Source organism: Rhododendron vialii, chromosome 2a (assembly GCF_030253575.1).
Source record: "Rhododendron vialii isolate Sample 1 chromosome 2a, ASM3025357v1".
NCBI classification, from domain to species: domain Eukaryota; kingdom Viridiplantae; phylum Streptophyta; class Magnoliopsida; order Ericales; family Ericaceae; genus Rhododendron; species Rhododendron vialii.
This window is the reverse complement of record NC_080558.1, coordinates 11,501,975-11,772,500: the sequence shown is the minus strand read 5'-3', so window position 1 is coordinate 11,772,500 and position 270,526 is coordinate 11,501,975. Positions and strand designations below refer to the sequence as shown.

Sequence of the window (270,526 nt, the reverse complement as noted above, 5' to 3'; positions counted from 1 at the left end):
AACAACAGCAACCCATATATTGAGAACCAAAACAACAGTAGTTGCTGGATTAATCGAACTACAGCAGCAGAAATACAGCTCACTCTAAACACTGCTGGACTACCATAGAAACACCAGAACAATGCAGCCATAAAACATAACTCAATTCAATCCACTAACAGAACAGACTTAGATCATAGTGCTACTACAAATGTTGAAGACACCATTACATTACATTAACCAAGCCCAATTGTAATACAAAAAAAATCACAAGTCCAGTTAACTACAGACTTTCATCTCCATATCCGCAAACCCATGTAGTTCCTAAAACACAAATAAAATTAGCAGTGGTTTGGCAACATTCATAGTGGCACCAAAGCTTAACAAAACAAATGGCCCCATCAAGACTCTTATTTTTCAACAATCAACATAATATCAGCCAAACATTTTGATTTTGTTTCTAAATTAACATCCATAAACTTGCATAACAACATAACAATATTCGCAAATGATTTCATAAGGAAATACATAGGCCCACGGTCGAATTAGGGTTACCCAGCAAAACCAGTTTTGTGCTCAAACCAAAACACCCACGGACAGGGAACCAGAAAGGGAAATCAGGGAAAAAAAAAAAACCAATTTTTTACTTGGATCCCAAAATTAGGGCTTTGAAATCATACAATTTGGGCTCAAACATAGAACACACACATACAGAGAGAGAGAGAGAGAGAGAGAGAGAGAGACCCTGTTGTTCGTTTCGTTCTTCGTCAATCTAGTACAAAATAAGGAAAAAAACCCCCGATCCGAACCCCTAATTTACAGTCCGGTTGAGAGAGATACGAGCCAGAGATACGAGAGAGAGATATACCTAGTGTGGGTTTGCTTCGATCTTCTTCTCCAGATCGATCTTCTTCTTCGCTTGGTAATCGTCGTTCTTCTTCTGGTTCGTCGTCTTCTTCTTCTTCTTCTTCTCTCTCTCTCTCTCTCTCTCTCTCTCTCTCTCTTCGTGGTCTGTTTTGAACGAGGAAAAATGTGAGCAAACCGGGTGGAAAGGATTTTATTATAACCCGTGAAAGGGGATCCGAGAACTAAATTACCTGACCCAACCTCCCCAGGATCCGCGTGTTCCCCTTTTAAATCCGTGGCCGTTGGATTTAAATCCAATGCTTGGGAACCAAGTCCCGCACCACAGCCTCTATCTGGGATCCCTCAGGGGATCCGGAGTGTGTGTGTGTATATATATATATATACAGTCCGGATCTCTTAAGGGATCCCGCACGGCCTTACCGTGCGGGACTCCCCTTTTCCGATCGAATTACGACGATCTGAGCCGCTCAAAGTGATCAGAACGTGATTTTAAAAGTACTTGCTAGAAATCAGCAAAAAAAATGATCGGGAAGGGCTTGATCTGAACAGTTTTTTATTGAACAGTTCAGTAAAAAGCTGCTCGGATCAAGCCCTTCCCGATCAATTTTTTTGCTGATTTCTCGCGGGTACCCTTAAAATCACGTCTTGAACACATTGATGCTTTGTTTGGATTGGAATTTGAAAAAAAAATTGAAAAATAGTAGGGGTAATAAGGGTCGTTTTTCTTTTGTGGATTGAACTAGCTATGTTTGTCGAAGGATCTTGAGTCATACCGTCATTTGGTTGAATATTATGCGTTTTTGCTGTACGGCCTTTCTTATTCATTTGGCTATTTACTCGTGAATTTTGAGATAAGATATTGTCACTCGTAAAGTTGTTCGGCTCAATATTTATCAGATGTAGTCAAGGGCCCAAGCTACAGTAACGCACTACAAAGTGGAATTAACATTTCTTCAGAAATAGGTTGGTTAACTACTGATAGACTATTGGTGGTTGTATTTTAATTACATAGCTCCATTGCTTAGAGGTTAGGATGGAGGTAGGAACAGTCATTTAGTTAAAAAATGGTATGATTCAACCTGCTATATCCTGATTTTTCGAAGAATGGAGGTAGGAGCAGTCATTTAGTTTTAAGAGGTTATGATGGGGGTAGGAGCAGTCAATGAGCTCTGTATTTGCTTAAAGAATAGAAGGGCAAAATAAACTCTTTTGAAGCTACATGAAAATTCCTAGGACTACTTGAGAAGCGACTTAGTATTTAGCATAAAGGATTGGGAGCCCATTGTCAAGTACTTCATTGATTTTCCATTGGTATTAGGTGACAAGAAGTGTTGATAATGCGCATGGTCAAGTCAGTCCGCAGGAAGAGAATATCGATGCTTTGATAAAAGCAAGGTCAACCTTTTCATAACTCGAGACTTGGGTTGACCTTTCTCTTTTTGTCTTTTTTGTTTTGGAACACGTACTTATATGCTGCTTCATCGTAGTACCCCTTGTTGTTTTCTTAGTAGGCGTAGGAGGTGGCCCTTGGGACACGATGAGGGAGTTGATGATAACATCCCCGATCAAGCCTCTGTCAATTTTAAGGTTCCCACTAGTTTGTCCATTTGAATATTGACAATACAGCAAGTGTCCATGTCTGCATTTTGCTGAAATTCAGTAGTTTAGGTAAAAAATTAACTCTTATACCACAAGTATTTTGGACCAAGACTTTAACCTCCAGTTACTAAAACCAATATGTTTTTTTTTTGTTTCTTTAACAGTTGATGGATGGGGAATGCTTGAATAAGGGTCCCTCTTCCCCCACCTCGTTACAGTGCAGCTTCTATCGGCAATAGCTCAAAACTATACAACTTAAGCACTTTTCAGCAAAGTACCCCTCCCTACCCTGGATACAGCAATTAAGACTGCTCCATCTTCAAGTTTTGATCAGGTTAGTATCTCAATCAATATTCTTGCTACATCTATTCCTACTACATCCTATATTGTAATATAGTAGAGGACCGACTGCATCTGATTTTGGTAGTGCACAAGATCATATTGCATAATAGATGGTGGTTTGTTTGTTTTTTTTACAAATTGTCATTTTAGTGGAGTATCCCACGGTTCTGCTTTGGGTTACGGACTATGAAGATCAACGTTAGATTTTGGTTGTGGATTCTACGTGCAGCGAGTTGAACTTTTTGTTTGGATACATTTTGTTTAATATTACATCGTTAGTATACTGTTGCTTCGAATTTTGGTTTTTTCCTTTGTTGTCGTTCAACGTGTCATTATTTTGCGCTCTAGGGATTTGGGTATAATTTGTTTACTAAATAATTGGTGGACAATTCTATTTATTGGAATTTTTTGTTTCCTATTAATTACAGCACGTTGGCAAATGTGGATGTAATGATTGTTGGCTTCAATTTACAAGGAATGAAAATGGGAAAAGGATTGTAGCAGTTTTTGGGATTTCAGCTTTTAGAATTGGTTACCAAGGTGTATTATTTTTCGGTTTTTTTAAAAAAAAAATAGCTTTTATTGCCGACTAAAAAATTAGTCACTAATTGTTATTTCCCATTTTTTTAAATTTTTTTTTATTATTGCCGACTAAAACAATTAGTCGTTGATTGCTATTTTTCAATTTTTAAAAAAAAAAAATCTGTTATTGCCGACTAAACAATTAGTCGCTGATGAGTTTTAACATTCCCCCGACTAAAGTTTAGTCGGTGATGGTCTGAACAATTTTTTAAAAAAAAATTTATTATTGCCGACTAAAAAAATTAGTCGTTGATTGTTATTTTTCAGTTTTTTTAAAAAAAAAAATATCTTATTGCCGACTAAACAATTAGTCGCTGATGAGTTTTAACATTCCCTGACTAAAGTTTAGTCGGTGATAGTCTGAACATTTACCGACTAAATTTTAATTTCCGACTAAACATGATGGTCGATAAAAAAGAAAGCTTCAGCCGACTAAATATTTTTTAGTCGGCAAACTCTTCCGTCGACCAAACTGCCGACTAAATTATTTAGTCGGGAAATCCTTTCGCCGACTAAAAATCTCACATTTGCCGACTAAATTGTTAGTCGGGCATGGTGAATTTTCTTGTAATGGTGAATGCATTTCTACTGATGTTAGGTACTTTCAAAAAAGAAGGTATTTCTATTTGGTCGACTAACTGTTTACTAATAATAGACTCAAAATGTTAGGTTGTATGCTTCTTATCGTGATGCCCTTGTGTTATGTGTCCTTTTAATCTTCGTATTTATTTTCAAATCGATCCTTTTTTATTGTTTAAAGAAAAAACAAATGAGCTCCCATACAGTCACAAAGCAAGAAGGAGCAGCATGATTTAATAGAGTAAGAGGGTTGTCAATGTGATTTCAGTAGAATAAAGGGGGTATCCGTGAAATTTACCCACCAATCGGTGTGGCGGCATTCGGACTTTTGATCCGGGGCGGTTCCAGAGACCCTTAAAAAAACCTCTAAAAAAATCCCCCCAAGTTCCCGATTGATTTTTGATGATCTGAGCAGATCAAAGACGTGGTATTCGAGGCAGAGAATATCATAGAACGGTTTGTAGTTCAAGCTTTAAAGGCAAATCAAAATTGGAATCATCTTTCCCTTGACCTTGAAAGTGTCAAAAAGAAGATCAAGACTCTTATGGCTAAGGTAAAGCAGATTTATGACGAGAATATGTATGACATTAATGGAGTAGCAGTCGAAGAACTTGAGCACTCTTTTTCCAAAATTGAAGGTATTGGTACATTTTTTTCAGTATTTTAATCTTCAGAAACCACCCAGTGTTCTATGTTTTCAGTTTCAGCTATGTTGGTCGGGCTCTTATGGGGATAATATCATGTCAAAAATATGATATAAGCAAAGCAAATTTCTTTAGTGACAAGCTCTGAAAAATGGGATATGAGAAATTGTTCTATTCCAAAACACATATTTAAATTTTTACTAACCTTACTATGGCCCTATTGGAGAACATGTATGTGATTGGAATTTATGCTAAAATCGTATATAATTCTAAGTAATATTCATTACTGTGGCTTAGGAAGGATAACACCCCCTTCTGCATGGGGTAGATGTTCTTTCACCAAGATGTATACGACCTTCAAGTTCTCTTATGTGCATCGAATTAAAATCACAATTTAACCGTGTAGCTTTCTGACACTCTAAACTGTACGAAATCCAGCAGCAAATATGATCTATATACGGAAAATATAATAGAATCTGAGCCATACATAAACCAGTGATGAAGAGGATATAATAATAGAGCAAAGGAGACGTCGTGTTTGAAGGAAGAATAAGAGGAGTAAATACTGTGATAACGAAGTCAGTGAATTGGAATTAATGCGCCTTTTGAGAAAAACTAGCTTATTCAATAACGTTCTAAGAAAAAGGTTGTTATGTGTTACAAACCAATCCTATTATTTTGCAACTGTTATAGGAGTGTACTTGGTTTGATATATGTTGGAGTAAAAATAGGAGACTAAGTAAACTAGGTTTTCAACTAGAGTCCCGCGTCAAGTTAAGTGATTAAATCACATAAAATATATGTGTAAAATGCTTGATCAAAACAATAGGCTCCTCACATGACTTTTGGTTCCGTCCTTGATGATAACCGTTCTTTTTATTTCCCAACAGGAGGTTCAAGCTCATCAAGAGGGAGAAACACATCCCAAGGGAGATACACATCCAAAGTGGCTGAAGAGAAGGTGGTGGTTGGTTTCAAGGAGGAGGTGATGACATTAATGGGAAAGCTTCTCGACAGTGGAGAGGGTGGACGGCTGGAGATAATATCAATCGTCGGTGCAGCTGGAGGTGGGAAAACCACTTTGGCCAAAGAAGTGTATGATCATCGTTTGACATCACATAGCTTTGAAATTCGTGCATGGGTCGATGTTTCTCAAGATTATGATAAGACTATGAAGGGGAATTTGTTGATTCGTATTTTGGAATTAGTTTCCCCAAGCAAAATTGGAGATTACGAGAAGAGTAGTGAGGATAAATTGGGAGAAGTCATGCACAAATGCTTGAAGGGTAAGAAATATCTCATTGTCCTGGATGACATATGGGGCATTGAAGCCTGGAATGATATCCAAAGATCACTCCCTAAGGAATGCAATGGCAGTAAAGTGTTGTTCACTAGTCGAGAACTTTTTAAACCTCATAGCATCCACTACGTCCCTCATTATTTGGCTCCCTTACCAGAAAGTCGCAGTTGGGAGTTGTTAGAAAAGAAGGTAATTGCTTCAAAAAGAAAAAGAAAAGAAAATTAGTATACGTAGTATACCTAAACATACTGATTTGAACATATGCTTCCTTGTACTTTTGTCATATGTTTCCTATTTCTAATTTATTTTTTAAGAATTTCTATTTTAAAATATTATTCTTTCTTGTCACATCATTTCCCTATTACTTGGATCAAGTTTTATGTAATTACAATTATAGACATCTAATATTGCACATATTTATTGAACAGGTATTCGGGAAGAAATCTTGCCCACCGGAGCTGGTTGGCATTGGTGAGCAGATAGCAAAAAAATGTGGAGGACTACCACTCATGATTGTCGTAATAGCTGGCATTCTGAAAGTTAGAGACAAGACACTCAACATGTGGGAGGAAGTTTCCAAACATTTAAGTTCGATCATTGCCAAAAACCAGGACGACTACATGGAGATACTAGAACTTAGTTACAATTACCTGCCTCTTCATTTGAAAGCATGTTTTCTTTATGTTGGAGGATTCCCCGAAGATTCTGAAATCCTCGTACGCGAGTTGATATGGTTATGGATCGCAGAGGGATTTATTCAGCCCATTGAAGGGGATAAACGCTTGGAGGACATAGCAAAAGATTACTTAAATAGTCTTATAGATAGAAGTCTCGTAATGGTAGCTAGGAAAAGGTCCGTTGGAGGAATTAAAGCATGCCGTATGCATGATCTTTTGCGTGAATTATGCTTGAAAAAAGCCGAGGAGGATACTTTCCTTTTGCAAATTTACAAGGATGCTTTTTTACGTCATGATGCAACTTACCATCGTCGCCTCTTCATTGGCAGCCAGTTCTTTCGTAAGTACTTTTCCTTCATGCCTCATACTCAAAACCTTCGTTCTCTTCTGTGCCTCGTCTCGCGAAACTCCACTTTTAAATGCCCTGAAACAAATTTGGCATTCTTTGTTGAAAACTTTGAACTTCTCAGGGTGTTGTGTTTTATCTCCGATGAATGTGAAGGAGATATAGCACATCTAGTTCATTTGAGATACTTGGCACTTAATTTACCAGTTCACACATCGAACTTTGCATCTCCATTTTCCAACCTCTTCAACCTAGAAACCCTTTACCTCCGAGCTCGGTCAAGTGGCTTGAATTTGAAAACCATTCTATTGCCTCGCGATACATTTAAGATGGTTAAGTTGAGGCATCTATATGCCAAAGGAGGGGTATTCAAATATCATCTTAGCAGAGGCCGTTATCCTGACGTAGCAGCTGGAATCGATTTTGACCCTTCATTCAACTTGGATAGCTTACAGACTTTGCATCCAATATGTCCTTGTGAGAAGTGCCGTAATTTCTTGGTAAGGACTCCCAATCTTAGGAAGCTCGGATTTCATGGAGAACTAATATGCAATGATTTTGTTTTGATGCTCCCCGACCTAGAGTTCTTGAATTGCCTCGAGACACTCAGTTTTAACCAATGCCGCATTCCGATTGAGGCAACTACCCTTCCGGCAGAGCTGAAGTTTCCTCCGACTGTTACACGACTAACTTTGGGGAATACGTGCTTAAAGTGGGAGGAGCTATCAATCCTCCAAACCTTGCCGAGCCTTGAGGTTCTCAAATTATTAGAGCGGGCCTGTCAGGGACCAATTTGGATCACAAGTGAAGTTGAGGAGGGGTTCTCTCAACTCAAGTACTTGAGGTTGCAGGAACTGGACATCAAAGAATGGAATGCTTCTGAAGATCAATTTCCGAGACTTGAGGTCTTAGTGGTTAATCATTGCACACATCTGAAGCAGATTCCGATTGAGTTTGCTAATCTAAACGAACTTTGCGAAATTGAGGTAATTAGGTGCAGTCGCTCTGCGGAGAAATCGGCCAAGGAGATTCTGGAAGTGCAAAGAAATGCAAGAGGAGATGATGATTGCATAAATCTCTTGGCCAAATATAATTATTATTAGTTGGAACCACGACAGAAGTGACTGTCCATGCATTTCTCATAAACCTCGGTTTTAATTTCTACTGTCTATGCTATTGGATAATGGTAAGCTAAATTTTGTGGGCCTGGTGTGTGTGCAAGGTGACAGGCAGAGAGTGAGGTGAGAGAGTAATGAGAGTGCCAAATGTGTGAAGTGGGGGGTTTGTATAATAGAGAGCTTTGTGTGGCTGTGTGTCATTCACGTCTGTGTCATCAAAATTTAGTCATTTGGATTACAGCAAATTTTTAATTATTGGCAATTGTCCCTATTGTCCCCATTGTCGATCTCTTCTTTATCTCCCCTACGATCTTCACTTGGAAGTTGGTTAATTTATTTGATAAACCACCATTAGCCTATGCTCTATGAGTCTATGACTATTCTCATCGCTGTCAATGGTGAGTGCTTGTTTCTAGTGGTCGATGAGATACATAGGAAATTCTTTCATGAAATTTGTTGTTTTTCAAAAAAAAAATCTTTCGTGCCCCAATGTGTTGTTTTTACATTTATAGAATACAAACTGTTATTGGAAGCATCGTTTCTAGATCTCAGTTATATGAACTTCGATTTTTTTTTTGGGATTTGGTTATGTGGTAGAAGAACCTGATTTCACTACTAAATTTAGATAAAGCTCATATTTTCTGGCTAATTAGTACAGGCGTGACCTCTATAAGTACTCCATTGATAGCCTTTTTTTATGATGATTAATATTTCTATAGTTTCTGAGAATGGCATTTCTGTTTATTGTTGTAGTGCTATATAATACCGATCCCTCAAATGGATTCAAATTCTTTTCCAAGCTAGATGGGTTATGCTATCTCAACCACATAGAAACCAATTGTTATAAACCATACGAGAAGAGAAATGGCAACCATAGCTGCAAAGCTTTCTGCAATAAACATTAATTTGTACCTTAATCTGTGCTGAGGAAATAAAGTTGCCTCTCAGACCCTCCCTCTAACAGCTTAAGCTTTTAGATGAGTTGGTGGTTAATAATCTAATATGGTATCAGAGCTAAGGTTTCGGGGAATTTGTTCCCCTTTATTTGTTGTGATCCAAGACTTATGGATCGTTTGTTTACCACTTCACGTGCAAGTCGGGGGTCTAGAGTGTTGGAGTTTGTCCCATATTGGTTAATTATCTTCTCCCAAACTAGGCGGACATATTGATTCCATGTGAATATGTTAATAATATGATAGGTCAAATTAATACATGTTCTCTGTATCGAATCGAATACATATGTCATGACCCAAATCCATAGATTAAGATCCGTGACCGGCCAGTAAGTTCTAATTAACCCACTAAAGGCCTACTTAACTTTGAATCTTGGCCGGAGATTGTCAGATATTATAACTTAATATTGATCCCATACAAACCATATCTTGGAGATATCCTTGCTTAAGTTCGTCGATCAGTGCTATCTTCAAGCCGGTGATGCCTCCCTGTTGTAATTACAATATTATGTGGTCGGTCAAAATCATTTACAAAGCCCGCATGCTTACCCCCATGTTTTTGTTCCGTGAGATGCATGTCCATACACACAAGCATTGGGATTTATGTGGTTTGTTAAACCATTGCAAATCTTGTTTTTTTTTTTTGTTTCACTCATTTGGGCTCTGCTCCTTGAGTATCCTGCTACGTACGTCGAGGTTCATATTTTCTGGTAACTTTGGTAAACTCATACCCAATTCTGGAGCTTGTTAGTTGTTTCTTGTTTTTTTCATTTCATTAGTCGTCCGTGCATTAGAGTGGCGCACAATATCGCCAAATTCGCCCTATTTCCCAATCCTGTTATTTTGCAACTGTTATGGGGAGTACTAGTAGGATAGTGGTTTGATTTGTTTGAGTAAAAAAAGCTAGTCCCATGGCAAGTTAAGTGTTAAAATTTATCAGACAAATCAAATAAAATATAGGGTGGCGATAATACCACGACATCATTTGTTTGTGCCACGAAACTATACACTGTTCTAACACTTTTGCCCTCCGTCTCTTCATCTGACTGGAATCTTTGCTCTTTTAACTTTTTCTCTCACTAAAACTCGCAGTGACTCTTTGCTCCTTTAACTTTTTCTCTCACTAAAACTCGCAGCAAATGGGTTGAATTGAATCTCACCCTTTCTCTGTCTTGCACTATAATCACAGCAAACCTCATCGGCTTATCCTTATATGCGACAATGCTACTTCATTCAACAATGAATTGGATTGTAGATTCATAATTCATTGAACTTGGGGTTCTATACATACATGAAACACAAGTTTATACATATGTGTTTGGAATCAATTCAATAAACAATGAATAATCCGCCTCTCTGATCATCCCCATGAGCCAACACTGCCGCCTTGAAATATCCGTTCCCATCCACGCAAGCGACACGAATTCGGAGAACTCCACGAGGTCGCTGCTGTTGTCCCACTTTCTGTATTAGGGTTTCGAGTTGTTCTGAACTTTGTTTCAGACCCATCGATCTGAATAGAGATCCGAGTTCGAGCTGGGTTGGGCTTCCGTCGTCGTTTCCGTCAAACGATCGGAAAATTTCTTGCAACTCTAATGTACGTGCTCTGGTACTACATGGATCGAAACGATAAAGGAGATAGAGGGTTATACTTCTGCTACCTTGGTTTGTACAGGTTGCCAAGAGAGATGAAAACGGGAAAAAAGGACAAAAGTGTCAGAAGAGTGTATAATTTCGTGGCACTAACAAATGATGTCGTGGCAGTATCGCCACCCAAAATATATATGCAAATACTAAGTCAAAACAACAAGGCCCTCATGTAATTTTTGGCTTTGTCATTCATCATAACCCTTCTTCTTTTTTCCCGACAGGAGGTTCAAGTTTTCAGGAGGGAGCAACACATCCAAAGTGGCAGAAGAGAAGGTGGTGGTTGGTTTCAAAGAGGAGGTAGAGACATTAATGGGAAAGCTTCACGACTCGACAGTGGAAAGGGTGGACGGCTGGAGATAATATCAATTGTTAGTGCAGTTGGAGGCGGCAAAACCACTTTAGCTATAGAAGTGTACAATCATCCTTTGATGTCACATACATTTGAAATTCGTGCATGGGTCAATGTTTCTCAAGATTATGATAAGACTATGAAAAGAAATTTGTTGATTCGTATTTTGGAATAAGCTCCCCCAAAAAACCATGGAGATTATGAGAAGAGTAGTGAGGATATATTGGGAGAAGACACGCACAAATGCTTAAAGGGTAAGAAATATCTCATTGTCATGGATGACATATGGGGCACTCAAGCCTGGAATGATATCCAAAGATCACTCCCTAAGGAATGCAATTGCAGTAAAGTATTGTTCACTAATCGACAACTTGTTGAACCTTATACCTTCCATTGCATCCCTCATTATTTCGCTCCCTTACCACTTACTAGATAGTTGTAGTTGGGAGTTGTTACAGAAGAAGGTATTTGTTTCAAAAAAAGAAAAGAAAAGAAAATTGGTATACATACTATAACTAAACAGAGTGATTTGAACATATGCTTCCTTCTACTTTTGTCATATGTTTCCTATTTCGAATTTCTTTTTAAGGATTTCTAATTTAAATGTTTCTTATTTTTGTCATATATATGAATTGTTAAACTCCGATTACTTGGTTCAAGTTTTATGTAATTACATTTATAGACATCTAATACTACACATATATATTGAACAGGTATTCGGGAAGAAATGTTCCCCACCGGAGTTGGTTGGCATCGGTAAGCATATAGCAGAAAAATGTGAGGGACTACTGATAAGCACCCGATAAAGCATTGAAGGGGGCGCTAGTTGTCTAGTCTTAGTTATTTTTATTGTTAATTTAGTTATTGTTAATTATGTTTGCACGTAAAGTATTCTAGTTCTGTTTCGTGGAAAAGTCGTGCGATGCAGGAGTTTTAAAGCCAAAGTTTGTCAAGACATCCAAGGTTTAAAGATGATCAAGAACTGAGTCACCAAAATCCAAGAACAAACATTCAAAGACCCGACGGCTCACCAAGGCAAGGCAATGGCCAAGGCAGAGAGCAAAACCAAGTGCTAGCCACAAGGGCCTCGGCATCGATGGAAGGAAAACTCTTCCATCAATAGCGAGCTCCTTCGACAGCACCTAACTGCATCGGCATCGATGGGAAGAAACGTGCTCAATCGATACCGAATCAGCTAGCAGCAGCCTCAGCAGCCTTGAAGCCACTTCGGCATCGATGGGAAGTCTCAACCTCAATCGATGCCGAGGCCTTTAGCACAGCAGCATTAAGTCATTCTCCATTGATGTTGAGGGTTTTAGCCCGGCATTTTTGGGAGCATTTTGAGCATATTCCGTGCGCAAACCTTGGAGATATAAATAGGAGTGATGTTACTTGTACAAACAACTTAATTTTGATTGCATAATTTTAGATCTAGCCTAGATTTTGAATTACTTTTTAAATGTTTTTAGTGTTCTTCATTTTCAGCTTTTGAATATTTAATTTTGGGAAAAAAACTGAAATGGTTCATGTAGTTAAGTGTTTGTGTCAACTTGGTCCCTGTAGTTGTAATTGGCTCGATTTACACTCTGTACTTTCCATTTTGTTCTAACTTGGTCCAATTACTAACCGTCGTTAGTCCTTTTAACAGCAAAATCAAATGGCCCACTTTTTTGAGGTTAAAACAGTAATTCTCTCATTCCCCTATTGTCCTAATATTAGGGGTGTGCACGGGTTGGGCGGGTCAAGTTTGACCCTCGAACCTGACCCGACATGTCGGGTAACAAATGTTTTAGGCCCACAAACCATACCAAAAAGGAGTAAGAACCGTCCGCGAGCTCGATTCTTTACGTTGGGTTGGGTCGGGTTCGACCAAAAATTGAATTAAGCCTTATAAATTGGTCAGGTCGGGTAAGAAACACACCAATCCGGACCCCAAATCGAAATCTGATTTTTAACAGAAAATGAACTTGTGCCCATCTGAACCACATGTCCGACCCCGCCTGAGACCCTTCGGGTCGGGTCGGGTCCGCGGGTGGATGGATTTTTTGCACAGGCCTACCTAATATTCCTCTGAACCAAAACATAGCTCATTCTTCCATTCTCCATTGATAAGGAGGCACCTGAGAAGAAATTTGGTTATAGTTTTCTACAAGAAGTTGCCCTCCAATTCAACATTTTCATGATCAGCCATGAGACAACATAACCACTGGTATTGTCTACTTATTCAACTTGTGGACAAGTACTGAAATGCCATATTTTTTTGCATAGTACTGAAAATGCATATAGAACCATGTCCAAAAGTCACAACATGATATAGATCCAAAAATCACAACATGATAAAGAACCATCTCCAAAAGTCAAAATATTACATAAACTCAGGGGTTGTTCGGCTAAATAAGCCAAATGGCTTTTTTTTTGTCCTTATTCAATTTTTTTTTTTGTATTTGTTAGTTTTTTGTCAATCTTTTGGAGATTATTGCTTCATCATGACAAGAGGAATCTAAAAAGTAAAAAAATACCATCGAAATTCAATTTTTTTTGAATAAAGACGAAAAAATTGGTTTATTTTTGTCTTTATTTAAAAATACTAACGGCGGACTAACGGCAGTTAGCAATTGGACCAAATTGGAACAAAATGGAAAGTACAAAGTGTAAATCGAGTCAATTACAACTACAGGGACCAAGTTGACACAAATACTTAACTCATTGACCATTTCAGTTTTATGCTACTTTAGCCTTCATTAAAGTTGTAGACAATCATCCGATTTGTCGTTTAATCTAATTTTCTTCAAGTGTTGTTATTTCAAATATGTTAGCTAGATTTTTGCTTGCTCTTATCTTCATAGATATGTGTGAGTAGTTTTCCAAGGTTAGGTCATAGGGTGATTTGTAAAGACCCGTAAATTTATAAAATCTATTGAAATGTTTTATAAGAAATAAAACATTGCAAATTGATTTGAGTTATCGAGAATTGGAGCTAATGTGATAAAATGTTGCATTTGAGGGGTGAGTGTGTGATATGTGCTTAGTGTATATATATAGTATATGTATGTGTGTAGGGAATAAAAATTCCCCAATACTTCTCTCTCTCACTCCCCCGTTCCCTCCTCCTTCTCTCGGCTCCCTCACCCTCTCTCTTGCTCTCACCTAAAATCACCCTAGAGCCTTCACAAAACAACCTTCAATCCTTCATTACATTGCGTAGTAGAGCTCGTTTATCGTTGGTTTGAGCTCGGTGGAGGCATATTCCGTTCGGTTTCAAGATTTGGGGCCAGGGCTTGGAAATTCTTTGAATTCGTTCTTCGATCTTTGAGGTAGGGAGTTCTAACTTTCAATATATGTTTATGACTTATTTCTTGTAGCTTGATTGGTGTCTTTGATCGTTGTTGTTGTTGTTGTTGTTGTTGAAGTTGTTGTCAAGAAACCCATGAAAATCTGCAGAAATTCTGCTCGAACAGCCTTTATTATCGATACTTTTGTGTTCAAAAACCCAGAAAATCACTTGTTATCGATACCATTTGCCATTGTTATCGATACCCTTGCATCTGGAACCGTTTTTGACCAAATTGTATCGATACCTTTGTGTTAGGTATCGATACCTGTTACTTATCTCCAGCTTTCACTGTCTTGCTTCATTTTTCACCATTTTGGATCCCAATCAATTCCAACCTACTCTAATACTTCCCGAAAGATCTTTTACATGATTACTCGCACCTAATGACTTCGTTGAATGTATCCAAGACCCTAATACTCATTTGATCGTGATTTACGAAAATCGCTTTATAAACCAAAGTTGGATTTGAACGGTACGGACTAGTTCGAAAAAGGATTTCGAAACTTTACGGACACGACGAGAACATTTTAGGACTCATCGATGGGTGAGTGCCTGGCAGAGGACTTCGGAGTTCTTTAACAAGCCTGGCAAGAGCTATATGCTCATGTTTTATACTTCAGGACCTCCCATTGGGTAAGGTGCCTGGCAGAGGACTTCGGGGTTCTTTAACAAGCCCGGCAGGAGCTTCGGCTCAAGACACTTGTACAAAACACACTTGGACACATGGTGCTTGAAAGGTTACTCATTGAGTCATGTGGTTAGTACTGAACTGAAAGATTGGATTTTGAATTGCCGTTGTTACCTATTCATCAAGACTTGTTGCCTTGTTCATCATGTGATCACTCCTACGTTTCATTTGCATACATTGTTAGATTAGAGCTTTCTACTGAGCTAGTGTAGCTCATACCTTACATTATCTTTCAAGTACTAACCCAGGGCAGTAGCATCATGATTGGAGTGCATGGAAGTGAATATTCTTTTGAAAGCTAACATTGAAGGGTTATTTAGCCATCTTTGTAAATCTATTTTTGGAAGATGTCTTTGTAACACTATTTGTAAATCTTTTGACTAAGGAATATTGTAAGTTCTTAACTCTCTTTTGACATTCAGAAATTATGACGATTTGGGCCTCGAAGCCAAGGATGTAACCTCATGGAAACGTTAACCTATTTTGGGGTATCGTACGGATAATTGTGAGATTTTATTTATGGAAATTCATTTATTATTATGTTTAAAATCAAGGGTGTGACATGATTAGCACCTCATGGCTCGAGTAAAATTGCATTTTTCACCATAAAGTTTGAATCTTTGGTTCGAAAATCGATGTGAAGTTCGGGTTTGTTTGTCAAATCGCACGAGGTGTTAACCTCCTTGATCATGTGTTGGTAAGAGCATCGCCTACTTACCACACATGATGCTTGGAGCTCTGTCGCACGAGGCATTTGCTAAATAAATTCTAGAGCTTGCTTGGTAGACGAACCATTTTATCTTTCGGGTTGAGTTTTTCAAACCGCATAATTGGGTGAGAAATATAATTGGACTTGAGTCGTGGGTGTTAGGATCTCCTAGACCTAGTCTGCCTTTTATTAGTTCATTCGCTTTTAATCTAGCCTTTTTATTTCCACCGCTTAAAGTAAAACAAAGTTGGTTGTCTAAAAGCCAAAAACCTTGCTTACATCTACAAATCCATCCAAGCCATAATAAATTTTCCCTTGGGTACGATACCAATCTTCCGGATTATTATGCTTCAACTGGACGTATTTACCCTACGCTTGGGGTGATCGTTTGATATATATCGACGAACGAAGCAACTACCACTCGCGGTTCTCACAATAGCTGGCATTCTGGTAGATGAAGACAAGACCCTCAAAGTGTGGGGAAAAGTTTCCAAACGTTTACGTCCTATCGTTGCCAAAAAATAGGACGGCTGCAGGGAGATACAAGAACTTAGTTACAATCACCTTCCTCTTCATTTGAAAGCGCATTTTGTTTATATTGGAGGGTTCCCTAAAGATTTTGAAATCCTCGTAAGCTAGTTGATATGGTTATGGATCGCAGAGGGTTTTATTCAGCAAAGTGAAGGGGATAAAAGGTTGGAGGACATACCAAAGGATTACTTAAGCAGTCTTATTGGGAGAAATCTCGTAATGGTAGCTAGGAAAAGGTCCTTTGGAGGAATTAAAGCATGTTGTATCCATGATCTTCTGCGTGAATTATGTTTGAAAAAAGCCATAACTTCCTTGTGCAAATTTACAGGGATGATACTTTTCCTACTGCAACTAAGCATCGTCACCTCTTCATTTTAAGTGTGTTCCTTCACGAGGCTTCCTTAAAGTCTTGTACACGAAACGTTCATTCGTTTCTGCCCCTCGGCATGCCAAACTCCACTCATTTATCGTGTGGATCAAATCTGTCATCCTTTGAACAAAACCTTAAACATCTCAAGATGTTTTTTTGTATCTCCTCTGAATGCTAAGGAGAAATATTAACAAGTAATCTATTTCATTTGAGATTCTTGTCAATTCAGTTACCAAATGACCCATCGATGTTTGAGCAATTTTTCGACTCCTTCAACCTAGAAACCCTTTACCTTCAAGTATGAATAACCTTAATTGAGAAACCATTCTATTACCAAGCGATATATTTAAGAGGGTAAAGTTGAGGCATCTATATGCTAAATGAGGGGTATTCAAATATCATCTTAGCTGCTTTTATCCTGAAGTAGCAGCTGGAATTGGTTTAGACCGTTTGTCCTTGATTTCTTTAAGTAGTGCATCTGCAGAAAAGAAGTGTTTATTGGCTTTTTTGCCTATTGCTTAACTGGAAGTTCTGCATTTGTCATGTAGTATTGAAAATAATAATGCAAGATTGACCGACTTGTAGTTAATGAAAATCCTTGAAGCCAATGAAACATGCAAGAGAAACAAAAAGCCAAAATTTTGCTAATCGGCTTGTGTCTTCGTACGTCGCCATCAATTCCTGTTTGAATTCTGTTCATGACCATTAATTTCCTTGTTGCAGTTTGCTCATGAGATCGAGTTTGGTTCTCTCATTGTTCACCGCTTGTTACTAAATACAGGGATAAGGTCGTTGATTTCCATTGGAACTCGTGTGACGTCGTACCGATGGACTTCTAGCGTGTCTGATAATGGTGAAAGTACTGGTGGTTGTGGTATGCTACAGGTCCCTTTTAATTTGGACCTAAATTATGAATGGCTTTAAACGTCATTTTTAATGGCAATTTGAAGGTGGCTTTTTCACTGATATTTTATCTTATCTACTTTTTTGGGGTGGAGATTAGAATAGCAATTGGCGGATTATGGAATAGATCTACATTCATGACTTTTTATAAAGATGATTCAATACTGTCGTTTTGTTGGACTGAGTAGTGAGTGTATTTGTGCAGATATGGAGAGGGTGAACATCTAGAGATAATATCAATCATCAGTGTAGCTGGAGGTGGAGGTGGCAAAACTACTTTGGCAAGAGAAGTGTATGATCATCCTAGAATGTTACAAACCTTTGATATTCGTGCGTGGGTCAATGTTTCTCAAGAATATGATAAGACTATGAAGAGAGATTAGTTGATTCGTATTTTGGAATCAGCTTCCCCAAAAAAACATGGAGATTACGAGAAGATTACTAAGGATAAATTGGAGAAGACACGCATAAATGCTTGATGGGTAAGAAATATCTCATTGTCATGGATGACATATGGGGCATTGAAGCCTAGAATGATATCGAAATTAAGATCACTCCCTAAGGAATGCAATGGCAGTAAAGTGATGTTCACTAGTCGACTACTTGTTGAACCTGATAGCATCCACTGCGTCTGGCATTGTTTGGCTCTCTTACCAAAAAGTTACAGTTGGGAGTTGTTACAAAAGAAGGTATCTGTTTCAAAAAAGAAAAAGAAAAGATAATTAGTATATGTAGTATGACTAAACATAGTGATTTGAACATATGCTTCCTTGTACTTTTGTCATATGTTTCCTATTTCTAATTTCTGTTTAAGAATTTCTATTTCAAATATTTCTGATTCTTGTCATATGAACTGTTAAACTCCTATTACTTGATTCATGTTTTATATAATTACAATTATAGACATCTAACATTAAACAGGTATTCGGGAATAAATGTTGCCCACTGGAGTTGGTTGGCATTGGTAAGCATATAGCAGAAAAATGTGAAGGACTACCACTCGCGATTGTCGCAATAGCTGGCATTCTGGCAGTGAAAGACAAGACACTCTACGTGTTACTATCTTCCGCAGAAAAGATAGTTTGAAGTTACTGTCGTTTCTAGGATCTGTTTTCAGGTAATTTCGTGAAAAATCTTGGTGTTACCTTACCCGTTTATTGACTATATGAAATTAAGTTCTTGCAATTTGTCTTGTCAAATAAAATGAACCGAGGAAAAGTAATTTGCCTAATTCACTTGCTCACTGATCACTTGATTAATCACTTGCCTTTTAAGAAAGAAACGCAAACAGGTGTAAGGCAAAAGACGTCGTTTCAGCGGGGTAAGCAGGCTTAGATTTGGATCCTTATCCTTCGGGTGCTCAACTGGCCATGGAATGGTCCTAGCCGAGGTGGGGGTAGTTGTATTTAATTTTTTGCGATGGATTTTGTTCCGGAATTTGGTTTCTTTGTCGCTCTCGGTCCTTGGAAGAAATTGTGGTAACAATCTTTGAGAGGGTGAGATTCCAACGCCATTTCACATCCAATGAAATCTTGAATTACATCCAGAAACCATACGTCCGCCTATTTACACAAGTCACATTCCGGCCCTCTCGTTTAGTTGTGTGAAGGAGTCCAATGTAGCAGATCAGAGCTCCACTACTGCCACGTCACCAGTTCATTAGTTAGCCATTAGTTAGTTGAGTATGGTTTAGTGGAGAGTAAGATGGTTTGTTATTGGTTGGTTAGATAGTGGTTGAAAGCTGGACTTATATGTACTGGATTCCATTGTATTTCACGATTAGAGCATCCCCAAAGGGGATGTATTTTGGAACCGGATGGATAGTTATTTTAGATGAAAAAAGTGGTTAAAAGTTAGTTGGATGTAAAATAGAACTCACCCCTCTCCAATGGTGAGATGTAAAAAAAAGATGGATAATTAACTAAATTTTCCTCGTCCTTAATTTTCTCCAACTTTTTTAACCCTAATTTAAATATTGTTGAAAAATAATTTTGTATCTGATAATTGAGGACTTAAAAAAAAAAATTAATTCCGCAAAAAAAAAAAAAAAATACTTCCGTTCCAATTTTTTTTACTTCTCATCCACTTCAATTAAGATTTAAAAAAATAAAAAAAAACTCCAACCGGCAGCCCGGCCCAACCCCAATGCCTTTTCATCCCTATTCTCTCTCTCTCTCTCTCTCTCTCTCTCTCTCTCTCTCTATCATCCATCCCTTGCCGATCCAAACCCTCATCCAAACCCTTGCATCCCGATCGGAAATCACCTCCAGATTCGACCCCAACTCCCACCGGCATCATCCACCTCACGGACCCCCTCATCTCCTGCTTCCTCACCTCCAGATTCAAGATTTGCGGATTCCGGCAAAGTTCAAGTTTTTCCGGTCATTTTCCGGCGACTCAGGTATACTCCGGTCGTCCATTGTTCTGGTAAATTAGTTGATTTGCTGACCTGGAGGGGATGGAAAGATGCATCTAGGGATGGATATATCCATCCCCACATAACTCAAAGCTATTTTCCATCCCCGGATCCATCCCCATTGGAAAGCTGATTTTTGATTTAGGGCTGGATAATAACTATGACAACTCCTTTTCCATCCCCATTGGGGTTGCTCTAAGGGGAATATACAGAGTTTCTTTCTCTCTCTCTACATCTCGGGATTCTCTCTCTCTCTTGTTCTTGATTCTATTTTACTATTCTTGATCAATTCCATTCAAAAGGGCAAATTCTTCATGGTATCAAAGCTACCACGACGTGAGTCCAATTCAACGATCCAAGATCTACATCTTCTTCTTCGTTAATTTTTTGACCTAGACAAAGTTCTTCACAGAAATGTCTTCGACTACAACATCAAGCGAAAATGGAGTTACAATGCCCGCAGCCCTGGCTTTTCTGGTATCTAACTTTCACTCTCTGGTTACAATCAAACTGAGTTCTGATAATTACCTTTTGTGGAAAACTCAAGTCTTGAATGCTCTTAGGGCTAATGGTTTCTTTGAGTACGTGAAAGGTACAATTCCTTCACCGCCTTTGCAAATCAGAGACGCAAGTAACAATTTAGTGACTAATCCTGCATTTCTTTCTTGGACGCTCATTGATAATCAGTTACTTTCTTGCTTGGCTGCAACTTTATCATCGTCTACTTTACCACTAGTTCTAGGGCTAGAACATGCCTCTGATGTTTGGAATAGTCTGGAAAATAGGTTTAATTCTCTGTCTCGATCAAATCTCCATGAACTTAAGAGGACTTTGTATAGTTTTTCAAAGACTGGTACTATGGAAAAGTACATCGATGACATCAAGATCTGTGGACAGAAATTAACTGCAGTCGGTTATGTTGTAGATGATGATGATATGGTATTTCATGCTATCAATGGTTTACCATAGGAGGAATTTGGTTCTTTAAAACAGACTTTGAGAACACATCGAGATTTGAAGTTTCATGAACTAGAGTCAATCTTGAAAGCTGAGGAACAGCAAGCTCATAAGTCTAAGGGAGATAATGGAACTAGTAGTGTGTTTGTGGCTACACAAAAATTGCAGGAACTTAGTGTCTCTGGTGCTAGTTCTTCTTCTCAAGGCACTCTATCTCAGCATGGAAATAGTGTTTCAACTTCTAATGCTTCCATGATTCCTTCTACATCTGTGGTTCAGCCATCGTTTGCACAGGGTTCTCAGACTTTTCAGCCTCAGAATATTCAGGCATCACAGAATTTTCAGCCTTTTTACAACCAAGCTCCATTTTCTCCATTACAAAACTTTCAGTCACCACAAGCTCAAATGTTTCAACCAATGTTTCCTCAGGCACCATTCTTTCCACAACCTAGTAACAGTGTAACATCCGTTGATTTTAGTATTTATAAACCTTTTTGCCGTTTGGAACAAAATGGAAAAAAAAGAAAAGAGATGGTCCCACATTACCAAGTCTTGGACGTGTGGCTGGAGAAGAGGTGACTAAGTAATTGTGTCACGCCCTCGATTTTCAACATAATAAAGTAATACATTTCAATAAAAGAGAAACCTCGCATATCATATACGTTACCCAAATGAGTTTCCCACCTGTTTAATTTACAAACAAGTCCTTAAGTTTAGATAATTACAACTTTAGTCAAAAGAAAATTCAGTAATAATTAGTTACAAAACCACCTTTAACAAAATGAGATCTTCACAAAGATGACGAAATAACCAGTGAAGTCAGCTTCCAAAAGTCTTTTACTGTCAAGCACACAATGCATGCAATAATTTGCCCGGCATCAGAACCTGAAAAGAAAGATTTGGTTGAGCTACACTAGCCCAGTAGAAAATTCTAAACTCAAGCTATATGTAATTTGAATGAACCATGCACCGAGAATGGATGAGTACTGACAGATACGCCTATACCACAAATGACTACCAACAAGCTGCGAATTATCGCCTAAGAGTCCTAGACTTCAGATCAATGTCACTATCCGTTTACTTCTTTAACTAGTTACGTTATTAAACTCACGTCATCCCACATTTGTCTATAATCAAATCAAAATATCTTATTATTCTTCGTATGGTAGTACAATCTTTCTCGTGTCCACATTGATCTTCATTAAATCCCTTAATTGCAACACCTTTCTTTTCCTTTAATCCGGTATTTCCCATCAAATAATCACTAGGGTCACCTCGGGTCTAGTTCCCTCGAGCGCAGGGTCACCCCGAGTCTTTTCCCTCAATAACAATAATCAGGTGGGGTCACCTTGGGTCTAGTTCCCTCGAGCGCAGGGTCACCCCAAGTCTTTTCCTCCAATAATATGAATCAGTTGGGTCACCTCGGGTCTAGTTCCCTCGAGCGCAGGGTCACCCCGAGTCTTTTCCCTCAATAACGACCACTTGGGTCACCTTTCACACTTTTCACAATCGACATCATTTCATAATCAATTTCATCATCCCTTTAACGGTTATACCACTGAATTTTAATTAGTCATTATGTGACTCCACAAATATACATGTTCATGCCTCCTCTTTTGTTTACATACCCGCATCTTACATGACGTACTAAGCCCATACATAAATTCCTACAATACTCTGTCCATTAGTTATTCACTTTCATTCCGCTTCCCATTTCACAAACATCCATTCATTCAATTAAATCCAAAGACCATTTAATCAATCGCATGGTATTATAAGACCAACAATCTACCATATCGCATATACTCAAATACACACGTCCTCACCGTACCCCTAAGTACACCCCCGTACCTTCGCATACCACATATCAACCCACGACTAGACTCTACGATGCCCGATTATCTAGTTTCTATACTCGGAGTCTGTAAAAGCATGCACTGTGGGAATCTAAGAATCTTACGAGTTAAGAGAGAAAACGGATTGCAAAACTACTCATCAAATCCCTAGACATGTTCACTCTAGTCCATTGAATGCCACTCTAAGTGAGGAACGAGTAATACTCACCAAAACACTTGGAATGATGCGTAAACAAACTCATAAGAGTCAAAGAAAAGCTTCGACATACGAGTTGAAGGATATAGGGAAGCAGCTGAAAGATACTGCAGCAGCTCAAATAAGCAGGTGAAAGCAGGTGAAACTTCTAGTCTCCTACCGGTAGGCAAGCAAGTCCTACCGGTAGAACTTGAAAACAGAAAGGCTAACATTCCGGTAAAACCTAGACCTACCGGTAGGTGAACAAGTCCTACCGGTAGAAACTCCAATTCACGTAACCTACCGGTAGGCAAGCAAGTCCTACCGGTAGAACTTGGGAACAGAAAGGCCAACGTTCAAATTTGTGCTTGACCTACCGGTAGGTAAGGAATCCCTACCGGTAGAAGTTCGATACGTTGAGCAGCTTTTGAGCTGCTGCTGTACGTTTGAGCTGGTTACGAAGGAATTTCTCAATCGTTCTACCGGTAGGTGAAGAGTTCCTACCGGTAGGGAATCGATTTTCTGGTAAAGTAACAACGTTCTACCGGTAGAAGGGACGGGCCTACCGGTAGGAAACCAGGAAAAACAGACAATTCTGACAGCAACTACGAATTTTCAATCCAAACTCAAACACAACATTACAAGCACGATTTATGCACTAAATCACTCATAAAACATATAAAGAGAGGTAGAATTCCCTACCTCAAGTGATTCGATCGAAACCCAAGCGATTGATCAAGCCCTAGACTCCGAAAACTTCAAAATCAACCGAATCTCCTCCTCCGAGCGAAACCCACGAAATTTCAAGCTCAACAACGTGAATGGATGAAGGTTTGGAGGTTATTTACCATGGGTTTTGAGTCCGGGTTGGAGAGGGAAAAAGAGAGTGTGTGTGTCGAGAGAGAGGGAGAGCCGAGAGAGAGACAGCCGAGAGAAAGAAGAAGAAAAAAAAAAAAATGAAAAGGGGAAAGATGTTCCCTGGGAATAATAGAGGTGAGGGAAATAATCCCATGCCCTCACACCACACACTCACACATGCAACTCTCATCTATTTACCTTTATATCCTTCCACAAATACGCCATTCCATATATCCACACCGTTTATCTCGACAAGCCGTACAATTATATAAAAAAAAAAAATATAGGCCTAAAATACGGGTCTTTACAAATTGCCTTGGCCTTCATTTTGACACCTAATACCCACTATTGACACATCATGCTTTAGGAAGCCAATATAACCCAAGAGGCAAGAGTCTTCTTGTTCTATTTTGCTGTGTTGTTCCGAGAAAATCGAGAGAGTTGTTAGTAAATATATTCATCTAATGGGTGTGAGAGGTGGAAGAAAATAGTGGACTCTTAGAGTTGGAAATTAAAAAGTTCAGATCGTTTGGGCTCCATAAGGATCTGATGGTAAGATGGACTATGGTGACAATGGAATTTCAGTATATAGTTCGCAATCCCAAGATTGTGTATTCAACAGCCACGATCGTAATTTGAGGTACCGGGTAGTGTGCAATACATTCCTAGCTAAATCTCTTTGCAAAGAGTGTTCTTTGATTCTCTCATATTTGTACTCATTTGATGTCTCAGCTTATTGACTCGATTATTGTTACTTCTTGAATCGTGACACAGAAAGTATTTGGCTGAAAGCCATGGAACAGATTGGTACATGTTTAAGCCCATCGGGTCACAGAGTTATGAAAGATGTACGATGGACTGCCCCACGGGGAGTCCAGAATGTTTATGGGGCCCATGTGCCCAATACAGAATTTGACCTGGGTGGTGCTTGGCATGTTATCGAGATGAGCCGGGTATGAGGCTACAAATGAAAAGCGTTCCGAATGATCCTACTTGATTTGTTATCCTCATTTATTTAGCATATTCTTATTGCTAGCCATGTTATTGTCCTCGTATTGCATATACTACCCGGTCTTTTTATATTTTTCAGGTGCAGAGCAAATTAGTGAGGACCCGAGTTGGAGTATTTGAAAGATTTAGCTTTGGAAATCTGTAACGTTTTGGAGGTCTTTAGGCCCACCATGTAATTTATCTCGAGGACTTGTAATTATTGGAGATGTATTAATTTTGAGGTAATGTAAAAATTCGGGTCGTCACAGTTAGTATCAGAGCTTAGGGAATAGGTCTTATATGGGACTTGGTGGGCATGTGACTTTTGAGGTTATAGAAAAAGATTATATCAGAGTTCGCAGCGGAAGCGTAGTCATGATTTTTTTAAGGTTGATAGGACACTGAATATTTTGAGGTTATTAGGATGTCTAAATTTTTGAGGTTATGCGGACGTTAAATTTCGAGGACGAAATTTCTTAAAGTGGGAAGATTGTAACATCCGTTGATTTTAGTATTTATAGCCCTTTTTGCCGTTTGGAACAAAATGGAAAAAAAAGAAAAGAGGTGGTCGCACATTACCAAGTCTTGGACGTGTGGCTGGAGAGGAGGTGACCAAGTAATTGCCTTGGCCTTCATTTTGACACCTAATACCCACTATTGACACATCATGCTTTAGGAAGCCAATATAACCCAAGAGGCAAGAGTCTTCTTGTTCTATTTTGCTGCGTTGTTCCGAGAAAATTGAGAGAGTTGTTAGTAAATATATTCATCTAATGGGTGTGAGAGGTGGAAGAAAATAGTGGACTCTTAAGAGTTGGAAATTAAAAAGTTCAGATCGTTTGGGCTCCATAAGGATCTGATGGTAAGATGGACTATGGTGACAATGGAATTTCAGTATATAGTTCGCAATCCCAAGATTGTGTATTCAACAGCCACGATCGTAATTTGAGGTACCGGGTAGTGTGCAATACATTCCTAGCTAAATCTCTTTGCAAAGAGTGTTCTTTGATTCTCTCATATTTGTACTCATTTGATGTCTCAGCTTATTGACTCGATTATTGTTACTTCTTGAATCGTGACACAGAAAGTATTTGGCTGAAAGCCATGGAACAGATTGGTACATGTTTAAGCCCATCGGGTCACAGAGTTATGAAAGATGTACGATGGACTACCCCACGGGGAGTCCAGAATGTTTATGGGGCCCATGTGCCCAATACAGAATTTGACCTGGGTGGTGCTTGGCATGTTATCGATATGAGCCGGGTATGAGGCTACAAATGAAAAGCATTCCGAATGATCCTACTTGATTTGTTATCCTCATTTATTTAGCATATTCTTATTGCTAGCCATGTTATTGTCCTCGTATTGCATATACTACCCGGTCTTTTTATATTTTTCAGGTGCAGAGCAAATTAGTGAGGACCCAAGTTGGAGTATTTGAAAGATTTAGCTTTGGAAATCTGTAACGTTTTGGAGGTCTTTAGGCCCACCATGTAATTTATCTCGAGAACTTGTAATTATTGGAGATGTATTAATTTTGAGGTAATGTAAAAATTCGGGTCGTCACAAACAGATTCAATAATAGTAATCGAAATAGATCAAGGGGACAAGGATTTGTTTCATTTCAAAGGACAGCTTGTCAAATTTGTGGCAAGGATAATCATTCAGCTCGTACTTGTCATTATAGAAACACACTTACAACACAAGTCTCTGGTTTTACAGCACCAGGCATGATGTTTTCACCCTCAGAATGCTATTCTCCTGCTGTTTTTCAGTCTTCAAACATGTGGAGACCTGAGGTATCTTCTGTAGTAGGATTGCAATCTCCTAATGTGTGGAGATCTGATGGTTCTTTTCCAATTTCAGTACCAATTCCTTTGTATCAAAGGCCCACACAGTCTCAATTGGTGCAATTTGATCATGGGAACACAGTTGGTTATGGTGGTGGCTATCATGGGCAATTTTCTCCTTCTGTAGATCCTAATTCTGGACAGTCTCAGTTTGTTCCTAGCAGTGGAAGACCTTTTGTATCTGCATTCACAGCTTATACTCCTAGAACAGGGAATGTAGCACATGACCACAATATATCCACTTCACCAAATTGGTATCTGGACAGTGGAGCAACAAATCATGTTACTTCTGATTTGGGTAATATAACTCATCCTCAGCCTTACACAGCAGGGGGAGGAGTCATGGTTGGCAATGGTAAGTCTCTATCTGTTTCGTGTTCTGGCAATGGTATTCTACCAACACCTAAGGCCAAGTTTAACCTTACAAATGTTCTTCATACTCCTGTCCTTACACATAATCTTCTCTCTGTTTTTCAATTTGCTAAAGACAATAATTGTTCTCTAACCTTCAATTCTTCTGGTTATGTCATTCAGGACAACCAAACACACCAAGTTCTATTCCAGGGGCCATGTCAGCAGGGCCTCTATCCTATCCAAAGCTGCTCTAAGTCTGACTCTACTCAGGTTCCACTTGTTTTTCATACCAATAAAACTGTGTCTACTCCTGTGTCTGTTTCTTCTGCCACTTTGTGGCATCAAAAGCTTGGTCATCCAAGTTTACCTCTTTTTCAGTCTCTAATAAAGCAATTTGCTTTGCCTGTGTCTAAGCCATTTGATGTTCACTGTTATAGTTGTAGCAAAGTCAAAAGTCACAAGTTGCCTTTTCCTTTATTTGCTTCTAAGTCTGCTAAGCCTTTTGGTTTGTTGCATATGGATGTGTGGGGTCCTGCACCTATTCCTTCTATAAAAGGGTTTAGGTACTATCTTTTAATCATAGATGATTGTACCAGATATTGTTGGTTATTTCCTTTATTCTATAAGTTTGATGTTAAGACCACTCTTGATCATTTCAAGGCTTATGTTCACACACATTTTCAAGTTTCTGTCAAAACAGTGAGGTCTGATAATGGAAAAGAGTTTGTGAACAAGTATCTGACTCATTTGTTTCTCATTAGTGGTATTCTACATCAGACATCTTGTCCACACACTCCTGAGCAAAATGGTGTTGTGGAAAGAAAACATAGACATTTAATGGACACAACTCTCACCTTACTTGATCAAGCAGGAATGTCTACTCAATTCTGGCTAGAAGCATTAGTTACAACTGTTTTCTTAGCCAATAGACTTCCTCATTCTTCTTTGCACTTTCAAGTTCCATATGTTCTCTTGTTTCATATTAAACCAGACTATCTTGCTCTCAAGCCTTTTGGTTGAGCATGTTTTCCTTGGCTTAAACCTTATCACTCTTACAAATTGATTCCTCAGTCTACTACTTGTGTTTTTCTAGGCTATTGTCCCTCATCTAAAGGGTATAGGTGTTTTGACCCTATTTCTAATAAGGTCTACATCTCTAGGCATGTCAAATTTCTTGATCATCATTTTCCTTATTTGTCTCTTGTTTCTCAATCTTCTTTTTCTTCAAATACTGAGTGTTCTCTTACTACATTTTCCGTTCCTCTTACTATTTTTTTAGATATTATAGTGTCTATTCCTCCTACTCAATCCTCTCTACCAGTTACATCAATTTCTACCCCAATTCCTGTTTTTGATTCTGTTCCTTTCACTATTCCTATTAATCGTATCATACCAACTCCTTCTTTTAATTCTGCTTCTGTTTCTCCTTCTTCTGATCCTTTGTCTGCATCTTCTTCTTTTGTTCCTGTTACTACACCAGGACCTTCTCATTCTATGAGAACAAGGTCTCAAAATGGAATTTTCAAACCTAGATAACCTCTTTCTTTAGTTGTTTCTACCTCTTCTTCCCTTCCTATTTCTGAACCTACTCATTTTTTTGAGGCCATTCCTCATTTTGTTTGGCAAAAGGCTATGGCAGAAGAGTATGAAGCACTTGTTAAACAAGGGACTTGGGTTCTTGTTCCTCCACCCTCTCATGGGCATGTCATCGGCTGTCAATGGATTTTTAAAATTAAGAAACACTCTGATGGCACTGTAGCAAGGTACAAAGCTCAGCTTGTAGCTAATGGTAATCAACAGGCAGCGGGTCTGGACTTCTTTGATACATTCAGTCCTGTTATTAAACAACCAACACTAAGAGTCATTCTCAGTCTTGCAGTACATCACAAGTGGCCACTTAGACAGTTGGATGTGTCCAATGCTTTCTTGCATGGTGTGATTTCTGAGGATGTTTACATGAAACAACCATTGGGATATAAAGATCCAATTCATCCCGACTATGTGTGTAAATTGTCCAAAGCTCTTTATGGACTTCGACAAGCTCCACGAGCTTGGTACTCTATGTTTTCTAACTATCTTCTTCAACTTGGTTTTCAATCCAGTAAAGCAGATACGTCTCTATTTCTTTTGCCTAAAGGGAATCATCTTACTTTGGTTTTGATTTATGTAGATGACATTGTCATCACAGGAAGTGATTATTCCTATATTACTTCTCTCATCAAAAGCTTAGTCAAAGGTTTGTTATGAAGGACTTGGGCACTCTCAATTATTTTCTGGGGATTGAGATTACATCTTCTTCTTCTGGTATTTTTCTGTCTTAAGCAAAGTATGCTTCAGAACTTCTTGCTAGAGCTGGTATGATAAACTGTAAAGGACTGAATCTCCTGCGTCAGTCAAGCCTGGAATACCAGATTATGATTCACCCTTAGAAGATGTGTCTTTATACAGAACTTTGGTGGGTTCTTTACAATATTTGACTTTGACACGACCTTAAATTTCTTTTTCTGTCAATGTGGCTTGTCAACATATGCATGCACCCAAGCTCAGTCACTTTATTGCTCTCAAATGCATCCTTAGATACATCAAAGGTTCAATCCATCAAGGTCTTCATTTTGTTCAAGGGCCTCTTACTCTCAGAGCCTTTGCAGATGCTGACTGGGCAGGGGATCCAGTTGATAGAAGGTCTACGACGGGTTATGGTGTGTTCATGGGTCATAACTTGGTCTCATGGTGTGCTAAGAAACAACACACAGTGGCTAGATCTTCCGCAGAGGCTGAGTATAGAGCCATGGCTCAAACAGCTAGTGAATTGGTTTGGTTGCAACAATTGTTTTCTGAATTGCTTATTCCTTCTTCTACACCTCATGTTTTATGGTGTGATAACAAGTCTGCAATTGCTTTGACGTGTAATCCTGTATATCATGCAAGGACTAAGCACATTGAGCTCGACTATCATTTCATACGAGAACAAGTGCTGAATAATCAGGTTGTGTTGTATCACATTAATTCTGAGGCTCAACTAGCCGATATTTTCACAAAGCCACTATCTGTGTCTAGGTTTCAGCTCCTCAAGTCCAAACTCATGGTAGCCTATCCTCCCATGTGTTTGCAGGGGAGTGTGAAGGAGTCCAATGTAGCAGATCAGAGCTCCACTACTGCCACGTCACCAGTTGATTAGTTAGCCATTAGTTAGTTGAGTATGGTTTAGAGGAGAGTAAGATGGTTTGTTATTGGTTGGTTAGATAATGGTTGAAAGCTGGACTTATATGTACTGGATTCCATTGTATTTCACGATTGAGGGGAAATAAAATGAATAGGGAATATACAAAGTTTCTTTCTCTCTCTCTACATCTCGGGATTCTTTCTCTCTTGTTCTTGATTCTATTTTACTGTTCTTGATCAATTCCATTCAAAAGGGCAAATTCTTCAAGTTGTTTCCATAAACTATATTCTCTGTCAATCCAGGCCGGGAAAGGAACAGGTGGTACACGTAGAGACAGATTGCTTGGAGTTGAAAATTACAGTTTCGGTGCCGCTACCCCTTTGCCTCCAACACCACTGCTCCTCCGCTGAGGTGCATGGACTATTGATGGAGTGTTTCAACACCGCTGTGGTGAAACTGTGTTGATGCATTGCTGCAATTTGGGTGCACTCTTCCTTCTTCACTCATGTTTTTCTCCCTCCATACTGCTCTGAGAGTCCGAAGAAAGTAATCCCAGATATCATTGCAAGTTTAGAGACTAAGTTAAGACCCTGCCCTGAGTATTTGAAGTAAGTTTAGACCCTGTTCTGAGTGTCTGAAAAATTGTTGCTTTTACGCAAATATTTTTAAAAATATCAAAGAAAAAGTTCAACAATTCACTTTTTGAGCTATTTTTTGAATATTTTCCAAAATATTAGTGTAAAAGTCATAATTTTTTACTTTTTCGATTTCTCTTATCGAAACAAATCAATATCTCATAAAATTTGGCACAAAGCTAACAAATGCGAAAAGAATTAGAATAAAGATAAAACCACTGTTGACTGGTTCAGAACTTATCAATCAGTGGAAACATAGCCTATAAGTCCCTGATTAGTACGTAGGAGCAAATCCCTGTGAATTCTGATATGATTAAACAAGTATAGGGCCTAGGGGACAGGTGGAAGCCTCTTGAGGCATATGAAGGAATATTCCTTATTCTTATGATAGACTCTAGTGAAACCATATTTACAGCGATGTGGTTCGTGATTGGAAGGGAAGTTCCCGAAACAGTTCCCATCAACAAAATGGGCCCGGAAAATGATGTCTGGGGCAAACCTGGGGGCAGCCATGTTAGAATTGAACAGAGCTGAAGAAGCTCCCTTTCGTGGAGAGCTCTCCTCAGGTATCATTTGCATGCAGGAAGGAAAATTAAAACAAGGAAGCAACTAGACTGAAAATATATACTAATAGGGGCTTAATTCCAATCTACAAGACATACATCAGTCAATTTCTTAGGAAGATGGATATCCTGCCAAAAGTTCGCAAAGAGTGTAGAAACTAGTATTGGGGTCTTATTGTATTTACTGTATTCCTTATTGTATTTACTGTATTCCTGTAGTCTTATTGTATTTATTGTATTCTTGTAGGGTCTTTATGTTATTGTACAAATCGTTAACCCTAATATAAATACCGTAGCTTTACTGGGTGGCTGTATTCGATACACCCATTACGTTTCTTTCACAGCTTTTTCTCATCCTACGTCATGTCTTCTATTGTGCTGTGAACGACTTTACATGGTATCAAAGCCAGCGCAAATGTATCAGTTCGTTTGAAGGGTTTGTTCTTAATTGAGTTTTGATCTCAAGTAAGGCTCGTGTTCTATTCGCTTTTATCCTTAATTTGTTTCAGAACTTTTGCGTTCTGATTTTGGTTGCTTCCGTATCGATATCTTCTCCTTTACATAATCTGAGATTTTGAATGGCATCTGATAAAGGAGAAATCCTGGCAGTAAAGTTAGATGGGAAGAACTATTCTGTTTGGCGATTCCACTTTCAGTTCTTTGTTGAAGGGAAAGGTTTATGGGGTTTCGTTGATGGATCAGAAATCCCACCTGATGCATCTAAAGCTAAAGATGAGGCAGCTAAAGCAGTGGCGATACAGGCGGCGGCTCAGTGGGCTATGTGAATACCAATATTGGGATTCCAATGCGAGGACTTCGAACAGCGAAAGAGATGTGGGATTATCTAGAGAAAGTCTACCAACAATCAAACCTCGCACGTAAGTTTCAGATCGAGTATGATATGTTTAGCTATGAACAAGGTGAGAAAACTATACAGGAATTTTATGCTGGTTTCATGGACTTGTGGTCTGAATATGAGTTTGTCAACATGGGCAATATGACCACAGCTTGTTGTATTCAAAATCTGAAGACCATTTATGATGAAAGGAAAGTGATGCAATTCTTGATGAAATTGCGGTCAGATTATGAAAATATCCGGGGTAATATTTTAAACCGTGGTACACTACCAACCATGGATATGGTTTTAGGGGAACTTCTTCGAGAGGAGACAAGAATAGCAACACAAGCCATTCTAAAAGGGAAAAGGACTGTTGAGTCAGTTTTTGTTGCAAAACAAGGCTTCGGAAAACCGTTTCAAAGGGATTTGTCCAAAACTCAGTGTTTTGAATGCAAGGAGTTTGGCCATGTGGTATCGCACTGTAAAAAGAAGAATGTATGTGTTTATTGTAAACAGCCTGGGCATATTATAACTGAGTGTGTTGAAGTTCAACAGAAAGGGGGCAAATATTTCAACCGAAAGAAATCTAATCACCAAGCTTATCATGTTGCTGGTGTTACATCTGATGGGTGCAATACTGATGTGAAACTGGGCATGGCTTTTCCCACAGGCTTGCAGAATGGGGCACCGATTAATGATGACATTCGAAATTTGGTACAAAGCTCTGTTTCTTCCTCTATTTCCTCTGCTTTCTCAGCCATTGGCTTGTCTGGTAAGAACTCTCACCTCTCTCCCATAATAAATCCTCTTTGGATAATTGACTCGGGTGCATCCAACCATATGACTGGCATACACACAAGTCCATCTTCCACCAAACCTTATACTGGAAACACACATATCCTTGCAGCAAATGGCGAAAAGTTGGACATTATTGGGACTAATAATCTCTCCATGTCTGTTACTCCTAATTCTTCCCTTCGTTTACCAAATGTTTTCCTAGTTCCTAAGCTCACTTCTAATCTCATTTCTGTGGGTCAACTTGTTGATGATGATAACATCGTTTCTTTTTCTCGTGATGGATGTCTTATACAGGACCGTCGCACTGGGATGGTGAAGGGGAAGGGTCGTAGAATTGGTCGACTATTTGCTCTGGAGTTTGAGAGGCCGAATTGTGATACTTGCCTATTTACTCATTCAGATTCAGATTTTTCTATTTCAAATAAACTTTGGCATATGTGGCACCGTAGACTTGGGCATCCAAATGCCAAAAAGCTAGATACTTTATTTTGTTCGGGTTCTTTGAAAGACAAAATTTCTTCCTTGAGTAGTATTAATAAATCTTGCATTAGTTGCTGTTTGAGTAAAAGCGTACATTTGCCTTTTCCAGTTCATAGTAATGTTAAAACTTCGCCGTTCGACTTGATTCATAGTGATGTTTGGAGTCCTTCTCCGGTTCTATCTAGATTGGGGTACAGATACTTTGTTTTGTTCATTGATGATTGTACTCGGTATACTTGGATTTACTTTATGCGTCATAAGTCTGAAGTATTCTCCCATTTCAAAACATTCTTATCCATGTGCCGGACTCAATTTGATACGACGGTGAAATATTATCATCCGACCAATCGGAAGATAAAAATTCTGCGTTCGAATTCAGGGGGAGAATACATGTTAACGGCGTTTCAAAATTTTTTGAAAACTGAGGGGATACAATCACAGCGAACTTGCCCCGATACCCCTAAACAAAATGGTGTTTCAGAAAGGAAAAACCGTCATATTTTAGATGTTGCGAGGACCCTGATCTCTGATTCCAACATACCTTCTACGTTTTGGGTCGAGGCTGTGTCAACAGCTGTATATCTAATCAATCGTCTTCCATCCTCGGTTTTGAAGGATATAACTCCCTATTCCTCTTTGTTTCGTAGTGTTCCTGACTATTCGCGATTACATGTATTTGGTTGTGTGTGTTTTGTTCATCTTCCAGCTCATGAAAGAACGAAAATATCTAAACAAGCTGCCATGTGTGTTTTTGTCGGATATAGTCCTGACCAAAAGGGTTTCCAATGTTATGATCCTCAACTTCGTCGCATCCGTGTCTCTCGTCATGTCATTTTTTTAGAAAGCATTTCATACTATGTTTCTATTGCTCGATCCTCTGAATCGTCTCTCCCTATACTACCCTATTTTTCAGATCCTTGTGAGGATCCCATTTCAAGTTCTACTGCTGCCACAAAGCAGTTGGTTTACCAACGTCAGAGCAAACAAGGTCAGCCTACCGCAACTTCCCTTCACCAACCGGAGCAAGGTCAGTCTTCTCCTTCCGAACCTGTAAGCTCTCCTCTCCATTCCTCTACTTTGGTTGAGCCCATTCCTTCTGAACCAGTTGTCTCTTTGCGACGGTCGACTCGTTCCACTCGTCCCCCGGACCGCCTCACTCTCCTTGCACATCACTCATTGTTTACTTCTTTGGATTCTATTGATATTCCTTCTTCTTACCAGCACGCAGTTAACGAACCTTGTTGGAAAGAAGCGATGGATGCAGAGCTAAGTGCTTTACTTGAGAATGACACATGGGATATGGTCCCTTCCCCTCCTAACACTTCTATTATTGGCAGTAAGTGGGTTTTTTCTGTTAAGCTAAATTCTGATGGTAGCATTGAAAGATACAAGGCTAGACTTGTTGCACAGGGTTATAAACAGGAGTATGGTATCGATACACCCATTACGTTTCTTTCACAGCTTTTTCTCATCCTACGTCATGTCTTCTATTGTGCTGTGAACGACTTTACAAAGAGTACCACAAAGGGAGCTTCTTCATGTTAAGTTTCCAGAAAAAAGGGCAGAGGCAACACACTGCATGCCTTGTGACTTCTCATGTTAAGTTTCCAAAAAACAGGCAAGAGGCATTTCCTTCACGCTCTACCCTGCTCCGGCTTCGTGCATTTTATCCAAATTTGCTAATCTCAAGAAATAAAATAATGTTAAGAACTTGTAGTCTACATTGTAGATGGATCTAAGACAACAGAATAAGAATTATCTAAAATCTTGCAGACATTTACCTTAACTTGTCCGTGAGCCTCGATTTCTCATCCTTCGGCCTCTCACACACCCTCCTTTCTTAGCCAAAAGAATATAATTTAACTCTAAAAGAGTTTATTTTACTATTATCATTGAGCTAACATTGAACTGGACATTTCAACAATATGAGAAGGTCCCAACTATACAATCCACAAACAACATAATAAGCCCCAACATTCATTAATACAACTCTAAATAAAGGGAGAAAATTGAAATTTGTTGCCAGGTCTTTTCCATCTAAATATTGTTGTTTCACTCAAATATTCGTTGCTAATGCATTAATGCCTCTCATTATTATCTGGCACCAATTATATTTTGGTCAATAAGGCGTTTACAGCACAGAGAGTTTATAAATAAACAGCAAAATTTCTTAAAAATTCGAAGCTCAGCTCCCTAGTCCCATCTCATTTTTCCAAATCAATTAACCAGACGAAATCAGATATCATAACTACAAATATTTCTGTATTATTATAATTCTTTTTTGGAGGAAAATACAAGAGAAAACCTAGAGATGCAAATTGCCCAGTTGATGAAGATTTAAGAGGCGGCTAATTCCCTTCGCTTCCCGTGTGTTTCCTCCTTCCTCAAAATCAATCATGCAGGTGTGTGTTGTGTATGTGCTCATTAGTCAGATGCTCTTGACCATGAACAATGGCGGATCCACACTAGGACCGCCGTGGGCACAGGTCCACACTGTTTTTCTTTTTTTTTAAGTTTTAGTTTTAGTTCTTTCTCTCTTTTTGTTTTTCTGAAAATTGTAGTTTTAGTTTTATCAGAATCAAACAGTTATCAAGTCATTCCCCGCTTTCTATATAGTTCATCAACCAATTAGTTCGCACATAATGAAGATATCTTGCTCAATAGCTGAAAATTGGTAGTTTTCGTCTCATTACGTTCTTGTAATGATGCAAAAACATGGCCCACATAATGAATGTTTCTAATTATTAAAGTAGAAATCCGGTATGAGCTCTTGACCCAGTATGTGCAATGAAAATTGTTCACCATTGTTTAGGTGGGTAAACAAAATAGTACTCCAAAACCTAAGAGCTTATTCATTTCTCATGATGTAACAATTAACACGCGCACAAGCCACCGTTGATCGCCAACAACCATCAAGTTGTAGGACAGTGGGATGTTGGAGGTTGGAGGTCCTCAGAGTTTTTGTTTTTATAGTGCCCCCAATGATGCCTAATCCTGGCTGCGCCACTGACCATGAATGAAGGAAGCGTGGTAATTAGCACAAAAATTGATTTGGATCTCTAGGCCTGCCCTCTCTGATGCCTTCCGGCTTTGATTTAGGGGCATGATTCTGCAACAAAACGTCCTTGCAACTCCTCGGTTCTTGAAGGTTTAGGGGAATCACTGTTTCAAAGAGTCACTTTGTACATATATTAAAAAAAGTTAGGTCGGTCTTCAATCATCCCCGCCCATACCCCTAATGATTGGGAACTAAATGGATTATGTTATTGTTCTTGTTGAGGTGTGTGTTGTTTGTGGGGTTAGGGTTTTCAAGGCCTTTACTTAATATGATTATGAAAAAGAACCCAATAACCGATAAAACTCCGAAATTACAGATCAAGCCAAAAATTGTCAATAGAACAACCTAACTAATCCAGTCAAAGATTTAATTCACAAACGAAAATACTGAATATCGTTGCTAGAAATTTTCCTTCTAAGTTCAAACTATTGTTGTTTCCCTTAAAAATTCGTTGCTAATGTTTTAAAGCTTCATTATCTTCTGGCATTAATTCTATTTTGGTATTTACCGTGTAAGCGTGCGTACCAAACTGCTTTTGAGTAAAATTACCCTTTTTTAATGGGTTGTGTGACGGTGTCTGGGATATGGTGTACACGTTCTACGAAACAGAGTATTGCCCAAGTTTATTTCCCCTAAATACCATTTGAAGTTTTCATAAGCGAAGCCGGTTTACTGAAATTTTCTTTGATAACGTCTGTGACCAGTTTCCTTAGTTACATAATACATGAAAAACAGTAGTAATAAACGAAGAGTTGAATTTTGCTGTCAATTTCTTTGATACGTGTGCCCCGACGCTATACTACGAAGAGAAACGCACATGAGCTTCAAAGGAAAAAGAAAAAGAAGGTACAAGAAAGGAACAAATGAATCTTACCAACGCTGCACCATGTGCCCGGAGCATAGTTTTAAATCGCGGTATCGGTCGCGGTATATCGGTATCGGGACATATCGGTGATACGTCGCGGGAATCGGGTGTCGCGGTCGTGAATTTTTAAAAATCATCAGCAACATGTATAAAACTTGAAAAATATACTTTTGCCCCAAACATTGGCTTAAATTATCACATTTTAATTAATTTAAGACATGTAATAGCCCATTCTCTTTATGTGAAATATCCGATAATTTATCAAAACTCGCAAGTCAATAAGATTTTACAAATATGAGAAAAATGCAACATTATAAGTTTCGATATAATTGACATAAATAGCAAAAATAAGATGAAGACATTAAAATAAACACACCATAGAGGTTTTACATTACATAATCGCTAGGCACAACTAGTTTCAAGCTCATAGCTTTTAAGTCAAACATAATTTTGCTAATACAACTTCAATGTCAGAATGAATGACGTGGGGGTACCAATACGTACATGAATGACGTGGAAGCAAATATATACATATGTGTGGAAGGAGCTCTGTTTTTTGATTTTTTCTGTTTTTTTTTTTTAGCTCTGTTTTTTGGTTTTTTCTGTTTTTTTTTTTTTTTTTCCAGAACCAATACGTACCGGTCCAAAAATCGGTTACAGACCGATACGTATCGGGAACCGGCCGATACGCCTGTGAATTTCAATCTCACCGATATATCGGCCTATATCCGAACCGGGAGTCGAAAATTCCGGTACGAACCGGCCGATACGTACCGTATCGGCCGATATTTAAAACTATGCCCGGAGCTTATCCGTTTCTTTTCTTTTCCGTAACATCTCTATCTTTTTCTTGTCACGCTTTTTTTCTAACCTCGCAGTGTCATTCGTGAGTATCAAAAGCGCTTGTTCGAGATCTGCAACAATTTTGTTGTCCTTCTGGACTCTTTTTTTATAAAATGCCTTCAATTCGTCCTGATAGAAAGACAACAAACAGCACAAAAAGAAGTTTTTTTAAAAGCACACAAAAAAAAAAAAAACAATTTGTTTACATTTGGAGCTCAGCTCCCTAGTCTCGTCTCATTTTGGCAAATTTTAATTTAACCAAATGAAATGGATATCATAACTACGCATATTTCTGAATTATTATAATTCTTTTTTGGAGGAAAATACAAGAGAGCCTGAGAGATGCGAATTGTCAAATTGATGAAAGGCTTGAGCTTGAGATATGCGAATTATCATGCAAGTGTGTGTTGTGTGTGGTTAGGGTTAGGGTTTTCAATGCCTTTTCATATAATGAATAGAACCTAACAACCTATCCAACCCCGACGATACAGATCTAGCAAAAAAAATTCAATAGAACCACCTAACTGATCATCAGGGTATCAAAGATTAATTTGACAAACGCAAAAACGAGCGAACAGTGATGGCTTCCTATGGAGGAGAGAAGAGAGAGAGAGAGGAGTACCAGATTCATGGCGTCCAATTCTTCGTCGCTACAGTCCAAGTCCGAGTCGTCGCCAAAGTCCGAACAAACAATTTCGTTTGCTGCCTCTCTCTCTCTCTCTCTCTCTCTCTCTCCGTTCTGCTGTCTCCCGCCGCTCTAGGATTTCAATATAGGAGTATTTATTAAAGGACTTTATTTATCGGACACCCACCGAACTACAAGTTTGTTATGACCATAAACCCCAGAAAAGAACTTAATCTCTCGGACACCCCCAAACTATAAGTTTGTATGATGACTGTATGGTCCAGACTCCAAATGCATCACTTTAGGAATTGCCATGAGGCGGGGCAGTTTTGGCATACCCAACCCCAAAATTTATTATCAACAGGCCTTACAGAAAGATTCAGATAATTCACTTAAGTGATCAATGTATGCTTAATTATAACTTAATTGCAAGTAAAAAAACCATTTGTAAGCGCTATGAAATTACGTAAACCTTGTTGCCTAGTGAATAGAGGGGCTTGAGGAATCCACTGAGCCACTGTTGGAATATTAGCATTTACTGATACATTTGGATAGGCATTTGCAGCGTACTTTTTGTTTTTTGCCTTACTTTGTACCTAGGCTTGTGCATTTGCTCTTATCATAGCTCTGGTAAAACCTATTTCAATTTTTTCCATTTTGTCTCTATTTATTTAATTTCTAAATTTTCAAATTCTTGAGCAATACTTAACAGAAGTATGGATAGTTCATGTAGGTCTAATTGTACTGTGCCGAGCCCATTGTGCGAGCACAATCGGCCCTTTTAAAGAGAAAACAAAACAATCTCTACAGAGTATAGATGAGGTTATAGGTGCAGAGCAATGAAAGAAGAATTCCCTTATAAAAACGTGAGAAACTATAAATCTTCACTCCTCGAGCAATATTATTGCATAAAGCTTTAATCCCCTCTATGTCGTCTCCATGCAAACCTTTGGTAACTCCAACAGGAGCTTCCACGTACATGATAGCTTATTAGCTTCCCGAACTGAGCTATGATCAAGCCCAAGGAGGTGCCCAATCTCATGCAAAGACACAGTCTCGTAATCGATGGCGTTCGGTTCTGCACCCACGGACCACGACTCGTCCGTGTCATAGTGAAACGTCCCATCAGTTGGGGGGAAGGTATGAGCGATGGTTCCCCAGGGGCCGTCAAACGCATTCTGGATCCCGTCCCAATGGTCAAGGCAGCTGAATCCGATTTTTGAGATTCGCACTTCCCAAGTCTTGGCTTAGAGAAGGTGAAATGGGTTTGGGCGGCCCATTTTTCAAATGCTCTGGCCACGACGGATTGGGCATCTGAGTTGGTACCAAGTAGAAAGGCGTAAGTGAGCTGATTGGAGAGCCACTTTGGGCTACCAGGTAAGAAAGCGTAATGAGAGACTATGTGGAACGTGTTATGGGCTTGATTAGGCCTCTTTTTCCCTCCTCGCATCTAATTGGTGCCATTGAGGATATCAGCATTTCCACACTGAGGCTTCAACATGTTGGAGGCCGTCTTGGCGTGTAACGAGCCGGTGGCCTTCAGATGGTAATTGAGTTGGTACGTTTTGACGGCAGCCTCCAATAAGTCGTCAAAATCATCATCGTTGGCATGGATTTGATTTTTGGAGTGATTGTAGTTAAGATAACCGAATTTCTCAAGATATGCCTTGAGCTGTTGGAGGCCTTCTACTTTTTCACCCTTGTGGCACCCTTCCAAATGCTTGATAAATTCGAAGGGTGTTGGCTTTTCAGCCTTGGGTTTTGATGGATTTGCATGAGAATGAACAGGAAGGGCTACCAAGAAGGGGAAAATGCAAAAGCAGAGGTGAAAAGCCTCAGTTGCCATGATTGATTAATTAGTGGGAATTGCTAGTATTTGTGGGATATGATGCATTTGCTTCTCATGTCTGAGGCTTATTTATAGAGTTGCTTGGAAAAAACCTAATGCAATTTTGTAAAGTAATACCCACAGAAATTAGAATTGGTAATCAGATTGTTCTTCTATGAGAGCAATAGGAAGATGGGGAACTTCTGTGGAAGAAACTTTTGAAGACCTGTTTTTTTCTCTCTTGTTTTTAACTTCGACAAGTACCTCTAGAAGATTTATGAAGAAACAAAGAAAGCGTAATGTTATTATGATCCGATCACTAGTTTAAGAGTGGATTTTTTTTTGCTTGTAACTCAGTACCTGGTCCAATATGTAGCAGGCCGAATCAGCTGGGCTCATTTGGGCCCGACGGACCATCAGCCTTAATATGATAGGGCTTGGGCCTAAGTGTGTATGTCGATCCGAATTACGGTTTATGGATCCGCCCGTATTTCGGATAGGCCACTTGGTCACGTTAGCATAACTGTCTTGGTTCGGTACGTCACACTATGCGGTTATGGCACGTGATTTGTTTTGTTACGGCCTAGTTTTATTTATTTATTTATTTATTTGACAAATTATATTGCTTTATTAATTGGGTGTTATGATTGGCCCAACTAATTATTTTGTGTGCGCTATGGGTATTATTGACATAATTGTAATTTTTGGACTATGAGATTGATTTTGGGTAAAATAGTGGTACTTGATGGTAATTTTATAAATTTGTGATACATTTTAGTTAAGTTTTGGTAAACTAATTAGCTATAGTTTTTGGATACAACGATAGTAGTTGGTAGTTTTACAAACGTACTTTTAGGAGATATTTACGCCGAATAGGGTTGTATTTGGAGAGAACTTTGGGACGAGAAGTTTGACAGAACTGTTGTGAGAAAAGAGAAACCGCTGTCAACTAAATCGGGTTATTGATCAATCGAGTGGTTTGCCCTATTCATTCTTGTTCCTATTTTTTCTTCTTTTCTTCTTCCTCGTTACAATAGTTGAGTTAAACCTAGAAAGCAAAACTCTGGTTTTTGGTGGCGTATCAGTGGGGTCGATGGGGGACAAATATGGATTTTGCTTTTAGTTTTGCTCAAGTTCCGCGAGTTGAGTTTTGTTCACCTTCCACTTAAGAGAGTAAACATTACCCTTCATCGCTATTGGTTGAAATGATGTGGATCCACCATAAATTGATGTCATACTTATCAAAAAGTGTATTGCATTTATAGTAAGCATGACATCACTTTGTGGTGGAATTCACATCATTTTAACCAATAGGAAAGAAGGTAACATTCATCCTCTTTCAAAGAGGGTGATTAAAAGTGCACGTTCCACTGAAAATATTGGCGGTAGAGATCAGTGTGCTGTGGTGTTTTGTGGGTGCACGTGGTGTGTGCGCGCTAGTGGTGAATGGTGTTTATGGTTTTGAATGGGCTGGGAGAGGACAACTGGAATGCAGAGAGAACAAATTAATCACTTGATTTGGGTGTACATGGTTGAAAAAAAGGTTATAGCAATGGGAATGGAAATTGGATAATGGTTTTGGTAGGATTAGTATTAAATCATTCTTAGGCTCAGATTAGTATAGTTTCAAGTATCCTTAACCGTAGGTAATATTATACTTGATACAGTTGGTGATAATATTGCTATATGATGTCTTGTTCAGGTTCGGCACGTTTTGCGTGATTCGAGTTGCATTCTTTTTTTGGCCTAGGTGAGTGGTTAAGCATGTTATGTACTTGCAAATTTTCCTGAATCAATCCCTTAAATTATTATTTTAGAAAATTAATGATTGAAATTGAAAACATGCATTTGTTTTATTTGGTTCTTGAAATTGGCAAGAGTGTGAATCATGTGCAAAATGGGTTGTGAATTGTGCACAATAGGAGTTTAATGGGTGTTAATCATCTGTTATAGGAGGTGCGAATGGTGTAGAACAAGAGTATAAGGTGGTGTGAATTGCTTAGATGTTTCAACAAGACCCATTGCATTTACGATATCTTGTGACTCCTTTTATAATGCTATTGACAACTCATTTGTGATTCCTATGACATTTTTTACCAAGTGTAGCAAAAGGCAAATTCGAAAGATAGCATTGACTTCCTAATAGAACGAGCTTGAGCTTTATGATCTGTTTGATGGGTCATCCCCTACAATCATACCAAGTACTTCAATCTTGGGACTTCTTTTGTAATGCTATTGACGACTCATTTTTTGCTGAAATTTGGCTTAGTGATCTAAAAATTGGGCTTTCAATTTCAAAGTGCATTAATTTGTGGGTTGTTTTCGGATGGCTGTTCATTTATTTATGAATTGGGTGTTCATTGACATTTAGGTTTGTGTTCATTGACATTTGGTTGGGTGTTCGAAGTAAAGCTAGCCCAACACTTATACATGTATTTTAAGCAAAAAGTATTTTTTTGGGTGTTCAATTGACCATTGAAGGCTCCAAGTAGAGCCGCTTCTCGGTGTTGATGTCGGATAAACTTGTTCTATTGGATGAGCAATTCAGTTACAGTGAGCGATTTGAATCATGAATAAATGATGGATACTAGATAGCATGCATGGCTCCTAGTTTCTTGACTATTACCATAAAAATAAGTAGATTGACAATTTCAACAAACAATCACAATCGATTGACTCCAAGTCATAATCCCAAAGGGTCGGATCCGTCAGATCAAGTGAGCATGAAAAATTAAATGTGTGTTTATTCTTTTTGAGGTCCCATGTTCGGATTCAATAGAGTCAAAACATTTCAAATCTTAGAGTCACTAGAGAGTTTGTCCGATCATTAACTTCAAGATTATAAAATTAGTCGAGGTACTTGTAAACTGACCCGAACATCCCACTTAAAAAAAATGATCACCAAGTTTCTCGAGGCCGGGGACTCTAATGGCTGTTTATGGGTTGTGAGCTTCGACTAGTCTTTGGTGATTAATTAGTCACTGCATGCCTTGGGCGACGGGCCGGGCAATAATATAGAGCAAAGACTCAAAGACCTAAACAATAATTCCCACTAGAAATTAATGTTGTGTTTGAATGAATTGTTGAAAAAAATTTGAAAATTTGTGTAGGGTTATGAGTGGAAAGAAATGAGAGTAATGATTGAAAATAAGGGTAATGATTAGAGAGATAAAGAGAGAAATGAAAATAATGATTGAAGATTGGAATGAGTAATGATTAGAATTAAGTATGAGTAATGAGTAATTTTTGAGTAGAGAATTTTTTTTTAAAATGCTATCCAAAGCTGCCTGAGAAGTACTTGCTTTCAACGGTCGTCTTCTAATTCTTTCGGTCATGATTCCCCACATAGACCTCCACAACAACGGGAAGAAGAAATTAAAGCAGACAGCCAAAACGCCTAGTTCTGGAGGAAAAAGGGTCTGGACTTTTTTCACGTAAACGGTGGACCAGATAGTCAAGTCACCGCGTGTGGAGTCTACCCTGGTCATACTTAGACGATCTAAATCGTTCACCGTGTAGGTTTAATTGCGATGACACATCGTGTACCAGTATTCATCAATTAAATAAATAAGATTCAGTCGTAAATTAAAAAGTAGCCCTGTCATTTTGATCACATTTATCATTAGCAAATTCAATGGGGCCGGAGTACATATGATTTGGAAAAAGATCGTCTGTGTTTTCAAAGAATAGTGGTCGAAGAAATAGTGGTAGAGCGCACCCTTAATAATTGCGTCGAAAAGTATGATTGAATTACTAGTATTCAAATATTATTACGCCGGATTATTGCTCAAGAATGATGTATAAATTGGGAAAATATTTATTTACGGAGGTTCCGTAAATAAAGTTTACAGAGGCTAATCTCGGCCATCCAAAAGTATTTTAGACAATTCAAATTGAAGACAAACTATTAACGAGAGGAAAAATTTGTTATCAGGAATCAAAATCTCTCTCTAAAAAATTTAATCCAAAAAATCAAAATCCCTCCAATTTTAACTTAAAAAATTATGGGTCACTAAAAAATTAATTATTCAACTATCTCAAGACAAGGATTTGGGTTCGACCTTTCAAGTGAAATGGGTTGATTATGACCATCAAAAGTATGACCAATTTTATCTTAAGTTTTATTTTTTATTTTTTTGTTAGGATGATCGATCTAAACCGTTAGGTTATCAAGTCTTACGATATTCAACATTGCTACTAAAATCAAAGATTATCAAATATTGACAAGTACGTAATCAGAAGACATTAAAATTAAATAATGTCATGTTGATCAAATTGGACTAAAAAACTGATCATATCGAACAGTCTAACTTTATTGGTTCATTAAATTAGTTTTAAATTATTTTATTATTTTCATAATTTTAAATTTAATAGTTTAGAAAGTAAAAAAAAAATATTCCTAAAAACTCCAATTTCTAGTCAACCCAAATTGATATTGAACCGCATTTGAAAGCCCATTAAAGATAGAAGAGAGTGAAACTCAACAATAGAGTAAGTAATGACCAGTTAAACAAGTTGTCCTTTTTTTAATTAAAAAATTGAACGGTTAAAATTAGATTATCTCAAATCCAAAGGAATACATAGAGGGTACATACGGTAGAGACTTACTAAGGGGTGTGTATCATAGGTCTGCCCCTACTCAAAAACATAAAGCAACACTAGTAGCAAAGGGTTATTCTTAACAGCCCGGGATTGATTTCAATAAACTTTTGCGCCAGTTGAAGAATGGAGACAATACAGACGGTTCTCGTATTAGCAGCTCAATTGGAACAAGAACAAAAGAAACCTACGAGAATTCATTGGTGATAACATGTCCACAATAGCAATGACCAAGACTCCAGTCTTTCATGCTTGATCAAAACATATTGAGCTCCGTCATCATTTTATAAGAGACTTAGAGTGCATTCCAGAATGCAAAAAAAAAAAAATTCTTATTTTTTAAGAAAGCAATTTCAAACTCAAAAATTATACTCCCTCCGTCCTTTTTTAAGTGTCCTGCTTCGTAATTCCAACTTATTAAAAAGACATCATCATTATACCTTTCACATCAACTTTTTCCTCCACTTTCCCTACTTACCCATCATCATTACACTTTTACTCATTTACTTTTTAAAATGGAATCTACTTTTAGGGACAAAATAGATAATTTACCAACTTTTACCCACTAACTTTATAAAATTGACACTTATTAAGGGACAGCCCAAAAATGGAATACCGGACAATAAATAAGGGATGGAGGGAGTAGATTTATTAAAATCTAAAAATATGCAATATAGATTTTGTTTGAAAGATCTCACCGAGATCTCTTATCCGATGCAAAAAAATTAAAAAATTATTTTTCATTTACATTATTTTTTAGTTTAAAAATATGAAATAAACTACTTATTTTTTAAGAAAGGTTTGTAGAACGAGGTCTTAGTAATAAAGCAAGAGATTCAGGTGGCCGGAGTTTGTAAACACTGAAGAACAACTTGCAGTCATCATGATAAAAGCTGTCGGAGCAGAAAAAATTTCACAATTTCTGAAAAGCATGCATTTTACAAATGAAGGAGGAGTGTTAAAAAAGTAATTTGTAATTTGAGAAATAGTAGAAGGTTTCTTGATTCTACAAGAAGAACCAAGAAGCTGTAAGAAGCAGCTACCATGTGTTAATTAAACATGTGGCAACCATTGTTGACCTGATCAGGAAACTTCCAGGAGCTCCAACCAATCAAATTACTTAGTGATTAAGGCTTTGAATTGTAGTCTATAAATATATAGGTTATGTAACAAGATCAGAGACGTTTAGAAGCAAATACAAGAGCAGCAGCTTTGTATAATCCATAGATCATTGTAAACACTTTGTGTTAGTAAAATTCTCTCATATTCTCTGCAAAAATCATTCAATTATATTTATAGTTTGTTGGGAAAATTCATTCATACTCCCGGTGTCCCCAACATTTGTTTGGTTTTGCCCCTAGCTTTTGGTAGGTTTTTTTTTTGCTTCGATCTTTTGTTTTTCCAGGAGGTGGCATGAGTTGCAAACTTTTATGTATGGTGGTTTTCGCATAAAATGAGTTATTTACCACACACACATAAAAAAAAGACAATGCACACGTCCCATTGTTAAAAATGTCCAATTTCTTTCTAGTACATATTCAATCATCCAATAGTAACACAAGGCGTTGTCTACTTAGTGCTCCCACACACTGATGGAACAAGCAAATATTTTTACAATGTTAACCGCTTTTGTTAGGTAGTTGGGATATGGTATGACCCACATATTGTGTTATGCGGTTCACTCTCCGTTGAATAGGAGATACCGTCCATGAAAGCACAGGTTGAGCAGTTGGAGGGAGCCATCATGTTGGGAGTAGAAAGATGTAAAAAAAACAGAAAGAAGTCCTCCACAAACTGACAGAGGGGAGGGATATGTTCATTAAGGTAACCTCTCTGTCCCTATTTGTTTGTTTGCTTGTTTACTTTAGGGGTTTCTGTTTTGGTGGTAGGAAAATGACAAGTCGCTCGAAAGATTATTTCAAGGTCCAAAAACAGAGCCTCACATATTGTGTTATGTGTACTTTGAACAGCAGCGATAGTCCATGGAAGCACGGGCTGAGCAGTTGGAGGAAGGGATCAAGTTGGAAGGAGAACAACATGGAAAAATGACAGAAGAACTCATCGAAATGACAAAGGAGGGTATCATGTTCACTATGGTAATCTCTCCATCCCGATTTGTTTGTCTACTTGTTTACTTTATTATAAAAAAGTGATGAGGTATCTTTTTTGGTCGTAGAAATGCAAGCCGCTCAAAAAAATTTATGACGGTCCAATAACATGCCCTCGTTCATTTCCCTGATACTTCTATTTCCAAGACCTCCTCTTTTGCTATTGAGTGATTTTTGACTAGCTAATCATATTGATTTTCCTTTTGGAGCTCAGTACTACCCCAAAGAAACCTTGCTTGTATTGATTCAATGGTTTTAGCAACCTCTTCTGGCATTTGAAGAGAGACGTATAGAACATATGTAGGTTGTTTAGAGCAAACTTGATTTTTTTTTTTTTTTGTGGAACTGCTTCCGTGCAAACTTGATTAGTGTGATTCTTCAACCAGTTGATATGTGTCATATTTTCCATGAAGTTGATCTCAACCTGATTTTGTCAATGACTGGTTTCCATGCTGATTTAAGTCTTGGGCTCACACTAGCCAAACATGATTTCTGTTAGGTCATTGGGGTTTCAATCAATTGGTAGCTTTCCTTCCTCTCTAGTCTCTTGTAATTGGGTTATGAGATTTACCTCCTTTAAAATGGAGGGCCATGAAGTTTAAAAACATGAAAATGTGACTAAAAGGCTGCATTTAATTGGACAGTGGTTCTCTGATTTTCTCTGATCGATCTTGCGACTCCTTTGGAGCATTTTTTTTGTTGGTATGGGTGTTGATAATTATTACTACTAGTTTGAAAATACTTCAAATCATTTCTTCTGAAAAAGGGACTCATTTTGGTCATTAACCACTATTGTCTTGTGCATCAGTAAAATAAAATATATATTTTGTTATGTTATTGATGATACTTAGTTTCTTTTTCAAGCAAAATAAAGTATAGATTTTATATTTTGTAAAATGTTGAAACAATAAATAAAAATATGAGAAAATTTCATGTAAGAGAGAGAGTAAAGGAGAGAAGTTTCTTCCCGTGTTAAAAAAGAAAAAAAGAGAGGAGAGAGCTTTTTTTAATTTTAGGTAACTACATTTTTTTTAGTATATAGTATAGATATGCATGCAAACTAACTTCCAATCTTCTTTTTTGAAGAAAAAAAAATTTCAGTTAGGCAATAACAGAAGTGTAAGGCAAGGAATTACACTTGACATCATATTCTATTAGACAACACTGTGTTTGGTTTGCAATTTTGAGATTTATTTTTTAGATAAAAAAGTTTTATAGATTTGTATTTTTCCATCTTTAGTAAAAAAAATTAGCATTTTGACAAACTCTTTTACTTTTTAAATAGAGGTACGCTATGTACATCCAAAAAGTAAAAGATAAGTTAAAAAATTGACAAAAAATCACTAAAGACGAAAAAACACGGATGACGAAACAAGAAAGATTATTTCTGAGAGGAGAACCAAACAGAGTGTATGAGTCTCATTCGGATCCAAACTAAAAGGAAAAATGACGGCTCAGGATGTATTTTAATAATTAATACCCGCCTAAAACGGTAAAACCTATCGAAGTTTCATGAACCTCGCAAGGAGAAGCCCATACGCACACTGGCCCTGTTTTTTGGAAAGAAACCAAAGAATTCTACTCTCAGGCATTTCTTTCTATTTCCTAATAATCACAACTTCCTATAATTTTAGGTTATCTGTTCAATGGCCAAACACAATTTTAAGGATCAATAAAATTTAGGTATTATAAAACGTGGTTAGTAGTGCAAAGATTATAGACAACTTTGATAGCGTGAGGACAAGATAGTAGGAATGATTCTTTTTTATCCTCAAATGGATCATCTTTATCGGCAACGATACCATCAAATGGATCTTATGGCCTTATCCCATGGTTTCGGACGGAGAATATTGTGCACAATTGAGAAGATATATAAGCAACAAATCTTATTAGAGTCCTGATGGGGAAGAGATATATGAATTTTAAGAACTAAGCATTTTTTTTTTTTTGGTCAATATAACTTTATTATAGTAATCTACACACAGGTGTTCCAAAAATAAGGTCAAGGTAAAGGATTATGAGTCAAAGACAAAAACAAAAAGAAGGAAAAAGAACCTTTCAAAGTACTATCTTTAATTAGTTTTGCTTTTGTAATCGATGTTTACGCTCTCCTTTTTTATATCAAACACTTCCTCTTTTGCTTTCTTGTAACGTGAATTTACAAAATTAACATTTTATTTATACTAATATTCTTTCATATATACTTGGTTTGTTAGATGGATAACAATGTAAATTTGCATCACAACAAAAAGATAAGAGAGAGAGTGTGATTATAATAGAAAGGGACCCTTGCTTTTTTAGTTTTCATCTTTTTATTAGAAGTATACTTAATTAGTTTTGCTTGGATCATCACCGCAAGTCCTAGATTAATGACGTAATATAGCACAATTCTCAGGATTTCTGAAGAAACCGTTGGACAGGTGATTCTGCTCGAGTTTTCCAAAGGACCAATCAAATGATTTCTCGCTCTCTCTCCCTCTCCCTCCCCAAGTTTATCTGTAAATCTCTCTCAGTTAAGTGTGTGCACAAGTGAGATATTCCTCTCTCTCTCTCTCTCTCTCTCTCTCTCTCCTGCCTGCTTGAAACAAATAAAGTCCGCCCACCAAATGGGACCGCCATGAACAACTGGGCTGAAACTGCCAGTCTTTAAAATAAAGGACGCGTTGACCATGAATTTCCCCTCAACCCCCACGACCATCAGTTTTGCGGTTTATTTTTTTGCTGGTCAATCACGTGAGGTTTTAAGGAATAAAAAGATTATTCTTAATTGATCTAACAGACGAAAATATTTCGGAGACATGAAGGCACACAAATCTGTTGGGAAGTAAGAATAAAAGAGGTGACCAGTAAAATATATAGGTTACAATTAATCATCAATTTGTTGCGAGTACCAAGTGGATAATGCTGCATGATACTATCGGAATACCTAATAGTGTTTGTCCATCACCACCGTTACTTTGGTGCGATACTCCCAACCATTGGTCCATTACTTCCATTAGGTGTGAGAGAGAGAGGGAGAGTGCATGTTACCAAACAGAAAGTGAGAGACCGCATGGCCCCCCCTCTCTCTCTCTGCATGGCCTTCTCTCTAACCTCCCCCCTCTCCCTCCTCATCTCACTCCTGTAAGTGCATGATTCACATGTGGAATGTTTCGTTCAGAATTCAAGATTCTAAACTCTGAAACAAAACGTAAATATTGGATCAAACACTTATTATTATCCGATTGGTCTGAAATCTTACAGGGTTATTCGAAGAAATATTTAAAAAATAATCAATGGTTTGGATCATTTGCGTGGGCCCCACAATTTGTCCGTCGGATTACTCCCCGTCGGTCCCCGTAGTGTTTTCGTTCTTAAATCAATGTTTGTTGACTTTGGACGTAAGTGGCAGATGATCATTCACTGCGTTGTCCATTTCCTAGCTATACCACCACCTCAAAACTGTTAGGTAAATCCAACATTCAACGAGCAGAGACATTTAGATAGGAAAGTCATTCCTTTACTTTTAGCCTCTCATGTATCACAAGCTACAAAAAGGGGAAACCTCATTTCTCGACCTTTTCTGTAATTTTGCTCGTCCTCTATCTGATCTCTGACTCCCCTTTACCTGATCAGTCTCTTGTTGGAGAGAGAGAGAGAGAGATGGGTGACATTGCTGTTGATGTTTTTCTGGAGACCTTGAACCAGCTTATAATGAGCTCCAAGGTCGAATCAATCCAAAAAGAAAAACATCAGCTCGAATCTCTTGAGGAGGAGATAAAGAATATGAGAGGATTCCTCAAGTTTACGGAGATGAAACGTAACGAGCATTCAGAAGTGATGAATTTGGTGAGGCACATCAGATACGTGGTATCCAAGGCAGAGGATATTGTAGAACTGTTTGTAGTTGAAGCTATCAAGGCTAATGATGCCGGTGAATCCCAAGATAATTTTACTGCCCTTCTACCTAATTTTGGAACTCCCAACTAAGTCATGGAATTATTCTCATAACCAACTTTGACCAAATAAGTGCTGATATTCAAGTGACTTTTGGTATCTTCTACTTGAGAGTTGAAAGGTCCTCTTGGAATTTGTCGTTTTCTTTTATGTTTCAGGAATTTTCTAGTCCTTTTTTTTGTGTTTAAAGGCCAGTTATGTACTGATATGAATTAGCTTGATAATGGAAGTGAAATTTCAGCCTTTGGCTAGTTCCTATTACGACTCTTATCCCGTGGGTGAATTCCATAGGGTGGCGAGTGTGATACTTCTAAGTTCTCACTTGTATTACCTTCTCAAATCCATATTTCCGACATCAGTTTTGGTATCAGAGCTTTGGTTTCAATGGCGGGTCGTCGTCGCAAACAAAATGTCGATGAACCTCAAGCTCGTGAGAGAGACCTTCGTGATGTCGAGGTGGATGACTTGAGGAGACAAGTGCAGCAACTCCAGTTGCGTTTACAACGCTATGAGACTCTGGAACGTGTTGATTCGCACCACGGTTCAGAGGATGAAGCTTCAGATGAGGAGGAGGTTAACCCTTTTCACCGTGCTTCTAGCCACACATCGAGTGGGGGGGCTCCTCGTTATCAACTTCGACGAAACCGTCATTTCCAGCAAGAATACGGAGTGAAAGTTGAAATACCAGAGTTTGAAGGAAGAATGCATCCTGATGAATTCTTGGATTGGCTCAACACTGTTGAAAGAATTTTTGAATACAAAGATATTCCGGAAGACCGAAAGGTTAAATTGGTTGCCATCAAGCTGAAGAAACATGCCTCGCTTTGGTGGGAACATCTTAAGAAGCAACGAGATCGAGACGGGAAGAGAAGGATCGAGACATGGGAGAAAATGAAGAAAGAGTTACGGAGGAAATTCCTACCTGATAATTACCGTCAAGACGCTTTCTTGGAATTTCACAATTTTGAGCAAAAGGAGTTGACTGTTGAAGAGTATACAGCAGAATTTGATCAATTACAAATGCGTTGTGATATTTTGGAGCCAGAAGAGCAAACCATCGCCCGATATCTTCGAGGACTTCGGTCAGAAATTCGCCATGTGGTTCAATTGCAGCCCTATTGGACCTACAATGATGTCGTCAAGCTGTCATTCAAAGTGGTAAAGCAATTAAAGGAGTCCCGTGGATCAACTTCGCGTACTTGGAACAAGGAAAGCAACTCTAATCGAGCAAATGCACCCTCAACCAACAAGGAGGCTGTTTTCAAACCAAATCCAAAAAAAGAAAATGCAGCTGGAAGTTCTAACCCAAGAAGTTCTAATCCTACTTCCCGTCGCTGTTTCAAGTGTCAAGGATTTGGACACATCGCTGCTGATTGTCCTAATCGCAAGGTGGTGTCTCTTGTTGAAGAAGAGATGGAAGAGGAAAAAGAAACAACTGTATTCAGCGAGCCCGAGGATGATGATGAAATCACCTATGCAGATCAAGGAGAAAGCTTAGTCATTCAAAGGAGTTTAAATGCAGTGCTTGTGGAGGAAGACAGTTGGCTCCGCAATAACATATTTCATACCAAGTGTACCTCTCATGGCAAGGTTTGCAATGTAATTATTGACGGAGGAAGTTGTGAAAACGTAGTAGCTACTAAAATGGTGCAAAAACTGAAGCTCAAGACGGTGGCGCACCCACAACCTTACAAACTCTCATGGCTTTGCAAGGGGAATGAGGTACGAGTTAATAAAAGATGCTTGGTTCATTTTTCTATTGGCAAAAATTACAAAGATGAAGTTTGGTGTGACGTCGTTCCAATGGATGCTTGCCACCTACTTCTCGGCCGCCCTTGGCAATATGATAGAAAGGTGATTCATGATGGCTTTAAAAATACTTATTTTTTTGAAATTATTAGAGAGTGTGTTGAATTAAAATAGCCTTTGGCTTGTGAGAAGATAATTCTTCTTGTTCTCGGTTTCTGTATCTCTTAGGTGGATTCCTTAGAGTGGTGAGCGGTCCCCAGCCCTGTATCCCTCGTTAAACCCTCGGGTGGTGTCAATCTGTATCCCGTTGGTTCCCTAACTTGGGTGGTGAGCTTTATCCTTTTTTTCCTTTTATCCTCTTTTTACTTTTCTTCCGTCCCGTCTGAAAAATCCGCCGTCAAATTGGTATCAGAGCAGTCCTAAGTCAAGAAGGTAAACCCATTGCTTTCTTTAGCGAGAAATTAAACAACAGTCGCAGAAAATACTCTACTTACGACAAAGAGTTTTATGCCATAATTAGAGCATTGGATCATTGGAGCCATTATCTCTTATCCAAAGAGTTTATACTCTTCTCGGATCATGAAGCTTTGAAATATATAAATGGCCAGCATAAACTCAGTAGCAGACATGCTTCTTGGGTTGAGTTTCTGCAAGCTTACACTTTTCATATCAAACATAAGGCGGGCAAGCAAAATCAAGTAGCAGATGCTTTAAGCCGAAGGCATTCCTTGCTTTCCACAATGCAAGTGAAGGTCTTAGGCTTTGAAGTTCTCAAGGAGCAATACAAAGATGATAAGTATTTCACTAAACTATGGGAAGAGTGCTCTAAGGGACCATTCAATCGGTTTTTGTTGCAAGATGGCTTTCTTTTTAGGGACAACCAGCTATGCATTCCAGAATGTTCGCTAAGAGAAGCTATTATCAAGGAAGCTCATGATGGTGGACTCGCTGGACACTTTGGTAGGGATAAAACTCTTTCTCTTGTTGCGGAAACCTTCTATTGGCCGAAAATGTTGAAGGATGTTGCACGATATGTGGAGCGATGCCAAATCTGTCACCGTGCCAAAACTCATGCTCAAAATACTGGGTTATACACGCCATTACCAGTCCCTATAGCTCCTTGGGAAGATGTGAGTCTAGACTTTGTTCTTGGGCTGCCAAGAACCCAAAGAAAGAAAGACTCAATTATGGTTGTCGTTGACAGATTCTCAAAAATGGCACACTTTGTTCCATGTAACAAGACCTTGGATGCATCTCATGTGGCTGATCTTTACTTCCGGGAGATTGTAAAGCTTCATGGAATTCCTAAAACCATGACTTCAGATAGAGATTCTAAGTTCATGAGTCACTTTTGGCGTACACTTTGGAGAAAGCTTGGAACTACCTTACAGTTTAGTTCTTCTCATCACCCGCAGACGGATGGACAAACTGAAGTTGTTAACAGGAGCTTGGGAAATCTGTTAAGAAGTTTAATTGGCAACAACATTCGTCAATGGGATCTTATTCTAGCTCAAGCTGAATTTGCCTACAACCGATCCACAAGCAAATCAACGGGTACTAGTCCTTTTGAAGTTGTTTACGGAAGGAATCCTATCAGTCCACTGGACCTAGTTCCACTTCCTGTAACTCATCATTTCAGTGGAGATGCTGAAGAGCAAGTCAAGTATATCAAGAAGTTACATGAGCAGGTGCGAGACCGTATCATAAAGCAAAATGAAAAGTATCGGAAAAGTGCTAATAAGCATAGGAAGGCTGCTGCTTTCAAAGAAGGAGACTTGGTTTGGGTTCATCTTCGCAAGGAACGCTTTCCGCCAGGGCGTTATGGCAAGCTCAAGCCTCGAGCTGATGGTCCTTTCAAAGTTCTCAAAAGAATTGGAGAAAATGCTTACCAAATTGAACTTCCAGAAGAGTACGGTGTTTCAAAAACCTTCAATGTATCAGATCTTTCTCCCTTTTATGAGGACGGAATGGCAGAAGAACTCGAGGGCGAGTTGCACGCAGTGGAAGCGAATGATGCCGGTGAATCCCAAGATAATTTTACTGCCCTTCTACCTAATTTTGGAACTCCCAACTAAGTCATGGAATTATTCTCATAACCAACTTTGACCAAATAAGTGCTGATATTCAAGTGACTTTTGGTATCTTCTACTTGAGAGTTGAAAGGTCCTCTTGGAATTTGTCGTTTTCTTTTATGTTTCAGGAATTTTCTAGTCCTTTTTTTTGTGTTTAAAGGCCAGTTATGTACTGATATGAATTAGCTTGATAATGGAAGTGAAATTTCAGCCTTTGGCTAGTTCCTATTGCGACTCTTATCCCGTGGGTGAATTCCATAGGGTGGCGAGTGTGATACTTCTAAGTTCTCACTTGTATTACCTTCTCAAATCCATATTTCCGACATCAGCTAATCATGCCCCTTATCTTCGTCAACATGAGGATTGTTTTCCCTCTGTCCTTCGATGTGTCAAAAAGATGTTCAAGACTCGTCAGGATCATCTTTCCCTTGACCTTAAAAGTGTCAAAAAGAAGATCAAGATTCTTACAACTGGCGTAAAGCAGATTTACGATGAGAATATGTGTGACATTAATGGAGTAGCAGGCAAAAAACTCGAGCACCCTTTTTCCAAAACCGAAGGTATTGGTTCACTTTTTTTCAGTAATTTTTATTTATTTTGCTCGGCAAAATTCTTATTTTTATTAGACTCGAAGAGGGTACATCGAGTAAAAAGGAAGGGAGAACCAAAAAGTTCACCATAACCCTTAGGGAAAAGAAAATTAAAAAACCTAGCTACTTAGTATTTTTTTCAGTATTTTAATATTCAAAAACTTGCTAGCGAGTTAGTGTTTTGTACTCCCTCCGTCCCTTTTTAAGTGTCCTGCTTCGTAACTCCAACTTATTAAAAAGACATCATCATTACACCTTTCACATCAACTTTTTCCTCCACTTTTCCTATTTACCCATCATCATTATACTTTTACTCACTAACTTTTCAAAATAAAATCTCCTTTTAGGGACAAAATAGACAATACACCAACTTTTACCCCCCTAACTTTACAAAAGAGACACTTATTAAGGGACAGCCCAAAATGGAATATTGGACACAAAAAAAGGGACGGAGGGAGTATTAATTTTTAGTTTCAGCTATGCCGGGCTCTTATGAGGATAATGACAAGCTCTGAAATATGGAATATGAGAAATTGTTCTATTCCAACACATATTTAAAAATTCTATTACCCTTACTATGGCCCTATTGGAGAAAATATATGTGAGGAATTTATGCTAAAATCGTAAATCTAAGTAATATTCATCAAGCAAATTCACGAAATTAGATAGATGGAGAAAGGAATAGAAAAGCATGTGGCTTAGGAAGGATACACCCCCTTCTGCACGGAATTGGATGGTGCTCTTTTCCTAAAATACAATGACCTTCGAGTTCTCTTCTGTGTATCGAATTAAGCTCACGAACGATGTAGTTTCCTGACACTCTAAATTGCATGAAATCCAGCAGCCAATATATACGGAAAATATGATAGAATCCTAGCCATGCATAAAACAGTATGAAGAGGAAAATAGAGACGTTGTGTGTGTTAAGGAAGAATAAGAGGAGTAAATACTGTGTGATAAAGAAGTTAGTGAATTGGAATGCACCTTTTGAGAAAAACTAAGGAAATTTACAATGCCACTCCCAAAAGGGGAGTGCGGTTATCGATTTGAGGAGCGACATTATCAATTTCTATATGGAATTGATTTTGCCACTCCACTGGAGAGTCGCATTATAAATTTGGGGAGTGCCATTAATGTCCAAAACTAACTTACTTATATAAACCACAACGTTATATAATACAATACTTATAATCAAAGTCTTAAACCACTGGTTGTTATGTGTTACAAACCAATCCTATTATTTTTCAACTATTGTAGCAGTACTCTTAGGATGGCGGTTTGATTTGTTGGTGTAAAAATAGGAGAATAAGTCAACTAGGTTTTTACCTGCTAGTCCCATGCTTGACAAAATTCTAATCCTAAATTAATGGGTTGCCCTAAGCGTAAAGCTATGATCGACGTAGAACAATATCCGGTAAGACCAGAGTCGAATCCACAGAGACGGTGGTGTGTGCTCCAATTGGTGTTCTTAAAAACGTTTGACTTTACAGAGAAAAAGCTACCCCGAAAGATGCAAACTTTAATGGTCGCTGTTTACCCATGCGCAGCGAAGAATGAGTTTTGGACCCCCATTCTCCCATTCACATGGGCTTCGACGATGACCAAATTCGTCTAACAGAAGTACTTTACTAACCTAAAATTGTCTTTTCTTTATTATTTCGAAAAACAGGAGCAGAACGTGTCTGACCTGGCCTGGCCACGGTGTGCTAATCACCCCGCGACCTTACCTATACAACTACTTACTCATTATCAAATAAAAATTGAAAGAAACCCTAGTTTAATTTAAACATGTTTCTATTACGCGAGATGAAAAATAAATAAGAAATATCAACTAATCAAATACCAGCGTATAACTTTTATAAAGAACAAAAATTAAAACGAATTACCGGAGTGCAAGTAGTTGAACAAGACTTCAAATATTTTGATGGGAAAAACAACTCGATGAAACTAAACAATATTGGAACCAAAGAATAGCAGCCCCGTTCCTTTTGATATCGGCAGCCCTGTTCCTTTCTTCTCTGTTTCGTCCGTGGACTTCAAAAAGAGATGAAAAACCCTAGAGTTGTGATCCTCCCAAAGGGCGCAACCCTCTTTTCTTTTTATAGTGCTACCAATTACTTGGCAGCCCTAAAATTCCCGAAAGAATTATTAACTCTCAATTGCCATTCATTGATCAGGCCCACTACCAAGTCATATGGCTTCTAGCCTGCTCCCACGTGCACAGCTTTCATGAAGACCAAGACTAGGGGAACTTCCTCGCTGGTCCTGTCTGGGTGAAGAATAGCTCACTATGTCCTATCCAAAGAGTCCATAGCCTAGTAGGTCCTTTTCATTATTTTGTTGATAAAAATACTCCTTGCAAAAAAAAGGCAATTGGATCGAGACGATCCAGCCACCACCACCAACCCCCCGCTCCGCTGCCGCCGCCACCGCCATGCAACCACCACAACCACGCCAACGCCACCACCACCCCACTACACCGCCACCACCACCACGACCGTCACCATGCCGCCGCCACCACAATTAACAGTGTTAATTTTTGTCTAAATTAAGAGTGTTAATTTTTGTCTAAATTCACACCATAATTAATAGTGTTAATCTTGGTCTAAATTAATAATGTTAATTTGCATATAAATTCATACTACAATTAATAGTGTTAATTAACAGTTGGCACATATAACCTTCGCCACCGCCGTTGCCACCACCACCACCACCACCATGATTAACAGTGTTAAATTCTGTCTAAATTTATAATTTAACACTGTTAATTAACAGTTGGCTCATAGAACCTCCTACACCACCACCACTCTACAACCACACCGCCACCATCACCACCACCACCACAAATTTAGACACAAATTAAAATAAATAAACAAACACAAAATGTGTGTACTCAAACATGTGTACATAGCCAACAAACGGATGAAGCTCTCCGTCGTCTCCATCCTCTCCTACACCGCCTCTGCTGCCGCCGAAGACGATGCCTCGTCGAACTCCCTCCTCGTGCAATCGGCCACAGCCGTCGGGAGCTTCGCCTGTGGCCTCGATGCCGGCATCAAGGTCGTTCTCGATGCCTGTGCTTTCCCTCACCCCTTGGGTCTTATCTCTCATCCTAATAACAAGGTAATTTTGATCAATTTGATGCGCTTGAACTCTGTTAGGTTTTTTATTTTTATTTTTATCATTAGCATTAGCAGTAAGTTCATGACAATTAGATCAATCTCGATGCCTGTGCCGGTGCGACAGCATTTTGGTTTTTTCAAGCTCAATTTTGATGGGGGTATTGATAATCAAGGAGGAAGGTGTGGGATGGGTTTGGTAATTAGTGACTGGAATGGCAAGTTTATTGCAGCAAGGGCTGTTGGAAAGCCATATGTGACTGACCCGCTGGTGGTGGAGGCAATGGCACCAAGGGAAGGGCTCCAGTTTGCCAAGGAATTGGGGTTGGAGTCTATCATTGTTGAAGGTGATTACCAACTGCTGGTGGGTCTGGTCCAGGGGCGCAAGGAAGACCAACGATCGGTGGGGGTGATCGTTGCAGATATTGTGCATTTATTAGTTGGATTTACGTGTGCGGAGTTGTGTTTTGTGAGGAGAAGTGGAAACCGAGTTGCCCATAGTGTCGCTCATAAAGTTGTGACAGAACTTTTCTTTTCTACGTAGGAGTTTAGGCCTTCGGTGTGGCTCCTCTCCCTTCTCTAGATGGATGGGTGTCCGATTTAATGTTTTTGTTATCTTCGTTTTATCAATGACATTGTATAAGTGTGTTAAGGTGACTAAAGTTGATCGAAGTATTCACACTCTTCACCCTTCTGATATAGAGAAAAGAGTCTTCCCTTGAGACAAACGAACAATTTTCATGAACATTGTACTTCAGTTCCACAAGCGGTCACAACTAGAAATGCTCCTCATATTTGCTAGATGAAAAAGAGGAACGGTTGGTGCCGCAAAAGTTGAAGCCGGCGCTGGTGGTGGTGGCAACGGTGGCGGGGTTGGTGCCGCTGGCTGAGTCGAAGCGGTAGGGGGAGTAGAGGAAAAAGGGAAGGCTGAGTTGTTGTTCTTATTTTTTTTTATTCAAATTTAGGAGTAGATGGAAATTAACGCTGTTAATTTATTGGGAATTAACACTGTTACTCTTTTTTGTCGGTTATGTACACACGTTTGTGTTTGTTTATTTATTTTAATTTGTGTCTAAATTTGTGGTGGTGGTGGCGGCGGTGTGGTTGTAGAGTGGTGGTGGTGTAGGAGGTTCTATGAGCCAACTGTTAATTAACACTATTAATTGTGGTGGTGGTGGTGGTGGCAACAGTGGCGGCGGTGGCGGTGTAGGAGGTTATATGTGCCAACTGTTAATTAACACTATTAATTGTAGTATGAATTTATATGCAAATTAACACTGTTAATTTAAATAAAAATTAACATTGTTAATTATGGTGTGAATTTATATACACTACAAGAAAAAGTATGTTTAGTGACGAAAAAGTGGCGACAAAATTTAATTTCGTCGCTAAATGAGTATATTTGGCGACAAAAAAATAAATTCATCACTATTTTGATAACTTCCTTGATGAAATTATTTTGTCACCAATTATAACTATTTAGTGACGAAAAAGATATTTTTGTCACCAAAGGCTCCTATTTGGCGACGAAATAAAATTTTCGTCACCAAAAGAGTAAAAAAGGAGACGAAATTATTTTTTGTCACCAAAGATAACTATTCGGTGACGGAAAAAATATTTTGTCGCCAAATGAACCAATTTGGTGACGAAAAATATTTTCGTCTTCTTTTTACGTTTTCAGTGACGAAAAATTTATCCTTTGGTGACGAAATTTATGAATTACGCTTTGTAACCAAGTATATTTCGGGCATAACTCTTTGATCAGAACTCCGATTGAAATAATCTAAATTGGGTTTGAACAATAACATAAAGAGCTACGACTTTCATGTTTATTAAAATTGCTAATTTTAATGTTTAATAGTTCAAAATGGCGTTCAAAATATATTTTAATGTTCAATGTATGTGTTATATATTAGATATTTCAAACATATGCTGAAAAGTTTGTGTGGTGTAGTTGGTTAAAGCATGCGTGCAAAACGTAGGAGACTCGGGTTCGAAACCCCGCAGGAGCAAGAAAGTGAGATTTTTTTCACATATAAGAATGTCTTTTGTGACGAAATTTTTCGTCACCAATGGGTCACCTTTGACGAGCCAAAGGGAATAATTTGTGACGAAATTTTTTGTCATCAAAAAAGCATAATAGGTGACGAAGAAAATTTCGTCACCAAGTCATTTTTCCGTGACGAAATTTTTCGTCACCAAAAGGCACTATAGGTGACGAAAAATAGATTTCGTCACCAGGTAGGAATCCTCGACAACCTTTAGTCGACAAATTTTTTTTCGTCCCCTATATTATTTGTGACGAAAAACATACAATTTGCGACGATTTTCATTCGTCACCCAATGCAATTTTTCTTGTAGTGATAAAATTTAACACTCTTAATTTAGACAAAAATTAACATTGTTAATTGTGGTGGCGGCGGCATGGTAACAGAGGTGGTGGTGGCGGCATGGTTGTGGTGGTTGCATTGGGGGGGGGGGGGGGTGTTGGTGGTGGTGGCTGGATCGTCTCTCTCCAATTGCCTTTTTTTTGCGAGGAGTATTTTTGTCAACAAAATAATGAAGAGAACCTACTGGGCTATGGACTCTTTGGATATGACCTAGTGAGCTATTCTTCACCCAGATAAGACCGGCCCAGAAAGTTCCTGTAGTCATGAAAGCTGTGCACGTGGGAGCAAGGCTACAAGCCATATGGCTTAGCAGTGGGCCAGATCAATGAATGGCAATTGAGAGTTAATAATTCTTTCGGGAATTTTAGGGCTGCCAAGTAATTGGTAGCGTGCACTAGGGGAACTTCACGGCCGGTTCTGTCAGGGTGAAGAATAGCTCACTAGGTCCTATTGAAAGAGTCAATAGCCCAGTAGGTCCTCTTCATTATTTTGTTGACAAAAATACTCCTCACAAAAAAAAGGCAATTGGAGAGAAACGATCCAGCCACAACCACCAACACCCCACATAACACACACCCCCCCCCCCTCCCCCCCATGCAACCACCACAACCACACCTCTACCGCCACCACGCCGCCGCCACCACCGTCACCATGCTGCCGCCACCACAATTAACAGTGTTAATTTTTGCCTAAATTAAGAGTGCTAATTTTTATATAAATTCACACCATAATTAACAGTGTTAATTTGCATATAAATTCATGTTACAATTAATAGTGTTAATTAACAGTTGGCACATATAACCTCCTACACCACCGCAGCCACTGTTGTCACCACCACCACCATGATTAATAGTGTTAAATTCTATCTAAATTTATAATTAATAGTGTTAATTAACAGTTGGCTCATAGAACCTCCTAAACCACCACCACTCTACAACCACGCCGCCGCCACCACCACCACCACCACAAATTAAAATACTCCCTCCGTCCCTAATTAACTGTCCACTTTCACTTTTTCCAAATTTTTTAAAATGAGTTATATCTTTTAATTTATACTATTTTTCAAAATTTTCAAAATTTTGTCTAATAGAATCAATCGAGATCTATCAAATAAGATCCATATTGCATATAAAAAATATTATACTTTGGAAGATATAAATGATTTTTTAAAATGTCCGGAATAGTAACGTGGACAGTTAATTAGGGACGGAGGGAGTAACTAAACAAACAAAAACGTGTGTACATAGCCAACAAAAAAGAGTAACAGTGTTAATTCCCAATAAATTAACAATATTAACAGCGTTAATTTCCATCTACTCCTAAATTTGAATAAAAAAAAAGTAAGAACAACAACTCACCCATCCCCTTTTCCTCTACTACCCCTACCGCTTCGACTCAGCCAGCGGCACCAACCCCGCCACCGTTGCCACCACCACCGGCGCCGGCTTCAACTTCTGCAGCACCAACCGTTCCTTTTTTTCGTCTAGCAAATATGAGGAGCATTTCTAGATATGACCGCTTGTGGAATTCAAGTACAGTGTTAATGAAAATTGTTCGTTTGTCTCAAGGGAAGACTCTTTTCTCTATATCAGAAGGGTGAAGAGTGTGAATACTTCGATGAACTTTAGTCACCTTAACACACTTATACAATGTCATTGATAAAACGAAGATAACAAAAACATTAAATCGGAAACCCACATCCCTCTGGAGAAGGAAGAGGAGCCACACCACACCGGAGGCCTAAACTCCTATGTAGAAAAGAAAAGTTCTGTCACAACTTTATGAGCGACACTATGGGCAACTCGGTTTCCACTTCTCCTCACAAAACACAACTCCGCACACGTAAATCCAACTAATAAATGCACAATATCTGCAACGATCACCCCCACCGATCGTTGGTCTTCCTTGCGCCCCTGGACCAGACCCACCAGCAGTTGGGAATCACTTTCAACAATGATAGACTCCAACCCCAATTCCTTGGCAAACTGAAGCCCTTCCCTTGGTGCCATTGCCTCCACCACCAGCGGGTCAGTCACATATGGCTTTCCAACAGCCCTTGCCGCAATAAACTTGCCATTCCAGTCACTAATTACCAAACCCATCCCACACCTTCCTCCTTGATTATCAATACCCCCATCAAAATTGAGCTTGAAAAAACCAAAATGCTGTCGCACCGGCACCGGCATCGAGATGGATCTAATTGTCATGAACTTACTGCTAATGCTAATGATAAAAATAAAAAACCTAACAGAGTTCAAGCGCGTCAAATTGATCAAAATTACCTTGTTATTAGGATGAGAGATAAGACTCAAGAGGTGAGGGAAAGCACCGGCGTGGAGAACGTCCTTGACGCCGGCATCCAGGCCGCAGGCGAAACTCCCGACTACGGTGGCCGATTGCACGAGGAGGGAGTTCGACGAGGCATCATCTTCGGCGGCGGCAGCGGCGGTGTAGGAGAGGATGGAGACGACGGAGAGCTTCTTGTTCCGGTTGATATATGTAGGAGAGCTTCTTGGTCCGGTTGCCGATGATCTGGTTCTTGAGCTCCCTCAGGGCCTTGAGCTTGCCGGCGGCGGAGCTCAACCACGAGATCAGGTCCTCTGGGCGGTGAGCCGACGACGCTGACGGGGCGGCGTGGATGGTGAGGGGCGGCGATGTAACCGGGGAGAGAGAGAGAGAGAGGTGGGTTGCAAACCCTAAATGATGATTGCCCAGCTTTTGTTGCTATTTAAACAGGGGTAAATAAGTAAAATCACATCCACAGGACGTAGTGGACATTGCACTTGTACCCCATAAGAGCATCCACAATGGAATAACCAAACTATAGAGTTGCTAAAATTAAGAATGTTTTTTCAAAAAAGTGCTCACAGTGGCATAATCAAACTTAATAATCTCTTAGCAACTCATCAAATTGTGGCCCTGCAATAATCAAAACTAGCAATATTTTGCCAATAACCAAACCTTCTCTCTCTCTCTCTCATATTTTTAAAAGAAGTTATTATCTTTTTTTGCAAAACCAATAAAACAATTTTTTATTAAAAAAATTATTTTTAAAACTGTCTTTTTTTTCAAAAACTGTTATTTAAAAAAAATGTATTTTTTTCAAAAACTGTTTTTATAAAACTTTTTCTGAAAAGTGTTTTTTTCAAAATAAATGTTTTCAAAAAATTATTTTCTATTTCTAATAACCTGTTTTTATTACTAGTTTGAAAACTATTTTGAAAAATATTATTTTTTATGATGACAATTTTTATAGGTTGGAAAGGTGATGTGGTAAATTTTGATTATTCAATTTTGATTATGTCATTATGGACATCTACATTACTAACCTTAGCAACCTCTTAAATGGATAACCAAAAGATGATATGGTAACTTTTGATTATTCCATTGTGGATGCTCTAAGACTTGGTGGGCTAACAAAGCAAAAATTAGGACCGGCCCAGAATTATCTCTTTCTAGGGGAAAAATGGGAAGATTTGGTCAAGCACTTACACATATCGGATGGAGTTGATTTTTCACGAGTCCACTCGGTTTTTATTTTAAAATTATTGAACGGCTTGGATCATCCATGCATGTCCGGAGTGGGCCCCGCGAATGGTCGGTACGTACGATTTGTGTACTTTAGTCGGTATCCGTAGCATCCTCCTTTCCTATTTCTAGGCTATCAAACGTACATCATGGAAATCACTGAAAATAGAATTTTCTATACATCATTCATATGATTTTCACATTTTTCTTCTTTACTTTCGCTACCTCTCCCCTCCTCTCTCTCTTGAAAAGTTCAATACCACCAAAATCTACTTCCCCGAAACCACCGAGGTGAGTTCTTCCATTATTTTTTGTATAAATATTTGCTACCCATTTCTTTTTCATTAAGATTATGATGTTTATCAATGGATATATATGTTACATTATTGTTTCAGAGGCTAGGATTAGAATTGTGATTTTAGGGATTATGTACAGAGGCTAAGGTTTAGGCTAGGGTTGTGATGATTTATAATTAAGGTTAAGATCTCGCTCTGATACCATGTTGTGAGAGAGAAGGAAAAGTGTATAGGGTGTTAACTAATCCTAACACAAGTGAGCTTTATTTATATTATCTGGTGACTAGTTACATAACATAAGCACCAATTAATGTGAGACTAAATCCAACTTTGTTCTAACATATAGCATAGTTGAATTTGCTGAACATGGATTGATATATTGCACGCAAGTTTAATATTAATTTACGTGTTGTGATTGTTTGAGATGTTTATTGAGGAGAGTTTAGTATTTATTTTTGTGTGCTGATTGTTCGAGCTGTGCCTTCAGGCACGGGCATACGCTAGTAGTTAAATAAGTTTTAAACATAGTTTATTTAATCAACTATATAAATAATCTCAGCACACACATATATAAATAATCTCAGCACACATCAATTCAAAACATCCTTTAGTTGTAGTAAAAATACTTCAAACATAAGCAAATATGTCATGGGAATACTAACAGATAGTAAAACGAATTAAAAAATAAAATTTGGGATGTAGGTTGTTGTTTGTATTGCCTCCTTTCCCGTTTCCTTTTTTGTTTTTGAAACTGTGTCCTTTTAGAGAGTATGCGAATCCAGATACATATTTGGCCATTCTCAATACAACCCATGATTGTAGTTTTTTACATTTTATCAAAGGAAAACTTATTTTTATTCAAGAAAAACCCAACACACTTGCAAAAAAATTATGTCTAAGTACCACCCAAGAAGCAGGATATAAGCAAATATCACCAAACTAAGATATTGCATTCGTTTCTGGTAGACGAAGAATAGAATGTGTATTTAACATTTTTTTTAATCGGTGCAAAAATACGATTTAAAGTTAAGGAAAAGTCTCGAAGGGTAGTAAAAAATACATAAAGTCACTTTTTTACTTGTATATTTTGCATTTAGATTTGAGTTCAAGAAAATTGATGGAGTAAATAACAGTGAGGTATTGTACGATGTATACAAATGGATCGATCTAGTGTGAGTGATTTTTCCATGGACAACGCTGTCGCAGAGAGGGATTGAGTGAGGCAGTTAGAGAACTCGGGCACAAACCTCACAGATAATGCCGCCGCTAAATTTGTGCACTCTGCCGAAGGTAAATCAACGTAGAGAAAGATCGTGAAACTTGCCTACTGAAAAAAAGGGTAAGGATATAATCTTTTTGTAAGAGTTATTAACCCTGTTTAATTGAACAATAAACACTTAGGGAAAAAAAGCTTTCTCACCATCAGTAGAGTTCCTTCCAAGCTAAAAAGAAGTTGAAATTAAACAAAACTCAAAATTAGACAAATAATGAGATAAATAGAGAGAACGTGAGATTCAGCGTATAAGTCAAAAATGTTATAGATACCATAGTAGTTACTGTTTATTCGGAGCTGTGGTCTGCGGCTCCGATTGTGGAGGAGCCAATATTGGTAAACACGGATGGGTAAATGAGTGAGGAATGCTCTGAGTAAATACTATGGTCAAAATAAATCCTTAATGAAACCAACACAACTCAACTCAAAATAGAACAACGCAATTCCCATAAGAAAAGGTTGAACTCTTTGGGTGTTCCGGGCTTTTGCCCTTGAGGTGTATCTTCCAACTCTTTGTTGGATCTCCTTCCTCTTTCCCCCGTTTTTTAATAAATTTTAATTTTGCCGATCAAAAAAAAAATAAGAAAAAGTTGAATTTATCATATCAAAACTTACATTGGGGTATTTTTAATTGAATCAAACATTCTCTACAGATTACTACAAAAAGCATCAAAAAAATGCAATTGGTAGGAATCAAACAGGAAATTATTTAGAAGTAAGAGAAATCGAGGAAAAAAATCTATAATGAAAAAATCCTAATTGAGAAAACGACCGACGATGAAAGACTTGTGGCTGTTGTTGCCGACGATAGTGGTTTGTGGTTTGCGGTGGTGTACGATGGTGCTAGTGGCGATGGTTGTGGTAACTTCCGAAAGGTGTTGCATTTGAACCACAGAGAGAGAGAGACATGGTGATAGTTGTAGAAATCAATTGGAAATGGAAAAATCAATTAGAAAAGGGAACATAGAAACATTTCGAAAACATTTCTAAACATTTACATTATTGAACAAGGTCAATTGATTTACTCCAATTCGGAAAAGGGAACAAAATTAAGAAAGGGGATATATTTAAAGCTTTATTAGGAAACGTGTAATTAGGATATAGATTGTAGATTTATAATTAGGAAATATGCATTCAATCCGACGGATACAAAGTTAACAGGAAGTAGGATCGAACGGTTATAGAGATAGCTCTGTTTGTATGCATAGACATTTTCAATGGAAAACCGCTCTGTTTTATAATATAGTTCTTATATCACCCACTTTTGCACTAATTGAACTTATGTAAAGCCCATTAGCACATTAAGCCTCCAAAATATGTTGGGCTTTCCTGAATCGCAATCAAGTCACATTTTTGAATCTTTAAATCTCTAATTTAAAGCCAAATTCTATGCAAACGACCTGAGTGACCTGCAATCATAGAAATCGCATAAAAAGTACCAAGTAACTATATAAATTGGCAAGCATAGTATAGGTTATGGAGAATAAATAGATGCATTTAAGAACCTATCATCCCACGTCAAGTTAAGTGATAAAAATTCTTCAATAAAAAATCAAATAAATTTTATATGTAAAATACTAAATTAAAACAACAGGACCCTCATGTAACTTTTGGCTCCATCCTTGATCATAAGCCTCTTTTTATTTCCCAACAGGAGGTTCAAGTTCATCTGGAGAGAGCAACACATCCAAAGTGGCAGAAGAGAAGGTGGTGGTTGGTTTCAAGGAGAAGGTAGAGACATTAATGGGAATGCTTCTCGACAATGGAGAAGGTGGCCGACTGGAGATAATATCAATCGTTGGTGCAGCTGGAGGTGGCAAAACCACTTTGGCCAGAGAAGTATATGATCATCCTTTGACGTCACATACCTTTGAAATTCGTGCATGGGTCAATGTTTCTCAAGATTATGATAAGACTATGAAGAGAAATTTGTTGACTCGTATTCTGGAACAAGCTTCCCCAACAAATCATGGAGATGACAAGAAGAGTACAGAAGATAAATTGGGAGAAGGCACTTCCCCGAAAAAACTTGGAGAAGAAGAGAAGATTAGTGAGGATGAATTGGGAGAAAAAACATACATATGCTTGAAGGGTAAGAAATATCTCATTGTCATGGATGACATATGGGGCATTCAAGCCTGGAATGATATCCAAAGATCACTTCCTAAGGAATGCAATGGCAGCAAAGTGTTGTTCACTAGTCGACTACTTGTCGAACCTAATGGCATCCATTCCGTCCCTCATCGTTTGGCTCCTTTACCAAAAAGTTGCAGTTGGGAGTTGTTACAAAAGAAGGTATTTCATTTTCTTGTAACTAACCAAAAAAAAAAGGTATTTGTTTCAGAAAAAGAAAAGAAAATTATTATACGTTGTAATGACTCGCTCCTGCCATGTACAATAATGTCCGCTATGGCTGCCCATGCTCCATAGACTTACCAATAGGTCACACATCCCAGGACTAAGGCAAGCACGCTTAATTGTGAAGTTCAAATAAGCTTTGACGCTCACACGGCTTTAAAAAGCCTTGTACAAGATAGGGACATGATCTATTTTATACAACACTGAACTTTGTATTTACCAAGCGATGTGAGACTTGTGATTGGGGTCACCACAGCATTACTTGGGTCTTTTCCCTCCCATCGAGCACTAGGGTCACCACGGCCTCAACCCTGGTCTTTTTCTTAGCTATGGGGTGTCACAATCTCCCCCATTTAGGAACACACATCCTTGTGTGGGGTCAAGTCCCACATTTTCGGTTGGTGCAGGCTCTAATACCATTTGTAATGCCCCAAGCAGACCACTAACCCAGTACCTTGATTTTGATCCACAAGCCACACCACATGCCTCAAAATACTTAAGCTCAAGGTACTAGTAGTAGTCCACAAGGTTTGTTATATGCCCAAGATCATCCATGTAGACTTTTGATGTGGGACGAGGTGTTACATATGTAGTATAACTAAACAAAGTAATTTGAACATATGCTTCGTTAATACTTTTGTCATATGTTTCATTTTTCTAATTTCTTTTTAAGAATTTATATTTTAAATATTTCTTATTCTCATCATATGACTGTTAAACTTCTATTACTTGGTTCAAGTTTTATATAATTACAATTATAGACCTGTTCACATTGAACAGGTATTCGGGAAGAAATGTTGCCCACCAGAGTTGGTTGGCATTGGTGAGCATATAGCAGAAAAATGTGAAGGACTACCACTCGCAATTGTCGCAATAGCTGGCATTCTGGCAGTGGAAGACAAGACACTCGACATGTGGAAGGATGTTTCCAAATGTTTAAGTTCTATCATTGCCAAAAACCAAGACGGTTGCATGGAGATACTAGAACTTAGTTACACTCACCTGCCTCTTCATTTGAAAGCGTGTTTTGTTTATATTGGAGGATTCCCTGAAGATTCTGAAATCATCGTACGCGAGTTGATTTGGTTATGGATTGCGGAGGGATTTATTCAGCAAGGTGAATGTGATAAAAGCTTGGAGGACATAGCAAAAGATTACTTAAGCAGTCTTATTGATAGAAGTCTGGTAATGGTAGCTAGGAAAAGGTCCTTTGGAGGAATTAAAACATGTCGTATCCATGATCTTCTGCGTGAATTATGCTTGAAAAAAGCTGAGGAGGATAATTTCCTTATGCAAAGTTACGAGAATGATACTTTTTCACCTTCTTCTGCACCTAAGTATCGTCGGCTCTTCACTGGCAGCCAGATCTTTTATGAGTATTCCTTCAAACATTGTCTTTCAAACCTTCGTTCTTTTCTGTGCCTCAGCTTAAAATTTAAACCCCAACTGGCATTCTTCTTTGTTGAAAATCTTGAACTTCTCAGGGTGTTGCATTTAAATTTCCCTGTTGATGGATACCACGGTTATATTCGAAGAGGACGTCTAGTTCATTTGAGATACTTGGCACATCGGTTACCAAGTGACACATTGGATTTTGTATCGCCATTTTCCTACCTCTTCAACCTAGAAACCCTTAACCTCAAACATTGGCCAAAACGTTGGTCAAACTTGGATTGGAAAACCATTCTGTTGCCTCGCGATATATTTAAGATGGTTAAGTTGAGGCATCTACATGCTAAAAGAGGGGTATTCAAATATCATCTTAGCTGCCTTTATCCTTACATAGAAGATGGAATTGATTTTGACCGTTCGTCCAAGTTGGATAGTCTACAGACATTGCATTCAATATGTCCTTGTGAGGAGTGCCGAAATTTCTTGGTAAGCACTCCCAATCTTAGGAAGCTAGGATTTTATGGAGATCTAATATCCAATGATTATGTAATGAAGCTCCCCGACCTAGAGTTCTTGAAATGCCTTGAGACACTCAGCTTTAAACACTGCGGTCGTTTGAACAAGGCAACTACCTTTCCGCCAATGTTGAAGTTTCCTGTGACTGTTACACGGCTAACTTTGGAGAATACGGGCTTAATGTGGGAGGAGCTATCAATCCTCCAAACCTTGCCGAGCCTTGAGGCTCTCAGATTATCAAGGGCGGCCTGTCATGGACAAATTTGGGACACAAGTGAACTTGAGGAGGGATTCTCTCAACTCAAGTACTTGAGGTTACAAGATCTTGACATCGAAGAATGGAATGCTTCCGAAGATCAATTTCCGAGACTTGAGGTCTTAGTTGTTAAATATTGCAGAAGTCTAAAGCGGATCCCGATTGAGTTTGCTAATCTATATGAACTTCGCAAAATTGAGGTAATGTGGAGCCGTTGCTCTGTGGAGTATTCGGCCAAGGAGATTCAGGAAGAGCAAAAATATACAAGAGGAGATATTGAGTGCATGAATCTCTTGGCCATATCTAATGTTTTGTAGGGAATACCACGTGGCAATCCACTCCGGAAGTATTGAATAATTTGCCAGTGTTTAATTGTTTATCCACAATCCAGCATTTGGTTTTTCTTTTTTCCTTTTGTGAACCCTGTTGATCGATTTATCAACGACTTTTTGAGCAGAGTGCGATTATTCTTGACCTTCGTCACAAAATCCCATACAGTAGCGTCGTCTCCCCGGTTCTCGGTTACTTAAGATTTTGCAATGGTGTAGTCCAGTCAGAAAGTGGGGTGTCGGGGTGGAGAGGAATATTATTAGGCGGTGCCCAAGTGATTCCCCAATCCCTTTTCCTAATATGGGGGCGGCTAGGGCACTGAATGATTATCCGGGTTGCAGGGGATTTTCATTTGTGGTTTTTTTCTTTTTCGGTGAATAATCTTCGTTTGTGGTTGTTGAAATGGAACCAAGTATAGTGGAGTAATGATTTTCCATTTACTGTGTTTTTTTTCTCTTTAGGAAGTTCCTTTTTTATTCTTATTTTTTGAAGTTGGGTCTACAAGAAGGACTTGAACGTAATATGAAGTTGGTTTATTTGATAAACCACCATTAGCCTATGCTCTATTCTCATCATCATCAATGGAGTGTTTCTAGTGGTCAATGAGAGTACATAGGAAATTCTTTCATGAAATTTGTTGTCTTTACATTTAAAGAATACAAATTGTTATTGGAAGCATCGTTTTATAGTCTTATACCTAGTTGTCACTATGTCAGTCATATGAACTTAGATTGTTTTGTGGGATTTGGTTATGTGGTAGAAGCACCTGATTTCACTACTAAACTTAGATAAAGCTCATATTTTTTGGCTAATTAGTACACAGGCCAGGGTGACCTCTATATATAAGTAGTACTCCATTGATAACCTTGTTTTATGATGATTTCTATAGTTTCTGAGAATGACATTTGTTGTAGGGCTAGAAGGGTTATGCTATCTCAGCAACATAGAAATCAACTGTTACAAACCCAACCGGAAGAGGAAATGCAGCCATAGCTGCAAAGCATTCTGCCATAAATTTTAATTCTTACCTTAATCTCTATGTCTGTATTAGACTTGTCTCACATCTCTCTGTCTGTTGTTTTGTCTATAGGATTCCTTCTCTAGCGCACACTCCCACTCTCGATCTCCAACTTTACTTAAGGTTTCTAAATTTCGACAAGGCATTTCTTTGTTTTGCCCTGTTATCTTGATTACTTAATTAATCTTATTTTTTGGGTAAAATCTTGATTACGTAATCTGTGTATGGATTCAAAGGTTATTCACTTTTTTGTGGTCGCATTCTTCTATTTCAATGTCCGTAAGCAAGGAAAACGTAGTTCTGTTTGCCGCCGTCGCGGGGCTCGCAGGCACTGCCGGCTTTGGGCTAAGGCCCAAGAGGCGTGGGCCTTAAGCCCACCAAAAATGTCAAAAAAATAGGGCCCTCACTTTTTTTAGGACCTAGTATATATGTGTTGTTTTAGGTACCAATTTTAAACCCAATAGGACATTTTATACTTAAGCCCCAATGGCCCAGAAAAAATGGAACACAGAATGCAGGAAAAAACAAACAAAAAGAAGGAGTAAAAGGTCACGGGATCGCCAAAAATCTCTGAGGCCCTTCAAAATTATTCAGTGTGGTGGGTATATGGATGCATCTTTTTGCCCCCTTAAACGCTACTACTCCGGTACTTCTCATTACAAACAAATACTATATCCGAATCAAAATTATTCAGTGTGATTGACTTTTTATTTGATTTTCGTTTACAATTATTAAGGGCCTCATTTTCGAAGATCGTCTTAGGCCTCCAAAATCTCAGAGCCGGCCCTACTCGCAGGGTAGAGAAAAGGCAGCCATAGTCGCAAAGCTTTCTGCAATAATTATCTATACCTTAGACTTCGTTTGTTTGGACATAAAATGTTTTTTCGTTTGTTTGGACATAAAATGTTTTCCGGTAAGATGTTTTACCTATTTTCTGATGTTTGGTTGTTTAAAAAATGAGATAAACATTTTACACGTAAACATTTTCCATCAATTAGATGAAAATAACTTACCCTTAAATCTTCAGTAAGTTATTTTTCGAAATGAACCCGTTGCCTTCTACTATAATTCTCACTGCTAAATCTTCTCAATCGTCAAGTTCTGACCCACGTTCAATTCTAATAATCTAAAATATCTCCACCGTTTAAGCCCCCCTCTCTCTCCCTGGAGGTTGTTCAGGGGTATAGTCCAAGTTCTATTTCCTATTCGATCATATCATGATATGGTCTAGGTTCAAATCCTCAAGCATTGGTTCGAGCCTATCATCAAATTCTTGTGACATAAGTTCATTCTTAGACAAACTCAAGGCACACAAGTATTAATTTCTTTTTAACAATACAGAGTACTAAGTACTAAGTACATGTCAATCATCACTTATCAAAAAAAAAAAGTACAAGTCAATCATACCTGAATAAGGTTAACACTTGGTACACATCAGTATCCAGTTTTCATGCGAGGGAATTCATTTTCAATGACTGATGGCAAGCAAGCAGTGTGCAGATTTTCTAATAAAAGCTCATTGAGTTATCCTCAGATCAAGGAATCAAAGATAATTTTTCTAATCTTGGGGAGGGTACAATTCTGCCAGTATGGATTAAACAGAAATGACCAATCATATGCAATTTCTACGTCATCTTCATTCAGTATAATAGCATTAAAAATTCACCTGCATTCACACGAAAGAAAGAGTTTATAAATTGTATCGAGGCCATGAACTTGACAGAAATGATCCCAACCATCTTGCAAGACATTATTCAGAACTCGAACAGGCCAAGCTTTCGATCCATGCCTGATTAAAATCCAAATGGTCCTACTTTTTCCTTGGGAATCACGCTCATTTCCAACCGACAATGACTACAAAACACAAGAAATGCTGTAAAGAGCAAGTACTCAAATGAAAAGTGTATCTGAAACAAATCTTTAAATAGAATACATATAAGAACTAAACCATTGAGCCATGTAAATCAAGTTCCCAAATGCGTTTCAGATATCAACAGGAGCCAACACCTAGTCACCAACAACAATTTAAAATGGCAACATTGAAAATAAAACACAACTTTTGTGCTGAAGTTCATAAGAAAATAAAGATGACTAATTATTCAATCATCATCAGATAGATTGCAAGAAATGAACGGAAATTATCATTAATGCAAAGTGTCATTTCTTTTAATTTTGATCAATTCATGAACACAGTGATAAGTAAAAATATTAAACACATACCTTCAGTGCTATACCGCACAAACGAATTTTGGATCATGGTGTCCATCCAATCATGGAGATCATTTTCCAATGTCCGCGTTAGGTTATCACGGAGGCCGAATATATCTGTGTAGCCAAGCTTAAACTTACTATAAAGTCTACAATTGATATTGCCATCGTCTTTGTGTTCCAGCACTCCAGCAACTATCCTGTGGCCTTCAGCATTGAGTAGATAATAATAACCTCCATTTGCACGTATGTGAGGTGGATGTCCTTTGTAAAACCATGAGACAAATGGAACATGAATCACCACAATGTTGCGGCTGGGAAAACAAAACAGCAATAGAAAAATTAAAAACAATCTAACTTCGCAGATTATGTTCACTCATTTCAATTATATTCACTCTAAAAATTTTATAAAAAAAACTGCGTGCTGCGTGGCCCAGATTCATGCCCGCATTTAAGGAAAGCTGGGCAGGGCTTGAAGCCCTCGTAGTAAAGTTCATAGAAGCCAAGGCAGGCCTTGAGATTACGAGGTTCGTTCAGGCTTGGGCCAATGCCATCCAGTCCCCGTTTTGACCAGCTTTATCAGGTCCAAATCAGTTAAAGGCCTAAAATTGTTTCTTTAGGCCTAGATCCAGGACGGCCAGTCTGGCCAAAGGCCTGGCTTCGCTTCGCAGGCCGCGAGTGAATGATGGGGCTTGGGCCTTGCGTTGGTTGGGCTTAGCGAAAAGGTTTATTGTAGGCCCTATGCATTCTCATAGCCCAATGTTTTGGGGCTCCAGGCCCAGAACCCCTTTTGTCTAGATCTTTAGGGAAGCCTCTAGAAAAAGTGAAAGCTTAAGGCTCAAGAAGTCCCACGGCTCAAGTTCCAAAGTCGGCCATGGCCGACTGGAAGGGAGAAACGTGTAGAAGCTGCTCAAAGCAAGAGAAGCTGCTCACAAGCAGCTGGTCTTGGACCCTTTTTGGCCTTTGTTGCATGGAAAAAGATGGACCAAGTCCCAAAAATTCCTTTTGTGTTGAAGCTCCTCTCTTAAGGGACCAATCCGAAGCCTTCAAGGGCCCCAAAAAACAGGAAAAGTAGCTGAAAACACAGCTGGTTTGCAGAAAAAGTTTCGGCTTTTAGTCTTGGAAGCCCCCAAAGATCTTCCTTTTGGCAAAGTTAGGCCTGAAAAGGCTCATCTCAGGCCTCAAGCAGGACCGATAGCCGGAGTCTTGGAGTAAGAAGCAAGGGAAGGGCAGGTGGTGCACATACATTAGAGGTTTTGGAAGCTGCTTAAGCTACTCAAGGCCAAGGGTGGCTGCCTATAAATACCTCAAGAAAAGGCCTTAGCAGGTCCATGACCTCAAGAGCCCATGGCTAATGCAACTGCATTTTCATTCCTTTTATTTTCAAACACTGCTTGTACTCATTCCAAAGTAGTTTAAGCTTTTATCGTATTCCTTGTACCCAACTTCGTTAAACCGTTAATGGAGTTTGTTTGATCCAAATACAGCTTTGTTTTATCTTTCTTTCCATTTTATAACAAGGGTTAGGAAATTTTAAGTCTTTATCCCGCAAAGGCAAACAACGAACCATCTCAAGGCCTTACCCCTTAGGCCAAGCACAATCACTAAAAAGAAGTTAGATTCGGGCATTCAGGCCTTGATATCGAGTTTGGACTATCGTTTGGTCCTGGCACACCCGCAACACTAGCCAACTTGGTTTTGCACTTTTTGTGGTAAACAAAAATGCACAATGAATCAAAATAAAACCCAAACACACATTATTCACCAAGACAAACAAATGGTAACCATACAAATACACATTTATATTCACCATACCTGTTAGAAAAAATATAACCATAGTGCAGAAGCGGGTGGTTCAGGTTACCTTACGAACTTTAACCGAACCGAACCTTACCTTGGTGTGGATGGATTACGAACTCTCGATCACGTACGAAATCAGCAACAAATTCCTGCGATGGAGTGATACTATGAGGATCGAGTATCACCCTCTATTCCACGGTGCAAAAGTTATGATTGCTCTTTAATGGTAGAGAGAGAGAACTATCGAAGAGAGAGAGATTCCCAGAACTCTATTCTTTTGTATATCTCTTGTGTATCATATTGTATATATCTCTATGAACTTCCTGCAGGAAATAAATAGAGAGAAAGCATCCTAGATGTTTTAGAAGTCTTCTAATCCTAAGAGATTAGACTTACTTCAACTTCTCCTATCTTATCTCCAAGACGAGATAGGACTCTCTAATACATGGGTCACCGGATCATGCCCACATGGGCGACCCAATTTGGTCCTGGGCCGGCCCCAAATTCCAACATCTCCCACTCGTCCATGCACGGGCATGACAAGTTGTATCAATCTCTCTTCCGTCTACCTAATTAAGAAGCAAACTCATACGTGCTAATGAACCGTGCGATCGCTGGAGCACCTGCAAGTGGGAGCTTTACACTAGAAACTCTTTAAGAGCCAGTATAGAGACATCAACCCATAAGAGTGTCTCATGTACCCTGAATCCATTTAGTTACACCGGACCAAGCATCTTTAATCCTTCCAAAAAGCATGCATGACCCCCAACATCATGCACTCTATATTCACACCCGATCCGCGTCCCACTAGAGCGACCTAAGTTGTCGACAGTGAATATATTGCAAGGGTGTACTACTAAATGATCCTCTTTTCGCCCTCATGTCACTTCATTTTAACCTTGCTACTTTCCTAGACATGCTCCATGGTACCCTGACATTTTGTGGTCTTAAGTAGTCAAGTTAGAGTAGCAATACAAAGCCTCTACTACATGACATAGTCAAAAATCAAAGAGCACATTTAATATATATGCAGCCACCTTATCTAAATGACTGCTTAGACTCACACAATGAGGAAACAAGGATCCATTCACTCACCTCTAAAATAAATGATCTCCAAGCACATGTAGTATGAATACATGCTACGGTGGAGTTACTTTTCCAAAAAGCGACGTCATACTCCCAAACACCGTACAGACCTTAGTTTAGACACTACCTAGCGCCCAACCCGAGTTCTCAGATAGCTTGCCATCATGGCGCTATACGAGTCCTCACATCTGGCTAACAAAGACAGGTTAATCTCAAGATAGAGGGAACTATCCAAAATTGGTCTCTTGCTAATAGACCTTATCTTGGTTCCAACCAAGGCTACATATAGTGGGTATATCTGATTCTTCTTATCAGACTATATCACAGGTCCAACCTGTATATCTTACTACCCATTCGTCTCATCTTCGCTCGCTATCTCAAGCGCCGAAGGCGATTGCTCGTGTGAGTGAGCCAATCTAACCTGCTGACATCAAATCTTTAAATTCTGTATGTGTTATTCAATAAACAATTGTCCAAATTGCAACAATAATAAACTAATATTACGTGAACAAATGGCATAAATATCCCATAAATTTGAAAGAAGTGATTAATGAAATTAATAAATAAAACACATCTATCATCATCTATGCAGTCTTAAAGCCTTACCATGAGTCTCAAAAGTCCTCTTAGCAATGGACTTAGGCAGAGGGGATACAACTATGCGACTCTTAGCTATGTGTTTTATAATCACTTCCTTTGCGCAATAATATCTTTGACCCAACTAGGCATAGATTCACACTCTGGAAGCAAGGCATATATAATCAGCAGTCCATCAGAGATATCCTAATATCCTCTCGACTGTTTGCCAATGATCACGATCAAGATTGGACCAATAACTACTTATAAGCTGCCAATAGTACTTGAATAGGGCACGTGGGCCATTAGTTTCAATTCTTTAGGAGTTTTAGGTTCCATGTTAAGCCCCTAAGTCTCACCTTTAACAATATAAGTGTCTATGAGTTTGCAGCTTTGTCTCCGGAATCGTTCTAAAAACATTCTTCAAGAAAGAATCTTCCTAGAAGGATCCTTTAAGATCTCAACTCTGAGCACATAGCTTGCTTTGCCCATTCCTTCATCTCATAAGTGAAGGCCATAACTGTGTGGGGACAATCATCTCCTAGTCATTCCAGCCAACTAAAATGTTATCAACATAGAATGACATCTGCTAAAATGTCAACATAGAATGACATCTCATAAGTGAAGGCCATAACTCTGAGCACATAGCTTGCTTTGCCCATTCCTTCATCTTATTGCTTAGTATGGAACCATCTGCTAAAAAAACCTCTAAAAAAATCCCCCCAAGTTCCCGATTGATTTTTGATGATCCGAGCCGCTCAATGTAATCAGAACGTGATTTTAAGGGTACCCATGAGAAATCAGCAAAAAAAATGACAAGGAAGAGCTTCATCCGAACAGTTTTTGATTGAACTTTATTGAACGGTTCAATAAAAACTGCTCAAATAAGTCCTTCCCAGTTATTTTTTTTCCCATTTTCTCGCGAGCACCCTTAAAATCACATGCTGAACACATTAAGCGGCTCGGATCATCAAAATTTGATCGGAAACTATGAGATTAAGATTTGGGGGGTTTTTTTAGAGGTTTTTTTAAGGATCTCCGGAACCGCCCCGATATATATATATATATATATATATATATATATATATATATATATACACAGTTCGGCTCTTATGAGGACCACCTTATTTTAATAAAATGCGGACCTCCCTTTTCCGATCGAATTTTGATGATCCAAGCCGCTCAATGTGTTCAGAACGTGATTTTAAGAGTACCCGTGAGAAATAAGCAAAAAAAAAATTCGAAAAATGCTTCATCCAAGCAGTTTTTGTTTATTTTTTATTGACCGGTTCAAATAAAAACTGCTCAAATCAAGCCCTTTTCGGTCATTTTTTTTTGTCGATTTCTCGCGGCTACCCTTAAAATCACGTTCTGAACACATTGAACGGCTCGGATCATCAAAATTCAATCGAAAAAGGGGAGAAATGGGGTGGTCCGCACTTTGCTTGGATGCGAAGGTCCGCATTAGAAGCTTACTTTATATACATATATATATATATATATATATATATATATATATCGAGTTAGGTTCCGGTGAGGGATCCCTCATTTTATTAAAATGCGGGACTCCCATTTCCAATTGAATTTCGATGATCCGAGCCGCTCAAAGTGATCAGAACGTGATTTTAAGGGTCCCCTATAAGAAATCAGCAAAAAAAAAAGACTGGGAAGGGCTTCATCCGAGCAGTTTTCATTGAACGGTTCAAAAAAAACTGCTCGGATGACGTCCTTCCCCATCATTTTTTTTGTTGATTTCTCGCGGGGACCCTTAAAATTACGTTCTGCACACATTGAACGGTTCGGATTTTCAAAATTTGATCGGAAAATGAAAGTCCCTCATTTTGTTAAAATGAGAGATCCCTTACTTGAAAATTCCTATATATATATATATATATATATATATATATATATATATATTCATTTTAAAATAAGGAGGTCCTTATTTTAATCCCCATTTCTCCCATTTTCCGTTCGAATTTTGATAATTCGAACCGCTTAATGTGTTCAGAACGTGATTTTAAATTTACCCAACTTTTTTATTACATATATATATCGGGGCGGTTCCGGGAACACATAAAAAAATACCTCATAGTTTTCGATCAAATTTTGATGGTCCGAGCTGCTCAATGTGATCAGAACGTGATTTTAAGGGTACTTGCGAGAAATCAGCAAAAAAAATGACCAGGAAGGGCTTGATCCAAACAGTTTCGAACTATTTTTTATTGAATGGTTCAAATAAAAACTGCTCAAATCAAGCTTTTTCCGATCATTTTTTTTGTTAATTTCTCGCGGGCACTCTTAAAATCACATTTTGCACGCATTGAACGGTTCAGATCATAAAAATTTGATCGGGAACTATGAGTTTGAGATTTAGGGTATTTTTTTAGGTGTTTTTTTTGGTGTCCCTTGAACCGTTCCGTATATATATTACGGAACCCAACTTATTATATTAGTTGTAGGGGTGATGAACCGGGCTCACGTGCGCTTCATCAAATGTGGCGTAATGAAGCATTATTCTAAAAGTTGATGTTGTGTTTGGTTTGGTATTTGAAAAGGTTTTTGAAAAATAGTAGGAGTAATAAGTGGAGAGAGATAGAGAAAAAAATGTTTAAAATAAGGAGAATCATCAAAAAGTTTATTCGGACTTTTGATACGGGTAGTTCGGGATACCCTTAAACGAGTAGAGACAAAGGGTACGGTGTTAGATACAAAATTCAGATGGCGTACCAAAGCATTTTTTTAGTCTGATCGAACTTAGTGCAATATTCAGCAATCACAGGAAAGTCATTCTTTCACTTGCAGCCTCCACTGGATCACAACCTCCAAAAAGCTACCTGTTCCCACAATTCAAGACCACCTCCTTAATTGTGCGGGTCAAGCGCCTTTTTGTATGGCGAGCCCATATCATGATACAACTGTTAGATTCGATTGACATTTTTTTAGTACAGAATTGAGCTGTTAACTACCTGCTAGACTTAACCGTCACAATATTTTATCAGTAAGGTCCGTAAGGATATGCAAATAAAATAGGGTTCTCCACATTTTCATAAATGCATTTCAGAAGTTGCTTTATCAATTTCATAGCTACCAGCATCTCATGCGGGTCTACCGCGGTTTCATATGGCAAGCCCATATTATATAAGGGGAATGAGTTCGAATCTTTTTGACCTGCATGTAGGTCCATTTGTATCTGTTGAGATTATTTCTTCTCCTTATGGGTATTGTAACGTTGTCAAAATAATAATAACTTAAATAATAGGAAAAAAAGAGTTACACAAGATAAGCATATGTCCCTAGTGAGGATTGTAGTTGGGTTAAATTTATAATGACTGTGAAATTCTTTAGATCGTTCTCTCCTAAAATGGCCCTAGCAGTTGGGTTAGGCATATAGTGACTGTGGATCAATTGATTCAATTTCATTAATTCTTATACTTCTATTCTCTTACAGCTTGATGGAAAAAAAAGAAGCAAATAAACTAGGGTAAATTTCACTATACCCCCTCGATTCTATTGACATCACACTCACATCCCCTTTAGTGGAAGTGATTGACCCATTTTACAATCTAACGGTCTATATTTACAAGGTGTATAGTGAAAAGATCCATTTCTATGTGGCCAGTGATCAGAGAGAATTGGGGAGCCGAAAGATTGGGCCCATATCTCGATAATTTTGAATTACTGACAAAGTGTTTAAATCATCTAAAGAAAATTATTTTTACACTCCACATTTTCAAGGATGCACTTCCAAGTTATCTTTGTGTATGCTTTAGATAATATACAAAAGAAAAACCGACAACAACACAAAATTTGGAGTGCACTTACAAAAAAGTGAGGCGCACAAGTCATTTTCCTAAACTCAAGTTTGAAGTGACTTGATTTATTTTTTTATTTTGAGCTAAGAATATACAAGATTATGAGTAGAACTTAAAAGAAATTCAGAAATGACAATATACTGCAAAATAAAAAATAAAAAGTTGATGGGTTTTGCCTTTTGTGAAAATTTCAATTTCAGATAGAATTGTTTGCTTTTATATTTCCTTCCTCGTTGCAAATGACTAATTAAAAGAAGAAACTGACACAAAACTAACAATCTAAAGAAAAAAGACAAAATAATTAATATTGTCCAAATGGAGCCTAATTTTGGGTGCTTTCTTCAAAGCCGTGGGGTGTGGTAATCACACAAAACCTGGGTGGGCTTGTGTGGGAGACTATCATTAGGTTAGAATGATGGTGATACGAGAAAAGAGAAGAGGTGGTGAGAGAGTTTTGATTTCGTGAATTTATCAATTTCTTGTCATTTAGTATTAGTAAACTAAGGGTAGTGTTCGTATAGGCAAATGCGTTTCTCTTGATGTTGGGTAGTTCCAAAAAAAAGGTACTTGATCTATTTGGTCAACTGACAGTTTACAAATAATGAACTCAAAATGTTAATGTATGCTCCTTATCGTGATGCCCGGCCCATTGTCGTGTGACCTTTTAATCTTTGTATTCGTCTTCAAAGAATAAGAAAATTGATCCTTTTTTATTGTTCATAAAAACAAATGAACTCCCATACAGTCACAAAGCAAGGAGGAGCAGCATGATTTTATAGAGTAAGAGGGTTGTCAATGTGATTTCAGTAGAATAGAGGGGGTATCATTGAAATTTACGCAATGGTGTGGCGGCATTCGGACTTATATAAACCAAAAATATACATTGGGAACACAACTTATTTTAATAATACCACCGCTACATCATTCTAATGACAATTTTATGTATCATATAGCTGGTGTAGCTGTTATTATAAACCACAATATATTCTAGACCTGTTCCATCAATTTGTTCTTCCTCTATCTCATCTCTAACTTGCTTTACCTGATCAATCTCCTTTTGGAGAGAGAGATGGGTGACTTTGATGTTGATTTTTTCCATGAGAACTTGAAGCAACTTATAATGAGCTCTGGGTTCTCATCATTCACAAGAGAGAAGCTTGAATCTCTTAAGGAGGAGATAGAGTATATGAGAATATTCCTCAAGGTTACAGAGAAGAAACGCAATAAGCATTTAGAAGTGATAAATCTGGTGAGGCAGATCAAAGACGTGGTATTCGAGGCAGAGAATATCATAGAACGGTTTGTAGTTCAAGCTTTAAAGGCAAATCAAAATTGGAATCATCTTTCCCTTGACCTTGAAAGTGTCAAAAAGAAGATCAAGACTCTTATGGCTAAGGTAAAGCAGATTTATGACGAGAATATGTATGACATTAATGGAGTAGCAGTCGAAGAACTTGAGCACTCTTTTTCCAAAATTGAAGGTATTGGTACATTTTTTTCAGCATTTTAATCTTCAGAAACCACCCAGTGTTCTATGTTTTCAGTTTCAGCTATGTTGGTCGGGCTCTTATGGGGATAATATCATGTCAAAAATATGATATAAGCAAAGCAAATTTCTTTAGTGACAAGCTCTGAAAAATGGGATATGAGAAATTGTTCTATTCCAAAACACATATTTAAATTTTTACTAACCTTACTATGGCCCTATTGGAGAACATGTATGTGATTGGAATTTATGCTAAAATCGTATATAATTCTAAGTAATATTCATTACTGTGGCTTAGGAAGGATAACACCCCCTTCTGCATGGGGTAGATGTTCTTTCACCAAGATGTATACGACCTTCAAGTTCTCTTATGTGCATCGAATTAAAATCACAATTTAACCGTGTAGCTTTCTGACACTCTAAACTGTACGAAATCCAGCAGCAAATATGATCTATATACGGAAAATATAATAGAATCTGAGCCATACATAAACCAGTGATGAAGAGGATATAATAATAGAGCAAAGGAGACGTCGTGTTTGAAGGAAGAATAAGAGGAGTAAATACTGTGATAACGAAGTCAGTGAATTGGAATTAATGCGCCTTTTGAGAAAAACTAGCTTATTCAATAACGTTCTAAGAAAAAGGTTGTTATGTGTTACAAACCAATCCTATTATTTTGCAACTGTTATAGGAGTGTACTTGGTTTGATATATGTTGGAGTAAAAATAGGAGACTAAGTAAACTAGGTTTTCAACTAGAGTCCCGCGTCAAGTTAAGTGATTAAATCACATAAAATATATGTGTAAAATGCTTGATCAAAACAATAGGCTCCTCACATGACTTTTGGTTCCGTCCTTGATGATAACCGTTCTTTTTATTTCCCAACAGGAGGTTCAAGCTCATCAAGAGGGAGAAACACATCCCAAGGGAGATACACATCCAAAGTGGCTGAAGAGAAGGTGGTGGTTGGTTTCAAGGAGGAGGTGATGACATTAATGGGAAAGCTTCTCGACAGTGGAGAGGGTGGACGGCTGGAGATAATATCAATCGTCGGTGCAGCTGGAGGTGGCAAAACCACTTTGGCCAAAGAAGTGTATGATCATCGTTTGACATCACATAGCTTTGAAATTCGTGCATGGGTCGATGTTTCTCAAGATTATGATAAGACTATGAAGGGGAATTTGTTGATTCGTATTTTGGAATTAGTTTCCCCAAGCAAAATTGGAGATTACGAGAAGAGTAGTGAGGATAAATTGGGAGAAGTCATGCACAAATGCTTGAAGGGTAAGAAATATCTCATTGTCCTGGATGACATATGGGGCATTGAAGCCTGGAATGATATCCAAAGATCACTTCCTAAGGAATGCAATGGCAGTAAAGTGTTGTTCACTAGTCGACTACCTGTTGAACCCAATAGCATCCGTTGCGTCCCTCATTATTTGGCTCCCTTACCAGAAAGTCGCAGTTGGGAGTTGTTAGAAAAAAAGGTAAGAGTTTCAAAAGGAAAAAGAAAAGAAAATTAGTATACGTAGTATACCTAAACATACTGATTTGAACATATGCTTCCCTGTACTTTTGTCATATGTTTCCTATTTCTAATTTCCTTTTTAAGAGTTTCTATTTTAAATATTATTATTTCTTGTCACATCATTTTCCTATTACTTGGATCAAGTTTTATGTAATTACAATTGTAGACATCTAATATTGCACATATTTATTGAACAGGTATTCGGGAAGGAATCTTGCCCACCGAAGTTGGTTGGCATCGGTGAGCGGATAGCAAAAAAATGTGGAGGACTACCACTCGGAATTGTTGCAATAGCTGGCATTCTGAAAGTTGAAGACAAGACACTCGACGTGTGGGAGAAAGTTTCCAAACGTTTAAGTTCGATCATTGCCAACAACCTGGACGGCTGCATGAAGATACTAGAACTTAGTTATAATCACCTGCCTCTTCATTTGAAAGCATGTTTTGTTTATGTTGGAGGATTCCCCGAAGATTCTGAAATCGTTGTACGCGAGTTGGTATGGTTATGGATCGCAGAGGGATTTATTCAGCAAATTGAAGGGGATGAATGCTTGGAGGACGTAGCAAAATATTACTTAAGAAATCTTATTGATAGAAATCTCGTAATGGTAGCTAGGAAAAGGTCCTGTGGAGGAATTAAAGCATGCCGTATCCATGATCTATTGCGTGAATTATGCTTGAAAAAAGCCGAGGAGGATACTTTCCTTTTGCAAATTTACAAGGATACTTTTTTACGTCATGATGCAACTTACCATCGTCGCCTCTTCATTGGCAGCCGGTTCTTTCGTAAGTACTTTTCCTTCATGCCTCGTACTCAAAACCTTCGTTCTCTTCTGTGCCTCGTCTCGCGAAACTCCACTTTTAAATGCCCTGAAACAAATTTGGCATTCTTTGTTGAAAACTTTGAACTTCTGAGGGTGTTGTGTTTCATCTCCGATGAATGCGAAGGAGATATAGCACATCTAGTTCATTTGAGATACTTGGCACTTAATTTACCAGTTCACACATCGAACTTTGCATCTCCATTTTCCAACCTCTTCAACCTAGAAACCCTTTACCTCCGAGCTCGGTCGATTGGCTTGAATTTGAAAACCATTATGTTGCCTCGCGATACATTTAAGATGGTTAAGTTGAGGCATCTATATGCTAAAGGAGGGGTATTCAAATATCATCTTAGCAGAGGCCGTTATCCTGACATAGCAGCTGGAATTGATTTTGACCCTTCGTTCAACTTGGATAGCTTACAGACCTTGCATCAAATATGTCCTTGTGAGAAGTGCCGAAATTTCTTGGTAAGGACTCCCAATCTTAGGAAGCTAGGATTTCATGGAGAACTAATATCCAATGCTTTTGTTTTGATGCTCCCCGACCTAGAGTTCTTGAATTGCCTTGAGACACTCAGTTTTAACCAATGCCGCATTCCGAACGAGGCAACTACCCTTCCGCCAGAGCTGAAGTTTCCTCCGACTGTTACACGGCTAACTTTGGGGAATACGTGCTTAAAATGGGAGGAGCTATCAATCCTCCAAACCTTGCCGTTCCTTGAGGTTCTCAAATTGTTAGAGCGGGCCTGTCAAGGACCAATTTGGATCACAGGTGAAGTTGAGGAGGGGTTCTCTCAACTCAAGTACTTGAGGTTGCAGGATCTGGACATCAAAGAATGGAATGCTTCCGAATATCCATTTCCGAGACTTGAGGTCTTAGTGGTTAATCATTGCACACATCTGAAGCAGATCCCAATTGAGTTTGCTAATCTAAACGAACTTTGCAAAATTGAGGTAATTAGGTGCAGTCGCTCTGCGGAGAAATCGGCCAAGGAGATTCTGGAAGTGCAAAGAAATGCAAGAGGAGATGATGATTGCATAAATCTTTTGGCCAAATATAATTATTATTAGTTGGAACCACGACAGAAGTGACTGTCCATGCATTTCTCATAAACCTCGGTTTTAATTTCTACTGTCTATGCTGTTGGATAATGGTAAGCTAAATTTTGTGGGCCTGGTGTGTGTGCAAGGCTACAGGCAGAGAGTGAGGTGAGAGAGTAATGAGAGTGCCAAATGTGTGAAGTGGGGAGTTTGTATAATAGAGTGCTTTGTGTGGCTGTGTGTCATTCACGTCTGTGTCATCAAATTTTAGTCATTTGGATTACAGCAAATTTTTAATTATTGGCAATTGTCCCTATTGTCCCCATTGTCGATCTCTTCTTTATCTCCCCTTCGATCTTCACTTGGAAGTTGGTTAATTTATTTGATAAACCACCATTAGCCTATGCTCTATGACTATTCTCATTACTGTCAATGGTGAGTGCATGTTTCCAGTGGTCGATGAGATACATAGGAAATTCTTTCATGAAATTTGTTGTTTTTCAAAAAAAAAATCTTTCGTGCCCCAATGTGTTGTTTTTACATTTACAGAATACAAACTGTTATTGGAAGCATCGTTTCTAGATCTCAGTTATATGAACTTCGATTTTTTTTTGGGATTTGGTTATGTGGTAGAAGAACCTGATTTCACTACTGAATTTAGATAAAGCTCATATTTTCTGGCTAATTAGTACAGGCGTGACCTCTATAAGTACTCCATTGATAGCCTTTTTTTATGATGATTAATATTTCTATAGTTTCTGAGAATGGCATTTCTGTTTATTGTTGTAGTGCTATATATATACCGATCCCTCAAATGGATTCAAATTCTTTTCCATGTGAATATGTTAATAATATGATAGGTCAAATTAATACATGTTCTCTGTATCGAATCGAATACATATGTCATGACCCAAATCCATAGATTAAGATCCGTGACCGGCCAGTAAGTTCTAACCCACTAAAGGCATACTTAACTTTGAATCTTGGCCGGAGATTGTCAGATATTATAACTTAATATTGATCCCATACAAACCATATCTTGGAGATATCCTTGGTTAAGTTCGTCGATCAGTGCTATCTTCAAGCCGGTGATGCCTCCCTGTTGTAATTACAATATTATGTGGTCGGTCAAAATCATTTACAAAGCCCGCATGCTTGCCCCCATGTTTTTGTTCCGTGAGATGCATGTCCATACATACAAGCATTGGGATTTATGTGGTTTGTTAAACCATTGCAAATCTTGTTTTTTTTTTTTTGTTTCACTCATTTGGGCTCTGCTACTTGAGTATCCTGCTACGTACGTCGAGGTTCATATTTTCTGGTAACTTTGGTAAACTCATACCCAATTCTGGAGCTTGTTAGTTGTTTCTTGTTTTTTTCATTTCATTAGTCGTCCGTGCATTAGAGTGGCGCACAATATCGCCAAATTCGCCCTATTTCCCAATCCTGTTATTTTGCAACTGTTATAGGGAGTACTAGTAGGATAGTGGTTTGATTTGTTTGAGTAAAAATAGCTAGTCCCATGTCAAGTTAAGTGTTAAAATTTATCAGACAAATCGAATAGGAGTAAAATATATATGCAAATACTAAGTCAAAACAACAAGGCCCTAGAGTAATTTTTGGCTTTGTCATTCATCATAACCCTTCTTTTTTCCCGACAGGAGGTTCAAGTTTATCAGGAGGGGGCAACACATGCAAAGTGGCAGAAGAGAAGGTGGTGGTTGGTTTCAAAGAGGAGGTAGAGACATTAATGGGAAAGCTTCACGACTCGACAGTGGAAAGGGCGGACGGCTGGAGATAATATCAATTGTTGGTGCAGTTGGAGGCGGCAAAACCACTTTAGCTATAGAAGTGTACTATCATCCTTTGATGTCACATACCTTTGAAATTCGTGCATGGGTCAATGTTTCTCAAGATCTTGATAAGACTATGAAGAGGAATTTGTTGATTCGTATTTTGGAATAAGCTCCCCCAAAAAACCATGGAGATTATGAGAAGAGTAGTGAGGATATATTGGGAGAAGACACGCACAAATGCTTAAAGGGTAAGAAATATCTCATTGTCATGGATGACATATGGGGCACTCAAGCCTGGAATGATATCCAAAGATCACTCCCTAAGGAATGCAATTGCAGTAAAGTATTGTTCACTAATCGACAACCTGTTGAACCTAATAGCTTCCATTGCATCCCTCATTATTTGGCTCCCTTACCACTTACTAGATAGTTGTAGTTGGGAGTTGTTACAGAAGAAGGTATTTGTTTCAAAAAAAGAAAAGAAAAGAAAATTGGTATACATACTATAACTAAACAGAGTGATTTGAACATATGCTTCCTTCTACTTTTGTCATATGTTTCCTATTTCGAATTTCTTTTTAAGGATTTCTTTAAATGTTTCTTATTTTTGTCATATATATGAATTGTTAAACTCCGATTACTTGGTTCAAGTTTTATGTAATTACATTTATAGACATCTAATACTACACATATATATTGAACAGGTATTCGGGAAGAAATGTTCCCCACCGGAGTTGGTTGGCATCGGTAAGCATATAGCAGAAAAATGTGAAGGACTACTGATAAGCACCCAATAATGCATTGAAGGGGGCGCTAGTTGTCTAGTCTTAGTTATTTTTATTGTTAATTTAGTTATTCTTAATTATGTTTGCACGTAAAGTATTTTAGTTCTGTTTCGTAGAAAAGTCGTGCGATGCAGGAGTTTTAAAGCCAAAGTTTGTCAAGACATCCAAGGTTTAAAGATGATCAAGAACTGAGTCACCAGAATCCAAGAACAAACGAACATTCAAAGACCCGACGGCTCACCAAGGCAAGGCGATGGCCAAGGCAGAGAGCAAAACCAAGTGCTGGCCACAAGGGCCTCGGCATCGATGGAAGGAAAACTCTTCCATCAGTAGCGAGCTCCTTCGACAGCACCTAACTGCATCGGCATCGATGGGAAGAAACGTGCTCAATCGGTACCGAATCAGCTAGCAGCAGCCTCAGCAGCCTTGAAGCCACTTCGGCATCGATGAGAAGTCTCAACCTCAATCGATGCCGAGGCCTTTAGCACAGCAGCATTAAGTCATTCTCCATTGATGCTGAGGGTTTTAGCCGGGCATTTTTGGGAGCATTTTGAGCATATTCCGTGTGCAAACCTTGGAGATATAAATAGGAGTGATGTCACTTGTACAAACAACTTTTGATTGCATAATTTTAGATCTAGCCTAGATTTTGAATTACTTTTTGAATGTTCTTAGTGTTCTTCATTTTCAGCTTTTGAATATTTAATTTTGGGAAAAAAACTGAAATGGTCCCTGTAGTTAAGTGTTTGTGTCAGCTTGGTCCCTGTAGTTGTAATTGGCTCGATTTACACTCTGTACTTCCCATTTTGTTCTAACTTGGTCCAATTACTAACCGTCGTTAGTCCTTTTAACAGCAAAATCAAATGGCCCACTTTTTTGAGGTTAAAATAGTAATTCTCTCATTCCTCTCTTGTCCTAATATTAGGGGTGTGCACAGGTCGGGTGGGTCAAGTTTGACCCTCGAACCTGACCCGACATGTCGGGTAACAAATGTTTAGGCCCACAAAACCGTACCAAAAAGGAGTAAGAACCGTCCCCGAGCTCGATTTTTTACGTTGGGTCGGGTCGGGTTCGACCAAAAATTGAATTTATCCTTATAAATTGGTTAGGTCGGGTAAGAAACACACCAATTCGGACCTCGAACCGAAATCTGATTTTTAACAGAAAATGAACTTGTGCCCATCTGAACCACATGTTCGACCCCGCTTGAGACCCTTCGGGTCGTGTCGGGTCGGGTTCGCGGGTGGACGAATTTTTTGCACAGGCCTACCTAATATACCTCTGAACCAAAACATAGCTCATTCTTCCATTCTCCATTGATAAGGAGGCACCTGAGAAGAAATTTGGTTATAATTTTCTACAAAAAGTTGCCCTTCAATTCAACATTTTCATGATCAGCTATGAGGCAACATAACCACTGGTATTGTCTACTTGTTCAACTTGTGGACAAGTACTGAAATGCCATATTTTTCTGCATAGTACTGAAAATGCATATAGAATCATGTCCAAAAGTCACAACATCATATAGATCCATGTCCAAAAGTCAGAATATTACATAAACTCAGGGGTTGTTCGGCTAAATAAGCCAAATGGCTTTTTTTTTATCCTTATTCAATTTTTTTTTTTGCATTTGTTAGTTTTTTGTCAATCTTTTGGAGATTATTGCTTCATCATGACAAGAAGAATCTAAAAAGTAAAAAATTACCATCGAAATTCAATTTTATTTTGAATAAAAACGAAAAAATTGGTTTATTTTTGTCTTTATTTAAAAAGACTAACGGCGGACTAACGGCAGTTAGCAATTGGACCAAATTGGAACAAAATGGAAAGTACATAGTGTAAATCGAGTCAATTACAACTACAGGGACCAAGTTGACACAAACACTTAACTCATTGACCATTTCAGTTTTATGCTACTTTAGCCTTCATTAAAGTTGTAGACAATCATCCGATTTATCGTTTAATCTAATTTTCTTCAAGTGTTGTTATTTCAAATATGTTAGCTAGATTTTTGCTTGCTCTTATCTTCATAGATATGTGTGAGTAGTTTTCTAAGGTTAGGTCATAGGGTAATTTGTAAAGACCCGTAAATTTATAAAATCTATTGAAATGTTTTATAAGAAATAAAACATTGCAAATTGATTTGAGTTATTGAGAATTGGGGCTAATGTGATAAAATGTTGCATTTGAGGGGTGAGTGTGTGATATGTGCTTAGTGTATATATATAATATATGTATGTGTGTAGGGAATAAAAATTCCCCAATACTCTTCTCTCTCACTCCCCCGTTCCCTCATCCCTCTCTCGGCTCCCTCACCCTCTCTCGTGCTCTCATCCAAAATCACCCTAGAGCCTTCACAAAACAACCTTCAATCCTTCATTACATTGCGTAGTAGAGCTCGTTTATCATTGGTTTGAGCTCGGTGGAGGCATATTCCGTTCGGTTTCAAGATTTGGGGCTAGGGCTTGGAAATTCTTTGAATTCGTTCTTCGATCTTTGAGGTAGGGAGTTCTAACTTTCAATATATGTTTATGACTTATTTCTTGTAGCTCGATTGGTGTCTTTGATCGTTGTTGTTGTTGTTGAAGTTGTTGTTGTCAAGAAACTCATGAAAATCTGCAGAAATTCTGCTCGAACAGCCTTTGTTATCGATACCTTAGCCTTTGTTATCGATACCTTTGTGTTCAAAAATCTAGATAATCACTTGTTATCGATACCATTTGCCATTGTTATCGATACCCTTGCGTCTGGAACCATTTTTGACCAAATGGTATCGATACCTTTGTGTTAGGTATCGATACAAGTTGCTTATCTCCAGCTTTCACTGTCTTGCTCCATTTTTCACCGTTTTGGTTCCCAATCAATTCCAACCTACTCTAATACTTCCCAAAAGATCTTTTACATGATTACTCGCACCTAATGACTTCGTTGGATGTATCCAAGACCCTAATACTCGTTTGATCGTGATTTATGAAAATCGCTTTATAAACCAAAGTTGGATTTGAACAGTACGGACTAGTTGGAAAAAGGATTTCGAAACTTTACGGACACGACAAGAACGTTTCAGGACTCATCGACGGGTGAGTGCCCGGCAGAGGACTTCGGGATTCTTTAACAAGCTTGGCAGGAGCTATATGCTCATGTTTTATACTTCAGGACCTCCCATCAGGTAAAATGCCTGGCAGAGGACTTCAGGGTTCTTTAACAAGCCCGGAAGGAGCTTCGGCTCAAGACACTTGTACGAAACACACTTGGACACATGGTGCTTGAAAGGTTACTCATTGAGTCATGTGGGTAGTACTGAACTGAAAGATTGGATTTTGAATTGCCGTTGTTACCCATTCATCAAGACTTGTTGCCTTGTTCATCATGTGATCACTCCTACGTTTCATTTGCATACATTGTTAGATTAGAGCTTTCTACTGGGCTAGTGTAGCTCATACCTTACATTATCTTTCAGGTAGCATCATGATTGGAGTGCATGGAACTGAATATTCTTTTGAAAGCTAACATTGAAGGGTTATTTAGCCATCTTTGTAAATCTATTTTTGGAAGATGTCTTTGTAACATTATTAGTAAATCTTTTGACTAAGGAATATTGTAAGTTCTTAACTCTCTTTTGATATTCGGTAATTATGACGATTTGGACCTCGGAGCCAAGGATGTAACCTCATGGAAACGTTAACCTATTTTGGGGTATCGTACGGATAAATGTGAGATTTTATTTATGAAAATTCATTTATTATTATGTTTAAAATCGAGGGTGTGACATGATTAGCACTTCATGGCTCGAGTAAAATTGCATTTTTCACCATAAAGTTTGAATCTTTGGTACGAAAATCGATGCGAAGTTCGGGTTTGTTTGTCAAATCGCACGAGGTGTTAACCTCCTTGATCATGTGTAGGTAAGAGCATCGCCTACTTACCACACATGATGCTTGGAGCTCTGTCGCACGAGGCGTTTGCTAAATGAATTCTAGAGCTTGCTTGGTAGACGAACCATTTTATCTTTCGGGTTGAGTTTTTCAAACCGCGTAATTGGGTGAGAAATGTAATTGGACTTGAGTCGTGGGTGTTAAGATCTCCTAGACCGAGCCTGCTTTTTATTAGTTTATTCGCTTTTAATCTAGCCTTTTTATTTCCACCGCTTAAAGTAAAACAAAGTTGGCTGTCTAAAAGCCTAAAACCTTGCTTACATCTACAAATCCATCCAAGCCATAATAAATTTTCCCTTGGGTACGATACCAGTCTTCCGGATTATTATGCTTCAACTGGACGTATTTACCCTACGTTTGGGGTGATCGTTTGATATATATCGACGAACGAAGCAACTACGACTCGCGATTCTCGCAACAGCTGGCATTCTGGTAGATGAAGACAAGACCCTCAAAGTGTGGGAAAAGTTTCCAAACGTTTAAGTCCTATCGTTGCCAAAAAACAGGACGGCTGCAGGGAGATACAAGAACTTAGTTACAATCACCTTCCTCTTCATTTGAAAGCGCATTTTGTTTATATTGGAGGGTTCCCTGAAGATTTTGAAATCCTCTTATGCTAGTTGATATGGTTATGGATCACGGAGGGTTTTATTCAGCAAAGTGAAGGGGATAAAAGGTTAGAGAACATAGCAAAGGATTACTTAAGCAGTCTTATTGGGAGAAATCTCGTAACGGTAGCTAGGAAAAGGTCCTTTGGAGGAATTAAAGCATGTTGTATCCATGATCTTCAACATGAATTATGTTTGAAAAAAGCCAAGTAGGATAACTTCCTTGTGCAAATTTACAGGGATGATACTTTTCCTACTGCAACTAAGCATCGTCACCTCTTCATTTTAAGTGTGTTCCTTCATGAGGCTTCCTTAAAGTCTTGTACTCGAAACGCTCATTCGTTTCTGTCCCTCGGCATGCCAAACTCCACTCATTTATCGTATGGATCAAATCTGTCATCCTTTGAACAAAACCTTAAACATCTCAAGATGTTTTTTTGTATCTCCTCTGAATGCTAAGGAGAAATATTAACAAGTAATCTATTTCATTTACCAAATGACCCATCGATCTTTGAGCAATTTTTTGACTCCTTCAACCTAGAAACCCTTTACCTCTAAGTAGGGGTGGCAAATGGGCGGGTTTGGGTCAAAATGGGTAAGTTACAAGTGGGTTGGGTCTTTAATGGGTCATTGACCCATTTAGACCCATTAATTATGAGTCTAGTTACCCATACCCAACCCAACCCATTTATTTAAAAGCAAACCCGACCCGCCCATTAACCCAATTACATACTATATACTAAAAATACATATGTACACTAAAATAACCGTATTACCCCCGTAATTTAAAGGACTAAAATACCATGTACACTAAATTACGATATTGGTCGCTCTTAATTACCGAATCACAGCGTATCCAAGTGTCTTATTTTTTTATCTTTATTCAAATATTTTTCGCATTTGTTATTTTGTCAATTTCTTTAGGATTATTGCTTTGTCATGACGAGGGGAATCTAAAAAGTGAAAAATTACGATCGAAATTCATATTTTTTTGAATAAAGACGAAAAAATATTTTTTTAATTTTTTACTTTTTAGATTCCTCATATCATGACGAAGCAATAATTCACAAAAAAAATTAACGAAAAACAAATAAATGCGAAAAAAATTGAATAATGCCAAAAAAATAAGCCACGAACAAGCCAACTTTCCATTTATAAGTTGAATTTTCTCTCTCTAAACATATTTCAAGGTGCAGGTACAGAAAAAAATTTGGGACTTGTATAAAATTTGGAAACTTCTTTGATTGTATAAATTTCTTTCGATTACCCAAGAAAAAAACCCAAAAACGGAAAACAATTTATAGAAAATGAGAGAGAGAGAGAGAGAGAATTGGAAAACCAGAAGAGCAAGTAATGATTTGTCCTGTACTATGAGAGAGAGAGAGAGAGAGAGAGAGAGAGAGAGAGAGAGAGAGCGAGAAAAGTCAGTGCAAATTAATAGGAGATCGACTAAATTGAAGGGTTCAAATTAGCTGGGTCATGTTCATGACTTATTGGGTCATTTAAGTTGACCCAATTAAGATCCAACTAAGACCCAATTAATAAATGGGTTAGATTGGTCAGACCCATTCTAACCCAATTAATAAATGGGTTGGGTTTGGTCTATTTTCTAGTGGATGGGTCTGAGTTGATTAATGGGTTTTGGTCCAATTTGCCACCCCTACCTCCAAGTATGAATAACCTTAATTGGGAAACCATTCTATTACCAAGCGATATATTTAAGAGGGTAAAGTTGAGGCATCTATATGCTAAAAGAGGGGTATTCAAATATCATCTTAGCTGCTTTTATCCTGAAGTAGCAGCTGGAATTGGTTTAGACCGTTTGTCCTTGATTTCTTTAAGTAGTGCATCTGCAGAAAAGAAGTGTTTATTGGCTTTTTTGCCTATTGCTTAACTGGAAGTTCTGCATTTGTCATGTAGTATTGAAAATAATAATGCAAGATTGACCGACTTGTAGTTAATGAAAATCCTTGAAGCCAATGAAACATGCAAGAGAAACAAAAAGCCAAAATTTTGCTAATCGGCTTGTGTCTTCGTACGTCGCCATCAATTCCTGTTTGAATTCTGTTCATGACCATTAATTTCCTTGTTGCAGTTTGCTCATGAGATCGAGTTTGGTTCTCTCATTGTTCACCGCTTGTTACTAAATACAGGGATAAGGTCGTTGATTTCCATTGGAACTCGTGTGACGTCGTACCGATGGACTTCTAGCGTGTCTGATAATGGTGAAAGTACTGGTGGTTGTGGTATGCTACAGGTCCCTTTTAATTTGGACCTAAATTATGAATGGCTTTAAACGTCATTTTTAATGGCAATTTGAAGGTGGCTTTTTCACTGATATTTTATCTTATCTACTTTTTTGGGGTGGAGATTAGAATAGCAATTGGCGGATTATGGAATAGATCTACATTCATGACTTTTTATAAAGATGATTCAATACTGTCGTTTTGTTGGACTGAGTAGTGAGTGTATTTGTGCAGATATGGAGAGGGTGAACATCTAGAGATAATATCAATCATCAGTGTAGCTGGAGGTGGAGGTGGCAAAACTACTTTGGCAAGAGAAGTGTATGATCATCCTAGAATGTTACAAACCTTTGATATTCGTGCGTGGGTCAATGTTTCTCAAGAATATGATAAGACTACGAAGAGAGATTAGTTGATTCGTATTTTGGAATCAGCTTCCCCAAAAAAACATGGAGATTACGAGAAGATTACTAAGCATAAATTGGAGAAGACACGCATAAATGCTTGATGGGTAAGAAATATCTCATTGTCATGGATGACATATGGGGCATTGAAGCCTAGAATGATATCGAAATTAAGATCATGCAATGGCAGTAAAGTGATGTTCACTAGTCGACTACTTGTTGAACCTAATAGCATCCACTGCGTCTGGCATTGTTTGGCTCTCTTACCAAAAAGTTACAGTTGGGAGTTGTTACAAAAGAAGGTATTTGTTTCAAAAAAGAAAAAGAAAAGATAATTAGTATATGTAGTATGACTAAACATAGTGATTTGAACATATGCTTCCTTGTACTTTTGTCATATGTTTCCTATTTCTAATTTCTGTTTAAGAATTTCTATTTCAAATATTTCTGATTCTTGTCATATGAACTGTTAAACTCCTATTACTTGATTCATGTTTTATATAATTACAATTATAGACATCTAACATTAAACAAGTATTCGGGAATAAATGTTGCCCACTGGAGTTGGTTGGCATTGGTAAGCATATAGCAGAAAAATGTGAAGGACTACCACTCGCGATTGTCGCAATAGCTGGCATTCTGGCAGTGAAAGACAAGACACTCTACGTGTTACTATCTTCCGCAGAAAAGATAGTTTGAAGTTACTGTCGTTTCTAGGATCTGTTTTCAGGTAATTTCGTGAAAAATCTTGGTGTTACCTTACCCGTTTATTGACTATATGAAATTAAGTTCTTGCAATTTGTCTTGTCAAATAAAATGAACCGAGGAAAAGTAATTTGCCTAATTCACTTGCTCACTGATCACTTGATTAATCACTTGCCTTTTAAGAAAGAAACGCAAACAGGTGTAAGGTAAAAGACGTCGTTTCAGCGGGGTAAGCAGGCTTAGATTTGGATCCTTACCCTTCGGGTGCTCAACTGGCCATGGAATGGTCCTAGCCGAGGTGGGGGTAGTTGTATTTAATTTTTTGCGATGGATTTTGTTCCGGAATTTGGTTTCTTTGTCGCTCTCGGTCCTTGGAAGAAATTGTGGTAACAATCTTTGAGAGGGTGAGATTCCAACGCCATTTCACATCCAATGAAATCTTGAATTACATCCAGAAACCATACGTCCGCCTATTTACCCAAGTCACATTCCGGCCCTCGTTTAGTTGTTTCCATAAACTATATTCTCTGTCAATCCAGGCCGGGAAAGGAACAGGTGGTACACGTAGAGACAGATTGCTTGAAGTTGAAAATTACAGTTTCGGTGCCGCTACCCCTTCGCCTCCAACACCGCTGCTCCTCTGCTGAGGTGCATGGACTATTGATGGAGTGTTTCAACACCGCTGTGGTGAAACTGTGTTGATGCATTGCTGCAATTTGGGTGCATTCTTCCTTCTTCACTCGTGTTTTTCTCCCTCCATACTGCTCTGAGAGTCCGAAGAAAGTAATCCCAGATATCATTGCAAGTTTAGAGACTAAGTTAAGACCCTGCCCTGAGTATCTGAAGAAAGTTTAGACCCTGTTCTGAGTGTCTGAAAACTTGTTGCTTTTACGCAAATATTTTTAAATATATCAAAGAAAAAGTTCAACAATTGACTTTTTGAGCTATTCTTTGAATATTTTCCAAAATATTAGTGTAAAATTCATAATTTTTTACTTTTTGAGCTAACAAATGCGAAAAGAATTAGAATAAAGATAAAACTACTGTTGACTAGTTCAGAACTTATCAATCAGTGGAAACATAGCCTATAAGTCCCTGATTAGTACGTAGGAGCAAATCCCTGTGAATTCTGATATGATTAAGCAAGTATAGGGCCCAGGGGACAGGTGGAAGCCTCTTGAGGCATATGAAGGAATATTCCTTATTCTTATGATAGACTCTAGTGAAACCATATTTACAGCGATGTGGTTCGTGATTGGAAGGGAAGTTCCCGAAACAGTTCCCATCAACAAAATGGGCCCGGAAAATGATGTCTGGGGCAAACCTGGGGGCAGCCATGTTAGAATTGAACAGAGCTGAAGAAGCTCCCTTTCGTGGAGAGCTCTCCTCAGGTATCATTTGCATGCAGGAAGGAAAATTAAAACAAGGGAGCAACTAGACTGAAAATATATACTAATAGGGGCTTAATTCCAATCTACAAGACATACATCAGTCAATTTCTTAGGAAGATGGATATCCTGCCAAAAGTTCGCAAAGAGTACCACAAAGGGAGCTTCTTCATGTTAAGTTTCCAGAAAAAAGGGCAGAGGCAACACACTGCCTTGTGACTTCTCATGTTAAGTTTCCAAAAAACAGGCAAGAGGCATTTCCTTCACGCTCTACCCTGCTCCGGCTTCGTGCATTTTATCCAAATTTGCTAATCTCAAGAAATAAAATAATGTTAAGAACTTGTAGTCTACATTGTAGATGGATCTAAGACAACAGAATAAGAATTATCTAAAATCTTGCAGACATTTACCTTAACTTGTCCGTGAGCCTCGATTTCTCATCCTTCGGCCTCTCACACACCCTCCTTTCTCAGCCAAAAGAATATAATTTAACTCTAAAAGAGTTTATTTTACTATTATCATTGAGCTAACATTGAACTGGACATTTCAACGATATGAGAAGGTCCCAACTATACAATCCACAAACAACATAATAAGCCCTAACATTCACTAATACAACTCTAAATAAAGGGAGAAAATTGAAATTTGTTGCCAGGTCACATTTCAACTTCAATAGTCTTTCGCCACAGAAAACCTAACTGTAAGATTTCAAAATACTTAATTGGAATTACAAAGTAACTAATGGTAAAGCATCCAGGGTTCTATAATTTCTTCTTCGGTCATTGTCACCTCACCTTCCTCGTCCGGGCCCTACTGCTACTTCGGTACCTAGTGTTATATTTTAGCCATTAGTGGGCATTCAAAGTTGTTTCTTTATAGACTTGAACCTCAAAATTAAATTTTACTTTGAAATCCAATAGGTACTAGCAAGGGAGAATTTTTCATAAGTCCACTATAGCAGTTTTATAACCCACTAAATCCACTTCTAAACTTCATAACCCACTAAATCCACTAGCCTACAAAAATACTAATATAACCCTGTAGCCCTAATCACTATATATACCCCACTATAATAGTTTCTTTTTCATTTCCTTCAGGGGGGTGGGGAGAGAGAGAGAGAGAGAGAGGAGGGAGCCGCCGGGACAAGCATCTCGACTCAACCTCCTGTCGCCGCCGCCGTCGCCGCCCACCTCCAGTCGCCGTCACATCCCATCCCAGCCTCCTGTTCCCGTCGCCATCGCCACCCACCTCCTGTTCCCATCCCAACCTCGCCGTCGCCATCACATCTCACCTTCGCATCACCTTCGTGTTCGACAAAAGTATAGGTCGCCAGCGCGACACCAAACAAGATCTGCACAAATCTCCACGAGATCGTCGTCCTTTCCCACCGTCGGCTTCATTCGCATCACTGCTGTTGTTTTCAACACAAACAGGTAAGTCGAGTTTAATTTAGGGTTGAACATATAAGGTTATTTGTTACTATTTGTTCAGATCTGGTTTGGTTAGGGTTTTGGATGAACTTATGGGATCATATAATGTTATATATGAGTTTCTGAAATCATTTTCATTACAGTGGAAGAACATATGATGCTATATGTTTACATCTGAGTCTTTAACATATAAACCTAATTACATATCGACTGCAATATAATTAGGTCGGGTTCTATGGCTGAAATTACACCACAAGTTCTTGAAAATATCGTTTTCGCTGTGGGGGCTCGGCCCCCACACCCCCGGATGTAAACATATAACATTAGGTTATAACATATAACATTAATGGTTATTTGTGTATCTAATGTTATTGTTTGGTTTCTGCTTGAATATATGGTTATATGTGGTCAGTATTCACTGGGTTTTGTGGAAATATGTGTGAATATAAGGTTATATGGTAATACACTGTTGTGTGGTTATATGTGGACTTTTTATTTGTCAATCTGTTTCGATTCTTTATGTCGTCAATTGGTTATTTGGGACAGATTCAGACATATAAGGTTAAATGTCGATACACTGTTGTGTGATTATATGTGGATTGTTTATGTGTCAATCTTTGTAAGTATATATTGTCATATGCCAGTTTTTCTGAACATATAATGTTATATGTTTGAATCCGTCCATGGTTATTAGAAGCAAGTCATTGATGCTGCTGCGCGGACCAATTCAATAGAGTAAACCATATGACGTTATATGTGCATCTGTTTTATGTCACTCCAAAAAAGAGAACATATAACGTTAGCTTCTGGAATCTTTTTTATTTATTATATAATTGAAGAACATATGATGTTATATGTTTATATCTGATTCTTTAAACGTATAATGGAAGAACATATAATGCTATATAATCTCTTTTTTTTTCCATACATGTACTCCATTAATTTTGATTCGTTAATGTATAATATTATTTTTTCATCATAATATTGATAAAATTTGTGTGTTTAAAAAACATTTATGGTTATATGTGAGCGTCTGTCCTATGGAATTTCAAAAAAAGAGAACATATAACCACGAATAATGTTACATGTTTTCACATGTAATGCTATATGTGTATGTTAACTGTCATTCTTTCACCATATAAACTCATATGTGGTTATTTTTCTATATTCTGACAGATATAGTTATTGATTGTTTGTATTGAAACCGTTTTTTTTCCTATTTGAAATTGACATTTGATTAGTGGTTCGGGTGTTTTTAATTATGTCATTGATTTGGTTGTTATGTGTTATTTTTTTGTTGGGAGGTGCACAGTTCAGTAACTCCCATATAATGTTATATGTTCTGTTTTTTTGGAGTTTCACAGCACAGAAACTCACATAAAACGTTATACGTTCTATATTATTGAATTGGTGCGGACTCACTGACTTGTTTCTGATAACCATATATGTCTATAACAGAGTTCAGTTCTTCACAGATAACCATAATGACACTGTGGTGATGGAGTTAATGATGAACTCCAACCTCAGAAGAGCCCTCCGCATCAAATCCTTTTACCAAAGATACATGATGAAGTTGAGAACCACATCAGGATCGTAGAGCCTGAAAAGATAGCCAATGCCATTAGATTTAGAATTTTAATTTGTTTAAAGTCTTTTGGTATAATTTATTTATCATGTTTTCATGTTGCTATTCAGAAGACTTTGAATCCATTTTGTAGATCTGTCGATCAAATTTATAACTATGTAAGCCTCATAAATCAATGAAATTGATTTGTTATTCATGTTCTGAATAATACCCAAATAATGGTATATGTCCCCTCTCTTTTTTTTGGAGTTTCACTACACAGAAACTCACATATAACATTATATATTTTACTTTATTGAACTGGTCCGCGCAGCGGCTTCACTGACTCACTTTTGATAACGTTATATATTCAACCGAACCACTAATCAAATGTCGATTTCACATTTAACATTGTTATATGAGGCCAGGTCAAAATTTTATTTTTTCTAATGAATGAGTATCTAACATTAAATGTATGTTTCTGTCATGTGTATCCCTTGAAAAAATGAACATATGACATTATATAAGGTTAAACCTAAACAACCAAAATCATTTTAGGTTTGCATCCTTAATACTCCCTCCGTCCCTTTTTAAGTGTCCTGCTTCGTAACTCCAACTTATTAAAAAGACATCATCATTATACTTTTCACATCAACTTTTTCCTCCGCTTTCCCTACTTACCCATCATCATTACATTTTTACTCACTAACTTTTCAAAATAGAATCTACTTTTAGGGGCAAAATGGAAAATTCACCAACTTTTACCCACTAACTTTACAAAATGGACATTTATTAAGGGACAGCCCAAAATGGAATACTGGACTCTAAAATAGGGACGGAGGGAGTATCGTTATATGTGATCTTCTGTCATGTGCGAATGAGTATATAACGTTAAATGTGAGCAGATGAATGAGTATATAACGTAAAATGTAAATATCTAATGTTAAATGTGAACTGTTGAACGAGAATATAACGTTATATGTGATCTTCCCTCTTTCTCTCTGTCACAAAACTCCCTCTTTCTCTCTGTTGCAAAATTCCAACGTCACTGCCGTGATTGGCATGATTTCAAAAGTAGAAGGGATAATGGGGGGATAATGAGCTAAACGGATGAGATTTGAATGGAAGGGTAATACAATAGAAGCCCAAAGAGGTGAATAGGGTCCCAAATAAGGAAAAATTTGTAAAAAGCAAATCCGATTATGTCTCTTCCTAATCCTAAATGAAATGTACAAATCCATAAAGAAACAGAGTATCTATTTTGATACGATTCTGTCAGGCACTATTTCCCTTTTTAAATGTAGTGGACTTTATGCCTTAGCAAATACATATTAATGGACTTAGTGGGTTAAAAACTTGATCAGTGGACCTAGTGGGTTAGAAACATGCTATAGTGGACCCTAGGCCAATTTTTTATACTATCAAATGGGCTAAGAGCCACACCATAGACAAACTGATTTAGAAAAATCCTTTGACGATTTAGATCTTACTCCCTCCGTCTCTATTTAATTGCCCACTACGGTTTTTCGTGCATTTTCAACGGCTTATATCTCTCAACGTATATTATGTTTATATTTTTGAAATCATTGTCTTTTAGAAAAAAATTGAGATCTATCAAACAAAATTCATATTGCATACTTGTAACAATATATGTCAAGCTATATAAGCCGTTGCAAATATACGCAAAGCCGTAGTAGACAATTAAATAGGGACAGGAGAGTAGCAAATTGCTTGTTATTTATAGCACTAATCTACATAATTGGAAATTCTTAAAATAAGAGTAGTAGTGAATGAATTTCTCCTTATGTTAACTTCGAAAAGAATGGTACTTCCATTTGGTCAACTAACAGTTACTAATAATGGACTCAAAATGTTACTTCTTCCGTCTCTTTTTTTAAGTGTCCTGCTTCGTAACTCCAATTTATTAACAAGATATCCATCATCATTACACTTTTACTCACTAACTTTTTAAAATGAAATCTATTTTTAGGTACAAATAGACAATGCATCAATTTTTACCTACTAACTTTACAAAATGGACACTTATTAAGGGACAGTCCAAAATAAAATACTGAACTCTAAATAAGGGACGGAGGGAGTAGGTTTTATGCTCCTTATCATGATGTTCTTATGTCATGTGACCTTTTAATCTTGTATTCATCTTCCAAAATTAATGATATCCGTTTTCATTGTTTTAAAAAAAAAAGATAATGAACTTCCATAGAGTCACAAAAGAAGGACGACCAGCATGATTTTTTGGAGTAAGAGAGTTGTCAATGTGATTTCAGTAGAATAGAGGAGATATCCGTGAAATTTACCCGATAAGATATATAACTGGGGTTGTTTGATAACCTAAAAAATTTTTAAGACTTAAAAATAATGTGCTTACAAAATCGGTACCATGTCCGGTACGGTATTCGAAACCTTTACTGAAACTAGAAGATGATGGGTAGAATTCGGGGAGGTCACGAGATTTCTCCATTGCTTGTAGTAGCCATAACATAAAAAGTCAAGAAATTAAAAAAAAATTGGCCTTTTTGGTTGATGTTGGTCTTTATTCAAACAAATTTTAGTTCGGACCATAACTTTTTTATTTTTCGATTTCTCTCGTTGAAAAGGACAAAAAATACACCAAAAAATTAACGTGGAACATACAAATACAAAAAAGAAAAAAAAAACAATTGGCTAATATAGCCGAAAGACCCCACGGAGTTTTGCCATTTGTGAACGTATTTCAACCCATATCGGGGAAAGATAGTGGAGAAGGAAAACCAAAAAAAAAAAAAAGAAGAAGAAGAAGAAGAGGAAAACGGGTCGGGTCGGGTGGGTTTGGGTTTGGCTTGACCCATATTTGACCCGACCTGCTTACTTTTTGACCCATATTCAACCTATCCATATTTGAACCACGACCCGTTCTAACCCGCCCAAACCCGCTCGTTTGCCACTTCTACTAATTATAGACCTCAAAATGTTAGGTTCTATGCTCTTTATTGTGATACTCTTGTGTTGTGTGTCATTTTAATCTTTGTGTTCATCTTCAAAAATTAATAAAATCAGTCCTTCTGTTATTGTTCATAAAAACAAGTGAACTCCCACTCAGTCCCCAAGCAAAGAGGAGGAGCATGGTTTTATAGGGTAATAGGGTTGTCAATGTGGTTTCAGTATAATAGAGGGGGTATTCGTTAAATTTACCCAATTATAAGAGAGAGATGACTTTGCTATTTCTTTTTTTTTTTAACGGCACTCCCCTACAAATGTATTTTTACACCAAAAATACACTTACAGATGAGTGACTTTAACAATAAATGGAGTGGCAAAATCAACAGCCTTATAAGATAATTAAATATGCTCACCAAATGGGCCGGTGGCAGCATTCGGACTTACAAAACCAAAAATATACATTTGGGAAACACAATTTATTATTAGTATAACTAAAAATCATTAACTTCTAAATTATGAGTTTCAATGGGTTTATTTAACCATGAGTTAACGTATAAGTAACAATTAGGTGTCATGATAGCTGGGGTTTGGGTATTTTCTTCTTTTATCCCTCAATATTGGAACTCTCATTTGATCCAGCATGAGGTATGTTACGGGGACGAACCATGTAAATTCTGTGTTTTTTTTTTTCCTCTCTATGTATAAGGTTCTTTTTTTTTATTTAAATTGTGAGCTTTTATTTAAGTGGGACCTAAATTGACGACATAATTTTCACGACTTGAATGTCCACCACAAGAAAGTCTGATGGAAAATGAGAGATAGTACGAAACCGCGTTGATGATAGTTGACGAAGACTAATATAACAAGACGAGATAAACTTGTTTACGGTTGAGGTGTAAACATGGGGTTTACACCACCTTTGTGTGGGCTCCATCGCCATTTTTTATCGTAATAATCTGAATCGTACGGTTTGTAGGACTTGCAAAGTAGTGTATATATGTAAAAAATCAGTTTGACCCAACATCGATAGATATATCAAAAGTTAAATTTTGATTTAGAAAATCTACAACCTAAATCATTTTAACTTAAAAACTATTAATAGAATCCAGGCTATCGATTTAATTTTTGATATACCTATCGATATTGGGTCAAGCTGATTTTTACATAAATACACTACTCTACAGACCCAACAAACTGAACGATTTAAATTATTGCGATAAAGCGTCTATGGAACCCACACAATGGCGGTGTAAACATGAGGATTACACCTCAACCAGAACAAGTTTATCTCATAACAAGACATGGGGGTGTGGTCGGCACCGTTAATTAAAGCTTCATAGGGTCCACTCTCAACCACCGGCGCTGCTACCGGTACAAATTTAATATCTGTACAAACGTATATAAACTCTTTTTCAGTCTAATTTGGGTTTAAAAAAATAATCGAAGCCACTTATCTTATTTAAAATATTTTATTTTTGATCCTTACAAAAAAGACTACAAGAAAATGTGGCTTACTGACATTTCTATTACCGCTAGTCAGGAAAATGCGGTAAAATGTTACTATTACCAGCATTTATCACATACATCGGTAATAGTACTATTCCCGGCATTTGTTTTACAAAATGTTGGTAATAGTAAACTTTAGCGACATTTATTAAACATTGGTAAAACAAATGTCGAGAATACTATTACCGGCAGTAACTAGAAAACACTGGCAAATATTTTATATATTATAAAACAAAAACAAAAACCGTCATTCTAATACAAAACTCACAATAGCCCAACGGTTAAGTGTTAGACTCTTTTCCACGAGGTCCAGGGTTCGATTCCCGACCACAACACAACCACATATATTAACGTGTTGCATGCGTGGGTGTCACATGGTGCACACGTGGATGCCATGTGGTATCTTTCTCCCTTACGTGACACTATTACCGATATCTGTATATATGCCGCTAAAAACGTCATACCTTTATCGGCATTTGTTCCATATTTATCAGTGTTTTTTGACATTACCAACACTTTTCTAGACGGCATTTCTAAAAATGCTGGTAAAGGTGTACTAATATTGGTAAAACTATTACCAGTATTTTTTACCACTTTTTTCTGCATTTGTTAAGTGCCGGTAAAACCACATTTTCTTGTTGAAAATAAGCTCAATCCCTTTTTGTAACGCTCCGAATTTTGGGAATGTTAAATGGACAATTTTTTTGAACATCTAAATAGAGTCCGACACATTATTACATCATAACTCCCATAAAAGTACTTTCATTACATAAAAGGAGGGAAACTAAGGTTCCTAACTACAGCTCTGACTGCTCCTCCATCCTAACCAGCTCTTCGGCTCCGAAAGCCTCCAAGGTGTATAGCTCACCCTGTTCATCTACAAAGTCTGACACATTATACCAGCGTCGCCACCAATATGATATGTTAGGAAAGGTAACACCATGAGCTATGAGAGCTCAGCACAATAATCTCATACCCGCTAACCCATAACTTACAAACAAGAAGTCATAGAAATAATATGTCACTCAGGAATTTCATATAGCACTTGCAGATCTAACAATGCAATTAACAATGACACATCCACATTCACTATTCAACTAATGTTTGTGTCTGTGATGTCGGAGTTTATCCTACGCGACTCTTCGTAGACCGTGTCACCCTTTTCATATACCAAATCAACATTTTCAAAATCATTTTCACAAATCAACATTTCGAATAAAATACTTTTTAAATATGTCACATTACCAAATGAAACTACCACATCTGGCTCCATTTGCAACTCCCACAATGGGTTACCAAGTCCAGTCACATTAGGATTTTTTAAATCCATACATACAATGGGCTATCAAGTCCGGCCACATTGCGGTTTTCATAATCCATACACATAATGGGTTACCAAGTCCGGCCATATTGCGGTTTTCAAAATTCATACACACAATGGGCTACTAAGTCCGGCCACATTGCAGTTTCAAAATCCACACAATGGGCTACCACATTCGGCCACATTTCGGGTTTCTCTCTTGACTCTTCTCCGCGGATAATCAAGTCACACCTCCAATGAGACTGCCACGTCCGGCCCCATTGGCAACATACACCACACAATGGGCAACCACGTCCAGCCACATTGCAGTTTCAAAACATTATCCGTGCCCTAGGTGTCATGTTTCTACTTTCGATTTATGTGTCTCGTTTGCATGGATAGATTTCGCGGCAAGATTTTTCACGTAAGTACACATAAATTATTCATTGTAATTTTGAAACTAAACTAGTAAGATCATCCAACTCTATATTACTTATCATGCTCAATTTACAACTTAAAGTATAACGCTACATGTACGGACGCCTTTGGAGTAGAAATCACTTATACTTTATCACACATCAAACAAGAAATCTTAGTAAACATGTATACATGCTCATAACTATCCAAAAATCAAAATACGAATACTTTTAATTAAGCGATGCATTCTTATCTTTCAAAATCCGTTCTTTCTTCCTTTTTGGGAAGTTCAAAACAACATATATTTATTTGGAGTAAAAGTCGAATTATTCAACATGATCATATCTCATTTCAAAATTTTAGTAGAACAAATTTGCTAACTATTTTTCCTTCATGCATTTCAAATAATATAAGCAATATACAATTTTACTTTTATACTTAGGATTAGAAAGTAAGGACATTTTACTTATACTTAGAGATAAGAGATAATAATATTCTACCGTTTTTCTTGGCGATAGGGCGGGTATGGAAAATAAATTGATTATCGAACGGAGTGACTTCCTACGGTAAGCTTCCGGTAGCTTTGAAAGAGAAAAGATTTCTCTCGAAACTAGTTCTTGATTATACTACTAAACTTTTTGGATCGAAGGGTGGTCGAGTGGTGGTTTAGTGGCGGCTTAGGATGAATTTCTTGAAGAACTTAGGAAGAACTCAAGAACGACTCAAGAACAAGAAGAACAAATAACAAATTCAAGAATTCTAGAGAGAGAAGTTGAAAGGTTTCAAGGTGTAAGTTGGATGGCATGAGGGAGGTTCTATTTATAGCAAAATGTTGGCTCTCCCTCTCTCCGCTTTGGCCGGCCCTCTCTCTCTCGCTCTCTCTTTCTCCCATGGATTTGCTTCATTAGTCTTGTCAAATCAAGTCTTTTAAACTTTATGTATGTACCATTATTATTTCTGCTCAACTACTAGTAAACACTTTTATTTACACCACAAGACCAATTGATGAAGAGAAAAAATGTTCACATGTTAGTGAATTCTTTGAAGGGTATTTCCACTAACAAAAATCACAAAAAAATTTAGCGCATTTTTTCATTTCGTTTTCACTAACAAAAAACTTTCAACATTTTCACATTTCGTTTCCATTTACACCACATGACCAATTGATGAAGAGAAAAAATGTTAACATGTTAGTGAATTCTCTTAGGTGTTTCTGTTAACAAAAATCACAAAAAAACTTAGGAAATTGACTTTTACATTCTCATTTTTACCACATACTCAATTTTTTGTTCTTATTCATGTGAATTGACCTTTTTATCCTTTCATAAGTTTACTTTTTTGCATAGTAAGGAGCAATAGAATAAATTCACACTAAATAAAGACAAAAAAATGTGTGTGTGTGTGTGTGTGTGTGTGTGTGTGTGGGGGGGGGGGGGGGGGGGGGGGGGGGGGGGGGGGGGGTTGGGTGGTGGGGTGTAGAAGTCAATTTCTAAAACTTAACGCATTTTTTCATTTCGTTTCCACTAACAATTTTATCTGCATTTTCACATTTTTCACATTTTGTTTCCACTAACAAAAAACTTGTCAACAAAAACTGTTTTTGTTACAGTAACTCTACTCACAAACCATCAACAACTTATTTACTACCGGAAGTAACTTGACATTTTTCAACAACTTATTCACTACCGAAAATACCTAATAACTTCTCAACCACAAATAAAAATCTACAAATTTTTCACTGCCGGAAACACGCTTGAAATACCTTTTTAACTTTTTAGATTCATGTTAGATAGAAAGATTAGATGGCGTACCGAAGGTTTTTTTTTTAAAGATAATCAAACTTGGTGCAATCACAGGAAAGTCATTCTTTTGCGTACTTTTTGCCTCTACTAGATCACAAGCTACAAAAAGGGTAGATTACCACAATTCTTGACCTGCATCCATCCACCTGCTCCCTCTATCTGATCCCTAACACTCTTTTACCAGATCAATCTCTTTGTTCGAGAGAGATGGGTGACATTGCTGTTGATGTTTTCCTGGAGACCTTGAAGCAGCTTATAGCGAGCGCCAAGGTTGAATCAATCACAAAAGAGAAACATCAGCTCGAATCTCTTAAGGAGGAGATAACGTATATGAGAGGATTTCTCAAGGATACGGAGAAGAAGCGCAACGAGCATTCATAAGTGATGAATCTAGTGAGGCAGATCAAAGACGTGGTATCTGAGGCAGAGAATATCATAGAACTGTTTGTAGTTCAAGCTTTCAAGGCTAATCATGTCATTTCTTATCTTCGTCACCCTCAGGATCAGCCTTCCCTTAACCTTAAAATAGTAAAAGAGGAGGTCAAGACTCTTACAATTTACAATGAGAATATGCATGACATTAAAGGACTAGCTGGCAAAAAACTCGAGCACTCTTCTTCCACAACTGAAGGTATTGGTACATTTTTTTAGTATTTTAATATTCAAAACTAGTTAGTGTTTTATGTTTTCAATTTCAGCTATGTCTGGCTCTTATGAGGATAATATTATTTCATAAATATGATATAAGCAAAGCAAATTTCTTTAGTGACAATCTCTGAAAAATGGGAAATGATGAATTATTCTATTCCAAAACACAGATTTAAATTTTTAGTACCCTTACTATGGCCCTGCTGGAGAAAATGTATGCCATAGGATTTTATGCTAAAATCAGAATTCGAAGTCATATTCATCGATCAAATTCATGAAATTAAATATATAGAGAAAAGAATAGAAAAAGCTTGTGATTTTATTAGGAAGGAAACACGCCCTTTTGTACGGGGTTGGATCGATATGATGTTTTTTTCCCCAAGATACAACGATATTCGAGTTCTCTTCTATGCAGCGAAATTAAATTCACAAACGGTGTAGCTAGTTTCGTGACACTCCAAATTGTATGAAATCCAGCAGCATATATATATGTACATACATACATACATATGTACACACACATGGAAAATATGATAGAATTGGAGCCGTGCATAAAGCAATCATTAAGAGGATATAATAGAGCAAAGGAGACGTCCTGTGTGAAGCAGGCCTGTCAATGGGCTGGATCCAACAAATCCGAATCCGATCTGAATTCGATGAGACTCGAATCCGATAGTGGTAATCCGAATCCAAAAAATTCTGATCCGAAAATCTGAATCTAATTCAAAAACTTTTTTACTTAAAAAATTTTAGCAAAAAGGAAAGTAATTTTTTCAAAAAAATACAATTTAATTTTTTTTACCAAAAAAAATCATTTTTCAAAAAAAATTAAAAATAAAAATACAACTTCTTAAACATTTTTTTCTTCAAAATAAAAAATTAACAGTTTTCTGAAAAAAAAAATTTAAAAATAAAGTTCGAATCGGATTGATAACGGATTTAATCTGATCCGATCCGTATTTAGATTACCAGATTTGGATTATCGGATCAACGTTATTGGATTTGAATTGGATTTTTTGAATCAGATCCGGATCGAATCTGGTCCATTAACAGGCCTAGTATGAAGGAAGAATGAGAGGAGTGAATAATGTGATAAAGAAGTCAGTGAATTGGAGTGCACCTTTTGAGAAAATCTAACTTACTCATGATATAAACCACGACATTATATGATATTTATAATCAAAGTCGTAAGACCACTGGGTTGTTGTGTGTTACATGTTGTGCTGAATACAAAAATGAGAATATAACAAACCAACAAGTGAGCGATAAACAAGAACACAAGATTTGCGTGGTTCCGCTTAATTAAGCACAAACCAATAACGTACTCCACGGGGAGAAGAGCAAGATATATGATTCACTATAAATGGGGAGAGAAACAAAGAGCCGGCTATACCTGTAACTCTCAATGAAGAAGCAAATAGATATCAATGGACAAATCTATGGTGGAACCCAAAAGGGAGACACAAATCCTTGGTGACCTTAAGAGATGAACAAAACCCTAACATCTAAGCCCTTAAACAAAAGAACATAAACTTGGCAGCCCCCAAACCCCCTATTTATAACAGAGGACCAAAAACCAGACAAAACCCTAAATTCCGCGCACAAAACTGTCCCGACCACCCGGGCAAGTTGGATTGCCACCCGGGGAAAATTTACTGCAAGCTGACCGAACCGTCCGAGCTGGAATAAAAATCGCCCGGGCAGAAATTACCGAAAGTTGCCCGATTTTGGTTTCTGCTGCTGTTGCTCTCACGACAAACCAATCCTATTATTTTGCAACAGTTATAGGAGTACTAGTAGGATAGTGATCTGATTTGTTGGAGTAAAAATAGGAGAATAGTCAACTTGGTTTTCAACTAGCTAGTTCCACGTCAAGTTAAGTGGTTAAAATTCATCAATGACAAATCAAATAATTGTTTATGTAAAAATACTACTCCCTCCGTCCCCTTATTATAGTCCAGTATTCTATTTTGGGCTGTCCCTTAATAAGTGTCCATTTGGTAAAGTTAGTGGGTAAAAGTTGGTACATTGTCTATTTTGTCCTTAAAAGTAGATTTCATTTTAAAAAGTTAGTGAGTAAAAAATGTAATGATGATGGGTAAGTAGGAAAAGTGGAGAAAAAAGTTGATGTGAAAGGTATAATGATGATGTTTTTTTAATAAGTTGGAGTTACGAAGTAGGACATTTAAAAAGGGACGGAGGGAGTAGTAAACAAAAACAACAGGCCCATCATGTATCTTTCGGCCTGTCCTTGATCATAACCCTTCTTTTTATTTCCCATCTGGAGGGAGCAACACATCCAAAGTGGTAGAAGAGAACGTGGTGGTTGGTTTCAAGGAGGAGGTCGAGACATTATTGGGAAAGCTTCAAGGCAGTGGAGAGGGTGGACCGTTGGAGATAATATCAATCGTCGGTGCAGCTGGAGGCGGCAAAACCACTTTGGCCAAAGAAGTGTATGATCATCCTTGGACATTAGATACCTTTAAATTTCGTGCCTGGGTCAATGTTTCTCAAGATTATGATAAGACTAAAAAGAGGAATTTGTTGATTCGTATTTTGGAATTAACTTCCCCAAAAAACTATGGAGAATATGAGAAAAGTAGTGAGGATAAATTGGGAGAAGACACGCACAAATGCTTGAAGGGTAAGAAATATCTCATTGTCATGGATGACATATGGCCAGGAATGATATCCAAAGATCACTCCCTAAGGAATGCACTGGCAGTAAAGTGTTGTTCACTAGTCGACAACCTGTTGAACGTAATAGCATTCACTGTGTCCCTCATTATCTGGCTCCCTTACCAGACAGCTACAGCTGGGAGTTGTTACAGAAGAAGGTATTTGGTTAAAAAAAATAAAAATTTGTATGCGTAGTATAACTAAACATAGTGATTTGAACATATGCTTTCTTGTACTTTTGTCATATAACTCATATTTCTAATTTCCTTTTAAGAATTTCAATTTTAAATATTACTTATTCTTGCAATATGAAGGGTTAAACTCCTATAATTTTGTTCAAGTTTTATGTAATTACAATAATAGACATCTAATATTGCACATAAATTGAACAGGTATTTGGGAAGAAATGTTGCCCACTGGAGTTGGTTGGCATCGGTGAGCATATAGCAAAAAAATGTGAGGGACTACCACTCGCGATTGTCACAATAGCCGGCATTCTAGAAGTGAAAGACAAGACACTCGACTTATGGGAGGAAGTTTCCAAAAGTTTAAGTTCGATCATTGCCAAAAACCAGGACAGCTGCATGAAGATATTAGAACTTAGTTACAATTACCTGCCTCTTCACTTGAAAGCGTGTTTTGTTTATATTGCAGGATTCCCCGAAGATTCTGAAATCCTCGTACGTGAGTTGATATGGTTTTGGATCGCAGAGGGATTTATTCAGCAAAGTGAAGAGGATAAACGCTTGGAGGACGTAGCAAAAGATTACTTAAGCAGTCTTATTGATAGAAATCTCGTAATGGTAGCTAGGAAAAGGTCCTTTGGAGGAATTAAAGCATGTCGTATCCATGATCTTCTGCGTGAATTATGCTTGAAAAAAGCCGAGGAGGATAACTTCCTTGTGCAAATTTACGGGAATGCTACTTTTTCACCGTCTGCTGCAACTAAGCATCGCCGCCTCTTTGTTGACAGCCTCCAGTTTTTTCGTGAGTTTTCCTTAGGGCCTTCTACTCGAAACCTTCGTTCTTTTTGTAGGGGTTCGATTTAGGAGGAGGGACCTTGGCCTGAACTAGTACTTCTCTTCCGCTGCTCTGTTCCTCCGCCGCTGAACCTGCAACAAGTCACTAAGGCTGGAATAGCCTAGTGACCCTCCGATGATCAAGTTAGATGTAAGGAGAGTTGCTTTTAGGTCTAGGGTTAGGGAAAGATGGCATACCTCTCAAAGATGAATATCCCTTTGTATTTATAGACCTAGGTTAACTTGAGCTCCAAGCCAGTGCGTGGAGGTCACGCTTAGGTAACCGCCCTTGGTGACATCATAGATGACGCCACGGGATAAGACGGTTACGAAGCACATGGGCAGATGATCCTTTTCGCCACGTATCGCTCATGGTCCCCTCCTGCTATGCTGCATTCTGCCAACAGTCCCAAACGGAATGCACACCTCGGTGACTAACCGAAGTGTAAACAGGAGACTTGACTCCGAGCGAGTAAACAGAAAGATATACACAGGCCCATGTCAATATGAGGCCTCGGTTAATGGTGGTCCGGTTATATTACCGAGACGATTACCGAAGCCTCCACAATAGCCCCTCAAGTCCCTGGAGCATTGCACCTCTGCTTCAGGGTCTTGATCCTATCGTATGAGACATCAGGCCTTGATCTTTCTTTTTAGAGAATAACCGAAGGGTGAAATTGCTTCGGTAGATTTCGTTCAACCCGCGCCATAGAAGAGCCACGTGTCAACTGTTGCCGAGATTTCAGAATCAAAAAGCTGCCTCGGCACGTGCCATGCCAGTTGATTGGTACGAAACGTCGCTTCGGTGACACGCGTCAACATGCCTAAGGTCCGAATATCCGGCGCCTGTCCTCGGTGCAGAGTCCTTGATACTAGCCGTTCGATGATGACACATGTCGATGATCTAACGGCTCAATGCACGACGCTTCGTTTCCCGCGCAGCTTTCCATCTCTATCAATATAAATAGGAGAGACAGAGGTGAGATCGTCACCCTTTCTTCTGCTTCTGAAGTCGAACCGCCGCCGCCGTGTACTTCCAGCTTTCAGTCGAGATTTCGATCGTTTTGGTTGGGAGATCTTGCTCAAACTTGAGGTATGTCGACCTCCTTGCTTTATTCTTCATGTTTTGACCATTGTTTTTGAGTTTTTCGCCGTTTTCTTGCACTTGTTACGGCTGAGCAACCACTCGCCACCGTCTGGTTCAAGGCGGCGCTGGGCTTCTCCAGCGTTGTTCACGCTTTTACCGAGGTCTAAACTCATCCCGAGACCTAGATTCATCCCGAGGCCAAAACTCATCCCGAGACCTAGACTCACCTTGATCCCAAGGGAAAGGACTTCTGATTTTTAGAAATTCTTCCGAGAGGGAAACGCCTTTATAGGAAACGATTGTCCGAGGACTCCGAGGAGCGATGACCATTCCGCACCGAGCGCTAGACATTGATTTTTTCCCTGAGCACATAGCTAACGGGTTTTTGTATTCCTTTCCTTGGTTAGGCAGAAGCGAATGGTCATCGAGCTCTCTTCGGACAGTTCCGGTAGTTCAGGTTCTTCTCCTATCGAAATTCCCGAGGACATTCGCCAGACACTTCGGGCGAGAGCATTCTTCCGGACTCCAATCGACTGCGTTGAACCATTTGAACCCTCGAGAGCTCCTCGTGAGGTGACGACGTTTGACTCCCAAGAGATGGAAGCCCCAAGTACCTCGAACCAAGGTCCGGGTCCATTCGCCGATGCCCCCGAGGAGGTACGGGGACGCAGGAGGGCGATGAGGCCATGCCCATACCGAAATCAATACTTTGACGGCTCCTCGGCTTCTTATGCCGAATTCAAGAGGGTATACAGCGTTCCTCATGACGTCGACATTCGGATCCTACCGAACAGCGACCCCAAGGACCTTCCACACCGGGAGGGAGCCCTCATCTTCCCCTTGATGGCTATCACAGAGGGGGGCGTTAGATTCCCCCTTCATCAGTTTGTCCGAAGGGTTCTCCGAGCCCTCTCCCTCACGTCTTCTCAGCTGACGGTGAATTCTTACCGGATCATCACGAGCATTATAGAGCTGAGGAGACAATATAACCTCACGTTCGGACTCGAGGAGCTCTTCGGTGTGTACCTCGTTGGAGTTAACCGGGAGAGCGACCGTCACTACCTCTCCTGCAGGACAGGATACGACACCTTCCTTATCGACCATCTTCCCGACTCGGAAGAGTGGGCGAGTATTTATGTGTCGGTCATCGGGAATTTTATGTTTGGGCCCGGGGAGAGCGCGGACACAGCCACCACAGTTCAGTTCGAAACCGGGGCTCCTGGTCGGTAGAAGCATCTTCTTAGCTTTATTATGTTTGCACATTTTTCTTTCCTCATTGTATACTGATTTTTCCATTCTCTATCTTTCAGCCGAGGGAATCGTTGCAGAGCTTCGGGCAAGGGCTAACCGAGCGCAAATAACAGCTGCTTACGCCATTCCTATCACGAGTCGGTATGCACCTGAACTGCTCGGATACAAACCGACTTATACCGGCTATTTGAAAAAGAAGCCGAGGCAGCAAGGAGTTCCTCGAGGGGGACGAGGACGTGGCCGAGGGAGTGGCCGAGGGAGAAGCCAAGGAAGAGGAGAAGGTAGGAGAGGAGGAGCTGGGGCGACAGAAGGCGAAGTTGGTGATTCTGGTCCCCGAGGCGTGATCCGAGAAGAAATCGACCGGGAGACCCCAGAAAGGACGGGACTTAGTGGAGAGATGAGCGGCCGTGGAAGAGAAGTGCTCAACCTTCGGCGCCAAAGGCCACGAGGACGGGGTGCCGGCGTCGGGACAGGCTCGCCGGGGGCTGGAACCTCGAGGGTGATCCCTGTTTCTCCTCAGGAGCCTCCGGAGAAGAGGGCTCGGACCGAGGAGGAAAGCTTCGGACGAGGAAGGGGCGGGGAACCGATCTTGATAGAGGAAACGGGGACCCGAGGAGATGAGGGAGATGTGGAGAGCCGGGGAGGAACCGAAACGGGGACTCGTGTTCCGGCGAGGGAGGTCCCCTGGGCCCCCGAGGTTCGTCACTACTCGGGGCGCCTAATTCATCACGCTGATAGCGCGTCTTCTAACATTGGGACGGCGTTTGGGCTGCTTCGGTCGTGTATTCTTCCGAAGGATGCCCGGGCTGTTGAGGGGTGCACCGTGGATCTGACAGGAGAGATAGCGCAGGCACTTCTGAAAGTAAGTTACTTCTGAAAGTTTATTTTCTTACTCCTTTGATCGTTTTGTTGGAATTTTGATCAATTTTAATTGTGTTGGTAGGCCGGCGCTCGGGTGCTCGCTGTGAACGAACAGTGCCAGGCACGGGAGCAGGAGATGGAGTTGCTGAGGAAGACTCTTGCTCAGAGAGAGGACGACCTGAAAGTGGCGAGGGAGACTTGTGACCTCTACCTAGCCGACTTTCAGCGGTGCGACCGGGAGCGGGTACTTGCCGAAGCGAAAGCCAAAAAAGCTGAGGAGGATGCTGACACATTGAGGGCTGCTGGAGCTCGGGAGGTCGAGTTTGCAAGGAACAAAGGCTATGATGAGGGCTGGGATGCTGCCGGAGTAGAATATAAGAAGCAGGTCCGGGAGATAGAAGCCGAGCTCTTCAGGGATCGGTTCTTGGACGGACTTCGGTACGGCCACGAGGCCTTGATAAGCAAGCTTACTCTGCCAGAGGGTTCGGAGCTTCGAACCGTGCCTGAGCCCCCTCCTGAAGAGCTCGTGCTACCGGAGGAGGAAAACGAGCAGGTGCCGATCCAGGAGCCCCAAGCAACCGAGGAGCCAGCTGACCTTAGTGCCCCTGTTCCCTGATGAAGCATAGGAACTTTATATTTTGTAACTCTGAAAAAGTACTTTAATTTTTGCTTGAATGGTCGGTTTACTGGACGGCTCCGGACATTTGGAGTTTGCCGTTCCAGGGATTGTAATCGTCTGATACTTGAAGCAGTACCCTTTTTGTTTATTGTTCGTGAATGAATGCTCTTCTTTTCTTGAATGTTTTTATCTTTGAAATGCTTGTTTGATTGGTTTGCTCCTTAGGTTATGATGCCCCTGCTTCGGTGGGACTTAAAAAGTTTGTAGAAACAAGTTTAACAGAAGCATTAACCGAATCGTTTTGCCAAGCATAAAAAAGATGTTTAATCAAGAAAAAGTGACTCGTTCCGAAGCCCCAGCTTAGTAGGACCGAATCAGAACCACTCATTGTAATGAACTTTTGACATTGCACGCCCCTGCTGATTAATAGAAATGAGCCTATCGAGCAGAGGCGGGATGATATTACTGCTAGGGACGTAGGCCGAGGTCACGAAGTAGTACGGCTTTTGCCATAGGTTAGTGACGCAGCGAGTCCGAACAGAGAGAAATTTTTGATGGGTCGGTGTAAGGGGCTCGGAGAAAAAGGCCGAGTATCCTTACAGCGAGTGACCAAAAATTTAGACGACCGAAGAGGCCCGGGCGACTTGGTGGGAATTTTTCTCCGAGGGTATCACCTATGGGAGAACAATATCCCTGAAGTCGGTATAAAATGGTCCGGGCAAGAATAGACCAGGCACAAGTAATTTAAACAATCAGTGTACGAATAGTGCCAAAGAGAATTTCTCATTAAAACTCGGGGTATTGTCAATACATAAGCGGATTGCCTTCAAAACTTTCTCAAAAGAAAATGCAACGTAATAAGGGCAAAACGAGCTTCGGTAGCCGAGCACTATCCGTAGAACTTCTTCAAATTGTTGGCGTTCCATGACTTAGTAATGGGGGAACCATCCAGTTTCTCCAATTTGTAATTACCCGAACCGAGGTGCTTGAGAACTCGGTAAGGACCCTCCCAATTGGGCATTAGCTTTCGCTTTTTGGACTTCTCCACCACCTTTTTCCAAACGAGATCGTCAGGCTTAAACGACCGGAGGCGCACGCTTCGGTTGTAACCCTTTGCAACCTCCTGCTGGTATGAAGCGAGCTTTATCCTTGCGTTGTCCCGTTCTTCTTCGGCTAAATCGAGGTCCGAAGCAATTGAGGAGTTGTTGACCGACTCATCAAAATTTTCTGTTCTCATTGTTGGGAGTCCGACTTGGAGTGGGATGACCGCCTCCATTCCGAATGCCAAGGAAAAAGGTGTGCGACCGGTTGATCGCCGGGGCGTCGTACGGTAGCCCCAGAGTACCCTGGGCAGCTCTTCGGCCCACTTTCCTCGCCGTGACTCAAGTCGTCGCTTTAGCCCGGATGAAATTGCTTTGTTTGCCGCCTCAGCCTGTCCGTTGCCCTGGGGGTAAGCCGGGGTGGACGTGTCCCATTTGATACCGTACTCGTCAAGCAGGGCCCGGTACTTCTGTCCTGTAAACTGCCCTCCATTGTCAGTAATTATGGCGAACGGCACACCGAAGCGTGAGATGATGTTGCGCCATACAAAGCGGATGACGTCTGTTTCTTCGATGGTTACCAGGGGCTCGGCCTCGACCCATTTCGAGAAATAATCTGTTGCGGTTAAAAGGAACTTGAATCCACCCGGAGCGACTGGGAGCTTTCCAACGATATCCATGCCCCATTGGGAGAAGGGCCAGGGGCTGGTGAGAGGGCTCAGGTCCCGGGCCGGCTGATGGATAATGGGAGCGAACATCTGGCACTTTTTGCAACGCTTGACGAACTCTTCAGCGTCCTTCTTCATTGTCGGCCACCAATATCCCTGAGTGAGGGCTCGGTGGGCGAGCGATCGTCCACCGGAGTGACAACCGCTGTCACCGGCGTGAAGCTCTTCGATAATGCCCGGAACTTGATGTGGGTGTGCAACCAATAAGTACGGCCCGGTAAACGATCTTCGGTAAAGCTTGCCGTTGGGATTGAGCCAGAAGAGGGCAGCTTTGTTGCGGAGTCGGTGGGCGTCCTTTTTGTCGGTGGGAAGGGAGTCTTCCCTTAGGTAAAGGACGATTTCATCCATCCAGCTCGGACCGAGCTCTATGTTGAGTACTTCCTTCTGTAGGTCTTCGAGTTCAAAACTGGGCTTGTCAATAGAATTGAAGGAAATGGATCGGTGCCCAGTGCATGAGAATGCCGAAGCGAGACCAGCCAGGGCGTCGGCGTGGGCGTTCTGTTCCCTTGAAATATGCTCGACTCTGATTGCTTTAAAGCGTTGAATGAGCTGGACTGCGGCGCTTAGGTAGGTACGCATGCGGTCATCCCGAGCTTCGTATTCTTCAGAGAGTTGGTTAACCACCAACTGGGAGTCGCTGTAAACGACGAGCTCTTCGATGCCAATGGCTTCGGCAGTCTTGAGTCCGGAAATCAATGCCTCATATTCGGCCTCGTTGTTAGAGGCTGGGAAATTGATGGAGAAGGAGCTTTCGTGCAAAACACCGGAGGGTGAGAGAAGAACGACGCCCGCACCTGCGCCTCGGTTGTTGGATGCGCCATCGACGTACATTTTCCATACATCTCCGTGAAAGAGCTGCCAAGCTGTGCTGGGGTTGGCCTGGAGTACTGCTTCGGTGCTCGGTGGGGGTGCCGAAGCAGATACGTTGGGCGGTGTAAGCTCTGCGATGAAGTCAGCCAGAACCTGAGCCTTTATTGCTGTCCGAGGCTGAAAGTGGATTTCGAAATTGGCAATCTCAACGGCCCATTGTGAAATTCGGTTGGAGAGATCGGCCTTTCAGAGAAGAGATTTGAGGGGGAACTCGGTCAGGATGATGATGCGATGAGACTGGAAGTACGGGGCAAGCTTTCGGGAGGCTGAGATTAGGGCGAGCACGAGCTTCTCCAGGGGGAGGTAGCGCGTCTCGGCGGGAGTCATGGTTTTGCTGGAGTAGTAGATTGGCTGATGCTCCCGACCCTCCTGTCGGACGAGCACCGAGCTGACGGCATGCGGGGAGACAGCTAGATAGAGGAACAGGTCTTCCTGGTCCCTTGGAGTGACGAGGAGTGGAGCCGTGGAAAGATACTCCTTTAGTCGCTGGAGGGCTCGGTCACATTCTTCTGTCCAGTTGAAGCTTCGTCGGCTGCCCTTTAGTAGAGCGAAAAATGGCTGACATTTGTCCGAGGAGCGACTTATAAACCGATTCAGAGCAGCAGCCATCCCGGTTAGACGCTGAACATCGCGCTTGTTGTGGGGAGCCGAGAGCTGATCAATTGCTTGAATTTGGGAAGGATCGGCCTCAATACCGCGCCGGGAGACGAGATGGCCGAGAAATTTGCCGGAGCTGACGCCGAAGACGCATTTCTCGGCATTGAGGCGGAGTTTGTGGCGCTTTAGTATCTCAAAGACTTCGGCAAGGTGAGTTAGATGATCACCGGCGCGAAGACTTTTAACCACCATGTCGTCAATGTATGCCAGCATAGTGTCGCCCAGTAATTGCTCGAACATCTTGGTTATCATTCGCTGGAAGGTTGCTCCGGCATTTTTTAAATCGAAGGGCATTACGAGGTAACCGAAGATCCCGTGGGGGGTAATGAAGGCGGTGTTCTCGATATCGCCTTCGCTCATGGCGATCTGGTGGTAGCCCCGGTACGCATCCAAAAAGCTGAGTCGCTCGTGACCAGAGGTGGCGTCGACAAGCTGGTCGATTCGGGGAAGAGGAAAGAAGTCCTTCGGGCAGGCATCGTTAAGGTTGGAGTAGTCGACGCAGACACGCCATTTGCCATTCTTCTTCTTGACTACGACGGTGTTAGCCAACCACTTGGGGTACTGGACCTCTCTGATTGCCCCAGCGTTTAGGAGTCGGTTGACTTCTTCAATGACGGCCTCGGAGTGAATGGGAGAGGACCGTCGTGCCTTCTGTACGACCGGTCGCTTGGCTTTGTCGATGTTGAGCTCGTGGCAGATGAAAGAGGGGTCTAGCCCCGGCATCTCGTAGGGAGTCCAGGCGAACACTTCAATGTTTCGATTGAGAAAAGCTACCGTCTCGTTCCGATCAGTGTCACTAAGTGAGGAACTGACAAGGAAGAAGCGGGAGCCATCCTCGGTGATTGGGATTGTGGCCACATCTTCGACGGTTTTGTCATCGGGGGATCTGCCGACGTCTTCCAAAACTGGGGCTTCGGGTGCTTCAATGAGATTCACCCGGGGGGTCTGCTTGGTGCTTCGGACAGCGTTGACGTAGCACTGCTTGGCCGCGGTCTGGTCTCCGTACAGGTCTTCCTGGTGCCCGTTAATGCCGATGAAACGTACCACTTGGTGATAAGTGGAGGCAATCGCTTTAAGCCTATGCAGCCAAGTTCGACCGACAATGGCGTTGTAAGGGCCAGGGACGTCGACCACCACAAAGTCTATTTCAAGCGTTACCGAGCCGGCACGGACAGGAAGAGTGATCATACCGATGGGCCAGACAGGAACTCCGTTGAAGCCGATAAGGGGAACTTCGGAAGGACGGAGGTCGGTCTCGGGAATCTTCAGATCCTTGAAAAGGGAGTAGTACATGACTTCGGCCGAGCTGCCCTGATCTACGAGGACGCGACGGACGTTGAAATTTCCGATGCGTAGCGTGACCACGAGGGCGTCGTTGTGGGGAAGCTGGACGCGGTCGAGATCCTTCTCGGTAAACGTTATCGTCCACTTGGAGCCGTCGTCGGTTCTAGGGCGCTTCGGTTCGGGGCCAACTAGCATGACCTGCTTGGAGGAGGAGGCTTCATTTAATTCTGCCCGGATGACTCGAGCGGCTTCGGGGTTCAAGGGACCATGTATGACGTTGATTGTCTGTACCTCTTCCTCGGTATGTGATTCGGTCCTCTGTGTCCGGGCCGTCGTCTTCTCATGATCGATGAAGTTGCCGAGGTGGCCACCAGCAACAAGCTGTTCCAAGTAGGCCTTGAAGGGCTTGCATGCTGTGGTGAAGTGACCTTGCTCGCTATGGTAGCTGCATCGAACGATGGGATTCTTGATTTTCCCATTTTCGGTTCCGAGCTTTTGATTGGGGAAGGAGAAAAAAGGCTGATCCTTCACTTGATCAATGATCCGGTAGATGGGAATGGTGAAGACGGTCTTTTCGGCGTTGAAGTCACTTGGCTTCGGCCCCCTCCTCGGCGACTGCTTGATCGTGTTGACCTGTTTCTTCGGTGCTGAGACAGGTGCGGGGGCCGGTATGGATACCGAAGTGTGCAACGCTTTTGAACTTGTAGGCTTCCCGATGCCTCTCTCTGCCTTGGACTCGATGAGCTGACACCAGTTCTCGATTCGAGCCATAAGGTCCTTCATAGAGTTCGGCTTATGGCGAGCGAGGTCGTCGTAGACTTGCTCGTCCTGGGATGTGAGACCGAGCTTGAATCCTCTGGCAGATATGACACCGTCGCAACCTTCTATTTCATTGAACAACTCCCAATAACGGCCGGCGTACTGCCGAAGCGTTTCGTCGTTCCTCTTACGGAGGGCTAAGAGGGAGTCGATCTCCTTCTCGTGCTTGTTGCTCGTTACGAACCGTGCCATGAAGGCGTCACAGAGGGAGTCGAACGAGGAGATTGACCGAGCCGGGAGTTGATTGAACCAGGTGAGGCCTAGGTTGCCGAGGCTTGCTGGAAACACTTTGCACAGGAAAGCATCGTCCGAGGGTTCATTCCGAAGAAATAGAGACATGACGGTTTTATACTGGACCAGATGAGTGTACGCCTCGGTCTTGCCGTCATATTTGGCGAACTTGGGTTGGGAGAATCCTTTGGGGGGGTAACCGAGTCGATCTCTCTTGTGAATGGAGAGGTCGAGAGTCGTGCAAGTCGCGCATCGCGATGAGGTCGGATCGAACGGTCGGGGCCGTCTGGACGCTCAGTCGCTGTACGTTTCTTGGGGACGAGTTTGTCCAATCGTTCGTGCTCCTTTCTCTTTGGATCGATACTAACCGGTTTTCTGGGAAAACGCTCCTGGCGATGATGTCGTTAGCTATCCCGAGCGGAAGCCTCGAGGCGCTCGGTGACCGGGCTCCTGCTGTTTGCGCCGCCGGGGTGCGAGACGATGGGACTTCTGGCTCGGGGGCCCTTCAGGCGCTCCCGGTATCCTCTAGTCTGGATCTCGACAAGGCCGTCATCTCCCCTGGATGCCCTTGTGAGGCTAGGGGTAGATTCCCGGCCTGTCCTGCCCACAAGGACGGAGTGGGTGGAGGAGGCAGAGACGCTCCCAGCACCGAGCCTGTCAAAGGCCGATGGCCTCCTTCGAAGTTGCGCAGGAGAGCGAGAACGGTCCCTGCGCGATGTTTCTTTTGGGGCTCGTGTGTCCACCGGTCTTGGTGACTCAAGACGATCCTTGACTGAAGGACGGGATCTGTGCTCTAGCAGGTGACCGGCTTCGTGACTGCGTGGGGGGGTGCGACGGTTTGTTCTTCCGCCGCGGCTCCCGGAGGAATGAGATGGGGAGATGAGGAGGTGTTTGATTTCTGCCAACTCGTCTCGGACGTGTCTGTCGCGGTCTACAACCGTCGTGAGATCATCGATTTTGCGCTCGAGATGGCGGATGTAGGAGTGGAGCTCGGAGGATGGGCCTGCGTTTGGAGGTGACGCTCCGGCGCCAACTCCGATGGATATGTGGTTCTTTCCATGGGCCGCCGCTCCCCCAGAAGCCAGGCTGTGGTCCACGAGGGAACCGAGCCCGTGGGCGGTACCACCGTGATGTGCGTCGTCGATCTCCACCATGTTTGATTCTGGATGTTTTAACGGAGCAAATGGGGGGAGGCGAAAGTTGAAAGGATGGCTAGGTCCCCAGCAGAGTCGCCAATTGTAGGGGTTCGATTTAGGAGGAGGGACCTTGGCCTGAACTAGTACTTCTCTTCCGCTGCTCTGTTCCTCCGCCGCTGAACCTGCAACAAGTCACTAAGGCTGGAATAGCCTAGTGACCCTCCGATGATCAAGTTAGATGTAAGGAGAGTTGCTTTTAGGTCTAGGGTTAGGGAAAGATGGCATACCTCTCAAAGATGAATATCCCTTTGTATTTATAGACCTAGGTTAACTTGAGCTCCAAGCCAGTGCGTGGAGGTCACGCTTAGGTAACCGCCCTTGGTGACATCATAGATGACGCCACGGGATAAGACGGTTACGAAGCACATGGGCAGATGATCCTTTTCGCCACGTATCGCTCATGGTCCCCTCCTGCTATGCTGCATTCTGCCAACAGTCCCAAACGGAATGCACACCTCGGTGACTAACCGAAGTGTAAACAGGAGACTTGACTCCGAGCGAGTAAACAGAAAGATATACACAGGCCCATGTCAATATGAGGCCTCGGTTAATGGTGGTCCGGTTATATTACCGAGACGATTACCGAAGCCTCCACACTTTTCTATGCCTCAGCTTGCAAAACTCCACTCATTTACCGTGTGAATCAGATCTGCCATTCTTTGTTAAAAACTTTCAATTCTTCAGGGTGTTGTGTTTTATCTCCGCTGAATGCCGAGGAAAAATAGGAAGAGGACTTCTAGTTCATTTGAGATACTTGGCATTTCAGTTACAATATGCCACATCGGACTTTGAATTGCCATTATCCTACCTCTTGAACCTTGAAACCCTTAACCTTCGGTCGGCTAATTACTTTTCCTGGAAAACCATTATGTTGCTTCAAGATTTGTTTAAGATGGTTAAGTTGAGGCATCTACATTCTAAAAGAGGGGTATTCCAATATCATCCTCACAACCATAGTCCTGACCGTTCATCTAAGTTGGAAAGCCTACAGACCTTGCATTCAATATGTCCTTGTGAGGAGTGCCGAAATTTCTTGCTAAGGACTCCCAATCTTCGGAAGCTTGGTTTTTATGGAGATCTAATATCCAATGATTTTGTTTTGATGTTCCCCGACCTAGAGTACTTGGAATACCTTGAGACACTCAGTTTTTGCCAACGCGGCTTTTTGATGAACAGGGCAACTACCCTTCCGCCAGTGGTGAAGTTTCCTCGAACTGTTACGTGGCTAACTTTGAAGAATACGTTCTTAAAGTGGGAGGAGCTATCAATCCTCCAAACCTTGCCGAGCCTTGAGGTTCTCAAATTAATCGAGAAGGGCTGTCAAGGACCAATTTGGAACACAAATGAACTTGAGGAGGGGTTCTCTCAACTCAAGTGCTTGAGGTTACAAGATCTTCACATCGAAGGTTGGAATGCTTCAGAAGATCAATTTCCGAGACTTGAGGTCTTAGTTGATAAATTTTGCAAAAATCTGAAGCGGATCCCGATTGAGTTTGCTAATCTAAACGAACTTCGCGAAATTCAGGTAAGGAAGAGCCGTCGCTCCGCGGAGGAATCTGCCAGGGAGATTCTGGAAGAGCGAAGAAATACAAGAGGAGATGATGGTTGCATAAATCTCTTGGCCATATCTAATTATTTTAAATTGGACGACGACAAAAGTGGCTATCCATGCATTTCTCATACACACCGGTTTTAATTACTGTCTATGCCAGTAGCCGAGTAGTCTTCTGTATTACCAGCAAATTTTTAATTATTGGCAATTGTCCCTACTGTCGATCTCTTTTTTTTATCTCCTCTTCGATCTTCACTTGGAAGTTGGTTTATTTGATAAACCACCATTAGCCTATGCTCTAACCTCATCAAGGGTTGAAACGACAGTTATGTATCGAAAGGCAAGTAATCAGATCAAACACTTGCAGATAATAATCACAATCAAGCTCTCATATTTTGGTTCATTGGGTCTGGAAGCATAAGAGACTACTATCTCAACAATCTCCAATTATATATAACACCACCACCAATATACAGAGGAGTAAAATCTTCCCACAAGGGGTACCAGGGCCGGCCCTAGGCATAGGCCCACCAGGCGGCCGCCTAGGGCCTCCCTCTTTCGGGGGCCCCCAAATAGTAGAATAGGTTAAATAATATGTATGTATATCATATTGAAAGAAGTTTGGTGTAGCACCAGTGGCTAGTGCGTGAGCAAATAGAGACAAGGGGACGCAGGTTCGATTCTCTCTCCCTTTCAATTTTTAAGCATCAATTTTTGAACCTTTACAAAAAAAGATTTGAAATGATACTTGCAAGGTTCGAACTCACATTCGGCTGCTTTAAAGAAGCAACTGAAAACCGCTCTGCCACACTTTGTTTTGTTGCAGATGCCGAAAAGTTTATTAATATACTAAAAATGAGAGGCCCCATTTTCGACCACCGCCTAGGGCCTCACTAATCTCAGGGCCGGGCCTGAGGGGTACTCTAACTAAACAAAAAAGAGAAAACTAGTATATACATAGATGACATGCAAGGAATCATGCACATTTGTTTCTTCCCTGCACAGTATTGCACACAAGTGAAATTCCATGTGCACTTTCTTCTATGTGCTTTTGTGTTGCTCTTGCAAATTTCAGAGTCCACTTTTGTGTTTCTTCCACAAGCTAAACATACACGGATGAAGGAAACTCCTAGTTTTCAATCGTCTAATGAGTTAAAGACTCTTGCATTATTGACGCTTTGTTTACTGTCATTGGAGAGCATTCTTGAAAGCCATCGAAGAATTGACATCCCTCGATCTTAAAGGTGTACCTACTGGCTGAGAAGAGTGCATCGGGCATAGGAGTATTGTGGGGAATCTTCCTAACTGGAATCCTTTCTCAGCAAATGCCTTCTGATCACCATCAACATTGAACGTTTTCACCTTTTTGTTCTAAAAAACTGACATTGAACTTTTTCACCTTCACACTTGACCTTGCTAGCTTCTCAACCCATATTATATATGATCCTTCCAGCGCCTACTCTTAGGGGGAATGTTCGTTAGCATAATGCCATAATCAAAATAACCGCACCACATCTCACCTTGATCTGCCCAGATCATTTTATTGGAAAAAAGTTCACCTGGCAAAAGGGGCACCAAGGTCCATAAAGAAAGAGGCTCTCTCCAGTCCTTCTGTTTCATCAAATTCCCTATCCCAACACTACTAGGATTCACAACACTTTGGGATTCAAACTATTTCAGCATTTCAGCTTACCCCATTTCCATTCCAATTGAATCGTCCAATATTTTTTTCCTTCATAGTGGGGCCACATTCCTTAGCCTTGGAATCCTCCCCCCAACCTCATGTTGCCCAAGTATGACCTGTCTTGTACACAGCTCACACCCAAGTGAGATTTACCCTTGTCAGTACAACGAATTAACGGGGCTTGTCTGTTGCTCTAAGAGAGTTCCAAATGCAACTCATAGCCCTCTACATTAACCATAGGGTTCCACTTCACTGAGCTACCAAACTCACCATCCGTTCTAAATAAGAAAAGTGGCATCCTTAGCTTTATGCTGTGATTGAAATCATAGCTTGACAGCATACCAACCGAGAGTAATGACAGTACTGGTAGGAGAACCAAAGAACTTCTGACTATCTAGTTAATAAATCACATATCAATTCAAGTCAAACATTGAATAATCCCATCATTCAAGTTTTCAAGAAGTTACATTGAAGAATCACAATTTACCATGTGTAAAGTCTTCCTTCGACAAAGAAAAAGTCTTCATGCAAATGAAAATTTTCTTCCAAACACAACGAATCTTTGAACAAAAATAACCACATGCATTCTTGGAGATCACTTTATCGAAATAATCATAACCGATAAAGTTGTTGTCATGTTTCATTACAATCATCTAAACTATGATCAAAGAGAGATTCACCAATTCGGTTATTTCAAAGGTGGAGGGCACATTTGGAAACTAAGAGTCTAGGAAAACCTATTGAGCATGTCGGATTAGGATTCAAAGAGGTATTTTCAACAAGTAAAAGGACAATGCAATTTTTCACTTTGGTGCCGTTTCGGGAGGAGGTGCTCCCCCAAAAAAAACTCTAAGGCACCTATCGGCTGGGAGAAAGTTATAGGGGATTTGACTCCTAATCAACTATTTTACGTTTTCACCATTTGATTTCAGTACATTTGGAGCTCTAATATGTACTACATCTTCAAATCATCTTTGCCAAACCATCGATAAGCCAAAAGAACTGAAAGGACCTTTCGTCAAACAGTTTGTATGCAGAAATTATAGTCGACATAGTGGGCGAGATTGATGGACTGTGTCTTTGGAAGGGAGAAGGGGAAAGTGATAGCAATCAAAGGTAAGGAGGAAAGTCGAATACCTGTTTTGGGCTTCTGTTTGAATACACTTGGGTTCATTTAACTGAACAGTTTAATTCTTTTTTTTTTTTTTGCGTCGATCATTGAAATACTCCCATCTTTGGCTCTATACTTGTACCGTTGGATCATTTATATAGGTGTGGGATCAAATGCAACCACCTTCTATGCCTTTGGCTCTGCTTCTTTCACCTCGGAAGTGTTAAAATTAATGCATTGTCTTTGTATTTTATTTGGACCAAGTTTATGTTTGTAAGTGGGCCAAGTATTATTGTGTATTGGGCTAGTAACTTTTGTCTTGTTATGGGGCCCATTGTTAGGGTAAGCCCAAGTCTATTAAATATGTAATGCCCTAGTATTTAAAGTGTGTGTGGGTAATGAAAAAAGTGAGAAGCAGCTCACAATTGAGCTGCCCCCTTTTTCTATTCCAGAGCCTTACCTCTCTCCTGCTCTGTTTTCCATTTCTGCCGTGTAAAAACCAGCCCCCATTTCTTCCATTTTCTTGTTTCTTTTCCACTAAAAATCAAGGTTTGGCTAGGAATATGCCAACATAAGTGGTATCAGAGCATTGGTGGATCAAATCAACTTGGGAGTGAAGATTTTTGAAGGGGAAACAAAACCCTAGAAAGTCTACCACTTTCTTTTCCACTTGTCAATGGAGAATACTATGATTTTTGGTGTGTGAAGATGAAGACCCAACTCATGTCAAATGATGTTTGGGAATATGTTCAAGATGGGTTTGAAGATTATGAAGGTGTGGAGGTGGCTTTGTCAAATGGGCAAAAGAAACAATTGAAGGTGGATAATACGATGAATGCAAAAGCTCTCTCCATGATTCAACAAGGTATTTCCGACAACCTCTTTCCTAGAATCATCAATGAAACCAAAGCCAAGAAAGCATGAGATATTCTTTACAATGAGTATAGAGGCAATTTGAAGGTAAAAACCATCAAACTTCAATTTTTGAGAAGAGATTATGAGAATTTGAAAATGAAGGAAGTGAATTCTTGAATGATTATTTTTCTAGACTTATAGATGTTGTGAATCAAATGAAAACATATGGAGAGGATGTTGCTACTCAAAAAATTGTTGAGAAAATCTTGATTAATTTGCCAAAGAAGTATGATCCCATTGTTGCCGTTATTGAAAATACTCAAGATTTAGCCACTTTGAGTGTCGAAGAATTGATGGGTTCCCTTAAGACATTTGAGCAAAGATTGAATAGGCAATCCGAAAAGTCAATTGAGAGTGCCTTTCAATCTAAGCTTAATGTTAGTACCCCAAAGCCCCATGGGAAATGATCTTCTTCAAGTCATAATCAATCTAGAGGGCAATTTTCAAGTGGTGGAAATTTTGAACGAGGAAGAGATGGAAATGATAGAGGAAGGAACAATTTTCAAAGTGAAAACAATTTTCAAGCAAGGGGGAATGATAAGTCCACTCAACCAAGGTGTGGAATTTGTAAAAGAGGTAGTCATGTTGATAAAGATTGTTGGTTTTGAGGGAAGCCACAATATTTCAATTGCAACAAATTTGGGCATGTCAAAAAGGATTGCCGAGTCACAAACAATCAACAAGCTAATTACTCCGAATAGCAAGAAGGTGGAGGGTGCATGTTTTATGCTTGTCAAGCAGCTTCCGAGCAAAAGAATGATGTGTGGTTCCTTGATAGTGGTTGTAGTAACCACATGACCGGAGATGAGAATATCTTTGTGAAGATTGATACTTCCTCCAATTCTCAAGTAAAGATGGGGAATGGTGCCTAAGTCCAAGCAAAGGGAAAGGGTACTATTGCCGTGGAGACAAAGAAGGGTACAAGGAATATCTCGGATGTGCTACTTGTTCCGGATTTGGAGCAAAACTTGTTGAGTGTTGGACAACTTATAGAGCATGGGTACACCGTTCAATTTGAAGGAGACTCTTGCAAGATTTATGACAAAGGGGGGAGAAATCAAGTTGTAGCAAAAGTCAAGATGGAGAAGAATAGAAGCTTCCCTCTCACTTTTCGCTATTCCAAAAATGTTGCCTTGAAGGTGGATGTGCTAGATGACTCATGGCTTTGGCATAGAAGATTTGGGCACTTGAATTTCCAAAGCTTGAAGAACTTACAACAAAGGACCATAGTGTATGGCTTGCCAACTATTCATGAAGTCAAGCAAGTCTGTGAAGGTTGTGCACTTGGAAAGCATCACCGGGAGTCGTTTTCAAAAGACAGTGCATGGAGGGCTAAAGCACCATTGGAGCTTGTTCATACCGATGTGTGCGGGCCTATGGATATGCCATCTCATGGAGGTAACAAGTACTTTATCATTTTTATTGATGATTTTTCTAGAATGACATGGGTTTATTTCATGAGACAAAAATCTGATATTTTCTCAATCTTTAAAAAGTTTCAAAGTTCGTAGAAAGGTAAAGTGGCTATCTAATGAAAGTTTTGAGAGGTGATAGGGGTGACGAGTACACATCAAATGAATTCTATAAATTTTGTGAAGATATTGGCATGGAAAGACAACTAACGGTTGGGTACACTCCACAACAAAATGGAGTGACCAAGAGGAAGAATAGAACCATAGAAGAGATGTCAAAATCAATGCTACATGAGAAGGGATTGCCCAAGACTTTTTGGGGTGAAGCCATCTATACGGCGGTCTATTTGATGAATCGATGCCCAACAAAGGCCATTGAAAACATTACTCCATTTCAAGCTTGGAGTGGGAGAAAGCCATTCAAGTGACTTGAAAGTTTTTAGGTCCATTTGTTATGCTCATGTTCCAAAAGCAAAAAGGAGTAAGCTTGATGAAACTAGTCAAAAGTGTATCTTTGTGGGTTATAGCTCCCAATCAAAGGGCTATAGACTCTACAATTTAAGCACAAACAATGTGATTCTTTCTAGAGATGTTCTTTTTGATGAGAAGGCATATTGGGATTGGAATGGTAATGTGGTGCAAAACCAAGTCCCTTTCAATTATGAAGAACCGGAGAGTCAAGAAGATGAAGAATGCGATGATCTTGAAGCTCCAAATCAAACTCCTCCTACTTCTCCATCGAGCTCAAGTTCCTCATCTCCAAGTTCAACTCCAATAAGAATGAAAAGCCTTAGTGATGTGTATGTGAGTTGTAATTTTTGTGTTGTTGAACCGGAGACCTTTGAAGAAGCAATTAAGGAGGAAGATTGGAAGAAAGCTATGGAAGAGAAAATTCACGTCATCGAGAAGAACAAAACTTGGGAGTTGGTGGAGAGGCCAAAAGACAAAGAAGTTATTAGTGTGAAGTGGATTTTCAAAACAAAGATCAACCCCGATGATTCCATTCAAAAGCACAAAGTAAGACTTGTTGCAAAAGGATATTCTCAACAACCCGAAATTGATTTTCAAGAGACATTTGCACCGGTGGCTCAACATGACACAATTAAATCTCTTGTTGCCTTAGCAGCATCAAAGGGATGGTTCTTGTATCAACTTGATGTGAAATCGGCATTCTTAAATGGTGTCTTGGAGGAAGATGTGTTTGTTGGTCAAACTCAAGGTTTCATTGTCAAAGGCAAAGAACAAAAAGTGTACAAGTTGAAAAAGGCTTTATATGGGCTAAAGCAAGCACCCCAGGCATGGTATAGTGAGATTGACTCACACTTAAATGAAAGAGGATTTTAAAGAAGCAAAAGCGAGCCAACCTTGTACATCAAGAGGCAAGGTAACACCGGCATTCTCATTGTTTATATCTTGTTGATGATTTGGTTTTTACCGATAGTAATGTGAAAATGATTGAAGATTTTAAAAGAGACATGATGAAGAAGTATGAAATGAGTGATTTGGGTCTCTTTCATTATTTCTTGGGCATTGAGATTTATCAGAGCAAATAGGATATTTTCATTTGTTAAAGAAAGTATGCAAGAACTCTTCTTAAGAAGTTCAAGATGAGAGAATGCAAGCCTTGCAACTCCCTTGATTGTGAATGAGAAATTGTCAAAAGAAGATGGAAGCAAAAAGGTAGAGGAATCTCTTTATAGAAGCTTGGTTGGAAGCTTGTTGTACTTGACTATCACAAGGCCGGATATCATGTATTTTACAAGTATGTTATCCCGATTTATGCACAATGCAAGCCACACTCATTTTGGAGTGGCTAAGAGGGTCCTGAGATACTTGCATGGTACACTTGATTATGGCATTTTGTATGAGAAGAATGTTGATGCAAAATTGCTAGGATCTTGTGATAGTGATTGGGCTGTGGGTAGCGTGCCCTTCGGAATTTTCGGATTCCGAAACGCGAGGGCCCAGATAGAGGGAGCGCGAGCGGGGAAGCAAGCGCTCGCAAAATACAGAGTCGCCACTCGGGTTTGAAGGTCCGACACCCAAGGAACCGTATTTCGAAGCACTTGCCGCGCTGTTTGATTTGAAAAAGTTAAGGAACCAGTCCGTCATAACCATATCTGGGTTCGGGAGCCAGGTTACGAGAGGGGAAGGGTTTTATGGCACCCCTCTCGCCCAATCCGGAGATCGGTCTCTACTTAGGCATTTGCGAAAATGTTTGTTTGCAATTCTGTTTGATTAATCAATTTTTTAGCCAATTAGGGCGGGGGAACAGTTAATCGGGGATTAATACTGTAACATGTTTGCAGGATGTGATAGATAGCATGGATGAGCAGTTAGTATAGGATGAGAACAGACTGCTGTGGGAGTTTAAACAAACTGGGAGGCCCCTGTTTTGGAGTGACGTGCGTAAGAAGAAACCAGCATGCACTGAACGAGTCACTGCATGCTATTTACTCATGCGCGCACAACTCCAAGACACGCGCGCGCCGGTGAGCTCAAACCCACAGCTCTTATTCTCAAACCATCTGGGCTCTGGAAGGACCAGTGCACACCCAGGACAAACCACGCAGTTTATAGCAGCATAATATACAGTTTAAAGGAATGTTAAAGGCTAAAAAGCCCTACAAATTAATAAAACACCCCATAAACAGTGTGGGGACAAAATAATGGCCTAAAACTAAGCTACCCGTGCAAGGCCACGCACTGGTCAGAGGCACTCTGTCGCGCGATGGTTTCAGATTGGCGCGCGAGGATGCGCCCAGGCGCACTGTCGCGCGATGGTGCGAGTCCGGCGCGCGATGGTGCGCCCTGGCGCACTGTCGCGCGACGGAGCTAGTCTGGCGCGCGATGGTGCGCCCTGGCGCGGACCAGTATTTGGTTTACACATTTCTGGGTTCTGGGACATGCAGGTCCAGAATGATCCCAGGGGTACTCCAAAACAGAAGACATGCAAATTGAACTACGGCTAGCAATTTCTAACAAAGGAAAGCAGTAAACTGGTTTTTAACATGCTTAACAGAGTGATCTATACATAAAATAAAGCACAAAACAGTAGGACACCAATCCCCACGCGGTCCATCGCATGCAGCACCGAAGTGTCGCGCGCGAGAGTGGGACCATCGCGCGTTGGTTCCTACCTCGACGGTTTTTGAAACCTTGCTAGCTTTAGGACCAGGACTGGTATTGATTACCAGCCTTGGCCCTGCCAGCCCCCCTCAGAGATCAGAACAGAAAACAGAACAAAGGTAAGCTATACCTTCGGTTTTGAGTTTGAAAGGTGTTTGAACTTTGATGTTTGAAGGCTTGATTGAGGAGTTTGAGTGGTAGAAGCAAAGAACAAGCTTTGTTCTTGGATGGTTGAAGTGTGAAAATGGAGGGTTGTGAGTTTGGAAGAAAAGTACTAGAGCTTGTGCTTAACCTTTCATTTTTTTTGAACCCTTTGAATGAAAGACCCATGGGGGTATTTATAGAGAAGGATGGAGGTGAATCTGGTTGGTGTAATGAGAGGAGCTCAACCAGTCCACGAGGCTGGTTGAGGTTTGCTTGGTGGCTAAGCATCCCAGCTGATAAAGGTGATGGGGACAGCTTTGACCGTCGCACGATGGAGTGAGTGTGTCGCGCGATGGTGCGCCCTGGCGCATTGTCGCGCGATGGAGTGAGTCTGTCGCGCGATGGTGCGCCCTGGCACATTGTCGCGCGATGGAGTGAGTCAAGCGCGCGATGGTGCGCCCTGGTGCGGGATGGTTGCGCCCTGGCGCACATCGGTAGGGTTTTTGGTTTTTGAAGTGGCTTAGGCTAGGTTAGGTTCAAGGGTTTTTCAAACACTCAAAGCTCAAACACTCGACATACCCGGGGTGTTCTTGATCCATTTCATCATCGGAGAATCAAAAACCGTAAGTAAACTAATCTGGAAGCCCAGATTGGGGTGTCTACATGGGCCGGATGTGTTGATGATATGAAGAGCACTTCCGGATATGCTTTTTCTCTTGGTTCGGGTGTCTTCTCATGGGCATCTAAGAAACAACAAACCGTGGAAAAATCTACCGCCGAGGCCGAGTATGTATCGGCATCATTGGCAACCTCTCAAGCAATATGGCTAAGGAGGATTTTAGAGGATGTTGGTGAAACAATACTATAAAATGGTATAAAGATCACGGTCCAAAAATTAAAAAGATCTCACTTTTTGTAAAAGTGTAATAAAATGTTATGGACTATAGTTTTAATCTTAGTTATACGAAAAAACTGAGATGGAAAGATTTTTTAAATCTCAGTAATCTAAAAAGTGAGATTGTAATTTGAAGAATAGATCTCAGTCTCAAAAAACTGAGATTATATATGAAAGAATATATCTCGTTTCGAAAAATATTGAGATGAAAAGATTTTTTAATCTCAATAATCTAAAAGTGAGATTGTAACTTAAAGAATAGATCTCGTTTTTGAAAAACTGAGATTGTACATGAAAGAATATATCTCATTTCGAAAAAATTGAGATAAAAAGAACCTTTAATCTCAATCATCTAGAAACTGAGATCGTAAGTTAGAGAATACATCACATATTTTTTTTTTTAGACTTGAGATCAAAGCTCTTATATAGGAAAAGTTGAAAATCGCTTACCCCTTAATCGACTCCGCGCACAATACCCCTAAATAAATATCACTCTCAACCATTCTAAAAAAAATATTTCATCAAAAAATGGGGTACTTTTGGGGATGAAAATATACTTCGTCACCAAATGGGTACCTTTGGTGACAAAATTTATGAAGGTTGCGTTTCGTCGCCAAATGTATTTCGAGGATAACACTATGCTCAAAACTCCATTAATTGAGATAATTCAAATTGGATTTGAATAATAACACAAAGGGCTACAACTTTCACGTTTATCAAAATTTTTAATTTTAATATTTAAAGGTTCAAAATGATGTTTGAAATATATTTTATTGTTAAACGCATATGTTATATATTAAATATTTCAATTATATATTGAAAAGTGTGTATGGTGCAGTTGGTTGAAACTTCTATGCAAAACTCAAGAGACTTAGGTTCAAAACGCAGCAGGATAAATAAAGGGGGATTTTTTACCGTAGGAAAATGCCACTTTTAATCTCGGTTTTTTCAAAAACTGAGATTATTACTCTCTAAACTACCACGGTTTTATAATGAAACTGAGATGTTAAGCTATTAAAGGTCACGGATTTGTCATTTTTAATCACAATTTTTATGTTTTTAGTCACGGTTTTAATGAGTTTTAATCACGGTTTTTATCCTATGGTTAAAAGATAGGGACTTTTAGTTACACCTTGATAGACCACGGTTTTAAATGCGAGATTAAAAGTGAAAGATCACACCAAATGACCGAGGTCTTTATCTATTTTTGTAGTAGTGAAAAGCAAGGAGAAGCTACTCTAATTTTATGTGACAACAAATCCACAATTGCAATGACAAAGAATCCCGTCTACCATAGCCGTACCAAACACGTTGCGATAAAGCATCATTTCATTCGAGAGGCCGTGGAAGATGAAGAGATTCAACTCAAGTATTGTGCAACCGAAGACCAAGTGGCGGACATCTTCACCAAAGCTCTTTCAAAGGAAAAGTTCCAATATTTTAGAGAAATGTTGGGTGTCACAACAAAGCATTAAGGAGGAGGGTTAAAATTAATGCATTGTCTTTGTATTTTATTTGGACCAAGTTTATGTTTGTAATTGGGCCAAGTATTATTGTGTATTGGGCTAGTAACTTTTGTCTTGTTATGGGGCCCATTGTTAGGGTAAGCCCAAGTCTATTAAATATGTAATGCCCTAGTATTTAAAGTGTGTGTGGGTAATGAAAAACGTGAGAAGCAGCTGACAATTGAGCTGCCCCCCTTTTCTGTTCCAGAGCCTTAACTCTCTCCTGCTCTGTTTTCCATTACTGCCGCGTAAAAACCAGCCCCCATTTCTTCCATTTTCTTGTTTCTTTTCCACTAAAAATCAAGTTTTGGCTAGGAATATACCAATACGAAGGTGGTTCAGTTTCCTTTTTTGTTTTGATTCTTCCTTAGAAGTGGCTTCATTTTCATCAGTTGCTATGCTTAAGTCATGCTCCTTAAAAGGAAAAAGGATGCTACCTTTCTTACTTTGCTTCATGAAACTGGATGACCCTTTGTATTTGTACATGATTTTTTCTTTTGGAAATAAGGTAAAAGGATTGAGGAGGAAAATAGCATTTTAGTAGTATTTGTTGAAATGGATTCTGTAATTGTTGTTCAGTCATGAGTTAAAGCTAGGCCATTGCTTAAAAGTTGGTCTAATGGATAACCGAACTGTATGATGGAATGCATGAATGAAATATTGATTTGAGAGTAACGTGATTATGAATACAAACCGTGCTTGGAAGGTATTGGTGGTTCATTTTAATTGTGTTCATAACGTAATGCAAAAAAACCTGTAGATGTTTGGCAATTCTTATAGGATTTCAAAAAACCTGAGCTCCATTGTTATATAGATGTTTGTTCTTGATCCTGTCTCAAAACTCGGCTGTGACGTTGGCCTATAAATTATTCCGTCCATTTAGCCTTGGATCCTCGCGGAATTGACTACCTTGTTTTGCCATTCAACAACCAAAAAACACCGAAAGAAGCAGAGCATATTCTTTAAATAAAACAAATGCAACTTGACTTCTCATCAACAACGATTTAGTGCTTCTTCCAACATACTAAAAAGAAGTCATTGTCAATTTAACTTTGACAGTGGCAACAAATTGCCTATCCTGCTGATTTTAACAAATCAAATGAGCTTGTTCCCATAGAAACCATTGTTGGCGTACCAACATTCGTGGTCTCACCACAGGTCTTTCACTAAGGCTGATCACATCCAGCCGACCACTTGCTGAGCACTCCAGGCTGAAAGACAGTCTAGACAGAGCCGTGTACAGAAACTATATCCACAGGACCGAGGTCGAGCAATGTCACAGCCGAAGCTGAGTCGACCACTCTAGAGGCCGAATGATCCGTGATCTGAGGCCAAGTCGCGCACGACTGACCATGGCCAAAGCCGAACAATTTACCAATAAATCCGTTATCGAATCGCGCACGACTGACCAAGGCTGAAGCCAAACAATTTAGTCTAAAGCTGACGTTGTCAACTTTCTTGCATTCATTCCATAAGTACACCATATAACCTGTGGAAAAACAAACCTCCAAAGCTTTCACCAACCAAAGGTCAAATCTGATTTCTACAGAACCAATATCAGACCATAAAAAAACACGCACTGCCAAGAAGCAAAATATTACGGTCTAAAAATTTCCCTTTTTTCCTTTTCCGAACACAAAACTGTATACGAAACCAAAGATGTTCATTTACCCAAGTAAGCAGATCACGACGACGGTGCAATCAAGTGTGACTCCACCATAGCATGCGAAGAAAACTGATCTGCATCAAATCGTTAGAACCAAACAGAGTATGTTCTCCGAAAATCTGATCACCGATCATATGATGAAAATCTGTTTTAAGCTTGTTGGGAAAATTTACAGTATAATCAGAAAATCCAGAGAACAATTTCATTATGTACAATCTGAAAGATACAGATTATACGTACGCAGTGGTGGATCTAGGAATTTGACATAGTAGGGGCACTAATTTTTTTTGTAACCATAATATACGAGTTACAGTTAAGCATATTTACTCCAAAATAATTTTAGCATTCATGATAATTTAACAATTTTAAAGTATATATGTATTTTAATAACTAGTGGTTAGGCACGTGCGTTGCACGTGGTTTTTTTGCCTACATATAATCTTTAGTGTTTCGGTATTTTCTTCATTTTCTCCGCATATGAGGACCTTTGAAAGAACATGAACCAAACATGCATATGAATTTCACAAGTTGCCAATAGTTCTCTCTTGTAAAAATATTACATTGGGAAAACTATTGTTATTAGCATATGAAATCAAAATACATGGTTTGATGTAGAAGGAGAAACATATGCATAGGTAGAATTGTTGTTTTTAGAAAACGGGAAAAATAAAAAAAACAAATGTGTAGAATTGGTCCAAAAGTTGAACACACACACACACGAACACACACACACACACACACACACATATATATATATATATATATGTATATGCCACTGTAGTCTGGTTCCTCTTTTTTTTTTATTAGCTTTCTCTTCTTATTTATTGATGGTACATTGATTAAGGTTGTCAGCATGAATAAATAAATAAGTTTTTTTTATCAAATTTTATTACAATTATAAATAATCTATTTGGTAATGTGACCTTTGTGTCCCTCATATAGTTATTCCATAAGAATTTTGATAGTTTTTGAAGGTCCTTGCATTTTCACGAGCTAATGCTTCGGTCCAACATCCAAAAATGACCAAATTTTTGATATTTTCATACTTCGGTCATGAGCCAATGCTGTTTTCCATTTAAAATTACTATTAATAAGTTTTTGGGCTTTTTGCAACTCACAAAAAGTGGGATGGGGAGTTTAGTCTGATGTCTAAGACAGATGGTGAGATGGAAAAATGAAATAATAAAATATGATCTCTAGCTTCTTTTATGTTCGGATTTTTAATATGACTAATAAAATTGTATATTAGTGGTTAGAAACCGATTTCAAACTATCAAACTACATGAAAACAAGTTAGAGGAATAGAAACGTACTTGGCCAGTTTCAGGAATCCGTTAATTAGCAATTGAGGCTAATATTGGTAATATATCCTCAAAGCAATTTCGTCACCCAAACTGGTGCTCTTGGAATACTCGAACGATTGCCTCCCCGGGTTACTCAATTATCGATGAACAAAAGAAGCATTCCAATCTATCCGAGCGGTTTTACTCTCAAGAATCCGAAATGTGGTATGCGGTTGTGAGAAAAAAAATGTGAATGAAAAGAGAAGGCAGAGCCTATTTATAGGTAAGAAAGTGACCATACAAGTAAGGAAGCAACTGTACGGAACAGACACAAAGGTTAACGGCAAATTGATGCCTTTGGAATAGGCACAACTAATTGCATAAGATCTTTACCGTTGGGAACAAAATAAAATTAATTTTAACAGGTCGAAACCTGTTTCTTTGTTCCTTTTTCCTTATCTCCGATGAGGTGCGTCCTTTGGGAAGTCAGGGGATCTATTGGATTCCTTGTATTGTGTCGTTTGGGGAAGAGGCATAAGGTGGGTTAGGTATTAATTGAAAGTGGTAGAGGCATTTGTGGAAAGCAAAAAGTAGGAAACATCTTCATACATTTAAAAGAAGTAGTATAGATTAGCTACTTGGGCAAACTTGCGCACCTTGACTAAATGCATTAAAACAACATTATCACATGTTCATCATCTATTTTTCTATAAAAAATTAGTCTAGGGTCCACTATAGAGAACTTATAACCCAGTTAGATACTTCTAATGTTTGTAACCCCTCTAGTCCACTAATATAGTTTAGTAAGGCCTTAAGTTCATTTCTTTCAAAAAAGAAATTAAACCAAGACAAAAATACCCTCCTATATAAGCTGTCATATAGAGAGAAACCCTAGACCAAAAACAAATCTGGAGCACAGCCTCCTCTCTCCCCCTCTCTCTCCCCAATAACCTTATACGTCAAAGAATCCCCCTATAAACCACGTCCATCCCATTACGTCAAATGGGTTGATAGCTCTGCCACCACCACTTCCGGCGGGGTTGCCATCGTGAGCGGTGGGCAGACGCATGAGTGCTCAATAAGCCACAAGTGTTTTCCGACGAGGCAGGCGTTGGGAGGGCACAAGCGCCACCACTACGAGGGTGTCATTGGCGGAGGAAACAGCAAGGTGATGACGGCGACGGTGATCTCATTGGAAGGTGCGGGGTCCATGATCAGCCACCGTGATTTCGACAGCAGCATATACTACTGATGCTGAAAAATCAGGGTTCCCTAATAATTCATAAAAAACCCTAACAGTATGAATGTGAATCACAAGTAAAATTATCAGTAAAAACTTCGCAAAGCAATCAATCGCATAATGCAGAGATATACGTGTAAAACCCCAGAATGGATAAAAACCACGGGAAGGAATCAAATCACTATAACCATTGTGCAGTTACTGATATACCTATCCAAACGGTGTAAGTACTACCTACCGAGTCACACGTACACCACACCCAGTGATCTTGATCGCCAACGGCCTTGAGTCCACAAGCTCTCCAATAGACCTAACAGAAATCCCTTACGAATAGCTCTCACAAAAATAGCCTCCACTCTTTTTTCCTCCTTCTGCCGCTATACGCCTTCTTTATTTACTCCTTCTGCCGCTATACGCCTTCTTTATTTAATCTCAATACACGTTTTGTGTATGTGGCTGCACGGGCTTTCGATGACTGTCCCTTTTCTTTTTATAGTTGTGGTCAAACCCTAGGAGGAAAATAACAAGTCCAACCCTTATCTTTTTTCATGTTCATTTAAATGACAGAAGGTGCCGATTGATAACCCGATTGATCCGTCTTCGCCAAAATTCTTCTTTCTGTAGTTGACCTCCTTTTTTTATCCAATACGCTCCCTCGGAATTACAAATAAAGATACCTTCCACTTTAACCCTATACAGACACACTAGTCTATTAAAAAATAATAAAATTACAACTCGATATAAAATATGTGTTTTGTCGTACGGAATTGTCAATACAATTAAGACTTAGTAATTTGGTCCTTACAATCTTCCCGTTTGGCACTTCCATGGCAAAACACACTACAATGAAAACCTTACGAACTGAGATCGAGTTGTAGAGCACCTGCAAAACTAAACTCAATATCCAAACACATTAGAACAGTAGACAACTTACTCCCCCTTTCACCATTCTCCCCCTTTTTGACCTGGAGTGACAAAGGGTGAATAAGATAAACATTAAAGCAATAAATGCGAATTGAAAATAATTAAACAATTAGTGATCAATAGAAGCAGCCAAATAAAAAATGTAGACAAAGTGCGAATACTAGCATAAATAACATGATAGCTAAATTCAAGCAGAATGAAGAACTTACAGGCACGCAAAATTCAATAAAATAAAAATAAACTAAATGCTAAAAGAGAATAAAAAATGTGAAGATACGAGCATGAGATAGTTTAGCGTAAGTATTATATCATGAGATGAGATGAAAAAGACATCTAAATTTTAAGGCACCACTTAATGATATAACACCATGCAAGGCAGAAGGAATGCAATACACCATGATCATCAACATGAGGAGGAAAGTGTGTGTGTGCATCCATGACCAAAAAATTCAGCAACTCAAAATAGGGCCAAGATGTTCAAGTGCTTAGGTTTATCTAGTGACTTCCCCTCAACAAGATACACCTACAACTCACGGATAATTAATCACAAGCTCCCCCTTAACAACAGACTATTGTTTAACAAGAAATCAATAGAAATTCATACCGTATTTTTACTTCTACCCCACCGCTATTTGACGCGAATATTGAGAGTAAGAATACCTTATATCCAATGTTCGGTTACTAAGCAAATGGTTCAACATGGGTGCCTTCACAAGGTCTATCCATTTTTTGATGCGAACGCTGTAATGACCCGGATTTTCGACCCTATTTTTTTTATATATAATTCGCGTCAATATTACTAAGTCTAAATTATTATTTTTAATAATATTATTAAGTCTTATTTTTGTATGCAACAACTACATAGTTTTATGCATATATTTTTTTTCACACACATGCATGCACACTCTCTCCGTCTCTCCCTCTCCTACTCAGTCTCTACTTTCTCCCTGGCCATATAATCGTCCTTATCTCGTCCATCTCAAAGCCCAAGAGATAGAGTTTTACATATTTAAATACAATCTTATCACCCTCTTCAAAATTCCCCCATAAATACCCCACTACCTTGACCCATGAATTCACCACCACTCCCTCACGTTTCATTGAGTCAGAAAAGAGAGAAAATCGAGGCCAATTCAAGCTCCAATCTATGGAGTTTTAAAGAGAGAAAGTGAGAGAGAGAAAAGTGGGTTTCGTACCAAGACTCAACCAAAATTCAATTCGATCGTTCCAAACTCCTCCCACGACTCCTAGCATCACCAAACGTCGTCCAATTCAGTCCCAAAGGTTCCCTGTCATCAAACCCGAAGTTGTCTTCTCCAAATTCCAAGTTTCGATTTAAAATCAATTCGATCCAATTCAAAGTATTATAATCCCATCCAAACACTTCTCTAGTATATTAAGTGCTTTTATGCGTAACCCAATAGCCCAAATGGACCCATGCATCGAAAATCGTGAAGGGAAAAAAAAAAACGTTTCTGCCATATTCACCATTTTGATATTATTTTTGAGTCCGACACTTTAATTGCAATTATTTAGGTAGAAGATGACCCTTTTGATATTTATTTTACAATCTTTATGATATTAATATCATGAAAAACGACTGACTTGATATTATTTTCTTACAGTGTAATATCATCTTAGTATAAAAGGTTTTAGTTATATCAGTTCAATTTATCTGGTAATTTTAAATGTTTCGAAACAATTTTGCGACATCCTGAACCAGATTTTTGACCCCCGGACTATTTTTTCTAGACTTTTCACACCTCAAAGATCATACCTTGTTAATATCATATTTTTATTTATTTATTTATATATTTATTATTTATTTATTCGTTATCTTTCAAGATTTTACAAACGAAATTTTTTTGCAACCTTACGAACAATATTTTTAACACCCAAACTATTTTTTCTAGATTCCTCGCATCTCAAAGATGATATCTTGTTAAATTCATATTTTGCTAATTAATTAACTATTTATTATTATTATTACAATGTTTCCAAACGAAAATTCCTTGTGACGCTATAAACTATGTTTTTAATGCCCAAGTAATTTTTTTTATATTCTTTACATTACAATGATGAAATTTTGTTAACCTCAATATATTTTATTTGTTAGATTATTTATTATCCATTTATTTTACTTTCGATAACTTTTGTTAATATACGTATTTAAAGTAGTCTCACGGCCCTCAGAACCCAACTTTTGACACTCAACTGGTTGCATAGGACCTTTAGGACTCTTATTAAGGTCATGATAATTATTCTAATATTTTTATCTAATTAATGTATTTAATTAGTTTTTAATTAATCTAATTTCGTAGAATTAATTTAATAAGAGTTCAGAAAAAAATTTCTTTAAATTTCTTTAAAAACTCTTACTTCATTATTGACATCGTAGCCATACAAGATTAAGGGCAACGGCCCATCCATAAAAGTTGCGTGATTGCATTGCTTATTAACTGTTTTAATTATTATTGATTAATTATATATTGCGCCGATACTTGATTTAAATGCTAGATTAGACCCTAGAGACATGGGGTGGTATGCAAAATAGAATTCATCTAGACGATGCTAGATAATGGATAAATTGGAAAGTTTTTATTTTTAGATTGCCTGCAGGCGGGATTTTGAGATGTGATGAGATTTGCGATGAGATTGAAACTGACGGGTGTCCAGTGATGAATTGATACTGGCGGGAGTCCAGTAATGATTGTGATGTGGTTTGTGAAGTGGTATATAACATAAGCGAACTCTAGTCATAATTCAAGCATGATAAGCTTTCTCTTGTTGTAGTTATTGGGGTGCACACTCGGTATATAACTTAGGTGTATCTGCGACAGCAAAGGGAAGTGATCACATGGGACCAAGCATGGCTAGCGGTTGGGGAGGAAAGATCTCGTGGATGAGATCTTAAATTTCACATTAGAATAATGAATACTAACAAATTGATGTTTGTGAATCTCTGTTCTACTTTTGGCATCTTTATTATTCTATTAATTGCTAGTTGTAAAGTAAGAGGGGTAATTGGGTTGGATTATTCTACTGGGTGATTTATCACTCATGGATACGTTTGTATCTTGGTAAATCGATTGCTTTGGCGATCAATTTGCCAGAGGGCGCATGATTCAATGGAGGAGCAGTTGGAGACAAGAGGAATACTAGGGACAGAGATCGAGTTCGCTTGGGATCCGTATCAAATCTAGAGTCAGCTCTGGAGTTAATGTATTTTGATTTAGTAAATCTATCTTGAGATTGTAATAGTTAAACCTTTATTTTTAAGAATTATATTTATTTAGAAAAAAATTCGTAAGAAAGTATTTTATTTTGCTCCCGAAAAACTGGGGCGTTACAAATGGTATCAGAGCATAGGTTCAACGCTCGGCCTTGGGTAGATTGGGTAGACCGCATTCTGATAGCATGGATCCGATTAGCTAAATGTTTACCGTATCTATTACTTCTTTAAACCACGAGATATCCTGTCTAATTAAGTATATCATATAAATATTTATTTACCTGCCACAACTCAGACTCCGGTGAGTTATAAATTCAACGTTGACTCCGATAAGAAGGAAGTGATAAAGGAGCCGTCACTTTTATAATTTGCTGGCTGATAAGACGAGACGAAGAATCCCAGTATGAAGAAGACAAAGAGACAACTCCCGACAATATAAGAAGGGTACTGTCGAAGGAGGCTAATCAATAGAGTACCTGTCAAAGAAAAATTTCCTAGGCGGATAATGATCGAAAATAGGATAGGATCAGTGTGAGAACGTTGTTACACGCACTCCCTTTTAAGAACCAGATATTTAGAAACCCTCAAGACCCTAAACCTAACCTCGTGGAGCAGTCATTACAAGATTGGCACAAAAGGTCAACGACATCATTCTCTATAGTCATTTTGTCGACCCCACCAGCAAAGACAATACGCATAGCCCTGATTCCAACGACAACGTTGCCTACGTCAACGACAATGTTTGTGTAAATTCCGAGATGAATGCCAACTCAAATCCCAACGCAATACGGAGTATCAATTAGGATGTGCAACTCATACGAGAGATTACCGCCACACTCCAACCTCAAGTTCCGTACTCCCTTCGTCCCTGAAGATGGATAACAGTAGAATGAGTTTTAGCCCTACGTTTGACTTGTGATTCTTAGGTCACAAAAGAAATTTGGCTTTGACGTCAAGGTTCGACTATTAGTCGATCGCACTACTATCGAAAGTGATAGGAGAAGAGAAAAGTCATTTTCTGCAAGTGAGGTCTTACCCATTTAAAGAGGGGTAGACAAGACCCTTCTGCACCAAACACATGCAAGAGTAAGGTGGCATGATAAGCTCTTTAATTGGATGATTAGCAAGCCTCAAAATAGAAGAAACAGATCATGTGGAGATGGGTCTTCCTCATATTGTCTGCAAATATGAGGACAAATTTCCTGAGAAATTGATAGGATTACCGCCACCAAGAGAAATTGATTTCACCATGGAGTTACAGCTCGGTACGACACCAATTTCCATGGTCCCGTATCGGATGGCTCTGACAGAACTACGAAGGTTGATAATGCAACTACAGGAACCTTTAGGAAAGATTTTATCCGACCCAGTACCTCACCATAGAAAGTCCCTACCCTATTTATCAAGAAGAAAGAGAGGACGCTCCGACTTTGTATCAACCACCGCCAAAGTCACAATCAAGAATCGATACCGTCTACTAAGAATAGATGACTTGTTAGACCAATTGAGAGGGTTAACTTGTTTTTCACAGATTAATCTAAGATCCGGATTCCACCAATGGCAAATCAGATATTGTGACATATCTAAGACGACATTATGCGCCCGTTACTGACATTACGAGTTCGTAATCATGCCGTTCAGTCTAACCAACGCTCCTGCCATTTTCATGTGTTTGATGAACCAGATTTTCACGCTGTACTTGGACAAATTTGTGGTAGTGTTCATTAATGACATTCTTGTATACTCTCCAACAGAGAAAGAACTCGAAGACCACTTAAAAATTGTCCTACAAGTACTCTGAAACAATCGTTTGTATGCAAAGGCCAGCAAGTGCGAATTTTAGATGAAAGAAGTCAAATTCTTAGGACACGTGGTGTCAGAGAAAGGAATCCCAATCAATGACAGTAAGGTAGAAGCGGTCATGGACTGGACAAGACCCTCAATGGTGTTCAAGATAAGAAGTTTCTTGGGATTAGTATGCTACTACATAAGGTTCATTCAAAATTTTTCTATCTTGGGTAAACCATTGACGCGACTGACCTAAAAATGGGTTAAGTTTGAATGGAACGAAGTATGTGAGAAATCATTCCAAGAACCTAAGGAAAAAAAAAACCAGCGCCCACATATTAATCATTTCCGAACAAAATATGGGATATACAGTGTACTGCAACGCATCCAAAGATGAATTGTGAGCTGTACTCCTGCGAAATGGAAAGGTCGTTGCTTATGAATTTCGACAATTAAGGCCGCATGAAAAGAACTATCCAACTCACGATTCGGAGCTAGCAGCAGTAGTGTTCCCTCGAAAATCTGGGCAGCATTATCTATAAGGAGAGCAGTTCGAAAAAAGGCAAACGAGGTCCCTGATGCATTGAGTCGCAAGAATCAAGGGCAAATGGCTAGTTTAGCTATAAGATAATAGAAGTTAATGGAAGCCATCAACGGATTCAAGTATCAGAAGGTACATGCACTTGTCTTCTTACCATGGTCGCAACCCCCGCCTTACATCGCAAAATTCTTTTGGCTCAAACTTTTAATCAGGAATGTGATTTCATCAGCTATCCGCTATCAATCGAGCATACAGATGACACCATACGAAGTTTTTGGGGCATCCCTGTCGATCGCCGGTTTGTTGGACAAAATTGGGAGAAACAAGCCTATTAGAACCAGGGTTAGTTTGAGAGATAAAAGAAAAGGTTAAGATCATCCTCCAAAGACTTTTGGCAGTGCAGAGTCAGCAGACCAATGACCTTTCAAACTGGGAAAAACGGCAAACTTAATGAAGACGTCACTCTCGAGGAGCAGACCGTAGAGACCCCAGGATTTTATGAGAAGTACATTCAAGGCAAAACCATTCAACTCGTTCGAATCCTTTGACGATATCGAGTAATTGAGAAATTAACTTGGAAACGAGCAGATACTTTATGCGCCAACTATCGTATCGGTCTCCACTAGACGATACACCCTAATTTCGAGGACGGAATTATTTTAAGGGGGGTAGGTTGTAATGACCCGGATTTTCGACCCTATTTATATATATATATATATATATATATATATATATATAATTGGCGTCAATATTACTAAGTCTAAATTATTATTTTTAATAATATTATTAAGTCTTATTTTTGCATGCAACAACTATATAGTTTTATGCATATATTTTTTTTCACACACATGCATGCATGCATGCACACTCCTTCCATCTCTCCCTCTCCTACTCAGTCTCTACTTCCTTCCTCGCCATATAATCGTCCTTATCTTGTCCATTTCAAAGCCCAAGAGATAGAGTTTTATTTAAATACAATCTTATCACCCTCTGCAAAATTCCCCCATAAATACCCCACTACCTTGACCCACGAACTCACCACCACTCCCCCACGTTTCATTGAGTCAGAAAAGAGAGAAAATCGAGGCCAATTCAAACTCCAATCAATGGATGTTTAGAGAGAGAAAGTGAGAGAGAGAAAAGTGGATTTCGTACCAAGACCCAACCAAAATCCAATTCGATTGTTCCAAACTCCTCCCACGACTCATAGCATCACCAAACGTCGTCCAATTCAGTCCCAAAGGTTCCCCGTCATCAAACCCGAAGTTGTCTTCTCCAAATTCCAAGTTTCGGTTTAAAATCAATTCGATCCGATTCAAGGTATTATAATCCCATCCAAACACTTCTCTAAGTATATTAAGTGTTTTTATGCGTAACCCAATAGCCCAAATGGACCCATGCATCGAAAATCGTGGAGAAAAAAAAACGTTTCTGCCGTATTCACCATTTGGATATTATTTTTGAGCCCGACACTTTAATTGCAATTATTTATGTAGCAGATGACCCTTTTGATATTTATTTTACAATCTTTATGATATTATATCATAAAAAACTACTTAATTGATATTATTTTCTTACAGTGTAATATCATCTTAGTATAAAACATTTTAGTTATATCGGTTCAGTTTATCTGGTAATTTTAAATGTTTCGAAACAATTTTGCGACATCTCGAACCTGATTTTTGACCCCGGACTATTTTTTCTAGACTTTTCACACCTCAAAGATCATACCTTGTTAATATCATATTTTTATTTATTAATTTATTAATTTATTATTTATTTATTCGTTATCTTTCAAGATTTTACAAACGAAAAATCTTTGCGACCTTCTGAACAATATTTTTAACACCCAAACTATTTTTCCTAGATTCCTCGTATCTCAAAGATGATATTTTGTTAAATTCATATTTTGTTAATTAATTAACTATTTATTATTATTATTACAATGTTTCCAAACGAAAATTTCTTGTGATGCTATAAACTATGTTTTTAATGCCCGAGTAATTTTTTTTAGATTCTCTATATTCCAAGGATGAAATTTTGTTAACTTCAATATATTTTATTTGTTATATTATTTATTATCCATTTATTTTACTTTCGATAACTTTTGTTAATATCTTTATTTAAAATAATCTTGCGGCCCTCCGAACCTAACTTTTGACACTCAACTGGTTGCATAGAACCTTTATGACTCTTATTAAGGTTTCATTCCCTATTGAATAGGTGAGCGAAAGACCGTAATCCAACTAAAAGAAGGTGGGCACTTGCACCGAGTAAGAAGGATAAGTCAATCCCACAATTTGCTCACTTGCTGGCGCTCAACCCCTTGTTTTGGTCAGCAAAGGAGAGATTCGCTAACCGGAAAGACAGATCGACCCTTTGACATAGACCGATACAGAAAACAGATGACCGTTAGCAGAAAGACCGATGACCTTATTTCCTTCCACTCAAGAACTAAAGGAATGGAAAGACGACAGACCGATAGCCAATGCCGTTACCTGAAGAGGGCAGGAGATAAAATGCCATTGATTCAAAAGCTATCCGCTTGATATGAAAGATATCCCCGAAGAGGATTGATGCCGAGACTAGATTCGAAACTAGGGAAGGTCGAAGGTGCTTTGATGGAATTACCGATCCCAATTGAATCAATAGATGCGGGATTACCGATCTTAGGAGGAGCAGTGGGCAAATCCCCTGGCCGGAAGCAAATGGCTTGTTTGCAAGAAGGTTTTTTGGAATTGAATCAGAGCAAAGAAGAGAAATTCAAGTAGCTCTTAGAAAGGTAACTGAATGCGTATCCGGTGTGGTACTTTCAGGAAGAGAAGTGGGATATCGCTAAATTGAGTATACCTCTAGAAATATCAATTCCGATTGAATGGACAGATGTCTGCTTTAAAAAGTCAGTAAGGCACTAGGAGAAAGGGCATGCCCCTAATCGGATTGAGGGACAGACTGCACTCAACTCCCTTCGCTTTCAATCTGGCTGGCTCCTTCTTTTTTGGGACCAACTTTAGGTGAAAAAACCATTCCCAATCGTCGCCTGTCAGCTTCGACTCCGCGATCGGGAAAGTGGCCAGGGCACCCCCACAAGGACCCTAGTACCTCTAGGTCTAATGAATTCCCAAGCCCCATTAGATAGGGGAGAATCCTTTATTCGAAGTCCCTAACTAGAGGGATAACCCCTTTAATTAATCTAATTTCTTAGAATTAATTTAATAAGAGCTTAGAAATTTTTTCTTTAAATTTCTTTAAAAACTCTTACTTCATTATTGACATCGTGGCCATACAAGATTAAGGGCAACGGCCCATCCATAAAAGTTGCGTGATTGCATTGCTTATTAACTGTTTTAATTATTATTGATTAATTATATATTGCGCCGATACTTGATTTAAATGCTAGATTGGACCCTAGAGACATGGGGTGGTATGCAAAATAGAATTCATCTAGACGATGCTAGATAATGGATAAATTGGAAAGTTTTTATTTTTAGATTACCAGTAGGTGGGATTTTGAGATGTGATGAGATTTGCGATGAGATTGAAACTGGCGGGTGTCCAGTGATGAATTGATACTGGCGGGAGTCCAGTGATGATTGTGATGTGGTTTGTGAAGTGGTATATAAGATAAGCGAACCCTAGTCATGATTCAGGCATGATAAGCTTTCTCTTGTTGTAGTTATTGGGGTGCACACTCGGTATATAACTTAGGTGTATCTGCGACAGCAAAGGGAAGTGATCTCATGGGACCGGGCATGGCTAGCGGTTGGGGAGGAAAGATCTCGTGGATGAGATCTTAGATTTCACATTAGAATAATGAATAGTAACAAATTGATGTTTGTGAATTTATGTTCTACTTTTTGCATCTTTATTATCCTATTACTTGCTAGCTGTAAAATAAGAGGGGTAGTTGGGTTGAATTATTCTACTAGGTGATTTATCACTCACGGATACGTCTGTATCCTGGTAAATCGATTGCTCTGGCAATCAATTTGCCAGAGGGCGCAGGATTCAATGGAGGAGCAGTCGGACACAAGAGGAATACCAGGGACAGAGATTGAGTTTGCTTGGGATCCGTATCAAATCTAGAGTCAGTTCTGGAGTTAAGTATTTTGATTTAGTAAATCTATCTTGAGATTGTAATAGTTAAACATTTATTTTGAAGAATTATATATATTTAGAAAAAATTTCGTAAGAAAGTATTTTATTTTGCTCCCGAAAAATCGGGGCGTTACAAACGCTCAGAGAGAGAATACCTCACTCCAATTGTTCGGTTACTCAATGAACGCCCGGATAAGCAAAGGCCAAGATATATATTTTCCTTTTTCTTTTCTTTTCTTTTCTTTCTTTCCTTTTTTTTTTTTGGAATAAGTGAGGGCTCTATCAATGGAAACCAAATAAAGGTGGTCGCGGCCTAGAGAAGACACAAGATAAAATGAAGCATATGAGAAAATTAAGTGATCCCTACTTGAGAAATTGACTAATAGCAATGGATGAGTGTACATAATGTCGAATACTCATGATTTATTAACATTCAATCTTAATTGCAGTGAGCATATCATGAAAGAAGTGCAACAAAAATATAGATGAACATGTTCATGAAATCCAATGATATTCAACTACACACGAAAGACTATCATGTTCAATCCCCACAGCTCCCCTTTTTTTTTGGGATTTTTTTTAAAGACTAAAAAAAAATTACTATGAAATAAAAGAAACACAAAACTATGAAACTCCATAACACTAGGCAATGAGATATGCAAGAACAATTAAACCTAGGTTATAGAACCATGACCTAGCCTTTAAAGGCGAGGTTAACCTCTCCGGATGAATTATAGTCATCTAGAGAATCAAGGTCATCATCAGCATTAGAGACCAACTCAGTTTTACGAACCCAAATCTGTCTAGTCTTACACTTTTCAACATTAGTGTGCGAAGACATCCTATGTCTAGGCCTCTGAAAATATTCCCTACAATTATTCAACTTAGGGTAACGGGGAGGTGTCCTATGATAGCCATGAAGGGCAAAGCAGTACGGACGAATATGGCCTCTAAGTCCACAACGATGGCAAGTGGACACAAAATAATTATGACTATAAGAATGAGCTACATGTGCATGTAAAGTGTATGACTCATGCATCTTCCTACAATACGGTCTAGTATGGCCAGCCATACCACAATAATGACAAGTTGGGACAAATTTAACAACAGGAGTAAAAACGTGAGACTTATCAGTATTAATAACCTTAGGTTTTACCTCCTTACACTTGGAATGTCCGTTTACCTTTGTTGCCATTTGCTTCTTTGTCGTAGGAGAATTAATCATGTTCTGCATATTATTCACATTAGTCTTCTTACCTTGACATTTAGTTTCGTTTCTCCCTATCGATGGAGTTAAAGACGTTGCATGATAACCAAGCCCTGAACAATCGCCAGGTCGCCGTTGGATAGACAAAATATGATCTAACACCTTGGTCCCTGTCTGTGTGTCATCCTCTGATTTATCCTTAGATTTGTCTCTAGCAGTCAAAACTTTGTTTTTCTCAAGAAGGAGCTCAATTTCTTTATTTCTCTCTTCACTCTCTTCAATGAGTTCATTCAAAGCATTCTCTAATTTCTTAATCTTATCAGAAAGTTTTTCACTCGCCTCTTTCAGTTTTTCACTAAAATCATGGAGTTTGTTATACTTCTCTCTGACCTCATCAATGTCATCACAACTATCTACTTCGCTATCATCTATTTCAGAACCACTCGATTCAGAATGACCATGTGAATTTAAAGTTACTCCAAAAGCCAAAAAGTTTCCTTTGTGTTTTTCATCGGCCCCCTGTTTTTCATTCGATTCATCGGAATCACTATCATCCCTTGTTTTAGTGACGAGGGCCTTCTTTTTCATTTTGTTTGCACATTCTTGGGCGTAATGACCAAAACCATAGCACTCGAAGCATGGTCCCTCAGGTGGTCCTTTTCCCTCATTTTTATTTTTTCCAGAAAATTCTCCTTTTCCTTTGTCTTTTTTCTTTTTCGTACTATTTTTAAATTGTTTGAAAAATACTTTCATCTCCTCAAGATCGACATCACTATCACTATCTGAACCTTTCTTATATTTTTGAGTACTTTTAAAAGCAATCGGAGTCTCCGAAGGTTTTACTTCGGGTTTAACAGGTTCAGATTGCAATATTAGGTCAGCCTCATAAGTTTGGAGAATCCCCACTATTTCTTGAACAGATTTTTCTTTTAACTTTTTCTTACCCTCTAGCATAGTAACTTGAATTTTAAATCTAGGAGGTAAGGAACGCAAAATTTTCTTAATAATACGAAAACAAGGAATTGGCTCACCCAAGTTCTCGCAGCTATTGACGATGGCAATCAGCTGGGAGTAGAATTGATTGAAGGTCTCTTCCTCCTTGATTTTGATGGTCTCAAACTCCATGGTAAGCCTTTGTAGACACCCTATTTTGGACTGTTCAAATTAGTTTACTTACGGTCTTTGATTCCCCAATGATGATTGAGGTCAAGAACACCCTGAGGTTGTTGATGTGCTTGAGCTTTGAGCATCTTAAAACCTCATTCAAATTCCAGTCAAACTCCACGTCAAACCATTCAATCCAGAACCAAACGGCCTCAATAAAACCTAACTTGCTTACGCCAGTACTGTGCTGGCGTGCGCTGGTTAAATGCCACGTGTCAGTCATCGACCGTTGACTCAGTTTCAACTGGCGCACGCAGGTATAAAGTTGGCGTACACTGGTCAAAGTCAGTCAAATCACCACTATTCAACCACTTGCTCAGGACTTTTGCGGCTCCCCAGTACACTAAATAGTCTCCTGATGATTATGGATGTACCGGGATGTTCGCCCCTCTCCTACAACCCCTTTCATGCAAGTCCCATGCATTAAATGCATGGGAGGCTCTCTCTCAAGGCTAACCAGCCTTTAACCCCAGCTGGTTACACCCCCTTCAGTCATTCCTTGGCCTATAAATACACCCTTGCATTTATTTGCAAAGGGTTGGTTCCATTAAGACTCCCTAAGTCTCTTCTTCTCTCCATCTCCGTTGGTTTCTTGCTATCTCTCTCTCTCTCTCCCTTCTCCATTGCTTGAAAGAGTAAGCAAGAAACCCTTCCATAGTCTTTCCATACATACACACTCATAACCTATCCATCAAACCCGAAGCTCAAGCTCAAAACACTTCATCAACCTCAAAACAAAGGTATACCACCTTTGCTATAACTTTCTATTCTGACCCCTGAGGGGTGCTGGCAGGGTCAAGGCTGGTAATCAATACCAGTCCTGGCCCTAAAGCTGGCAAAGTTTCAAGGATTGTGTAGGATGGTCAGTGGCGCACACCAGCACGGTAGAGCCGTACGCCAGTTATGGTAGTACGTGCAATACTAGCGTGGGGATCATTGATCATCCATTTTCTTCTTTCCTTTTTATTTTGTCACCTTGTCGCATGATAAAAACTAGTTTACTGCTTTTTGTACTTTAGTATAGTGTAGTCGTTTGTGTGTTATTTCTGTTTTAGAAAGCCCCTGGGTCCTTCTAGTCATGCTCTAGAACCCAGACAGTGTAAAGCTAAGCACTGGGTAAATGATGTAATTGGCGTACGGTCCTTCTTGACTGGCGTACAGCAGTTGGATCAAGACCCAGTGACTAGCCCTTGCATGGTGGCTAGGCTCCGGCCTCTGCTTGTTCCCCACACTGTTTATGGGGTGTTCTGTCCATTTGATTCCCTCGTATCAATTGCTACTGTCTGTAACTGCTTAATATGTGCCTTATAGACTGCGTGTTTTGTCCGGGGTGTCCATTGGTCCCTTCCAGAGCCCAGAGGGTTGGAAGCAAGAGTTGTGACTTTGGGTCTACCGGCGCACACCTGTCCTGGTGTGACGTACGCAGATCATATCTGTATGCAGTGGCATGACCAGCGCATACATGTTCCTTCCTGCGTATGTCATCCTGGATCAGAGTGTTTTGGTTCATCTAAAACACCCACAAGTGCTTGTTCTCAATCTATATTCATTGCTCCAATCGATCATTCATCACTTTTTCCCACATAAATTACAATTTTAATCACCTTAACTGTTCCCCCGCCCTAACTGGCTAAAAAATGATCGATGAGAGAAAAATGCAAATGTTTTACAAAAATGCCTAAGTAGAGACGGATCTCCGGATTGGGCGAGAGGGGTGCCATAAACCCCTTCTCTTCTTGTAACCTGACTCCCGAACCTCAGATATCGAAGGTAACAGCGATTCAGTCTACAAGCCCTTTTCAAATCAAACAAACGTTGCAAACGTTTTCAAGTTCGGTTCCTTGGGTGCAAACCGCGAAACCCGAGTGGCGACTTTGAATCGAAGCGTTTCGCCGCGCTTTTCCAAACAAGGGCGCACCCATTTTTTATGCAAAAATAAAATTTTTGGGGCGTGTGCCCACAGTCTTTGCAGCTCAGACTGCTTAACAACGTCTGTCCCTTCGTGGCAAGTAACCAGAATATCCTAGGCATCTTTCGCAATTTCACAGTTAGCTATTTTCATGTGCTCATTTATATCAACAGCAGCAAATAAAATATCAAGTGCGCGGTTATGAGCCTGAAGTAAGGGTTTTTCTGTGACTGATAACTTAGATGCAGTTTTTTGAACCGGCTTGTCGTCTACAATTTTCATGGGTCGAGTGTACCCCAAAATACACGGGTCCCAAATTTCTTCTCCGGCTGATCTCATTATAGCCTTGATTCTAGATTTTCAGTAATCAAAATTATCAGCACCAAGTATAGGCATATTTCTAGACATGTGATTGATGTTCATATTTATGATGGATCTGCTCTAGAATAAAATAAATTCTAACGGAAGGAGTAGCCTGCTCTGATACCAATTGAAAAATCAGGGTTCCCTAAAAATTCATAAAAAAACCCTTACAGTATGAATGCAAATCACAAGTAAAATAATTAGTAAAAACTACGCAAAGCAATCAATCGCATAACGCAGAGATATATGTGGAAAACCCCAGAAAGGGTAAAAACCAAGGGAATGAATCAAATCACTATAATCATTGTGCAGTTACAAATATACCTATCCAAACGGTGTAAATCCTCACAACGTTCTAAGTACTACCTGCCGAGTCACACGTACACCTCACCCAGTGATCTTGATTGCCAACGGCCTTGAGTCCACAAGCCCTCCAATAGACCTAACAGAAATCCCTTACGAATAGCTCTCACAAAAATAGCCGCCACTCTTTTTTCCTCCTTCTTTCGCTATATGCTTTCTTTATTTAATCTCAATACACGTTTGTGTATGTGGCTGCACGGGCTTTCGATGACTGTCCCTTTTATTTTTGTAGTCAAACCCTAGGAGGAAAATAACAAGTCCAACCCTTATCTTTTTTTCATGTTTATTTAAATGACAGAAGGTGCCGATTGATCCGTCTTGGCCAAAATTCATCTTGCTGTAGTCGACCTCCTTTTTTTATCCAATACGCTCACTCGGAATTACAAATAAAGATACCTTCCACTTTAACCCTATACAGACTCACTATCCTATTTAAAAATAATAAAATTACAACTCGATATAAAATATGTGTTTCGTCGTACGGAATTTCCAATACAATTAAGACTTAGTAATTTGGTCCTTACAGATGCAATTGGAAGGGTTTTTGTCTTCTTCTTCTAACAATAGCGGCAACGACCCCGACTTCGATCGCTTCCTCTCCAATTTCATCCTCCTTTTGGTAAAAATCACTCATCTTTCAACACAACTTAATGCTTCATCTGTTCAGTTTTTCAAATATGTGAAAACAAGATTTTGAAAAATGTATTTAAACAAGTCAAGAAATGCTTAGTGTAACTTTAATGAAGAATCGGGGAATTAGCTCTTTATCCGTTATAGTTAGGGTTACCCTTTCACACCATCCAAATGCATTGTAAAGGACATCTTGCTTTAGGTTGTCTGTTGTGAACTATTATCATCCTATCCTTTTGCTTGTTGGTACTTATGTATGCAAGGTGCACTTTGTTATGCTAAAAATAAAATAACACAATAGATACCCACTCGCTGGAGATGGTCTAAACCGTTGAGCTACCCTGGCAAGTGAGAAGACGTTATTTCAAATACATTTCTCTACTCATTAATGTACACGTATCAACACTTTCTTGCAGGAAATTGTGAGAAAAATTGGATTTTGGTGCGTTGCAGACTGATTATGAAGACATGACTATGGTTGGGCTGGGGGCAATGCAAGATTATATGTGCAATGCAAGATTTTGATAACATACTTAGAACAGATTGGGACATATAAGATTATATGTGCACTTTTGTTAATGTATTACCAAATATAAGGCAAGAACGCAGATTGTGACATATAAGTTTATATATGCACTTTTTCAACATGTAGAGAACATATTTGGCATGGTACAAAGTTCAGATATACAAATATAATATTTTATGTGTTTGTGTTGGCAAAAAATACGTTCCAGATATCAATAGATAACCTTATATGTCTCAGATTTATCTTTGTTTTTGATAGCGTACAGAGGACAGATTGAGACATATAAGATTATATGCGCACTTTTGTTGATATAGTACCAAACATAAGACAAGAATGCAAATTGGGATAGAAAACCTTATATGTTAAAGATGTAGCGGGTCCAAAAAGGGAAGTGCTCAAAACCGGGGGGGAAAAAAAGAAGAAATTTTTGTCACACATATAACATTATATGTTAAGAGGTGAGGGGTTCAAAAAGGGAAGGGCTCAAAACATAAATAAAAAAAGAAAAAAATAGAAAATTTTGTCACACATGTAATGTTATATGTTGGCGTGGTGGTGATGGAGGTGGAGTGGTGGTAGTGGCGGAGGTGGTGGTGTTGGGAAAAAAAAGGAAAAGAGCAATTTTTGTCACACATCTAACGTTATATGTTGGCGTCGTGGTGGTGGTGATGGTTACGTGATGGCAACAAGATCGAAAAAAATGGAAAAATACATGTTTTATGCTAGCCAAACAATGCCCTTGTTTCTTTTACATAGGATAATTTTGTCATTAAAATTATTAGTAGACTAGAGGGGTTAAGAACTTTAGAAGTTGACTAGTAGGGTTAGAAATATGCTATAGTGGACCTCCTAAAAATTCTCCCATTTTTCTATTACTAACTCTACTATTGCAGTTTTGGGGACAAAAAGTATACAAATGCAATGTAGGGGTATACTCGAACCCACGAATAATATAAAAAATAAGGTACGCACTACTATTTTCTACTGCCTTTTGGAAAAAAAACACACACACACACACATTTTCTGCCTTTTGGGAAAAAGGCAAAAAAATAGGAGAGCATGCGGGTAGTCTCGAACCCACCACCTCTTGTTTAGAAGGAGAGCACTTTACCACTGCACCAATAGACAACTACTTATATGCATTCAACGTAAATAATATATATATATATAAATAAAATCGGGGAAATTTTTTTTAAAGGGTGTGGGGGCACGTGACCCCACGTGCCCTATGGTGGGTCCGCCCCTGCATGTACGAACCATATGTAAACTGTAAATGAGATAATGATACAAAATCAATATAGAAATGCAAATTCAAACCTGTGTTACATATGGTATTCTTAAAATAGATTTGTCACCTACCGAAGGGCATTGAGATTGAACCGCCGTTTGTCTCCCAAGATTTATCTGGTTAGGACCACTACCTACGGAACAACACTCTAAGCAACCTTAACGAATTGAACTTGCGTCTGCCTCTCTCTCACAAAAAGAACGAAACTCAGAACTTTGGTGCATAGAATACAGTGGAAAATGTATGGAAAAAAGACATGGGATACTCCAATATATACACAAATTAAGGAGGACCTTGAGTTGGATAGGAAAATTAAATCCACGTAACTGCTGGAATGAATTCTATGCCATAAATCTCACATCATAGGGTATTAGCTATTCACAACCGCTGGACTTTAGAGGTGCCTTGTCTAAATTCGATGAACCAAAGTGGGCCAATTCGGTTGCCTGGGAAAACCATCCGAATCCCCCAAGTTAATTCACTATAATTTCCAACAGTTTGATCTGAAACCTCACTTCTGGGGGAGTTGGATCACCTGTTCATATACTTGAGGGTCAGAATGTTGGTTTCTTTTTTTTTTTAATCAGCAAAAGTAACATTTTATTAGGGAGAGGAAAAGGAATTCCAATCAAAAATTGAAAAATACAGCCAAAAGGACAAAGCCTTATACAACATCTAAGGGCCTAAAGTGCCCAGATAAAGCAATAAACAACTCAAAACAACCCAAAAAACCTAAAAAGCCCAGATTACACATTAAACCCTAGCCCCAAGTAAACCCAAAACCTAGCCCTAAGATTAAAAGTCGCAGTCCATCACCGATCTGACAGATCCTCCACCACTACCGATTAGCCATCACTGACCACCTCAACAGAGATGCAAACCGGAACCCTAAACATACCAATCTGTTGCGGGCTACATATTCTTGGCTTTCTTTTTTCTTTATTTCTTTAAGTAGTGTGTCTGCAAAAAAGAAGTGTTTATTTGCTTTTTTGCCTATTGCTTAACTGGAAGTTCAGCAGAAGATGGCATCTTTAACATTTGGGATCATGAAAAGGTCTGAAAGACCTTGTGCTACTGCTATTGACTCATTGTTGTCTTTTATTAGCTTCTCATCTAAAATACAGATCAGAGATGGAAAACTGAAACATGCAGTACTCTGACAGAAACTAATAGGAAAATATGACAGCAAAATAGGGAGAAGTGCTATCGCAATGTCTTATTACGGGGTCATGTGAAGTATATTCAAAATAATGCAAGATTAACTGACTTGATCAAAATTCAAGAAGACAATGAAACATGCAAGAGAAACAAAAAGGCTAAATTTTGCTAATCAGCTTGTGTCTACGTTACCATCAAATCCTGTTTGAATCTGTTCGTGACCATTTCCTTTGCAGTTTGCTCACGAGAGTTTGGTTCCCTCATTGTTCACCGCTTTGTTATGTGCTCACTTCATGCTCACACATTGTTCACCACTTGTAGAATGTCGTGATAACTCTTTAGCAGGCATCATTGTTTTTCTGAGTACCATCATCAAGTATATATAAATTTACTAAATCTAGGGATAAGGTCGTTTATTTCCATTGGAACTCGTGTGACCCATGGACTATTGTAGCGTGTCTGATAACGGTGTAAGTACTGGTGGTTGTATGCTACAGGTCCCTTTTTTGGACCTAAATGAATGGCTTTAAGGCGTCATCTTTAATTGAAATTCGAAGGTGGATTTTTCACTTATATTTTATCTTAGGTACTTCATCGGTACTTCTTCGGGGTGGAGATTAGAATAGCGATTGGCAGATTATGGAATAGATCTACATTCATGACTTTTTATAAAGATGATTCAATACTGTCGTTTTGTTGGACTGAGTAGTGAACGTACGTATTTGTGCAGATATGGCGGATGATCGACTTGATTTATAGACCGGAAGAGGAGGTCCTTGCCGAGCTTGGCAAGTTCAAATCTCACTTGCTTACCTGTTCTTCTTGATGTCTATGAAAATGAACTGATTAGATAAACTCCCAAGTTCGTTACCTTGACTTCTGAGCTGCTAAAAATTGCGAATCTGATGTTAAAATTCAAAAAATAGTTCATTCATTGTTATACTTATTTTGTTATCTTTCAGAATTGATATGTATGTTTGACCTTGATGTATTGATACCAGTTCAGATTATAGACAGTGGTAGTTCAATTGGGTATTGTGTAGACTGACACCATTGATTTTCACCTGCGTGTGAGTCCACGTACTTCTGCTTCTGTGTGAAGTGGAGAGAACTATATTGTATGACTCATGAATCAGTTTTCGGCATGCTTGATCGATGGCGTGCATAACTAATCTAGACACAGAAGTGGAGTGCAAGAGGTGATAAAAAAAATATAGGATTGAGATAGACACCCATTAGGATTGAGATTCTTAGATCGCAAGGGTGGATAAGGATGACACCAATCGGTCTCAGTAGCTTTAGTTTTTCTAATCTTTTTCCGCAGAGATGAGGAGGGTGGGGCTACAACTGTTGTTGGGCAAATAAACAATTCTGGCAACTATATGTAATATAGTGTGGGTTTGAAATTTTTAAGGGAGACTTAAAAGAATGATCCTCAACTCATTTTTTGTACCAAAATTGCCCTTACTCTTTACATTTACAATACCATATCGATAGCTATACAGGGAGCCGATTTTTGGGACTACAACGTAAGTCCTTTGGTCCCCGTGGATTAAGCCTCCCCATCCTGAGAATCTCTCAAAGTGATTGATCCAAATCACCCCTTAAATAGGAAACCCTTCGTCTGATTTTGAAATGGGTTTTGGATAAAAAAAAACCTTAAATGGTGAAACCCACTGTTCGTCCATCGCTGTCATGACCCATTGTTTGTGTTTGACGATGTTATGACGGACAATGGCGCATCCGCCCCATGGTTGCCGACTCCATAAGACGTCGGCGTTGAGGGAACGGATCTTAAGACGAAAACATGGTTTGGCAGTGATGATCGATTTGAAAGCTATGCCGAAGCGATGGCATACGGATCGGCGGCAGCACCTAGCAAGGGCATGGGGAAGATGGTCCACAGCGGCAGAGAATAGTTCAATATCAGTTGCATCGTCTTCTTTATATCTCTGGCTACAGTGGCACGGGGAAGATGGTCCACGGCGGCAGAGAATAGTTCAATATCAGTTGCATCTTCTTCTTTATATCTCTGGCTACAGTGAGCCAACATACATATGATTATCTTTATATGTATCTTTAAATATGTATGTAACGCCCCGATTTTCGGACACGTTAATTAAATCATTTTTAATTGATTTAATAATTCATGAAACTGATTTCAGATGTAAAATTTTATCAAACAAAGTTTAGTAACGAAAATCTCAAATACTAAATTTAAAACTACTTAATTGTCTTACAACTCAACAAAAATAAAATAGGATTTGACAAAATTGACAACACTTTTGGAAATTTAAATAACATTACTCTAAATTAATAGAGCTTCTAAGGGTCACGCAACCAAAGCTCGACAAACTCTCCTTTCTCAGTTGTGAGGTCCTCACCCTAGTACTGATCATCTTGTAAAGGATTCTGTTCTTTGGTCTCTTGATTACCTGACATGAAACGACAGCCCAATGGCACTATAATAAGTTTTGAAACTCAATAGATAAGTCTTACCCATTAACCCTTACTCTACAAGCAATCACATTTATAAAGGAAATAAGAATCGAAGAGCACAAAACTTATTTCATTATATAACCATCAACTTAAGTAAATTTCAGAATCTCAACTTCTATAATCATTCCAACACCGCAATATTCACCACGTTCAAAACTCAGAATTTCACTGGACATACTTTACAAGTCCTATTAGGCTACCCTCAACTTCCAGAAGTCCTAGTAGCTAGGCTACTCTCACAATTCTAGGTCCATCAGGCTGCCCTCAAGGTCCTGCTAGGCTACCTTCAATACCTGAGGTCCTACCAGGCTACCCTTAAGGTCTTCTTTGGCCATCCTCACGATTCTAGGTCCATCAGGCTGCCCTCAAGGTCCTACTAGGCTATCCTCAATACCTGAGGTCCTGTCAGGCTACCCCTAAGGTCTTGCTTGGCCACCCTAGCTATATCGGGTCTTTCAGGCTGCCCTCAAGGTCCTACCAGGCTACCCCCGATCACACGAGGTCCTGTCAGGGTACTCCCGAGGTCCTGCTAAGCCCACAACTTTCCATCTATTTCCTTGTTCTGTTAACCATAGCAACGTCTACATAGTTCTCCAAGTCCACAACTCACCCAAAGTCTCTAATGTCCTTTCCACGTTCTTAGCTCAATCGACAAAGCAATCATTTCAAATTACAAGTAAACATATCATAATATCACCACATACACAGGATAACTGAACTATCGTGTACATATCTCCAATGAGCTCAAGTCCAAACTAACATTTCCACAATCTCAATTTGGTTTCACAGAAGAACAATTGCATACGATTCGATGAAGCATTATCAAGAGTTCAAACGGCACAAGAAATACACATAAACTAATTGGATTTGTCTTGAGTTTCATGATGAATCAGAACCCACACCCATTTGATAATTTTTAATACTGAGGAATTAAGTTATCTCAGAAGCCCTAGGATTACTCTAGTAGTTTAACAAAGTTGGTTTCTTAAAAAAAAAATAGAACATGATTTGGAAATTTAAGGTTTCAATAATATATATTTTTATAAACTTACTAGTTATCACCGAAGCTAAGTAAACTACAGATTATCATTTCAATTAAATTCTTTGTTTTACTTTATATCCTCCCAACGGCTATTTCTTTTAATAATATATAATGATAATCTATTTTGTTATTCTCTTAAGTCTACTTCCCATGTAGTTCAAACAAGATATATACGATAGGCTCGTTATCTATGTAATTATACAAATCAATTTTTATACAAGTGTCAACCTAACATAATAACATGTTTTATGTAGTCCACATTTCAGCACAATTTAATCTAGCACCATACAATCGTGGATCAGTAAAGAATAACTTAATAGTATCAACACAACTCATGAATGATCTCTAATCAACTTTGAGAACTTAAAAATATGACTAGTCAAGTCGAATATTTCGAACCCGATATTGGAGATATACTAGGCGTGAGGTCCATGGGTTGCGGCCGCGACATCGAGTATCACTACAAGAAATATGGGATCTCCCAACGGTTTTTTTAGTAACGGTTGAAAAAACCGTTGGTATAGATGGTGTGTAGCAACGGTTTGCAAAACGTTACTAGAAACAGGACTATAGCAACGGTTTTCATGCAACCGTTACTAGATTAAAAGACTATAGCAACGGTTTTCCATAACCGTTACTAAAAACCGGACTATAGCAACGGTTTCCAATAACTATTACTATAAACCGGACTATAGCGACGGTTTTCAATAACCGTTAGTAGATCTTCATACCGCCAAAACCAATTTTCTTTCATGCGATAAGTTTTCCAAATTCGAACTAACGATCGAGACGGTTGACATTTTTTTCATGTTGATTAAATCATTCTCGTAAAAATTTGACTCAATCGGATTTTTAATTATATTTAAAATATATACGTTTAATGTAATTCATGTAAAAAATAGACGGTTCCAATCGGGAAAAAAGAAGAAGGTATTTGTATAGTATAAACCGAATTTAAAAACTTGAATTAAGAATAAATCGATAAAACCCTAATGGCATAAGTTAGCCCAGCCAGTTTGCATAATATAAAGGGGTTCTTACTGGCCGGCCCTAATTTGTACTTGCCTACCCGCCCAGCCCCCGTGCACGTCTCACCATACTCGTCCAGGCCCCGTTTTAAGTGATCTGCCCAGACTATCCCTGCTCATCGTCGCTCCTCTTCACCCCCGCGGCCCCGCACAACAACTGCTCTCTCTTGCGGGGACTCTCGCTGGACTGATGACTAACGGAATGACGTGTCGTCGCTGGAGCAGCACCGTCGAGTCCTCCAGCTACGCATCGCCGCTGTACACGGCCGTCCCCCTCCCTCTTGTTGAAATAAACAGTAAGCTTGATTTGGAACGTGTGGAACTATTGCGTTGGAGGAATTAAGAGTAGATGATCCCTTCTACATCTCTCCTTCTTGGTAGTCCTACGGCTGTATTGGTATCGCCTCCTCTGAATGGAGACAATTACAGATTATGGCTCCGTGCAATTACCATGGCTTTAAGAGCCATAAACAAAATTGGGTTTGTGGATTTAATCTTAATTATTGGAGTGGGTTCCCACATGTGAAAATAGGACGGCTTGGCAGCCTTTGTGGACTTTGTGGAATGGATGAGGCTCAGCCGAATTCGTGGAATTGGCAGCCCACGCTTGAAGACTTGGAAGCCTCGCATGGCTATGAACAATTGTATGAGTTCCTCTATAAAATACAGGTTGTATTGAGAGAGAAAATGTGAGTGGAGTAAGAGAATAAGAGAGTTACAGAGAGAGAAATTCCTCCTCTTTGTATGTTATTTTCAGATTGAATGAGTTCAATATATGTGAGTGTGTTTGTGCAATTCTCTTGTGAGTTTCATACATTATAAGTGTGTGATCAATACTCCTCCACCCAACACCTCTGTCGTTGCTCGATCTCAACCTCGCCTATCTCGGCAGCGGCGGTTGCTGTGGAGGTGTCGGACGACGAGGGCCGACGAAGGAGAAGAACTGCTTATCGTCGCCGGAGAGATGGTCGATGTTGGCGGCAAAGCTGAGGAGGTAGACGGCGACTTTGATTTTGAGGAAGACGACGGCGGCGGCAAAGCTGATTTGAGCAGAATAATTGGGTTTGCTTCTGTTTTGAGCCGAAGCTGATTTGTGTATTTTTTTATTTTAGTGTTCAATCATTTTTTTGCATATGAAAAAATCTGGTTTGATTCCTGATCAAATTGCAACGGGATCATGGAATCTCAGGTCTGCTGTTCCAGAGTTTTAGATCTAATGTTCAAATTTGTGAGTGGAAGGTTGGCCAGATGGCCGGGCTGCATTATTTTAATGGGAAAAAAGAATTCACACTTTTTTTTTTTGGCGTGAATTCTTGGATTTTTGGCAGTATGAATTCACACCAAAAATTCTCCAAGAATTCACAAGTGTGAATTCTACACAAGAGTGTGAATATCAAAAGAGGTGTGAATTCTGAGAAGATGTGTGAATTCTGGATGGTGTGAATTTTGTAAAAGGGTGTAAATTCTGAAAAGATGTGTGAATTCTGCAAAAGAGTGTGGACTCTAAAAAATGGTGTAAATTCTGTATAATTCTGTAAATTCGTGTTTCCTGTCAGTTTTTTTTTTTTTTTGGTGTTTAATTGGACTCGTGAGGTTCTTGCATTCAATTTTTAAAAATTAAATTGCTTTATGTGTTATGGTTTCCGTGATTCCTTTATCTTTTCATTTGGTATCGATCCACCTTGCCGGGGGGAGGGGGAGGGGGGGGGATGTGGTTTGAGAATGTGAATTGTGCAAATGTTGTGTTAATTTTGTAAAATTGTGTGAATTCTAGAGATTGAATAGTGTAGATGGGGTGTGAGTTTTGTAAAATTGTGCGAATAGTGCAGACATTATGTGAATTCTGTAGGTGTGAAGTCTCTATGGATATGAACTCTGCAAAATGGTGTAAATTCACACCCCAAAAAATTCACTTCCTAGTATTTGTGGTCCAAGTATTTTTTTTTCTAGGTGTGAATTTCTGAAAAGATGTGTGAATTCGGAGGTGGTGTGAATTTTGGGGGTGAGAATAATGCAAATGGAGTGTGAATTTTGCAAAAGGTGTGTACTAGGTCAAATTCACACCTCCAAAATTCACACTTTCAAGAATTCACACATCTCTTTTGGGCTAAATTTTTGAGGGTGTGAATTCTTTGAGGTGTGAATTCTTGGGGGTGTGAATTCTCGGAGGTGTGAATTCTAGGAGGTGTGAATTCTTGGGGGGTGTGAATTCTCGGAGGTGTGAATTCTGAGAGATGAATTCTTGGGGTATGAAAAGTGATAGGGGCAAAACAGTAAAAGCATCTTTAAAAAGGGTCTAGATGGGATAGCAATTTAAAAAAGGGCTTGCATGGAACTCCATGTAAAATTTGGGGCCGGCCAGGAATTTCCCCTAATATAAATATTAGAAGGCCCTTGATATTACACAAGTGCTGTGCTAGCCCAGCTGGTTTGTACTTGCGCGCTCATACGCGAGGTCTTGGGTTCGATTCCCAGGAGGAGCAAAATTGTTGGGTTGCCACGCAGGCGACAGATGGAGTCCACGTCAGCGCCACGTGGAGGCCACGTGGCTGCCATGTCATATTTTATCCCAGATTTAAAAAAAAAAAAAACTTGCCTATAGTAACCGTTGCTAAAGAAACCGTTACTAAAAAAAAATCTGTACCAACGCTCGTCAAAACCGTTGCTATATCTCTACACCAACGGATATCTCGCAACGGTTTGGCCAACGGCTGGTGAACCGTTGGTATTGCTTCTAGCAACGCTTTTTGTGTTTTTTAGCAACGCTTTTGACCGTTGTTAGATCCCGATTTTCTTGTAGTGTATGGGTTTTGATTGTTTTTCTTAAAATATATGTTTTGTCAATTGGGCTCCTGTACAGATAATATAACACATAAAAATTTCATAATATACTTAGAGTTAAGGGGTAATGAAAAATCTACCTTGATCCTTGGAGTTCTAAGCTAAGAGTGAATTTAACGTAAATAGTATAACGGAGCGTGGCAACAGCAATGGTGGATCTCTCCTCCTACTTTCTTTCTTCTTCTTTTTCCTCCATTCTTCTCTGCAAAATAGTAGTGAGGTTGGAAAGATTTGTTTCTTTCTTGGTTAGGGATTACAAACAGGAAAAGAAAAAAAAATAATAACACAAGGAAAGGAAGATCAAAACAAAAGGTTAAAGGCTTGGAATCTCTCTCTCTCTCTCTCGGAAATAAAAAGGATGGGGGAGTAATTGTGTCTCTCTCCTCTCTATCTGCCGAATAAATGGGGATTGGAAAGAGGGTTGGGTTTGTGCACAAAAAGAGGGGATGAAATAGAGGGGTGATGGAGAGGTGGTGGAGTGTGAGAGGGGAGTGGAGGTTTAGTTCCAATAGGATTCTAGTTAGGGTTTAGATAGAGATGGTAAGGGATGAATGTATATCTCTAAAGTATAATATATTTCGAATATGATTTAGTAAGCAATATCAATTATACACATAATAAAGTAATTTAATTAATTAATCTAACTAATTATTAAATTAGTATTTAACATTTCAAATTTGTATTTAAAAAAAAATAGGGCAAAAATTCGGGTCGTTACAAACTATCTCCCTTAAAACAATTTCGTCCACGAAATTTTGGCGTTTGCTCCATTACGCGCGAGTAGTTGACATCTATTGCATTCTGATTGATTCTTCTCCTGATTGATTGGAAAGAGACTTTGTAGCTATCCTAACAGCTCGTCGTTACATGTCGGACACCGAGTCGCCGTTGATGATAAATCCGTCAATCTCCCTTAAATTTAGGACACGTTATGTCTGAAAAGTTTGCCGTCACTATCTTCCGATAGTGTTCTATGACAGCAAAGTGAGCATGTAGTCAATTCTTTCCCATATTGACATTTGCACTTGACCCTTCTTCTTTTTTTTGGACTCGATGGTCACAGGTCGAACGTAAATTGGAGACTTCTATTATGCAAATTTGTCATATAAGACTTACGGAGATTCTACCCCTAATGCTGAGGTTCCTTTCATAGTTCCTAGAGGTTCCGTTTCTAGCTCCAGTGATTTAACACATGCAGCAGATACAAAAGCGTGCGGTGCTCCAAATTGTATAATGCTTAAATATACGTGTTGAACAATTATAAGATTACCTCGGATCGCCATAGGATCATATTCTTCGTAATCTCCTTGAAGTGCGAAGATCCTGCCTCCAAATGACTGACTTGGCTTTGCTGGACCATTTCCAATTCCAAAATTCTGATTTTGGCGAGGTGGTTGCTGTTGCTGATTCCATCCAGTTAGTGGCTGATTCTGACCTCCTTGTTGATTTCCAAAATCGATTGATTTTGCTTGTGCTTGTTGTGTAACGCCCCGATTTTTGAAAATAAAATCGGAGGTTTTAAATATTGATTTTCTAAAAATTTATTGAATTAAAATTCAAAATCCAAACCGGATAATTCACCCTAAAGTCTCGTCTATTACAAATTATCGTAGAAATACTGAAAATAGTCCTTGTGGTAATAAACTAGACAAAATAACAGAGCCAACTTCTAAGTTTGATACAGATCCCAAGCATAATCTGGCTCAGCTCCCACCTCTGGGTTCTGTTCAGGATAAAACTGTTCACCTTCGGGATTTTGTGTCTCTTCTTGATTATCTGCAAAATCTGGCACGGAAGCCAGGCAATCCGTACCTGAGTGAACAAGTTCACCCCGTAGTATAATCCAACCCAACTACCCTTCTTACTTTACAGTTAGCATGCAGTAGGATAATAATAGTGCGAAAAAGTAATACAGAATTTGTTCCACATAAATCAGTTCATTACTATCAATTAACTTGATGTGAAATCTAAGATCTCCTCCGCGGGATCTTTCCTCCCTAACCGCTAGCTATGCCCTGTCCCATGAGCTCACTTTCTTTTGTTGTCGCGGATTGCACTTCAGTTATGTACCTAGCGTGTATCCCTCTCATTATAACAAAAGAAAGCTTATCATGCCCGAATCATAACTAGGGTTCGCCTATCTTATATACCACTTCACCATCATCACTGGACACACGCCAGTTTATCAAATCATCACTGGACACACGCCAGCACTGGACACACGCCAGTTTATCAATTCACCACTAGACACACGCCAGTTTCAATCTCATCACAAATCTCAACATCACGCCTGCAGGCAATCTAGAAATAAAACTTTCCAATTCATCCATTATCTAGTATCGTCTAGGTGAACTCTACTCGCATACTATCCCATGTCTCTAGGGTCCAATCTAACACTTAAATCAAGTATCGATGCAATATACAGCAAATCAATAATAATTAAAACAATTAGTAAACAACGTAACCACGCAACTTATTATGAACAGGCCGTTGCCCTTAATCTTGTATAGTCACAATGTCAATAATAAAGTAAGAGTTTTAAAAGAAATTAAAAGGAAAATTTTCTGGGTTCTTATTAATTAATTCTAAGATAATAGATTAATTAAAAACTAATTAAATACATTAATTAGGTAAAAATATTAAAATAGTTAACGTGACCTGATTAAGAGTCCAAGAGGTCCTATGCAACCAGTTGAGTATCAAAAGTTGGGTTCGGAGGGTCGCGGGATTATTTTAAATAAAGACGTTAAATAAAGTGACCGAAAGTGAAGTAAATAAATAATAAATAATTTAATAATTAAAATATATTGGGGTTAACAAAGTTTCATCTTCAGAATGTAGGGAGTCTAAATAAAATTACTCGGGCATTAATAATATGGTTTATAAGGTCGTAAAGAATTTTTAATTGGAAACACTATAAAATAATAAGAAATAGTAAATTAAATAAAAAAATATGCAATTCACAAGATAACATCTTTGAGATGTGAGGAACCAAGGAAAAATAGTTTGGGTGTTAAAAATATTATTTGAAAGGTTGCAATTATTTTTCGTTTGTAAACTTTGATAGATAACGAACAAATAATTTAATAAATAGATAATTAAATAAAAAAATATATGATCTTAACAAGTTATGATCTTTGGAGTGTGGAAAGTCTAAGAAAAATAGTTCGGGGGTTGAAAACAATGTTCGGAAGGTCGAAAAGTCGATTCGAAACGAAACAGGTCAAACCGCAAGGTCTGACCGGTCAAAGGTTGCGGTGGAAAGCCCAGACGCGAACTCGCGACTGGTTCTTGCGGTCCGCAGGTTGCGGCCGCAAGGTACGGTCCAGATTTGGTTTTTTTGATTTTTCGTCACGGTTTTGATGCATGGGTTCGTTCGGGCTATCGGGTTACGCATAAAAATAATAAATATACTTAGAGGAGTGTTTGGAATGGATTATAATACCTTGGTTCGGGCCGAATTGATTTTAAAACGAATTTTGAAACTTTGGAGAAGACAACTTCGGTTTTGGCGATCGGGGAACCTTGGGCTCGAATTGACCGACGATTGGCGATGCTAGGAGTGGTAGGAACAGATTGGAAATTTGCCAGTGGGCACAGGATTCAATGGAGATGATTCAAAGATGGTGCAGTTCAACACGGAAAGAATATCAGGAACGAAGATCGAGTATTCTTCGGATTTGTATCAAGCCTAGAGTCAGCTCTGAAGTTAATGTATTTTGAATCAGTAAATTTATCTTGTGATTGTAATAGTTAAACTTTATTTTGAAAAAATTATATTTATTTAGCAAATTTTCTTAAGATTTTACTTTATTTTGCTTCCGAAAAGTCGGGGCGTTACATGTTGTCCCCCATTCCTAACACTTCCAGATCCATTCAGTCGAGGACAGGCGAACTTGAAATGGCCTTGTTCATTACATTGGTAGCATTTGCCTCCCTGGTCATGATTCTTGCTTTGCTCTTGATTCGAGTTCTTCCAGAGTTGGTTCGATTGTTGTGGGTGAGCGTAGGGTTTGGGTGTGTCGAACCCTTTATTATATTTGCGAATTGGTCCTCCTGCTGCAGGTATTGCTTCTTCTGCTCACGCCTTGTCTTAAAATCTAAACTTTCTCTTTCCATCTTAAGCGCACATTGCACCACTTGTGAATAGGTGGGGAGTGTCTGCACTACTACTGCTCGACGTGTCTCATTGAGTCCCCATTCAAACTTCCTCACCTTGTCATCGTCTGTTGGTATGATAGCTGTGGCGTGATGAGACAGCTCCTCGAATCGTGCAGCATACTGAGAGACTGTCATTTCACCCTGTTCAAGGTTCATGAACTCTTGAACCATTGCCTATTTGACTGGGGCAGGAAAGTACTTGTCGAGAAAGATTTCTTCAAACCTCTCCCAAGTCATTGTCTCTGTAGCATGTGTACTCTTCATTAGCTTCCACCAATGTTGCGCTTCTCCTTGCATTTGGTAGGTGGCTAGCGCAATGCGATTGTCATCTCCGCGGATGTCTAAAACTTCATGGATCTTCTTGATTTATTCCAACTAGGATTCTGCAGTAGCAGGGTTCGGTTCGCCTTGAAAGTGCGGTGGGCGACGTTTACAAAATTCACTCAACGCCTAACTCCTAGTCAGAAAGCCTCGTGGTACACATGTGGCTTGTTGTTGATGTTGAGGATTGGAGGTGGCGGCAGCAATAAATGCTTGCATGAGTTGAAACAGGTCTTGCACTCCGATTTCTCCGTTCGGCTGTGGACCTCCATTTTGTCCATTGTTTTGGCCATTATTCTGGTTGTTGTTTTCGTGCGAACTGTTTCTCGATCGTCTCTTCCATCTAAAATTTATAAGTTTAAGTTAAGGGTGTTGATAAACCGTGTTGGCGATCACTAGTAGTAGTTGAATGGTTTTACTGATTTCAAGTGTATATTGCACGAGAGTTAGCGTTGGCATGACCTCGAGGCTCCCGCAAGCATTCTTGTTGACGTAGGCAACGTTGTTGTTGGAATTAGGGCTACACGTATTGTCCTTGCTGCTGGGGTCGGCAAAATGACTGTAGAGAATGACGTCGTTAACCTTTTATACCAATCTTGTAATGACTACCCCACGAAGTTAGATTTAGGGTTTCGAGAGTTTCTAACTATCTTGTTAACAAATCAGTTTCGTGTCAAAGATTTTGAAGTTACAAGAATAAGTAATATTACTAATGTGTGTGTGTGTATACACATATTTTTAACCATTCATAATAATGAAATGTCACCTTTTTTTTTCTCTCTTTTTTTAAGAATATTAAATAAATAATAGCAATAGCAATAGTATAGTTAGGTAAAACTAGTCACATGTCAATATAGGGAACGTCACATAGACCGAACAGGTACCATGTATGATTAGCTTAGCTGCTAGTCAAACAAGTAAAGCCTATGTTTTCTCACAGTACTCTTTCGAAGTCTAGGTCAGGTGACGACTTGAATTGTACTTATAGTTTAGACTTAAAATAGGTAACAACTACAATTAGTAACTCAGGTTTACGCTTTCGGAGGTGATCTACGCCATCTACCTAAGGCCGAGAGTTGAACTTAAGCTCTAATACCAAATTGTAACGCCTCGATTTTTGGACACGTTATAATTAAATCATTTTTAATTGATTTAATAATTCATGAAACTGATTTCAGAAGTAAAATTTTATTAAACAGAGTTTAGTAACGAAAATCTCAAATACTAAATTCAAAACTACTTAATTGTCTTAAAACTCAACAAAAATAAAATAGGATTTGACAAAAGTGATAACACTTTTAGAAATTTAAATAACATTACCCCAAATTAACAGAGCTTCTAAGGGTAACGCAGCCAAGGCCCGACAAACTCTCCTTCCTCAGTTGTGAGGTCCTCACCCTGGTACTGATCATCTTGTAAAGGATTCTGTTCTTTGGTCTCCTGATTACCTGGCATGAAACGCCAGCCCAATAGCACTATAATGAGTTTTGAAACTCAATAGATAAGTCTTACCCATTAACCCTTACTCTACAAGCAATCACATTTATAATAAAAGGATATAAGAATCGAAGAGCATAAAACTTATTTCTTTATATAACCATCAACTTAAGTAAATTTCAGAATCTCAATTTCTATAATCATTCCAACATCGCAATATTCACCACGTTCAAAACTCAGAATTTCACTGGACATACTTTACAAGTCCTACTAGGCTACCCTAAACTTCCAGAGGTCCTAGTAGCTAGGCTACTCTCACAATTTTAGGTCCATCAGGCTGCCCTCAAGGTCCTGCTAGGCTACCCTGCCAGGCTACCCCTAAAGTCCTGCGTGGCCATCCTCACGATTCTAGGTCCATCAGGCTGCCCTCAAGGTCCTGCTAGGCTACCCTCAATACCTGAGATCCTGTCAGGCTACCCCTGAGGTCCTGCTTGGCCACCCTAGCTATATCGGGTCTTTCAGGGAGCTCTCAAGGTCCTACCAGGCTACCCCCGATCACACGAGGTCCTGTCAGGCTACTCCCGAGGTCCTGCTAAGCCCACAACTTTCCATCTGTTTCCTTTTTCTGTTAACCATAGCAACGTCTACATAGTTCTCCAAGTCCACAACTCACCCAAAGTCTCTAATGTCCTTTCCATGTTCCCAGCTCAATCGATAAAGCAATCATTTCAAATTACAAGTAAACATATCATAATATCACCACATACGTACACAGGATAACTGAACTATCGTGTACATATCTCCAATGAGCTCAAGTCCAAACTAACATTTCCACAATCTCAATTTGGTTTCACAGAAGAACAATTGCATACGAATCGATGAAGCATTATCAAGAGTTCAAACGGCACAAGAAATACACATAAACTAATTGGATTTGTCTTGAGTTCCATGGCGAATAGGTGACTAAATCTCATAGTCACCTATTCTTTGAGTGTCCTTTTTCAACTTTGGTTTGGGCCAAAATTTTGCAGAAGTTTGGTATTTGTAGATGTCCTGCTGGCTGGTCTCTGGAGATTGATTGGGCTATTCATCACCTCAAGAAGTCAGGTTTTCTTTCTTCTCTCTATAAGTTGGCTATGGCAGGGTCAGTATACCACATTTGGAGGGCTAGAAATGAGTGTATTTTTTGCAACAAGCAGCCATTCTCAGAGGTAGTTTATGATCGGATTATAAACGATGTGAGGGACAGCGTCTATTCTTGGAAGAAAGTTGGGGTTAGCCATGGCAACAAGGTTTTGTGTGAAGCTTGGAATATCTCGGTAAAAATCTTGTAGATATGATGTATAGGGCTATTTGTCTTGTTTCTTTTTTGTTGAATCTCTGTGTAGTCCCTTTTGGTTTCAGGGGTATGCCCTTTTGTTTAACTTGTATTCGTCTCTTTTGGTAATAAAATCTTTCTTTACCAAAAAAAAAAGTTATCTCAGAAGCCCTAGGATTACTCTAGTAGTTTAACAAAGTTGGTTTCTTAAAAAAAAATCGAACATGATTTGGAAATTTAAGGTTTCAATAATATATAACTTATTTTAAACTACTATCTATTTCATTTACAAAATCTTTTTATTCATGGATTGGCACAAAACTTACAATCCCAATATATTAATATATATATTTTTATAAACTTACTAGTTATCACCGAAGCTAAGTAAACTACAGATTATCATTTCAATTAAATTCTTTGTTTTACTCTATATCCTCCCAACGGCTATTTCTTTTAATAATATATAATGATAATCTATTTTGTTATTCTCTTAAGTCTACTTCCCATGTAGTTCAAACAAGATATATACGATAGGCTCGTTATCTATGTAATTATACAAATCAATTTTTATACAAGTGTCAACCTAACATAATAACATGTTTTATGTAGTCCACATTTCAGCACAATTTAATCTAGCACCATACAATCGTGGATCAGTAAAGAATAACTTAATAGTATCAACACAACTCATGAATGATCTCTAATCAACTTTAAGAACATTAAAAATATGACTAGTCAAGTTGAATATTTTGAACCCGATATCGGAGATATACTAGGCGTGAGGTCCATGGGTTGCGGCCGCGACATCGAGTATGGGTTTTGATTGTTTTTCTTAAAATATATGTTTTGTCAATTGGGCTCCTGTACAGATAATATAACACATAAAATTTCATAATATACTTAGAGTTAAGGGTAATGAAAAATCTACCTTGATCCTTGGAGTTCCAAGCTAAGAGTGAATTTAACGTAAATAGTATAACGGAGCGTGGCAACAGCAATGGTGGATCTCTCCTCCTACTTTCTTTCTTCTTCTTTTTCCTCCTTTCTTCTCTGCAAAATAGTAGTGAGGTTGGAAAGATTTGTTTCTTTCTTGGTTAGGGATTACAAACAGGAAAAGAAAAAAAAAATAATAACACAAGGAATGGAAGATCAAAACAAAAGGTTAAAGGCTTGGAATCTCTCTCTCTCTCTCTCTCTCTCTCTCTCTCTCACTCTCTCTCTCTCTCTCTCGGAAATAAAAAGGATGGGGGAGTAATTGTGTCTCTCTCTTCTCTATCCGGGTCGTTACAATGTAGATGTGTGTTTTTGATGATTAGTTTGACAAGATAAGTTGTCACAGATTTTTTTCCCTCAAAATTGATTTGAGATGTTGTGATTGACGACCTTTTTATCAATCATTATTTCATATTTTTATTTGTGTATTTATGAATTCATGATTATTTTTTCGACTAAATTATGGTGGTTTTAGTTTTCGTGGTAAATTATTTGTATAATTTACCATGAAATATGTTTCTATGTTATTTTCATTTGATAAACTATTTGAACTGTTTACCATGAAATATTTGTTCGAATCATGAGATATTTATCATGTTCACATTGTAATCGTCATGAGACATTTATCGTGTTCACATTGTAATCATCAGGGTAATTTAACCATGTAATGTCATAGTAATTTAACCATTTAACCATGTACCAGTTTGAGTAGGTCATGTTATTTCTTTTTTTATGGTAATTTAGCCATGTTTTGTATAATAAGATCATGAAAAATATGTTTTTTGTTGTCTAGTTGGTAAACTCGAAGATTGAAGAAAACATGCAAAAATGTGGTCAACTTATCATTTTATATTCCTAAAAAAAATCAATTTCACAAATACATTTCATGATAAAAAAAAAAGTAATCAATCATATTTACATTAACCAAATCCCACTGAATTAGAAAAATAATCCAATTCAATCTCATTAAATTGGAAAAATAATCCAATCCAATGCCACTAAATTAGAAAAGTAATATAACATACTATATGTATATCATAGTGAAAAGGTTAAGAAATGTAATTCACACACTAAGAGGATGAAAACATAAATATAAAAAAAGGGTAAAAGATGAATTCTTACATGATATAAATAAAGAGGATGGATATTTAAATATTCTAATTTTTAACTAATGAAGTTGACATTTTCCTAAATAAAATTGGTAGGAGTAATTTTTTTCTCTTTAAAGAACCCAACTTTCGAGACGTTATGGAGATGGGTGCACATGTTGATTTTGGTCCTTAAAAAACGTAGGCCTCAGTTTCACCAACATGAGAAGGGGCCGTTGGAGTTTTTTTTTTTTTTTTTGTGGGATCGGCAGGGGCCATTGGAGTTGGAAATTGCATACTATCCCCTCTGTCCCAATTCTTTTATCCTTTTTGGAAGTTCGTGCCACTTTTTAATTGATTATATCTTGCAATCTATAATATTTTAGATGATTTTGAAAATACCGTTTAAAGAGCCCACTGAGATCTATCAAACAAGATTCATATTACATATAATCGGTATTACTAATTAAAAGTTATAATTAATTTTTTAGCCGATTAGGATAGGACGAGAAACAATAGAATTGAAACGGAGGGAGTACTAAGTAAAGGTCGTTCGGCCTAATTTTGATAGGAAGGGGAAATCTTGGCAACAATTTGATCAAACTAATTAAGGGAAGTCGGAATGGTCTTGGAAGCATACGCTATTAGTAATATACTTTGTTTGATAAATATCTTGGAGGTTGAGATTGAATTACTAAGGTGAGAGTATAAGTAATATTTTGTTTGGTTTTCATAATTGGTCCGGATTGGTAGTTCCATTGGATAAACAAGCCGGCCCGTGGTATTAGCAATACCCCTTGAGACTTGGTATACATAGTCCAATTCCAACCCCTTCTCATTATCAATTTTTTCTATCCATTCAATCTCATCTCAAACAAACATGATATTAATAATTTCATCATCTAATATCATCTCAAATAAACATGATAATAATAATCTCATCATCTAATCTCGTCCCAAACAAACATACTAATTACCAATCTCTTCTCATTACTATTCTCAATATTAACCTTATCTCCTTACGAATCTCATCTATCTATCACTGTTATCAAACGGGGTCTTAAAGATTTTCATTACAACTTGGATGCCGGCTATGATTCATGATTCGCTATTGACATGACAAGCAAAGTCTTTTGTTTTTTTTTTCTTTGCCATATTTTAGCCATGTGCGTTAAAGGGTGAGTCAAGGTCGGCTTATGGCAAAAGCAGGAGAAGCCTTGAATTCTGGCCCCCAAAAAATGTTAAAAATGTCGACCCCCAAAATTTTAAGAATTCCTATATATATATATATATATATGGCCCAAAAAAATTTTGCACTAGCCTCCTTTACACAAAATAGGCCCAATTGAAATTTAGAAACTACAAAATATGTCCAAACGGTGGAATTACTCATTACAAACACTGAGGCGTTAAAAAAAGAAAAGAAAATAAGGGACGGGAAAAAAGAAGAAGAAAGAAACGCAGCAAGCTGCATTTTTTTTTTTGTAACGACCCTGATTTTCGGTAAATAAAAATTTCGTTAAATATTTGAATTTTATTTTTAATTACTTGTTTTTACTTTTAAAATTTCTTTTAATTTCTAATAATCCGTCATAATTAGATTTTAGTCCTTAAAATTTATATTTCTTGGCTAGAAATCCTGCATGGTAAGTAGGGTTAGTTTTTAACCGATTAGTTGGACAAGCCGAACTACCAATTCACCTAGTTACATTTTTCTAACCCTAATTGGACCTTTTTGACCGTCTTTGAGCCTTGTGAACCCCTCCCAATCCTATTGAACCATTAGACCATAGAAGTAATCATTTTTATTCTTATGTTTAGTCATTTCAAACCCTAATCATACCCAATGTTCCTTTAACCTTTGGTCCATAAATGCTAGGAAAATTTTTAACCATTGGTCAATAGTGATTTGGTTGCCAATGAAGCATGGATTTGACAAGTCATGAAAGAATCATGGACCATGTCATTGCTTTACTTTCAAGAGAAGTAAGCCTAGTCTTGTCACCTTTCTTACCATCATATTCCTTTGTCCATTAGGTAATAATGTTAGGGAAAATATTATCCATTGGATAATAAACATTTGGCTTGCCAATGTATATAACCTTGACTAGACAAAAAGGAAGTCATCATTTTTTTCTTCCAAAAGAAGCAACCTTAGCCTTGCATGCATGCAAACCTAGGACTTCTAGCCTTGAACCTAATTCCCCTCCTAGACTTATTTTCCTAGATTTTCCTACACACACACACACACACACACACACACACACACATATATATATATATATATATATATATAGACACATGGGAGAGAGAGAGAGAGAGAGAGAGAGAGAGAGAGGCCGAATGGGAGAGAGAGGTGGAGTGTGTGCTTGTGTTTTGTTCACTCCAACAAGTTACTTTATAGCCTTAAGCCTATTTTTTGACCATGCCAACCCATTTCTAGTCTTTCAAAGTACAAAGTTAGCCAATGATTTTGTTATTCCTTGCAAGCAACATCAACCTAGGATTGACTAATCAAAAACTCCTCATGATAACTTAGGATTTGGCCTAATATGGGATTGACAAGTGAGGGAAGGCTAGGATCTTGGTTAAAGGCTTGAAATGACAAGTCAATGGAGCAAAATCCATGGGAAACGAGAGAGAGAGAGAGAGGGCCGGCCAAATGGGGAGGAGAGGGAGCCAAATTTTTGCTATAAATAGCACCCCATACTCACCATTCAACTCACACATTCATCCTCCAACTTCTCTCTCTAAGAAAGTTTGTGTTCTTCCTTTGTTCTTGCTTAATTCTTTTTTGTTCTTGAAGTTCTTCTTGTGTTCTTCAAGAAACTCGTCCTAAAACATCTTTTCAATCCATAAAGTTTAGTAGTTTTAGTCACAATCTAGTTTCGAGAGAAACCTCTCTCTTTCGAAGCTACTGGAAGCACACCGTAGGAAGTTACTCCGTCTGACGTACTTACTTTCCGTAGCTGACCAACCGCCAAGAAGAAAGGTAGGATTCCTCGTTCACTAACTCTACATATACCATGAAATCGTATGTTGAAAAGTAAAGTGTCCTTAATCGCCAACTTTAAAGTAGAATACTCTCACCCCCTATCTGTAAATATACGTAGAATACTTCTAACCACTCTCTCGAAGTATAAAGTTCATATGCGTAGAATATCTCTACTTACTTACTAAGTATGCGTAAAGGTTACTTATCCGTTAGACTTTAAATGTTATGTGTGATACTTGTATGCATGAGGAACTTGAAAGGAGTTTTCTTTAAAAAGATGAAAAGGAAGGGGAGTATGTTGAATTAATCAACTTATTACTCGGAATAAACATATGTTGTTTGGAACTTCTCAAAAGGAAGAAAGAACGGTATTTCGAAAGTTAAGACTTTATTTTAAGTATTCGTAATTTGATCTTTGAAAGCATGATTGTGATATAGAGTTGGATGATCTTGTTAGTTTAGTTTCAAGATTATAATGAATGATTTATGTTTACTTTTGTGAAAAGTCCTACCGCAGAGTCTATGCATGAAAACGTGACACGGAAATCGAGAAAGTAGAAACATGACACCTAAGATGTGGTTAATGAAAAGGTGTATTTAAAAAGGATGAAATGTTTTGGAAACCGCAATGTGGCCGGACGTGGTAGCCCATTGTGTGGTGTGATTTGTGTGTGTGTTCCAATGGAAATCCGGAATAGTGGAACTATTGTGAGGTTGTGTGCGTTCCCATGGGAACCCGGAGCGGCGGAACCATGGTGAGATATGGCTTGGTTATCCGCGGAGAGGAGCCAATGCAGTTTTGTGTGTCAATGGGAACCCGGTGCGGCGGAACCATTGTGAGGATACTCGGGAACCCGGAACGGCGGAACCGAGGTTGAGTGTGGTAAAAATGATTTTGGAAATGTTGATTTGGACAAAGAAAAGTGAAAATGGTGACACGGTCTACGATGAGTCGCGTAGAAGAAACACAGAAAAATATGGACACCAACGATACTTGAATAGTGAATGTGGATGTGTTATCGTTAATCACTTTTGTTAAATCTGCTTATACTCTATTGATTTTATGATCTATTGTTTATAAGTTAAGGGTTAGTGGGTTATGAATATTCTATTGAGCTTTTATAGCTCACGGTGTTACCTTTGGTGACCCTGACATATTATATTGGTGGCGACGCCGGTATAATATGTCAGACCTTATAGATGAACAGGGAGAACTCTACACCTTGGAAGCTTTTGGAGCCGAGAAGCTTGCTAAGATGGAGGAGGAGGTGGAACAGTATATAGGCCCTAGTCTACCTCTCCCTTTTGTAATAAAAGTGCTATTGTAGGGTTTATGATGTAATATTGAGCCAGACTCTATTAAATTTTCTATGAAATTATCCCTTTAAGAGCATCTCCAGCCTTGACCCATTTTAAGACTCAAATTTAAAAATGGGGCAAAAACCACAAAAATCTCTCTCCAATCTTTGACCCAAACCCTTCTCCATTTTGGGTTTTACCCATTTTTTTGCCCAAATTTGAGACAACTTTTGCCTTGACCCATTTCTCCAACGGCTAGTTAGAGAGAGAGAGAGAAAGAGGGAGATGTGTAAAAATTGGGTTTGATGGTTGAAGATGTGTCTACCCAAAATGGGGTTTTACCCAAAATTTGATTCAAATTTGAGGAAAAATATGGGTGAAGACTGGAGATGCTCTAACGTTCCCAAAATTAGGGGCGTTACATTTTTGGCTAATTATATGCTTTTATTTTATAATGGTAAATCTTTTGTGATGATTTTTTATTTATGAGACTCTTTGTAAACCACTTTTGTATAAAAAAAATATAAGAAGACCTCATTCAAAAGATTCGCTTTCGGCCTCAAAAACTTATGAGCTGGCCCGGGTTTGAGTTAGGCCCCGTTCCGCTTTCTCCAAAAACTTTATTTTTCAAAAAGAGGGTAATTTCAAACTCAAATATAAGGAAAATGAAAAATAATTTTTAAATTTTTTTTGCAGCGTTCAAAAGATTTCAATGAGATCTATCAAACAAGATCTATATTGGTAAGAAAATTATTTGCGTAAACACATAATTTTAAAACTTGAAATTTCCTTTCTTTTCTAAAAGTTCCTTTTTCAAAAATCTGGAACAGCTTCTTAATAGGTAATTAACAACAAAAGGAGGTTCGAAGTTTCTTTATAGACTCGAACCTCAAAACCCTCCTTTGGAATCCAATAGGTACTATCAAACGGGCTAAGAGCTACATCTATTGACAAACTAATTTACGGAAATTCTCTGTAGATTTTGATCTTAGCAAATCGCTTGTTATTCATAGCACATGAGGTAATCTACATAATTGGAAATTCTTAAATCACTATTTCTTTATTTATTTTGCCAAAGCCGGTATACATTAGCGAGCGTTAAGGAGAATTAGTAAATTAATCCATAGGGGATCAAGGGCTTGTTTGGAAGAGGTATTGTGAAGGGGATATCACAATCCTCCCTTTTAGTACTTGGGCCCCAGCCTTCCACCCCGATTGGCAAGTTAAAATGGAGGGGATTTTCTTTTTAGCCCCTCTTCAACAACACCAGGTAAGACCGTCTGAGGGGGTCTTAGCGATGGGTTTGACCTGTTATTGTGGAATTCCCCCTAATCTCTCTCCATTTTGGACGATTGTACCCCTCGTAATCCCCTTCCCAACCCCAGGTACCCATTTCCTGAGCAAAAGCAAAAAATTAAGTGTTTCAAATTTTAATCCGTTTGAACCGGTAGAAAGATTTTAGTTTTCTGATCATTTTATCCTAAATGGTCATAATTAAATTTTGATTCTAGAACCCTCATTGATTAGCCGAAAGAAAGTCGTACAACCAAATATCTCTTAGGTTAAATAACGAGAGTCCAAGAGTCAAAATTTAACTACGACCATTTAGGATATATAAAATGATCAGAAAACTAAAATCTTTCCGCCGGTTCAAACGTATTGAAATTTGGAATCCTTAATTTATCAACTTACAGTTTATATATTAAAAAATATGGTTAAAAAATTAAGTACTCTAATTTTCAATCAGTTTGAACCGGTACAAAGATCCTATTTCTCTGATTATTTTATCGTAAAGGATCATAATTAAATTTTGACTTTAGGACTCTCATTGATTAGTCCGAAGAAAGTCATACAACCAAATATCTCTTAGGACTAATCAGCGTGAGTTCTATAGTCAAAATTTAATTATAACCTTTTAGAATTAAATGATCAAAAAAATAAAATCTTCTCACCTATTCAAACGGATTGAAATTTGGAGCACTTCTCAACACGTATTTATTCTAATTATAATGAAGCTAACAAATTTTTTCAAAAAATATTGCGTAAGGGCAAAAAAATTATTTAACAGCTTTTTACATCAATCCCCCTTCCTTATACCCCCAATTAATCCTCCATCTAAACCAAGTACTATCTTATCCCTCATTTCTAATACTTCATCCAAACTACCCCCAATTAATCCTCCATCCAAACCAAGTACTATCTTATCCCTCATTTCTAATACTTCATCCAAACTAAGTACTATTTAATACTTCATTCATAAATATCACATCAACGTAGGTCATTCCTTATTAACCAATATCCCCTATTATCTAATCTCTCCTTTTTACATAATACCTCTAAACCTAATCCCTCATCCAAATGGACCTCAAACGCTATCCATAGTCCTGAACCGCAACCACCCACGACAAAGTTTTAACACTGGTCTTCCACAAAGAGGACCAGAAAATACCACTGGGCTACAATCCGTTAAGCTTAAATCACTGTTTATTGACTTTGATGGAAGTGACAGATAATCGTTCACTACGTTGTGCATTTCCTAGCTACCACCACCTTATGCGAGTCTGACGCCGTTTTGTATGGCGAGCCCATATCATAACTGTTGGGGAATCCAATAGTTATATTTCCCTTACAACCCCTCGATTCTATTGACTTTCTTTAGTAGAGAATTAGGCTGTTAAACTATTGCTTAGACTTAACCATCACAATATTTTATGAGTAAGGATGTGCAAATAAAATACGGCACTCTACGTTTTCATAAATGCATTTCAAAAGTTGCTTTCAAATATGCACAACAAAACACTATAGCACAAAATTTGTAGGGCATTTATAATAAAGTGAAGTGTGCGTGCAAAAATTATTTTCCTGAAATGAAGATTGAACTAACTTAATTTTATTTTTCAATTTCAGCTTGAAAAATACAATAGTATGAGTAGAACTTCAAAATAAAAATTCTTAAAATTCTTAAATCAAGGTTTGTTGACTTTTGACGGAAGTGACAGATCACTCAGTGATTTGTCAATTTCAGATCCACCAGTATCTCATGCGGGTCTACAGGGGTTTTGTATGGCAAGTCCATATTATAAGGGAATCAGTTTGAATCTCCTCCTTTGTATCTGTTGTGATAATTTCTTCCCCAGCTGGGAATTGTAGTTTTTTTGTCAAAATGAAAATACCATCATGGGAAAATTTTCAATACACACCCCTTTAAGGTGTGTATCATATGCACTTATTATGTGATTTATATTGTGCCACCTCAAAAAAAATTACCTGCTGAATCGGTCATTCATAACATTTTAGGTCTATCGTAACTTTTATACCAAAAATTCGTAACTTTTCTTTCATAACATTTTTCTTACAAATCATAATGTTTTAGTGCTTATCGTAACTTTTACACTAATCAATCGCAACCTTTTTAGAATCATAACATTTTGGTGTGTTTCATGACTTTATAAAAAAAACGTAACATTTTCAGTTTGTAACATTTTCACTACGGAATCGTAACATTTTGTCCATTTCATAACTTTTTAATAACGTATAATCAATTTTTTTAAGAGTAGTTAATCAAATATGTAATCTATTATGTCAATGTTCAATTCCAAAATCGATTAGACTTTATAATTGATTTTTCAATTGATTAGACATCATCATCAAATATATAATTGATTTTGCAATTTTGTAAATAGAAATTATAATCAATTAGACATCATAATCGAATATGTAATTAATTCTGTTACGTTCAATTATGTAATCGATTAGACAATATAATCGATTTAATTTGTAATTGAATTGAGTACGATTAGGAAACAATGTGAAGTTGATTACTCAATCGATTTGCTAATTGATGGGTCTCAGTAAGTCCTCTAAACAATTGCGAAATAAGTTAAAAACAACATTGTAATAGATTTCAAAATCAGTTGTTCTGAATAACACAAATAATTGATTACATAATAGATTATAATTCTCTATGGTTTCAATTGTGTAATTAATTGGTATCGATAACACTTGTACTCGATTACATTACCAAATATGAGTATTAGCTATTTGTAATTCGGATGTGAGCACTAATTTACAAAACTCTAGTAGTATGTCTATTGACCAAAAAATAAATGACTCGTCCTAAATATTGTTGTCTTTTACACATAACTCTAAAATGTATTGGTAAATTTATCTCTTCACCATCACTCTCTTGATCACCCATTAACTTTGTTAGTGTTTCCTACTTGATTAATACAGATGATCGACTTCGCTATTCCTTTTGACTGGACTATTTATTTGAAATATTTTTTTTGACATGTGAAAGTTCACTATGCAATTAAAGGTATTGTGAAACATGTTAAACATCATAATATTTCAAAAAATTCCAAAAAAAATTGGCGGTGGTGCAGCGGTGTTCTTGGTCGAGTGTGTGGTGGCTATGGCGAGCTATGGAGATGGAGGAGGCGTGATCTGGCTGAAAGAAGAGAGAGGACGAAGAAGATGATGGGTTGTGTCTAAAAAGTTAGAAGGGCAAGTAGGACATTTTGCATTGGGGGCTCATGTTGTAATTATTTGAAATATTTTAATGGACTAATGAAAAAAATAAGGGGTTGCGAATAATCGCCCCCCTTAATTATGCGGGTCAAGCGCCTTTTTGTATGGCGAGCCCATATCATAACTGTTAGGAGAATCTAACAATTCTTATGTTTTACTTACACCCCCCTCGATTCGATTGACATTTTTTAGTACAGAATTGAGCTGTTAACTACTGCTAGACTTAACCACCACAATATTTTATCAGTAAGGTCCGTAAGGATATGCAAATAAAATAGAGCACTCCACATTTTCATAAATGCATTTCAAAAGTTGCTTTAGAATGTGCACAACAAAACACTATAGCACAAAATTTAGAGGGCATTTATAATAAAGTGAGGTACAAAAATTAATTTCCTAAAGTGAAGATTGAACAAACTTAATAGGTTTTTTAATTTCAGCAAGAAAAGTAAAAGAAAATGAGTAAAACCTTTAAAAAAAATCAGAAATTCTTAAATCAATGTTTGTTGACGGATCACTCACTGCTTTGTCAATGTTTGACCTGCGTGTAGGTCCATTTGTATCTATTGAGATTATTTCTTCTCCTAATGGGGATTGGAACGTTGTCAAAATAATAATAACTTAAATAATAGGAAAAAAAAGTTACACGAGATAAGCATCTGTCCCAAATGAGGGGTTGGATTTATAATAACTGTGAAATTCTTTGGATCGTTCTCTCCTAAAATGGGCCTAGCAGTTGGGTTAGGCTTATACTGACTGTGGATCAATTGGTTCCAGTTTCATTAATTCTTATACTTCTATTCTCCTACCGCTTGAAGGGAAAAAATTGTGCAAATAAAATATGGTAAATTTCATTATACCCCCTCGATTCTATTGACATCGCACTCACATCCCCTTTAGTGGAAGTGATTGACCCATTTTACAATCTAACAGTCTATATTTATAAGGTGTATCGTAAAAAGATCCATTTCTATGTGGCCGGTGATCAGAGAGAATTGGGGAGCCGAAAGATTGGGCCCATATCTAGATAATTTTGAATTACTAACAAAGTGTTTAAGTCATCTAAAGAAAATTATTTTTACACTCCACATTTTCAAAGATGCACTTCCAAGTTATCTTTCTCTACGCTTAAGATAATATACCAAAAAAAAACCGACTACAACACAAAATTTGAAGTGCACTTACAAAAAAGTGAGGTGCACAAGTCATTTTCCTAAACTCAAGTTTGAAGTGACTTGATTTATTTTTTTTATTTTGAGCTAAGAATATAAAAGATTATGAGTAGAACTTAAAAGAAATTCAGAAATGACAATATACTGCAAAAAAAAAAAAAAAAGTTGATGGGTTTTGTCTTTAGTGAAAATTTTAATTTCAGATAGAATTATTTGCTTTTATATTTCCTTCCTTGTTGCAAATGACTAATTAAAAAAAGAAATTGACACAAAACTAACAATCTAAAGAAAAAAGACAAAATAATTAATATTGTCCAAATCGAGCCTAATTTGCGGTGCCTTCTTCAAAGCCGTGGGGTGTGGTAATCACACAAAACCTAGGTGGGCTTGTGTGGGAGACTATCATTAGGTTAGAATGGTGGTGATACGAGAAAAGAGAAGAGGTGGTGAGAGAGTTTTAATTTCGTGAATTTATCAATTTCTTGTCATTTTGTATTAGTAAACTAATTAGCGTAGTGTTCTTATAGGTGAATGCATTTCTCCTGATGTTAGGTTGTTCCAAAAAAAAGGTACTTGATCTATTTGATCAACTAACAGTTTACAAATAATGAACTCAAAATGTTAGTGTATGCTCCTTATCGTGATGCCCCATTGTCGTGTGTCCTTTTAATCTTTGTATTCGTCTTCAAGGAATAAGAAAATTGATCCTTTTTTATTGTTCATAAAAACAAACGAACTCCCATACAGTCACAAAGCAAGGAGGAGCAGCATGATTTTATAGAGCAAGAGTGTTGTCAATGTGATTTCAGTAGAATAGAGGGGGTATCCCTGAAATTTACCCAATAAGACAATTAAATATGCCCACCAAACAAAAAAACTCAAGTTGAATTTTACCGAAGTTTTTTTATACATAGGGAACACAACTTATTATAATAATACCGATTTTTATTTTATATTATTGGAGCTGTTATTATATATTAGTTGGTGGGGGTGCTGAGCCGGGCTCATGTGAACTTCATCAAATTTGCTGTAAATGAAGCATTTATATAAACTTTACATCCATCTCAAAACTAATTGGCAATAAGTGGAAAAATCCTAAATTTTATTAAATGATCACTCATTCAACTATCAAGGAAGGTGAGATTCTATTTCCCAAGCCATGTCCTTGTTTTGTCCCCCTAAATAATTTAGATTAAATTATTGGACACGGACACGTGTCCCACGCGTTTCCTCATGTCCGGACACTGCGACACTTCGATTTCTAGAGGTGTCGGTGCTTCATAGCTTTTTTATCATTCAAAAAAACAAATGAACTCCCATACACTCACAAAGCAAGGAGGAGCAGCATGATTTTATAGAGTAAGAGGGTTGTCAACGTGATTTCAGTAGAATAGAGGGGGTATCAGTGAATTTACGCAATAAGATAATTAAGTATGCCCACCAAATGGTGTGGTGGCATTCGGACTTATATAAACCAAAATTATACATTGGGAACACATCTTTATGTATCATAGCTGGTGTAGCTGTTATTATAAACCACAATTCTAGACCTGTTCCATCAATTTGTTCTTCCTCTATCTCATCTCTAACTTGCTTTTACCTGATCAATCTCCATTTGGAGAGAGAGATGGGTGACTTTGATGTTGATTTTTTCCATGAGAACTTGAAGCAACATATAATGAGCTCTGGGTTCTCATCATTCATAAGAGAGAAGCTTGAATCTCTTGAGGAGGAGATAGAGTATATGAGAGGATTCCTTAAGGTTACAGAGAAGAAACGCAACGAGCATTTAGAAGTGATGAATCTGGTGAGGCAGATCAAAGACGTGGTATTCGAGGCAGAGAATATCATAGAACGGTTTGTAGTTCAAGCTTTAAAGGCTAATCAAAATTGGAATCATCTTTCCCCTGACCTTGAAAGTGTCAAAAAGAAGATCAAGACTCTTACGGCTAAAGTAAAGCAGATTTATGACAAGAACATGTATGACATTAATGGAGTAGCAGTCGAAGAACTTGAGCACTCTTTTTCCAAAAGTGAAGGTATTGGTACATTTTTCTGTAGAAGTGTCAAAAAGAAGATCAAGACTCTTATGGCTAAGGTAAAGCAGATTTATGACGAGAACATGTATGACATTAATGGAGTAGCAGTTGAAGAACTTGAGCACTCTTTTTCCGAAAGTGAAGGTATTGGTACATTTTTTCAGTATTTTAATCTTCAAAAACTACCCAGTGTTCTATGTTTTCAGTTTCAGCAATGTTGGCCGGGCTCTTATGGGGATAATATCATGTCATAAATATGATACAAGCAAAGAAAATTTTTTTAGTGACAGGCTCTGAAAAATGGGATATGAGAAATTGTTCTATTCCAAAACACATATTTAAATTTTTACTAACCTTACCATGGCGCTCTTGGAGAAAATGTATGTGATTGGAATTTGTGCTAAAACCGTATATAATTCTAAGTAATATACATCAATCAAACTTACTAAATTAAATAGATATAGAAAAGACTGTGGCTTAGAAAGGATAACACCCCTTCTGCACGGGGTTGATGCTCTTTCTCCAGGATGTATACGACCTTTGAGTTCTCTTACGTGCATCGAATTAAACTCACAATTTGACGGTTTAGTTTTTTGACACTCTAAACTGTACGAAATCCAGCAGCAAATATGATCTATATACGGAAAATATAATAGAATCTGAGCCATACATAAACCAGTGATGAAGAGGATATAATAATAGAGCAAAGGAGACGTCGTGTGTGAAGGAAGAATAAGAGGAGTAAATACTGTTATTGGAGTACTAATAGGATAGTGGTTTGATTTGTTGGAGTAAAAATAGGAGACAAGTCTACTTCAACTAGTCCCGCGTCAAGTTAAGTGATTAAAATTCATCAATGACAAATCAAATAATATATATGTATATATATAATACTAAATTCAAATTCCTTGACCATAACCCTTCTTTTTGTTTCCCAACAGGAGATTCAAGTTCATCAGAAGGGAGTAACACATCCAAACTGGCAGAAGAGAAGGAGGTGATTGGTTTCGACGAGGAGGTAGAGACATTAATGGGAAAGCTTCGAGACAGTGGAGATGGTGGACAACTAGGGATAATATCAATCATCGGTGCAGCTGGAGGTGGCAAAACCACTTTGGCCAGAGAAGTGTATGATCATCCTTTTACATCACAGACCTTTAAAATTCGTGCATGGGTCAATGTTCCTCAAGATTATCATAAGACTATGAAGAGGAATTTGTTGATTCGTATTTTGGAATCAGCTTTCCCAAAAAAACATGGAGATTACGAGAAGAGTAGTGAGGTTAAATTGGGAACAGACACATACAAATGCTTGCAGGGTAGGAAATATCTCATTGTCATGGATGACATATGGGGCATTGAAGCCTGGAATGATATCCAAAGATCACTTCCTAAGGAACGTCAAGGCAGTAAAGTGTTGTTCACAAGTCGACTACTTGTTGAACCTAGTCACATCCATTGCGTCCCTCATTATTTGGCTCCCCTACCCAGAAGCCACAGTTGGAAGTTGTTACAAAAGAAGGTATTTTGTTCCAAAAAAGAAAAAGAAAATTAGTATACGTAGTATAACTAAACACAGTTATTTGAAAATATGCATTCTTCCTTGTACTTTTGTCGTATGATTCCTATTTCTAATTTCGTTTTAAGTATGTCTTATTGTTGTCATATCATGAACTATTAAACTCCTATTACTTGGTTCAAATTTTATGTAATTACAACTACATACATCTTGCGCATATATATTTTGAACAGGTATTTGGGAAGAAATTTTGCCCCCCGAAGTTGGTTGGCATCGGTGAGCATATAGCAGAAAAATGTAAAGGACTACCACTCGCAATTATCGCAATAGCTGGCATTCTGGCAGTGGAAGACAAGACACTGTACGTGTGGGAGGAAGTTTCCAAACGTTTAAGTTCAATCATTGCCAAAAATCAGGAAGGTTACATGGAGATACTAGAACTTAGTTACAATTACCTACCTCTTCATTTGAAAGTGTGTTTCGTCTATATTGGAGGATTCCCCAAAGATTCTGAAATCCTCATATACGAGTTGATAGGCTTATGGATCGCTAACGGATTTATTCAGCAAAGTGAAGGGGATGAAAGTTTGGAGGACGTAGCAAATGATTACTTAAACAGTCTTATTGATAGAAATCTGGTAATGGTTTCTAGGAATAGGTCCTTCGGAGGAGTTAAAGCATGCAGTATTCATGATCTTCTGCGTGAATTAAGCTTGAAAAAAGCCAAAGAGGATAGTTTCCTTGTGCACTCTGTTTTCAAAAGTGAAGGTATTGGTAGATTTTTTTCAGTATTTTAATATTCAAAAACTCGTTAGTCTTATATGTTTTCAGTTTCAGCTATATATATCGGGCTCTTATGAGAATAATAGCATGTCATAAATATGATGTTAGCAAAGCAAATTTCTTTAGTGACAAGCTCTAGAAAATGGGATATCAGAAATTGTTCAATTCCAAAACACAAATTTAAATTTTTAGTACCCTTACTATGGCCATATTAGAAAATACGTATGCGAGAATTTATGCTAATTAACTGTATGAAATCTCAGGAAATAGATATGGAAAATATTAGAGAAATCCGAGCCATACAAAAAGAAAAAGAAGTGACTAAGAGGATATAATAAAGCAAAGGGGACGTCATGTGTGAAGGAAGAATAAGAGCAGTAAATATTGGGGAAAATTTTCAATACACACCCCTTTAAGGTGTGTATCATATGTACCTATTATATGATCCATATTGTGCCACCTCATAAAAAATTACCTACTGAACCGGTCATTCATAACATTTTAGGTCTATCGTAACTTTTATACCAAAAATCCGTAACTTTTCATTCATAACATTTTTCTTACAAATCATAATGTTTTAGTGCATATCGTAACTTTTACACTAATCAATCGCAACCTTTTTAGAGTCACAACATTTTGGTATGTTTCATAACTTTATAAAAAAATCGTAACATTTTCAATTCGTAACATTTTCACTACGGAATCGTAACATTTTAGTCCATTTCATAACTTTTTAATAATGTATAATCAATTGTGCAATTGATTACTTAATCAATTTTTTTTAAGGGTAGTTAATCAAATATGTAATCTATTATGTCAATGTTCAATTCCATAATCGATTAGACTTTATAATTGATTTTTCAATTGATTAGACATCATCATCAAATATATAATTGATTTTGCAATTTTGTAAATAGAAATTATAATCAATCGATTCTGTTACGTTCAATTATGTAATCGATTAGACAATATAATCGATTTAATTTTTAATTGAATTGAGTACAATTAGGAAACAATGTGAAGTCGATTACTCAATCGATTTGCTAATTGATGGGTCTCAGTAAGTCCTCTAATCAATTGTGAAATAAGTTAAAAACAACATTGTAATAGATTTCAAAATCAATTGTTCTGAATAACACAAATAATTGATTACATGATAGATTATATTTCTCTATGGTTTCAATTGCGTAATTGATTGGTATCGATAACACTTGTAGTCGATTACATTATCAAATATGAGTATTTGTTATTTGTAATTCAGATGTGAGCACTAATTTACAAAACTCTAGTAGTATGTCTATTGACCAAAAAATATATAACACGTCCTAAATATAGTTGTCTTTTACACATAACTCTAAAATGTATTGGTAAATTTATCTCGTCACCTTCACTTTCTTGATCACCCATTAACTTTGTTAGTGTTTCCTACCTGATTAATATGGATGATCGACTTCGCTATTCCTTTTAATTGGACTATTTACCTGAAATATTTTTTTTTTGATCCGCATGTGAAAGTTCACTATGCAATTCAAGGTATTGTGAAAAATGTTAAACATCTTAATATTTCAAAAAATTCCACAAAAACTTGGCTACATATATGAAACACTTTAAAAATCCCGTAAAAAAAATGCCTTAACTTAACCTTTTATTACAATATAATAATGATAGTATCTTTTTCCTTTAGTAATTATCGAGAGCAACGTATTTTAAAGAAGTAAATTATTTTCACTTGAAATAATTTTTGCTTCAAAGGTTTTAAAAAATTAAATTATTATTTTTAATATAAATTAATTATCAAAAATAAAATTGGGCCTAATTTTTCAAAGGAAAAGAAAGATATACGTTGGTTGGGAAGAAAGTGAGAGGCTTGAGGGGATTTCTTTCCATTTTGGTTAATTCATAGGGTTTACCTGTTGTATTGGTAACAGGTTATTTGTTAGTAACCTATCGTAACATTTTAAAATGTCCAAATCATTTTTCAAACATCCAATGGTAATTAATGAGAGTGCATATGATACACACCCAAATAAGAGGTGTGTATTGTAGCACTTCTCTGAATACTGTGTCAGTCTATTGGAATGCACCTTTTGAGAAAAACTTACTCACTCATATAAACCACTGGGCTGTTATTGGAGTACTAGTAGGATAGTTGTTTGACCATGACCCTTCTTTTTATTTCCCAACAGGAGGTTCAAGCTCATCAGGAGGGAGAAACACATCCAAAGCGGCTGAAGAGAAGGTGGTGGTTGGTTTCAAGGAGGAGGTGGTGAAATTAATGGGAAAGCTTCTCAACAATAGAGTGGGTGGACCGCTGGAGATAATATCAATCACCGGTGCAGCTGGAGGCGGTAAAACCACTTTGGCTAGAGAAGTGTATGATCATCCTACGACGTTACAAACCTTTGAAATTCGTGTGTGGGTCAATGTTTCTCAAGATTATGATAAGACTATGAAGAGGGATTTGTTGATTCGTATTTTGGAATCAGCTTCCTCAAAAAAACATGGAGATTACGAAAAGAGTAGTGAGGATAAATTGGGAGAAGAGACGAAGAAATGCTTGAAGGGTAAGAAATATCTCATTGTCATGGATGACATATGGGACATTGAAGCCTGGAATGATATCCAAAGATCATTTCCTAAGGAAAATTGCAAAGACAGTAAAGTGTTGTTCACTAGTCGATTACCTGTTGAACCTAATAGCATCCACTGCGTCCCACATTATTTGGCTCCCTTACCAGAAAGTCGCAGTTGGGAGTTGTTAGAAAAGAAGGTAATTGTTTCATAAGGAAAAAGAAAAGAAAATTAGTATACGTAGTATACCTAAACATACTGATTTGAACATATGCTTCCTTGTACTTTTGTCATATGTTTCCTATTTCTAATTTCTTTTTAAGAATTCCTATTTTAAAATATTATTATTTCTTGTCACATCATTTCCCTATTACTTGGATCAAGTTTTATGTAATTACAATTATATACATCTAATATTGCACATATTTATGGATCAGGTATTCGGGAAGAAATTTTGCCCACCAGAGTTGGTTGGCATCGGTGAGCGGATAGCAAAAAAATGTGGAGGACTACCACTCGGGATTGTCGCAATAGCTGGCATTCTGAAAGTTGAAGACAAGACACTCGACGTGTGGGAGAAAGTTTCCAAACGTTTAAGTTCGATCATTGCCAAAAACAAGGACGGCTGCATGAAGATACTAGAACTTAGTTACAATCACCTGCCTCTTCATTTGAAAGCATGTTTTGTTTATGTTGGAGGATTCCCCAAAGATTCTGAAATCCTCGTACGCGAGTTGATATGGTTATGGATCGCAGAGGGATTTATTCAGCAAATTGAAGGGGATAAACACTTGGAGGACGTAGCAAAAGATTACTTAAGAAATCTTATTGATAGAAATCTCGTAATGGTAGCTAGGAAAAGGTCCTTTGGAGGAATTAAAGCATGCCGTATCCATGATCTTTTGCGTGAATTATGCTTGAAAAAAGCTGAGGAGGATACTTTCCTTTTGCAAATTTACAAGGATACTTCTTTACGTCATGATGCAACTTACCATCGTCGCCTCTTCATTGGCAGCCGGTTCTTTCGTAAGTACTTTTCCTTTATGCCTCGTACTCAAAACCTTCGTTCTCTTCTGTGCCTCGTCTCGCGAAACTCCACTTTTAAATGCCCTGAAACAAATTTGGCATTCTTTGTTGACAACTTTGAACTTCTCAGGGTATTGTGTTTTATCTCCGATGAATGCGAAGGAGATATAGCACATCTAGTTCATTTGAGATTCTTGGCACTTAATTTACCAGTTCACACATCGAACTTTGTATCTCCATTTTCCAACCTCTTCAACCTAGAAACCCTTTATCTCCAAGCTCGGTCGATTGGCATGAATTTGAAAACCATTCTGTTGCCTCGCGATACATTTAAGATGGTTAAGTTGAGGCATCTATATGCTAAAGGAGGGGTATTCAAATATCATCTTAGCAGAGGCCGTAATCCTGACGTAGCAGCTGGAATTAATTTTGACCCTTCGCTCAACTTGGATAGCTTACAGACCTTGCATCCAATATGTCCTTGTGAGAAGTGCCGAAATTTCTTGGTAAGGACTCCCAAACTTAGGAAGCTAGGATTTCATGGGGAACTAATATCCAATGCTTTTGTTTTGATGCTCCCCGACCTAGAGTTCTTGAATTGCCTTGAGACACTCAGTTTTAACCAATGCCGCATTCCGAACGAGGCAACTACCCTTCCGCCAGAGCTGAAGTTTCCTCCGACTGTTACACGGCTAACTTTGGGGAATACGTGCTTAAAATGGGAGGAGCTATCAATCCTCCAAACCTTGCCGTTCCTTGAGGTTCTCAAATTATTAGAGCGGGCCTGTCGAGGACCAATTTGGATCGCAGGTGAAGTTGAGGAGGGGTTCTCTCAACTCAAGTACTTGAGGTTGCAGGATCTGGACATCAAAGAATGGAATGCTGTCAAAGATCCATTTCCGAGACTTGAGGTCTTAGTGGTTAATCATTGCACACAGCTGAAGCAGATCCCGATTGAGTTTGCTAATCTAAACGAACTTTGCAAAATTGACGTAATTAGGTGCAGTCGCTCTGCGGAGACATCGGCCAAGGAGATTCTGGAAGTGCGAAGAAATGCAAGAGGAGATGATGATGGCATAAATCTCTTGGCCAAATATAATTATTATTAGTTGGAACCACGACAGAAGTGACTGTCCATGCATTTCTCATAAACCTCGGTTTTAATTTCTACTGTCTATGCTGTTGGATAATGGTAAGCTAAATTTTGTGGGCCTGGTGTGTGTGCAAGGTGACAGGCAGAGAGTGAGGTGAGAGAGTAATGAGAGTGCCAAATGTGTGAAGTGGGGAGTTTGTATAATAGAGTGCTTTGTGTGGCTGTGTGTCATTCACGTCTGTGTCATCAAATTTTAGTCATTTGGATTACAGCAAATTTTTAATTATTGGCAATTGTCCCTATTGTCCCCATCGTCGATCTCTTCTTTATCTCCCCTTCGATCTTCACTTGGAAGCTGGTTAATTTATTTGATAAACCACCATTAGCCTATGCTCTATGAGTCTATGACTATTCTCATCACTGTCAATGGTGAGTGCATGTTTCTAGTGGTCGATGAGATACATAGGAAATTCTTTCATGAAATTTGTTGTTTTTACAAACTGTTATTGGAAGCATCGTTTCTAGATCTCAGTTATATGAACTTCGATTTTTTTTTTTTTGGGATTTGGTTATGTGGCAGAAGAACCTGATTTCACTACTAAATTTAGATAAAGCTCATATTTTCTGGCTAATTAGTACAGGCGTGACCTCTATAAGTACTCCGTTGATAGCCTTGTTTTAGGATGATTAATATTTCTATAGTTTCTGAGAATGGCATTTCTGTTTATTGTTGTAGTGCTATATATATACCGATCCCTCAAATGGATTCAAATTCTTTTCCAAGCTAGATGGGTTATGCTATCTCAACCACATAGAAACCAATTGTTATAAACCATACGAGAAGAGAAATGGCAACCATAGCTGCAAAGCTTTCTGCAATAAACATTAATTTGTACCTTAATCTGTGCTGAGGAAATAAAGTTGCCTCTCAGACCCTCCTTCTAACAGCTTAAGCTTTTAGATGAGTTGGTGGTTAACAATCTAATATGGTATCAGAGCTAAGGTTTCGGAGAATTTTGTTCCCCTTTATTTGTTGTGATCCAAGACTTATGGATCGTTTGTTTACCTCTTCACGTGCAAGTCGGGGGTCTAGAGTGTTGGAGTTTGTCCCATATTGGTTAATTATCTCCTCCCAAACTAGGCGGACATATTGATTCCATGTGAATATGTTAATAATATGATAGGTCAAATTAATACATGTTCTCTGTATCGAATCGAATACATATGTCATGACCCAAATCCATAGATTAAGATCCGTGACCGGCCAGTAAGTTCTAATTAACCCACTAAAGGCCTACTTAACTTTGAATCTTGGCCGGAGATTGTCAGATATTATAACCCTTCTTCTTTTTTCCCGACAGGAGGTTTAAGTTTATCAGGAGGGAGCAACACATCCAAAGTGGCAGAAAAGAAGGTGGTGGTTGGTTTCAAAGAGGAGGTAGAGACATTAATGGGAAAGCTTCACGACTCGACAGTGGAAAGGGTGGACGGCTGGAGATAATATCAATTGTTGGTGCAATTGGAGGCGGCAAATCCACTTTAGCTATAGAAGTGTACAATCATCCTTTGATGTCACGTACCTTTGAAATTCGTGCATGGGTCAATGTTTCTCAAGATTATGATAAGACTATGAAGAGGAATTTGTTGATTCGTATTTTGGAATAAGCTCCCCCAAAAAACCATGGAGATTATGAGAAGAGTAGTGAGGATATATTGGGAGAAGACACGCACAAATGCTTAAAGGGTAAGAAATATCTCATTGTCATGGATGATATATGGGGCACTCAAGCCTGGAATGATATCCAAAGATCACTCCCTAAGGAATGCAATTGCAATAAAGTATTAATTGTTAACTAATCGACAACCTGTTGAACCTAATAGCTTCCATTGCATCCCTCATTATTTGGCTCCCTTACCACTTACTAGATAGTTGTAGTTGGGAGTTGTTACAGAAGAAGGTATTTGTTTCAAAAAAAGAAAAGAAAAGAAAATTGGTATACATACTATAACTAAACAGAGTGATTTGAACATATTCTTCCTTGTACTTTTATCATATGTTTCCTATTTCGTATTTCTTTTTAAGGATTTCTAATTTAAATGTTTCTTATTTTTGTCATATATATGAATTGTTAAACTCCGATTACTTGGTTCAAGTTTTATGTAATTACATTTATAGACATCTAATACTACACATATATATTGAACAGGTATTCGGGAAGAAATGTTCCCCACCGGAGTTGGTTGGCATCGGTAAGCATATAGCAGAAAAATGTGAAGGACTACTGATAAGCACCCGATAATGCATTGAAGGGGGCGCTAGTTGTCTAGTCTTAGTTATTTTTATTGTTAATTTAGTTATTCTTAATTATGTTTGCACGTAAAGTATTCTAGTTCTGTTTCGTAGAAAAGTCGTGCGATGTAGGAGTTTTAAAGCCAAAGTTTGTCAAGACATCCAAGGTTTAAAGATGATCAAGAACTGAGTCACCAGAATCCAAGAACAAACATTCAAAGACCCGACGGCTCACCAAGGCAAGGCGATGGCCAAGGCAGAGAGCAAAACCAAGTGCTGGCCACAAGGGCCTCGGCATCGATGGAAGGAAAACTCTTCCATCAGTAGCGAGCTCCTTCGACAGCACCTAACTGCATCAGCATCGATGGGAAGAAACGTGCTCAATCAGTACTGAATCAGCTAGCAGCAGCCTCAGCAGCCTTGAAGCCACTTCGGCATCGATGGGAAGTCTCAACCTCAATCGATGCCGAGGCCTTTAGCACAGCAGCATTAAGTCATTCTCCATTGATGCTGAGGGTTTTAGCCGGGCATTTTTGGGAGCATTTTGAGCATATTCCGTGCGCAAACCTTGGAGATATAAATAGGAGTGATGTCACTTGTACAAACAACTTTTGATTGCATAATTTTAGATCTAGCCTAGATTTTGAATTACTTTTTGAATGTTCTTAGTGTTCTTCATTTTCAGCTTTTGAATATTTAATTTTGGGAAAAAAACTGAAATGGTCCCTGTAGTTAAGTGTTTGTGTCAACTTGGTCCCTGTAGTTGTAATTGGCTCGATTTACACTCTGTACTTCCCATTTTGTTCTAACTTGGTCCAATTACTAACCGTCGTTAGTCCTTTTAACAACAAAATCAAATGGCCTACTTTTTTGAGGTTAAAACAGTAATTCTCTCATTCCCCTCTTGTCCTAATATTAGGGGTATGCACGGGTCGGGCGGGTCAAGTTTAACCCTCGAACCTAAGCCTACATGTCGGGTAACAAATGTTTTAGGCCCAAAAACCGTACCAAAAAGGAGTAAGAACCGTCCGCGAGCTCGATTCATTACATTGGGTCGGGTCAGGTTCAACCAAAAATTGAATTAATCCTTATAAATTGGTCAGGTCGGGTAAGAAACACACCAATCCAGACCCCAAACCGAAATCTGATTTTTAACAGAAAATGAACTTGTGCCTATCTGAACCACATGTTCGACCCCGCCTGAGACCCTTCGGGTCGGGTCGGGTCCGCGGGTGGGCGGATTTTTTGCACAGGCCTACCTAATATTCCTGTGAACCAAAACATAGCTCATTCTTCCATTCTCCATTGATAAGGAGGCACCTGAGAAGAAATTTGGTTATAGTTTTCTACAAAAAGTTGCCCTCCAATTCAGCATTTTCATGATCAGCCATGAGGCAACATAACCACTGGTATTGTCTACTTGTTCAACTTGTGGACAAGTACTGAAATGCCATATTTTTCTGCATAGTACTGAAAATGCATATAGAATCATGTCCAAAAGTCACACAACATGATATAGATTCAAAAGTCACAACAAGATAAAGAACCATGTCCAAAAGTCAGAATATTACATAAACTCAGGGGTTGTTCGGCTAAATATGCCAAATGGCTTTTTTTTTTATCCTTATTCAATTTTTTTTTTGCATTTGTTAGTTTTTTGTCAATCTTTTGGAGATTATTGCTTCATGATGACAAGAGGAATCTAAAAAGTAAAAAATTACCATCGAAATTCAATTTTTTTTTGAATAAAGACGAAAAAATTGGTTTATTTTTGTCTTTATTTAAAAAGACTAACGGCAGTTAGTAATTGGACCAAATTGGAACAAAATGGAAAGTACATAGTGTAAATCGAGTCAATTACAACTACAGGGACCAAGTTGACACAAACACTTAACTCATTGACCATTTCAGTTTTATGCTACTTTAGCCTTCATTAAAGTTGTAGACGATCATCCGATTTATCGTTTAATCTAATTTTCTTCAAGTGTTGTTATTTCAAATATGTTAGCTAGATTTTTGCTTGCTCTTATCTTCATAGATATGTGTGAGTAGTTTTCCAAAGTTAGGTCATGGGGTGATTTGTAAAGACACGTAAATTTATAAAACTATTGAAATGTTTTATAAGAAATCAAACATTGCAAATTGATTTGAGTTATTGAGAATTGGGGCTAATGTGATAAAATGTTGCATTTGAGGGGTGAGTGTGTGATATGTGCTTAGTGTGTATATATATAGTATATGTATGTGTGTAGGGAATAAAAATTCCCCAATACTCCTCTCTCTCACTCCCCCGTTCCCTCCTCCCTCTCCCGGCTCCCTCACCCTCTCTCTTGCTCTCACCCAAAATCACCCTAGAGCCTTCACAAAACAACCTTCAATCCTTCGTTACATTGCGTAGTAGAGCTCGTTTATCGTTGGTTTGAGCTCGGTAGAGTCATATTCCATTCGGTTTCAAGATTTGGGGCTAGGGCTTGGAAATTCTTTGAATTCGTTCTTCGATCTTTGAGGTAGGGAGTTCTAACTTTCAATATATGTTTATGACTTATTTCTTGTAGCTTGATTGGTGTCTTTGATTGTTGTTGTTTGTTGAAGTTGTTGTTGTCTAGAAACCCATGAAAATCTGCAGAAATTCTGCTCGAACAGCCTTTGTTATCGATACCTTAGCCTTTGTTATCGATACCTTTGTGTTCAAAAACCCAGATAATCACTTGTTATCGATACCATTTGCCATTGTTATCGATACCCTTGCGTCTGGAATCATTTTTGACCAAATGGTATCGATACCTTTGTATTAGGTATCGATACCTGTTGCTTATCTCCAGCTTTTACTGTCTTGCTTCATTTTTCACCGTTTTGGTTCCCAATCAATTCCAACCTACTCTAATACTTTCCGAAAGATCTTTTACATGATTACTCGCACCTAATGACTTCGTTGGATGTATCCAAGACCCTAATACTCATTTGATCGTGATTTACGAAAATCGCTTTATAAACCAAAGTTGGATTTGAACGGTACAGACTAGTTGGAAAAAGGATTTCGAAACTTTACGGACACGACGAGAACGTTTTAGGACTCATCGACGGGTGAGTGTCTGGCAGAGGACTTCGGGGTTCTTTAACAAGCCTGGCAGGAGCTATATGCTCATGTTTTATACTTCAGGACCTCCCATCGGGTAAGGTGCCTGGCAGAGGACTTCGGGGTTCTTTAACAAGCCCGGCAGGAGCTTCGGCTTAAGACACTTGTACGAAACACACTTGGACACATGGTGCTTGAAAGATTGGATTTTGAATTGCCGTTGTTACCCATTCATCAAGACTTGTTGCCTTGTTCATCATGTGATCACTCCTACGTTTCATTTGCATACATTGTTAGATTAGAGCTTTCTACTGGGCTAGTGTAGCTCATACCTTACATTATCTTTCAGGTACTAACCCAGGGCAGTAGCATCATGATTGGAGTGCATGGAAGTGAATATTCTTTTGAAAGCTAACATTGAAGGGTTATTTAGCCATCTTTGTAAATCTATTTTTGGAAGATGTCTTTGTAACACTATTTGTAAATCTTTTGACTAAGGAATATTGTAAGTTCTTAACTCTCTTTTGATATTCGGTAATTATGACGATTTGGGCCTCGAAGCCAAGGATGTAACCTCATGGAAACGTAAACCTATTTTGGGGTATCGTACGGATAATTGTGAGATTTTATTTATGGAAATTCATTTATTATTATGTTTAAAATCGAGGGTGTGACATGATTAGCACCTCATGGCTCGAGTAAAATTGTATTTTTCACCATAAAGTTTGAATCTTTGGTACGAAAATCGATGTGAAGTTCGGGTTTGTTTGTCAAATCGCACGAGGTGTTAACCTCCTTGATCATGTGTAGGTAAGAGCATCGCCTACTTACACACATGATGCTTGGAGCTCTGTCGCACTAGGCGTTTGCTAAATGAATTCTAGAGCTTGCTTGGTAGACGAACCATTTTATCTTTCGGGTTAAGTTTTTCAAACCGCGTAATTGGGTGAGAAATGTAATTGGACTTGAGTCGTGGGTGTTAGGATCTCCTAGACCTAGCCTGCCTTTTATTAGTTTATTCGCTTTTAATCTAGCCTTTTTATTTCCACCGCTTAAAGTAAAACAAAGTTGGCTATCTAAAAGCCGAAAACCTTGCTTACATCTACAAATCCATCCAAGCCATAATAAATTTTCCCTTGGGTACGATACCAGTCTTCCGGATTATTATGCTTCAACTGGACGTATTTACCCTACGCTTGGGGTTATCGTTTGATATATATCGAAAAACGAAGCAACTACCACTCGCGATTCTCGCAACAGCTGGCATTCTGGTAGATGAAGACAAGACCCTCAAAGTGTGGGGAAAAGTTTCCAAATGTTTAAGTCCTATCGTTGCCAAAAAACAGGACGGCTGCAGGCAGATACAAGAACTTAGTTACAATCACCTTCCTCTTCATTTGAAAGCGCATTTTGTTTATATTGGAGGGTTCCCTGAAGATTTTGAAATCCTCGTATGCTAGTTGATATGGTTATGGATCGCGGAGGGTTTTATTCAGCAAAGTGAAGGGGATAAAAGGTTGGAGGACATAGCAAAGGATTACTTAAGCAGTCTTATTGGGAGAAATCTCGTAATGGTAGCTAGGAAAAGGTCCTTTGGAGGAATTAAAGCATGTTGTATCCATGATCTTCAGCATGAATTATGTTTGAAAAAAGCCGAGGATAACTTCCTTGTGCAAATTTACAGGGATGATACTTTTCCTACTGCAACTAAGCATCGTCACCTCTTCATTTTAAGTGTGTTCCTTCATGAGGCTTCCTTAAAGTCTTGTACTCGAAACGTTCATTCGTTTCTGTCCCTCGGCATGCCAAACTCCACTCATTTATCGTGTGGATCAAATCTGTCATCCTTTGAGCAAAACCTTAAACATCTCAAGATGTTTTTTTGTATCTCCTCTGAATGCTAAGGAGAAATATTAACAAGTAATCTATTTCATTTACCAAATGACCCATCGATCTTTGAGCAATTTTTCGACTCCTTCAACCTAGAAACCCTTTACCTTCAAGTATGAATAACCTTAATTGGGAAACCATTCTATTACCAAGCGATATATTTAAGAGGGTAAAGTTGAGGCATCTATATGCTAAATGAGGGGTATTCAAATATCATCTTAGCTGCTTTTATCCTGAAGTAGCAGCTGGAATTGGTTTAGACCGTTTGTCCTTGATTTCTTTAAGTCACTACAAGAAAAATTGCATTGGGTGACGAATGAAAATCGTCGCAAATTGTATGTTTTTCGTCACAAATAATATAGGTGACGAAAAAAAATTTGTCGACTAAAGGTTGTCGAGGATTCCTACCTGGTGACGAAATCTATTTTTCGTCACCTATAGTGCCTTTTGGTGACGAAAAATTTCGTCACGGAAAAATGACTTGGTGACAAAATTTTCTTCGTCACCTATTGTGCTTTTTTGATGACAAAAAATTTCCTCACAAATTATTCCCTTTGGCTAGTCAAAGGTGACCCATCGGCGACGAAATTTTTCGTCACGAAAGACATTTTTATATGTGAAAAAAATCTCACTATCTTGCTCCTGCGGGGTTTCGAACCCGAGTCTCCTAAGTTTTGCACGCAAGCTTTAACCAACTACACCACACAAACTTTTCAGCATATGTTTGAAATATCTAATATATAACACATACATTGAACATTAAAATATATTTTGAACGTCATTTTGAACTATTAAACATTAAAATTAGTAATTTTAATAAACATGAAAATCGTAGCTCTTTATGTTATTGTTCAAACCCAATTTAAATTATCTCAATCGGAGTTCTGAGCAAAGAGTTATGCCCGAAAAATACTTGGTGACAAAGCGTAATTCATAAATTTCGTCACCAAAGGATAAATTTTTCGTCACTGAAAACGTAAAAAGAAGACGAAAATATTTTTCGTCGCCAAATTGGTTCATTTGGCGACAAAATATTTTTTCCGTCACCGAATAGTTATCTTTGGCGACAAAAAATAATTTCGTCTCCTTTTTTACTCTTTTGGCGACGAAAATTTTATTTCGTCACCAAATAGGAGCCTTTGGTGACAAAAATATCTTTTTCGTCGCCAAATAGTTATAATTGGTGACAAAATAATTTTGTCAAGGCAGTTATCAAAACAGTGACGAATTTATTTTTTTGTCGCCAAATATACTCATTTAGCGACGAAATTAAATTTTGTCGCCACTTTTTCGTCACTAAACATACTTTTTCTTGTAGTGAGTAGTGCATCTGCAGAAAAGAAGTGTTTATTGGCTTTTTTGCCTATTGCTTAACTGGAAGTTCTGCATTTGTCATGTAGTATTGAAAATAATAATGCAAGATTGACCGACTTGTAGTTAATGAAAATCCTTGAAGCCAATGAAACATGCAAGAGAAACAAAAAGCCAAAATTTTGCTAATCGGCTTGTGTCTTCGTACGTCGCCATCAATTCCTGTTTGAATTCTGTTCATGACCATTAATTTCCTTGTTGCAGTTTGCTCATGAGATCGAGTTTGGTTCTCTCATTGTTCACCGCTTGTTACTAAATACAGGGATAAGGTCGTTGATTTCCATTGGAACTCGTGTGACGTCGTACCGATGGACTTCTAGCGTGTCTGATAATGGTGAAAGTACTGGTGGTTGTGGTATGCTACAGGTCCCTTTTAATTTGGACCTAAATTATGAATGGCTTTAAACGTCATTTTTAATGGCAATTTGAAGGTGGCTTTTTCACTGATATTTTATCTTATCTACTTTTTTGGGGTGGAGATTAGAATAGCAATTGGCGGATTATGGAATAGATCTACATTCATGACTTTTTATAAAGATGATTCAATACTGTCGTTTTGTTGGACTGAGTAGTGAGCGTATTTGTGCAGATATGGAGAGGGTGAACATCTAGAGATAATATCAATCATCAGTGCAGCTGGAGGTGGAGGTGGCAAAACTACTTTGGCAAGAGAAGTGTATGATCATCCTAGAATGTTACAAACCTTTGATATTCGTGCGTGGGTCAATGTTTCTCAAGAATATGATATGACTATGAAGAGAGATTAGTTGATTCGTATTTTGGAATCAGCTTCCCCAAAAAAACATGGAGATTACGAGAAGATTACTAAGGATAAATTGGAGAAGACACGCATAAATGCTTGATGGGTAAGAAATATCTCATTGTCATGGATGACATATGGGGCATTGAAGCCTAGAATGATATCGAAATTAAGATCACTCCCTAAGGAATGCAATGGCAGTAAAGTGATGTTCACTAGTCGACTACTTGTTGAACCTGATAGCATCCACTGCGTCTGGCATTGTTTGGCTCTCTTACAAAAAAGTTACAGTTGGGAGTTGTTACAAAAGAAGGTATTTGTTTCAAAAAAGAAAAAGAAAAGATAATTAGTATATGTAGTATGACTAAACATAGTGATTTGAACATATGCTTCCTTGTACTTTTGTCATATGTTTCCTATTTCTAATTTCTGTTTAAGAATTTCTATTTCAAATATTTCTGATTCTTGTCATATGAACTGTTAAACTCCTATTACTTGATTCATGTTTTATATAATTACAATTATTAATTACTACAAGAAAAATCACATTTTACAGCGTTTGAAAAACGCTATTAAATGATATATACAACGTTTTTCCAAACGCTGTATTAGCCAATGTTGTTAAAAGTCTTAGACATAAGACAACGTTTTTTGAACGCTATAGAACGTAGAGTTTCTACAGCGTTTGAAGAACGCTATAGAATGTAAAGTTTCTACAGCGTTTTAAGAACGCTATAAAATGTAAAATTTTTACAGCATTTTAAAAACGCTATTGAATGTTAAGTTTCTACAACGTCTTAGGAACGCTATATTAGCCAATTTTTTGCATTTTTTTAAAAATTCAATAAATACCAATATATTAGCATTTGCAAATAAAATCATGGTAATTTTATTTAAGAAACAAAAATGATTTATTCCATTCAACACCAACTATACCCAAATGTCAATATACAATAAAAATTCATTACATTAGCTTGGGAAACAATTTCCCAACAAAAAAACTACATAAAAGAGCCCAACTAATTGGACTCATTAAAAAATAACTAATGCAATTCTATTTTCCTGAAAATGTAATCATGCACTTGGCCAACTATCTCATTCCACAGATTTTCTTTACTTGAAGCTTGCTTCTTTGCCGAGGCTATACCCTTTCTGCTCCCAAAGCCAACCACATAAATGGGCTACTTGAAACCCTCCAAAATATGAGAAACATGCCCGTAGGTTGAAGTTGTATTAGAAGTTGTACCAGCAAAAATCATCCCCGAAAAGATGTAGCATGTAGTAGAAGTCCGAAGAAAACAATTGCAAAGATATGATCTATGACATCGGCAGCTAGTACTTCCTGAAATTAACATTGCAAAGATGATCTCATCAGTAATAAGAGGTGGCAGTAGCCCACATTTGATCCAGTTAACACAGAAACCAAAATCATTGAGATAAACTGCTCCAAAAATCATTTCCAAAATGGAAGAAACCACAGTACTAGAATCATGTAAGAGTATTCTGACGGATTTCTAGTCGAGTATGGGATTCCATATTAAACTTCTCATATGAAAAGAGAGTAAACACACACTGAACTGCTTCTCGTAAAATCATACCAGTCACCACAAAAGAAGAATCAAACTACTGGTTTTCATTGGAGACTTTCACTTCAACACTTAGCCAGAAATTTATAACAATACTAAAAATTTCATCATATTTCATATTTCAAGGCATGACTATAATCTATCTATACTAATATATAAAAAAGAAATTTATAACAATACTAAGCAAAAGAATAGCAAGTCCCAGCTTCTTGTGGATATAAAGCACCTAAAAGAAGCGAAATTCGAGCATTAAGTCGTTATCGATAAAAGATCGAGACCATCAGGTTCTAATGCTGGAACGGCACATGCCAAGTTCTGAGGCTCCCACTGGGGATACACATGCCAGTCCTGTAGAGAACTGACTCCTGGCCACTGCTTATCCGTTGGTGTTCCCATCATCCTTCAACAATGCATGTACAAGAGGTCAATAGCCCGTTTGTAAATGGTAATCGGAAATGGATTCAGAATGCACTATTGTGCAAGTGCAATCTGTGGCTACTACTGTAATGAAGGTAATGCTATGAAACAAAAGCTGTAATAATGACCATTTGTGTGTCTAATATCAAAGAGAAGTGAACCACCATCATCTTACTTACTTTTATATTGATGTATCTTCCATCCAAAGAAATTTCAGAAAAAGTTTTATCTGATGACCTTCCGCTTCCTTTTCTACCCAAAACTTTGTAAATGAACATCAACTCTCCCTCTCCCACTCAACCTGTCCTTACAGTGCATGACGAATTACAGGACACCAAATACTCAAAAAATATTGGGATAGATGTGAGCAGAAATCAACTCTTCTGTTATTGTTTGTGTCCCCCCAATCTCAATGTCTATGCTACTTAAGACCACAAAAACAAGTGCAATCGAAAGCAGATGCTATTTGACTTGAATTTCATTACGAATTGCTATACATTGATTCTCATAATCCAATAAACCGCTAGCGACAATGGAAACACCCTTTGCTCCACATAACTTCAACCCACATGTTATGTACCAATCAGTTCTAGAATAACACAATAAATAGCATAGCATAGGCTCGGACCACTGGATGACTTGGATAAATAGCATAGCATAGGCCCGAACCAAATTGCTCCAAATTGCTTCAGGACCATAACCAAAATCTAAGAGAAGTATAAGCCAGGACACCAGCCTGGCTGCCTACCAGGGTTTCTACTATAGGAAAGCAAGTAACTAGCCAACACTTAACAAATATACCTGAATATGTGAAGCAGCTGCTGGAACTCAGAGTCTCCAGGAAACAAAGCTTGTCTCCTTGCCATTTCAGCTTCAAGGAATAATCATGGAAAGGTAACAGTGTAATATTAATTAAAGTGGAACAAAGATGCAAGGTAAACCAAAAACAGACTTCAAATGGTGAACCAAAGAAAGAAAATCAAAATCAGCTATACACTGCAGGCAACAAAGAGTCAAACACCTATCCATTTAAGGCAGTAACGACCAATAGACCACAATTTGCTGAACTTTTACATTCAAGAAGTATAACTAGCATAAATCCACTGGTAATGTTACACTACGATTATGACAAAATCAGTTTGCTCATAAAAAAGCAAAGATGGACTAAAAACTGACTATGGGGGTAAATCCCTAGCTCTTTATTAAGTATTTGACCCCAGCTGATGTGTTGTTTGGGCTTTAGGGTAAACGATGATGGACACTCAGTATACATTATACAGTAATGTGAAAGCTACAAGAGAAAGTCAAAAATCAATGAGAATTTGGTGCATTTGGTGAATGGACCATAACCAAAAAAAAAAAAAAAACAACAGATTAGTTGAAGCTGAATATGGTGCATGGACTAGTCAACTTTTTTCAATTCCTTCGCATAATTGTATTACCAAAAACCAAATTAAATGATTAAGGTGACTATCGCAATATATAGTAAAATAAACAAGAAGCCATGGCCTTACAATTGTTTGACCTGTATATAGTAGAATAAACAAAGATTGACATGTCAACATATAAATATCCAAGTCAACATATAAATAAACAAAAAAATATATATTACTAATAAGTAGTCGCAACAATTAACTTCTAAGATTCATAGAGGGGCATTGATTAGTACCACATTTTTACCACAACCTTGGGGGCCAAGAAGCACAATAGAGTTGTTAGCAGGGAAATGGAAAAGGGATAATCTTATGACAAAACAAAGAGAAGTGATAATGGCCAGGTATAGTAGTAGTCAGTGTTCTAAATGGCGGCCTTGGAGGCCGCCTAGGCGCCGCCTAGGCGCTTGGAGGCACCCCGCCGCCACGCCAATACCCCTTGGCGTTTGATTTGGCGCCCAAGGAGATTTGGCGGCGTTTGGCGGCCGCCTAGGCGGCCTTGGCGGTGTTTGGCGGCCTTGGCGCCTTGGCGGACTTGGCGGCCTTGGCGGCCCTTGGCGGGCTCGGCGGCGTCTTTGGAGGCCTAAATTGTATACTATTAATGTAAAAGGGCTAGGATCAAAAGTATAAAAACTAAAAGGGCTTATTATGTAATTTTACAAAATCATATCTATATATATTACAATTACATTTACATCCTCATTCAATACTCCACGCTCCCAGAGATTCAGACGAACGAAGCAGACGAACTCTTTTGTATTTCTGATTTGAGTTTTTATTTTTTATTTTGGTATTTAAAAAAAAACTGATTGTATAACGACAAATAGATTGTTAAAAAAAACAGATTATGACAGATTGTTAAAAAAAAATGTTAAAAAAAAAAAAAAACGCCGAATTGCTTGGAGCCGCCTAGGCGGCTTGGCGCTTGGAGGTGGGTCTCCGCCCTACTAGCGCCAAGCGCCATTTAGAACATTGGTAGTAGTAACATTCATAGGGATCTCCATAAAATAACTCAGTCTCAAGATGTTGTGAACCAATTACAATTACAAGAATCACAGATTAAGCCAAAAATCGAGCTATTTAGTGTGTGTGTGTGTGTGTGTGTGAGAGAGAGAGAGAGAGAGAGAGAGAGAGATAGAGACTTACAACCTGTGGGAGTCCAAATAGATAATTCTCCAGCGAAGAAGTGCGTTAACGGCATCGAACTCTCAGAATCGGGGCAACCAAGTGGGCGCAAGCCGCGCAACAGAGTAGTTGAAGAACGAATCTGGAGAGAAAACCACAAATGATTTTGCCCCTTCTATTATGGGTCTATATGTTATTGAAGAACCAAATTTGACTCAAGCATATTATCAAATACTGCATGGGCAATATGTTAATGTCAACCATTAGCAATAATAATATGGGGTTGTGGACACTACTTGGACAGAAACGTAGAAATAATGCTTTGTTGACAAGTTGATTATTCCTTTTGATTTTTCCCCGAAACATACAAATGATAGCTTTATTGGGCTAGAACAGTATTTCGAAACCCAAATGCGTACACATGAAATTCAAAATTTACCAAAAACAAGGAAGGGGACTGAAATAAATTAAACAATTACCTGCCATAGTTTCTTTTGCTAAGAGTTCGTTATGTGTTACAAAGAGAGAATAGATTCATTTGTCAAAGAACGAGAGTACGTAAGAGTTACAAAGAGAGAACAGATTCGCTCATCTTTCAAATTAAAGAACCAGATTCCCGACGACAACGATTGCAAATACCAAAGTAGGGAAATAACAAGATTTGTAGAAAATAGTGGATTTACCTCAGAGAGTTCTCTTCGTTTGCTCTGAAGAAAGAACCAGATCTAGAAGTCAATGAAGGGTACAATTTTGAAACTGGGTTTCTGCTGGACTGTGATTTAGGGCTTGTTTATTTGGAGCAAAGATAGGCGAAGATGTGTAGGATTTCTGCTTGACTGTCATCGGATTCATCATTTGTGTGTGTGTGTGTGGGAGAGAGAGAGAGAGAGAGAGAGAGAGAGAGAGAGAAATTGGGGGTTGGAGGTTGATGTGAACGTGATTCATTCAAAATGTTAGCGAAAAAGTAGGCGGGCATTTTTCCGGAGAGAAGATAGCGGGCGAACAAATAGGTGCGCATTTTTCTGGGGAATAGATAGCTTTCTTGAAAAAACGCTATAGACTAACGCTATGAATTGTCATATTTGTTGTAAGACATCTAACATTAAACAGGTATTCGGGAATAAATGTTGCCCACCGGAGTTGGTTGGCATTGGTAAGCATATAGCAGAAAAATGTGAAGGACTACCACTCGCGATTGTCGCAATAGCTGGCATTCTGGCAGTGAAAGACAAGACACTCGACGTGTGGGAGAAAGTCTCCAAACATTTAAGTTCGATCATTGCCAAAAACCAAGATGACTACATGTAGATACTAGAACTTAGTTACAATCACCTGCCTCTTCATTTGAAAGCGTACATGTTTTGTTTATATTGGAGAATTCCCCGAAGATTCTGAAATCCTTGTACGCTAGTTGATATGGTTATGGATCGCGGAGGGATTTATTCAGTGAAGTTAATGGGGTAGAAGCTTGGAGGCCGTAGCAAATGATTACTTAAACAGTCTTATTGATAGAAATCTCGTAATTGTAGCTAGTAAAAGGTCCTTTGGAGGAATCAAAGCATGTCATATTCATGGTCTTTTGCGTGAATTATGCTGGAAAAAAACTGAGGAGGAGAATTTCCTTGTTCAAGTTTATGGGGATGATACTTTGTCACCTTCTGCTGCAACTAAGCATCGTCGCCTCTTCATTGGCAGCCAGTTCTTTCATAAGTTTTTCTTAAGGCCTTGTACTCGAAACCTTCATTCTTTTCTGTTCCTCAGCTTGGAAAACTCCCCTTATTCATTGTTTGAATTAAATCTGTCATTCTATATTAAGAACTTTGAATTTCTCAGGGTGTTGTCTTTTATGTCCACTGAATGCCGAGGAAAAATCGGAAGAGGACACCTAATTCATTTGAGATACATGGCACTTCAGTTACCAAATAATGCATCGGACTTTGTATCACCATTTTCCTACCTCTTCAACCTAGAAACCACCCTTAACCTCCAAGCTCCGTCGGATGACTTGGATTGGAAACACATTCTTTTGCCTCGTGATATATTTAAGATGGTTAAGTTGAGGCATCTATATGCTAAAAGATGGGTATTCAAATATCATCTATATGCTGGAGTTGGTTTTGACCCTTCGTCCAAGTTGGATAGCCTACAGACCTTGCATCCAATATGTCCTTGTGAGGAGTGCTGGAATTTCTTGGTAAGGACTCCCAACCTTAGGAAGCTAGGATTTTTTTGAGATCTAAGATCCAATAATTTTGTTTTGATGCTCCCCAACCTAGAGTTCTTGAAATGCCTTGAGACACTCAGTTTTGTGCAACTCCCCATTCCGAACAAGACAAGTACCCTTTGGCCAGTGCTGAAGTTTCCTCCAACTGTTACGCGGCTAACTTTGAAGGGTACATGCATAATGTGGGAGGAGCTATCGATCCTCCAAACCTTGCCGAGCCTTGAGGTTCTCAAATTATTTGAGTGGGCCTGTCAAGGATGAATTTGGACCACAAGTGAACTTGAGGAGGGGTTCTCTCAACTCAAGTACCTGAGGTTACAAGATCTTGACATCGAAGATTGGAATGCTTCCGAAGATCAATTTTCGAGACTTGAGGTCTTAATTGTTAAATTTTGCAAAAATCTGAATCGGATCCCGATTGAGTTTGCTAATCTAAATGATTCACAAAATTGAGATAAGGAGGAGCGGTCACTCTGTGGAGGAATCGGCCAGGGAGATTCAGAAGGAGCAAAGAATATTAAATCACTTGGCCACAGACGTTTTTGCTGAGAGCGACGACGAAGTGACTCCTCATAAAAAGTGACTGTCATGCATTTCTCATAAACCCCGGTTTTAATTACTAGTGTCTATGCCAGTAGCCGAGTAGTCATTTGGATTGAGCCTGCTAATATCTGCACGTGCTCACGTGTAGATTTTGATAGTGTTGGTTCACTTCTGTATTCTATGATAAAAGTTGTAATGCCTTCGGACATTGATATGAAATGGTATTGCCTCTTGTAAAAAAAAAAGTAGTCATTTGGATTACAGCAAATTTTTGCATCCGGTCCTATTGTCCCTATTGTCCTATTTTTGATAAACCACCATTAGCCTATGCTCTATTCTCATTACTCTCGATGGTGAGTGTTTCTACTTTCAACTGGTCGATGAGAAACATACGAAATTCTTTCTTGAAATTTGTTGTTTTTCAAAAAAAAACTTCCATGCCCCAATGTGTTGTTCTTACATTTAAAAAATATGAACTGTTATTGGAAGCATCCTCTCATAGATCTCAGTCGTGTGAACTTTTGGTTTTTTGTTCCTTGTTGTACGAGTTGGGGAACATTTATTTTTTTAATAAATTTTGTTGTTGAGCAATGAGCTGGCTATGTTTAAATGTCCAAAATGCTAGCTCATACTTGCTCACTGAGACATGAAATGGTCCGTTAACTATTAGAACTTACCTTCTATTAGCTATGGATTTGGAATTCTTATTAGGAATTTCTCAAATAGTATTGCAGGGGAATCGAATCCCGGAACATAACACAGAATAGCAAGATAGTGGCTACTTGGCAAACAGAAATACAGGAACTCTCCCTACTTATTCCCATACACAGACAGTGCGTGGAAGGGGGTTTCACATGTAGAAAGAAAACTCGAAATTACATCGTTGTTTTAGACTAATATTTTAAGCTAGAGTCATCGTGTGGTCATATTATTGAAGGAAAAACCTTGTTAGAGATCGTAATGCGTTTACCTCAAAAAATGGGGTGTTACAACATACATATATCTCACAAATCTTAACAACTCTAAATCGATACATATTATAAGCATACATGAAGTGGTGAACTCGTTTGCGTGGCTTTATGTTGTGTGCACCAAGACCCAAGGCTGAGGCCAAGCATGGCTAATGTTGTTGGCATGTTGGAAGGAGGATATCCAGTGGGTGTGCCACCGGTTGAGTCCCTCAGCTTTCTGCAGTTTTTTGGCTAGAGAAGGACGGAGGTATCAAGAATTGAAGCGCACAACGTGCAGAATGGGTTGGTGCTGCTTCCACAAGCAAATACGCACTAGTTCTAATATCAGTAGTTCCTGCGGCTCACACAAATTGTTTCCCTACATGTCATCGCAGAACGACTCAGGTCCTAGGTAGTACTCCATAATTGGTACATGCTCGTGTGAAACGATAGCTAATTGAAGCCCTTCTATTCGCTTTGAATCCATGCTTGAATGGTGTTCTCTTCCGCAGAAAAGATAGTTTGAAGTTACTGTCGTTTCCAGGATCCGTTTTCAGGTAATTTCGTGAAAAATCTTGGTGTTACCTTACCCGTTTATTGACTATATGAAATTAAGTTCTTGCAATTTGTCTTGTCAAATAAAATGAACCGAGGAAAAGTAATTTGCCTAATTCACTTGCTCACTGATCACTTGATTAATCACTTGCCTTATAAGAAAGAAACGCAAACAGGTGCAAGGCAAAAGACGTCGTTTCAGCGGGGTAAGCAGGCTTAGATTTGGATCCTTACCCTTCGGGTGCTCAACTGGCCATGGAATGGTCCTAGCCGAGGTGGGGGTAGTTGTATTTAATTTTTTGCGATGGATTTTGTTCCGGAATTTGGTTTCTTTGTCGCTCTCGGTCCTTGGAAGAAATTGTGGTAACAATCTTTGAGAGGGTGAGATTCCAACGCCATTTCACATCCAATGAAATCTTGAATTACATCCAGAAACCATACGTCCGCCTATTTACACAAGTCACATTCCGGCCCTCGTTTAGTTGTGTGAAGGAGTCCAATGTAGCAGATCAGAGCTCCACTACTGCCACGTCACCAGTTGATTAGTTAGCCATTAGTTAGTTGAGTATGGTTTAGTGGAGAGTAAGATGGTTTGTTGTTGGTTGGTTAGATAGTGGTTGAAAGCTGGACTTATATGTACTGGATTCCATTGTATTTCACGATTAAGGGGAAACAAAATGAAAGGGGAATATACAGAGTTTCTTTCTCTCTCTCTACATCTCGGGATTCTCTCTCTCTCTTGTTCTTGATTCTATTTTACTGTTCTTGATCAATTCCATTCAAAAGGGCAAATTCTTCATGGTATCAAAGCTACCACGACGTGAGTCCAATTCAACGATCCAAGATCTACATCTTCTTCTTCGTTAAGTTTTTGACCTAGACAAAGTTCTTCACAGAAATGTCTTCGACTACAACCTCAAGCGAAAATGGAGTTACAATGCCCGCAGCCCTGGCTTTTCTAGTATCTAACTTTCACTCTCTGGTTACAATCAAACTGAGTTCTGATAATTACCTTTTGTGGAAAACTCAAGTCTTGAATGCTCTTAGGGCTAATGGTTTCTTTGAGTACGTGAAAGGTACAATTCCTTCACCGCCTTTGCAAATCAGAGACGCAAGTAACAATTTAGTGACTAATCCTGATTTCTTTCTTGGACGCTCATTGATAATCAGTTACTTTCTTGCTTGATTGCAACTTTATCATCGTCTACTTTACCACTAGTTCTAGGGCTAGAACATGCCTCTGATGTTTGGAATAGTCTAGAAAATAGGTTTAATTCTCTGTCTCGATCAAATCTCCATGAACTTAAGAGGACTTTGTATAGTTTTTCAAAGACTGGTACTCAATGTTCTAAATGGCGCTTGGCGCTAGTAGGGCGGAGACCCACCTCCAAGCGCCAAGCAATTCGGCGTTTTTTTTTTTTTTTTAACAAACCATTATCCAATCAAACTATATTCTATGTATCCATAATACAAGTTCAAAGTTCTACATAACCATAATGCAAAGTTTAATGTACAAACCCAAATGAAATTAAGTAGTAGCAACTAGCAAATAAGTTGAATAAGACAATAAGTAGAAATAAATGAGATCGGAGATCCCTAATGCCAAGTTAAAAGTTCATCTCCTTTCTTTAACTCTTCTCCTCCATACCCTTCCAAAACTTGATCTACATTAGTTTAATACTATACATTTTAGGCCGCCAACGGCCTCCAAAGACGTTGATGATGCCGCCAAGCCCCGCCAAGGCCCGCCTAGGCGGCCGCCAAACCTCCCTGGGCGCCAAATCGCCATGGCCGCCAAGGCCGCCTAGGCGGCCGCTAAACACCGCCAAACCTCCCTGGGCTCCAAATCAAACGCCAAGGGTTATTGGCGTGGCGGCAAGGTACCTCCAAGCGCCTAGGCGGCCTTGGCGGCCGCCATTTAGAAAAAAGCTGGTACTATGGAAAAGTACATCAATGACATCAAGATCTGTGGACAGAAATTAACTGCAGTCGGTTATGTTGTAGATAATGATGATATGGTATTTCATGCTATCAATGGTTTACCAGAAGAGGAATTTGGTTCTTTAAAACAGACTTTGAGAACACATCGAGATTTGAAGTTTCATGAACTAGAGTCAATCTTGAAAGCTAAGGAACAGCAAGCTCATAAGTCTAAGGGAGATAATGGAACTAGTAGTGTGTTTGTGGCTACACAAAAATTGCAGGAACTTAGTGTCTCTGGTGCTAGTTCTTCTTCTCAAGGCACTCTATCTCAGCATGGAAATAGTGTTTCAACTTCTAATGCTTCCATGATTCCTTCTACATCTGTGGTTCAGCCATTGTTTGCACAAGGTTCTCAGACTTTTCAGCCTCAGAATATTCAAGCATCACAGAATTTTCAGCCTTTTTACAACCAAGCTCCATTTTCTCCATTACAAAACTTTCAGTCACCACAAGCTCAAATGCTTCAACCAATGTTTCCTCAGGCACCATTCTTTCCACAACCTAGTAACAGGTTCAATAATAGTAATCGAAATAGATCAAGGGGACAAGGATTTGTTTCATTTCAAAGGACAGCTTGTCAAATTTGTGGCAAGGATAATCATTCAGCTCGTACTTGTCATTATAGAAACACACTTACAACACAAGTCTCTGGTTTTACAGCACCAGGCATGATGTTTTCACCCTCAGAATGCTATTCTCCTGCTGGTTTTCAGTCTTCAAACATGTGGAGACCTGAGGTATCTTCTGTAACAGGTTTGCAATCTCCTAATGTGTGGAGATCTGATGGTTCTTTTCCAATTTCAGTACCAATTCCTTTGTATCAAAGGCCCACACAGTCTCAGTTGGTGCAATTTGGTCATGGAAACACAGTTGGTTATGGTGGTGGCTATCATGGGCAATTTTCTCCTTCTGTGGATCCTAATTCTGGACAGTCTCAGTTTGTTCCTAGCAGTGGAAGACCTTCTGTATCTGCATTCACAGCTTATACTCCAGGAACAGGGAATGTAGCACATGACCACAGTATATCTACTTCACCAAATTGGTATCTGGACAGTGGAGCAACAAATCATGTTACTTCTGATTTGGGTAATATAACTCATCCTCAGCCTTACACAGCAGGGGGAGGAGTCATGGTTAGCAATGGTAAGTCTCTATCTGTTTCGTGTTCTGGCAATGGTATTCTACCAACACCTAAGGCCAAGTTTAACCTTACAAATGTTCTTCATACTTCTGTCCTTACACATAATCTTCTCTCTGTTTTTCAATTTGCTAAAGACAATAATTGTTCTCTAACCTTCAATTCTTCTAGTTATGTCATTCAGGACAACCAAACACACCAAGTTCTATTCCAGGGGCCATGTCAGCAGGGCCTCTATCCTATCCAAAGCTGCTCTAAGTCTGACTCTACTCAGGTTCCACTTGTTTTTCATACCAATAAAACTGTGTCTACTCCTGTGTCTGTTTCTTCTGCCACTTTGTGGCATCAAAAGCTTGGTCATCCAAGTTTACCTCTTTTTCAGTCTCTAATAAAGCAATTTGCTTTGCCTGTGTCTAAGCCATTTGATGTTCACTGTTATAGTTGTAATAAAGTCAAAAGTCACAAGTTGCCTTTTCCTTTATCTGCTTCTAAGTCTGCTAAGCCTTTTGGTTTGTTGCATATGGATGTGTGGGGTCCTGCACCTATTCCTTCTGTGTAAAAGGATTTAGGTACTATCTTTTAATCATAGATGATTGTACCAGATATTGCTGGTTATTTCCTTTATTCTATAAGTCTGATGTTAAGACCACTCGTGATCATTTCAAGGCTTATGTTCACACACATTTTCAAGTTTCTGTCAAAACAGTGAGGTTTGATAATGGAAAAGAGTTTGTGAACAAGTATCTGACTAATTTGTTTCTCATTAGTGGTATTCTACATCAGACATCTTATCCACACACTCCTGAGCAAAATGGTGTTGTGGAAAGAAAACATAGACATTTAATGGACACAACTCTCACCTTACTTGATCAAGCAGGAATGCCTACTCAATTATGGCTAGAAGCATTAGTTACAACTGTTTTCTTAGCCAATAGACTTCCTCATTCTTCTTTGCTCTTTCAAGTTCCATATGTTCTCTTGTTTCATATTAAACCAGACTATCTTGCTCTCAAGCCTTTTGGTTGAGCATGTTTTCCTTGGCTTAAACCTTATCACTCTTACAAATTGATTCCTAAGTCTACTACTTGTGTTTTTCTTGGCTATTGTCCCTCATCTAAAGGGTATAGGTGTTTTGACCCTATTTCTAATAAGGTCTACATCTCTAGGCATGTCAAATTTCTTGATCATCATTTTCCTTATTTGTCTCTTGTTTCTCAATCTTCTTTTTCTTCAAATACTGAGTGTTCTCTTACTACATTTTCCGTTCCTCTTACTAGTTTTTCAGATATTATAGTGTCTATTCCTCCTACTCAATCCTCTCTACCAGTTACATCAATTTCTACCCCAATTCCTATTTTTGATTCTGTTCCTTTCACTATTCCTATTAATCCTATCATACCAACTCCTTCTTTTGATTCTGCTTCTGTTTCTCCTTCTTTTGATCCTTTGTCTGCATCTTCTTCTTTTGTTCCTGTTACTACACCAGGGCCTTCTCATTCTATGAGAACAAGGTCTCAAAATGGAATTTTCAAACCTAGACAGCCTCTTTCTTTAGTTGTTTCTACCTCTTCTTCCCTTCCTATTTCTAAACCTACTCATTTTTCTGAGGCCATTACTCATTTTGTTTGGCAAAAGGCTATGGCAGAAGAGTATGAAGCACTTGTTAAACAGGGGACTTGGGTTCTTGTTCCTCCACCCTCTCATGGGCATGTCATCGGCTGTCAATGGATTTTTAAAATTAAGAAACACTCTGATGGCACTGTAGCAAGGTACAAAGCTCGGCTTGTAGCTAATGGTAATCAACAGGCAGTGGGTCTGGACTTCTTTGATACATTCAGTCCTGTTATTAAACAACCAACACTAAGAGTCATTCTCAGTCTTGCAGTACATCACAAGTGGCCACTTAGACAATTGGATGTGTCCAATGCTTAATTTCTTGCATGGTGTGATTTTTGAGGATGTTTACATGAAACAACCATTGGGATATAAAGATCCAGTTCATCCCGACTATGTGTGTAAATTGTCCAAAGCTCTTTATGGACTTCGACAAGCTCCTCGAGCTTGGTACTCTATGTTTTCTAACTATCTTCTTCAACTTGGTTTTCAATCCAGTAAAGCAGATACGTCTCTATTTCTTTTGCCTCAAGGGAATCATCTTTCTTTGGTTTTGATTTATGTAGATGACATTGTCATCACAGGAAATGATTATTCCTATATTACTTCTCTCATTCAAAAGCTTAGTCAAAGGTTTGTTATGAAGGACTTGGGCACTCAATTATTTTATGGGGATTGAGATTACATCTTCTTCTTCTGGTATTTTTCTGTCTCAAGCAAAGTATGCTTCAGAACTTCTTGCTAAAGCTGGTATGATAGACTGTAAAGGTCTGAATCTCCTGCGTCAATCAAGCCTGGAATACCAGATTATGATTCACCCTTAGAAGATGTGTCTTTATACAGAACTTTGGTGGGTTCTTTACAATATTTGACTTTGACACGACCTTAAATTTCTTTTTCTGTCAATGTGGCTTGTCAACATATGCATGCACCCAAGCTCAGTCACTTTATTGCTCTCAAACGCATCCTTAGATACATCAAAGGTTCAATCCATCAAGGTCTTCATTTTGTTCAAGGGCCTCTTACTCTCAGAGCCTTTGCAGATGCTGACTGGGCAGGGGATCCAGTTGATAGAAGGTCTACCACGGGTTATGGTGTGTTCATGGGTCATAACTTGGTCTCATGGTGTGCTAAGAAACAACACACAGTGGCTAGATCTTCCACAGAGGCTGAGTATAGAGCCATGGCTCAAACAGCTAGTGAATTGGTTTGGTTGCAACAATTGTTTTCTGAATTGCTTATTCCTTCTTCTACACATCATGTTTTATGGTGTGATAACAAGTCTGCAATTGCTTTGGCGTGTAATCCTGTATATCATGCAAGGACTAAGCACATTGAGCTCGACTATCATTTCATACGAGAACAAGTGCTGAATAATCAGGTTGTGTTGTATCACATTAATTCTGAGGCTCAACTAGCCGATATTTTCACAAAGCCATTATATGTGTCCAGGTTTCAGCTCCTCAAGTCCAAACTCATGGTAGCTAATCCTCCCATGTGTTTGCAGGGGAGTGTGAAGGAGTCCAATGTAGCAGATCAGAGCTCCACTACTGCCACGTCACCAGTTGATTAGTTAGCCATTAGTTAGTTGAGTATGGTTTAGAGGAGAGTAAGATGGTTTGTTATTGGTTGGTTAGATAATGGTTGAAAGCTGGACTTATATGTACTGGATTCCATTGTATTTCACGATTGAGGGGAAATAAAATGAAAGGGGAATATACAAAGTTTCTTTCTCTCTCTCTACATCTCGGGATTCTCTCTCTCTTGTTCTTGATTCTATTTTACTGTTCTTGATCAATTCCATTCAAAAGGGCAAATTCTTCAAGTTGTTTCCATAAACTATATTATCTGTCAATCCAGGCCGGGAAAGGAACAGGTGGTACACATAGAGACAGATTGCTTGGAGTTGAAAATTACAGTTTCGGTGCCGTTACCCCTTCGCCTCCAACACCGCTGCTCCTCCGCTGAGGTGCATGGACTATTGATGGAGTGTTTCAACACACCTGCTCCTCCGCTGAGGTGCATGGACTATTGATGGAGTGTTTCAACACCGCTGTGGTGAAACTGTGTTGATGCATTGCTGCAATTTGGGTGCACTCTTCCTTCTTCACTCATGTTTTTCTCCCTCCATACTGCTCTGAGAGTCCGAAGAAAGTAATCCCAGATATCATTGCAAGTTTAGAGACTAAGTTAAGACCCTACCCTGAGTATTTGAAGAAAGTTTAGACCCAGTTCTGAGTGTCTGAAAAATTGTTGCTTTTACGCAAATATTTTTAAAAATATCAAAGAAAAAGTTCAACAATTGACTTTTTGAGCTATTTTTTGAATATTTTCCAAAATATTAGTGTAAAAATCATAATTTTTTACTTTTTCGATTTCTCTTATCGAAACAAACCAATATCTCATAAAATTTGGCACAAAGCTAACAAATGCGAAAAGAATTAGAATAAAGATAAAATCACTGTTGACTGGTTCAGAACTTATCAATCAGTGGAAACATAGCCTACAATACGTAGGAGCAAATCCCTGTGAATTCTGATATGATTAAGCAAGTATAGGGCCTAGGGGACAGGTGGAAGCCTCTTGAGGCATATGAAGGAATATTCCTTATTCTTATGATAGACTCTAGTGAAACCATATTAACAGCGATGTGGTTCGTGATTGGAAGGGAAGTTCCCGAAACAGTTCCCATCAACAAAATGGGCCCGGAAAATGATGTCTGGGGCAAACCTGGGGCAGCCATCTTAGAATTGAACAGAGCTGAAGAAGCTCCCTTTCGTGGAGAGCTTTCCTCAGGTATCATTTGCATGCAGGAAGGAAAATTAAAACAAGGAAGCAACTAGACTGAAAATATATATATACTAATAGGGGCTTAATTCCAATCTACAAGACATACATCAGTCAATTTCTTAGGAAGATATCCTGCCAAAAGTTCGCAAAGAGTACCACAAAGGGAGCTTCTTCATGTTAAGTTTCCAGAAAAAAGGGAAGAGGCAACACACTGCCTTGTTGACTTCTCATGTTAAGTTTCCAAAAAACAGGCAAGAGGCATTTCCTTCTCGCTCTACCCTGCTCCGGCTTCGTGCATTTTATCCAAATTTGCTAATCTCAAGAAATAAAATAATGTTAAGAACTTGTAGTCTACATTGTAGATGGATCTAAGACAACAGAATAAGAATTATCTAAAATCTTGCAGACATTTACCTTAACTTGTCCGTGAGCCTCGATTTCTCATCCTTCGGCCTCTCACACACCCTCCTTTCTCAGCCAAAAGAATATAATTTAACTCTAAAAGAGTTTATTTTACTATTATCATTGAGCTAACATTGAACTGGACATTTCAACGATATGAGAAGGTCCCAACTATACAATCCACAAACAACATAATAAGCCCCAACATTCACTAATACAACTCTAAATAAAGGGAGAAAATTGAAAATTGTTGCCAGGTCTTTTCCTTCTAAATATTGTTGTTTCACTCAAATATTCGTTGCTAATGCATTAATGCCACTCATTATTGTCTGGCACCAATTATATTTTGGTAAATACGGTGTTTATAGCTGATGTGAGTACCGAACTCTCTCCAAGTAAAATTATCTTTTATTTTATGGTTTGTGTGAAGGTGTCTGAGATCTTGGCGTACACATTTATGAAATAGAGTAGCGCACAACTTTATTTCCTCTAACCAAAGCCCACTACAACAAAAAACACATTCGGTGACATGTAAAAATGTCACCAAAAGTCCAAATTTTGTCACCTATTATCTTTGGTGACATAAGAAGAGGTGTCATTGTATCCATGACACTGAAAGTCAAGGGTGACAAAATTGTGTAGTTGTCACGGAATGTTGTCATCAGTGACAAGAATTTGGTGTCACCGAAGACAGATTTTCCGTGACACAATTGTCACCGAAAGTAACAGTGACAACAATATAGTGTCACGAAAAATAGATTTTCTGCGACAAAAGTGATTATGTCATGGAATGTAACAATGACAACACCATGTTGTCACAGAAAAGAGATTTTTCTGTGACAAAAGTTGTCACTAAAAGTACCTACCATGACAACCAATTGTGTGTCACCGATAACCTATTGTAGTAGTAGACACACAACAGTGACAAATCTCTTTTGTCACCAATAATGGGACTTTAGCAGCAATATATACCTTATTCCATATATTGTTTTCACCTGCTTACAAAGTTTCAGATTTTTTTGTATCTTATGATTCAACTTAGCAAAATTTAAATTGCAAAGAAGCAAAATATCATTCAAATCAAATATTCAATAAGTCAACATTCATCATCCAACTTCAAAATTACCTTCATCCTCCAACAATAATCACTTCTAACTTAACTGCATTACCGAAATTACAAAACATCCATATATCCATGATGTGTCCAAGAACAAAAAGAACTCAAAACAAGTGTTCCATTTAACTACCAAAAAGTCTTCAACTCCATCTTGGTTAATTGCCAAAAAGCAACTCCATCTCCTTACTTACCTGTACAAATTGGAAAAAAAAAAAAGAGCAATTATGTAACATGTCAAGCCTACGAAAGGTTCTGAAAAATAAAGAGATTTTGCTCCAAGTTGTTATATGACGAATTATGGCATGACTCATGAGTGACTAAGCGAGCTACCCAACCTAGATTTTGATGTCATTCTATATAATAGTGATGATATGCAACCTACGTGGCAGCAAAACTTCGCCAGAATCGAAGTGTCAAAAACGTGCAAGACATGGACATGCTCAGGACACACTTCAGACACGTGTCCGACACGCTTCTGGTTCATAGCTTTCTAAATGAAGTTCTACTCCTAAGGTTAACTATATTGCCTCCATGCCAAAGGCAAGTTAACAAAGGAGATCTGAATGAAGCATTACTGATTGATAATGGATTAACAGATTTCACTAAGAAAGCATGTCAAAAATCACAATATGATAATCGTCTACAGCCCACACTCAATAGTATCCCAAGTAATTAAGTTCAAAGTTCAATTCTATCAAGAAACAGAATTTCAAGTAAACTACAGTCATCACTTTTTGTCCAAAAAGTCATCACAAGTTGTACTAGACAATACTCGCCATCTATTTTTGTCATGGGTCAGGAGTTGAAATGGCAACTCATACTTGGGGCATGTCCAGATAGCTACAATTAAGTTTAGTGACTGGTTTTTGAACAAATTGCACCAATTGAATAACTACAAAAGATTGAGAGTTAATGAAGCGGAAGCTACTTACTCAGAATTAGAGTCTTATAAGAAGGAGCTATCACATTTTGTATCAGGTGAGAGAGCTTGACCTTGAATTCAGCTGCAGTGAACCAGAAATGCTTAGACTCTAAGAACTCCTATAGCGGTATAGAAAAAACAATCATACTGAGTGAGGAAAATCAGACAATTTGGATTTGATAAGACGCCTAATGAAATCAAAAAAATCAGGCAATACATGACGACAACATCTAGTAACTTTCAATGCCACATAAGGATATACAAATAAAAAACACGTCTCTTCTCCCTTTCTCACAACTCAAATGGCCTAAAAACCCTAAAACAAAAAACATAAACGGAGAACCGTACCCCATCTTGGTCGTCAGACTCTTCGGCGTACTTGATCTCTGACTTTGAGGATCGACTCGTCAAAACTTAGCAGAGAAGAGTAGTGGTTTGGATTTGTGGAATTTTTAATGGAGTTATTAACTTATTATTATGTGAAGACAAACTGGAAGCAGTGAGTGAAGCAGTTATGGAGAGGGAGAGATAAAGAGGGAGGGAGTCGGCAAGAAACTGAATTAGGATGTGACAAAAAATGTCGGGAGGGTTCTTTTACATTTTTGCCCCAACGGGTTAGTTTATGTCACACGTGATGAGATCTGTCTATACGTCCATCTCACAACTTATGTTGGTTAGGGATGTATCTTATTAGGCACATTGTACCTATACAAGAAGGAAATGACATGACTAAAATGCGATCTCTATCTTAAGCATAAAACAAAAGACATAACAGAACTTCAGGGGAAAAGATTCATTTGTTAAGTTGGTGAACTAATCAAACCTCTTAAATATTTTTGTGTTCTCCTCTAGATATATGAACTAGAACCCAAATTCCACCAACCTTAGTTCTGTTCATTTCAGTTAGAGATCAATCCAAGCAAATCCAAGTTAAAAGGAGAAGCCAAGATTAAATATACATACATATAATCCAAGGGCTGAACACAGATTCCCCAAAAATGAAATATGGAGCAATGAGAGTAGGAAAGGATACCTTAGCATGAGAAGATTGCCTCTGATCTCCTTGATGTCCAAAATTGGTTACATTGCCGGTAGAAGCTGCACTGTAACGAGGTGGGGGAAGAGGGACCCTTATTGGAGCATTCCCCATCCGTCAACTGTTAAAGAAACAAAAGAAGAAAAAAAAACTATCGGTTTTAGTAACTGGAGGTTAAAGTCTTAGTCCAAAATACTTGTGGTATAAGAGTTAATTTTTTACCTAAACTACTGAATTTCACCAAAATTTTATTTGATACTCCCTCCGTCCCTCTTTAAGTGTTCCCTTTGAGATTCATGTATTTTCTTGGATGCAAATAAATCTATTTCCATAGAACGATTTCAAATTTTTTCCCACCAAATTAAAGTGCTAAAAAATAAAAAATCTCATATGGAGAAATATATTTTCCAAGGGTATGAAAATGCACGTATTCCTATAGTGGACACTTAAAGGGGACGAAGGGAGTAACGTCTATTACCAGTTTCTGTTCTTTGAGCTTTGCAAGCACTTCCTTGTCACTGTAGACTTTTTTTTGCAGACAATGCCTTCAATTTCTCCTGTTAAAAAGACAACAAACAGCACAAAGAGTTTTTAAATAAACAGCACAATTTCTTAAAAATTCGAAGCTCGGCTCCCTAGTCCCATCATTTTTCCAAATCAATTAGCCAGACGAAATCAGATATCATAACTACAAATATTTCTGTATTATTATAATTCTTTTTTGGAGGAAAATACAAAAGAAAACCTATAGATGCAAATTGCCCAATTGATGAAGATATAAGAGGCTAAGTCCCTTCGCTTCCCGTGTGTTTCCTCCTTTCTCAAAATCAATCATGCAGGTGTGTGTTGTGTATGTGCTCGATCATTAGTCAGATGCTCTTGACCATGAACAATGGCGGATCCACACTAGGACCGCCATGGGCACAGGCCCACACTGTTTTTCTTTTTTTCTTTTTCTTAAAGTTTTAGTTTTAGTTCTTTCTCTTTTCTTTTTTTCTGAAAATTGTAGTTTTAGTTTATCAGATTCAAACGGTTATCGCTTTCTATATAGTTCATCAACCAATTAGTTCGCACATAATGAAGATATCTTGCTCAATAGCTGAAAATTGGTAGTTTTCGTCTCATTACGTGCTTGAATTGACGCAAAAACATGCCCAACGTAATGAATCTTTCTAATTATCAAAGTAGAAATCCGGTAAGAGCTCTTGACCCAGTATGTACTCTTGACCCAGTATGTGCAATGAAAATTGTTCCCCATTGTTTAGGTGGGTAAACAAAATCGTACTCCAAAACCTAAGAGCTTATTCGTTTCTCATGATGTAACAATTGACACGCGCACAAGCCACCGTTGATCGCCAACAACCATCAAGTTGTGGGACGGTGGAATGTTGGAGGTTGGAGGTCCTCAGAGTTTTTGTTTTTATAGTGCCCCCAGTGATGCCTAATCCTAGCAGCACCACTGACCATGAATAAAGGAAGCGTGGTAATTAGCATAAAAATTGATTTGGATTTCTAGACCTACTCTCTCTGATGCCTTCTGGCTTTGATTTAGGGGCATGATTCTGCAACAAAATGTCCCTGCAACTCCTCGGTTCTTGGAGGCTTAGGGGGGTCACTGTTTCAGAGAACCACTTTGTACATATATTGCCAAAGGTTAAGTCGGTCTTCAATCATCCCCACCCATATCCCCAATGATTGGGGACTAAATGAGATATGTTATTGTTATTGTTGAGGTGTGTGGGGTTAGGGTTTTCAAGGCCTTTACTTAATATGATTATGAAAAGAACCCAATAACCGATAAAACTCCGAAATTACAGATCAAGCCAAAAATTGTCAATAGAACAACCTAACTAATCCAGTCAAAGATTGAATTCAAAAACGAAAATACTGAATATCGTTGCTAGAAATTTTCCTCCTAAGTTCAAACTATTGTTGTTTCCCTTAAAAATTCGTTGCTGATGTTTTAAAGCTTCATTATCCTCTGGCACTAATTTTATTTTGGTATTTACCGTGTCCATAGCAAGCGTGCGTACCAAACTGCCTTTGAGTAAAATTACCCTTTTTTAATGGGTTGTGACAGTGTCTGGGATCTTGGTGTACACGTTTTACGAAACAGAGTATTGCACAAGTTTATTTCTCCTAAATACCATTTGAAGTTTTCATAAGCGAAGCCGGTATTTTCCGCTTGACCTAAAAAAAAAATAAGCGAAGCCGGTTCACTGAAATTTTCTTTGATAACGTCTGTGACCAGTTTCCTTAGTTACAGAAAATACAGGAAAAACAGTAGTAATAAACAAAGAGTTGGATTTTGCTGTCAATTTCTTTGATACGTGTGCCCCGACGCTATACTACGAAGAGAGACGCACATGAGCTTCAGAGGAGAAAGAAAAAGAAGGAACATGAAAAAGTAACAAATGAATCTTACCAACGCTGCAACATGTGCCCGGAGCATATCAGTTTCTTTTCTTTTCCGTAACATCTCTATCTTTTTCTTGTCACGCTATTTTTCTAACCTTGCAGTGTCATTCGTGAGTATTGCAGAGACCCGTAAATTTTCTTATTTTTTTTAATGTTAATAAAAGAAAAGGAAAAGAGGTGAAAATGGCACAAAAATTAGAGTTGGGGGTCAAAGTATAAGGAGTTGAAAGTTATGGGTGTTAGTGTATTTGGTGCATGTGTGTGCCGTGTATTACCTGGGGAAATTTTCTTTTTTTTCTTCCCTTTTCACTTTTTCATCTCATTTCTCTCGACACTCTCTCCTCTCTCGGTCTCTCTCACTCTCTCAACTCACTCAATCACTCAAACCCACAACAATTTACCTCAACTCCATCGCCTGCTTGCATATTCGAGCTCGTATTGTGTTGAATCAAGCCCGATTTGGTGTATTTTGCTTGGTTTGGGATTCCGGAAGCTAGGGCTTGCTTCATCTCTTCGATTTTGGTTCGGATACTCGAGGTAGGAAATTCTACCTCTCTTTATATGTTATTTGAGTGTTTTTATGCCTTATTTGAGCTTGTATTGGTTGTCATTTGGTTTGGATTAAAATCTGTCATCTGATGAAAAATCGCCAAAATTCTGGATTCCTACTGGTAGGACGTTTTTCTCTACCGGTAGAACTTTGTCATCTTGGAAATTTGTACCCGCTGTTTTGAGTTTGTACCGGTAAAAATTGTTTTCTACCGGTAGGATTATAAATTTTGCTTAGACTCTACCGGTACCATTTTTTTTCTTACCGGTAGAACTCACGCAAGTCAATGCTGTGTACTCACTGTCCCATTTCTCTACCGGTAGCTCCATTTTCCCTTCCGGTAGACCACCAGTAAAAAGCAAATTGCTCTTGTGTCGTTGCTTTGACTTTTCCAATGCCTTAAGTCCCTTCCATGGGTTTACATATTTATTTATACATATAACAAGGAACCAAGTGGTTTTGTTTGTCTTCATGTGCCATATGATATACATACATGTATGGGAATTGTTTAAAATGGTGGAATTATGGGAGGATAAATATAAGCATTATGCAAGATAATTGTACGAACGATACACTTGAACTTGTGAACGACGCGCGAACATTCGGGGCCCATCGATGGGTGGGTGCCTGGCAGGGGATATCAGGGTCCCATAATTAGCCTGGCAGGAGTTAATGCTCAAAATAATCACTCAAGGCCCAACCTTCAAGGTGGGTGCTTGGCAGGGGATATCAGGGTCCCAAAATTAGCCCGGCAGAAGCTTCGGCTCAGACACATTGACGATTCGAGTTATTGAGACACATTTGAATCAAACCGGATATAAGAGTATGTCGAGATGACGGTTTGAAGGTATTGGAACACTTGATTATCATAGTTATGCTTCCCTCGTTGTTATTTGATTTCCCATCATTCGTTCATTCGTCTCGCTCATTTGCATATAGAGTTTGCGTAGACTTTTCTACTGGGCTAGTATAGCTCAAGTCTTATATTATTTTCAGGTGCTAACCTGGAACCATAGCTTGCATTGCTTGGCGTGCTTGGAGTATGGACATTATTTTTGAAAGCTAAGCGAAGGAGTTACTTATTCATCTTTGTAAATTTATTTTGAAAGATGTATTTGTAACTTAAATTATAAATCGTTCGGACTTGGAAGTGTAATTAAGGGAATGAGAACACAGTGATCTTTTGGGTACCGTACGGATATTTGTGAGTATTTTTATTGTGTAAATCATTTATAATTATGTTTAAAAATCGAAGACGTGACAAGTATCAAAAGCGCTTGTTCGAGATCTGCAACAATTTTGTTGTCCTTCTGGACCCTTTTTTTTATAAAATGCCTTCAATTCCTCCTGATAGAAAGACAACAAACAGCACAAAAAGGAAGTTTATTTAAAAGCACACAAAAAAAACAATTTGTTTAAATTCGGAGCTCAGCTCCCTAGTCTCGTCTCATTTTGGCAAATTAATTTAACCAGATGAAATGGATATCATGACTACGCATATTTCTGAATTATTATAATTCTTTTTTCAAGGAAAATACAAGAGAAAGCCTGACAGATGCAAATTGACCAATTGATGAAAGGCTTGGCGAATTAAGAGGAGGCTAAGTCCCTTCCGTATCATGCAAGTGTGTGTTGTGTGTGGTTAGGGTTAGGGTTAGGGTTAGGGTTTTCAATGCCTTTACGTATTATGAATAGAACCTAACAACCTATTCAACCCCGACAATACAGATCTAGCAAAAAAAATTCAAGAGAACAACCTAACTGATCATCAAGGTATCAAAGACTTAAAAAATGCAAAAACGAGCGAACAGTGATGTCTTCCTATGGAGAGAGAGAGAGAGAGAGGGGTACCAGATTCATGGCGTCCAATTCTTCGTCGCTAAAGTCCAAGTCCGAGTCATCGCCAAAGTCCGAACAAACAATTTCCTTTGCTGCTATTCTCATTCTCTCTCTCTCTCTCTCTCTCTCTCTCTCTCTCTCTCTCTCTCTCTCGTCAATTTCCATTCTGCTGCCTCACGCTGCTCTAGGGTTTCAGGGGGTGTTCCACTCTCTTAAAAAAAAGGAACTTTCAGAAAAGGTAATTTCAAGTTCAAAAATCTCTCTCGTCGATTTCCATTCTGCTGCCTAATGCTGCTCTAGGGTTTCAGGGGTGTTCCACTTTCTAAAAAAAAAGTAACTTTCAGAAAAGAAAAGTAATTTCAAGCTCAAAAATTATGTGTTTAGACAAATAATTTTCTGGCAATATGTATCTTGTTTGATAAATCTCATTGAGATCTTTCAAACGGTGCAAAAAAAATTAAAAATTATTTTTCATTTTCATTATAATTGAGCTTGAAATTTCTTTCTTTTTGAAAAAGAATGTTTAAAAAGAAAGCAAAACGGCACCTCAATATATGGGGGCGACTATTCGCAGCTCTCTATTTTCTCCCTTAGCCCAGTTAAGTGGGCTAAGGGAGAAAATAGAGGGCTGCGAATAGTCATCCCCAATATATTTATCAAAGGACTTTATTTCTCGGACACCCCCCGAACTTTAAGTTTGTTATGACCATAAACCCCTAAAAAGAACTTAATCTCTCGGACACCCCCAAACTAAAAGTTTGTATGATGACTGTATGGTCCAAAGGCATCACTTTAGGAATTGCCATGAGGCGGGGCAGTTTTGGCATACCTGACCCCAAAATTTATTATCAACAAGCCTTACAGAAAAATTCAGATAATTCACTTAAGCGATCAATGTATGCTTATAACTTAATTACAAGTAAAAAAACCATTTATAAGTGCCATGAAATTACATAAACCTTGTTGCCTAGCGAATAGAGGAGCTTGAGGAATCAACTGAGCCACTATTGGAATATTATCATTTCACTACCGATACATTTGGATAGGCATTGCCAGCGTACTTTTTGTATGTTGCCTTACTTTGTACCTAGGCTTGTGCATTTGCTCCTACCATAGCTCTGGTAAAACCTATTTCAGTTTTTTCCACTTTGTCTCTATTTATTTAATTTCTAAATTTTCAAATTCTTAAGCGATACTTAGCAGAAGTATGGATAGTTCATGTAGGTCTTACTGTACTGTGCCAAGCCCATTGTGTGAGCACAATCGGCCCTTTTAAAGAGAGAATAAAACAATCTCTATAGGGTATAGATGAGGTTATAGGTGCAGAGCAATATAGAGCAAACTGATAACGTGAAGAAAGAGCATTTTTTGTGTGGGGAATTGAACCGACTGATCAATCTCCAGGAGGTTTATTGGCCTAGAGAGCAAAACAAAATTGGTTGGCTTTGGGAGATAGAAATTCTCAGTTTTTTCATTCAGCAGCTGTTAGCACCTTGATTTCCAAGGCTTGCTAAGCTTGGCTGGCGGTGGCACCTTGCACCCTAGCCAACCGGTGGAAACGAAGGCATGAGGCAGGCATGTCTTTACAAGGTGACCCGACGGTGTCGGTTGGTGTCGACACTGGTCCCTAAGGCAAGTGGCAGTCGTGATGCACGTGATGGCCCGATGATGTCGAGGCAGGGATGCTAAACGGGAAACAGGCTTGTGGGACAAGGCAATCGAGAAAAACGGCTAAGTATTGGGAGCTGGGGTTGGATCACGAAATTGGCCAGGCAGCCTTGAGTTGGCTCGGGCAAAACGGAGGCAGGCTTGAGTTGGCTCGGGCAAAACGGTTATTGACGGTTAACAGCATTTCTGCACATGTTGCTGGGAACGTGGGACAGGTGTCCAAGGCAGAAACGGGCTGCATGTGTTGCTGGCAGCATGGGACAGGTGTCCAAGGCAGAAACGGGCAGTTATCGGCAGTTAATTTCCAGGCAGTTTCATGTTTCAATGTGCTGGCAGATTCTGGCAGTGCCAGCACAGCCCTAGGGCAGTTGGGGGTGTCAACTGCAAGATCATGGGTTGGCCCCATGATCTCATGTACTTAGTGGCCACGTTTTTAGGATTGTAAGCCTATTTAGGCAAGCATTTTCGTAGCCTAAGGCAGAGGGTTGTTCTGTCTAGGTTCTTGAGTGTAATCCTTTGTGAGTTGGTGCTTAATAAAGGTTGGGACGGTTTCCGTAACTCTTGAGTGTGTTCCTAGACGTTCAAACATATCGGGTGTGTGTGTAAACACTAGTTGGCTGAGACCAAGTTGTTGGCAAACTTGGTGCCATCACGGGCAGATTTCTAGGCGAAAAACAGCCCCGTGACAGCAGCTATAGTAAGATCAAGTAGGAAGAAAATATGTTTTTGGCAAAATGGTGTGGGTGATGTTATGAATGAGGAGCAAATTAAGGAGCATTTGTGCAGCATTTTAAAGAGATTTTCAAACGTGATGAAGAAGTGGGCAGGTGTAATCTGGGTCCGGATTCTTGGAGTATGGGGATAATGGTTACCCACAAAACAGAGATTTTCGAACACGATGAAGAAGTGGGCAGGTGCAATCTGGGTCCTGATTCTTGGAGTATGGAGATTATGTGCCTTTTTTGAACTCTTGTACTTTACAATCTATAATGTGTTTTACATGCAATATGGATCTTTATTTGATAGATCTTAAATTGTAGAGACCCGTAAATTCATTTTATAATTTTATTGTTTTATAAATGGAAAAGTGATGGATTAATGAAAATATTAGAGTTGGGGGTCAAAGTGTGAGAAGTTGAAAGCCATGGGTGTTTGTGTGATTTGTGCATGTGTGTGTGTGCCGTGTATACCAGGAGAACTTTTTCTTTTTTTCCCATTTTCTTCTTCTCAGCTCTCTCTCCATTTCTCCTCTAAGTCTCTCACTCTCTCACCCAATCACTCAAAACTCACAACAATCAAGCTTAACTCCATCGTCTACTAGTATATTCGAGCTTGTATCGCGTTGGACAAAGCTTGGTTCGGTGTATTGTTGCTTGATTTGGACTCCGGAAGCTAGGGTTTGCACAATCTCCTTGATTTCGGTTTGGATACTCGAGGTAGGAAATTCTACCTCTCTTTATATGTTATTTGGGTTCTCTTATGTCTTATTTGAGTATTTTCATGCTTTGTTTGAGCTGATATTGGTTGTTGTTTGGTCTGGATCAAAATCTGTTATCTGATGAAAAAATCGCCAAATTCCGGATTCCTACCGGTAGGCCCGTTCTTTCTACCGGTAGAACATTGTTGTGTTGCCAGAAAATTAGCTTCCTACCGGTAGAACTTTTCTCCTACCGGTAGCCTGTCTCAAATTTTTCCTCGTGCAAAATGGTGGCCTTCCTGATCAGTTTTTGTACCGGTAGAAGCTATTTCCTACCGGTAGGATTACTAATTTTTCTCGGACTCCTACCGGTACCATTTTCTTCCTACCGGTAGAATTCTTGTGAGCCAAAATCGTGTACCCTCTGTTTCCAGTTTGTACCGGTAGGTACCCATTTCCTACCGGTAGGTAACCTGTTAAAAGTAAAAATTTCCCTGACGCTTGAAGTCCCATTCTTTCTTTCTTTCCAAAGCCTTGGACCATTTAAGGGTACTTATATTATTATATACATACATAATGAGAAATCAGGTGGCCTTACTTGTTTCCCTATTTAACGTGGCATGCATTAAGATTGTTCAAAATTGGTAGGACCGTGAAGTGATAAATTTGGACTTCTTGCACGACACTCTTTCGAACAATACATTTGAACTTGTGAACGACGCGCGAACATTCAGGGCCCATCGACGGGTGGGTGCCTGGCAGGGGATATCAGGGTCCCATAATTAGCCTGGCAGGAGCTAATGCTCAAAATAATTACTCAAGGCCTAACCTTCAAGGTGGGTGCTTGGCAGGGGATATCAGGGTCCCAAAATTAGCCTGGCAGGAGCTTCGGCTCAGACACCCAAACGACACGACATATTGAGACATAAATCGAAAGGGTATGATTTATGGGTTGAATAAAAGAAAAATTGGAGATTTTGGGACACTTGTTCATGAAAATTGTGCTTCCTCCGTTGTCTTGTGATCTTTTATCATTCGTTCATTCGTCTCGCTCATTTGCATATAGAGTTTGCGTAGACTTTTCTACTGGGCTAGTGTATCTCAAGCCTTATATTATTTTCAGGTGCTAACCCGGGACCATAGCTTGCATTGCTTGGCGTGCTCGGAGTGTGGACATTATTTTTGAAAGCTAACCGAAGGAGTTACTTATTCATCTTTGTAAACTTATTTTGAAAGATGTATTTGTAACTTAAATTGTAATTCTTTTGACTCGGAATATTGTAACCACTAATTCTCTTTCGAACTTCGCTACTTATGTTAAATCTGGGGCCGTTGAGCCGATATTGTAATATTTTGGAACCGTGTGAACTTGGAAGTATTTGCTTTGGGAATGAGAATATAGTGATCTTTTGGGTACCGTACGGATATTTGTGAGTATTTTTATTATGTAAATCATTTATAATTATGTTTAAAATCGAGTACGTGACAACTTGGTATCAGAGCATAGGTTTAGAACACCTAGAAACCGTGGGGAGACGTTTTGTCTCATGGGTTCAAAATGTCGCTCCTTCTAACATAATTTGTGCATGCTTGTGTGACTAACATTCATGTGATTACTTGGCATTGCATTTTCGTTATCGTAGAGTGTCGTAGAGTTATTAACCCGTGTTAGGAAGTTGAGGGCTTCGACCTCATAGTAATAATGTTGTGGTTAATGGTTTCTTTTCTTATATCGTGTAGTAAGATGCCTCCGAAGACCCGTGTCAGACGAGTTGGGGCTGGAACCCGGGGTGGTCGAGGCCGTGGTCGTGGCCGTGGGGTACCTCTTGAGGACGAGGTTAGTCATCATGGGGAGAACCCAGGTGGGAACCCGGGGGCTGGGGCCGGTCGAGGTGCAGGTGTACCTCCTGCTCAGAACCAATTCGCTAGGGACCTCGTCGCAGCACTTACAGCTGCAAATCTTTTAAACCAAGCACCTAGAGAGAATGTCGAGGATCGAGCTATGGTGGCGATGCGGGAGTTTAGCCGTAGAAACCCTCCAGTGTTCGATGGGACTAGTAGCGACCCTTTGGTAGCGGACCATTGGCTAGCCCAAATCCGTAAACTTCTCAGAGCTCTTAATATCACAGAAGATAACATTAGGGTAGGTATCGTGGCGGTGCAACTAGTTGGGGAGGCCGGTGAATGGTGGGAATCCGTCCTTGAAAGCAGGAAAGATGCAAGGAGAGCGGCAAGGACCGCGGCTCAAATAGATGAGCCAGACGTTGAGAATTTGACATGGGCTGAATTTGAGGCGTTATTTGAGGAGCAGTATTTTCCAGAAACTAGCCGCGAGCAATTGAGGGACCAATTCGAAAAGTTAGAGCAAGGAAGCATGACCGTGTTGGAGTACGCACAAAAATTCCAATCTTTATCTCGCTTTGCGCCAGAGTTGGTGGCGACGGAAGAGAGGAAATGTAGACGCTTTGAGAAAGGACTGCACAACACCGTAAGGAGGATGGTAATGGTACAACGCAAGACAAAATACGCCGAGGTAGTTGAGTGTGCGAGGAGCATTGAGATACCGAAAGAGGCGCAACGTAATAGAGGGGTTTGGGAACCACGACAACCAACCGTGAACACGAGTTCTTCATCGGGGAGCTTTGGAAGCCAAGGGAGGAAAAGGACAAGGGAACCACCTCAGACACCGCAGGGTAGTTCGTCGAACTTTAGGCCGCCTTCTTCTTTGGGGATCCGGGGTGCTTTGTCTAGACCTTCAACCGTGTGCTACAAGTGTAATCAACCTGGACACGTTCGTGCTCAGTGTCCACGCCTCGGGGAAACTTGTTATATTTGTGGTAAAACGGATCATTTCGCAAGGAGTTGTCCTCAGGGGTCGGGAGCGCGCAGTGAGTCAGGTTCTGTGCAGCAGCCGGGAACGGGGCGTAATGTGGGCCAACCGTTTAGGGGTACTCAGAGGCAGCAGCAGCCTTACTTTCGTCAGACTACGTCAGCTCAGAGTTCCGGGGTTGATAAGGGAGCGAGTTCTTCCGCGCCTGCTCAGGGTTCTGGTCAGAGAGGGGGTTTTATGCAGGGTCAGGGTACCCAGGGGCGAGTTTTCAACATCACTTCTGCTATCCCACCTACCACTTCTCAGGCTCCGGAAACTTCTGTTGTGAGGGGTACTTTTCTTTTGTTCAACTCATTTGCTAAAGTACTCTTTGATTCTGGAGCATCGCATTCTTTCATTGCTGCATCATTTGTGTGTACTTTGGAATTGGAATCGGAAACTATTAGTCCTCCTTTGTTTGTCGAAACACCTCTAGGGGGTAGAACACCTCTTGACCGTATTTGTCGAGATTGTGAGTTGGTTATCCGTGATTGTCGTTTCATGTTCGACTTCATCGTTTTAGGAATGTCGGGGTTTGATCTTATCTTGGGAATGGATTGGCTATCCAAATTTCATGCTACCATCGATTGTTTTAAGCGTCGAGTTCGTATTTGTCCACCCGAAGGTCCTTGTTTTGAATTCTTTGGGGAGCGTCGAGAACCATTGGAACCTTATTTATGTGGGCCTCGTGAGCTAGGGTCGGTTTATTCATTGTTGGCGAGTTTGACGTTAGATGAGGATGCCTTCATGCGTGGGGAGTTACCCTTAGTGGTTTGCGACTTTCCGGATGTATTCCCGGAAGAGTTACCTGGTTTACCTCCCGAGCGAGAGATTGAGTTCACCATTGATCTACTTCCCGGTACCGCTCCTATCTCCGTACCTCCGTATCGTTTTGCACCCGCCGAATTGAGAGAGCTAAAGACTCAGTTACAAGAACTGGAGAACCTAGGATTCATTCGTCCAAGTACGTCTCCGTGGGGAGCACCGGCTCTTTTTGCGCAAAAGAAGGATGGTTCACTCCGTTTGTGTATTGACTACCGTAAGCTAAACTGAGTCACCATTAAGAACAAGTATCCTATGCCTAGAATCGATGATTTGTTTGATCAACTACGGGGTGCCACTTGTTTTTCTAAAATCGACTTAAGGTCCGGTTATCACCAATTGAGGGTTCGTAGAGAGGACATCCCTAAAACCGCTTTCCGCACTCGTTATGGCCATTATGAGTTCGTTGTTATGCCTTTCGGACTGACGAACGCTCCAGCTACTTTCATGGACCTAATGAATCGTATTTTCCGTGCTTATCTTGATCGCTTCGTCGTCGTCTTTGTGGATGATATTTTGATCTATTCGCCTACGGAGGAGGAACACCAAGCCCATCTCACCATTGTTCTTGAACTCTTGAGAGAGCACCAGCTATACGCTAAACTTAGTAAGTGTGAGTTTTGGTTATCCGAAGTTAAATTCTTAGGCCACGTGGTTTCGAAGGGTGGAGTGTTTGTTGATCCAGGAAAGATAGAGTCCATTATGAATTGGCAGCGACCAAAGAACGTATTCGAGATTCGAAGCTTCTTGGGTTTGGCTGGGTACTACCGCCGTTTCGTTTTAGACTTCTCTCGTTTAGCGGCACCAATGACTAGATTGACACGTAAGGGGACCCGATTCGTTTGGAGTGACTCGTGTGAGACAGCCTTTGAAGAGTTAAAGAAGCGATTGACTACCGCGCCGGTTTTGATTGTGCCCGACCGTGGAGTTGGCTACTCTGTGTATTGTGACGCGTCTAAGGAAGGGTTGGGATGCGTGTTGATGCAGGCGGGACGAGTGGTAGCGTATGGGTCACGACAGTTGAAAACACATGAGTGGAATTACCCGACACACGATTTAGAACTTGCAGCCGTCGTATTTGCTTTGAAAAGTTGGCGTCATTACTTGTATGGTGAGAAGTTTGAAGTCTTTTCCGATCATAAAAGTTTGAAATACTTATTCTCTCAAAGGAACTTAACCTTCGTCAACGCCGTTGGATGGAGCATTTGGAGGATTATGACTTCGAATTACAATACCACCCGGGGAAAGCGAACGTTGTGGCTGACGCATTGAGTAGAAAACCGACACATCTAGCGAGCCTAGCGATTCATGAGTGGAAAGCAATGAACGACTTGGGCTCCTACGCCATGCACTTTGAGGAAGTTCGGGAAGGGGTCACGTTATGCAACTTGACGGTGCAATCGACTTTATCGACGAGAGTGATTGAGGCCCAGCAACATGATGAGGAAGCAGAGGAACTCCGTACTAGATTCCTTAGTGGAAATGCTCAAGAAGGGTGGATGATTCACGCCGACCGAAGCTTGCGCTATCAAGGAAAGTTGTTCGTACCCATTTCGTGTCGGGAAGAAATCTTACGAGAGTTTCATCATTCTCCGTTAGCCGTTCACCCGGGAGGAACGAAAATGTATCATGATTTGCGTAGACAATTTTGGTGGTCCGGAATGAAGAGGGACGTTGTGATTTTCGTGTCCAAGTGTCTCACGTGCCAACAAGTGAAAGCCGAACATCAACGACCCGCGGGGGAATTGCAACCATTACCAGTGGCCGAGTGGAAGTGGGAGCATGTGACCATGGATTTCGTTACGGGTTTACCGAGATCGCCAAGGGGGCATGATGCTATTTGGGTAGTTGTGGACCGTTTGACTAAAACCGCTCATTTCCTACCCATTCAAGTCACCGATTCCGTTGATGCGCTTAGCCGTTTGTATATTCGAGAGATCATTCGACTTCATGGGATTCCCGTGTCCATCGTGTCCGATCGAGATCCGAGATTTACCGCACGTTTTTGGCAGAGTTTACAAGCTGCTTTGGGCACTAATCTTCTATTTAGTACCGCGTATCATCCTCAAACCGATGGGCAATCCGAGAGAACGATTCATATTTTGGAAGACATGCTTCGGGCTTGTGTGATGGATTTCCGGGGTAGTTGGGAGGACCACTTGCCATTAGTTGAGTTCGCGTACAACAATAGCTATCAATCTAGTATCGAAATGGCACCGTATGAGGCTTTGTATGGAAGACCGTGTCGATCGCCTGTGTGTTGGACCGAATTGGGAGAGGCTACGTTTGTAGGACCGGACATGATTAAGGAGACCTCCGAGAGCTTGAAAGTAATTCGTCAACGCCTTAAAGAAGCTCAAGAGAGAACGACTGAACAAGTGAAGGTGATTCGCCAAAGATTGTTAACCGCGCAAAGCCGACAAAAGAATTATGCCGATCGTCGTCGTCGCCCGTTGTCATTTGAAGAAGGGGATCATGTATTCCTCAAAGTATCGCCACGTAGAGGTTTGTCTCGTTTTGGGAAAAAGGGAAAGCTATCGCCGCGTTACATCGGGCCGTTCGACATTATTGAAAAGATTGGGGAGGTTGCGTATCGTTTGGCTTTACCACCGAGGCTATCGGGTGTTCATGATGTGTTTCACGTGTCTATGTTGAGGAAATACGAACCGGATCCGTCGCATGTGTTAGAATGGTCCGAACTCAAGTTAGAGGCCGATGCGTCTTACGGGGAAGAACCGGTCCGTATCCTAGATTCGCGCGATCAAGTGTTGAGGGGTAAGACGATACCATTGGTGCGAGTCTTGTGGAGAAGTCAGGATAGCGAGGATCAAACTTGGGAACGAGAAGATGAGGTTAGAGAGAAGTATCCACATTTATTCCCAGAGTAACCCAACGTGAGTATCCGAGATTGAAGTATTTTAATGTTTAACATGTTGCATAATATTGGTGATTGAGGTTTTGCATGCATAGGTGATATATGTGTTAACTAGTTTTGGCATGAAAATTTTCGAGGACGAAATTTCTTTAAGGAGGGTAGGATGTAGAGACCCGTAAATTCATTTTATAATTTTATTGTTTTATAAATGGAAAAGTGATGGATTAATGAAAATATTAGAGTTGGGGGTCAAAGTGTGAGAAGTTGAAAGCCATGGGTGTTTGTGTGATTTGTGCATGTGTGTGTGTGCCGTGTATACCAGGAGAACTTTTTCTTTTTTTCCCATTTTCTTCTTCTCAGCTCTCTCTCCATTTCTCCTCTAAGTCTCTCACTCTCTCACCCAATCACTCAAAACTCACAACAATCAAGCTTAACTCCATCGTCTACTAGTATATTCGAGCTTGTATCGCGTTGGACAAAGCTTGGTTCGGTGTATTGTTGCTTGATTTGGACTCCGGAAGCTAGGGTTTGCACAATCTCCTTGATTTCGGTTTGGATACTCGAGGTAGGAAATTCTACCTCTCTTTATATGTTATTTGGGTTCTCTTATGTCTTATTTGAGTATTTTCATGCTTTGTTTGAGCTGATATTGGTTGTTGTTTGGTCTGGATCAAAATCTGTTATCTGATGAAAAAATCGCCAAATTCCGGATTCCTACCGGTAGGCCCGTTCTTTCTACCGGTAGAACATTGTTGTGTTGCCAGAAAATTAGCTTCCTACCGGTAGAACTTTTCTCCTACCGGTAGCCTGTCTCAAATTTTTCCTCGTGCAAAATGGTGGCCTTCCTGATCAGTTTTTGTACCGGTAGAAGCTATTTCCTACCGGTAGGATTACTAATTTTTCTCGGACTCCTACCGGTACCATTTTCTTCCTACCGGTAGAATTCTTGTGAGCCAAAATCGTGTACCCTCTGTTTCCAGTTTGTACCGGTAGGTACCCATTTCCTACCGGTAGGTAACCTGTTAAAAGTAAAAATTTCCCTGACGCTTGAAGTCCCATTCTTTCTTTCTTTCCAAAGCCTTGGACCATTTAAGGGTACTTATATTATTATATACATACATAATGAGAAATCAGGTGGCCTTACTTGTTTCCCTATTTAACGTGGCATGCATTAAGATTGTTCAAAATTGGTAGGACCGTGAAGTGATAAATTTGGACTTCTTGCACGACACTCTTTCGAACAATACATTTGAACTTGTGAACGACGCGCGAACATTCAGGGCCCATCGACGGGTGGGTGCCTGGCAGGGGATATCAGGGTCCCATAATTAGCCTGGCAGGAGCTAATGCTCAAAATAATTACTCAAGGCCTAACCTTCAAGGTGGGTGCTTGGCAGGGGATATCAGGGTCCCAAAATTAGCCTGGCAGGAGCTTCGGCTCAGACACCCAAACGACACGACATATTGAGACATAAATCGAAAGGGTATGATTTATGGGTTGAATAAAAGAAAAATTGGAGATTTTGGGACACTTGTTCATGAAAATTGTGCTTCCTCCGTTGTCTTGTGATCTTTTATCATTCGTTCATTCGTCTCGCTCATTTGCATATAGAGTTTGCGTAGACTTTTCTACTGGGCTAGTGTATCTCAAGCCTTATATTATTTTCAGGTGCTAACCCGGGACCATAGCTTGCATTGCTTGGCGTGCTCGGAGTGTGGACATTATTTTTGAAAGCTAACCGAAGGAGTTACTTATTCATCTTTGTAAACTTATTTTGAAAGATGTATTTGTAACTTAAATTGTAATTCTTTTGACTCGGAATATTGTAACCACTAATTCTCTTTCGAACTTCGCTACTTATGTTAAATCTGGGGCCGTTGAGCCGATATTGTAATATTTTGGAACCGTGTGAACTTGGAAGTATTTGCTTTGGGAATGAGAATATAGTGATCTTTTGGGTACCGTACGGATATTTGTGAGTATTTTTATTATGTAAATCATTTATAATTATGTTTAAAATCGAGTACGTGACATAAATAGTTTTACAACTTGGACAAAGTTTTCAAAAACTTTAAAAATATTATAAATAAAAATATAGACATTTGAAAATGACACGAAGATTCGTTGGGAGCAATTAAAATGGGACAGAGAGAGTAATTGCTTAGGCTAAATTATGTACACTGAACGAAGCTCAACAGGCCAGATTTGATGCTCCTTTTATTTCTTCAGAGGTTGAGCATGCATTGTTTCAAATAGGAGGTATGAAGGCTCCTGTACATGATGGGATTATAGCAGCTTATATGCTTACAGAAATTAACAAGATCTCTTACTACATTAAGGGCTCGATTGGATGCAGTTTTGGTTGGGTGTATTCTACAATACACCCGGTTTAGAGATGATGGGACAGATTTAGCCAGCTTTGGCAACCTTATTTCCTTTTGTATTGTTCTCTCCCCCTTCTTCGCATATACACCCCAATCTGGCAGAAGAAGTGTTATTTTATTGCTACCCCTGGACTGAGCGTTAGCTAATCCGGCGCAATGAAGGTGCGATTCTTCCCTTTCTGCCCTCCCTAATCCCCCTCTTCTACTCCTCTTCACTTTACGAACACAGTCAAAAAACCCTGGGTTTGTTGTGCGATTCTGAGGTGCAATTTTGGTGATTGTGGTGTGCGATCTGTTGCGCGATTCCTTGTGCGATTCTGGTATGATTTACTCCTTGTCTTGATTGAGATTTTGTAGGTTTTGATTTTGGGCGTTTTACCCAAAAACTAGGTTTTGTTGCATGATTTGGACTGTTTTTTTCTGTGATTTTTGAAATCCTAATAAAAGTTTTGATTTGGGCCATGCATAACGATGGCTTCAAAGCTGATTTCTGCTGTTACCATGCTGTTATGGAAATGCATAACCAATTTGGTGGTTATGATGTGTTATAAGCTGAGCCAAGTGTGTGTGTGTGTGTGTGTGCGCAGTCCAGCCAAAGTCCAAGTTTCACAGGTTTGGTTGCCACTGGACAGAAAATAACATGCTAAACCAGAAAACAGCATGCTCAACTCAGAAAATAGGTACATGGGCATGATGTGTACAGATGAGTTCTCTTTATTTATGGGCCCAAATTAAATTTTCTGAGCCCAATCCAGTCCAGCTATGAGTACCCTTATGCCATGCCTCTGTTTGGTTTAGAAGTCTGTTTTCTGCAGTTAGCATTGGCTGAGCCAAATATGGTAAAATTAGTGAATTGGCTGTTTTAATATTTGTTCTGAGCCTAAAGACAGATTGGTTTGACATATATTGGTGGATATGGTTTGGCTATTACTAGCTTAGCTTTTCGTTTGTGTTGCTGTTGCTGGTGTTTCAATTGCTATGTAAAGTGAATGTGTGTTACTGGTGGCTATGACGTTGTAAAAGCTGAGCCAAATTTGATTTAGAATGCTGTTTTCTACTGTTACCATGCTATTCTGTTCTGTTTAAAGGCAGTTTTCTGCTAATGAAGTGTTGTTTTTTGCATTGACCATGTTGTTTTTTGCTGTTTAAGTGTTGTTTTCTGCATTTATCATGCAGTTTTCTGCAGTTTCCTGCTCTTTAGGTGTTTTCTACATTTACCATGCATTTTTCTGTAGTTTTTATGGGTTATGAATAAGTTGTATTGTTGGCTATGATGTTAAGTAATCTGAGCCAAAAGGCACCAAAAAAACTGGGTTAGGGCCAATTTTCAGCTGTGTTAGCTAATTTATGTGAGCCATATTGTGGCATATGTTGTCCCTTTGGTGTGTGTTGTTGTGAGTTAGTGTGTGCAGGTGCAGGTGTTTGCAAGTGTAGGTGTGAAACTGCAGGTGTGTCCCCCAGGTTGCCCTGATGGTCTCCCTCTGTATGAACTCGTTAGAGGTGATTGTAGGAAGCTTGCTAAACAGCTTTCTTGCCATCAGGTACATATGTCTCTTTCTTATATGAGTTTTTCTTCTTAAATTTTCCTAGCTGATGTATTTTCCTCCAAAATGGGAATGCTTATGACATAGATGCATCTGTTTCCTAGGATGGTCTCACTGTATCCATTTCTTAACAAGGCTATGTAATGAATTGTAAGTTTGCCGACCTTTGCTTTAATCATGCTATGGAATGAGTTCTAAATTGTTGAATATCATGGGTTTAGTAAGTGCACAAGTAAGCACGTGGCATAGAACTATAGAAGCATAGAACGAGTCTAGGGATGCTAATGATTAGGAATATCTCTCCAGTCTCCTCTATGTTTTGCTTGGACTACATGGTAGCTTTCATATGGTTATAGACATGCAAGAAACATGTTAGGTAATGCCGATCTCATAATCCCAAATAGCTCTTGAACTATATGCGTTTCAAGAAACAAGGACTAATTTTGTAGTTCCTAATTTTGTTCACTATGATCCAATTCCTTAGTTTGCTACTTCGGTGGAAACGATCTGCGAGTATTGTTATGCCAACAAGCGTTGATATTTCAATAGTATTCCTGTATCTTTGACTAGATGCCATAATCTTCTACAGGATATTGCCGGTGATGGCCGCTTCAGTCTAGGCATGAATGTATCCTCGGTTATTTTGGGAGACTAGAGTTCTTGGTCAGGTGTTGTACCTTAAAGCACATGCAGTTGGCATCTCAGCTATTAGAATGCATGCAGAACATTGAAGAACCTAAAAAGCTTGCGGAGATGGGGAAATCAAATAATTACACTCGATACAAAGTAAAAGTACCTTCATTGGATTAGGTCCTTTCGTCTCCTGTATTTCTTTGTTAATCTTTTATTTTGTTATGCACAAATAATTTAATTAAGATCGATGCGTTTCTTCTTAATATACCGGAGTTTTTACCGAGTTGTGGGTCTATATTCAATGGAATTTGGATCAATACTTTTCTTGTCTCCCTTTTTGCACAGAATCCTTGTGTAAGGGTTCGAGCTATCGGGATCTAGATCGTGATGTTGGTTGGGTGCCTTCCTCCGTTAATCCGCCTCCGACCACCAGACCTGCAATAAGTCACTAGGGCCGGATTCGGCCCAATGACCCTCCGATGATTAAGTTAGATCTCGAGGGAAGAATGTAGGTCTAGGGTTTTGGGATAGGATTGCGTACCTCTCTTGATGAGTATCCCTTTGTATTTATAGACCTAGGTTTACTTGGCCTCCAAGCTAGCGCGTGAAGGTCACGCTCAGGTAACCGCCTCGGGTGACATCATAAATGACGCACCGGATAAGGCGGTTACGGAGCACATGGCCAGGTCTGATTGTCCTGATTATATTCGCCACGTAATCCTCCTGGACCCTCCTTGCCATAGCTTCTCTCGGGAAGCTAAGGGAGCACCGAAGCGAGAGCACGCCGCGTCATCATTAACCGAGACCCAAACCGAACCATATGACAAGACTTATAGCGGCCACCGTCTATGACGACCGCACCTCCAAGGGGACATTGGTTCGGAACACATGGCCAGGTTACCGTCTCGGTAACCGAGGCCGCTACAATAGCCCCTCAACTCTCTGGAGCCCCAAATCTTGGCTCTGGGGAGTTGATATCTTCATGAACCCCCCGTACGAGAACCTCACCTGCTCCTATTACCGAGCGACTTTGGGAGGTGACAAACAGTTAACCCTAGCCGTCGGGGCCACGTGTCAATAATTCCAGTCCTTCAAGGGGTTTAATAGTTGTCCCGGCACGTGCAGCGTCAGCTGATTGGTACGAAACACCTTCTTCGGGAACACGTGTCAATGTGCCAATGGCCTGACTCTTCGGCGCTCTGACCTCGGTGCAAAGCCCTTGATGCCGACTGTCCAATGAGGATGCGTGTCAGAGATCCAACGGCTCTGAGCACGACACCTCGTTTCACGCGTAACTCTTCGACCCTCCCACTATAAATAAGGAAGACGAAGACAGACCGGCCATTTCCTTTGTGCTTCGAAGACGAACCGCCGCCGCCGCTGCCCTCTGCTTCTTGATCGAGACTTCGAGCGTTTTGGACGCGGATCTTGACACAAAACCCATGTATGATAATCTTTAATTGCTAGCTTTCATGTTTTGATCATTTTCTTCAAGTTCCTTTTTCCTTTAATCCACACTTTTACGCATTGTGGTTGTGCCGCCGTTCACCGTTGTCTGGCTTACGGCGGTGCTGGGCGTCTCCAGCGCTTTGTTCTTAACTTTCCCGAGGTCTAAATTCAACCCGAGGGCTATATTCATCCCGAGGCCAGTCTCCAATCCGAGACCATAGGAATAACCACTGGCCTCGGGGACCCTTCCCGGAGAAGGGTCCCCGGAAATCTACCGAGGTGCAACGACCATTTCGTCCCATTTGCTAGGTCATGCTGCTTTTCCCTGAGCATATAGCTAACGGGCTTTTGCACATTTTTTTTTGCTAGGTAGAGGCGAATGGTTGTTGAAGTCTCCTCGGACAGTTCCAGTAGCTCATCTTCTGCTAATCTTGAAGAGATCTTTGAGGAGATTCGTGCTCAGGCTTTCTACCGAATTCCATTGGACGCTATTGAACCCTCAGACCCTCTTAGAGCCTCACGTCCCATCACAGCCTTTGTCCCTTGGGAGATGGAGATCCCCAGTACATCAGACCATGGACCGAGCCCATGCGCTGATGCCCCCGAAGAAGTTCGGGGACGAAGGAGGCCGACGAGGCCGTGTCCCTATCTGAATCAATACTTCAACGGGACCCCGGCTGCCTACGCCGAGTTCAAAAGGATTTACAGCGTCCCTTCGGATGGAGAGGTTCGGTTGCTTCCCGACAACAACCCCAAGACCCTTCGTCACCGACCAGGGGAATTGATTTTTCCCTTGATGGCAATCACCGAGGGAGGGGTTAGATTCCCCCTTCATCAATTCGTCCAACGGGTACTCCGGACCCTTTCTCTTACCTCCTCCCAGCTCACGGTAAACTCTTACCGAATTATCACCAGCGTCATCGAGCTAAGGAGGCAGTTCAACTTGACCTTTAATTTGGGGTCGAGGAACTCTTCGGCGTATACCTCGTGGGAGTCAACCGAGAGAGCAACCGATACTACCTCTCTTGCAGGACGGGATACGACACGTTCCTTATCGACCGTCTCCCCGACTCCGAGGAGTGGGCGAACATTTACGTCTCGGTAACCGAAAATTTTATGTTCGGACCCGAGGAGAATGCGGATTACCGTTACCAGAGTGCAGTTTGGGACCGGAGCTCCTGGTTGATATAAATTACCCTTCGGTAGATGCTTTGTATGTTTTTGCTATGTCCTGCATACTTATACTGATCCCTTGTTTTGGTATTGCCTTGCAGCCGAGGGAATCGTTCAAGAGCTTCGGGAAAGAGCTATCCGGGCCCTGATTACAGGGGGTCCCGAGGGCAAGGCGATGACGAGGCAGAGGGAGAAGACGAGGGCGAGGGAGAGGGGGATAGGAGAGACTGCGAGCGAGACCGAGGGAAGTAACTCCGGGCCTCGGGGCATCTTTCGCGAGGAAATTGACCGAGATACGCCCGAGAGAACCGGGCTTAGCGAGGAGATGGCAGGTCCCGGAACTCGTGAGGTGCTAAATCTCAAGCGCCGGAGGCCGGCGGGCCGGGGCAGGGGAACAGTCCCCGGTACGCCAGGCGCCGGAACTTCAAGGGCGACTCCTGTTTCACCACAGGAGTCCCCGGAAAAGAGGGCTTGGCATGAGGGGGGAGGCGGAGAAGGGGGAAATCAGGAGACGATCCTGATCGAGGAGGAATAGGGAGAGCCCAGAGGGAGGATCGGTGGAGCGGAAGAAGGTTCCTGGGTCAATCCGAGGGAACTCCCCTGGGCTCCGGAGTTCCGCCACTTCGCCGGTCGCCAGATCTATCACGCTGATAGTGTCAAGAACCTCGGGGTAGCCTTCGGGATGCTTTGGGGGAGCATTCTTCCGAGGGATGCCCGGGTTGTCACGGGCTTGACTGAGGATATCACGGCCGAGATAGCTCAGGCCCTTTTCACTGTAAGTTAATGGTTTGCGTCCCGCTCTTTTTCAATCTGAATGTTTGCACTTGGTGAATCTCTTTTGTTCTTTGTTTGCAGGCGGGAGCTCGGGCATTGGCTATCAATGACTGGTGCAAGGCGCAGGAGAAGGAGACCGAGAAGCTGAATCGGGAGTTGGCCCGGAAGGAGGAAGACCTAAAGCTGGCTCGGGAGACTTGCGAGCTCTACCTGGCAGACTTCCAAATGTGCGACAGGGAGAGGGTGCAGGCAGAGGGTAGGGCCGCCAAGGCCGAGGAGGATGCCAGCACCCTGAGAGTCACCCGGGCCACAGAGGTTGACTTCGCGAGGAAAAGAGGCTACTATGAAGGTTGGGACACAGCCGGAGTAGAATATAAGAAGCAGGTTCGGGAGATCGAGGCTGAGCTGCATCGGGACCGTTTCTTGGACGGCCTTCGGTATGGCCATGAAGCCTTGGTAAAGAGGCTCAACCTCCCTGAAGACTCCGAGCTCCGAGCACTTCCCGAGGCGCCTTCCGAAGAGCTTGTCCTTCCTGAGGAAGAGGAGGAGGTGGTGGAGCCCACGTCCGAGGACTGAAACCTCTGGAACCCAGCCGATCCAGATGCTCCTGCTCCCGAGGACCAGCTCGACCCCACCGCTCGTGCTTAGGATAATGTCTTCCTTTCCCCTTATTTTTGAGATTTCATGTCTTTTGATTCTGTAGTTTTTGACTGGACGGCTCCGGACATTTGGAGTTTGCCGTTTCTAGGGTATTGTAATAGTTGTGTAGGATTTTTGTTTTTAACTCACGAATTTGCCATGTGAATAGATGCTTCCTTTTTCTCAAGTATTGTGCCCGTCTTTTTGTTTTGCTTGTATGCATTATTGGTTGTAGCGAAAGGGTGTCCATGCCCCTGCTTCGGTTGGGCCTGTTGATTAGTGACATAGAGTTCAACCAAAGCATGAGCCGAAGAAAAATCCACCGCTGTAGTAAATGCTTGACAAGAGAAATATATTGGCAGCCCCTGCCGTGGGTGGGTTATCCTTTGGACTGGATCCTGTAACCGAGGCGCAGGGAAGACAACCGAAGCCCCATTTTGTTTTATAGTTGTGGGTCTATATTCAATGGAATTTGGATCAATACTTTTCTTGTCTCCCTTTTTGCACAGAATCCTTGTAAATTTCAGCTGTACTTTCATGTACATTTAGGACTCGTCATTCAATTGTAATTGCATTGTGGTTGGTGGTTTTTTGGGTGAACAGGGGAGGACAGAAGTAAACAACTGGAAAGCAAAATGGGGGCAGCTCTCTTGCCCTCCTTTCATTGCATCATCATTTAAATAGTAGAGTACCTTACACAAAAAAGAGTTTGCTCAAGTTGAACGAATATGAAAAAAATATAGAATGAACATGAAAAAAATACATCATAAAAAGTAGGTTACTTAAACAAAATTAACTTACCAACCATTCAAAAGAAGAAAATTGGATACTCATCATTCAACAAAGAAAATAAACTATAAAACAGAATAAAAACTAAACTTAACATTTTTATATTTCATAATAAAAAAAAGTAATAAAGCACTTAAAAAATGAATTTTAATATTTTTGATATTTTAATTAATTATTATATTAGTTAACTAAATTATTATTGATTATTTGTGAACAAAATTAATCAAAGTTGGAGGCCAAGTAATTATATAGTTAATCTATTAAATAATATAATTTAACATTGCACAAGGGCAAAATAGTCAATTACTAGCTTTTTACATCTTACACCCTTCTTTATACACCCAATTTATCCTTCATCCAAATCAAGTATTATTTTATCCCCCTTCTCTAATACATCATTCAAACCATCTATTTTTTTATACATCCTCTATAAATGTCACATTAATGTGGACCCTCCCTTCTTAACTAATACCTCGAGTGATTTACGGGCCGGTCCAATTTATGGATCTATATTACCACCAACTCCTGCCCAAAAACAAAACACACCACTAAGAATTTTTCTAACTTTTATGCCAAAAACTCCCCCTTCTTCTCCTAGACACACACACACACACTCTCTCTCTCTCTCTCTCTCTCTCTCTCTCTCTCTCACTTCCTTCGTGGCGACACCTTCGCCGTCTCTGTCGAGATCCGCGCTGCCGACTGCTTCAGCGACCCCCTCGTCGGCACCGTCGGCTTCCTCTTCAGCAGCTGCATCTCCGGAATCACACAGGCGCTCACCGTCGTCCAGGTCCGCCATCTCTCTGGCCGCTTTCCCCGCCGTCCAGATCTCGTTGAGAAGAGTCGCCGGCAAAGGAAAAATGGGTCGGAAAAGAGCGAAAAGTCGTCTGGCGGTGAATCTGACGAGGCCGATTTGATGACGGCGTCGTCTTCGTCGACAGCTACTTTGGCGACGGCGTCCTCCCCAAATTCACAAGGGTCGTCCTCGTTGATCCTCCCCATCCCCATGCTACAACTCCTTGGCACCGCCGTAGAACGCCTCCGCATCTGGTGCTGCAAGTATAAATCCACCTCACATGGCAGATTTAACGCCGCCGCAAACGCCCACGTCATCCTCACAAATTCGCACGAGTAATTTGAAGAGAAACCCCTTTATACAAAAATTCATAGCGGCTCCTCCTGCCACCCACCGCCGCTCTGCCTCTCACCCCTCTCTCCCCACCACATCCTCCTCCTCCACCTTGCGCAGCAAATTCAACGCCGCCACCACTTCGAACGTCATCCTCACAAATTCATAGGGGTAATTTGAAGAGAAATCCAATTATACAAAAATTCGCAGGGGCTAAGTTATACAAATTCGCACGGGTAATGTACACAAGTTTCATGATTTGTCCTGTTTTATTCAAATTCGCATGATTTGTACAGTTTCTTACAAATTCGCAAGGGTAAAGTACGCAAAAGTCGCAGTGATTTGTTTGCTTTATACAAATTCGTAGGGGTAATTTGTAGCCGTGGGGTGGTGGGTGGTGGTTTGTAGGGATAATTTACAGTCGTGGGTGGTGTTTTATACAAATTCGCAGGGGTATGTATTCCAATCTAGAGTGCTGCTGGTGCGGACATTGAGAGAGAGGGGATGGTGGTGGCGTACAGCGTCCGTGGGTGATGGCGGAGGTCGTCGGTGATGGTGTATGGCGTGGGTGTTTGGCGGATGATGGTCGTCGGTGATGGCGTACGGCGTGAGTCGGGTGAGGGAGAGAGGGGGAGGAGGGTGGTGATGGCGGATGGTCGTGTTGGCGGGGGTTGCTGAGGACAATGGAGACGACGACGACTGGAAAAGTGTGAAACGCGTGTGTTTCAACTACATAGATTTAGGGAACTGATTTTTGCGCTCCAAAATTTACTGCAGGCGCTCCACCTTTGCTGGCAACATCAGTTTATATTTTGTTTTTACACTGTGATGTTGCTGACAACATCCCAGTGTAAAAACAAAAAGGTGGAGCGCCTGCAGTAAATCTTGGAGCGCGAATATCAATTCCCTAGATTTAAACGTCAATAAAAAATGTGTCTTCTGTAAGTTTCACACTGTGAATTCCAACGTAAATTTTGTGTTTGACTGCGAATTTGTGTTTTACTTCAGATTTGTTTTCTTTTTTTCTAAACAAAAATCCCCAGAAAATCCCCAGAAAAGTGAAAATCACAAATTCGCAGTCTGAAAAGCACTGCGAGTTTCTTTAAGTCGCCGGAAAAAAAACTGCAAATTTGTTTATGTTGCTGGAAAAGCACTGCGAATTTGTGAAAGACACGAGAAAAAGCACTGTGAATTTGTAGTCTACGGTCGGAGGTGGTTGTCAGAAAAAGTCACCGGCCGGAGGTGGTCGCTGAAAAAATTGCCGGCTGGAGGTGTTTGCCGGTTGGAAGTGGTTGTGCAATGGAGATGGGAGGGGGTGGTTGCATTTAATGAAGGGTAAAATGGTAATGTTCATATAAGATTATCCTTAAAGGTAAATAAAAATTGAGTTCATCTTTAAGTCTAAATTTTCTAGACCCACAGGTAATTTTCTTGGGTTTCTTCCTAATCCTTCTCAATCTAATATGTAGTTTGGCTAACCTCTAAGTCTGGTTCTTACCCTACAAAATCTTCATTGGAGGCTATTAGGTTTTCAAGCCGAGTTCAGCCCTGGTGGAAGATAGTCTAGTGTGGAACAAATGCGCGAAGGTGGGGTTTTATTCTTTGGCTTCCCATTTGGGGAAAATTTGGCCATAAGGGACAGACTAAATGGATGTGGTGTGTCTAGCGAGATTCGGTGTGTGATGTGCACGATGAGCATTTTTTCTCTAATTCCCTATGTCTGAGCTTGTATGGCAAGAAGTATTGGACTAAACCTCCTATGGCTTTGAAGGATGAGATCAGTTGGGCTTTTGGTGGGCTTACTTTATAAGTTATAGTCTTCTACTGTGTATTGGTTGTTGAGGTAAAGGAATTTTCTAGGTAAAGGGGTAAGCGAAGTAAATGCTTCAACCTTGCTTGCGAAAAGTGAAGGAGGAAATCAGGGCTAGAAATTTCGTATTTGCAGATGCAGAATTCTAAAGATACTAAAAGGATTTGCTGTGCTTTGAGGATCCAACTTCTCCCATTTAGTTCGCTTTCCCCTTTACCTAGAGAATTCCTTTACCTCAACAACCAATACACAATAGAAGACAATAACTTATAAAGTATGTCCACCAAAAACTTTCCTTTCCTAAACTGCAGCCCAACTAATTTCATCCTTCAAAGCCATAGGAGGTTTAGTCCAAAACTTCTTGCCATACAAGCACAGACAAAGGGAATTAGAGAAAAAATGCTCATCGTGCACAGCACACACCGAGTCTCGCCAGACACATTACATCCATTTAGCTTGTCCCTTGTGGCCAAATTTTCCCCAAATGGGAAGCCAAAGAATAAAACCCCACCTTGGCACATTTGTTCCACACCAAACTATCTTCCACCAGGGCTGCACTTGGCTTGAAAACCTAATAACCTCCCACGAGGATTTTGTAGGGTAAGAACCAGGCTTAGAGGTCAGCCAAACTACTTATCAGATTGAGAAGGATTAGGAAGAAACCCAAGACATCCCTTGAAGATAAGTTATAGGGTTAAATACCTAGACACCCCTCGGAGTATACCTCTTTGTCTCGCTCACCCCCTCTAAGAATTTCGCCTACGGACAGACCCTTCATTAAAGTTTTTTTGTCCCCTAGACCCCTTCCGTCTAAAGCCGTTAGAATTTTCATCTAAATTCTATTAAAAGTAGTAAAACGTTCCAATATTGCCCCTTAATCTTTGCCTTGGCAAAAAAAAAAAAAAAACCTTTAACTGAAAACTCCATTCACGAACACCGACCACCATCCATACCATTGATGCCGGCAAGTCGGCGACCACCACCACCACCTAGGCCACTCTCTTCTCTCTCTCTCTGTAAAGAAACAAAGACGAAATCCACTTCTCAAAATCAACATAATACAGCAGAATTAGATACAAAAGAGAGCTGCTATTCCCCCCTCCCCTGACACACACCCCCCCTGCCCCCACCTCCCCTTTTCCGGAATTACCCCCGTCTCTCTCTCTCTCTCTCTCTCTCTCTCTCTCTTTTCTTTCTTTACAGTTTCTTTCTTTCTTTCTTTTTTCTCCTTTTCCAGTTTGATTTTTTTTTTCATTTTATTTCTTTTTTTTTCTTTCTAGTTTGAATTTTTTTTTCTCTTTAATAATAGGTTCAAGTCTAACTCTAGGCTTTATAAAGTAATTATGAAAAAAAAAAGTGTTTCAATTGATCATGTTTATACGACTGTTTTATTTTTCTTTTTTTGTCCTTTATAGATTAAAAAATATAGTTACGAAAATAAGTGTTTCAATTTCCAAATATTTCATCCTAAATGGTCGTAGTAAATTTTTTAATACACTTATTTTTTTAACTATTTTTTAATATATAAACGGTGTAAAAAATAAATGTTTCAATTTTCAATCCATGTTACTAATCAAACTATTATTTCATACATTTAAAAAATTTGTTCTTTCTTTCTTACACAATAGGTTCAAGTCTAATTCTAGATTTTTTAAAGTAATTGAGAGAGAAAAAAAAAGTGTTTCAATTGATCATGTTTATTCGACTATTTTTTTTCTCCTTTATAGATTAAAAAATATAGTTACAAAAATAAGTGTTCCAATTTTCAATCCGTTTGAACCGGTGCAAAGTTGTTATTTTTCTGATCATTTCATCTTAAATGGTCGTAATAAATTTTTGATTCCAAAGCCTTTCAATGGACATCCTAAGAGAGTCTTAGAACTAAAAAATAAGTCTTAGGATGTTTTGTTGAAAGACCTTGAAAAGATATGAGTAATTAAATAAAGAAATAAATTAAAATAATATGATTAGAATAAAAAAATCTTCACACCCGTTCAAACGCATTAAAAATTGAAGCATTTAATTTTTTAACCATATTTTTTAATATATATAAACGGTCTAAAAAATTAAGTGCTTAAATTTTCACTCCGTTTGAATCGGTGCAAAGATCTTGTCAATATAATCAGAATAACAAAATCTTTGCACCGATTCAAACGGAGTGAAAATTTGAGCACTTAATTTTTTTTACCCTTTATATATTAAAAAATATGGTTAAAAAATTAAATACTTCAATTTTTAATGCGTTTGAATGGGTGTGAAGATCTTTTTATTTTGATCATATTATTCTAAAGAGACATAATCAAATTTTGTCTCTAAGGCTCTCATAATTACGTTTCTGCTCCATAGGATTGCAAATTGATGGTGAGAATTTTTTTTAACCCAAACGTTGCCGTTTAGGGACTATCAGAGCCCAGGCCAATTAAAATGGCGGAGAGAGGTAATTAAAAGGGCTGAGGGAGGGTAAAAGCGGAAAAAGGGCGTGGGACCGGGAGGGGTGTGGTGCCAGGGGGGGTGGGAAAAGCAATTTACGATACAAAATCCCTATTAGCATCAGAAAATTCAAAACAAAAAAGCCCTGTACAAAATCCTTTTCTCGAAATCGACGTAATACAACACAGCAATTGAACTTGTACTGGTCAAATTGAAAGAAAGCTTTTTCAGATTGGACCAAATTGGCCAAAACAAAAAAAACCCATCATGAGCTCATCACAAGTCGCTTAGCCCAATCAAATCAAACCCATTAATCAGAATTAGTTACAAAACCCTAACGACATCATTTTCAAGCCTCATCACACTTGTTTTTCCCACGCAGCCATATGTAGATCTTCGAATTCCCCTCCTTAACTCCAGCCTCGTTAACGTCCTCCTCCACCGCTGTTAATTTTGACTTATCGATCACATGATCGGTGGGGGAAATGGCCGAGGCGTGGCTGGATTCTGACTCGGAAGCAGCGTCGCAACAAAGGGGAGGCTGCTGCCACGATGCCGAATCGAGGAACGGCGATTGGCGCCGCGCCAGGGAGTGGCGGCGCGAAGGAATCGGTGGGAGGGGAGGAGCCTGCGAGGCAGCGGCGGTGGTGGTGGTTGGTGTGGGTCTTGGGCCATTTCAATAGAGGTAAGGAGAGAGGGTGGGGGTGAGAGAGAGAGAGAGAGAGAGAGAGAGAGAGAGAGAAGGGGGGTGGAAGGTGTGGATCTGAACACTGATGTGTGTATATATGTAAGGGCATAATAGTCTTTTCATTTATTCCGTCCAACAGAGTTAGGTCCTGCAATGAAAACTTTAATGAGGGGGTCTATCCGTAGGCGAAATTTTTAGAGGAGGTGAGCGAGACAAAGAGGTATACTTCGAGGGGTGTCCAGGTATTTAACCCTAATTTATATCCAAACCAACCAAACGATTGAAAGGTGCATTTGACCTTTATAGGGTAGAATACCTTGGCCCTGCAACCAGATTTAGAGAACCTTCGTCGAACTGTTCAACTCAACTCAAAACTCTTCTAAATTGAACATAACTACAATGGTTTCCCACAGACGCTAAATATGCAAACCCAAAGAACAGGTGTGAAAGCAGATGCCAGAACCAGAAGCGTTTCCAAATCTGGGAAAAAACTTGAACCAGGTCAATGGTTACACATATGAATGAGTGTTATTGATTCGAAGAGTAGCATGCCGGTAACTAAGAGGTATCAAGGCAGTAACCATAAAACAGAAGTTCGATGCACCACAATGCTACTGTAAAACAAAACCAAATTGCGAATGTACCTTCTGACTATTAAAAATTCCCTTCACCTCTGCGATATCATCAACTCCATCGACATTGAAGTCGACGTTGTCGTCCATTGACGTCCGGAAATGAGAGGAAGCGACGTAGAAGTGGCGAGGAAAAGGGGTCTGTAAAAGAGACTCGAAACCCTGATTTAACTATTGAGAAATTTTCATCTCGCCCCTTAACCTTTATCCAAATGTTCCATAAGCACCTATACTTCGTTTTATTTCCAAATAAATACCTGAACTTACAAAACCCCCTAAAATAGGCACCCGCCGTCTAAATCTGTCCAATTGCTAACGAAAACTGCTGACGTGGATTTTCTTTTTCTTTTATTTTTTGGCATTCTATGCTAATTAATTGCTGGCTCCCTCTCACACCCAAAAAAACCCAAACCACCTCATTTCCTCTCTGTGTGGCGACTGAAAAACTCTTATTCTCTCTACCACCGCCACTCACCACTATTCATTACCACCACCACCACAAAATCAATACCACCACCACTTGTCACCTACAACCTCCATGCCACGACTGAACCCACACCCGCTGCAACCCTTAATTACAACCCCCAACCCCCATCACCACCACAATACTACCCCACAAATCGCCACAAACCCTAACCCTTAATTCGTAGAAAATGTTGGAAAATTGAAATTTAACCGAAGAGAATTTAGTGGGACTCAGACTGCGCGAGGTGGGCCCAAGTGGGTTTTAGAGCAAGGGATTTAAACTAATTCTATTAAGAGATGAATAAGAAATTGTCTCTCATAATGGGTAAGTTGAGAAGGTGAAAAGTCACCTAGTCCCACATTGGTTTGAGGAGAAACCATAGATGGGCATACACGTGCAAAAAATTCCTAAAGGTTGGATCCTTTGGGGGTACCCAAATTTTTCGGAGGAGGGAGCGCGTACGCTATGTGGGCTTTGGGCTTCGACCCATAAACCACGCTCGCCTACCCAGACCAAGCTGTGAGTGGGCCGTGGGCTCGTGGATCCGTGAACCCAGGCCCAGTTAGGGGTGCAGACAACCTTCAGCAGTAATTTAGACCGGGGGTGTGGGAGCGGAGCCCCCACGGCACAAAGTGCTGCAGTTCAAAGTCGCGCCCCGAACTGCAGCGAAAACGATATTTAAAGGACTTGGGGTGTAATTTCTGCATGGGATCCGACCTATTTTACACTGCAGTTTGTATGTAATTAGGTTAATCAGTTTTTAGAGAAAAACAGAGAGAGGCGAGAGAAAACGTAGATCTCAAAGAGATTGCGAGAAGACTTATACTCTTGATTCGATTTCATAGTGGACTGATGGGGCTCCCGTGGTTTTTCCTCGCGTTGAGGTTTTCCACGTATATCTTGTGTTCTTTCTTCTTTTTCGTTACGCACTATTATTTCTATCTGCTTGTGATTTCTGTGATCATAGTTTTCAAGATCCGTAGGGCATTGTGAGTTGAACAAGGAGTTCAATTCCTAACAGGCCCGCAGTTCATTGGACTGGACTGGGCTTGGCTGGTGGGCTTTGGGCATTTCCTTATCTTTTTAGAGCCCAGAAGTTTGTGGTTTTTGGATACGGGTCAAACCGTTCGGCATTTGGATCAACAGTTGTGCGTGGCTGAATGGTCAAAACTAGATTTGATTACAAGAATCATTCCCCATGTTTTTTATTTAACTAGCAAGGGTGCACGTGCGATGCACGTGATAATTTTCTATGAAACTATTTTGGGCTTTACCTCAACTTCTACTAATGGATAGTGGGATTAGTTCTGAAAGATTAGTTAAAGTGCGCATAAGTTGGCTTGGACATTAAAGTTATAAAGAACAAATTCTTTTATATGTTCAAAATACAAGAGTTGGACCAATATATAGCACGAGACATTTTGAACGATGCTTGCGAGATTTGAAGAAAAAAGAATAGACATGTAAACCTCTCCTCCTTATCAAAAAAAAAAACCCCCTTGGTTGCATTGTTAAAGAGGAAAGCATTGGAGAGTAGTCTAAAGACATGTTTTCCCTTAAATCTCAAGGATGTAGAGAGATTTTGAGAGAGCAAAAGCTATGAGACAAATCACTCTCTTTCCTAAATTGCCGATCTAATCAAAAGATATCAGAAAAATCACTCTCATTTCTATCTTGCACATCCAAACAATAGAAAGAGAGACATCACAATCTTTTTTCTTCCGTGCTTTTTTCTCCTAGGTTGCCAAACAGAGTGCAAGTCACCTTGACTAAATCTTCTTCATGGGTACAATGACAAATATACAGACCAGTTTAAGAATTTGTCCCAAGACATTTGGTTCTAATGCCTTGCTAATGAACGTCGATCTCAAACCAGAACATTAGCATCAATCGTGAGTTTGAGAGAAGTTGAATCATCATTTGAATCATCATAATGATGCATCAGAAACTACCCAAAAAAGGCAACATATTAATGGGCAGATCCTGAAGTGGAAAAGAAGTTGAATCATCAGCATGTCTAGCAAGTGGAAACATTTCATACTCCTTAAAGAAAAATTGAAATCCAAGCTAGGTAATTCTTGAAGAACATGGGACAACAATCCCTCAATGAACCCACCCACCCGCAATAACTGTGGATCTTTGAAAAAGCAACTTCTACCTTCACCCTTCCTCAAATACCTAACATTCCCGGTGAAAATTTCAATGAGTTTAAGGTTTGTAGTATCAGAGAGGTCCTTCAAGATCATTATTTTTGGGAAGTCAACCTCTAATATAGATTACATCTTCAATGGATACTACCCGTTTCCATAGAGCATCCTTTTGCATTGTGAAACTTCAATGTAATTTTAGTAGTTGAGCTTCATTTCTAACTCAAACTTCTGACGTTAAGACCATGAAGTCGTTGCTTAATACCACTTTTCCCAATTGATATAATGCATTACCCTTAATTTTCAGTCTAGGCGACAAATAACTCTTGTAGTCTTAACAAACAAATGATACGGCTTTCTAGACAAAAGAAAACAAAGACCATAAATTGCGTGTGAATTCCCAAAGTGAATGGCTTGAACGTTTCCTCATTGTTACTCTACATTCAGTGGTGGTTTGCAAGGACTGTGTACAAGTAGTCAAAAAGATGTATGGGTGACCCATAAAATCAGAGTCAAAGCATATGTATCTTTGCCATTCTTTAGCACTCCATTAAAGCGATGGATAATGGCCAAGTAAAAGAGCCTTTTACCCTATTATTGAAGTGTATCTAGAACTTGGAAGTAACTTCCCTGTAGGAGATCTAAGACTTGGATAAAAATGTAAAGATGAAGGCATGATATGATAGTTGATTAATGCCAATGATCCAAATCAGTTAAAGAAACACTTGAAATTAAGCCAAACATAAGCCATGTTACTGGTGCACCATATGTTAACATGGAATCAATGGGAAAAATGCCATTTTATTCAAGAAAAATCTAAGCAAATTTGAGAAAGAAACCAAAACAGTGAGAAATAGGTCCATTTCTACCCAACCTAAGAAAAAAAGTCCATCCTAAAATCAATTTGAGATGTAACATGAATATATCAAATTGGTTACCCGCAATTCGCAAAGCACTTGACTTTACAAAGCACTAACCAAATCCAAAAACATAGAACACAGAGAAAGTGCTTGGTATCTTTGATACAAAATAGATTGAGATCAAATGATGACCCGATTTTTGTCGCAGTAAACAATAGATTTGTAAGAGATGTTAGCAGACCAAATCGTCGGTCGTTTTTACAAATGTTGGAGAGATCCTCAATCGGAATATCTCTCATCTCTGAACTCAATCCCTACCAAATCCCCAATATTCTCGGGACATTTCTGCAAAGCTGTAAGCCTCCACTGAACTGGTTGATGAATATCTTGATGTGCCTAGAGAAGATCTAAGACTTCCTGCTAACATCAATCAAAAAGAAAAAAAGAAAAAGGGCCCAACATGGGGTGTTTGGCAACCTATTTTTTGGCTTTTGATTTTCAGCTTTTTGGCTTTTTGGCTTTTTAGATTATGGGCAGAATGTATTTTGGGTATGATAGGAGTGTTTGGGAGATTTGTGCAGAATGTATTTTGAAACTGTAGTAGTGTTTGGTGATGATTGTTGAGAAGGAATTATGGGTTGCATTTTTACCATATTGCCCTTTGTCTTCTTATAACAGTCACTTCCGTTTTTTTGTTTAATTTTTTTAAACTTTATTGTTGAATAGTTTTTATGGGCCGTTTATTGAAGTCTATTATTATTCTAAAGTAATGTTTTGTTTTTGTCTTTTTTTTTGTTTGTTTTTTTTCAAATCTGCTGTTTGCTTTTGGCCGTTATATTATTGTGTTAACATAATTATTTTTGATACGTAATTTTTTTCATTTTTTTTTAATTTAAGAAAGACATTTGGTATTTTTAATTGGTATTTTGGATTTAAAATAATAAGACCAATGTTACAAGTAACACTTTAATTTAATGAAAAACACATAACATAAATATAAAACAAATTAAAAAGTACAATCTGAAGCCAAAAAAAAAACACACACACACAAACCACGCCTACAAGCATAATGAAAAAAAAAACACACGGCGAAAAAAACAAACACACATGTTTAACAACATCACACAACCTCGAAAGTGTCGAGGTGACCTAGCGTATATTGTTTTCCATAATGAAATCCCGCATAGATGCCCTTACAGCGTCCATGTTACGATCATCACGTTGGACCCTTCTTCCATGGTTGCTGTTAGGAAAGTGGATAAGGAAGGAGGGGCAATTTTAGTAAAATGACGGGAGTATTAGGGGTATTTTCGTAATAAAAATTCAAAATCCGAGAATGAGAATCCCAAAAGCTCCTCCAACCTAGATTTTGATTTTTGGCTCCTAAACCCATAACCAGAAAATCCATTCTCCCAAAATCCATTTTCAAAATCTGTTGCCAAACACCCATAATCCGAAAATGGGAATCCAAAAATCCAATAATCTACTTGCCAAACATTGTGTCGAACAGCTTTGGCGCACATGTTACTTGTATTACAATAATGGAAACTAACTGGTTTAATTAGTTAACGAAACATCGTAATAAGAGTACCTGGAATCTCAACTTAAAACCATGGCCATAGTACGAACAAAATGATGTAGATGCCTCTATTGCCCTTTTCCCTTTTGAAACAGAAGCAGTCCGGGTTCACCCCAAGTTGATTCCTGTTGAAGCATGGAAGAAACTGATGCATGGTTGGGAACACACGCACACACTGTCACGCTAGGGAATGAGGCGGAAGATCAAAAGTTGCTCTCTTTTACAAGTTACACGAGTCAACAGACAATAGTCGATGTTCTCACCTCTTGATGCGAAGGAAGGAAACCTTTGTGTGTTTGTGTCTGTGAGACAGGGCTTTCTTTCTTTTGTGTTAAGCCTTTAGGCGAACAATCGTATCTTTTGGTTTACATGCCGCCGTTCATAATGCACCGTTTCCTCTAGAAGGAAAACGTCAGGTCGGTTATGTTACTATTTTTTTTTGTTCTCAGCAGGGGTATTTTGGGTCATAAAAGTGTGTGAAGTGCTTTATTAGTTTCTTCCGGTTTTTTAAAGAAGTATAGTAGATATTAGTTGCAAGGGCATTTTTGAAAATCAAAAAGTAAAAAACACCTTCGTACCTTTAAAAAAGTAGTATAGATTCTGGATTAATGACTGGCGGTTTTTATTCTAGGATTGAATATCGAGATTCAATTCTTCCCATATTAATTGCTAGAAGTAAATAGCTTTTGTGGTGTTTGTTTCCTGATTGCCCCATTTTAAGACTCTAACCTATGTTTGGATCATCGATTTGTGTTTTGTTTTTTTGTTTACCTTTCAGTTTATAAATGGCTTGTCCATCACTAAGAGCATCCGCAATGGTAATAATCAAAACGTGTCACATCAACATTTGATTATCCATTTAGTCCATAATCAAACTTAATAATATATAACTCCACATTGGTTATTTTTTGCATCCCTAACCAAAAAAACACCCACAATACACAATGCACATCTATCTACTAACAAATGAGTTCCAATCACGCATCCGACTGCACCAAATTATTCTTCTCGATGAGACGATTCCAATGTGTGGTATTTTTGAGTTATATATTGAGTTTGGTTATTGGTAAAAGTTGTTAAGTTTGGTTATGAAATGGGTAGAATTTGATTATATGCTAAACGACTTGTAACTTTGCTTATTACAATGTGATGTATTTTTTGAGTATTGTTGTTAAATTTGCTTATCCACACCCATTTGCTTATTACAATAAGAATGCTCTAATACTTTTATTTTACCATGGAAGGTATATATATGAGGGACCCAGAAAAATGTATGTTGGTGGGAATGTGACCCCACTTAAGATTGACCCTTACTTGATGTCATACATTGATCTAAAGGTTGTAGTCAAAGAATTAGAGTGTCCAGATGTTAGTGAGATATATCAAAAGGCTCTAAATCAAACTATGGATGATGGGTTGAGTGTAATCTCTGACAAAACTGTATTAGACATGTTCAAAATGCATATTGACAACAAAGTCTGATGTGATTGATGTCAACAAGAAAAGAAATATGCGGTCCAACTTGGTTTCTCGGCAAAGCGGACATCATACTTCTATAACGTGTAGCGAGATTCATAATTACGTTCCTTATAGCTTTCTTGTTTGTAGACAAAGCCATAACAATGAGCCACAATTTTAATGAACATAAATCTGTCCAACATTTAAATGTAAATCCATCCCGGAACATGGTCAGCCTCAACATTAACATTTTGGAGTGTTGGATTTAAAAGAAGGGCCTAAACCACAACCAGCCTTAGTTGAGATCATATCCAGTCAAACCTCTCGGTTGCATCTTGGGGCTTGAGAGTGCAGTGTGTACTATAACCATGCTCTTATCAGAGTACCCCACACGAATGGCGATAAAGTAATCATTTTATTATAAGAAACCGAAATTCTTATAGAGGAAAGGTAAAAAGAACAGATGAAGGAGGATGGGAAACCACATCAAAATAAAACTGCAACCTGCTGATATAATTCCCAGATAGCCTTTATAACATGAAGGGGAGGAGGGAGGCCTAAAAGCATTAACATCCTCATTTAATTAGACATAACACCCTTTCTCCATGTCGGATCTCAAATAGTAGCAAACTTGAAGAAACTCGGGGTGAATTAAGGGTTTGAGTGGTATCTGTAGAAAGACTAATGTAGTTGTTATTCGTTCCCAAGGATTCATGAACCTATGCATTATGGACCTTCAGCATATAAATGACGGATGAACTCTATAAATTTTAAGAGTCCCAAGTATGTAAATCCATGGGCAATTGGGCACTGCCAAAAGGTTCAATTTTGTAGTCTTGTATCCATCAATCTAGATATTCAAATTTCTCCTTAAAAAAATCCGGTAGAAGGATCTACATGCACAGGGAACTCCAAAAACCATTTCTGTTTATTTTTCCTTTCCCTTCTCCTGTTCACTGAAATGTTTTTTCTTTTCGGGTAGTACAGGAATACAGGAATATTCACCTATTGCCCATCGTGCTGAACAAACTTATTTGTTGTTGAGCCGATCATCCAGATTTGTGAAGGATTACTAAATCCATTGGACATGCACTTGACTAGGTCGTCTGACTTGGGGGAAAAACATAAAATTCTGAGCAGAAGTTGTCACCTGCTTTCGAAGATTCTGATCTCAAGTCTGATAAACCTCTAGTCTTCTCTGCTCAAAAGGTAAAGTTTCATAGTGCCAGGTGTTCCATCTCCTTCCGAGCTACGAAAGTATGATTGCACCAATCCTCAAAAATTATGTTTCACCCCTCAATGACGATACATGTGGTAAATAAAAATCCTGTGTTCATGCAAACAAAATCGAGAAGTTAGAAATCCAATCTAGCAATGTCTTCGAAGGAGTAGTTCAATGTTTTAGAAAGTTCATAGATGTCAGAATAATGCAAACGTAATAGCACTGAAAACAAAACTTTTTTTTTTATATATAGTTGCTTATGTTGCCATTACATGAACTGATGAACATGTTATGTGCAGTGATTCGAAAATCTGCAAGCATGCGACGGTACAAAACATACTTGCAATGTTGTGAACACTTTACAATGAATTAGGAGCTATTGAACTATATCTAGTTAGTAGTTACCGGATTCTATATCCTACATGAGAGAATATCGATCTAATTTTGAACTATGGGCCTCATAAGCATTTTTTTGCCTTTAATGAATATGGTTGCAGAAAGTAAAATTCACATTCGTACTCACTCTTACCCGAGTAAGCATCCAGCTTCCTCCTTCTGCCAACATGGATAAATCACTCAGTAACAGTTGAAAAATCCTAACTCGCCTAGGTATATAAATATTTGCTATTTTTATCTTTTTAATAAATCAATCCACCAATTGATAAATAAGCTAATCACACGAATAAGAAGCAATAAAAAGATGAACACCAGATATACGTAGCAAACAAAACCTAAATGGGAAGAAACCACAGGAAGGAATCAAACACTATAAACATTGTGTAGTTACAAGTAATCTTACCCTACGATTTGAATCCTCACAATTGAGCCTAAGACCTACTTGCTGAATCTACGTTCACCACACCCCAGTGCTTGACCGCCTTGAATCCATAAGGCTTCAAAGCCTTATGGATTCCGGAAGGCAAACAGATCTAAGTAGAGGTGTCAAATGGGTCGTGCCGTGCCGGCACGGCCCCTTTAACTCCGTGCTAACCGTGCTTCGTGCCGGCCCGTTTACAGTATTTCCTCAAATCGTGTCGTGTCGTGCCGTGCCGTTTGTCAATCGTGTCGTGCCGTGCCGGCCCGTTTACTTAAATCGTGTCGTGTCGTGCCGTGCCATTTGCCAATCGTGTCATGTCGTGTCGGCCCGTTTGCCAATCGTGTCGTGCCGTGTCGGCCCGTTTTCTTAAATCGTGTCATGCCGTGCCATTTTCAATCGTGTCAAGCCGTGCCGGCCCGTTTACTCAATTGTGTCGGGCCAGACCGTGCCATTTTAAGTCGTGTCGTGCCTGTGCCGACGCACCGCCAACCAATTTTTATTTTTCATCCAAAATATTATTGCATGGTTTGTATTTGTATTGAAATATTATTTGTAATAAAGTTGTATTTATATAAAGTTGAATCTGAAATGAAAGTTGTAGTAAAATTGTATTTGTTAGTTGTTACTTTGTATAAAAATTGGAGAGAGGAGGGCTACGGAGTACGGTTCGGGTTAGAGAGAGAGTCAAAGAGATGAGAGAATTTCAAGAACCCACCAAAATGGGTGGTGAATTTGCTAGTCCCTATTTCCCTCAAACATATAGAGTCAATTTTATGTGAATTGTGAAGTTGATTCGGGCTCTGAACTGAGTTTCCATAGGCAAGTGATACATGTACCTAAGTGCGAAACAAACGAACTTTCTAGGAAGAGTTATGAGGGTAACAGGGTTCAATGGCATCGGTACCAACTAAATGGTGAAGGCAATGCCTTCTTCAAAAAAGCACAACTTTCTTAAAAGGCTACCCAAATAACACAGATATTAATAGTCCGTTGCTGAGAATCTCATATTCTCATTCAATGGTTTGGTTGGTCACAATATAATACATCACATCCATTTCCATAATTCTATTCGCCCAGAAAACAGAAACTTATTGGCTTCAATTTTATACATTGACATTAGAAATTAGAATAATGGTTTTGAATCCACTAAAACTGATTACATAAGAGTACTCTACAATAGAGAATGTAAAATAAACTGCGAGTGAACTGCAACAATACTTATAAAATGAAATTCTTGGTCTTCCATCCTTTGCTGCTTCTTCCCGTGGGTCTCGGTGGCAGAGTGGTTGGATCCTTAGATACGTGTCAAGCATTGCAAACACCTGTTGTTGCACAACTCATTTCGCTTGCACGCACCTGCAGCTACACACACTCACAGCAACAGTTTCACACATATATGCCAGTGCACACACTCACGCATACAGACATTATTCCCAAAATCCAAATAACATGTGAAAATTGAAAGTAAAACTTGCTACACAACCCTTTCACACACAGCAGCAGCCCCAAATAGTTGAATATCAAGTTTCACTTACAAACCTAACCTAGAGGTTGGACTCAGTTTGGACACCAGAGCAGCAACACCTTCCAAAGCAATATATGCATTTTGGCTCAGATTGTTAAACATCATAGCCAACAATATATAAAATTCAAATCATAACCAATAGGTGAATGCATTGCAAACACTTGCTGCTGCACACACTCACAACAACAGTTTCACACGTATATGCCAGTGCACACACTCACTCATACACACATTATTTCAACTCCAAATAACTAGTAGTAAAACCTGCTAAACACAACCCTTTTTTCACACAGCAGCAGCCCCAAATAATTGAATATCAGGTTACACTTACACACCTAACCCAAAGGTTGGACTCAATTTGGACACTAGAGCAGCAACACGTTCCAAGTTCCAAAGCAATATATGCCTTTTGGCTCAGATTTTTAAACATCATAGCCAACAATATATAAAATTCAAATCATAACCAATAGTTGAATGCAATTTGAAACACCAACAGTCCATTTTTTCTACCAAATGAACACACACACATACACACTTGCACACTGCTGCTGCTGCTGCACACACTCAATACTTAGAAACACCACTAGCAGCAGCACACCTACCCAGATTATCAGAGCCAGCCCATATCCACCAATATATGTCAAAGCAACCTATCTCCTTAGGCTCAAATCACCGGCAGTCCATTTTTTTCTACCAAATGAACACACACACTTGCACACTACTGCTGCTGCTGCACACACTTAGTACTTAGAAACACCACCAGCAGCAGCACACCTGCCCAGATTATCAGAGCCAGCCCATATCCACCAATATATGTCAAAGCAACCTATCTCCTTAGGCTCAAATCAAATATCATCACAGCCAAACCCACAAAACTACATCAAAACTACAGAAAAAAGCATGCTAAACCAAACATAAGCATGGCATCACGGTAGTAATGAAAACATGATTGGGCTCAGAAAATATATTTTGGGAATTGGGTACTCATGGCTGAATCTAATAACACCCTGCCAAGACGCCAAGGTATCCACCTTAATTATGAAATGAATTAATTCATCATTGCCCATAAATAAGCTCGCACACATGTTAATGCTTTTTCATACCACCAAACACCAAAACCTATGAAACTTGCTGTTTGGCATGTTATTTTCTGCAGTGTAGGCTCAGATTATATCATCATAGCCACACTAAATATCATCATAGCCACACCCATACCAATTAGGCTCAGATTATATCATCATAGCCGCACCAAACACCAATTAGGCTCAGATTATATCATCATAGCCACACCAAACACTAATTAGGCTCAAATTATATCATCATAGCACACACTAAACACCAATTAGGCTCAGATTATATCATCATAGCCACATAGCCCACACTAAACACCAATTAGGCTCAGATTATATCATCATAGCACACACTCAGATATATATATAGAAAAGTACCTGGATGCGGCAACATTAAGTTGCCATTTAAGGCCTTCATAAGTTACCAGCATCAGCACCCCTAATCAGTATCTCTATCTGAGTCTGAAAAATAATATCTGAATTCATCTCTAGGATGGCATTTTTGAATTCCAAGACGTGCATCCTCCCAATCTTTTAAGCATATAAGACAGTCCAAAATGTCGGGAGCTAGTCTACTCCTCCTCTCATCCAACACTCTATTACCTGCGCTAAAAGCAGATTCGGAAGCCACTGAAGACACAGGTGGTGTTAATAAATCACGTGCCATGATAGAAAGAATGGGAAATATCCTTTCATTTTTTTTCCACCAAGCTAAGATATCAAATGATTGTAACTCGTCTTTGGAAAGTAAATTTATCTCTAAATATTGACTAAGTTCAGATTGTGAAGAAGTTTCATTTCTGCCTAACCCTGAAATCAGAAACCAAGATGGGTCATTGTTACTTATAGAAGATGGGTCATCGATACTCGAAGAAGATGGAGCAGGAGTAGTAGTGCTTGCAAATTTAGACTCATATGAAGCATATATAGAAGTCAATAATGCAGTCACGGTAGAAAAAGAAGGTAATGTAATCCCTAAATTCTCATCAATCCCTCGCAAGAGCAATTGAACACCCTTTATCTTAATCCTCGGGTCCATTACAGAAGCTACAATAAATATTGTTGGCATGACCTCAAAATATTTTTTGAATTTATCTTCCATAGACTTACAAGCAGCTACAAAATTTGTTTTCGTTCTATAACTTTTAAGAGTGTGACTCATATTATACAAGTGATTAAGCACAAGATAAGTAGTAGGATAACGAACACCTGAGCAAGCTAAGGTAGCAGCATAAAATATTTTCAAAAAATTCATAAACTCAAAAGCAATATTCCAATCAGCTCGATTTAAACCACCATCAGTACACGTATACTTGGAATTAACATAAGCAGAAATTACAACAGTGTGATTCCTACAAGATTTTAACATTAGAAATGTTGAATTCCAACGAGTTTTCACATCAGTTTTGATTTGTTTTGGTTTAACGTTATAACTTAAACACAATCCTTCAAATTCTTGTTGCCTTGCTGGGGAAGTAGCAATAAAAAGAATAGCATCTCTAATTTTTTCAATTTGTGGTCCTATATGTTTTAAACCATCTTGCACAACTAAGTTAATGATATGGCATACACATCGCACATGAAAAAATTGTCCAGCCTGAGGAGTAGTCAAATTCTGCTTGAATAAATCAATTGAACTAGTATTAGCAGAATGGTTATCAAAAGTATTACTGAAAACTTTATCAACAATTTCAAATTCCCTAAAAACACCCATTATACATTGAAAAATATTCATAGCATTATGAGGATACTCCATTAAACGGAAAGCAATAATTTTTTTATTCAAAATCTAATTGGAGTCTATATAATGAGCTATCAAAGAAATGTAACCAAGATTATTTCAACCACTCCATAAATCAGAAGTAAAAGAGATTAAACTACCAAGTTCAGCAATTTCACTTATCAAATTTTTTCTAACTTCAATAAAAACTTTCAAGGAATCACTTCTGGTTGTATTTCTAGAAACTTTTGAAAAAAGAGGATTAAGATGATGTTTGACAAAATATTCAAATCTAATATCATCACCAAAAGTAAATGGTTGTTCTGCTACAACTACGTAACGGGCTAATCCCTCTCTCATACTAGATTGAGAATATACGAAATTTGACGTACCACCTACGGTATTAATACCACCAGATTCACCACTGACTTGGCCAACTATGGTATGTTTAAATTTTTCATGTTTCTTCTCTAAATATCGTTGAAGATGCCCTACACCGCCACCACTTGAGCAGGTATAACTTTTTGGACAATAATTACATACAGCTCTAGGGTCCTATAACTATTCCATGTGCATCTTTAAACTTCTTAACAATGGTTCAATGTTTCCATACCCAAGAACGACGCCTTTGAAGAGTCCTTACCAAAGCTAACCCCCCCAAGACCTTCAATAATGGGAACTAAACAAGTTGTACACTTAAATTTGTTCTTAGTGTGCAGTGAGTGTGAGGTAACTGAGTGAGACGAGCAAGCCCCAAAGGGGTTCTACCACCATGTTGCAGAAACAAACGATTGAACCAAGAACACAAACACACACACACAACACAGAGACGAGATTTACATGGTTCCCTTATGAATAAGGTACATCCACGGGAGAGGGCAGACGGATTTCTATTATATAGGAGGAGGAGGATTACAAAATTACTCAAACTCACACTCCCTCACAGACTGATACAAATGCATACATATATATGTTGCTCTCAAACTCTTTGATTTTCAGATGCTCTCTCATTCTGTTTTTGACAGAGGCTCATAGGAGGAGCTCGGCTCCCTCCCGAAGGAGGAGCCCTCACACTGCTCTACTCTCTCTACACTGCCTCGCTCTCCTCTCTGGTCTCTCACTCAAGAGAGATACATGTCTCTCACCCAAGAGAGATACCTAAAACTAAAAGCAGGAGATCCAATTTTTAGGCAAAACCCAAAACACTGTTTAAATGCCATGCTTATGACATTTACTCCAGTATCCACGCCTGAATCTTCAAAGCATGTGCAGAATCAAACTATCCCACGCTGGAATTTTCATAATCTAGAGAACTTCAAAGGTCCACAAAGTGGATTGAGCCAAAACTTGGAGCCCTCTTCATTCTTCACGTCAGACAACCCATTCACTCCATGGTGACTGAAAATAGTGAGTTGGTTGGCTGTGCACACCAAGTCTTCTTTGGTGTGCTCTTAGAGCATCTCCAATCCACATCTATTTCTCCAAAATAGAGGATGGATGTGACACGTTGAGGGAAGATTTTATAATTTATTCTCTTTTTTCTTCACTTTTTGTACTTTTTGAGAGAATTTTTGAGGGACCCACCGTCCTTTTTAGAGTTTGGTCCTCCAAAAATAAATTAGGTCCTTTAAAAATGGAGGACCAAAAGTAAATTTGGAGTACAAAATTCCTCCAAACTCTAAAAAGGACGATGGGTCCCTCAAAGATTCTCCCAAAAAGTACAAAAAATGAAGAAAAAATGGAATAAATTACAAAATCTCTCCTCAATGTGTTATATCCATCCTCTATTTTGGAGGAAATGGAGATGGATTGGAGATGCTCTTAATCAGATAGGGATGAGAGGAGTGGAGCCACTCCATGGCCCCAAAAGTCAACACGCCATGCATCCAGTGTGGGGTGGTATGGTGTGGTGTGTACAAGATTTGTGAGTAAATCAATAGACGCGCATTAGCATTTGTGCGTGACTTTGTCTCTTCCCTCCAAACACTAGAATACAATAATAAATAGCATATAGCAAGTTGTAGTTACGAACCTGTTCCGGAGC

The 270,526-nt window shown here is 39.1% G+C and overlaps 7 protein-coding genes, 2 long non-coding RNA genes, 2 other non-coding genes and 1 pseudogene across 15 annotated transcripts in view; 9 read left to right on the top strand and 3 right to left on the bottom strand.

Annotated features, from left to right (window-relative positions):
• Positions 1-8,235, top strand: part of LOC131316427 (putative late blight resistance protein homolog R1B-16) — a 79,839-nt gene extending 71,604 nt beyond the window's left edge. For 3 of the 4 annotated variants that reach the window (XM_058345787.1, XM_058345784.1, XM_058345785.1), the window contains exons 3-4: positions 5,830-6,081; positions 6,321-8,235. In XM_058345787.1, the coding sequence (XP_058201770.1) occupies positions 5,830-6,081; positions 6,321-8,018 (1,950 nt within the window). In that variant the 3' untranslated portion in view covers positions 8,019-8,235. The remainder of the gene's footprint in view (positions 1-5,829; positions 6,082-6,320) is intronic. The other variant, XM_058345786.1, reaches the window with a different exon arrangement.
• On the top strand, positions 1,562-3,093 carry LOC131316436 (uncharacterized). The gene is made up of 2 exons (XR_009197122.1): positions 1,562-1,642; positions 1,859-3,093. It is a non-coding gene; the product is annotated as an uncharacterized LOC131316436 (long non-coding RNA).
• A 23,904-nt stretch (positions 8,236-32,139) lies between the features above and the next one.
• On the top strand, positions 32,140-33,411 carry LOC131316429 (uncharacterized). The gene is made up of 2 exons (XM_058345789.1): positions 32,140-32,947; positions 33,268-33,411. Exons 1-2 carry the CDS (start codon positions 32,143-32,145, stop codon positions 33,303-33,305), a joined length of 843 nt encoding a protein of 280 aa, XP_058201772.1. The 5' UTR covers positions 32,140-32,142; the 3' UTR covers positions 33,306-33,411.
• A 3,056-nt stretch (positions 33,412-36,467) lies between these two features.
• Positions 36,468-36,575, top strand: LOC131318255 (small nucleolar RNA snoR100). The gene has a single exon (XR_009197584.1). It is a non-coding gene; the product is annotated as a small nucleolar RNA snoR100 (small nucleolar RNA).
• A 3,073-nt stretch (positions 36,576-39,648) lies between these two features.
• LOC131317132 (metalloendoproteinase 2-MMP-like) lies at positions 39,649-40,752 on the bottom strand (annotated as a pseudogene).
• A 14,577-nt stretch (positions 40,753-55,329) lies between these two features.
• On the top strand, positions 55,330-71,171 carry LOC131317131 (putative late blight resistance protein homolog R1B-8). The gene is made up of 3 exons (XM_058346700.1): positions 55,330-55,696; positions 67,987-68,627; positions 69,471-71,171. Exons 1-3 carry the CDS (start codon positions 55,330-55,332, stop codon positions 71,169-71,171), a joined length of 2,709 nt encoding a protein of 902 aa, XP_058202683.1.
• An 11,358-nt stretch (positions 71,172-82,529) lies between these two features.
• Positions 82,530-196,040, top strand: LOC131316425 (putative late blight resistance protein homolog R1B-23). Its single transcript, XM_058345780.1, has 5 exons — positions 82,530-83,165; positions 84,062-84,660; positions 113,112-113,706; positions 193,360-193,943; positions 194,182-196,040. The coding sequence occupies exons 1-5, from the start codon at positions 82,754-82,756 to the stop codon at positions 195,877-195,879; spliced, it is 3,888 nt and encodes a 1,295-aa protein (XP_058201763.1). The 5' UTR covers positions 82,530-82,753; the 3' UTR covers positions 195,880-196,040.
• LOC131316430 (putative late blight resistance protein homolog R1A-10) lies at positions 124,973-126,395 on the top strand. The gene is made up of 2 exons (XM_058345790.1): positions 124,973-125,825; positions 125,907-126,395. Exons 1-2 carry the CDS (start codon positions 125,250-125,252, stop codon positions 126,075-126,077), a joined length of 747 nt encoding a protein of 248 aa, XP_058201773.1. The 5' UTR covers positions 124,973-125,249; the 3' UTR covers positions 126,078-126,395.
• A 9,123-nt stretch (positions 196,041-205,163) lies between the features above and the next one.
• On the top strand, positions 205,164-211,273 carry LOC131316434 (putative late blight resistance protein homolog R1A-3). The gene is made up of 2 exons (XM_058345796.1): positions 205,164-205,563; positions 210,922-211,273. Exons 1-2 carry the CDS (start codon positions 205,381-205,383, stop codon positions 211,117-211,119), a joined length of 381 nt encoding a protein of 126 aa, XP_058201779.1. The 5' UTR covers positions 205,164-205,380; the 3' UTR covers positions 211,120-211,273.
• Positions 211,274-223,057: 11,784 nt separating this feature from the next.
• Positions 223,058-225,332, bottom strand: LOC131316437 (uncharacterized). 2 transcript variants are annotated; one of them, XR_009197123.1, is made up of 3 exons: positions 225,083-225,332; positions 224,060-224,131; positions 223,058-223,318 (listed from the first exon to the last, which is right to left on the bottom strand). It is a non-coding gene; the product is annotated as an uncharacterized LOC131316437 (long non-coding RNA). The 2 variants fall into 2 exon arrangements; XR_009197124.1 differs by lacking the exon at positions 225,083-225,332 and having other exon boundaries at positions 224,060-224,408.
• A 1,220-nt stretch (positions 225,333-226,552) lies between these two features.
• Positions 226,553-226,660, top strand: LOC131318281 (small nucleolar RNA snoR100). Its single transcript, XR_009197608.1, has one exon. It is a non-coding gene; the product is annotated as a small nucleolar RNA snoR100 (small nucleolar RNA).
• Positions 226,661-249,473: 22,813 nt separating this feature from the next.
• On the bottom strand, positions 249,474-250,401 carry LOC131316433 (uncharacterized). The gene is made up of 2 exons (XM_058345794.1): positions 250,306-250,401; positions 249,474-250,000 (listed from the first exon to the last, which is right to left on the bottom strand). Exons 1-2 carry the CDS (start codon positions 250,312-250,314, stop codon positions 249,578-249,580), a joined length of 432 nt encoding a protein of 143 aa, XP_058201777.1. The 5' UTR covers positions 250,315-250,401; the 3' UTR covers positions 249,474-249,577.
• Positions 250,402-270,526: the final 20,125 nt, after the last annotated feature.

Coding starts and splice junctions, on each gene's coding strand:
- LOC131317131 (XM_058346700.1), top strand. CDS start 55,330: ATGGAAGTGAAATTTCAGCCTTTGGCTAGTTCCTATTGCGACTCTTAT. Junction 55,697..67,986: donor CCCTTTTTCCAAAACCGAAG/GTATTGGTTCAC, acceptor ATTTCCCAACAG/GAGGTTCAAGTTCATCTGGA. Junction 68,628..69,470: donor GGGAGTTGTTACAAAAGAAG/GTATTTCATTTT, acceptor CACATTGAACAG/GTATTCGGGAAGAAATGTTG.
- LOC131316430 (XM_058345790.1), top strand. CDS start 125,250: ATGTTGCTTCAAGATTTGTTTAAGATGGTTAAGTTGAGGCATCTACAT. Junction 125,826..125,906: donor ATCAATTTCCGAGACTTGAG/GTCTTAGTTGAT, acceptor CGCGAAATTCAG/GTAAGGAAGAGCCGTCGCTC.
- LOC131316425 (XM_058345780.1), top strand. CDS start 82,754: ATGGGTGACTTTGATGTTGATTTTTTCCATGAGAACTTGAAGCAACTT. Junction 113,707..193,359: donor TGACAGCCTCCAGTTTTTTC/GTGAGTTTTCCT, acceptor ATTTCCCAACAG/GAGGTTCAAGCTCATCAGGA. Junction 193,944..194,181: donor GGGAGTTGTTAGAAAAGAAG/GTAATTGTTTCA, acceptor TTTATGGATCAG/GTATTCGGGAAGAAATTTTG.
- LOC131316429 (XM_058345789.1), top strand. CDS start 32,143: ATGCGAGGACTTCGAACAGCGAAAGAGATGTGGGATTATCTAGAGAAA. Junction 32,948..33,267: donor CTCAGCCATTGGCTTGTCTG/GTAAGAACTCTC, acceptor TGTCTTATACAG/GACCGTCGCACTGGGATGGT.
- LOC131316434 (XM_058345796.1), top strand. CDS start 205,381: ATGACATATGGGGCATTGAAGCCTAGAATGATATCGAAATTAAGATCA. Junction 205,564..210,921: donor GGGAGTTGTTACAAAAGAAG/GTATTTGTTTCA, acceptor AACATTAAACAG/GTATTCGGGAATAAATGTTG.